Source organism: Macrotis lagotis, chromosome 7 (assembly GCF_037893015.1).
Source record: "Macrotis lagotis isolate mMagLag1 chromosome 7, bilby.v1.9.chrom.fasta, whole genome shotgun sequence".
NCBI classification, from domain to species: domain Eukaryota; kingdom Metazoa; phylum Chordata; class Mammalia; order Peramelemorphia; family Peramelidae; genus Macrotis; species Macrotis lagotis.
Genome location: NC_133664.1, coordinates 51353853 through 51642210, shown reverse-complemented (window position 1 = coordinate 51642210; position 288358 = coordinate 51353853). Strand labels below are relative to the sequence as shown.

General features: G+C 34.8%; 4 protein-coding genes across 4 annotated transcripts; all 4 read left to right on the top strand.

Moving 5' to 3' along the window:
- The first annotated feature begins 114571 nt into the window (after positions 1–114571).
- LOC141494047 (zinc finger protein 804B-like) lies at positions 114572–184476 on the top strand. Its single transcript, XM_074195225.1, is given in 5 exon segments — positions 114572–114622; positions 115110–115253; positions 176927–177057; positions 180518–180645; positions 180648–184476. Coding segments are annotated over 5 exon segments (4011 nt in total). The 3' UTR covers positions 184205–184476.
- Positions 184477–194782: 10306 nt separating this feature from the next.
- Positions 194783–196804, top strand: LOC141494046 (zinc finger protein 804B-like). Its single transcript, XM_074195223.1, has one exon. It carries the CDS (start codon positions 194783–194785, stop codon positions 196802–196804), a length of 2022 nt encoding a protein of 673 aa, XP_074051324.1.
- Positions 196805–196856: 52 nt separating this feature from the next.
- LOC141494045 (zinc finger protein 804B-like) lies at positions 196857–198108 on the top strand. Its single transcript, XM_074195222.1, is given in 2 exon segments — positions 196857–197868; positions 197871–198108. Coding segments are annotated over 2 exon segments (1176 nt in total). The 3' UTR covers positions 198035–198108.
- A 5171-nt stretch (positions 198109–203279) lies between these two features.
- Positions 203280–211803, top strand: LOC141494044 (zinc finger protein 804B-like). The gene is given in 3 exon segments (XM_074195221.1): positions 203280–203371; positions 208041–210978; positions 210980–211803. Coding segments are annotated over 3 exon segments (3780 nt in total). The 3' UTR covers positions 211730–211803.
- Positions 211804–288358: the final 76555 nt, after the last annotated feature.

Sequence of the window (288358 nt, the reverse complement as noted above, 5' to 3'; positions counted from 1 at the left end):
TACGTCAATGTGCTTATTCACAGTAAATGTGAAGCAATTGAAAAAAAATCAGAGCAATAACTCATTGAATAGCCTTGCCATTAGCAGAACAAACAAAATCAGAAAGAGGAAGTATAATAGGGAATATTTTGGGTTTTATTGTTTTGAGCTGGAGCTACCATTGGGAAATGTAGGTGTACGTGACTTTCTATAAATCTGCATCTCAACTGGGTTTTCAGACTTGCAGATTTAAATTTGGAAATTACTTATAAAAGGTGGTAGTATTGTAATGATAGAGTATGAGGGGAAGAGTTTGGAAATAGAGGAGAAACAAAACATTATGAAGAAAAAAAAAAGAAGGGTCAGGGAGAGAAAACTGGATGCTTATTCCAAGGTTTCAGAGAAAGAATGGGAAGTCAGTTAAGAGAAGGAACAAAGAAAAAATTCAGAAAATTTGATGACCTTGGAACCAAGAGAGGATTGAATATCTGAAAGGATGTCAAAATTGTCAAATATTTAAAATCTGAACTAAGACACTACACAAATATATCACAATAATCATACACAATGAGCAAGATTGGATTTATACCAAGAATTCAAGATTATCGCAATGTTTTTTAAAAACCCCAAATAAGCAGAAAATGTTTATTAATGATTTTTTAATCATTGAATTTTATACATAGATATAGAAAAATTTAAATTAAATACAACATCTATTTCAGAAGGTTTGAGGAAGATGAAAACCAGAAAGAAATCTTGACTTTAGTGGCCAATTATGATCCCAGGTTTGTTCATAAATGCAGATACCTCCAATGTAGCAGAAACATGATCTTGTACTAAAGATGTTAGGTTTTTGCTAGGCAGTGGGGTTAAGTGGCTTGCCCAAGGCCCACACAGCTAGGTAATCATTAAGTATCTGAGGCCAGATTTGAACTCAGGTACTCCTGACGCCAGGGCTGGTGCTCTATCCACTGCGCCACCTAGCCGCCCCAGACTTGGGCACTTTTTTCTTCCATACAGAGGGATTGAATACTTTTGCTAGGTACAAACTGATCTCCTCCAACTCCATTACCATTGTGATAATCTCCTTGGGACTCCAGCTAAGGCTGGAGAATTTAAGGAAAATATCAAAAATATTGGGATTGTGGGAGGGAAGGGTGGGTTGATGGACAGGGACAAGAATTCCAATGGACTATGGAAAAGGAACTCATGATGGACTTTTCTGCCAATGTAAAAGTTCCTGAGCATACTTTTTGATCTTGGTTTCTTTTGCAAGCTTGGAGTGGAGTATATAGTGGAAGGATCAAAAAAAAAATACATTTACACACCTGTACCATAAAGATATGATCTTATGCATTCTATTAATTTTTTCACTGCCAATCACCAGATCAATTATGTGTGATCATATTTGTCCCAAAGTATCTAAGAGCAGTCTTGGATCAAGTGAATATGAAATTGAATAAGATTTACATTCAGGTAACTTAAAAATAATGACTGATTCTCTACAAAGTTTTATTTTTTTTTAATTGGACATGATTTTGTTAGTTTAGGGAATTTCTAATTGAGAAACTTCCTCAGATTGGCACCTGCTTCGTGATTTATATTCTTAGACCCTTGCCAGGAGAATGGAAGGTTTCAGTGGCTTGTCACACCACCAGAATGTATTAACAGCAGGATTGAAGCCCCTTCTTCCTGATCCTATGACTAGCTCTGAATGTTAAACTGCTTTTTTCCAACGCTTATGGTTGTTTTATAAAGACAAAAATAAGAGAGACATAAATTTGCATTTTTTGCTGTATATACAACAAAATATTTGCTTGCTTTCATATGACATAGTTCCCACATAACATCAGTTTATTTGAAAGTAGTTTATGGAAACATGAAGTAAGTCATGGTATGTAGGAGAAAAATATTGAATTAATCAATTGTCATTGAGCATCATGAATATAAAAATGTCAAATGGTTAAATTTACATTAATCAGATTTTGAGTCCAACATCTGGACAAGAAATATAAAATTTCAGATGAATGCATTAAAATTTGCTTATAGGAGAAATATATAAATTAAGGAAGGAGGAATTTTATAGATACCTAATGATGACAATTTTGAGTTTCTAAAGTATTTGACATGTTTTTAAATATGAAATATTAATGAAAGACACAGTAATAAGAACATTGCAAGGGAAACTATCCTGTTATTTAGGATTTATTTTGCATTCTGTGATATTCTAAAGAAAAGAATTCTCTAGGAAGGAAAGATAAAAATGTCTAGCAGGGTTCATTGGGAATGGGTCTAGGTAGCTACTTGAAAATAACTGTTGAAAAAGTAGTATATGACTGTGTGTATGTGTGTGTGTGTGTGTGTGTGTGTGTCTGTGTGTGTGTGAGGAGTAGGTTCCATATATACTTTTTTGTTGCCCTTTGTATACAGTATTTAACTTATATTATTATGTAACTGTAAACTTTTACCCCTTCTTGATTTATACTGTCTTTTTAGATCGGAATTACAATGCATTTATTAACTTCTTTCAGAGCATCTAATGTTTTGCTTCTATTGCTTGTCCAGATGTGGACTTAGTAGACAAATGGTGCAAATTTAACCAGGTCTTGATATTTTCATATTTATGATATCCAAGAGCAATTTTTTAAAATCATTGTTTTTTCAGCATTAATGTGTTACTTTCTGTTATTTAGGATAAAGTTTAGGAATGAATTATTGAATATGTATATATATATATATATATATATTTACAATATATTCATACAACAAATAATAGTCAGTGTCATTAATCTGGTGCCCTATGGTAAAGCCCAGATTGCCTTGCTTTGAGCAATTGTTCTTGTTCTAGGATTTAGAAAATAGGCCTGCTCTTATATACACAAACATGTGGATACATACATGTATTTGTGTGTATGTATACATAGGTGTCTTCAAATATAATTCTATTCATATACTAGAAAGATATGATCTTAGGCATCCCTGATCCTGAGAGCAAAATTACAACTCTCCTGAGAAAAGGTAAATATTCTTATCTAGATATTTTGCTTAATTCTACTTGATTCATACTTTGACCAATGATGAATGCTACTTCTCTCTCTCTCTCTCTCTCTCTCTCTCTCTCTCTCTCTCTCTCTCTCTCTCTCTCTCTCTCTCGTCATCCTTGTATTTATTGTAATATGTTTGCTTTTTTTCTTGGAAAAAGTATGAGAGAAATTTCCTAGAGCATATGTCTTCACATGCCTAAGCCATCAACATTTTCTTTCTTTCAACTCCTGTAGCCTAAGGCTTTATTTTTCCAGAAGATAAATGGAATGATTCTTTTGCATCTATATCTCTCATTTGGTTTCTTTCTATTTTCTGAACATAAATAAACTCACTATTATTACAGATTCCTTAAGAAATTGAAATAAAGATAAAATTCTAAAAAAATAAATGTATCCTTCAAAAAATAAAACAAAAAGTAAAGGTAATCCTTAAACAACTATTAAACAGCTCTAGACTATCTTTTAGGTTTAAATATATCCACAGGCCAAAGGTAGGGTCAAACGTGGCTTATTACTGTCATCATTAGTATTTAATATTACTTAGAAACAGTTATTAGAGGTTTAAAGGCCATAGTCAAATTTAAAATAAAAAGGGTTGAGAGTAGAGAGAACATGTTTATTGAATAAAATATTTGAGCTTCCTATGGTTCAACATGTACAAGGGTTGTGACATGCATAGTTATTAAGAATCTTAGGTTGCTGTGTTAATTAAAAGGATTGGCAAAAGACAAGCTAATTTAATTTTGACTAAGTAACTATGTAAAAGCAGCTGTGTCAGGGCCTGGAGACTTAAGGAGCAGTGTTTCCAGATTTAGTACTTTCCTTTAAAAGTATTTTCTTGAGGTTCTTTTACTACATCTTTCCTATTGCCTCTCCCTGTATTACAAAGGGAAAAAAATCCTTTAAAAAGTGATTGTTGTTGTTGAGTCTTTCTCAGTTATGTCTGACTCCTTGTGACCCTATTTGGGGTTTCCTTGGCAAAGATACTGGAATGGTTTGTCATTTTATTCTCGATTTTTGCCATTTTTTTTTACAAATGAGGAAATTGAGGAAAATCAGGTTCAGTGACTTTCATAGAGTCACAGAGTCTGAGATCAGATTTGAACTCAGGAACATGAGTTTTCCAAATTCTAGCCCTGGCACTCTATCCACTGTGCCCACTGACTTCTTTTAACAATGCAGCACAGAACAAAGTAATACACTGAAAATGTGTGTCTCATTCTTTCTACGTGGTTAACTCACCACTTCCTTTTTGAAAGGAGAAAGACGTGCTTCATTCTCGTTCTTCTGAAGGCATAATTGGCCATGGAATTGATCATAATTCTGAATCATCCATATTCCTCAATTGGTTCCATTATTCCACTATTGATGGGTGCTCATTTTCCTTCCAAATTCTTAACTGCTATTTTAAAAAGTGCTTTTACAATTATTTGAGAATATTTTGGATTTTTTTCGTCTTAAATGTTGCAGTAGCAATTTCCTTGGGTCAATAGTCATGTACAATTTACTGCTTTTTACATTATATAATTCTAAATAGCTATCCAGAATGACTGAAAAACTTCATAGTTCAATCAGCACATTAGTGTTCTTGTTTCCTATAACCTCTCCCACACTTACCATACCATCTTTTGTTCCATTTGCCATTTCACTCCTTTCCTAAACCAAGGCCTTTTCTTTTTCAAATTTCTGAATCAAGTTTCTAGGATAGTCACTTGATATATACATTTTTGAAAGTGAAATAAAAATTTACAAACAAGTCATTTTTGCAAGATCTATGCATTCTTAAATAAAGAGCATACTAAAGAGTGCACTTAGCATCCCTTTGAAGTGTTGACACCTTGGGGTTCTAGTTATGTGAATATAAATTTATTCCCTCTCAATTATCATGTATTATATAGCTGAGATCACTCCATTTTTAAGTAAGTTAGCTTCATGTACCTCTGATCTTAATTCCCTCTTGGCAGACCAGTGAGTAATTAGCTCCTATTACAGAAATGTGTTTTAAAATGGATGAGGCTCATGTGACAACATAGAGAAAAATCACACTTCTAGGGCACAGGTGATTATTAAATTGTTCATTATTATAGTTCTGTGTGTTTCTTTTAAATTTAAAACCACATAGATGAGAAGGTGCTAAAGTTTTCCCTCCCATTTTAACTGTATTATCTGCTGTCATTCGTCGAATATGGTAATTGATCAACTCCAGGGTACCTTTTTAAATAATTAAAATTTTACTTTATGAAAGATCTTTTCAGTCAGAAACATAAAAGCAGTCATTACTCAGAGAGACACTCAGTTGGCCAAGTTCAAGTAATTTGCTTGATAGGATTAAGGTTACAAATACTCAAATTGCAATTGCTTTGAATTCTACTACTGATACCCTAGTTCACATCCCTGATAGTGATGTAGGCTATGGCATCATTGACTCTATAGGTATTTCTTATTAACCTTTCTATGTATGTGAAAAATACACATACATGAACATATATGCAGAAACATAGACATATGTCTCTATGGCAAAATGGATGAAATTTCAAAGACTACAATATTTGAATTCATATTTAGAACATAATGCTAAATCATAGCATTGGATTTTGAAAACTAAGCAGAAAGGTTTTGAAAATGTCATGCTTTTGATTTAGTCTCAAGATTTAGCATGTTTTCCCTTTTCCATTTATCCTTTTCAAAACCAAAAGTTTAATATGCCTTTGCTTTTTTTATAATTTCTTCTGGATATAGAACTAGAATTGGAATTATTGAGTCAAAGGAAATGAATATTTTTATTACTCTTTGGGCATAGTTCCATATTGCTCTCCAGAAAGGATGAATCCATTCAGAACTCCACCAGCATCAATGTTCCAGTTCTCCCACAATTTCTCCAACATTGATCATTTCCCCTTTTTCTTTTCTTGACCAATCTGTTAGGTATTGGTTTAATTGGCATTTTTCTAACCAATAATGATTTGGAGTTTTTTTCATATGATTAAATATAGCTTTAATTTCTTTATTTGAAAACTGTCTATTCATATCCTTTGGCCATTTGTCAATTGGGGAGTGATTTGTAACCTTATAAATCTGATGCAATTTTCTATATAATTTAGAAATGAGACCTTTATCAAAACTCCTAGTTATGAAGATTGTTACTCAGCTTTCTGCTTTCCTTCTGATTTTGGCAGCATTGATGTTATTTGTGCGAACTTTTTTTAAAATTTAATATAGTCAAAATCATTCATTTTGCAGTTTATAATGTACTCGAATTCTTGTTTGGTCATAAATTCATCCTCATTCCCTACATCTGATAGAGTATTTCTTGGTCTATTAATTTATCTATGGTGTTGCTCTTTATGTCTAAATCCTGTACCTGTTTTGAGCTTATTTTCATATTGGATAGGAGCTGTGGATCTATGCCACTATTATCCATTTTTCCAACAATTTTTGTCAAATAATGAGTACTTTTCCCAGAAGCTGATATCTTTTGTCAAACAGTAGATCGCTGTAGTCATTTACTGTGGTTTCTTTTGAATCTCTCCTAATCCACGGATGCATTGCTCTATTCCTTCCCTTCCCTTCCCTTCCCTTCCCTTCCCTTCCCTTCCCTTCCCTTCCCTTCCCTTCCCTTCCCTTCCCTTCCCTTCCCTTCCCTTCCCTTCCCTTCCCTGTCTTTTCTTTTCGATTTTTGCAAGGCAATGGAGTTAAGTGGTTTGCCCAAGGCCACACATCTATGTAATTATTAAGTGTCTGAGACCGGATTTGAACTCAGGTACTCCTGACTCCAAGGCTGGTGCTCTATCCACTGTGCCACCTAGCTTCCCCCATTACCATATTTCTTAACCAGTACCAGGTAGTTTTGATGACTGCTGCTTTATAGTATAATTTTAGATTTGGTGGAGCTAGGCTACCTTCCTTTACATGTTTTTTTCATCAGTTTCCTTGCTATTCTTGCCATTTTGTTGCTCCAGATGAATTCTGTTTTCTGGTTTGTTTGTTTCTTTTGTAGCTCAGTCTTATTATCACTAAAGAACAACAAATCAGATTCTTAAACCTACATTTGTGGTCTTCTTCACTTTGCTCTAACCTACCCTTCCAGAATTATTTCACTTTATATCCCTCCATCTATTCCACATTGTAGCCCAACTGGAAACTTAGCTCTTATGCTTAGTATCCTCTGAATGCTATTTCATTTTTCTGTGGATAAACATAGGTCATTCCCCATTGGCAGAATTTATTCCCTTTCCATTTCTACCTTCAGAAACTTCATTTTCCTTCAAGACTATTTCTTTGTGAAGACTTCATTGATTCCACCAGACAAATATGGTCTTTCCCTTTGCAAGGCAGTACTTTGACTATTTCTCTCCTTTGCCCCATCAAAACAACTTTGCATTGTCCTGATAATACTAAAAATCAAAGAGATGCATAGTAGAGTCCTGAATTTGGAAATCAGAAAAAAAAACCAAAAACAAAAAAACAAAGTTATCTAATTCCACTTCTGAAAATATATGAACAGCTATGAACAAGTCTTTTTTTTAAGCCTATTTCCTCAGGTTTCAAATGGAGATAATGATAGTACCCACTTCACAAAATTCTAATGAGAAACATACATACCTATATATACCCATATATACATGCAAGTAGATATGCAAAAATATACACACAATATGCATGTAACATATGTGGTCTTGCATGTGTATGATATAGATGTGATTATATGTAGACATGTATAATATCCATGCATTGCATGCATATATAACATATCCATCTATATTATATGTTTGCTTTGTATCCTTTTTAGAACTACATATAAAGTACCTACCATTATGCTGGTTGCATTTCCTATCCTTGCTACTGAAAGTAGAATTTGGTTTTTTGAGGTTAGAGACTATGACTTGATTATTTCTATGTCTGCTCCATCTCCCCCCACCCCACCCCCACATAGAGCTCACATTTTGTTTGTTCAGAGCTGGGATTGCATCCATGTTGGGGGAAAATTTTCTTTACTTATGAGGAAAAATATTTCATCTGTAATTTAGAACCTTAAAGGAAAACCCATGTCACTGAGAGGATAACTGATTTGTTCGTCATCTGGCTGATCCCATGGCCAGCCTGGAAGGCAGAATTATGTAGTGAAAACGGGCCTTTGTAGTTGAGTCAGAAGACCAGGGTTTCAGTACCACTCTTATGTCTTTCTTTGGTCAACATTTTTATTCTTCATAGACCTCAATTTCTTATCTACAACATGAACAATTTGCCCTCTGAGATTCCTTCCAATCTCAGATCATTGATTTTATTGTTAAGTAGGTCCCTAAGTGACACTAGGGATAAGTACTAGACTTGGACTCAGGAAGTTCTGAGTTCAAAATGGTGAAAGACACTTACTAGTTGTATGATCCTGCACAATTCATTTAATCTCTGTCTGCCTGTCTATCTGTCTGTTTCCTGGTCTTTAAAGGGGAATTAATAATGCAGTCAACCTCCCAAGGTAAAGTAAGAGTATGGGTAGGCAGGTGTTTTGGGCTGGAGTTAGGAAGACTCGTCTTTCTGAGTTCCAATCCATTCTGAGACATTTATTAGCTGTGTGATTCTGGGCAAGTCACTTAACACTGCCTCAGTTTTCTTATCTGTAAAATGAGCTGAAGAAGGAAATGGAAAACTGCTTCAATATTTCTGGTAAGAGATCCCCAAAGGGGATTATAAACAATTGTACATGCCTTAAAATTCACTTAACAACAACAAAGAGATAATATTCATAAAGCATATAGAAATGCTAGCTCTAAATTTTATAACTATTATGATAATAATGATCCTTAAGCATTACATAACTCTGAAAAGTAAATTAATAATATTTCCAAAACCTTTTACTATAAACCTACTTTATGGAAAGAACCATCGAAGTTGCTAACATTACAAAGATAAAATGTGCTTCAGATCCTGCTCTCAGGAAGCTTACAGTCCTCAAAAGGAATGAAATTCATGGGTAGCAATGCTATTAATCAAATAACTAAATACTGATATAACAGTATGATACCTTTTAACTGATTTAGCAATCTCATTGTTTCTAAAACTATTTAATTTTTATTTTACATGCAGGAAGGAAAAATGGATATCAGTTCCCTATGTACATTATAATTTCCACCTTCTTTTTGAAAAGTCACCACATTCAGCCATATAGTAGAACAAGGGCACAAAGTTGATTAAATGAAAACAACATGAGATCTCCTGAGCTTTCAAAAGCAATGTAATGAGTTTCTCACAGGAAAAATAGCCACCACAAAATGTGCCCCTGGTCCTTTCACTTTTAATATGCTATTAAATTAAATTCCTTGGGCCCTTAACCAGAAAGTTCTATCCCAAAGCCACTCAAAAGTTATGTATTACTTCCAGATGATTGCAGTAGTTGGCTGAAATGCCTACATGTTTAAATTGCCTCTTGCCAGAGATTATACACTTCTGAGATTCTATGGGGAACTGCAAATTTGTACCCCATACTGCTTTGTTTATAAAGTACTTCATGTGTGAATAAATCATGGACTCATACATTTCATCATCATCATCATCAACATCACAATAATAATAATAAATAGATCCTGTGTATCTATGAGAATTTTCTCAAATAACCTTACTAACTTAGTCCTCAGTTTCCCATATCCAAGACAAAGACATTAGACTAAAAGATGGGTTCTTAACCCTGAATCCCATGACCTTGTTTGTATTAAAGAATATTTTTGACAGCTGTAAATTATTTTACTTGTTTTTTTGTGATCTTATATATATTTTGTTTCATGCATTTAATTCTGAGAAGGGGTCCACAGGTTTCACCAGACTATAAAATTTGAATTTAAAAAACAGTTAAGAACCCCTGGATTAAGGTTTCTAAAATTGTATGGTTTGGGGTTTCTCTGATGATAATGATAACCCCAAATTCCTGATAATTTTGCTACAGCAGCAGAAAAATAATCTGTTTTCCAACCCTATTGCTAAAATTGACAGGACAGTCAAGATAGACAAGATAACTAATTTATTCCTTTGTATTTGTAGCACTTCATTTTTTTTTACTATCCTCATCAATTGGTACTCATTATTTTGTGATAGTTACTGTGCTAAGAAAGGCAAAAACATAGTCCTTAGTCTCAAGAAGCTCATATTGATAAAATATCATACCATTTTGTTTAATATAGAGCCACTGAGTATTTTGCAAAGGTCATTACATATTATATCACTTTTATTTCAGTCAAAAAAGTAAAAGGATATTTAGCCATTGAAATGCCTCTCTATAGAGTTTTTGTTTTGCTTGTCTTTTTGTTAATCTATATTCCTCAAATGAAAACTCAAATGATAATTGTGCATTGGTTTTTCCTTCTTTCTCACTGTCAAACTAAAAGTCATGAGAGAATCATCTTCTCATTTCTTGGGCAAGATGGCAGATGAGTACATAAGACTAAGCCCATTTTTCCTATTTTATTGCAAAACAGTAAAACATGTCAAATAAGATAAAACCAAATAGAAATAAGAAGAAAGAAAAAGTCTTATAGGAAAACTAGCAGACAGATTAAAGAAAAGAGTCCCCAATGCAATGAATAAATATTACTAGAGAAAAAGAAATCAAGACTAGGAATACAACTATACCTCTGGAGGAAGAGTAGTCATAACTCAAGAACATCCAGAGCAGTTGTGAATCATAATAAGAGATGTAAAAGAATAAGGCATCTATAAGACTGGGGGGGAAAAGATCATTGAAAGTCTTCTTTCGATGAAAAGGACACACATGAGAATTCACAATTTAGGAAAGAGAGGAATCTTTCAATATTGTGGTGGACTCTCAGAGGAGCAGTGTGGTTCAGGCAGGAAGAAAAAAAAGTCACAATTGGAGGAAATAATAGAGATTGAGATAAAAATGGGAAAAGATGTATATACCTTATATTTCTACAAATTAAATTCCTAGAGCAAGGGAATAGAGCTTGCTGAGCTATTCTGAGAGTTATTGATCTCCCAGAAAAATACAAGGAAATAAAGATTAAATCAAGTAAGGTATATGAAAATATGGGAAACAAGGGATAGTACAAATTTATAGTATCTATTGTATAATGGCAGAGGCAAACCTCAAATTTAACTAATGTAAAAATATCCATGTTCCAGATTTTTATCTTAAAACAACATTGAATATTCAAGGAAGAAGAAATTTAAATATATTTATAATTTTACAGAACTGCTTAATCATGCTAATGAAAAACTGAAAAGGCTGGATCCATATACATATATGTATTTATAAGCATATATATATAGGTTGATTTGCATGTGCTTACATATGTGTATACACACACACACACACACACATACACACACACACACATTTTGCATCTATATGAGGGAAATTAACCTTAACTTTAAAATTTGTCTGTCTTTAAAAATGGAGTATATTCTATTCTGAGAGTTGAAAGTTCTTCAAAATGGATAGAATTCTCATCCTTTCCTGAAATATACAGATGGGTAGAATCTTTAACATACAAATAGGCTAAAAGTGCTAAAACTTAACAGAGCAAACTGAATTAACTTACAAAGAAGTAAATACTGACACTATTTGTAAACTATTAGTATTTTACAGGTTTTAAGTCATTTTAAGTTTAAAGTGATGGTCATTGAAAATACGAAGGCTATGAAATTGAATGAGATATTTCTTGAAATTAGAAATATCAACATCAGAACATCTGGAGGGGCAAGGAGAAGGGAAGAGTTGGCATGTGAAATAATATTTTAAGTGTATTAATGAGTTTGAAATTTTAAAAAGTTCTGGAATATGGGAAGGAAGGTGACTCTTAAAACACAGTTATATCTAGGCTATGCTATGAGGAAAAAAACAATTTTTAAGAAAGATTATATCAGTAAAAAATTTCAGAGAGCAAAGGTAGATTGTGTGTGGTTTCAGGGCTTAAAACAGCATGGTGACAAAGAAAGATAAACTTTATTTGTATTAAAGGTGGACGAAGATTGGTAATAACTGTGTGACTGCACAGAATAAGATTAGGTTGTTAAAAACAGAAGAGATAATACCTTAGGATTTAATGGAAAAAATAGAAACTTTAAGATGATAACATTGAATGCTAATGTATTAAATTTACCAATAAAAAGAAAAACCAGGGAAATAAATGTTGTACAAATAAGAAAAAATGCAACTGGATTAAGAAAATATGTGGAATGCAAAAATTTTGAATAACTATCTTCAATAAAACCTGACATTCAAAATTAGCTCAAATGATATGAATAAACAGCTCTCAAAATATGAAAGACAAACTATCAATAGTTATCCAAATAAAGGCTCAACATTGCAAATTAAATTCTGATAACAAACTGCATCCAGTAATTTGCAAGGACAGTATAATATTGGGGGAAAACATCCATATTGTTTCAGTGTGAGAAAATAGTAACACTGATTCACTGGTAGAACTGTACTATTGATCCAACTATTTTGGAATGCAATTAGGAATAATGCAAGGTAGTTCTTGAAATTTTTTATGCCTGTTGCTCCATTGATTTCACTATTGTATCTATGTTCTGGGGGAAGATAATTTACAATAAGAACTATGTATTTTTATGTGACACTCATAAACTTGAGAATGAAGGGATACTGAAAACTACCTTTGAATGTAAATGGAAAAACAAAAATTTTAAAAATAAATATATATTTTTAAATGATATCTTTAGTACAGTAATAAAGATTTTTTTTGTGGGGGGGTATACTCTGCAATTGAGAAATGATGTGAAATTGTGATATATGAATTCAATGGATTATTACTAGGATCAAGATTTCCTTGAGAATCATGGAAAGATCTATATGAATGCAGTGGGTGAAAAAAGTAGTCTCCAAAGGACAGTGTTTTCAATTACTCTAATGTTATAAACAAAACAGACTTTAAGCAGTAATAGAATTCATCAGAATCATTAATCAAAACTGACACTAATTGTGTATCAAGAAAATGAATTTCTATCTTTTAAAAATGATAAATCATCAAGGGGCGAGGTAATAGGTAAAGTGTATATTATTGGGGTTTTCATTGTGACTATACTAGGGTTTTGTATGATGCACTGGATAGAAATTTTTATTTTAAAAGCACCCCCTGAATGCATAATGCATGTCAAATTGTTTACTTTCTCAATGGGGATAAGGGAAGGAAAGAATTTAGAACTCAAAATTTGAAAAAGTTTTTTTTTATATTTGAGAAAAAAACATAAAATAAAAAAAACACATAGCCAAAAATGCATATTATCTCTGAGTTGACTAATCACAATGACTCATCTGGAGTCTAGTGGAAAGAGTACTTAACTTTGGAATACAAAACATGTTTGACTTCTGATTCTTTAATATAATAGTTGTTATGTTAGAAAGGACATTGCAACTTTTTGACTCTGAGTTCTCTCATTTTCAAAATAAGGAAGCTTCAACAAACCCCATACAAGATATAGAAGGAGAAAGTTCATGTAATGTAACTGTAGAAAACAAAAAATACTTGGGAGTCTATCTGCTAAGCCAAAGCCAGGCATTATATGAACACAATCACAAAACACTTTTCACACAAATAATGTCAGATCTAAACAATTGAAAAAATATTAATTGCTTTGGTTTGGATGAGCTAATATAATAAAAATGACAATTCTGACTAAATTAAATTACTCATTCAATGCTGTAGGAATCAGTGCTAAAGCAAAAATTATTTTATAGAGCTAGAAAGAATAGTAACAAAATTCACTGGGGGAGAAAAAGGTCAAGAATATCAAGGGGAATTAATGAAAAAAATGGTCTAACTGAACTAGATCTAAAACTATATTGTGAAGCAATATTCATAAAAACTGTCCAGTATTGGCCAAGAGTGGTAGATCAGTGGAATAGATTAAATACAAAAGAAAGAGTAGTAAGATGATTTTAATAATCCGCTATTAGATATACCCAAATATTTCAGTTTCTGGGAAAAGAACTATTTGACAAAAACTGTTGAGAAAACTGGAAATAGTATGGCAAAAACTAGATGTAGACCAACATTTCAACCAAATTAATGTCTAAATGGGTACATGATTTTGATAAAGGATGAGATACCATAAGACAATTTGGTGAACAAGAAATAATTTATCCATCAAATCTATGGGAAGGAAAGGAATTTTTGATCAAATAAGAGATAGAGAACTTTATAAAATGTACATGGATAATTTTGAATACCTTAAATTAAAAACATTTTGCACAGATAAAACCAGTGCAACAAGGATTAGAAGGAATCCAGAAAGCTGGGAAACAATTTTCACAGTTAATTTTTTCTGAGAAAGGGCTCATTTCTAAAATAGAGAACTGAGTCAAATTTACAAGAATACAAGAGAATCCCAAGTTGATAAATGGACAAAGAATATAAACATGCAGTTTTCAGATGAATAAATCAGAACTAACTATAGTCCTATGAAAAAATTATGTAAAACATTAATTTTTATATTTTATTTTTCTTCATTTACCTGTAAAAAGAAGTTATTATTTTTAAAATTTTGAATTCTGAATTTTCTCCCTTATTCCCAACACACTCCCCCCTCATTGAGAAAGCAAATAATCTGATATAGGTTAAAAATATATAGTCAAGCAAAACATTGTCATGAGTCATACTGTGAAAGTAAGTATAACTTCCGCCTCTAATAAAAGAAACCTTAAGAAAAATTAAAAATTTTTAAAGTATGTTTTAATCTGTATTTAGATACCATCAGATGCATCTTTGAGGACAGTATTCTTTGTCATAAGTCTTTCAGTTTTCTTGAGTCACACCTTTGCTAAGAAAAGATTGGTCATTCACAACTGATCATCCTACAATATTGCTGTTACTTTGTATATAGAACATTTCTCATTGCATCTGCTCATGAAAATCTTTCCAGGTTTTATTGAAAGCATCCTGTTCATCACTTCTTTTAGCAGAATAGCATTTCACCATAATCATATACCACGTTTTTTCATTCCCAAATTTATGGACATTCCCTCAATTTCCAATTCCTTGACACATGAAAAGAACTGCTAAAAATTTCTTCTGGCTGTTCATCTCTTCTGGAATATAGACCTGATAGTAGCATTGCTTGGTCAAAGGGTAGGTATTCTTTATAGCCCTTTGGGCATAGTTCCAAATTGCTTAACAGAATTGCTGAATCATTCCTTCCAACATTTGTCATTTTTCTTTCTGTCCTATTAGCAAATCCAATAGATTTAAGGTAGTTAAAAAATTGTTCCAACATACATATCTTCTGTCAGTAATGAACTAGGATTTTTTTTTAAAAAATGACTTAAAGAGATTGCATTGATAAACTCATCTAAAAACTATTTATATCTTTTGAACGTTTATTAACTGAGTAAAGGCTGTTATTTTTCTAAATTTGACACAATTCACTAGATTTGAGAAATGAAGTCTTTTTCAGAAAAATTTTTTCTCCACAGTTACTATTGTTGTTTTCCTCCCTCCTATTCTCTCCAACCTATGTATTCTATCCTCTCTCTCCTTTCACTCTGTCCCTCCTCAAAAGCATCTGACTAGCTTCCCACAATATTTGAAGATCAAATATTCTATTCAGCTCTTGTCTTTCCATTGGAAAGTTTGAAAGTCCTCTATTTCATTCAATATCCATCTTTTCACTTGAAAGAGTATGTTCAATTTTGCCTAGTAGTTGATTCTTAGTTGTAATCCAAGATCTTTTGCCTTCTAGAATATTATATTTCAAGTCTTATTATCCCTTAATGTAGAAGCTATAAAATCTGTGTTATCCTGAATGTGGCTCCATGAAATTAAATTGTTTATTTATTTCTGGCCATTTGCAATATTTTCTCCTTGACCTAGGAGCTCTGAAATTTGGCTATAATTTTCCTGACAGTTTTCATGTTGGCATCCCTTTTAGAAGATGATCAGAAATTCTTTCAATTTATATTTTACCATGTACCACTAAATTATCAGGGTACTTTTCCTTTATAATTTAATGAAAGATGATGTCTAGGCTCTTTTTTTTAAATCAAGTAGTTCAATAATTTTAGAAATATAGCTCCTGGATCTATTTTTCCAGATCAGTTGTTTTATTTTTTCCCATTGAGATATTTCATATTTTCTTCTAGTTTTTTTATTCTTTGGGTTTTGTTTTATTTCTTGATTTCTCACAAAATCAGCAAATGCCATTTGCTCAAATCTGTATTTTAAGGAAATATTCTTTTCAGTGAGTTTTTGTATCTCCTTTTTGATTTGAATAATTCTGCTTTTTCAAAGCATTCATCTTCTCATTGTCTTTTTTAGACCTCTTTTTCCATTTGGCCTGGTATGTTTTTTCCCTTTCTTTTTTATTTATTTACGTATTACTAAAATATTCTTGTTGTAAGAGTAAACCTAATCCCCTCCTTCCCTCCCCCACAAAAATATAAAACCTCATAAGAAATAAAGTGAAAGAAAGAGAAAAAAAATGTGCTTCAGTCTGGGTTCTGATACCATCAACTCTGGCTCTGGAGTAGATTGCATTCTGTATTATAAGTCCATTAGAGAAATTACTTCCATATTTTTCCACAGTTGCTGTTGCTGATTGTAATTCCCTCCATCCATTCTTCCCCCACTAACATTTATTATATTTTTTTCTGTCCTTACACTCCGTCCCTCTTCAAAAATGTGCTATGGGACAGCTGAGTGGTACAGTGGACAGAGCACCGGCTCTGGGGCTAGGAGGCCCCCAGTTTACATCACATCCAAAAGACCCAGCAACCACCCAGCCCCTTGGTCCTGGATAGACCACTCAATCCCATCACCTTACAAAAAGTAAAAAAAATGTGTTATATCTGTCTATCCTCTTCCATTTTCTACCCTTTCCTCTATCACCTACATTCCCCCTTCCTTTTGCCTGTCCCTTTTCTCTCCTTTTCCTTCTAGATGTCTATACCCTATTGAGTATGTAAAGTCTTTCTTCTCTGAGCCATTTTCAATTAGAATGAAGTACCCTCATTCCCCCTTCACCTCCCCGCTTCCATACCATTGCAAAAAACTATTTCTTGACTCTTTTACATGAGTAAAAATTTTACATGAGTAAAATATTTTACTCTTAGCTTATTCTACCTTTCTTTTCCCTTTCTCCCAGTACATATCCCTTTCACTCATGGACTCCATTTTTACAATATATTACATCTTCAAATTCAGCTCTCTCTTGTGCTTTGTCTAAATATGTTCCTGCTAACTGCTCTAATAAAAGAGAAGTTTCATATGAGTATTATCTGTTCCATCTTCCCATGCAGAAATACATGCAGTTCATCATCATTAAATCCCTCATAATTTACCCTTCTGCTCCACCCTTTCTATGCTTCACCTCAGTCCTGTAGTTGGAGGACTGAAATTTCTGTTCAGATCTGGTTGTTTCAACAGGAACATTTGAAATTCCCCTGTTTCATTGAAAGTCCATCTTTTTCCCTGGAAGAGGATGTTCAATTTTCTGGGTAGTTGATTCTTGGTTGCATTCCAAGCTCTTTTGCCTTCTGGAATATTATATTCCAAGCCCTTAATATGGATGCTACTAAATCCCATGTAATCCTGACTGTAGTTCCACCGTATTTGAATTGTTTCCTTCTGGCTGCTTGTAATATTTTCCCTTTGACTTGGGAGTTCTAGAACTTGGCTATAATAATCCTGGGGGTTATTTTTTGGATCTTTCAGGAGGAGATCAGTGGATTCTCTCAATTTCTATTTTTGACCTCTGCTTCTAGGATATCAGGGCAATTTTCCCATAGAAATTCTTTAAAAATGATGTCAAGGCTCTTTCAGGTACCCCAATATAATATTTTAAATTGACCTCTTCTGGATCTGTTTTCCATGTCAGTTGTTTTTCAATGAGATATTTCACATTTTCTTCTAGCTTTTCATTCTTTTGGTGTTGAATAATTTTGTCTTGATTCCTTGCAAAGTCAATGGTTTCCTTTAGCTCCATTCTGCATTTGAAGGATTTGTTTTCCTCAGAGAACTTTCTTATCTCCTTTTCCATCTGGCCAATTCTGCCTTTTAAGGTAGTCTTCTCCTCATTATCTATTTGGATTGTTTTATTCATTTGACCTAAACTGGTTTTTAATGTTATTTTATTCAACATTTTTTTTTTGGATCTCCTTGACTAAGCTGCTGACTTGATTTTCATGTTTTTCCTGCCTCTCTCTCATTTCTCTTTCCAGTTTTTGATTTTCAGAACCTTTTTTTGAGCTCTGTCATAGCCTGAGCCCAATTTCTATATTTCTTGGAGTCTTTAGATGCAGAAGCTTGAACTTTTTAATCCTCTGGGTTTGTATTTTGGTCCTCCATTGCACCAAAATAATTGTCTGTGGTGAGGTTCCTTTTTTTCTGTTTACTCATTTCCCCAGCCTGTGGCCTCTTTTGAAGGGGTGATTCCTGAGCTTTTGAGTATTATTGAGGTACACTTGCAAGGATCACAGTTCAAGGTCTTATGGGAGACTGACGGCTCTCTATCCTGTGCTGTGGTCTGTGGATGACCACAAGCACACCCCCCTGCCCTGGGACTGTAAGGAGGATCCCTGTTCTATGACACTATGGTGGCTCAGACTGCCCAAGGCCTGGATATGGACAAAGTCCCAGAGTCCTGTCACTGGGAAACAGGAGAGACCTCGGCAGTCTTGCCCCCCACCCCTTACCTTCCATGGGCTGAGAGCTCTGGAAGCAACTGCTGGGCAAGTTTTGCTGCGTGGCTCTGTGGGTCATCTTTCATTTCCTAGGATCTGGGCTGTGCTGTTGGCCTGGGCTCTGTGCCTGCCTCTGGCAGAGGTTTCCTTGCTGATCTTCCAAGTAGTGCTTGGTGCTCCCTGGGTTGGCAGGACAGGAAACTTCTTTTGCTGCCAGGAACCGGAGCTCCCAGGGACCCAGACACCCTGCTGGCTGTTCCCTGGCACGCTGCTGCCCCCTCAAACCCAGTGAAACAGAGCCTTCCTGTGATTTTCCAGGTAACCTTAGGCTGAAGAATTGCCTCACTGGATTTTTCTGTGGGTTCTGTCTCTCGAAAATTTAGTTAGTCATAATTTTAAGGTTTTTGAAATATTTTGGAGAGAGCTCCTAGGAAAGGCTGTTCTCCTGACACTATTTTGACTCTGCCCCCCAATATGGTTTTTAAGATTTTTTTTCAGTATTATTTTTGTATCTCCTTCATTAAGCTCCTGACTCAATTTGCATGATCTTCCTGCATCACTCTCTTATCTCTTCCCAATTATTTTTTAGTTTTTTGGCAAGGCAATGGGGTTAAGTGCCTTGCCCAAGGTCACCCAGCTACATAATTATTAAGTGTCTAAGGCTGTATTTGAACTCAAATCCTCCTGACTCCAGGGACAGTGCTCTATTCATTGTACCACCTAATTGTCCCCTTCCCAATTTTCAGAATCCTTTTTGAGCTCTCTCATGGCCTGAGACCAATTCATATTTTTCTTGGATGTAGAAGCTTTGACGTTTTTTTCTTCTGTGTGTATATTTTGATCTTCCTTATACCAAAGTAACTATCTATGGTTAGATTTTTTTCTTCTTCTGTTGTTTGTGCAATTCTCCAGCCTATGACTTGATTTTTAACTATTTAAGATGAGGTTCAGCTTCCATGGTGAAAGGCACACTGTTCCAAGTTTTGGGGATTTGCAGTTCTTTTCAGAGGTATTTCTATGGAACTGCAAATTTTCAATTCTTCCAAATTCTTATGATCTAAGGAGAGGTTTTTTATTAGTCTCCTGGTCTCTGCTCTAATTTGTGGGTGGCCCCAAGCATTCTTTTCTGCCCTGGAACTGTGAGGAGTGTCCCCCACTTTCCTGTAGCAATAAGTACTGTTGTGCTGCTACTATTTTTCTTCTTCCTGGATCTATGACCCTGGCCTGTGATCTAGATCAGCATATGGGCAAAGCAGCAGAGTCCTGCTTCAATGATAGCTAAGAAAATCCTTGTAATCTCTACCTATCAGATTGGCTAAAATGACAAAAAATGGAAATGATCAATGTTGGAGAGTACATGGGAAAACTGGGATACCAATACATTTGTTAGTAGAATTGTGAACTGATCTAACCATTCAGGAGAGCAATTTGGAACTATGTTCAAAGTGCAATAAAACTGCCTAACCTATGATCCAGCATTATCATTACTAGATCTGTATCTCAAAGAGATCATAAAAAAGGGGAAAAGACCCACATGTACAAAATTATTTATAGCAGTGCTTTTTGTAATGGCAAAGAATTGGAAATTCAGGGAATGCCTATCAATTGGTGAATGACTAAACAAATTATAGAAAAATATATTTGTAATGGAGTACTTTTTGTTCTATAAAGAAATCATGAGTGAATAGGCTTCAGAATAGCTTAGAAAGACATGCAGAAACTGATACTGGGTGGAGTGAGCAGAGTCAAGAGAACATTCATTGTACACTTTAATGGCAACATTGATGGACTCCTGTTCTCAACAATTCGGTGATTAAGGACAACCATAGAAAATGCTATGGAGTCTGAATGCATGTCAAAGCATACTATATACTTTTTAAATCTTTTTAAAATTCTTTTTCCATTTTCTCATTTTTCTTTTCCTTTTTAGTTCTGAATCTTCTTTCACAACTAAATTTTTTAACGAACTATGTTAACTTATATCAGATTACTCACTGTCTTGGGGAGGGGGGAAGGAAAGGAGGGAGTTAGAAAATGGGAAACTCAAAAGCTTTTAGAAAGATACATGTTGAAAACAACCTTTGCATATAATTGAAAAATAAAATAATATTTAAAAAATTGAGTTTTCATTTGATGGCATCTAAATTCCTCCCAGTTGTATTATTCTGTGATTTTTTTCCCCCTTCATCCACACTTCATAAAATCATAGAATTTTGCACTTGGTAGGGATCTTTAGAATTAATTCATTCCTACAAATATGTATTGAGATTCAGGTTTTATGCTAGTCCATGAGAATACAAAACAATTGTGAAAATCTCTGCCCTTAAGTAGATTACATTTGATTTAGGGTGGAGGAGGATAAGTCTTGGTGGGGCAGGGCTCAGTGACTTCTATCTGCCCTACCTCACTCCACCTCTTTAAGCCCAGGAATCTAATTGCCTTGATTTAATGATCAAAGCAGAACTGACTATATATATATATATATATATATATATATATATATATATATATATAATCATAAGACCTTGTTCAGCAAAGCTTCCTGAAAAATCAATTACTCCCAATTCCTTTATAAAGGAATAAGAGGATCAGAATTTTATATATATATATAAATTCTTATTCCATAATATATAAATATAAGATATATATATAAATATCTATTCATAAATCTGTATGATCCTCTTATATGATATATAAATAAAATATGAATATAAAATATAAAAAATAAAATATACATTTATATATTCATGTGTTTCTATATGTACCTGTATGTTTATGCATGTTTCCATCCCATATGCTCAATCACTGTGAAAAAGAAAAAACAAACATAAAAACCCCCTCCTACCTACTGATTCACAAATAGGCTCTGTGTCTTTTGTCCTGTCTTTCTTCCCTCTTTCCTCTTGACAGACCCTCCTAGGAGGTTGAAGCAAGGGACATGATGGCCTGGGAAAACCAATTAACTCTGCTTCTGAGGCAGGGCAGGCATTTCCCAAACAAAATCACTTGCCTGCTGAAATGATACAGCCCAGTTGGTGGGGAGGGAGGGAGAGCTTTTATTGTAATGGGCGATTAACACAGCTGGCCAAGGTGGGGGCAGCATGATAGTGCTGCTGGGAGCAGAGCTTCGGCTACAGGTGCAGCCATTCCAAGACTTATATTTTTTTAAAGCCCTATATCCACAAAATAATCTGTCCTTAATCTAGTTATGCCTGAAGGCTCATGCACAAAGCTTTCACTTCCCTTAAAACAAAAATAAAATCATTCTAGGCATGTAGAAGATACAGGTTTGCAATCTTGTTCTATGGGCATATAAATAAAAATATATAAAATACCTTTAAACATTTTACCACAGAAAAATGGGACTTTCCACTACAGAAAGCTCCCTGCGTTTAAAGAATAAACTCAGATATGCAGATGTGTAAGCCTGTTAGGAAGACTTTAAAAGCAATGAACCTTTTTTTAAAATTCAACATTCTTAGGAGAATTTTAAAATTATTTGTAAATATTTAAAAAATAATTTAAAAATTTTCTCAGCTTAATAAATACCAAAGAAATTGGGCATTTCCACATACAAAGTAGAATAGAGAAGTATTATTGTCTAGGAAGTCTAGGAAACTACTCTGCTTGTAAAGTGTTTTTTGTTTGAAGTCATTCACTTAGCATTTATCAAGTGATTAGGATGTGTCAGACCTTATGCTAACACTGGAGATACAAGGAAAGGCAAAAAAAGAAGTCTCTTCTCTCAGAGAATTCACAGTCTGATGTCAATAACCAGGTCAACATAGAACTTTCAAAGCTGTGGCCTGACGGCAATATAGCAAAAAACACGAAGGCAGAAGGACTCATTTAGACATGGATGAAGGCCTCAGTCTGATATATACAATAAAGTCACAGCTTCTAAATACCAACAGACAACTTTACACAACTAACTCTCTCTCTGTCTCTGTCTCTGCTTCTATCTCTAGGCTCTCTCTGCCTCCCTCTGCTTCTATCTCTCTCTGTCTCACTCTCTGTCTCTGTGTCTCTGTCTCTTTCTCTACACACACATACACATACACATACACATATCAAACATACATATGAATATAAAATTTTATTTCTAATTATATGTAAAGGTACTTTTCAACATTCATCCATTTACAAGTTTATGAGTTCTACCTTCCCTCCCCCCTACCCAGGGCAGGAAACAATCTGGTAAAAATTATACATGTACAATCATGTTTAACATATTTCCATATTAGCCATGTTGTTTCCACAGCTCTTTTTTTTTTTTTTTAGTTTTTGCAAGTCCATGGAGTTAAGTGACTTGCCCAAGGCCACAGCGCTAGGTAATTATTAAGTGTCTGGGGCCAGATTTGAACACAGGGACTCCTGATCCAGGGCCAGTGCTCTCTCTACTGCACCACCTAGGCACCACTCCACAACTATTTTAATTATATGCATTAGTAGTTTCTGGAACAAAAGTTTTCATGGAAGACAACATCCATCGTACCCTCAATTCACTCCTCAGATGTAACAAATTTGGCCATGATTCCAGTCATGAGCATAAAAAATGCAAAAAAGACATAGATCATGCTCTTCAAATGTTAATACTTCCCAAAATACGGGATTGGATTAAGTAATATCCATGCCTTTAATAGGTTTTCCAGTTTCCAGTTTTATTCCTAATCCTGAATGTCAGTCACTAGAGGCTTTTTACAAAAGCTTTGAAAGATAAAATCTACAGAGGGCTTTACTTTGTAAATTTATAGCCATGGTATTTTCAAAAATTTTGAATTCTTTTGCTTTCTGCAACCTATTTGGTAGCAGTTAAAATAAACTTTAGCTCTGCCCCTGTGGCTTCAAGAGCACCCAAGGTTGATAATGTTTTGAGACTTCTTTTTTTTTCATGAGGGGTCAGTTTTGAAAATTCTCTTTAGTTATATTCATTTCCTCTTGTAAATCTGGCTCTTTGAGACTCCACATTCATGCTTGTGGATGAAGGTCTGCTTATTCATGAAGTTATTGGTGTAAATTAAAGAGGCCTTGAGTGGCTACTGTCCATTAATACAGCTTTCTTTTGAATCTGACTTGCATGTAGAATTGTATAGCTGCATTACACAATCAAAATCATTATTTTCCCAAACAAGAAGATCCCATCATAGTGTCCTCAAATTTGTGACTATCACAGTTTCTTTTCTTTTCTAGTTTATGACCAGTTTTATATTTTAATTTACCTGATTAGGGTCTGGTTTTTTCATTATTTTTATTAATTAATTTATTTTCATCCATATGAACATGCATATTTCCAAGTTAAAAAATTTCCCACCCCCTCCCCTCAGCAGTGAATAGTGAGGTTAGCATTTTACATACATATTTTGATAAACATGTTTACAAATTAGTAACTTTCAGCATGAGGAATTAGGATTAAGGGAAAGAGAAAAATAAGAGATAATGTTTATAGTATTCATCAGATTTGGTAGGGTTGGTTTTTTTCTGTTTGTTTTGTTTTACTTTGTTTTTCTTCCTCTGGATGGGGATAATAAAGTCTATAGCCAGTCAAATACAATTGTTCTAGCTCTCTGCACTGTCGAGAGGGTTTGCTTCCATCCAGGTTGTTCATCTTACAATGTTATTGTTGATGTGTACATTATTCTCTTTGGTTCTACTCCTTTGCTCAGCATCAGATACCATAAGTCATTCCATGCTTCTCTAGAGTCTGACCATTTATGGCTTCTTATAGAACAATAATATTGCATAGTATTCATGTACCATAACTTGTTTAGCCATTCCACAATTGATGGGTATCCCCTCAATTTCCAATTCTTTGCCAATACAAAAAGAGCTGCTATGAATATTTTGGAACATTGAAGACTTTTCTCATTTTGTACAATTTCTTCTGGATATAGACCCAAAATTGGAATTGCTGGTTCAAGGGGTATGAACAGTTTTATTGCTCTTTGGGCATAGTTCCATATTGCTCTCCAGAAAGGTTGGATCCATTCACAACTCTACCAGCAATGCATCAAAGTTTTTTTTTCCATTATTTTGATGGATTAAATGGATTGGTGATTTCACCAGGGTGGGTATTTTCACTACTAATATAGCTTTTAACCCCACCATATCTTATGATCATATTCCATTTTTATTCATGTTATCCTATACATTGTCTATCAAGATTACACTCAACAATGTGGAGATCTTCCTCTTGTTCTTAAGTATATCATGAGGTGAATTTAGTGAATTGGCAATGTATTTTCTCATTTTCAATAATGACCCCACAATTTTCTTGCTCAAATCTTTCATTGTAATTTTTTGATAATTTCTTTACTTCTTGCATGAAAGGCGGAGTATGTAATTTTGCTTATCATGACACCTACTACCCACCACCATAAAAATATTCTCATTTTGGGGGGGTGTGTGAATTTGTTTCTTTGAATTTGTGGTATATAATGATTCTTTAGTCATATACCATAACCAAGAGAATATTTTTGTTAAAGCTGTGAACTTTGAGAGTGAAGGCAATTGTCAGTCTTTGGAAGCAATGAGAAATAAGTAGCTTTTTAATTAAAAAATGGTTTCCTTGGTTACATTATGATCATAATTCTTAGCAAAATGAAATATGATTAAAGGACCAGGTCATTTACCCAGGTCCTGAGATTAATAAGAACCTGCAGAAACATCTATCTCATCACTCCTGAGTCATCTTATTTTCTCCCCACCAATTGGGCCAATCATATCCATTGTTCTCATCTATAAGTTCAAACTTCAAGTCTAATGTCTGTTTCTGAGAGTGAATTCTAAGTGCTATTCATCATGATGTAGGTATATCCACAAGGAAGAGTTTTCCATTACTTCAGTAATACTAGAATTATACTCAATGTGTGAAGTTATCTTAATGCAATACCTTATCTTACTGTAATATGTTTTTATCATACCATACATCACCTTACCTTATATTTTATGTCATTATATCCTTAAAAGTTAAATAAAGTTCCATCGAAGTAATGGCTAGTTGGTTTAAAGAGAATCAAACTTGAAATCCTCAGTTTATCTTAGGTCATGCATTTCATCTTTGATACCATCGAGACTGAAAATTGAAAGAAACCATTATTCCCCTTTGCAAAACATAGTAGTGAAGACATGATGATTACAGATTTGATTGTGTCTTTGGGGGGGGTCTCCTGAAATTTTAACAACAGCTCTTATAGAAAACTACCCATGTAAACCCCAGAGGAGACATGAAGTAGGGTGCAAGTGGATAGTGAGTTTTTTTAAAAAGTTGTTTTAGCATTTTTTTTGTCCTAATACATACAAGGAGTACAGCTCCCAAAACAATTTTTTCAAGTCTTTTTTGTTGTCCAAGTTAGAGTTGTTTTGAGTGAAAATATCTCTGAGGCAGTGCAGCAACATTTGAGAAAAGCAGTATTTCTATTGCAAACCTGAATGCTTTCTGTCATATGGGGAGAAGAGGGGGAGAAAAAAGGAAAAAAATACTCTTTAAAAATACAGAGCAGAATATTCCTTTAGACTACGTTGTGTTCTCCATCAAATTCCCAAATGTTTTCCCTATAGCATCTGGAAATGTTGAGAAACAAAAACAGAGAAAATATCAACCCCAGCAGACTATTTCAGTTCTCTTTGTGACTGAATAGTTAAGACAAGTAGTAATGTACCAACTGGCCACTGATCCACTATTGGTCTTATACAATTATACAGTCGGTCTTATACAAGTGGTCAGGCTTGATCTGGTACAAATACATTCTAATATATGGGAACTATTTGCTACCATTTTGTCCTCTTCCTCCCACCTATACTTATTATCCCTAGCAGGAGAGATTAAGCATGGTGTAGCTGATAGAGAGCTAGTCTAGGACTAGAAAACCTGGGTTAAAGTCTGGCTTCTAATACTGGCTTGATGACTCTTAGGAAGTCATTAATCTCTAAGACTTTAGACTAAAAGTTGAAGAGAAAAATACTGCTCTGCATTGATAGAGAGAATTCTTTTATACTGATGAAATCAAAGGGGGGAAAAAAACAACCCTGCATGCTAATCTCTGTGGTGTTGACGCTGCTAAAGGACGGGCAAACATTGTCAGCACCTTCTAAATCCATCCCTTTGGTGTACAATTCCATTTATTTTTGCTCTGTTATGACTCTGCCTACATAGTCGATAAATTGCTTGTGTTTTGAGGTATTGTCATATAGGTATTAGGTAGAGAAGAATTCTGCCAATGGGATTAAACCTTTTCTCCCTTTTCAGGATAAAAGAAAGTTCACCCAGCTGTGAAGATATTCTTGATCTGAGTGAACATAGGATTGAAATTGGTTTTCTATAGCTCTTGTGCAGAAAGGGATGAACAAGCCAAGACATCTAAGCCCCCCCCCCCCTCCTTGTACTAATTTAAAAGATAATCAAAATGTCTGAAACTCAGTGGGAAATCTATCAGTAAACATGACTTTGGATTTAGCTCAATTTATTTGGAAACCGGAAAGGCGGTCAGCCCCAATCTACAATTGAAATCACGGCTGGCGTAGACTTCTTGAGATGAGTCAGAAGTAATAAAATGTTGTTAGTCGCCATGGCCGGCTCAGTGTCCCCAACATGTGTTCTTGGAGATTACAAGAAGCAGATATGCAAACACTGGACAAATGTTGATTAAAGGGTAGACTTCATAACAGTCTGCAAATGTTTGAAGGGTGTAATCACAGAGGAGGGGACAGGAAATTCTGAGCAAGGAACCAAAAGCTCCAAATGGGAGCCATCTGATAAAGGGGAAAAGGGAAAATCTAAAATGAATGTCACGGGAAATTACTCAGTGGTCAGAACTGGGCTAAAGTCAGACTGTCAGAGGAAATTGTCTCCCTAGGAAATGGGAAGTTCTGAAATGACATTAAATTTGAAATGTCTAAGTACTTTGTGGATCATACTTTATATTCAAAGATGACTTCAGTGATGCTGTTATGATTTGTCACCAACCCTTCATCTCTCCAGGAGGAAGGAGAGTTCAGTTCAGTTAAATAACCAATTATTATGGTGTTTAATAGTGAATTTTGAATCAAAGAGCCTAGATTTGAAAGTTTGGTTTACTTAAAGTTACTTTGGGTTAGTCATTTCACATATTTGTGCCTCAGTTTCCTCAGTTATAAAATTAGAGGGGTGGATTACATGGACCTCTAAAGTTCCTTTCCTTTCTCACTTTTCACCTGTTTTACTTTAGATAAATTATCTGGCCTCCCTAGGTTTTGATTTACTCACCTAGACCATGAGGAAACTTGAGTAGATGGACTCTAAGGTTTCTTTTAGCTTTAGTTCTTTGATGTCAAATGTTAGGAACTAGACTTATAAAGACTAAAGTTAAAAAAAATATTCTTTCCCTTAAGAAGCTTATCTTTCCCCCCAAAATACCTCTACATTTCTCTGATACTTCCAGGGTATATGTCTTTTTTCCCAGTGAATTCCATAGGAATTTCATCTGTTTTTAGTCTACAGCACCAAGGTCAGAGCTCTACCAGCAAAGACTAAATCTCAAATGTGCAACACAACTTTTAATTAGTCACTATTTAGCTAGCACCTACAATACACATAGCACTTTCCTAGATGTGGATGGAAATATAGTATAAGTAAATGGGGGAAGGACATACTAAAGGTCTCAAAAGGCAGAGAATTTACCCCCTCAGAAGGTATTCTTTGGGTTAAAAGAACAATAGGATCATTTGCATTTTAAAAATATTAAATTTCTAAAATACCTATGTTGTTACAAAATAAAAATAAGAAACTCTGAACACATGGTTTGTTTTAAAATAAATATTATTTCCTTAAAAAATTAGGAGATTGGGAATGTTCTCAGAGTTGAACTATGGTTCTATGGGAGAGGTTATCAGGGAGGTGAAGACAGATGGGGATTTTCATGTGGATATGGATACTGGAAGCTAATCATAAAGGAAGGATGCAAGTAATGCTTCTGAATAATATTATAATTGGAAACTTGTTTGACTTATTGGAGGAATGTTGGGTTGAAACTGATTATTTGGCTGACTATATCTACTAGGACCAGGTTTCCATTTCCTTCTGTTGCCTTTTTTGCTGCCTGGTGAACTGACCTCCATTCCCTTCTGTTTTAAGCTTTGTTTAATTCCTGTGCTCTCTTAGAAGAGATAAACTAACTTCTATTGCATTTTGAGTGACTATTCGCTGTAAAGAAGTTGGTACTGAAAAAAAGGAACAGGGGAAAGAAAGACTTCTTCCCTTCTCTAGAGGGTTGGCATAATTATTTTTCTGAAATCACAGGAGTTAAGAATCACTGTGAATCATTGAGACCAATTGCCCTGGATGTTAAAGAAACAAATACAATGTGCTGGAGCTACAAAGAGGAGATTTGTTGGTATAAAAGAGAATCCAGCCCATCAAGGAACTTAGACCTAAAAGATGAATAGAGAGGACTAATGCACATGGATTAATCTATCAGTCCATTACTATTCATGTACCAGGCAAGCATTGTGTTAAGGTTCTAGATAGCATTGTTGAACATGACCGTAAATATTGCAGTGCTAAATTGTATACAACAGTCCATCTGTAGTAAGCTCAGTCTGATTCAATCTGGTCCTCTGGTACTAAAGGGGAAATGAAATGAAATACTTTAAGTTATTCAGCTGTTAACAAAAAGAGGGATGTTTTTGGCAGGATACTCAAAAAGGATGTAGCTTATGTCTTTATTAGATATGACCACTCCCTTGTGATTGGCTCAGTAGAAAAAATGTGGTATCTCACTTAGCTGTGAGCCAGCCACCAAATCTGTAGCTTTCCATGCATGAGTCAGAAAAGCATATCTAGACTGAAGTCCACTCAGTCAATCAAATCTTCTTCAGGATGGTTTGCTTTATTTTTAATTAAATTTTATTGATTTATTTTTAAGTAGTTTCTATTTCCTGCACATTCTTCTCTCTTCCCTCTCCCAGAGAATCATAGATTGTTTTGTTTTTAAAGACAAAGAAAATAAAGTGTGGAAAAAAAAATCAGTAAAACTGATCAACATATTGAAAAAAATTAACTAGCATGTGATATTATAAAATGGTAAATTCTACACTTCTGCAAAGAATTTAGGAAGATGTCTTTTCATATCTGTTCCTTGGGTTCATGCTTCTTAATAATTTTGCAATGCACGATTAGAATTGTTTCATGATTGTCGTTTCCTTTTACATTTTTGTCATTGTATGTAATGGATTTCTGACTTAGTTTATTTGATTTAGCATCACTCCATATAAATATTTATGTTTCTCTGATTTTTATATTTACCATGTATTATAATACAGCAATAATTTATTGTATTCATATACTAAAATTCATTATTTTAAAAAATCATTTTGTCTAATTACATGTAAAAACAATTATTAACATTCATTTTAAAAACTTTTGAATTTCAAATTCATTTCTTCTCTCCCTTCCTCACCCCTTCTTGAGATGGTAAGCAATTTCATGAAGGTTATACATGTTCAATCATTCAAAATATATTTCCTTATCAGTCATGTGAAAAAATACCCAAAAATCATGGAAAAATTAAAGAAAATGAAAAAATTGTACACTTCAATCTATATTCAGGCTCCATTAGCTCTTTCTCTGGAGATGGGTAGCATTTTTCATCGTGAGTTTTTTTGAAATTGTCTAAGATTATTGTATTGTTGAGAATAGCTAAGTCTTTCATAGTCTATCATCATACAATATTGTTGACATTATTAAGGACTTCTTCCTGGCTTTGTTTACTTAACTTTGCATCATTTTATGAAAGTCTTTCCAGGGTTTTCCTAAGTCTATCTATTTATCATTTCTTCACACAATATTCCATCACAGTCATATGCTACAACCTGTTTAATGATTCCCCAACTGATAGACATCCCCTCAATTTCTGATTCTTTGTTATAACAAAAACTTGCTATAAAGATTCTTGTACAAATTAGCCACTCCCACGTTTTTGGTCTCTGTGGGATACAGATCTAATAGTGGTATTGCTATCTCAAAGGGTATGCACAGTTTGATAGCCCTTTGGACATAGTTCCAATTAGTCTTCAAAACTGTTGGATCAGTTCACAGGTCCATCAACAGTACATTAGTGTCCAAATTTCTTCACATCCTCCCAGTATTTACTATTTTCCTTTTCTATCTTATTAGCCTGATAGGTGCTGTTTTAATTTGAATTTCTCTAATCATTAGAGATTTTGAGTGTTTTTATGTGACTATAGATAACTTTGATTTCTTTGAAAATTGTCTATTCCTATCCTTTGACATGTATCAGTAGGGAAATGACTTGTCTTCTACATTCTCAAAATGTTTGAGAATGAAGTATCTTTTCAAAGACAACTGTAAAAAAATTTCCACTTTCTGCTTTCCTTTTAAAATCCCTTGCACTGGTTTTGTTTGTCCAAATTCTTTTTACATTTGATATACCAGATTTACCCATTTTATGTTTTGTAATGCTCTCTATCCTTTGGTCATAAATCCTTCTCTTATTCATAGAACTGGCAGGTAAACTATTCCATGCTTCCCTAATTTCCCACAGTATCACACTTTATGTCTAAATCATGTAATGATTTTGACATTATTATACATGCATACATACATACATATATATATATATATATATATATCTACACACACACACACACACACACACACACACGCACATGTATATATGCCTAGTCTCTGACAGTCTTTTCGTTTTCCCGATAGATTTTATCAAATAGTGAACTCCTGTCTCAAAATGTTTGGATTTGGAGGTTCATCATAGGTTACTATGATGATTCACAACTGTGCATTGTATAGTGCTAGACCATGTTCCTTCATATTTTTTCATTTATTCCCTTGATATTTGGTCCCTTTCATTCTTCCAGATGAATTTTGTTATTTTTCTAATTCTATAAATTATTTTTGATAGCTTGATTGTTATGACTCATGTGTTATAATTTGTGGAGTCATTTACCCAGTTGATGATTATCTAAAAGTGCTGATATAAATAATTTTGTATATATATTATGCCTATATTAAATATAATATTTATATGTGTGTATACATGAAATCTATATAACTATCTATACACATCTATATCTATCTACCTATATACATATGTGTATGTGTTCCATCAGAATTATCTATTTCATCTTTATAGTTGTCTCTATCTCTTAAAGAATATACCTGTTCATAGCTGTGGAGGAACTCGTATTCATTCTGAATTGATTGTGAAATATGATGAAACATACTAGTTTAAGCCTAATTTCTAGCAAACTAATTCCAGTTTTGCCAGCTGTATTTATCATATAAGGAATTCTTTCGTTAGAATTTTATACTCTGGGTTATTGAGCTCCTATATTTCTGATTTTTCCTTGCCTATTCTATTCTTTTGATCTAATCTGTTTTTATTCAGAAAGAAATGGTTTTAATGACTTTTGTTTTAAAAAATAATTTGAGATTTGGATTCTCTGTTACATCCTTATTTCTACCTTTGTTCAGTATTTCTCTTCATATTCTCGATTTTTTTATTCCCCCCAAAATTGAATTTATTATTTCTTGTGGAAATAATATTTTTTCAGATTATATGTAGAAATAGTTTTTAACATGCACTTTATTGTAAATAGTATTTAATTTTTCCAAATTACAATTAAAGATAGTTTTCAGCATTCATTCTTAATTTTTTAATGACTGCAAAATTTTTTCCCAATTACATGCAAAGATAGTTTTCACCATTTATCTTTTTGCATGCTTTTGAGTTTCACAAGTTTCTATCCTCCTCCTCCTCATGATAAATAAACAATCTGATATAGAAAATACATGTGCCGTCACGTTTAACATATTTCCATCTTAGTCATTCATTATTATAAAATTTTGAGTTCCAAATTTCTTCTCCCTTTTCCCATCCCTAAGATGGAAAGCAATGTTATATAGGGCATATATATATATGCAATCATGTAAACATAACTCCACTTTAATCATGTTGTGGAAAAAATGGAATAAAAAGGAAAAGCTACTAAAAAAAACAGCAAAAAAAGTAAAGTAATTTGCCTTGACCTGCATTCAGACTGCATAGTTATTTCTCTGGGTATGGATAGCATTTTTTCATCCTGAGTTTTTTTATTGCTTAGAAGAGCTTAGATAATCACAGTTAATTTTCAGAAATTTCTTCTTACTGTGTACAATTTCCTCTTACTGAGTTCTTTTGTTCTGCTCATTTCACTCAGCATCAGTACATATACGTCTTTACAAGTTTTCATGAAATTCACCTGTTCATCATTTCTTATAGTGAAATAGTATTGTATTACATACATATTTCACAATTTGTTCAGTAATTCCCCATTTGATGGGCATCCCCTCAATTTCCAATTCTTTGCTACCACATAAAGAGCTGGGATGAATGTTTTTGTGCATGTGGGTCTTTTCCCCTTTTTTATGAAGTCTTTGGGATATATATAGTAGTGGTTTTGTTGCACTAAAAAGTAGGAACTATGATATAACCTTTTGGGCATAGCTCCAAATTTCTCTCCAGAATGCATGAATCAGTTCACAACTCCACCAGCAACGCATGTGTCCCAATTTTCTTCATATCTTTTCCAAAACGTTCCATTTTTCTTTTATGTCATATTAGCCGATCTGAAAGGTGTGAGATATCTCAGAATTGTTTTAAATTGCTGGTTTGCTCAGATACCACCTGCAATGAGCTCTGCTCCTCTTTTATCCAAATGAGACAGCCTTTACCTGAAGTCCTTCTAAGTTATTTTGGGCTAGAAAATGACTTTATTCTGTCATTTTGTCAATGCAGAATATTTTAGAGACTTGATTTAATATTGTTTCTGAGGGAAATTGGGGAGAGTTCAGGCAACTTTCTGCATTCTCTCTGCCATTTTATTATTGAATATCCCCCACCCTATAGAAGATTTTTTCTTTTTTTAAGAGCATTTTATAATTGTATTTCAGCAAATATTTAATGCTTTGGTAGGTTGATCCCTTATTGTTTCCTTTATTTTGTTTTTGGTTTTTTTGCAAGGGTGTGGGGTTAAGTGACTTGCCCAAGATCACACAGGTAGGTAATTATTAATTGTTTGATGTTGTGTTTGAACTCAGTTCCTCCTGTCTCCACTGTGACACCTAGCTGTCCCTATTTTGTAACCATTTTGAATGGGAATTCTCTTTACATTATTAACTCTTAGATTTTATTATAATTCTAGAAATGCTATTAATTTATATGGATTTATTTTGTAGCTTGCAATTTTGCTAAAACTTTTCATTAACTCAATTTCTTTGCTGACTTCCTAGGATTTTCTAAATGAAGCATTCTGTCATTCAGTAAAAAGGAACGAGTTTTATCTTCTCTTTGTATATCTTACATGATAATTTCTTTACCTTGCCCATTGCTATTGCAGAAATTTCTGGAACTATATCAAATAATCACAGTGAGATTAGACCTTTTTTTATTCCTTCATTTATTAGAGAAAAGCTTCTAATGTGTTCCCCTAGCACATAATGCTTGAATTTAGCTTTAGATACTTATTATGCTATATAAAGTTAGCTCTTTGCCTATATGTTGGGGAGTTTGTTTTTTTTGATCAGATGCTTTTTTTGCATGTATCAATAAAGTTGTATAGTTTTAACATGATTAATTATATTGGTTGTTTTCATATTGTTTAACCATCCTTGAATCTCTGGTATATAAATCCAACTTGTTCAGAACTTCTCAGGAATATTGCTCTAGTAAATTCAACTTTATTCTACTTTGCTATTTGGTATTAGTATTTGTCTCATAAAAAAAGTTTATACTCTTTTAAAAAAATAATGTGACTCAGTTTTTGTATCACAGAATTTCTTTTGTAAATTCACATCTGGAACATGTAGAACTCTACCTGCCCTTTTGATATTTCTTTTATAGTTAGTTCTCTTTTTTTAATTGAAATTGAATTATAGGGGCAGCTCCATGACTCAATATATAGAAGACTGGCCCTGGAGTATGGAGGGCCTCAGTTCAAACCCGGCTGCAGTCACTTAATTACCTAGCAGTGTGACCTTGGGCAAGTCACTTAACCCCACTGCTTTACCAAAAATACCAAAAAAACAAAAAGCAAAGAAAGGTTAAGTGACTTGCCCAGAATCACAGAGTTAGTAATAATCTGAGGTTGGATTTGAATTCAGGTCTTTCAGACTCTTAATATGAACCAATTAACAGTCTCTAGTTCATTAAACCTCATTCCCTCACCCCCACAATATCAATGAATGCTTTTAAAGATATAATTTTCAAAACTTTTTTTAAGGGAAAATAGCATGAATTTCACAGATCAAGTTTTTAAAAACAAATTATTTTAGTCTTCATGGAATAGAAATATGGTAGGTAGTACCATTCTTACCACACTGTTCATATTTATAAGATTTAGACTAAATTGAAAAAAGCCTTAGAAATTTTTTCACAGAAAAAAGGACTATTGCAGTTAATTGATGGAATTAAACTTCAGAAGCTGTTAAACATGTTTATTGGAGGAAGAACATATGTAAGGATTGTCCTGTATAATTGTTCTCACTGTGATATAAAAGAGAGATTATATAAATTATATGAATAAGCATTCTAAATTACTATTAATCAAAGAAGTGCAAATTAAAACAACTCAGGTAGCATCTTACACCTATCAAATTGACTAATATGATAAAAAAGGAAAATGTTGGATACTGGAGGGGATGTGGGAAAAATGCAACATTAATGGCCATGTTGGGGGAATTATGGACTGATCCAACCATTCTGGAGAATCATTTGGAACTATACCCAAGGGGCTACAAAACTATACATGCCCTTTTATAACCAATGCTAAGACCATATTCCAAAGACATCCACAAAAAGGGAAAAGGACCTTTTATACGAAAAATATTTATAGCAGCTTTTTTTGTGGTGACTAAGAATTAGAAATTAAGGGGATATACATAATTTGAGAAATGGTTAAACAAACTGGTGGCATATTATTGGAATGGAATATTATTGTGCTAATAGAAATTACAAGCAGCATACTCTAGAAAAACCTGGAAAGTTTTACATGCATAGTGAAGTGAACAGAAAGAGAAGAATATTGTATATAGTAATAGCATTATTGTTAGACAAAGAATTGTGAATGACTTAGAGATTCTCAGGAGTATGATGATCTAACATAATCCCAAAGGACTGATGATGAAGCATATTATATGCCTCCAGTGAAAGAATTTATAGTGATTGAAAACATACTGAAGTATGCTATTTTCATTTTCTTTTTTTCTTTTATTTAAGTGTTCTTGTACAAAATAGCTATTATGAAAGTGTTTTAAATAAGCACACATATATAACCTATAGCTGATTACTTACTCTCTCGGGGGGGGGGGTGGGGGTGGAATGAGGCATAGAATTTAGAACTGAAAACTTTAAATAAAAAATTAAAATTATGAAAAATAGAAGAGAGATTAGAAAGAAGAAAGAGACTTAGTTTAGGTCCCAATTCAAAGGCAACAGTAAATGCATTATGAGATGACTAGATTTAGACTGGGATGGGAAATAGTAGGAAGAAAGGGACAGTTATAAGGAAAAATGAGTAAGTTTTTGGTTATCGATAATACAGGAGAGGACTCAATGAAAGATAATACTCGGGCCTGAAACCTTAATTTTGTGAGGAACAGTAATCCTACTGACAAGCTTTCTTATCCTCCATAATCATGCTCACACCAATGTCTTGTGGAGAACAGTATGAGAGTAGACATTGTTCTTGTGACAACCACTCATTTATATTACACTCTGAGTTTTACAAAGTACTTTTCTTTAGCAAACTTCTAAAGTAATTAATATAAGCATCATTTTAAATATTAAGAACCTTAAGGGAAGAAAGTGGTTGGGACTTGCCCATGACAACATTTGTTGAATTTAGAGGGCCAGTTTCAAGATTGAATTTCAGGCTTTCTGACTATAAGGCACTCCCTGACTTTCCCACACTACAGTGTTATCTTTGAATGTGTAGAGAGGAGTGGATGATTGGTTAGCTGGTTGGTTGGTTGGTTAGCAACTATCCCTAAGATGCTTCTTATGTATGTCAGTTTGTCCCATTCAGATTCAGACTTTGTTTCTTCATCTGTATAACACATTCAGCAATAGCTGAAGGATTATCTTTCCTGGTTTTTGTGAAAATCATACTGGGACAATGTTCAAAATGTATTTTGTGAAATAAAGTTCCATATAAATGACTGTTATTTTTGTTCAAAATGAAACACTTGCCTCTATGTTTGCTTATTTGGTCTTTCTTCTCAGGCCTTTTTTAGTGATTAGTGAATGTCAAGTATCTTGGTACAAATTACATTTCAACCTGCCCATTGTGTCTATTTACTCACCTTTTCTGGGTGGTCTCACCCCACAGAAATTACTTAGAGAAGAGATCCTTAGCAGTCCAAGAGAACAATTTTTCCTAATGCGGTTTTTGTGATTCCAATGCTTTATTGCCTTAGAAACTTTAAAAGAACAAGGGAGGCATGAGCATAGTGGATAATGCACTTTAGCAACATAAAAAAAGTCTTAGAAAGGAAACTGCAGTGGATGGTAATATGGTTATAAGAAGGAAAGATAAATCATAATGATGTGGTAATTTGAGTTTATATAGTGCCTTTCCTCAGGGAAGTCCAAGTGTTCTGCAGACACTATCTCATTACTCCTCTGAATACCCATGTGAAGGAAGAAGTAGCTTCTGCTTTCTCTAGTTTTGCAGAAAAGGAAACTGAGATTCACCAATTGTCTGATTTATCCTGTTCAGATTAAAACTGGTGGAATGTATAGAAATATAGCTTTTCTGATCTTTTTTTCTTTAGTTTGAATAATTTAATTAGTGGATGAATGTCTGATTCTATGAAACAGTTCGTAATTTCTGGGAATTAACTTGAGTGTTCCCTATCTAATTCATCCCCCACCCCCCCTCAACACACAGACACATAGACACACACACACACACACACAAACACACACATACACACAGACACAGACAAAACCATACTCACACACACACAACTTGACACACAAAATTGAACTATTTGATTTTTTTGAATAGAATTATTTATGTTACTAAATTGATTTAAAATCAGGAAGACTCAAGTTTAAATATTAGATAGCTGACCCTGGACAAATCTAACTTCTCTCAGTCTCAGTTTCTTTATTCTTAAATATTTTTATTCATAAAATAACACTACCTACTACCCAGGACTATTATTAGAATCAAATAAGTTAACTTAGGTAACTTTACAAAACTTAAAGTGCAATATAAAATGCTAGCTATTCACATATAGTCATTTCTTGAGTTAGAGGATACTTGGAACAGAACTCACATTCTGACTTCATGTAGGGAAGTAATTATCCCTAACAAGACTGAAAAGGAAAAATTATTGTATCTGAAAATGGATGATGATTCTTTGCCAAGGTAGGGGAAAATGAATGTAGACTAATACTTATTATGTCAAACTAGACTAAAGTCTTGGTAACTTTTACTCACCTGCGTTTTTGTTACGAGACTCAATTAGTTAGAGGAATAATGATAAAAAACATTTGTAAATATAGATGATATAAAAATAATTCTAAGATTCTATACTTTCCTTCCCCCAATCACCTTTTCAAGGAATAGTAATTAAAACACTACTGCCTCTGGAAAGGTTATATTAATGAACTGCTATAGTATTTGGCTCATCTTTCAGATGATTTCCCAAACCATAACTCCTGCCTCCCTTCTGTTTCATATATATTGTAGATATAAATAGATATACATATACATATATATAGATGTATATATATATATATATATATATATATGGATATTTATTTGTGTATTTATGTAGATACACATATATATATATATATATATGCATGTATGTTTTATGAAAATATTTTTCAGTGGAGAATGTAATTTCTTTGAGGGGAGGTACTGTTTCACTTTTGTCTTTTTATCCCCAGCACATAGCAAATGTCTGCCACTGGTAAGTAAGTAAGTAAAAAATCTTGTTGAATTAAACGCCAAATTCTTTTTATTAAGTATGAAGAAAGGAAGACACTTAGCAAGCTCTTTATAAATGTTTTATATTTATACTTGAATTCATTATGAGTAATGTGGGAAACACAGGAAGGTACCTGCCACTTTTCTGATCAAAGATTGACTTTCTAATAACACAAAAAGGTGGATTAGATGAATTAATTGCCACTTTGACTTAGGCTCATTCTTTTTTTTTTTCTTTTTTAGTTTTTTTTTTCTTTTTTTGCAAGGCAAATGGGGTTAAGTGGCTTGTTCAAGGCCACACAGTTAGGTAATTATTAAGTGTTTGAGGTCAGATTTGAACCCTTTTGACTTCAGAACCAGTGCTCTATCCACTGCGCTGCCTAGTGTCCCCAGGCTGATTCTTCTTAATAAATGCTTTAATACATTGATATATCCCTCACCTTATCAACATGCTACTCTTAGCTAGCTTAGTGCATAGAATACTGATATGTGGTTCACTAACTAGTCTATGTTTGATGCCTTTTTAACTCATATTCCACTGAAATAGTTCTAGAGAACCCAGAATTAATATCTTTATGCCTCAATAAAGTCTCAGTGGAAGACAATAATGGAGCATTGACTTGATATCAAAGGGAGCTTATCCATTTTTCTATTCTCTCTCTCCCTCAATTTCCCCTGGCTAGTAAACATTTCTTCTTGGTTCTCTTCTTAGGAGGCTATATTTTATTAAACTTTTCCATAATTCATTAAATATTCTGAAATTTTAAGGACTTGTAGTTGAAAAAAATAAAGAGATTTCCCCTTACTCTCCTCTGTGCCCACTAACAATCTAGCTATTGTGCCTTTAGGAAATTCAAGCTTCAGAGCAACATATTGAACTTAGGTTTGCTCAATTACATTAGCCCAAAGAATACGAGGAAGTATCTCTCTCTATTTTTCTCTAGCTCTCTTCAAAAAACAAACAGGTGTGGTATCTGATATTGAAATATATGATAATAAGATGAAGCTGCTATCTTTGTATTTTGCTTCTACTATCCAACTTCATTTTTAATATTCTTCAGTTATGAAAACACATATTTTGTCCCTTTATCTATTGTAAGCATCATTCAGTATATCCATGTCTAACAGAAAAAGGGAATTGGCTCTTCTCCTGCTTAGCTGTCCTCTAATGAGGGACATGACAATAACTACCTTTTATATAGGGAATAGGGAGAGGAACTGGTGTGTGTTTGTGGGTGTGAATGTGTGTATGTGTGTGTGTGTTAACTATCAGTCCATCATCTATCTATCTATCCATCCATTTGTCCATCTGTCTGTCCATCTGTCTATTTTTCTTTCTTTTTCTTTCTTTCTTTCTTTCTTACTTTCTTTTTTCTTTCTTTCTTTATCTATCTATCTATCTATCTATCTATCTATCTATCTATCTATTCATCCCTCCCACCCATCCATCCATCCATTCTGAGTATAGAATATGGTATAAACTGATTTAGTTATAAATCCTTCTTAGTATGTAGCTCAATACTCCTGGCTGACACTTCAGACTAGAGAAAACATCCCAACTAGGGATAATATCATTAATTTCACATCATCTAGAAAACAAATATCAACCCTTGAGTTTACTGCCTATATTGTTTCCATCTGTCTGTAGTCCCCTTCATTTATGTATGTGTGTGGCAGCTGAAACTCAGGCATATTATTCTGTGGCCATACTGCTTCCTGTCCTATATAGGGTACGGTATATACATATAGGGGATGTCCTGTGATAACCTGTGTCATCAAATGGCTCTGTAACTGGGTTTACAGTTAGAGGCTCTTCATTGAAGAATAAAGGACATGGTTCAATGAAGTTTTCTCTAGTTACTTAGAAATGAGTCAGGTGAGTTTTTTCAATTTCAGTTCTTTTGTGCCATGATCTCTACTGAGGGTCCAAAGAGTTCTACAACAATCTTGTCAGTAGTTGCTGACCTTGAGACACAGAGTCATCATAGCCCAAGCTCTTTAGTGGTTTCTGAGTCCAGGATTTCATTCAGCTTACAACACAGTCCAATACATAAGACTTCCTTTGGGAAATATCCTCAAACATAGATACACAAGGGAAATTACCCAGTGCCTCATTGTTCTACTCTGAAGAGGTCTAAGCCTGGCTCTATTAGTGTCCTCCTCTCCAAATAAACAAATGTGTCATTGTCATAGTTCATATATAGTAATAGATTCACATAGGACTTTAGTTTTATTTTAAAGCAACAATTGGATTAAAACTAAAAGACATAAATAGAAATTTCCATTTTTTTCTCTTCTTAGAAAGAAGTATAATATTTCAGATTTGGGGCTATGTGTACTTTAAGAAGGATTTAAAGACCAAAATACTATAATATTTTCTGATAAGCAAATAATATTTAGAACTCTTGTGTTTAATATTTCACCATTTTTTATTAACCAAGGGATTCGCAATATCTGGTCTGCTCTTGGAACAAAAGATTCATAAATAAATTAGAAAACACGAAGGGCAATTTTTGTATTACTGGGAAACAATTATATATTAATCCTTATTTCAGCAGCTAGGATGATTAAAATTGGGTCTATACTGAGCCTAATACCATCAGATGGATAAAAGCTCATAAATTCAATCACATGATGAATTTACTTCTACTTCTATAAAAATAATTAACTATATTTTAAAATGAATAGCCAGTAGTTTTATAAGACTGAAAGGAACCAGTGATTTTCTTAATACTAATGGAACTTTCAAAACAAGATGGCTTTACTTCAGAAACATGTTGATACAGAAGAATTTCAATGAAGAAATTAATTTAAATAACTATAGGGTCAAGGTTCTGATCCACAAAATTATTCGCTCAGTTTCATTTAAGTTAGGACATGTTTTGAAAGTTTCTTCTTATTTTCCAATTTAAAGTTGCAAAAGGAAAACATATTTTTCTTTTCCTTTCTGCATTCTATGTTGCGTTAATCCCTTTCATGAAGCCTTTGGCAGGGAACCAGAATGAATTGTGATCTTCAACATGCTCTGAATCAGTCTCCAAATAAAGAGATCATTGAGCTTCCAAATGATGTTTAAACTCATTATCCTCCAACAGAGAGGCATTAAACCATCATCCCCTAGGAGCATTATTACCATGGAACATCTGTAAACATCAGTACGTGGTCAGAGATGTTGATGGAATCTACTTTTTGTGAATTCCAACATACCCAAAAGATGATCGAGAAGAGAAAATCAATGAGTGTTTGTTAGTAATGAGACTGTAAGAAGGTCTTATAGACTAATCCCTCTTAGAGGGATATGATAATGTACCTGTCGAACTACAAAATTGCTTCTGAGAGTATCAGGATGTGGAGATTACCTAACTGTGTGTAAAAGACATACAGTAATTGAAATCATTAAAACCCAAGCTGGAATCTTAAAGAGATCTCATATTGTCAGGCTTGATTAAAGTCTTACTTTGCTGTCTCCCTGTGGTGTCGAGGTGACCTAGGCTTCCTGAAGGTCAAGTTCTAAGAATTCCTACCAAGACAGAAAGGGTTAGAAGTCTTCAAGAACAGGATTAACAGCCCAAAGTAACAGAGTATTTGTCACATGACTTTCATATATTGTTTTCTGCTTGATAGTAATCCCATTGTAATTGTTCTATTTTGCTTGCAGACCAGGCAAACAGGCATGCACAAACATATGAATTCTTTCATGTGAACAGGCAATATGTGAAGAGATGGCGATATAAATACTAGCAAGGAGAGGTATCCCTTACATTCTGATGGGGGAAGACAACACAACAAAAGAACTAGCTTAGTGAAATGCAAGAGTTTCCTTTGATCCCCTTCTTTCCCCCATTTAAACTTTTAAAAAGATTTTTTAAAAATTTTCATTTATTTAAGGCAACAGGATTAAGTGACTTGCACAAGGTCATACAACTATGCAATTATTAAAGCTGGATTCAGGGTAAATTTGAACTCAGATCCTCCTGACTCCAGCACCAGTGCTCCATCCGTGGCACCACCTAGTTGCCCCCTTCCCCCAATTAAAGTGAGAAATGTATTTCTGCCCAAAGCAACTCATGAACAGAATGAGTTCATGACTTCATTTGGAAGGGTTAACATCTCCTTGGTTGAAGGAATGTTTAAACACTATTTTATATTTTTTAAATCTTATTAAAGTGTATTAATGACTAGACATTTAACTAGAATTTATAAGTACAATGCACTCACTATATAGGGAAAAGACTCTCTTGCTGGAGGAGAACTTACAGTATGATGAGACAGAAAACATGCAAATTAATATGTACAAATAAGACATGTGCGAATTAAATTGATGGGGCTTCTGTTGAGACTTAAAGGAAGTCAAAGCCAGTAGTGAGGGTGAGATAAGGAAGGAGAGAATATGTCATGGGCTATGCCTATGTTATGTTTGTCTCATGCTGTTTAGGTCTGATTTTGGAAGGAAGTGGGTGATTCATTAGTAAACAAAAAGTTTTCATTGCTATTGTACTTATCATGGGTTGATGTTTCCTCTGCCCCCCTGTAACCTCCATATATAGGTGGTTTGACATTTAGGACAAGATATAGTGACTCTTAAAACCTTGAAACCTCAGACAGGTCTGAAGGTCCTCTACTACAGGTGGATTGATCTTTTTAAGTCCCTGAATAACCAGAATTTGATTTAACATGACCTGAATCTACCAAGAAGCCATGGCAACCTTGAGACTTTTTTCCCCTGGGAACATCAAATGTTTAAGAGAAAGAATTTTTACACTTTCAGAAAAAGAACTAGCCCAATCTCCTTGATAGAGCCGAATTCTGGGAGATATTATACCTAGCACAAAGTAAGACCACTAACTTCAATGAATTTCACCTTCCTGATCAAGAAAACATAGTGATGTCAGATAAAGTGCCTACAGTTTCCCTTTAAAAAAATCTCAAAACCCACTCATGGGAATACAATGGAACCAGGATAAAGTAGTTGAAAAAATGCTTGAATGAGTATCAGGCATAATTTATGTTTAGATTTTGCCTCCAAGAGATTGGCTGTGAGAATAGGGATCTATCACTTAAGTTCTCCAAGACTCAGTTTCCTCTTGTGCAGAATGCAGCTGAAATAATGAAATACCTTTCAGTGAAGTTTTGAGGTAAAAATGAAATGATATTTTAAAAGGGCTTGTCACATCTTTCTTTACATTTCTATTATTATCATTACTAATAAAACATTAGGAATGGGCATGAAATTTTAAGGAGTTAGTCAAACTTGCATTGTTGGAAAATATGGAAACCATGACAACAAAGAACTAAGGTTTATTTCTTGACTCAGAGATCAATAAAACTATGTACATACACGTTGGAGAGGGGATAGCTATGACATATTGGTCAGTCTAACTCAGCTCTTTCTTATTTTCTCTTTCCCTCACAGCTTCTTCCACTGTACATCTATAAACTCTGAGACTACAAAGTCACAGTAATGATTTAGCATAACACTCAGGAAGGGCAATTTCATTGCTTTAGAATTCCAGTAATTTTCCATTAACATCAAGTAATTATTAACTGATTTTCCTAATATATGGTTATTCTGTCAGACATATATAAACTTACATACTCTGTGGATCAGAACCTTGGCTTTATTTTTGTGGACAGAATTCAATCCTGGGATTCTCTCACTTAAAATCTTTTAGTCACATTCCTCAATACGATTTTCATGTAGGGACATATGTATATGGAATGTATCATGTAAGTATCAGAGATAACAATAAATCAAATATAAACAAGACTTTCATCTAGTAGAAAAGAATATAATTGGGTGAGAAGATCTAAATTGTTTTTTTTTTCCTCCTTATCATATTTATCTCTGTGATTTTGGTAAATTCATTTAAATCTGATGGACCTCAGACCTCACATCTATGAAATGAATAGATTAGATAAAAATTACTCCTCCTACTACTATTCAATTAATATTACTGCTACTACTATTGCTACTTTTACAATTACTATGACTACTACTACTATTACAATTAATATTGTAACTGCAATGTTTTGTGATTGATAAAAGCCATGAACCAAGTTTACTTTGCCATAGTGAAACCCTTTTTGTAGACTGGCTGTGGTTCTAAAACGCATCCAAGTGGTCCAAAACACCTCCTCTTCTTCCTACCAGCCTTGATTCAAGGAATTCCCTCTGTTTCTGGAAACCCATATTTTGATCTGCCAGAACCACTCTTGCTATTCTATGGTCATATTGCTGTTGTCGGCTCTCAGTTCCCAGCTACTGACTTGGTTCAAAAACTCATCATCACTGTAACACTGCCCTTGTTGGCCAACATTCCTGAGGCCATGTGGTTCCCCTGCTGTTACATGGCTTCCAACAGAGTTATAGACTTGGGATTCATCCCTGAAAGCAACACTCTAATCTAGGGAATCACTGCATGTCTGGAAAATCTAATTTTATTCTTTCTGCTTCTTTCAGTTCTAGTTCATTCTCTAGTGTTGTCTCTCTCTCTCAATTACATGTAAAATCATATAAAACAAAAATATCCAGAAAAGTAATGTAAAAAGTGTTTCAGTCTGCTTTCAAGCAACAACAGATCTGAGGTGGAGTGCATTTTTTTATTTTCATAAGTCCTTTGGGATTGTCTCAGATTATTCTAATGCTAAGGATAGTTGTTTTCACATGTTCATCATACAATATTGCTGTTATTGTGTATAGTCTTCTCTTGGTTCTACTCATTTGACTTTGTATTAGTTCATATAAGTCTTTCCAGGTTTTTTCTGAAAATATCATGTTTTTTATTTCCTATGGAACAAAATTATTTAACCCACAATACACCACAATTTATTTAGCTATTCTCCAATTGATAGGCATACCTTCATTATCCATTTATCATTATATTGCTGCCACTGAAAGAGCCAATGCAAATATTTTTGTACACATTGATCCTTTTTCATTTTTCTTTGATCTCTTGTGGATACAGATCTACTACTGTCTTTACTGGGTCAAAGGATATGACCACAGTTTGATAACCCTTTGGGCATAGTTCCAAATTGCTCTCAGGATTTGTTGGTTTAGTTTACAAACTCTTCCAATAATGCATTAGTGTCTTTATTTTTTCACATCGTATCCAACTTTGGTTATTTTCCTTTCCTGTCATATTAGTCAATCTGGTAGATATGAGATGATACCTCAGACAGAGCATTTTTTCCCCATATGACTGTTGATTGCTTCTGGTCACCTAAGTAGCACAGTGGATAGAGAGTCCTGGAGTAAGGAAAATCTGAATTTAAATCTGACTTCAGATACTTAGTAGCCTCAGTTTCCTCATTTATAAAATGAACTAAAGAAGGAAAAAATTTTGCCAAGAAACTCCAAATAGGATCACTTTAAGTGGGATGTAACTAATCAAATAAACTATAAGAATCAATAACTTTGAATTATTCTTTTGAAAACTCTCTGTTCCATATCCTTTGACTATTTATTAATTGGGGAATGACTCATGTTTTCATAAGTTTGGCCCAGTTCTCTTTATAACTGAGAAATAAGATCTTTATCAAGAAATTTGTTGTAAAATTCTTTTCCACAGTTTCCTGTTTTCCTTCTAATCTTGGCTGCATTGGTTTTGTTTAAACAAAACTTTTAAATTTAATGTACTCAAAACTATCCATTTTACCATCTTCTTTATCTCTTGTTTGGTCATAAATTCTTACCTTATGCATATCTCTGCCTAGTAAAATTCTCCATGCTCCCTTAATTTACACATGATATCACCCTTTATGTTTTCATCATGTCTTCATTTTGACCTTATCTTGCTATATCCTTTGTGAAAGGTTGGATTATACCTAGTTTCTGCCAAACTGCTTTTCAGTTTTCTCAACAGTTTTTTTTTTTTAAATAGTGAGTTCATGTCTCAAAAGTTGGATCTTTAGGTTTATCAAACATTAGACTACTATAGTGATTTCTTACTATTTATTGTATCTTATCTATTCCACAATGATGCCCCCTTTTATTTCTTCTCCAGTAACAAGTTGATTTGACCATTCCTACTTTGTAAAACAGTTTGAGATCTTTCACATTTTTTTCATCAATTCTCTTGATATCCTTCACTTTTTATTTTTACAGATGAATTTTTAATTTTTAATATTTAATTTTTAATATTTTTATTTTAACAGTTTAACATTTAATATTTAATAATTTTTAATTTTAATATTTAATATTTTGATTTTTAATATTTCTACAAAATACTTTTGTTAGCTTGGTTATTATGACACTGAATATGTAAATTACCTTAGGTAGAATTTTCATTGTTATTATATTGGCTCACCCTACCCATAAGCAATTAATATTTCTGCAGTTGTTTAGATATTGTCTTTATTTGAGTGTAAAGTGTTTTGCAATATTTTTCACATAGTTTCTGGACTTATCTTGGCAGGCAGACTCTCAACAATTTTATATTATTTATAGTTATAAGCAGGGAAGAGTGCCCAGGGTAAAGTGAGTTTTAACTTATGGATGGGGACATAATTAATGTCAGAAGAAAAGATCTAACTCCATTAACCAGGAGTTAAATATTTGAAAAAAAAAGGATAGCCCTGGTGTAACTTGTGGGTAACAATGTTGTGTCTCAACAAAGCAGAACAGACCTCTCTGAATTCACCTTTTTGCTTCTGAAATGTACAGCCCTTGTGAAAGATTCCTATGTCCTTGGGAATATTTGGTAACGCAGCATAAGGATCTTATGGCTGAATGATCTCAGAGCTGGGGGAATGGGAAGGCTGTACCTAATGTCATTCTACTGGACCAGTGATCTTTTTCTTGGAGCATCACCAGAAAGTGAAAAGGAAAGTGAGTCAGTGACAAGAGACGAGAAGCAATCTGGCTACTGGCTGGAGAAAAAGTCAAAGTGCTTCTCCCAGGAAAATACAGAGCTTCATTTTTACTGTATTCTTAACCCTGCTCACTGTGGACAAAAATAAAGTTTGGATGAGGCTATTTCAGCAATTCCATAATAAATGTACTTGCCTGGAGAGCTCTGATCAGTAGCTCTTAAGATAAAATGAAAATTAGATCCATAATCCCTTTAAAGAACAAAGAAAAGACCTGGTTTCCACAGAAAAACGTTTGTAACAGAAATGCAGGCACTTAGGGATTTACTAATAGAATTCAGCATAATCACACACCACAGACCTTTGCTTCAGACAGACAATACCTAGAAGAGTCTAATAAATTATATTGTACTGACTGTATCTATTGATAAATTGTTTCTTAAGTGAATTCACCTCAATCTCTTAAGTGTCTTGCTCTATTTTCTCTGATGGATTTCCTAGTTACAGAGCCTCTGTTACAGCGTCCTTTCTTTCCCTCCCTCCAACTCTGCCTCTATTGCAAAGGGAACATTCACACCAAAACCCATCAATTAAACAGATAAGCAGAGAGGGAATATTTGGCCTATCGAGATCATTTTCCAGTGACACTTTAGGAGAGCACAACATTCCTGCCCCTAATAGGATTTAGATTAATTTCCTGTTTTTGGCTTAGCACCCAGTTATTCTAGGGACATGCTTATAACTCTGGCAAGAAAGCTAAAATTTGTGTCAGAGACATTGATTTTAGGTCCTCATTACTTCCTGCTGAGGCTTCTGTGTTATTAGCCTCTTAACCAGTCTCCTTACCTTCAGTCTCTCCCAGATCTAAACTGTATTACACATTACTGCCAGATTAATCTACTCTGCAGCTCAGATCATTATTATTGTGATGCTCATGAGCTTTAAGGGGGTTCTCCTTTCTCCCAAATAGTCCAAACTCCTCAGTTTAAAATCCAGGGTCTCTCACTGCTGGGGAGGGATTTACCTTTCTCTTCTAATATTAGATGAGCAATCTTATTACTTAATTTAGTTTACTTATCTGTAAAATGGAGATAATAATAGCACCTACCTTCAAGGATGGTTGTGAGGATGAAATGAGATAATATTTATAAAGATTTTAGCACAGTGCTCATAGTAGGTTTTCAGCTGTATCCAACTCTTCATGACCTTATATGGGGTTTTCCTTTGCAAAGATGCTGAAGTGGTTTGCTATTTTACTCTCCAGATCTTTTTTTATCGATGAGGAAAGTGAGGCAAACAGGGTCAAGTGACTTGCCCAGGGTCACACAATGTCTGAGACTGGATATGAATTCAGATCTTTCAGAATACAGGCCTGGCACTTATCCACTGTGCCACCTAGCTGCTCTATAGTAGGACCTTAAAAAAATACTTATTTTCTTTCCCATCCCTCTCTTTCTTATCTCATACTGCAATCTGGCTAAAGCATCTTTATACTTTGCCACCTCTATGCCTTCATTTAATTGAATTAAACAATAATTTAATAATGATCATTATATAATAATAATAATAATTGAATTAAGTAATAATTTAATGCAATGCAATCAATAATTTATTGAGTTCCTATTAGGTAGGCACTACCTGAGGTAGCCACTGACTTAATATCTGTATTTGCTTCAATCTTACCAGAATACTTCAAGGTCTAACAAAGGTATAATCCCCTTCCTTAAGACTTTTCTCATTCTAACCAATTGTTTACAATTGTTCGCAGTTTTTCGACAGGATATTAGGATCCTGAATTTAGACCTAGAAGGGATACTATCATATTTAGAACCTCCATGATACATATGATTAAACTGAGGTCCTGGGGACAAATTTAAGATTACTAACAGGAAGGTCATTTGGCTGCAAGTCCCCTGGATTTCTCCTTTATACATTATATCCCATAAGTTTTAATGTCATTTTTGTTTTTAAAACTTTGTGCACTAAGATTTTGGGGACATACTATATTTAAGTGGTGTTTTACATTTACAAATTGCTTTCTGTAGTTAAGTGATACCTGTGGTATTATCCCCAATTTTCAGAAGCATAAGCTGAGTCCTAGAAGGGATGGATAATTTGCCCAATGTCACAAGGTTAAAATATGAAATATCACATAATTATGATCCTAACCAACAAAGTTTATTAAAAAAAACAGATCAGAAGTACAGGTAACAGAATGAAAGCAAAAGCAAGATATGGATCATCAATGTTGGCAGTCCTAAAACTGGGAATAAACATAAGGCTCATGCTGAAAAGGAAGGACAAGGGGAAGGTTTTATACTTTCTTTTATAGTTTAAAAAAATTACATATTTACATATATTTTCTAAAAGTTTACTTGAAAAATCTAGGAAGAGACAGGACTGTTGTTCTGGACAAAAAGTATGATAATGAATAATGGAAGGAAGGTAGAACTGCCCAACTTTTATGTAGTTTATGATTTCTCAGCCAAAGAGAAGGATTCTTGTCTTACTAGTGACAGAAGTAAAATGGATCATTAGGGAGTAATCATGAAGCTAAGAAGAGGAAGAACACAAGGGTGATTAGCTGTCTTTAGACAACAGATGAGAGAAACTAGGTTTTAGGATAGTGAAAGAACTGGCAGGAATGAGGATTAAGCCACTGTCAGTGATCATTGGAAGACCATTGGTCCATTAAAGGTACAACAGATTAGAATAAAGGCAGTGGTCCTCATTTTTAGGACGAAAAACAAAAACAAAAAAGAAAGACAAACGATTCCACAGAGCAAAAGCCAGTGAACAAAATGTTAGAATGCATTATTAAAGCAATGTTAGTGAACCAGTTATATTTGTCTTAACTTCATAATGTTAAAATAAGACAAAGAAGGCCCTAAACTATTGCAAAAGAAAATGAGCTGGTCAGATAACAAACCAGAAGGAAAGTAGACGAGATCCCTGAGCTGAATTGGCTCCTACCATATTTGTAGGACTATTGAAGGATTTATGAGAAAATATATCGATGTTGTTATTCAGTTGTGTCTGACTCTTTGTGATCCCATTTGGTATTTTCTTGGCAAAGATACTGAACGAGTTTCACATTTTGTTTTCCAATGAGAAGTTATGAGACGTCATCAAAACACTTCCCTGTTCAGACCACATTTAGATTACTGTGTTGAAATTTAGGTAGCATGGCTTAGAGAAAACATTGATAAGATGGAGAGTTCTCAGAAGAAGGTAGCCATGACGGTGAAATTCCTCAAATTAATGCCAGATAAGAATCAATTGAAAAAACTAGAATTTTTAACTTGGAGAAAAGATGACTTGGTGGTGATGGTGGGGAGGGAGGGATGGTGTTAATATCTGTCTAACTATTTGAAGGACAATTATGTAGAAGAGGGATTATTTTGTCTTTGGGTCTAGGGAGTAGAATTAAGAGCAGTGGATGAAAGGAGCAAAGTGGTGAAATTAAGCTCCCTAAAAATTAGAATGATACATCATTAGAATGAATGTATTAAGTTTGCGATGTCTTTCACACAACCAATTATTTTTTTTTTACTTTTTGCTAGGCGATGGGGTTAAGTGGACCAAGGCCACACAGCTAGGTAATTATTAAGTGTCTATGACTGGATTTGAACTCAGGGACTCCTGGCTCCAGGGCCCATGCTCTATCCACTGCGCCACCTAACTGCCCCTCACACAACAAATTTGAAATGTTCAGGAGGCAATATGTGATGTAGAAACTAAGGTTGGGGAGAACTAAGAGCTGGATATGAACTCTGTAGGGGAATCATAGTTGAAGCTATGAGATCTGATAATATTGACAAGAGAAATTATAGAAAAATAAGAAAGTCTAGTATGAAAACTTGGTTTATACCCAAGGGTGGGGGGGAGTGATATGGATTATAATTTATCAAGGTCGTGGAGGAGGAGGAGTCAGAGAAAGAAAAGGAGAATCAGGGGAAAGTATTACCTAGAAAATAAATAATAGAAAGTGTCTGGGCAGGTAGGGTAGTCAACTGTGACATTTGCAGCAGATAGATTGAGAAGAATGAAGCCTGGAAAAAGGTATTTAGCTTCGGCTAATATTAGAATAGGAGATTGGTATTGGAGATTATTAGAAATTTTTGAGAACATTTTCAGGAATTTAAACTGAAAAGGTTTGAAAAGTAAGAAAGAAGAGATGAAATGGAGGTAGAGAGCATAGGTAACTTTTTTCAAAGAAATCAGATGAGTAAAGAAGTAGAAATTAGAATGGTATTATGTAGTGAAGATTTGTTTACAGATGGAGGAGACATTAGAAAAAGAGTCATAGATAGGGAAAGACTGAAGATTTAAGCAGGGTGATATTTGGGGCTGCAAAATGGAGAGTACATGTAGATGGGATGTTCATGAGCAGAAGTGCCAAGGTCTCTGTCAGAGTAAAAGACACAAGCAAAGGGTTGAAAATGATGTAAGGGGATTTGGGATCAGATTTTGAGAAAAATAGAAAGAGAAAAGAGGGAACTCTTTTTGAAAGTTTCTTAGTAAAATTAAATAGCAAAGTCCTTTGAAAATGATCAGGGGGTCCGCTAGGTGGCACAGTGGATAGAGCACCAGCCCTGGAGTTAGGAGTACCTGAGTTCAAATCCAGACTCAGACACTTAATAATTACCTAGCTGTGTGGCATTGGGCAAGCCACTTAACCCCATTTTGCTTTCAGAAACCTAAAAAAAGAGAAAATGATCAGGTGAGAGAAGTAGAACACTTGAACTGAATTGAGAAAAGAAAGTTCAGAATAGTTTCCAAGGGAAAATGACATAAAGATTTAATTAGGGAGGAATATATAGACTACTTTGCACAGTGAGGGTCCACTTGAAATGGGAAAATGTAAATTTATGCTATAATAAGGAGTTCAGTATGATCTTGAAGGAATATGGAATCATTGATTTGGTCACACTCCTGCCTTGGATTGTTTTAGAAGCTATTGAGAAAAATAGATTGGATTGCAGAGATACCAGATGTTAGAGGGCTGTGATGATAATCTAAGTTAGGTTATCTAGAGCCTTTACTAGAGTTGTGTCCATATGAATAGGCTATGAAACTTGGGCAAAGAGCATTCACAAAACTTGAGGAATCAATGGGATATGGTATTAAGGAACAGGGAAGAATTCATGCATTTGGGCAACTAGGAGAATGCCAATATTCTCAATAGAAATAAGAATGTTTAACTGAATGGCAAATTTAGATGAGAGATAATGAGCTCTGCTGTGAATATTGAATAGATTTATTTGGCAGATAGTCAAACATTAACACTTCATGGGAAAAATTAAAAGTATGAACATTTGGATTTCAGGGATATCTTCATATAGATTATGTTTCAAACTCTGGAAACTGATGATATCTCCAAGCAATTCTGTATAGAAAGAAAAGAAAAGGGAGCAGATGTAGAGAGATAAAAGAGAACCTAGTCTTGGATAGCACTCATGCTAAGAGGTCAGAAGATGGATGGATGATTAAACATATGACCAAAAAAAACAAACAAACTAAGGAGGAGACCTAAAAGAGCACAATATGAAAGGAATGAAGGCTGAGAGAATATCCAACAGATATGGGTGATACCTAATATTCTGAAGAGATCAAAGAGAATGAGAACTAAGAAGAGGCCATGGGATTTAGCAGTGAAGACATCATTGATGTATTTGGAGAGAGGCATTTCAGAGAGTTCAGATCAGGAGTTTGCAAAAGCTTAGGAAGTAGAATGATAGTGAGGTTGGAAGTTGGAAAATTACTTCCAGTAATGTGGCCATTAAAGAGAGAACTGATACACACAAGGAAATGTCTTGTGAAGATGGTGGAGTAAGTTATCCATTACTGAAATTCAAGGAAAATCTCAAGCTTTAACCATTCTATTCATAAACATAAAATAAAAACTTTAAATATAATCTACGTTGGAAAGTTCCTAAACTTATTCTTATTAGCTTGTACATCCACTTAACCTAAGGGAATTTTTCCTCTTAAAAACTTTATCCTCCCATTGGTTGTTTAGTTTTGCTGAATTACAGGTTTTCCCTCTTCTCTCTTAAATTCTTTATTAAAAGAGATGTTTTTTTTTCCAAGTAAGACAGAAGGAGGAATACATTTGGAAATGAAGTTAATATAAAAAGAAAGGACGTCAATAAAAATTGAATAAAAAGGAAAAAAACAAACATCAGTCTAGCTCTGTGATTTCATCTCCTATTAGTGGCATCGTATCACATCTACAAAAGGGCACCAGGAGACTTGGGTTTATAGATCTGGTTCTGTTTAACTATGTGAACTTAGGCAAGTCACTTAACTTTTCGTAATCAGTAATCTGGTCTCAATTCCTTCATCTGTGAAATTATGGGATTTAATTGAATAACCTCCAGAACACCTTCTAGTTAAATCTATGATTTTCTATTGTCATCAAGGATGAATATAGTATTAAAGGAACAGAATTTGGAAATGAAAGCAATGCCAATAAAAGTATATTGGGATAGTATGGAAAGGAAAAAAAAGAAAGTTTTGATGAGTTTGGAGGCTATTGAATTCGGCTGAAGCTCAATGTGGAAAAAAACTATTTCCTGACAATTTGGTAGGCATCATGGGAAATTGTTTTAACTTTCTTTGGCCCTTAAGCATTTACTCAATGACTCACTGCTTCAGTACCTAGCATATAGTTAAGGCTCTAAGAGACTCTAGCTCATTACTTAGCATTTATTGAGATAGAGGAGAATCAATGTGGGATTGAATAATATAATCTGAACCAATATACAGGAACTACACCTCCTTAGAGACCTTTGAGACACAGATCTTCAAGGGAAAGACAATTAAACTTAAGTACCCAGAAACAAGTGGAAATGAAGTGAAATCTTTTCCAGTTGGATGTTGATTCATTCTTTAAAGAATAAATTAAATGTAAAAGATCAAGATCCAATAAAATAGAATCAAATGATTGTGGACTTTGGAAACTAAACTGATATTCCCACATAGAGAAGACAATGTCCTTTTGGCACCTCCATCAAAACTGTTGACTTCTCAGCTATCTTTATTCATTGTGGTTTTTTTTTCTTTTTTGCAAGCAAATGGAGTTAAGTGGCTTGCCCAAGGCCACACAGCTAGGTAATTATTAAGTGTCTGAGACAGGATTTGAACCCAGCTACTCCTGACTCCAGGGCTGGTGCTTTATCCAGTGCGCCACCTAGCCACACCGATCCATTATGTTTTGATCATTTATCATCAAAAAATAAATGTTGATGACTTATAATCAATTGATATGTGTTTATTTTAGACACCTATTTCTTGCCAGGCACTGTGCCACAAAGGCAAACAATGAAACAGTCCCTGCTTTCAAGGGGTTTGTGATTTAGACATAGATAGCATGTAAATATCTGAGGATTTATAAAATGGATTTGCAGTCAATAGGGGAGAAAAACTCTAGTATCTGGAGAATCAGGAAAAGTTACATATGTCTCAAGTAGCTGGCCCTTGAAGAAAAGTGAGAATTCTAAGAGGTAGAAGGGAGGAGGAGATATACATGACTGATACTTAGCTGGATCATGAAATAAATCATTGGTAAAGATGTATAATTAAGCTGGAAAGGAAAATTGTGATAAGGTTGTGAAGGGTTTTAAATGCCTAATAGAGAAGTTCATTGAATCTTCAAGATATAACATGGAACCAGTGCAGCTTATTGAACATAAGAGGGACATAATCAGATCTGAGTTTTAGGAAAATCTTGGCAAAAGTGTGATAGGCGTGTTAGAATGAGAAGTCTTGAGGTAGGAAGAACAATTGACCTGTTTCTTTAAGTGTTCAGGTGAGAGGTGATGAAAAACGGAATTAGATTGTGGACTGTGTGAGTAGAAAAATATGATTGGTTGAGATAAAATTATTGAGAACAAAGAAACAACTTTGTTCAAAGAAGCAATCAAGAAAAATTGATTGACTATGTAAGAGACGGTAAGGGATGGTGTCAGTGAGTGCTATGAATGATATTAAATAAACTTGAAGAAAATAAGAAAGTTCCTATGTGAAATGGATTTGAGATATGTGCACAGTGCTTTGGACATGTTGATTTTGCGGTGTCTGTGGAATCAGCACCAACTAACTATCCATAAAACAAAGTTCAAAACGCTGAGGGAAAATAAATGTTGACAATAATAACAACAAAAATAATGAATACGCATATGCTGCTTTAAAGTTTGCTAAAGACTTTCCATGTCATCTCATAAGACAAAGTTTACATAAAACACTACCTATACTTGTTGAGTCTGTTATCTAAAAAAGTATTAAAAATAAAACTCAGCCAACTATAATGGGTAACATAAGAAGTTTTGCTAAATGTGAAAGGTATGATTGTTACTGACTTGGTGATGTTTTTGTAGTGGTTCGGGAGATGAATAGGATCAAAGAAAGTTTTCCCAAAGATTTCACATACACATACACATATATTATGGCATAGTGAATAAAGCACCAGCCCTGGATTCAGGAGTACCTGGGTTCAAATCCGGTCTCAGACACTTAATAATTACCTAGCTGTGTGGCCTTAGGTAAGCCACTTAACCCCCGTTTGCCTTGCAGAAAAAAACCTAAAAAAAAAAAGATGGGAGAACTTATCTGGAGAAGGTAAGTAATTCCAAATATAGAGGTAAAATGAGCAAAAACACAAAAGTGTAATATAGCACTTAGGGGGAACAGATCAAATAAGTTTTCCTGAAGGGTCATACTGAGAGGATTAATGAAAAGTAAGGTGTTGGGTGACTAGATGATTGCATGCCAAGAAAAGAATCTGACCTTCCTTTAAAATGTAGTGAAAATCATAAAGAATTTTAAAGCAGGGAAGTGAACTAAACCATACCAATTTGAGATTTTAAAAAAATACAACATTGAGGAGAAAAAAGCTGTTAGAAGGTCATTGTAATGGTCCATGTGGGTATTAATGAGGTTTGAAACTAGTGTGATAGAAAAGGAAATGGAGAAAAGGTCCTGGATATGAAATGACTACTGAGATTGAATTAACAGAACTTGAAAACTAGTTAGATATTCTTCATAAGGGAGATGTAAGGATTATTTAAAAACAACCTATCAAGACTTCTAACATGGAAGACTAGATGAATGGCAATGTTATAGAACTAGTAGTGCCCCAAAGAAGCAAATTTAAGGAATAAGAAACTAAACTCATATTGAAGCATATTGACTTGAAGTGAAAGGCATCCAGGAGTCAGATAGAGAAGTTCTGCTATTCAGAAAGTTTAGGCTCCAGAGATATAAACTTGGGATTCATTTGCATGGTTTAAAGCCATCGGAGTAAGTGAGATTACTGAAAGGAAGAAAATGTAAAGGTAAGAGCAATAAAATATACTTTTGAGGAACTCCATAAAGTGAATGATTGGCCATTGAAGACATGGAATGAATAGAAAGAGAGGTAAGAGGGAGAGTAATAAAACCATTTATATTAGCACTCTGGAGCTTTTCTAGTCCAATTCCACAACATATAGAAGATGAATTTAAATGACTTGTTCTTGGTCACATAGCAAAGTGGGAAGCCAGGTCCTTTGACTCCAGATCTGGTTCTCTTTCAATTCATTGCTAATTGCGGGCAGCTTGGTATGACTAAAAAAGAAAAAAAAGGAGTGGAAGAATAATTCAGGGATCAAAGTAGAATCTTGGGTCTACTATTTAATGGAAGTAATACTATCAAATGACATAATCTCTTTGAAATTAATCTCTTTGAACCTTGGATTCCTGCTCTTTTTTTTTTACATGAGTACAATAATACGTGGACTCATTAACTCCTAGTGTTGTGAGAATTCATGATAGAATCCCTTATAGATTCAATCTATGGTCCTATGAAATCATAGTATTTGGGAGATTTGAATAAATTAGAAAGAATGGTCTCAATAATTGTGATTTCTTTGCTAATACTTAATCTTTATGTTTGTTATGTCATTTTCCAAAGACTCAACTATTTAAACAATCTGTGTTCTGGGAAAGACTTGATTCAAACCAGTCTAGCAGTGGTTCAAGTGGAACAAAAATACGACGCTTGTAAAACATTTAACATTTCATAAAAGGATATTTACTTAATAATGACATGTAGTACCTTGAACAAAGACTTCATATTGGCTCGGTTAGATGCAGCTCTTCTAATCTCTGTAGAGGCAAGATGTTGTATTGAATAATTGAATCAAATAATAATTGATTTGACCAATATGCTGACTAACATACAATCTGAGAGTTGACGAATATCAGATTTCTTATAATTTTGGTTAATGGAAAGCTACATAAACAAGTACCAAGTTAGGCTTTTGGACAAATTAAAATTTCATTGGCCTTTTTGGAAAAAAAATTATCTTGACCTTCATAGTCTGAGCTGATATTGCTCCAGTCACATATGATATTATTTTACATCATGCATTATGACTCAAAAGGAATTTCTTGACTTGTTATTAAATAAACCAATGAGTTCCCTTTTTGTGGCCTATCAATCTTACCTACAATTGGAAACTGAAGAAAAGTTTTGAATATACCTGAATAAAATGGTATTAAAATTAATTTTTATAAGTTTATAATAATTGTTATTGTGTTTACTATTATGATTTTTATTCCTACAATAAACAAAAAATAAATATTCCTAGTACGGACTTTCACTTGTACCATTTAGTTGAGAAGTTTGTCCAGTTTAAACAAAAATTTGGTATTTTTTAAATAAATTTATTTATTTTCATCCATATGCATATTTCCAAGTTACAAAATTTCCCTCCACCCTCCCTTTCCACCCCCATCTCCCTTCAGTAGGGAACCAGCAAGTTAGCATTTTACATTCATGTTTTGATAACATGTTAATAAATGAGCAATTTTCAGCAAGAAGAATTAAGATTAAGGGAAAGAGAAACCTAAGAGATAATTTTTATAAAGTTCATCAGATTCAAAAGGGTTCTTTTTTTAATGAGTGTGTTTTCCTCTGAATGGGGTTAACATAGTCCACAGCCAGTCTAATACAGTTGTCCTAGCTCTCTGGACTGCCAAGAGGAGTTGCTTCCATCAAGGTTGTTTATCTCATAATTTTGTTGTTGATGTGTACATTGTTCTCTTGATTCTGCTCCCTTTGCTCTGAATCAGATCCCATAAATCATTTCATGCTCCTCTAGAGTGTCTGACCATTTATGGTTTCTTATAGAACAATAGCATTCCATAGTATTTGTTTGTTTGTTTTTTTAGGTTTTTGCAAGGCAAATGGGGTTAAGTGGCTTGCCCAAGGCCACACAGGTAGGTCATTATTAAGTGTCTGAGATCAGATTTGAACCCAGGTCCTCCTGACTCCAGGACTGGTGCTCTATCCACTGTGCCACCTAGCCGCCTCAACATTCCATAGTATTCATGTATCATAACTTGTTTAGCCTTTCTGCAATTAATAGGCATCGCCTCAATCTCCAATTCTTTGCCACTACTAAAAGAGCTGCAATTAATATTCAGGAACATGTGGAACTTTTCCCATTTTTTTACAGTTTTTTCTTTATATAATGCTAGAATTGGAATTGCTGGGTCAAAGGGTTTGAACAGTTTTATTGCTCTTTGGGCATAGTTTGTTATTGCTCTCTAGAAAGGCTGGATCCATTTACAACTCCAACAGCAATTCATCAATGTCCCAATCTTCCCTCAACCTCTCCAACATTGATCATCTTACTTTTTTTTATCTGCTCTAAGCCAATAGGTATGAGATGATACCTCATTTTTGTTTTAATTTGTGTTTCTCTAATCAATAGTGATTTGGAACATTTTTTTCCTTTATTTGAAAACTGTCTGTTCATATTCTTTGACAATGTATTGATTGGGGGCTGATTTCATAAATGTGATGCAGTTCTCTATATATTTTAGAAATGAGACCTTTTATCAGAACTCCTGGTCATGAAAATTGTTTCCCAGCTTTTAGCTTTCCTTCTAATTTTTACAGTATTCATTTTATTAGTGCAAAAACTTTTTAATTTAATATAGTCAAAATCATTCATTTTGCAGTTTATAATGTTCTCTAATTCTCGCTTGATCATAAATTAATGCTTTTTCCATAGATCAAATAGAGTATTTTTTGGTCTATTAATTTATCTATGGTATTGCTCTTTATGTCTAAATCCTGTACCAATTTTGACCTTATTTTGGTATAGGATGGTATTTCTTTTTAAATGTGCCATATCTATGGTTCAAAACCTTGAACAGATTCAATATGTATGAATCAGTTATTCCATTATAGTAGAAATTATAATACCCAGATTAATTTGGAATTTTAGTACTATTTCAATCAAATGATCAAGTAAATGATTCAGAAATAGACAAATAGCACAATAATTTAGATGAAAGGATGTGTATGTAGAATATATGAATAGATGGGCAGGGAAAATAGTTGAGCAGGGGGATGAAGGGGGAATGAATAGAGTTTGACAAAACTAATTTCATTATGCTATAAAGCAATTATTATCAATGTATTTTGATGCAGAATAAACTAGTTTTTAAACTATTAAGAGGAAAAGATGATTAGATAAATATGACTTTGAAGGTCAGACAAGCAACATTCTATGTGTCAGTAAAGCCAAGAATACATTGTACATAGGAATGAAATTGTTATTTAACAGGAGTCATTACTAAAATGGATTATTGGTTTGGTGAAAATAGAAGAAGTTCAATATTGTGCCAAAAACCAAATAAATTCTAAATTAATTGAATTAAAATGGAAGCACTATAAAAATTAGAGAATATTAAAATTTTATATCTTTCTTTATGTAAATAGGATGAATAAAAATAAGAATATAAATAAAAACAGGCAATTTCAAATATATAATATACTTTGCACAACTAAACCAAGTGTAGCTAGAAGAAGAAAAATATATATGCAGGGAAATTGATTTCAGAAATCCTATCTGACAAAAGTATGATTTCTAAAATAAACAATAAAATTTACAAAATATATATGATTATTAAATAATTTTCAAAAGAAGAAATGAAAAATGTCTATAATCATATGGAAAAGTGTTCAAAACTGTAAGTAGTCTGATAGAAGCCAAGTATAACCAACCTAAAGTAAAGCCTTAACTTTGGCAAAGATGGCAAAAGGAAAAAAAAGTAGATATGGACTGGAAGATCGGAAACCAATACAATGATCCACAGCTAACACAGTTATGAATTTGCCTAATAATTTTATAATAATGATTTATGATTATGCAGGAAAATTCCAAATCTTTTTAGTTAATTTTCTCTAACAAAAAATGTTCTTTTCTTATCATTTATAAAGTAAAAAAAACTCTTATAAAAATTATGTATTGTCATAGCTCCTGGGTCTTTACCCTGAGGAGATTATGACAATGGGTAAGAACACCACTTATACAAAAATAGTCACAGTGGCCCTGTTTGTGGTGGCAAATAATTGGAAATTAACTAAATGTCCTTCAATTGGGGGAGGGTTTAACTAGCTGTGGTATATGAATGTCATGGAACACTATTGTTCTATTAGAAACCAGGAGGAATGGGAATTCAGGGAAGCCTGGAAGGATTTGCATGAACTGATGCTGAGTGAGATGAGCAGAACCAGAAAAACACTGTACACCCTAACAGCAACGTGGTAGTGATGACCAACCTTGATGGACTTACTCATTCATCAGTGCAACAATCAGGGACAATTTTGGACTGTCTGTGATGGAGAATGTCATCTGTATCTAGTGAAAAAATCATGGAGTTGAAGCAAAGACCAAAGACTATTACCTTTGATTTAGAAAAGAAAAAAACATTAGCTTATTATGTAATGCAGCTATCTCTTGTACTTTATTTTTCTTCCTTAAAAATATGATTTCTCTCTCATCACATTCTACTTATATCAATGTATACCATGGAAACAATGTAAAAACTAACAGACTGCCTTCTGTGGGGGGGGGGGAAGATTAGGGGAAAAATTGTCAAACTCAAAATAAATAAAATCTTTAAAAGTTATGCATTGTCAAGCAAAACAAATTCCTGTATTAGTCATGTCAAAGAACTATAAGTCTTAATACCTACTCTCTGTGGAAGTAGGCATCATATTGTAGCTTCAGTACTCTAGAATCATGAAAGGTCATTGTGTTTATCAGTGTTCTTAATCTTTCAAGGCTTTGGTCTTTTAAATGTTGATATTTTGCAGATTATTCTCCTCATTTTGCTTTCTTTATAATATAAGTTATCTTGGAAGAAACAATGCAGTGTGAAAAGTCAAAATTAAAAGAGAGATACACAAACAGACCAGAACTCTAAACAATTAGACAATTTTAAAGGCTAGCAAAAGAAATATGATATAGTAAACAACTTTATCTGTAACTTATTAAAGTATGACCCATTCTGGGGGTATAGGTGAGGTAATTGAGGTTGCAACTTGCCCAGAGACCCACAGATAGTATCAAATGTCTGAGACTGAATGGAAACTCAAGTTCTCCTGCTTCCAAGGTTGATGCTCTAGCCATTGTATCTCCTAACTGCTCACCTGTTTTTTACTAATGACAGAAAAACTGCTAATAGTTACTGTTGTACGTATTGTTAGTCACAATCACTGTTTTATGTGATTTTCTTTAATTGAGTCATATATATATGTATATATATATATATATATATATATATATATATATTGTGTGTATGTGTCTGTGTGTGTGTGTTTGTGTGCATTGGGATTGGCCAATTATGAGCTTGTGTGAAAATAAAGTTTATAAGTAAATATAATAGAATACTGGGAAACCTGAATCCCATTGAATGAATGAAAAAGTTATGTTCAGAATGGGGAAAGATGTTTAATGAGAACTAGTAAGCATAGTAAATTTTGGGGAAACTTCTAGCTCGGTATAAACTTAGAATCCCATTCATAGAAATTGAAATAAATACTCTTAATAATAACTCTAAAGATATGATAAATATTCCTGAAAAAGGGTGAAATTAATTTGTCTTTCTTGGGCCATTGAAGTTCAACTTGATATAAGACTAATTCTCAATCAAGAGAAGAGAAGAGAGTAGATAGAGTAGAAGAAAGGAGAAAGAAGCTATTACAGACTTCTCTGCTCACCAGAGGATGTTGCTTCCATTATTCTCACTATATAGTATCAATACCATCAGTAAACCATTTATGGTTTAGTTTGGGTTCTTTTCCTTGAGTTTTTTTCTTGGTAAAAACTATGCTTATTCTTAGTAACTGGAGGCAATGTGAAAGTTTCTTCATTAAAAATTCTATGGCAGATGTGGATGCCCTTTTCTTGTCAAAGGACTAGTCAGCCTAAACTCAAGGAGGGTCCTTAATAACAGAGAGCTGCCATTTCAGTCCTCACGTGCATTCTAGTTCACTTTCTTAAGATCAGTAGAACAAGGATAGTACTGTTGGAATCCCAGCGGGAGAGAGGTGACGGTCCTCTAGAGAGCAGTTCACTGTCAGCTGACAATTATGATATTCCCAAGGACAGTTCAACATCAGCAAGAAGGGGTAAGGAGGAAGGGAGAGATCTCCCAGGGATGTCAACAAGAAACGATTCTTTCTGATGGACCCAGCAGGGGTGGTTGTTCATATGGAAGGGAAGAGATAAATTGAGTAGACATAAGTATTGCCCATACAACTTTGAAATCTCTTGAACTCAAAAACGTGAATCTTGAAGCACAAATTAATATGTCCTAGTTAATAAAAGGGAAATGTCAAGATCTGCCAAGCTAATTAGTGATTCAGCTCTCCTGGCACTATCACTTTTCATCCAAAATAGTGAAGCTTTTTCATTGTTTTTAGCTATCATCTTTCATATTTGAAATTGCAAAAAAAAACCCCTAAAACAGGGCTAGGATGAACATAGTGTCACTTAGGAAAATGTAATGACATACCATTCCCCCCAACCTAATGATAATGAATAAAATCACTTGATAAGTCTTCTTTGATGTCAGAAAATTACCACACTTCAAGTGTTGTTTTCTATAGTTTTGAAAAGGTTTCATTAATCATTGTGGAATAATTTTCTTCCTGCATTGTCCCACAGAGATGTTCCAAATATAGCTCTTCCCCAAAAGTCTTTTTTCATATATTTTATGTTCAAACCAAAGGTAGGCACTGCTTACTGCTTGTGACTGTACCTTATGACTTTGCTTCCTGTTTATGTGATGATTTCTTCTCAACTTTCCCTATCTTTTAAGAGAGTGTCAGAGACAGAGAGAGAGAGAGAGAGAGAGAGAGAGAGAGAGAGAGAGAGAGAGATGAAATATTATATAGGTTTACAGAATTTTAGAACTTGGAGGAATCTTAATGACCTATAAGTTCAACCAATACCCACACAAGAATCCCTTCTATAACATAACTACATATCAACTTAGTTATTATTCCTAGTTCTTTCTTCTAAAGTCAGTAGATGATGATGTGATGTGGGTTTGTCCTTCATTCTTGAAGAAAGCTCTGACTTCAGGGAGGTGATGCCACGATAAGCATATGAATTGGATTTGAGTGAGGAGGTGCAGTGCTAAGTCACCAGCCTCACTTTCTCCTCCCGAGCCATCTAGGTCCAGTGGTCAGATATGAATTAGAATGATTGGAGATGGCCCTGCATGTAGAACAAGGAAAAAAGTGTGAGGGAGGAGGAATTAAAACAATTCTTCAATGCTGATGTAGCAGCGTTGGAGGGGGAAGAGAAATTAGGGCATAGAACATATCCCAGTCCTCTGTCACAAACATCCTCTCATCCAAACCTGATGGACCTTCCAGTTAACTAAACTAACTTTATACAAAATGATTTGTACAAACACTCACAAATAAACACACCCAGATTTGCTGTAACATACTTTCCTTCTCTCTAATATACTGCTCTTAAGAGTGAATGCTGAAATTTAAACTTACCAGTTTCCCTTCTTGTTCTTCTGAACAGTGATGATTCCGTAGTTGATAAGAGTGTTTAAAAGAGCCCAGAGCTCTATCCTGAAAGAAGGCATGTTTGAGATCATCTAGTAAAAAAGACTATAGAATTTTAAAGATTCATAGGTTCATTTTATAGATGAGAAAGCTGAGACACAGATAAGTTTATTGATTTGTTCAGTCACAGAGCTAAGTGTCCGAAGTAGGATACAAATCTCGAGCTTCTAGATTCCAATGCCATCAGACTTTCTTACTATTCCACCATTCTAATACCATTATTTTACAGATGAAGACATTGACTTTAGAACATTGTCTTTGTAAAAGGGCTTTTGATGATAATTGAGATCTTTTATGATAGAAAAATGTGATTTTTGTTGCCTACGATTCTAAGCCAAATTCTTTGGAATTTTTTTTCTTTATAGGACTCCCCCCCCCTGCAAGGAGTCAAATTTTGTGATGTCATTTTTATTCACATTCCAGTATCTTGAATTTGTATTCCTATCATTTGTGCCATGTCAGAAAATGCCTTCAAAGTATATTGTTTATGGTGCCTTCATTGTTTTAGCCATGCTTCCTCAAAAGTAAAAGGACTCCTGTGAAATAAAATTTTGGATCTATGAAAAGCAACATTTAGGGCTTTAGTCCCTGAATCTTTGAGGAAGGCTACTAGATTTAGATAGAAGTCAAGATAGTACCTAGTAGAGAGAGATAAAAGCAGAACATCTCTAGAAATGATGCTACATGGAACCATCAAAAATTTTATGATCTCAACAAGGCCAAAACCTGAAAATCTTATCTTCTGACTATCGCCAGCCTATAAATTTAATTGCTTTTCATCTGTACCATTGTGTTCAGATGGTTTTGGGAAGTGTCAGTATCTCATATGAGCAAGACAGGAGATGAAAGAGACCCTGATAACAAGGGAAAAACCATTTATCAAACAGTTAAACGCTAAGTTCATTTTATTTTCCTTGTTACTTCTTATTCTCCTCTGGAGGTCACTAATCCACCTTTAACAATATTTCAAAGCATTGTCATATAAATTCTACTGCAGAATTCTACAGAAAATGGGACAAGGGGCTTTCCCATTCTTCATCGGAGTTGCAGTCTAGGTTTGATGAGCATAATAAAAGAATATAATCCAATTCATAGGACACATTTTTGTTTGGGGTTCTATTAACCAAAAGTGGTTAAATCATGACTGAGAAGTCCATTGCTATTTGGTAAGCACTTTGGAGCCTGTGATAGAATATTTTTAGTTTTATATTATTTATTTGCAGTTTGGTAGCTGTCTTTTGTATTTGTATTTTAGTGGTAGCAGGGTACTTGGAACCCAGTAATTATTTCACAAATTTGTGTTGATTCATTAGTTTGCCATGTAATACATATTTCTAGAGGCTTCAAAGTATAGACTATTGGAGAAAAGGCTGGACTTGATGGAATGAGGAGTCCAAATTCTCTTTCAGACTTACTTTCTTACACTTACTTAAGTGATTTTGGCAAATCACTTAACCCCTCTCTCTCTCAGTTTCTTCATCTATAAAATAATTAATAATACCTAATAATGAGCATGTAATAAAATTTAGTTCTGTGTAACAAACACATAACAAATGACTGCTTCTTGCTTAGGTATGCTTATAGGTATTACTATGACAAGAGATTCAGTAACATTTTTTATTTAATAGTACTTTATTTTTTAAAATTACACATAAAGACAGTTCTCAATATTCCCTTCTGAAAGATATTGAGTTCTAAATTTTTCTCTATTCCTCTCTCTCTCTCTCCTTTCCCCCCTCTCCCAAGTTAGCAGGCAATTTGTTATAATGTTAAGCAATAATTCCTTGAACAAATTTCCTCTAAATTCAATTCTTGGATTTAAAAAGTGACAAATATAATGCTAAACTTGGAAAATAGGATCCTGTATTCTCCTGGTATAACATTTACTTGGCCCATCAAATTTTATCTTCTTGTCTACTTAGGTTCTTAAGATCATAGATTTAGAAAGATTAGGAGATTTGGATAGTTTGGAAGGAAAAGGTCATCTAATCAGGTTCATTGTTTGTAGATAAGGAAATTGTAACCTAGAGAAGTGACATGGTCACATTGTCAAAAGTTAAGTAGGTTAGTAAAGTGTTAGAATTAGATATTGGAACCAGATCTTCTCAAGTGAGGTCCACAAAGTTTATTAATTATTAGTCACTCCCCATGACCTATGATTCTAACTCCTGCTCCACTATTCTTTGAAAGGTTCCTAAAATATGTCCTTTATTACTAAAAACATAGCAAGGGTTCTAGCACCAGGAACTTGATATACACATACACACAGCATCATAGTATAGAGGCTTTAACATTTCATCAACATTTACTTTAGTGACTGATAAGCTAAAAGGATCCCCTGCAGATTTGATATGCATTGCATATAAATATTTTTAATATCTTGGATTAAAAGATATAGCCTAACCCTGTGGGATACATTTTTTAAGGCAGGTCTCCTCTGCTTCTTTTTTCAAGGAAATATAAAATATACCTCATAATGTTTTGGTTAAAAATAAACTCTATGATGCTGGACTTTAAAACTAGATAAGAACAATTTTCCAAATATTTTCAAAAGTGTAATTACTAATAAAGGTGGAAAGGATATTAGAGAAGTCATCGGGTATAGCTTCATTATTTTACACAGGCCCAGAAAGGTTATGACTTGGACCAGATCAAACAGCTTTTACTTAATGGCAGAAACAAGATCCAAATCAGGAAGCGTGATGCTAAATCTAGAGAAGTATAGGCCTCAGAATTGAATGGAACTCTACAGGATACCCTAATAATATTCATACCTATGTAGTAAATTATTCCATAGTATCACTGAGAAGTATTTATTTGGCTTCTGCTCAAGCATTTGCAGGTAGGAGGAACACAATCCCCCCATAAGTCAACCATTTTGCTTTTGAACACTTCTGATTATCAGGAAGTCCTTTCTGATTTAACCTTGGCTTCAATTCTAGGGTATTTGCAGAAGACTCTTCACTTGGAGCAAGAATGGTCCGTTGAATTTTCATGACTCTCAAGTCTTACATGGAACGTAAATTTTCCTGGCTATAGCTTTCATCCATGATTTCTTATTCTACCCTCTGGTTCTCAAATCAAAAAAGCCTAATCTCCCATTTGTTTGATAATCAACTCTTCAGAACTTTGAAGAATGCCATTATCTCTGTATCTTCTCCTTAATATACTGGTTATAAGAGTGATCCTAACAAGGGATGAGGGGATACTTCTTTGCATCCATTTTATCTGTGATTTTTAGTGCTGATGAGATACTTCATTAGAATTTATGCAATTTGGATTATAAGTTATCCAATGAGCCAGTATCATATTTAGGGGAAAAAGCTAATCTTAGAATACAATGTGTATTATTTTAGACAGACAACTTGCTTAAAATTTCATAACAAGAGACAGAACTTTTTGTTCCTCCTCTCTACTCTCTAAGGATTGACTATTTTTAATAGGCCCTATTTAGGAACAATTTGATGACACAGTAATAGAGTTCTGAGCTTGAAATCAGGAGAACTGAGTTCAAATTTAACCTCAGATATTTATTGGTTGTAACCCTGAGAAAAATCACATAACTGTTTTTACTTTAGTTTCCTATCTGTAAAATCAGTGGTATCAATAGACTTTATCTCACAGGGTTGCAGTGAAGATAAATTAAGATAGAAAACATTTGTAAACCCACTTAATAGTGTCTGGTTCATAATAGGCCCTTAATGAATGTTAATTTTTAAATTAAAATTTATATAGCATTGTAAGGTTTCAGATATGGTTTACAGGCATGGAATAATTGATAGCTGACCAGCACCTGGAACATATAGGTTTTAACCAAGTGAGCTTTGTTGATCTGCCTTGTTCGAGGGAGCCATCTGACCCTGGAGCTCCCACACACAAATAATCACTGGTCTAGTCATTGTCCCTTACATTTTTAATTGATAAAGGGTTTCGCCTCCCAATAATCCCATTGTGTAGTATAGTTATTATCACTGGCCTTGGTTTTTAGATAAGGAGACTCTGAGAGTTGGTGACCTTGCTCAGGTTCAAACAGCAAAGTGACTGAACCAGGATTTGAATTCTAGTCTTCTTGTCTCCAAAAGCAGTCCCCTTTCCATTATATGTGACCTCTCTATTTTCTTTATTTGTGCTTCTTGAAAAATAATGAATTTTGAAAGTTATATCGGAATCGTTTTCAACTCTGTGTGACTTCTACTGAAGAGTCAAAAGAACCACAGAGTCTCAAAATAAGAATAAAACCCAGGAACCAACACACTCCTGAATAAGGACTCTTTCTGCATATACCTCATGTATGGATTTGTAACCTTTAAAGTCCAGAGGTAGAGACCGCTAGGTGGCGTGCTAGATAGAACACTGGCCATGGAGTCAGAAAGACCTGAGTTCAAATGTGACCCCAGATACTTTATTATTTAGCTGTTTGATCTTGGGCAAATCATTTAACCCTTACCCCCCAAAAAAAAAAATTTTAAAAAAGGAAGATCTGAGGCAGGGTTTCCAAGAATTTGAAAAAAAATTGATTATTGACAATATTTATTTTCTTTGTAAAAAATACATTTGCATATTTTTATGTACACAGAAATACACATAGACACACACACAAATATAAATATATATGAGAGAGAAAGAGGGAGACAAACATTTTTGAGAAGGGGTCTAAAGTTTCCACAGATTACTCTGGGGTCCATAAGACAATAAAAACTGAAAAGTTTCTGATGTAAGCGAAGGGGATCTAGTATATCCTGAGACACTCCATTTCGCTTTTGAACAGCACTGATTTCTAGAAATGTTTAAATTTGGCTTAAATTTTCTTTTTTGTAACTTCTTCCTTTGGAGGCTAAGAAAAATCAATATGTCTTTCAACCAATGAGTTTACTAACTATTCATTTCACATTTTAGTTGAGTTTTGTAATTTTCATGGTTAGAAATATAATCTCTAAATACCATCGCTTTGAATTAATAGAATCTATGACTGGACTTATTGGCAGGACATTTTCTTATTGGTCTTGGGTTCTTGTTTTCTTTTTTGTATTGCTTTGGTGTGTACCTTATCATTGTGGGGGGTATCCGGGGCCTATTTGCAATTTGGGAAAAATGGCTAAGTTCTAAAGAAGGAGTGATTTCATCATCCATGTAAGTCCAGAGTCAGTTTACTGTTATGGTACTTTTAAAAATGATTTAAAATTTGCATGCATTTTCTCTCCTCTCCTCCTCATAATGGAAAAAAACCCAAAATAAAATAAAAACTAAACTCTGATCATAAATAATTGCAGTGAAACAAAACACACTGCCACCACCATTAACCATGTCCAAAAGCTCATTATGCATATAAAGTTCTTTACTTTTCCATCAGGAGGCAGATGATGGCTCTTATTTTCCTTCCTCTGGAATCAAACTAGTTATCACATTGATTAGAATTTTAAGACTTTAGAATTGCAGCTCTCTTAAGGGATCTTGAATATTTAGGATAAGGTTTGCCAAAATTAAAGTATGGTTTTTATGAAAAGAATAAAAAAAAAAACTACCATAAAATTGTTTTAGGGTTCATTGAACTATGAACATTCTATCTTAAGTGGGATGGCAAATGCTGACATTTGCTATTAAACTGGGCTAAGATCTCAGCAAGAAAATGAGGGACACAAGTACCGTTCATTAAGTTATACAACTGGTCATAAACTCACTGATTACACTAAGTAGCCTCATTTTTATTACATCTTTAAATAAAAACTAAAGAAACCACAAAAAGATACCTTTTCTGGCAATAATAAAGTTTTTTTAGAAAGTCATTAGGCACAAATCTTATCATTTAAAAATACTATATAGCACTAGTTCATGCAAAATAAGGGTTCATGGTTAATTCCAAAGTATAATATTCTGTATTGAAGCATGATTTCCAAGGAAATGATTAGGGGAATTCACATCCTCATGAACAAAGTCAGACTGGGTCACAGACAAAAATAACAGCCCCATTGCTCTTCCTTTCAAAATGGACTTCTTCCTTTCATTTGTTTTTATAGTTGTTATATACTAATTATTCTAAGATTACACAGAAGTTCCTCCTGCTAAGTAAATCCAAGTGGTGATCCCACTGAAATGAATAATTAAACACCTGAAGTCTCCCACTCAGAATGAGCTTGCCTGGAGTCTTTATTCATTCTAAGTTTTTAGCAGTTTTAGAAGCTGGTGGATTGAGCAGGACTATGACCAGTACTGTAAATTTTTGTATTTGGGATTTGCAAAAGAAAATTTGGAGTTCATTTTGCTATGCTGTTTCTCTAGTGCTTTTTATTTCACCCTTTTTGAATTTTGTTCATAGAACCCTGAATTAAGTGAGGAAGTAGTTTTTAGTGATTGTCATGTAAGTTTCCTCTCCCAAATTTCTCTTTTCTAAAACCAACACGAAGCCAACTTGGGAAACAGAGAGATTACTGGTTAAAAGAATGAAAATATGAACATTATGTTCCTTTAGAAGATCTCAACTTGAAATTCAATATAATTTGGAATGTAGTAAAGTGCCTAGTATACTGGACTTTTATTCAGAAGTTCTTGTCCATTGTTTCAGTTGAGTCTGACCCTTCATTACTCCATATGGCATTTTCTTGGCAGAGAATCTCAAATGGTTTGGTTTTTCCTTTTCTGACTCATTTTACACATGAGGAAACTGAGGCAAGCAGGGTTAAGTAACTTGGCTATGGTCACATAGTCAGTAAGTGTCAGAAAAAAGATTTGAACTTATAACTCCAGCTGCTCCTAGAGTGAGGAAGCCCAGGATTTAAATTTCATTTCAGAAACTTCTTAGCTTTGGGACCATAGGCAAATCAAGTAAATTTTCTGTGTTAGTAATGATAGTATTCATCAACTTGTGGTCTCTAGTATTCCTTCCAACTCTTTATTTTATAAACCTCTTATCTTAAGTTTTAAGAAGAGAAGTATATACAATATATTTGTACAGGTTGGAATTATAGGGAGGGTTACTGAAGTTGGACTGTGTACTTTTAATATATTGTGCCCTTTATAGTATTCTGCACCATTTTTGTCTTTTAACTGAGATCATCTAGCTGTGAAATTTGTGTTCACTTAAATTTTTCTTTATAAAAAGAAGAGTAAAATTGGTCCAGTAAAATACATGAATGGTCATCTTTGGATTGCATAAATATTATTGACTCTTTAGAAAAAATTAGCATGAAGGCAGTTGTCTGTGTGTGTGTGTGTGTGTGTGTGTGTGTGTGTGTGTGTTTGTGTGTAGTTTGGTGGATGTGTGGTTATTGTGGTGTTTGTGGAGTTTAAAAGTGAAGAGATTGTAGTAAATCACCTTCTATTTCCATTCATTTTAATGGATTTTTATCAGTCACTCAGCTATTTTGTGACTCAAGCTTTGTTGGACCCCTCCTCCCCTACTCCTGTCATGTTAAGCACATTCAAAGAATGTTATTGTTGATAGCAGGTAAAAAATAGAAAAACTGCATAAAAATTGGTTCAATTATCTTAAGAGTTAGATTACAAAATATCCATCACTTTATACTATATGCCTAAGCAAACAGACTGAGGTTGATTTGCTTTTCAACAAAAGTATCAATGAAGACTGAATAATGGCATTTGGTGTCAATATGGAGTGAGTAAGAAAAGAAGCCAAAGATAACACTGATATAATGAGCTTATGTGACTAAGAAGTCAGGAAAAGCTTTATAGACTGGAAAGACCACCATACATGGAGTCCCATCATCATCAATAACTACTTATAGGAATTTGGGAAATTCATCAAAGTAGGACACAGTTTCCTTTCTATAAAAAGAGCTACAATTAAGTATGATGTTTTAAAATATATATTTATTTCAGAGGGAGGGTTTTTATTCTTATTTTGTTTCATTCAGAAGTTTTTTTGGTTTTTTTTGCTAAAAGTCTATTGACTGGAAAACACCCAAACACTTAGGTATAGCAAATTCCCCCCTGTTAATCTAATTTGGAATTCTCTCAATTTTTCAATAATATACTCTTTGATGGCACAATAGTTGTGACAAAAATGAGCCAGAATTATAGTACTCTTTTTATGATGAAAAATAAAAAAAAATTAACAATAACCATTTTTATTTATGTCACCATCTGCACAATCTGTAAATCATTTTGTCATTGAAAGTCGGTAGCATCCATTGTGTGAGTTCTAATTGTCAAATATTCCTCCAATGATCCTAATTAAGATCTGCCACCAACAGGGAGTTGAATATACTCAGACAAATGGAGTATTAAACACCCTTTCATTTCATGATTCAGAGTCACTCCAGACTATGTCCCAAAGATAGGGTTGGAATAATGGAATTTTAGAGCTAAGATTAAAGTAGGGACTTCCATCCATTAGCTCTTATTTTGTCTTTTCAAATAATGGTGTCAAACTCAAATAGAAATGGGAAATCATTTAGCTGTACATAAAGTTTTTTTACAGATTACACATTAATTTGAGTTTGAAAATGTGATATTATCTGTGTTTTGCTGTATTTTTATTTTGTAAATTACATTTCAATCTGATTTGGTAAAGCATGACCTATGGTCTATTATGTTGTTCAAATTACAGGTTTTTAGACAACTCTCTAAGAGTTAATAGAAATGTGACTTTGCTCTTCTAGAATTCACTCTATCAGTGGAGTCAAAGGTCTAATGCAAAGCAACAACACCAACAGAAAACCCAAATGTGACTATTATCCCTCTGATCAAAATAATTGATTTCGAGAGGTAATGTAGTATTGTTAATAATACCATTCTGATCTTAGATTTTAGGAAAATCTGGGTTCAAATTTTGCCTCTGATGCTAACTATGTGGCAATGGTAAAGGCTTTTAACAAGTTTTTTGAATCTTAGTTTGAATATAGAATAGACCTAGTTTGATTTACAATTGAAATATAGATGTCTATGTATTTATAAATAAGTATGCCTATATGCACACATTCTTTTCATTAATAATACATGTTCTAGGGGTAGGTGGCATAGTGGATAGAGCACCGGCCCTGGAGTCAGGAGTACCTGAGTTCAAATCTGGCCTCAGACACGTAATAATTACCTAGCTGTGTGGCCTTGGGCAAGCCACTTAACCCCACTTGCCTTGCAAAAACTAAAATAATAATAATAATAATAATAATAATAATAATACATGTTCTAGGATTATCATTATCATGACATCTAAGCTCAGGGGATAGAATGTTGGGTCTGGAGTTAGAAAGACATTTTTCCTAGTTCAAATCCAGCCTCAGACATTTACAAGCTGTTCCACTCTAAGCAAGTCATCGGTGTTTGCTTCTGTAGCCTCATCTATAAAATGAGCTGGAGAAGGAAATGGCAAGCCATTCTAGTATTTTTACAAAGAAAACATCAAATGGGGTCATTAAGAGTTGACTGTGACTGAAATAAATAAATAGCAAAAATAATATCCCTATTAACATTCCACAGAACAGAAAATAAGTTGGAATTCTTGAATTTTAATTCTTAATAAAAAGCAACTCTAGCTAGTTTAGGTTCTCTTTGAGGAATATGTGTATATATATATATATATATATATATATATATATATATATATATGAACCATATGTTGAAAACCTTGATTGTCTATATGCTTGATTTGGGAAATATTCATACTTGCCACAGAATAATGTTTATTAACAGAAAATTAAAACAAGAATAAAAGGAAGAATAAACTTGTGATTATTAGCACCATTCACAATTTGAAAATTCCCACCACAGTGTTATCTTCCAAAATGGGTAATTTCCTATATGGTTCTATTTGAATTAGATGTCATCTGTTCAATGTTAATTCATTGTGACTTCTGTTTCAATTAATTCTCTACTTAGAGAGCCTACAGTTTTAATCATTAAAGAAACATGCTATCAGTTGGGTAGCTAATAGAGAGTAAACTGGTCTTCCAGTAGTTTGCATGTGGTGCAAAGACTTTAAGTAAAATATATTTAAGAATGATTTGGTCTTCAACAGCTTATACTCCTTTTCAGACATTCTGAAATGACACATTTGAAATCTCAGGTGAAGCCCAGAGAGGACCCAGATACTTCTATAGTGTCAGACCTTTTTGAATTAATGGTTTCAAGGAACTAAAGGCCACCATGGAATTTTCCTAAAGAAAAAAATTATAAAGTTAAATGTTTTTAACCTTGAATCAAAGACTTGTTAATGTATTGATATAAGCTGCTGGTGGAGTCACAGACTTGTTTCTGATAGACAGAGATCAGCTTTCTGAGATGGAGACATTTTTGTCATTAATTTCAGGTCCTTTTAGTAAATAAATGTGGAACAGGATGAGTTCAAGGGATTAATTGCCGCCCTGGGAGGGCTCGTGAAGCAGCATCAAACTGTAATCAGCTCTTGGAATTGTTGTTTCAGGAAGCCCCGGGTCTCTGCGGCTCCTCTAGAAGTGCTCATTACTGTCTGGGTAATGTATTCTCACCAAGTAGCTATAATAGAATTAGCTCTACATTTTATAGGTTATTCATTGGAGGGCAGTTGGGGATGGAATATATTTTATTGGCTCAACAACATGTTTATTTAAACTCTTGGTTTGAGGTACCCCAATCAGGCATAGATTCAGATACTAAAGTTACATTTTAGAATCCTGAAGAGTGACTTTAAACACATATCCATGTGTTTAATTTTAAATAAGTATCAAAATATACCTCTCAGAGAATTCCAGTACTCATTTCGAATTTACTGTACATTGTCATGGAATCATTAGAACATGAAGTGAGAGTCCTTTGAATCCAAACCCCTAATTTAACAGATGAGGAAACTGAGGCATAGAGAATAATTTTAGTGATTTGTCCCAAGTTATACAACTACTGTTTGAGATGTGATTTGAAGTCAAATCTTCATAAGTTCAATCTCTTTTCACTTTACAATAGGTCTAAGTCTCTTTCCACTGTACCAAATCTAATTTAAAATTTGTAGATCCTATAAAGGCAATGATTTAATCAATGTATTGAATACTTTCTGTTATTTACACATTTTTCTAGAAAGCAGATCATCAACTCCTTCGTAATTTACTGTGTAGTTGCCTAACTTTTAAGCCATGTTACACAATACTCTCTTTGGCATGGTCAGCGTTCTAGATACACTGACTCATTTATTGTTCCCAACACATGAAGTTCTATCTTCTATCTCCAATACTCTATACTCTTCCCTTTCATTCCTGGAATGCATTTTATCTTGATCCATTTTCATTTATGATCCCTAGTTCTTTTTTCAAGACTTAGTCAAGTGACCTTCCATACCAAGATTTTCCTGATCTCCCTAGATCTTAGCTCACTACTCCCCTGGAGAAATGGGTGGATGAAAATTATTTGTTCCAATGGTTTTGATAGTGCCTGAAGTAAGTGCTGTGGAGAGCACTTAGAACTTGGTCAGACATGGAAAATACCAAGGTCATCCATTACATCCTGGACCATCACCAATCATCTTGACTTTTGCCTTGCCACTGGATTTTGCACAACTATGTTTTACTTAAACGAATTCATATGAGTCAAGACCTCACTCTCAGATGTAAGTAGTCATTTTCAAAATTGAAGTATGAACAACAAAGTTCCTCCTGCCCATTTATCTTTGTGTATACGTTTAAAATTTATCTTATATTTATTGATCAACATTACACATTAGTATTCTACATTCCTCCTAAATGAATTTTTGTCTTGTGGTATAATAACTAACATATTTGAGGGTTGGGTGGAGCCCTAGACCACATTTTAACTTTCTGGCTTCCCTTGCTGCTTTGTTGTTTAAAGAATGACATTATTGGCATTCACTCAGGCAAACTATGTCAATATCTTCCTAGATGCCTCACTTTCTGTCATCCCCCATATATAATGAGTAGCCAGATATCATTGCTTTTGCCTTCATAATAAATCTCCTATATGTCCCCTCATCTCCCTTTACACTAGCCAACACCTTAATATGATGTAGACCCCCCTGACCACTCACCCATACTATTGCAGTAGTCTTATTAGTCCCAAGCCAAACATTTCTATATCTAAATGTTTGGGTAGAGAATTCATGTCAAATCCTTTCTCTCTTCTCTTCCTTCTCCTGCACTTTTTGACCTTCCCAGCCAAAAAAATGTTCATCAAATTGAACTTTCTTCAAAAATCTCACTTTCTGCAAGAAGTTTGTCCTGATCTCCCTCAATGCAAGCGCATCATGTCCAAATTCTGTGTGCATATCTTGTTTGTTCATAGTTTTTGATTGTTGTCTCACAATTATAAGCTCCTGGAGAAAAGTGACTGCTTTTGCCTAGTCCTTAGAACATCATTAATATTTACCAAAGTTTTATTATATTGTTGTTTATTATCATTTGCAGTGTAATCAAGAATAAGTGACTTGCCCAGAATCACACAGCTAGGCTGAATTCGAACTCAAGTCCCCCCTACTGGAGGGCCAGTCTTCTATTCACTGTGCTAACTACCCCTAAATGATCATTTATTTAAATTGACATGACTTGATATTGCATTGTGTTTCTATAATAGCAGAAAAAGAATATTGATACTTGAGTGGGAGGCAATTCACTTCACCTCTTTGGACTTCAATTTCCTCATCTATAAAATAAGGTGGTTGTACTAGATGACTTGGGATGTCCTTTCCAGCTCTAAATCTAAGATTTCATGATATAGGGAATTTCTGATGAAGGAGTGTCTTCTCTTTTCCTAGAAAGTTACTTGCTGAGGACATTGAGTGATTTAGTCAATATTACACAGCTTGGATGCATCAGAGAAAAAAAACTTGAAACCAAATGCTTGTAATAATATATGGATGTTCTCCTATACACGATAGCCCCATCGTTTTTACAGGTTAAGTGGGAGTTAAGGTCACCATTGTACACAGAGTGGGAAGCCTGAAGTCAGGAACTCATCTTGAGCTCAAATCCAGTCTCAGACACTTACTAGCTGTGGGACCCTGGGCAAGTCTCTTAATCATGTATGCCTTGGTTTTGCCATCTGTAAAATAATCCAGAGAAGGAAATGTCAAACTACTCCAGCATCTTTGCCAAGAAAACCCTATATGGGGTCACAGTGTTGGACAGAACTGAACATGAATGAACAATAACGATAAAAAAATAGTGGGCACAACAAATTGTTCACCTAAATTAAAAATCTATTTTTTCCAAATGCACTGCGCTGAAAGATGAGAACAAAAGGACAAAAATGAATAAAAATAAACCTGACCTACTGGCAAAAAGCTTAGGATATTATAGAAAGGCTGCAGCCTCTTCATCAATATCTATCACCAAAGGTAGAGTGTGATAGAGACAAAGCATAGATGCAGATCATATGCTAAAGGTACATTTGCAGGTTAGATAGACCTTGCTGTCTTGGAGTTGTGAATGTACTGGTGTGGATCATCGATGGTGTCTCTGTATCTTGAAGACAGGAAAATATAGCTTTTGTATTAGTGATTTAAAAACAAAAAAAAAATCAAATGATTGGTCTCTTCGTGTGGTTGCACAAGCTAGTCATTTGCCCAACCTATGCAATTTGCCACTCTGAAACATCCAAATCAACTTCTGAACCCCTTCTCTGATTTTTCAGTGATTTAACCTATAGTGGAAATTATATTGAATTTTGAACAGAAAATATGACTTCAAATCTCAGCTCCTTCACATCTTATCAGTGTCAGTTTTGGAGAAGTCTTTTTCATTCTCTGGGCCTCCATTTCTTCATCTGTAAAATGAGAATGTTGAGACTAGATGAGGGTCATAGTCTGTGAGCTTGAACGGGAAAAATTATATCTTTAATTTCATTAATCTTTAAATAAAGTTTAGCATATCATTCACTTAAAGATCATCATTATTCAAAGAGGCTGATAGACTTCACTGACAGAGAGTGTCTCTCCCTCTCTCTCTCTTTCTCTCTCTCTCATCCCCCGACCCTGTCAGACACACACACACACACACACACACACACACACACACATCACATAGACACACATTATTAAAGAACCCTTTGCTTAGATGGCTTTTGTGCTTCTTCCAACTCTAAAAATCTCTAAAATCCAATGGACTTCAAGCCACTTACTCAAAATTCCATGACCATTTACTACCAACTTTCTCCTGACTCCTATCATCTCTTTGAAAATATTTCTGATATTTTATAGTTTATTCACTTTTGAGGACAGATGGAAATAGAATACATTTTTCCTTGAATTTCTTGACTCAGCTAAATGTTCATTGAAAACATTACTCTGAGAATCCCCTAATTGATGAATCATTTTATTTTAGGGCCTCCTGATCAAGTTGAATTCCTCTTGATGACTTTAGTTATAAGGGAACACAATTCAAGGAGAACAGGAAGCTTTGGAAAGGAGGGAGAAACATTCATTTTGCCCCTGGTTTTCAACCTGCACATAGCCTGGGAACCTAGGGCAAGTGTGATTCATGTTTAGGAAGCATCCCTTAGCACCCTTCACCTCTCCTCATCTCTCTTGCTTCTCTGACACTTTTCAAGTTCACCTACTTGCACTTTGACTATATATCTCTGCCTACTGCCTTGAGGGGGTCCAGGATCTGCAAAGACCTTCCTCCTTGGAGAGTCATACTGTCAAACTCTGCCCAATGGGGTCCTACCTCCAAATGACTCCCCTTCAGGGTAAGATATTTTGAGAATGTTATAGTTTTTTTTTTCTTTGCATCTTTGGCTCTGTGACTTTACTTCATTAATTATATTCTCTTGGATATTAGAAACTTGGGGTTCAGCAAAAATTCTTGCAACTGCCATTCCTGGGCCTGCATTAATACTGAGAGGGTGGGTTGAGAAGGTGAAAACTGAGGTTTCTTGAAATTGTCTATTAAGAAACAATAAAGCTATTTGACTAAACATTTTCCTTTATTTTATATAGCTCCCAATTAAATGGTGATTTTTATTTATTTCTTTTCATCCATATGCACATGCATATTTCCAAGTTACAAAATGTCCCTCCACCCTCCCTTCCCACCCCCCCTCCCCTCAGCAGGGAACAGTCAGGTTAGCATTTTACATACATTTTTGATGAACATGTTTACAAATTAGTAATTTTCAGTATGAGGAATTAGGATTAAGGGAAAGAGATATAAAAGATAATTTTTATAAAGTATTCATCAGATTCTGAAGGGTTGCTTTTTTCTGTATGTTTTGTTTTTCTTCCTCTATTTGGGGATAATACAGTACATAACCAGTCAAATACAGAGGAGTTGCTTCCATCAAGGTTGTTCATCTCGAAATATTGTTGTTGATGTGTACGGTTTTTTTTTTGGCTCTATTCCCTTTCCTCGCCATCAGATCCTGCAACCATTTGTGATTTCTTATAGAACAATAGTATTTCATAGTATTTATGTACCATAACTTGTTTAGCCATTCCCCACTTGATGGACATCCTCTCAATTTCCAATTCTTTTCCACTACAAAAAGAGCTGCTATGAATAGTTTGGAACATGTGGGACTTTTCCCATTTTTTTTTACAATTTTTTTCTGGATATGGACAAAGAATTGGAATTGCTGGTTCAGAGGGTATGAACAGTTTTTTTACTCTTTGGGCATTTTCCATATTGCTCTCCAGAAAGGTTAAATGGTGATTTAAGCCACAAGATAAATTTTCTTTTACGACTTAACCTGGCAGTTATCACAGATGTTAATACCCCTGTGTTATAGATGGGGAAACTGAGGCTCAGAGAATTTAAAGACCTAGTTAAAAATTAATACTAAATGTATCCAGGATTCAAACTCAGATCTCCAAACTTTAAATGCAATGCTAAGACATTACATTTTTACAACTTTATCAAAGGTATGATTTGAGTGAGTAGATGCACCCAACTAAATAATGATATTGTAATAGGGCAGACACATACTAAACATTGCACACCTGGAGATTGTGGAACTATGTTATGAATAGTACTGTTAACAATGTGGTCAGTATTGTCATAAGTTGATTATGTATATACTTGGCAAGTGAAAATCTTTAGCACTGGAGGATTCAGGAGAGTAGGATCATGGTTCTTAAATAATTTTGTGGATATTCCACTATTAAATACATTTTGTTCACATAGAGTAAGCCTTTGAGGTCCCTTTCAACCCCTAATGTTTGTTATTTTTTATTTCAATACTTTATAATTAAACAATAATATGCAATTTAACAAACAGTTATTAAGACCCTACTGCAGGCCTGCCATTATGTTAAGTGATGGAAATACAAATATTGAAAAAAAAGTTTCTGTCATAAAGAAGTTATCATTTTATTGCTTTCAATAAAGCCATCATTAATTATTTTGTCATTAAGAAGCACGCAATTTTAAAAAAAAAGCGTGACCTCTAAAAAGGAAATACAAAATTTTTGTGTATGAGTATAGCATTAAGGAGACCCTGAAAGGCCTTGTTAATGAGCAGGCACTTGAATTACAGGATTATGGGAAGTAGAGATGAAGAGGAAGAACCCTGCCTGGGGTAGGCATGAAATGTGATAGTCTATGAAAAGGCACTGCGCTAGGTGATGGGGTCTTTCTTATAAACAGAAACAGCAAAACAAGTATTTTAAGTGAAACATTGTAGGAATGGTGGAGGGGGTTAAATTCAGCTGAAAAGATAGATTCGAGGTGGATTTTAGAAAGGTTTCAAATGCTAGAGTTGGTATTTTATTGTAAAGGTGAGGGGGATCCTGTGAAGCATTTTGAGCTATTATTTATGAAACTGAATTAAAAGTGTTAAGAAAGAAATAGTAAGTCGATATAAGATGGAGGAAAAATCACAAATAAAAATTATAATCTTGGATGTGAATGGGATATTTATAGTTACTCTCTTTGTGGTAGCAAAGAGTTAGAAATGGCAAGAATTCTTATCAATTGAAGAATGGCTGCAAAAGTAGTATATGGCTGTGATGGAAAACTACTGATCATCTCAGTGATCTTAGAAAGGTATGGAAAGACTTGCAAGGAAATGGGGAAGAGCAAAATGAGCAGAACCAGCAGAACATTGTATATAATAACTGCAATATTATTTTAAGAATGACTCCAAGGGGCGGCTAGGTGGTGCAGTGGATAAAGCACCGGCCCTGGAGTCAGGAGTACCTGGGTTCAAATCCGGTCTCAGACACTTAATAATTACCTAGCTGTGTGGCCTTGGGCAAGCCACTTAACCCCATTTGCCTTGCAAAAACTTAAAAGAAGAAGAATGACTTCAAGCAACTAACTCATTTTGACAATTATAAATACACAAATTAATTATTCAGGACATGTGAAGAAAGGCATTATCTGCATCCAGAGGAGAGAACTGATAAATAAAAGTATGTAAAAATAATTTTACATATGCTTACCTATCTGTATGTAATGTAGCCATCTCCAGGGTAGAATGGGGGCTGGGGGAAGGGATAAGATATGTACGTGATAATTTTATTATATATTTACAATGATTACAAGTTATACAAAATTGATTTGCAATTTCATGTGCAATCATCTTTTTATTATACTATGAAAATGAGTTTTTATTCCATAAATTAAAAATAAAAGAATTTAAAAAAATATTTTAAAAATAAATTGATTTAGAAAATGTGGAGAACAAATTAGAGAGAGGGAAGACTGGAGGCTCTTGCAGGAGTTCAGACAAGGTGATGATGTTATGAACAAGGGAGGAAGCCATCAGAGTGGAGAAAATGGAGCCAATATCAAGTTGTCATGAAGGTAAAGACAATACAATTTGGCAACTAATTAGATATGGAGAATGAGGGTGAGGAAAGATTGGGATAGAACATCCAGGGTTAGAAGCTGGGTGATGGTTAAACCATCCTTGATTTTTTTGTACCTCTTAATAAACCTACTCTGTCTTTTATATATTTTTATATGTGTATTCCAGTTAGAATTTAGACTTTTAGAGCTAGACAATACCTCAGTAAATAATACAAATGTAAGATACTGATGAAAGGAAGGAAGCAAAACTTTTTCCCCACAGTTGACTATTAGAATTTGTTGCTATTTGGCAGTTTAGGTGATTATGCATGTAATTCTTTCAAAGGTGAGTGCAACCATATCTTGTCCTGCTGGAGGCTTGGAAAAGTTAGGGAATCAGTATTTCACTATCTCCTCTACAGTTTCTGCCTGTGATGAATGCCCATCTCTTGTGTCTCATAATTTTCATTTATTAAGTATCTACTGCATGCCAAACGCTTGAATAAGTGCTAGAGATATAAAGAAAGAGAATAGAAGCTACTTCTCAAGGAGCTCATAATGAAAAGGGAGAGACATCATGTTAACAAACAAGATACACCCCGAGAAAGTAGGTGATAATCTCTGAGGGAAAATACAAAGAGTAAAGATGGAAAAAGGCTCTTTATATAAGGAAAGATTTCTGACAATATTTAAAGAAAGCAAAGATAACAAGGGAAATTGTTCTAGGTTAGGCAAATAACCAGTCACATAATAGACAGCAAATTCTATATAATAGAAACTCACCACTTCAAAAAACAATCCTGACCTGTTTTTTACAGTGCATACAGAAATATTTGTCTTATTTGATATTTTGGAGATTAAAGACAAAAGTAAAATTTAAACAAATTAAAATGCTCTGAGAATAACATTCTTACATCTTAGTCACGTCTTTCTCAAGTGTTATTGGAGTCTAGAAAGTATCTCAGTGACTATGTGGGCTGTAGGAATTTGGAAAATTTTTAAGCAGGTTGGGTAGGATTTAAAAACAGGGTGTTCCAAACATCATTATGGCATTAAAATATCTTTTCCTTTCAATTCTTAATTGACTCCCTCTCACTTTTCTCTCCCCCATCTATTGAGAAAATTAAAAAAAAGAAATCTTTAGAAAAATTTATAATAAAGCAAAATAAATTCTTCCATTAGAGAGATAGATGGATAGATAGATAAATAAACTTGGCTTTATGCTTCTAAAAACTGTCTATTCATGTCCTTTGACCATTTATCAATTGGGAAATGGTTTTTATTCTTTTCTTTTGCAAGGCAATGGGGTTAATGACTTGCCCAAGGTCACACAGCTAGGTAATTATTAAATGTCTGAGACTGGATTTGAAGTCCTGACTGGGGTAGGCATGAAGTGTGATAGTCTATGAAAAGGCACTGAGGTAGGTGATCTGACTCCAGGGCTGGCTCTCTATCCACTGTGCCACCTAGCTGCCCCTATCAATTGGGAAATGGTTCTTAATCTTAAAAATGTGTTTCAGTTTCTTATATATTTTAGAAATGAGACCTTTCTCAGAGAAACTTACTGAAAAATTCTTTTGTTTCTTAGGTCTCTTCTAATTACTGCTTTGGGTTTGTTTTTTCAAAATCTGTTTATTTTACACAATCAAAATCGACCTATTAATGAACTTCTCTATCTCTTGTTTTGTCTTAATTCTTCCCATATCTTTATATCTGACAGCTAATTTCCTCTATGCTCTTTTATTGTTTATGATATCACCTTTTAATGTTTAAATCATGTGTCCATTTGCAGCTTATTTTGATATAAAGGAGAATATGTTGGTATCTACCTAGTTTCTACCAAACTACCTATAGTTTTTACCAACAGTTTTTCTCAAATTGTGAGTTCTTCCCTCAGTTGTTGAAATCTTTAGATTTTTCAATCAATGGAGTCCTGTGCGCTTTTTTTTTTTGTAAGGCAATGGGGTTAAGTGGCTTGCCCAAGGCCACAGAGCTAGGTAATTATTAAGTGTCTGAGTGGAGATTTGAACCCAGGTACTCCTGACTCCAGTGCCTTTGCTTTATCCACTGCGCCACCTAGCGGCTTCTTTCCTGTGCTCTTTTGTTTCTATATACATATTATTATATCTGATCTGTTATATTGATTAACCTCCCTCTTTCTTAAACCCAGTAGCAGATTTTTTTTCAACCATTATAGTTTGGAGTATAATTTGGGATCCAGTACTGCTGAGTTGTCTTCTTGCCTTTCTCCTTTTCCCCACAAAAATTTTGTTATTCTTGACCTTTTATTCATTCAGATGATTTATGTCATTATTTTTCCTTGTTTTGAAAAAGAATTCTCCAAAAGTTTGATTAATATGGTACTGAATATGCAAACTCATATGAGGGCAGGGACTGGTTTTGCCTTTCTTTCTATCTTTAAAGCTTAGCACAATGCCTCCTTGGAACAAAATGAACACACAATTGAATATGTTCTTAGAGATTGCTGAATTGAACCCTATTGAAAAGGCAACGGGAGGTGCATTCATCCACCATTAGGGCCATAAGGGCCACTTTTCCACCAAAAGCTTAATTTGGGTACAAATACATAGGATACCTGCAAGTGAACCACTAAACTCAAATGGAAATATCTCTGTGAGTGTCTGTACAAGAGAGAGATTATTTTTAAAATAATATATCTCTTCTATAAGTGAAAGCAATTTTGGAACAGAGATACTGAACTATTTATTTGATATATTTGATATTCTCTCTCTCTCTCTCTCTCTCTCTCTCTCTCTCTCTCTCCCTCTCTCTCTCTCTCTCTCTCTCTCTCTCTCTCTCTCCCCCTTCCTCATCCTCCTCCCTCTCCCTCATCCTCCTCCCTCACCCTCTTCCCCCCACACACACTTCATTCCATTCTTCCCCTGATCTAAAATAATGTCAGCTTACTTTGCTATCAAAAGATCCTGGTTTTTTTAGGTGAATTTCCTTGGTAGATTCTGGAATTTTTGTTTTTGGGGGAGAGGGTTCAGGAAGAAGACAGCTGGTTTTAAGGATTGGGCTTTATATTACCCTATTATTCAGCAACATATTTCACAAAAAATCTGTCTGATTCTCTTCCTTTCAGAAGAACCCATCCCAAAGCAGGGAAAACATGCAGGAAAAAAAAAATTCCTGTAATAGATCCAAATGCACAGTCAAATACCTTATAACAAATACTGACCAATTTCCTCTTTTCTCTTGAAATTTTGAGCTTGAAAAGGCTTGGTTCATTCATTTCTATGTTAGTTGCCAAGAGCTTCATTTACTTTTGGGAAGCATTCATGTAAATTGTATGCTAGCCATCTTCCCTTTTCTCATGATTAGTAATCTCTAGTTAAAGCAGCAAGGTGTTAAAAAAAATACATAGCACAATAGATTTATGCACCCAGGAGAACCTCAAGTGAGGTGACTATTGTTTTATCACATCAATAGAACCACCTTTTGAGGATTCAGAAAATCACTTTTTTTAAGCTGCATTTTGAAACTAATGAGAACCCTTTGCAAGATAATCTCTAAGGAATCAATCAGCCCAAGAACCCCAATAGGTAAGCAAAACCTGCAACTCTCTGCCTTTCTAATTTAGGTCTTTTAGTAAAGATCTGATAGATTCTGTCAGCCTTGATGACTGTCTCAGAATATAAGCCTGAAGTTACTTCTTGCATTTTATTTGCAGGAATACAAATCCCAAAGTCCTTTGATTAAATAAAAAACAACCAGAGAATGAAAAACAATAACATAGCCAAGAACTTTGCACTTGACTTTGAAGGTTGTGGTTTTTAGGATGCCCATTTGAAATGCAAAGGCACAACATCTCTAATCACCACATTCAATGGGGGTCTGACAAGGAATTAACCTCACCTCTAAGTGGTTAGAATTGATCTTCTCAATTTCCAACATTTTCAGGGGGAAAAAAGCCTAATTTGGGGAACATAGATTTTCACAAGCCAAAAAAAGAGAATCTCTTTCTACCCTAAATTTTCCAAAGGATCATAGGTGTCTCACTAGCAGGTTGCAAATGTGACAATGTATTATCTCAGTTCTTCCTTTTTATTTACTTTGGAGATGCTCTGGGCTGAGAAGGAAACAAGACAGGCTACACAGACTCATTTTCAGACACTTAAAATGATATTCAATATTGGATCTATTCACTCTACTAGAAATGTTAAGATCTTTGGTGACTATGAAAATTAAAAATGGTTTCCACATCAAAATCCATGCCTTGCTGTGACATAAGAAAGAATTTTGGCCTCTTAAGTTTTTATCTAAGTGGAGGATAAATACTGTAAGTCAACTGAAATGGGAAAGTTTCAAATATAGCTTGAGTGATGTTCTCTATCTCTGTAATCTTAATACAAGTGATTCAACCTATAAACCTATAAATCCATAAGCATTCATTCAGGACCTACTATGTTCAAAGTATTGTTAGGGATGCAGTGACAAAAATCTCCCAGCTTCAAGAAGCTTAGATTCTATTAGGGAAGATAATAAGTTCATATATGAACATGAATGAAATCAATGCAAAACAAAGGTGGTAACTTGGATGAGGTGGAGGAAGGGTCAAGGAAGTGGGGCTATCACAAAGGGCTTTCGGTCATTTTAACAAGATGCAGCTCTACCAGAGATGTCTTCCTCATCCATCTCCCACTGGAAGCTTGGACTCTGGCCTTTGCACATTGACCTTTGCTAGGTAAACTTTTACTTTATTCTGTTCAAAAAATGACTTCTTGGTCACTTCCTGGCCATATCTGTACCATGTCACCATTCACATTAACTCCCTCCCTTCCCATACATATTTCTCCTTCTCCTTTATAGGTTGGCTTTCTCCATCCTTGCTTGTTCATTTTTGTACTCCAAATGTTTAGCACAGTGGTCCACAGACAGTGAGCACTTAGTAATTATGTTATCATTTTTATAGCTGGTAATAGCTGAGTCTTGAATAAGAAAGAGAAATCCTAAAAGATTCTGGTGAAGACCAGGCAATCTTTACCAGTTCTTTGAGCTGTTTAGCTCATTTAGCCTCCTTTTCATCCAGCTGACTTCTAAGCCAGATGTTCTCATCTATCAATCAATAAATGAATATTTATCAAACACCTATTAAGTACCATGTGCTGAGTAGATACAAAAAAAAGCAAAAGACATTTTTTTAACTTTTGCAAGGCAAGAGGGTTAAGTGACCCTCCCAAGGTCATCCAGCTAGATAATTGTTAAGTGTCTGAGGCTGAATTTGAACTCCAGTCCTCCCACCTCCAGGGCTGGTACACTACACCACCTAGCTGCCTCCTGCAAAAGATAATTCTTGCCTCAATTATAAGCCTTCAAGGAGTTTATAATCTAATGAGGGAGATGAAATGCAATCAAATACAAACAGTGCAGCCATATACAGAATAAATAGGGGATGATTAATAGAAGAAAAGCACTGGAATCAAAAAAGGTTGGGAAAAGCTTTAAGTAGAAGCTAGGATTTTAGTTGGGACTTAAAGGAAGGTGAGTAGAAAGAACAGCAGATGGAGAGAATTCCAGGCAGGGGAGTCAGCCTGGGAAAATGCCCTAAAGGTGAAGGGTCTCCTTCATGGAAAAAAAGCAGAACAGTGTCTGGATAAAAGAACATGGGTTGAGAAGAAAAGTGTGTCAGAATTTGAACAAGGAAGGTGAAAGCAAGATTATATAAAGGCTTTGAATGCCTGAGCATTTTGTATTCCAGCCTAAAAAGAAGAGGAAACCACTAAAGTTTATTGAGAAGGGTGGAGAGGTGTAATATCAGAATGGTGTTAAAGAAAATCACTTTAGTGACTGAATGAGGGATGGTTGGGAATAGGGAGAGCCTGGGGCAGGCAGAACTCGCTTCCCACCCAGACTTCTGCAATAATCCTCCTGTGAGGGGGTTGAGGGCTTGTGTCATGAGGGTGACAGTGTCAGAAAAGAGGAGGCATGTTTGAGTGACGTAACAAAGATAAAATTGACAGACTGAGTAGTAGCCTGAATGTGGAGGTGTAAGAGGTTCTGTGGATTCCTGGATGACTCCTAGAATGTGAACCTTGAGGGATTGAGAGAAGGGTATTGTACTCTACAGCAACAGAGAAGGGGAAAGGGAAGAATTCCATTAAAATTGTTCCTTTTTAAATATACTGAGAATGACAGTTCTATTGGAAGAGTAGCTCCAGATGTCTGAAAGGCGATTGGAAATGATAGATTAGAGGCCAGTAAAGAAATTGGGGCAAGATAAATAAATTTCAGAATTATCAGCATGGGATGGCAATTAAATTCTTGGAAGCTAATGAAATCACTAAATGAAGTAATTTAGAAGAATAGAGGACCCAGGACAGAACCCTAAGAAACACCTATGATTAGAGAAAAGAAATAGATAGGAGGAGAACCAGGAGAAAGCATTGTCCTCAAAACATAAAGAGAATAAAATAAATTAAAAAATCAAGAGAAGCAGGAGAGAATGATTAACTGTGTCAAAGCCTGTAGAGAGGTCAAGGCGAGGGAGAACTTTCACTGACCATGGAAGAGAAATAGTGAACCCCAGTGGATCCCAATAGAACTGAAAATCAGAGGAAAACCCATATCCAAAAAAAAGCAAAATATTGAAAATATTTGTCAATGAGAGCTGTTAGAAGAACAAAAGGAGTTTTTAAAAATATGCTGATATATTCATTATCATTCAGTAAAGTACACTGGTTTGTTATTAAATTCATTGTATAAATCATTTTTGATTAGCCAAATTGCAAAGGGTCCACTTTCAAGAGGCTATATGGTACAAATGATTGCCTCTTTTCTCACAAGGGTGGCACCTGAACATGGTTAGTGCCTCATCAACACTGATAAAGTGTGAGAAATTGCCCTCTAAATTACATAAGTTTCATCTGAATGCAGAACACCTCATCAGGTGTCAAAATCTTATCTGCTGAGTGTAAATTAACCTTCTCATCAATAGCAATGTTATTTTTTAACGGTTTATGAAGATTCCAAATTTATATAAAGGGAATCAACAAGGCTGTTTACCAGAAAAAAAAAAAGAAAAGCAAAAATAAGCCACAAAACAATATCATCCTACCCTCAATAACATGAATAAAATTAAATGGCATTAGCATCAACCATTTAAACATTCTTCACTATCTCCAGAAAGATAAATTGAAATGAAGAGGCAGCATAAACAGCCCTGCATGATACAAGAGAAGAAAGTGCTTGAGGACATTATGTAGATGGTAGAAATTCAAAGAACTGTAACAGGGTGACAGGAGAAAAATTCTGAAATAAGTATTCTCCGGATTGCATATAACAACCAGGGGAAAGAACACAGCACGTTTCCAGTATGAAATCTTGCCTCCCTCTCAGAAATATTTTCCTGATGTGATTGAAACTTTATCTACAAAATTATTATCATGAGTTTTCCATAAATTCATGCAAAAGAAATTCATCAGCTGGAATGGAAAAATGAAATAGCCTTCTACTTAAACAAAATAGTAGTGGTGTGAGTATAATGCCTGTCCAGAGGTCTTTACAAAATAGATGAGAGTTAAGGGGTTCATTAGAAGGAAAGGCTGGAATTTCAAAGACAATGTCAATTTTTTTTTGGTTAGGAAATGGGGTTGAGTGAATTGCCCAAAGTCACACAGGTAGGTAATTATTAAATGTCTGAAGTTGGATTTGAACTCAGGCCCTACTGATTCCACTGCAGCCACCTAGCTGCCCCCAAGACAATTCCAATTTTAAATGTAATTGAATTCAGCAGGAATTAATTATAACTATGATAAATCCTTTGTGAAACAGTTATCCCAAGGTTTGCTTCAAAAAATATAGTCTCTATAAGAATAAAATATAGATCTGAAAGTCTCACATATTTAGGTCTTAGAATAAAGACTGTTATTTCACAATTACAAAATATTTACATAAAAAATAGTCTGTTGTTTCAAGCAACTTCTCTGATGGACTTAGGATAAAGAATGAGATCCATCCAGAAGACAAAGCTGAAGGTATCTGAATACAGACTTAAGGCACACTGGGATTTTTTTTTCTCTCACTTTACTTTTCTTGAGGTTTCTCTATCTTTGTGGGAGGAGAGGGGATTATGTTTACTTTTATAAAAAGACTATTCTAGTAATGTGAAAAATAAATAAAAACAATCTAAAAAATTATCCTTAGACTAAAAAGAAAAAAAAGAAAGCAGTTTGAATGGTTCCTATTGTGAAGGGTAGGACAATTGATAAAAGCTGACTAACCACATCAAATTCCTTAGTTACTATAGGGTATTATGGATAAGAGTTGGGGGAAAGTACTACACAAAGAGCAAAGCAATCTAAAGAGGTCACTGAGTATGCATATGTAGATGTAACCCTTGGCTCAGATCCACAACTCTTTTTTTCACACACAGACTGTTTTTAATCTTGAAGGTTTTTATTCAGTAAGATCTAGGTCCTCTGGTGCAAGGGAAAAAAAAATCACCAAATTTGAAAGTTGGAAGTGATCTCAGAGGCCATTTAGCCCAACTCCTATTCAAAAAACTCCCAAACCTCTATTGACTAGTCTCATCCAAATTCTGCTTGAAGACCTCCAAGGAAAGGAAATCCACTGCCTCCTCAGGAAAGTCATTCCTTTGGGGCAGGTTTAAGTGTTGTGCAGTATCTTCCTGATTATCCTATCTAAATTCTCCTCTTTTCAATTTCTACTTTCTGGGGTAAAAAAGAACAAGCCTAATCTCTGTTTCACAACCTTCAAATATTTGAACAAAATTATTATGTACCATCCACCTGAAACATTTTCTCCAGGTTCAACATACACAAAGTTCTCAACTGATTCTCATATATCATGAACTTGAGACCCTTCACTCCTCTAGTTGCCTTTCTTTGACAATATACCTTATTTATATTCTTCCTAAACTGTGGTACTCTAAATTGAATTCAGTATTACAGATGAGGTATGACAAGAACAGATTACAGTGGTATTATCATTTGACTCTTCCTGGAAACTGAGGTCCTTATATGATAGCCCAAGATTTTATTCACCCTTTTTTTTAGTTGCCACATCATATTATGGACTTATACTGGATTTGCAGTTCACTTTTCAGAACAATTGCTGTCTATCCACATGTCTTTCCATAAATTGATTTTTAAAAAATATTCAAGTGTAATATTTTACATTTATTCTTTATGAATTTCAACTTCTTAGATTCAACTCAAAGATCTAGCCTGTCAAGAGCCTATTAGATCTCAACTATATCATCCTATATTAACATATAGCTGGCTGGCTATCCTTCCCAGTTTTGTGCCATTTGCTTATTTGATGTTCAGAATTTCGATGATTTTCTCCAAGTAATTGATAAAAACTTTTGATCCCTAAGGTATTCCTAGTGACATCCTACCATGTTGACACTAAGCCATTGGCTGTGACTCTTTGATTCCATCTATTTCTGAAGCCAAATGTTTGTAATTATGCTCACTTAACTCATTTCTATCACCAAGCATGCTCAGTTCCATTTCAGGTAGTACTAAAACACACCATAGATTTATTAAAAGGCACATCCAGAACAGAAATTAGATGCAAATCTGAACTTTGCTAGTAAGGGAATAGTTATATACTGCCTTCTATTGAATGCATTGTCTTTTCTTCTCCTTGCCCCAGGAGGTTCTATTATATTTGCCATCAAACTCCAGTCATCAGCTCTTACTTTTATACCACTATGATGCAATGTCAGGAACAAATAAGGTGATAGCTGCCTACCTCCTTCTTTCTGGGATCTGGAATCTCCCTTGTTTTTGTGCTCTTTATCCCTGCACTCTAACTCTTTGTGACGTTGCTACAAATCATGCCACAGAATATTAGCCATCATTTTGATTATGGCTCCTCTCATCAGCATCTCTTTTCAACCTCTTCAGTTTTCTTGAGTCAGAAAATGTCTCTCCCTGATCTTTTTGTTGGCTCTGCTGCTACAAAATTTGATTTTAAAGGGAAAAATGTTGGAAAAATTCAACCTAGTTGGTTTCTCCTAATATTCCATCTTGGCTTCTAAAGCTCTTTTCACTGTTAAAATTGGTCTCAGTGTGTGGTACAGGTACAATGGGGCTCTGAGACTCTTTCAAAGGGTCTGCAGGATGTAAACAATTTTCATAAAAATACTAAGACTTTTAATTTCATATAAGTAGCTATAGATAAAACTCACATAAGAGTATTTTAGGAGGTTCCTTAATAATTTCCAAAAATATAAAAAGGTTCTGTCCAGAGACCAAAAAGTTTGAGAACTGTTATGATACACAATACAAATGTCCATTGTCTGTCTCAGTTTGGCATCAATTTAATTTCAGTGAAATCTGTTTCAGCTTTACTCTAGGACAACCTCTATAGGAGCTCACAAATGGACAGTTTGTTACAGGACTGTATGAATCTCCATGATAGTTAAAATGACTAGATTAAAAAAGAAATCCAGAGACATGAAAAATATGACATTTATTGTTGATTTTGTAAATGGTCTAGGCACAAGTGGTTATTTTTAGCATGTCTTGGAATCACATTTCCTGAAATCATGCAAATAAATTCAGTCTATTGTTGAAAAAAGGACAGGTTAGACCTACTCTACATCTCTTTTACTTTATAGGAGACCATTTTAAAGAGTTTATTTTTGGCATAGTTTTCTGTTAGATAAAATTTAGACATTTGAGGCAATTAGTTAATGTCTATTGGTCCCTTCCACATAGGTCTACCTGTGTCATGAGGAAAAATCTGAATAATATTCTTTTTTCTTCCGTTTACTCTCTATCAAGAGTCACATTTTCCAGAGTTGGCCATTTTATACAAATCTCATATAGAATAAAAGAATATTCCAGGAGCTTAGGAGCTTTTATTGCAAAGAAATGGAAATCTGAAGTCATCTTCTTCAGTTCAGTGTATTTAAGTACTTGCTCATTCATTTGTATTCATAAAGGCATCCCAAGAGGCATTAGCTTAGAACCTGGGGTATTTTGTTCAGTAGACCTGTTTCTGAATAGATTGCTGAAACTGGGTTTAATTTAGCTAAATGAAGGGATAGAGCTTTAGAGTTGTTTTTAATAATAATTCTAACTATTGAGGAAAGAACCTCATATGGGGGAATTCAATCAATCAATACTTATAAAGCACCTATAATGTGCCAATATCTTTCCCATCATTAGAGTCACAATTGCAACTATTACATTCTAATGAAGATGTATCAAATACATATAAATATAAATTATAATACAAAGTAAATATAAAGAGAATAAATACCAAGTATATGATTTTAAGCTAGCTTGCAGAGAGAGCATTACCAATAAGAGGTATCAACCTTATTGGTGCCTAATCTTTGAGTTTCATAAAAGTATGTAAACTAATTTATTACACTGTTACTAAATATTAAGTAGCATTAATGAGTTAATGAAGAACAGTGTTGTTTGGGTATCTTAGAATCGGGGAAATGTGGGTTCCTATATCACCTCTGAAAAATGCTAGCTTTGTGACTCTAAGTCTCTTAATTTAGCTCTGCCATTTTGTTACTTAGAAATGGCAAGTAAATTTTCTCATATAGGATAGTAAATATGTTATTATAAGAAAGTATTGGAAGCAGTCAATGGCCTTGCTGATCATCTACCAGGTTTTGTTAGTTGCCACTCTTTTTTAAAATATTTTATTTGTTTTCCTATTATATACAATAGTACTTTCTATCTATCATTTTTGTAAGGTTTTGAATTTTATACTTTTCCCCCATCCTCCCATCCCTCCACCCACTCCTCACACAGAAGGCAGTCTGATGATCTTTACATTGTTTCCATGCTACTCAAAATTGAATGTATTGAGAGAAAAGTAATATCCTTGAGGAGAAAATAAAATATTAGAGATAGCAAAATTATGTAGTACATGAGATTTTAAAAAAATGAAGGTAATAGACTTTGATCTTTGTTTAAACTCCATTCTCTGGATTGAGATGGTATTCTCCATCACAATTACTCTAAAATTGTCCCTTATTATTTCAGTAATTAAATGAGCAAGTCCATTAAGATTGATCCTCACGCCTATGTTGCTGTTAGGATGTACAATGTTCTTCTGGTTCTGCTCATCTCACTCAGCATCACTTCATGCAAATCCTTCCAGGCTTCCCTGAATTCCCATCCCTCCTGGTTTCTAATAGAACAATAGTTCCATAACGTACATATACCACAGTTTGTTCAGCCATTCCCCAATCGAAGGACATTCAATCAATTTCTAATTCTTTGTAACTCCAAACAAGGCTGCTATGGATATTTCTATACAAATGATGTTTTAACCCTTTTTCGTGATGGCATCAGGGTACAAACCCAGTAGTGGTATTGCTGGATGAAAGGGTATGAACATTTTTATTGCCTTTTGGGTATAATTCCAAATTGCTCTCCAGAAAGCTCCACAAAAAATTCATTAGTGTCCAAGATTTCCTACATCCCTTACAAAACTGACCATTGTCCTTTCTGGTCATATTGGCCAATCTGATAGGTACCTCAAAACTGCTTTAATTTGCATTTATCCAATCAGTAAAATCTTTGGAGCATTTTTTCATATAACTATGGATCACTTTGATTTCCTCATCTGTAAATTGCTTTTGCATATCCTTTGACCATTTGTCAATTGGGGAATGGCTTGTTTTTTTAAAAATAAATTTCTAGAAATAAAATGAGCACACAAATCAGTTACACAATTGTTGAACAAATTATCCTCCATGAATAATTGAACAAATCAAGATCTATTTATGTAACAGAATATTATTACACTCTACAAATGGTCAACAGATGAATTTAGTGAAACATGGCAAGATTGGCATGAATCAGAACAGATTGTGGTGAAATACTATTACTATAAGAAATGATGAGGGAAATGATTCCAGAAAAAATTGGGAAGTCCTATATAAAAGGGATTAGAGCACAAAGAACTTTGTACATAGTAGCAACAATATTGTATGATGATCTACTGGAATGCTTTAAATATTCTAATCAATACAAAGATCCAAGACAATTCTGAAGGATGTATGGGGAACAATGCTCTTTACCTCCAGAAAGAGAACTGTTGGAGTCTGAATGCAAAAGTATATTTTTTTAACTTTATTGTTTGTTATGATTTGAGTTTTCTTTTGCAATATAATTATTATAGAAATGTTATATGAGGACACATGTAATATCCTTTCAGTTTGCTTGCCTTCTCAAGTAGAAAGATAGAGAAGTAAGGAAAGAAATATGGAACTTAAAAGAATGTTAAAATCACTGAAGGGGAAAAAAAGAAGAATCAGAACAAAGTATACAACCACAATAAAAGAGCTTTAAAATAATATAAAAATGGATCAGTGAGATAAGTACAAGGACTTAATTACTGCAAACCATGCCTCCTACTTCTTTTCTTTTCTTATTTGGTTTTGCAAGACAATGGGTTTAAGTGACTTGCCCAAGGTCACACAGTTGGGTCATTACTTAATGTCTGAGACCTTATTTGAATCAGGTCCTCCTGACTTCCAGGCTTGGTGCTCTCTCTACTGTCTCCTAGCTGACCCTCCTATTTCCTAATATTGAAAGGTTGGATAAAGTTACAGAATGAGAAAAACATTTTTAGACATGGCCAATGTGTGAGACGAGGATTGACTACCCTATTTGCTCCAAACACAAGGCTTCTATTGAGAGTCAGGGAATCTTAGAAGATGATTAGAAGAAACGGGTAATGATGTTGATATGTACAGAAAAAAGAAAAGAATATCAGTGAAACACAGAAGAGGTAAAAGAAAGACCAGAAAGGGAAACCAACAAGAGTTTTGTTGCTATTGTTTTCATTGTAATATTGATTATAATATCCATAAGTTTCATTTCATGTATAACCCTTCTGTTCTTTGTACATTGAAATGTTCACATCAGTTGATTTTTTAAAGTCATAATTGAAATAAAATGTCTATACAGAAAGTCTGTGTATCCTACATATAAATATATGAGACAGAAAGGTCCAGTGAACAGGACACTGGATGTGGAGTTGGAGAGACCTCAATTCAAATCCTACTTGAGATAATAACTCTCTTGATCTGGAAAGTCACTTAACCTTTCTCCAGCCCAGCTCCTCAGCTCTAATGGACTTGGTCTCATCTGTGCTTTTGATCCTAAGTACATGAGCCAAGATGTGGCAGCTTAAAAATGATAAGATGTTCTTGAAATGAGCAATCATATAAATGAAATACTTTTTAAAAAGTTTACTTAAAGCATTATATAAATATTTGCTATATTTTGTAACTCTTAAGAACACGACACTCTCCTGAGTCATACCAAAGAAATGAGATTTTTAGACCCCTTCAGCCATTGCCCAAGAAATCTGATAATATTCAAATTAATTTATTGATGGGATTCATGTTGTATGGTGAGCAAACCTTTTCACCAAGCAGCTAGATATTGCAAATTGTAAAAGAGAATAATATGGTTTCATCAATACCTATTAATAAATAAGAAAGAGAAAAAGGAAGTTATTTCTAATAATGATAGCATCCTTTTGCCATTGATCCTTGTGTGTATGGTGGCTAAAGGCATTATGCTAGGGTATGTCCATGCCAGGAGACAGTCCACTCTCTGTGTTAGAAAGCAGAGCTGTTTATAAAAGAGGAAATGTATGTGAAACATAAAGGGCATTATTTCTAACAAGCATACGTACACTCTGTACGGCACCATGGAGAGTTGGAAAATGAAGGAGTCAGCAGTAAAGGGCACCGGTGTCCTCATGGCTGTGATTAAGTGTCTGACTGAGGCTTCCACTTGTTTTTGTAGTCTGATTTTTTTTATTCAGTTTGCAATACAAAGACTTGTCCCACAAGAATAAAATCTTGTCAGCTGCCTAGTGTATCACTCAGTTGGACACAGAAAACTACATTTCTTCCCCATGGGGAGAAATCTAATAGTATGTGACTTTTTCTTGCTGTTTTTTATTTGCTTATAGTTCATGGTAGGCATGTATGGAGGAAAATTTGGCTTTCTGGTGATGATCAGATCAAATTTAAATTGGCTTTCCTGGCATTTGAGGTCCTTTCTTAATTTATCATTCTTTCCCTTCTCCTTCCTTTCCTCTTCCCTTCCTCCCTAATGCAAATGTACCCTGAGTTATTCTCCATTAGGGTCCTTCTGTTTTAACCTGGCCAATTTTTATTTTTTTTATACTTTTACTTCTCTGCCTGGTTTTTGCTCACATGGAACATTGTCTTTCTATTCCAGTAGACAACCATAATCAATCATTAGTCAGCAAACATGTATTATTACTTATTGTTCGTTAGACGCTGTTAAAATTGCTGGTATACAAATAATAATGATAATAATAATAACAACAATAATGTTTGTCCTTCATTCTTGAAGAAGACTACAGCATTAGGGAATTGATGTTACAAGCACATGAACTGGATTTAAGTGAGGAGGGATCAGTCTCAGTTTCTCCTCCAGAGAGAGACCCAGAGTCATCTGGGTCCAGTGACCAGATATGAATCAGGATGATTGGAGATGATGTTAGATGGGAAGTCATTACAGTTAAGTGACTTGCCCAAGGCCACACAGCTAGTAAATGTCTGAGGCTGGATTTGAACTCCTGTCCTCCTGACTCCAAGGGCAGGGCTCTATCCACAGTGCCATCAAAGAAAGGTAAAAATAAACAAACACAAAATCAATCAAAACAAGATACAATATAATTATCCAGGCTTCTTTTAGCAATCCACTTGATGAGGTCTTTCCTGATAACTCTGTTGACAATATTGAGAGATGTGGATGGAATGAGAGAACACATATATGATGTTTGTACATTGGTCCAAATAATTTTGAATAAAGGATAAATGTAAAATGAGAGATCTCTGTCTCCCAGGTTATGGTTTTGTCCTGTATGACATTTTCTGATGAAGACATTGGTGGCATTGTGACCAAATTTTGAGCTGACAAGAGGGGATGCCTAATAAAATTTTTAATGGAATTTATATCTAGTAAAAGTTATGAAACAAACAGACCAAAACAGTGAACTGAATCTCATAAGATTAAAAGGAATGAATTTCAAGTTCCTCTATTCATTGTAAAGGCTTTACTTTAGAAAATTCTGCTAAAAATTGATACAATGCCCAAAGATAAAAGTATGCATTTTGCATAGTTTGCTCTAGCAATACCACTGCTGAGTCTATAACCAAACATTTTAAGAAATAGAAAAATAACTATTTGTACAAAAATATTTATAGCAAATCTTGGATTGAAAATCAAAGGGATGTCAATCAATTGGGGAATGACAAAACAAACTGTGGTATATAATTATAAGGAGATATTATTGTTCTATAAGAAATGATACGATGATTTCAGAAAAACTTGGAAAGACATGAACTGCTGAAAAGTGAAGTGAACAAAACAATGAGAATATTGTTCACAGTAACAGCAATAATGTTCAGTGAGGAATTAGCTTTTCTCAGCAATACAATGTTCTAAGACAATCCCAAAGGACTAATGCCAAAGTATACTTCTGCCTCCAAAGAAAGAACTGCTAATTGAATATAAATGGAGCAAGCTATGTTTCACTTTCATTTTTCCCTTTGAGTCTTCTTGGGCAACATGACTATTATGGAAATGTTTTACATAGTTACATACCTACAATCAATGTCTGATTGTTTACAGGCTTGGGGGGGGGTGAAGTGAAACTCAAAAATTTAAATAAAAATTTAAAAATTAACAAAAAGAAATTTCTGCTAAAATCATAGCATACCCACATTCTTAAAGGTTTTGCCAAAAGGTAACAGTCACTGCCATATTCTACCAACCTGGAAAATCAGACAGATGGCGTAATAGATAGAATACTGAACTGGGAGTCCTGAATTTAAATTGAACATCTGTATAACCCCTGACAAGTGACCTCAATTTGCTCATTTATAAAATGAGGATAACAATAGCAGATATATATATCATAATGGTGCTGTGAGCACCAAATAAGATCATATGTGTAAATGAGAGATATTATGCATATGCATATGTATATATATGTAAGTGTAAACTGTGTGTATATTATATATAGTATATATATTTATATATAAATATATATACATATATATATATATATATATATATATATAGAGAGAGAGAGAGAGAGAGAGAGAGAGAGAGAGAGAGAGAGAACTATACCCACCTTAAAATGACCATGAAAAGCTAGGCTTATATACTGTTTATTTCCTCAACATTTAGCAAAATTCCCAACAATCAACAATTAATAAATAATTGTGGTTTGATTGAGTTTGGAAACAGATTTTTAAACCTGCTGAAGAAATATGATATGTGATCAATTATTGCTGTCGCTTGTGCATCTGTGTTGAAGAGATCCAATATCTCATAAATGTGATAGATATTGAGTGCTGGACACTAAGAGTCTAAAAGAATGAAACCATCCCTACTCTCAAGGAGTTTATATTTTCCCAGAGAATGACATTATAGCAGCTACCCACTCATCCAGTAATCAAAAAGTGTCATTTGTCCAAAAATATGACTTTGGATTTACTTAGTTCCTGCTTGAGCTTAGTCTCTCAAAAATCTCTCTTTGGCTTTTACCTGACAAATGCCATTATTTTAAATTATATACATATTAAGGTATCTTGAGGACAAGAATAAGATTAAAGGAAAGTCTTATTTTTGTGTTCATGGAAAAATTATAAATGGTGGCTCTAAAGAAGATGAAATATTTGGGCATTTCTAGCCAATTGTATTGTAGAATATAAGCTTCCGGATGGCTCTGATTGTTCTTCATGTCAACTTTTGTTCCACCAGTCCATGGAACAGTGCTTTGAATATAATAAAGCTTAATAAACGGTTGTTAAATTGGAAAATATCAATCCACATTTTCAGACTGTGATGGACACGACATCACGAACAAAATGTATAAACTAGTAGATGTTATAGAAGAATGATAAGTGGTCAATAAGTTAATAAGTATTTATTAAGCATTAAGCATACAAAGAGAGAGAGTATAAGCAATCTCGGACCTCAAATAGTTCATATTTTGGTAGGGAAGGCAATTTGCAGAAATAGGTATTGGTAAGAAATAAAGAGAGCAGGTGGAGAGGTAACTGTAGTTGGGTTTAGCATAGCATTGCAGACCCCAGAAAAGACTCTCTGCAAGAAAGGGACATTTGAACTAACCCTGAAAGGAAGCCAGGGAATAACAATAGAAGCCAGAAGCCTTTGAACAGGAAATATCAAGCTTCTCTAAAGAAAATATAACCATGTTTGTACAGGGAAATTTTGAAGAGCTCAAATTTAAATAGCTATATAAAAAGGATAAATAACCGAGTAAAAGCTCAAATTTGAAACAAAATATATAAAAAGGATAAATAACCCAGCAAAAGTCAGGCATGCCTCATATCAAAATATCAAGATGATAGAGACTGAAACAATAGACACATGGCAACACAGAAGTATTTTTTAAGATTCATTATTTTTAAAAAATGTTTAAAATATATATGTCCAATTAAATGTAATGGTAGTTTTCAACAATCATTTTTTGTTTTACATTTTTCTCCCTCCCTCTCATGCTAAACATAGAATCATATTAATTATGTTGTGAAAGAAGAATCACATCCAAATGGAGGGAAAATTAGAGATAAATTGACATAATTTATGAGACAATTTTTAAAAATTCAAGATAGTATACTCTGGTCTGCATTTTAATTCCTCTAGATACAGATGATATTCTCCATCACAGGTCTTTTAGTATTTGTAATTTGTTAATTGTACTGCAGAAATGATCAAGTCCATCATAGTTGATCATCACCCCATGATTCTGTTCTTCTGGTTCTGTTCCCTTCAGTCAGCATCAGTTTATCAAATCTTTCCAGGTTTTTGGACATCCTGTCCCTCTTAGGGGGAACAATAATTTCTTTCACATTCATATACTACAATTTGTTCAGCCATTCCCCAATTGTTGGGCATTCCTTCAATTTCCAGTTCTTTGGTCCTATGAAAAGAACTGCTATAAATAGTTTTACATGTTAATTTTTTACCCTTTTCATGATAAGATTCGTTATTTCCAAGTTAGGAAGGGAGCTTAGAGAGATGGGTTATGTTCCCAGGAAGGCATGACTCTCTAGCCAAAATGGAGGCACTATTTGCCTTTCCCCAACATTGCCATGACCTGTCTGATTGACTTGCCTGTCTATAGTCACAGTTTACATTCATTAATTTTTGTTATAGGCCGGGCTCCCCAGTGTTAGGACAGTTGTGTGTGTGGGGGGAAGGGGGATGATCCTAATAGATCCTGTATTGTTCCCTCTCAATTAATGTTATGACCTTGTCATGTCCCTTCTTGCACTGTAGGACTGGGTTGGCTGGGGAAGCAGGCAAGGGGACAGGTCTGGACCTGTTCCTTTCTTCTTCTCATGAGAGTCCTGTACTGCCTCTCTCAGAGAAGCCCTCTGAGATAATCAAGCTTTTCCTTCATTCATGACACTCCTGCTTCTGCTTTCAACATCTTGCTACTTGTTTGGCTGAGACAAAGGGTCATCTAACTCCCATCCCAGGCTCAGATTTATCACATTCTACTTTAGAGGAATGACACTGGTTTATGAATTTCCCTTAATATCTCTCATATTCCCATTCTTGATGAATTTTCCTGACAATATTAAGGCTCCAGTGGTCCTTCTTAGTTGTGGCTCTAAGACAGGGTGGGGAACCTTTCCTCTGTCAAAGATCATTTGTACACTTACAACATCAAATGTGGACTATATTTGTTCAGGCATTTAATTAATTCACCCTTAAAAATCTCCTAGATTTATTAAATTTTGGGTCCAGCCTATGGTTGCCTTGGCAACACCACACCAATGTGGCCTTTGTATAGAGGTTCCATGATCTTTCTCTAAGAGAAGTATAGTAAGTATACAAAATCAAGAAAGTGACAGTTTCATGGAACTCTATCCCAGCCAGACCATAATTAGAGCATTGTGTTCAATGTGGGTGCTAATTTAGAATGTACATTGGAATATGTCCAGAGAAGAGTGAAGGGACTGTGCTGCATGAGGTTTGGCTGGAAGAACTGGAGATAATTTAGCTTGGATTAGTCTAGTTATCTTAATAATCACTGATAGAAAGACTGACAATTAGGTCAGGTCAAACCTACTCAAAGTAGGTTCCCGGAATATTGGAGGCATTTAATAAATGTTTATTGATTGATTGATAAACTAACCATATTTTCTGTTTTAGATAAGATTATTGGATTGATTTTAGGGGAATGTGTATATTTCACTAAGTCATTAGGCAAAGATCTTAATATTCCTCTGAAATAATTTCAAAAATGCAGACTTAATAATAGAAAATTCAATGAAAGCTATAAAAAAGTAGTGGCTAATGGACCACTATCATCTCTGAGGTAGGCTTCTGATGGAATAATTAGAAAAGTACTAAAATTTGAATTAAGGATATGTGAATTCAGATCTTTAGAATTGGAGATGACTAAGTAGCTGCATGACAAACTCGAGTTTCCTCATCTGCAAAATGGGAATAATATACCTGTAAAATTTATATTACAGGGTTGCTGTGATATGAATATACATAAAGCGCTTTGCCTCCTTTAAAGTGCTATCCCACTAATATGAGTTATTATGAACAGAAGTAGTAAAAATGATAGAAGTCTATGGGAGACTTTCTGTGGTTCTGTCCTCTTTGACAACTTTATCAATGAAATCTGGGTATTCTGGCACAGATATATAATCCTTGCTACTGTAGATGGTGATAAAGGTGGATCACCAGAGCTCAGGAATTCTAAGCTGCAGTGGGCTAAGTCACTTGGGTGTCTGTACTAAGTCTCGGGACCAGTTTGAAGAGACCTTGAGAACAGGGAACCACAAATATGCCTTAAGGGGCACAGTGGCCCAAGTTCTAAATAGAACAGGTCAAAGTTCCCATGCCGATCAATGATTGAGTTGGGTTTATGAGTGGCCACTTCCCCTTCCATCCAGGGTAAAAGAGATGGGTTCGTCTCAAATTCCCTTCACAGACATCCAACAAAAAAGTGATTTAAATGGAGAGTTGGGATGATCATTAAATTTGTGGATGGCATGGAACAAGAAAGAATAGTTAATATATTGGAAAACTAAATTTAGCATTAGTTAAAATATTGGATCCCATCTAAAAAAGATAGTTTAATTATAACTTTGATTTTTTAAATCCTACATAAGGAGAAGATGGAGAGAATTGAGTAGATGGTTATTCATCTAAATAAAATTTGAAAGATTCATTTAGTTATAAGCTTATTTTCAGTCAATGGTATTGTAGTTCAAAAACTATAATGGACCTATGATCTCATTCATAGGGTGAACTTCTTCCTCTCTAATGGTATAGTTTGTAACTTATTGATAGCTTCTCATCCTATGAAATTATTGTCTATATCCTCATAGAAATCTTTCATTGAGAATCTACCTACTAGGTTGAGGGCCCTCCTCTAGTTCTCTTGGTTAATGATGAATTATGGTAGAGATCCATTATTTATCCCTCATTTTCTCTTGTGAATTCTTTTTATTTTTTCCATTCATTTCATGGCTATGACAAAATCCTTCTAAGTCATATCACCTGGGTACCTTTTCATTGGAAACATGATAAATTCTACTCACATTTATCATGTAACTCATTATTATCCTTCAGGTAATCCATAAGTTCATTTCTTCAGAGAATATAGAATTTCATGATCTGTACTCAAATGATCACTGGAAGATGACTGATATAATTAAGATTGGCTTTTCTCTTTTTGAGGAGCTTGACAAAATTTATAAAAAGTTGATCTTGAAGCCTTCTAACATATGCTGGGCATGTGGCCTTGAAGGCCTTTAACTTTCTTGGCAGGCTATATAACTCTCTAAGACTGGAGTTATAGAGAAGTTGCCAACTTTTATGAATAGGGAGAATTTCTGCAACAATGAATTCCTCATATCAATAAAACTATAGGTCTAGCTCCCTTCACTGTCAACACATTATTTCTTAAAATGATAAGCATCATGTACATTCCCAAGGCAATCCAACTTGCTCTTTTATTCATTCCAGTTCACTGCTCATGTGTAGTGTGGACTCCAGATATATGCACAAATGGACTAGTTCTGTGAGGATATCTAAAAAGAGGAATTGTCTGACTTCTCCTACAGATAAAGCTAGATTGGACTTTTTGAGAAATGAAAGTCTAATATAAGAAACTTGTAGTGTTCAGAGACTCAATGCAAGTAGCCCAACATTGCCTATAAAGAGGATCGTATGGGGAACCTCACCACCTATAGGGGATCCCTCTCTGATTTGGACCCGGTCTTGGTCATCCCACTAGAGAACAGAAAATATCTTTGGTGAGCAACGTTCTCCTTGTGAATAGAGAATCATATTGGTAACTAGAGGATAGTTGAAGAAAGCTCCTTCAGTTATAGTTTACAAGCTTTAAGTTATAAGTTTTTGACTTTGGCATATGCATGCGAGATATTTGGATGGAAGAGAGCCTTTAAGGCTACTAATTCACATCAATAAGTAATACTAATAAATAGTCATTTAAATGTTTTACATAGTCATCAAACAAAAAACATTAATTAAGGTCTTGAATTCTCTGTGCTCTTTAGTTAATTGTAATTCTCTGATTATGTAGTATGTTTCTATAAATGTAATAGAATAGGGCTTCTTAACCTCATTGGCTCCCTTGAACTGTTTGGTGGAGGTCTCAGTCCCTTTAGAATAATGCTTTTAAAAGCATAAAACAATTAATTAATTAAAGAGGAGAATTAAAGAAGGGAACCAAATGTTAGTGAAAATAAAGACAGGTTTTTTTTTTCTCATAAAGGCCAAAGATTTAGCTATATGTCTCAGATTTAGAACACTTGTACAGGTAATGTCTGTATCAAATGAAACTTTGGTTTGATAATCTCTATTCCTTAGTAATTTTAAGTGTCTATGATTCCTTGATTTTCATTATTCATTTAAGACTTACTGAGTATTTAAGACTTACTGAGGGATACAGGTATGATACTTCATGATTCTGACAATGAGGTTAAGGAAGTCCACAGAGTTAAGAAGCAACCTGGGGGGAGTTCACCCATCATATCTATGACTTCCTTTATCAGTAAAATGGAAGAGAATTGCCTATAGTCCTTTTTTTTTGGTGGGCCATTTTAAAAATGAAGGTACTCATATGAAAGAGAAATTTTTTTAGGAAAAGCAAAATTAAATATTCATATAATAACAATAACTTATAAAGTGAATATGCTTTGACTATGCAAGTCAACCATAGATGCAGTATTAATTCCATCTAGGAAACAAGTAGAGGCCATCTCAGCTATTTAGAACTGGATTAGATGATAAGAATATCTCTTTCTGGGTTTTTTTAAATTTAAGGATAAACAGCTTCCTAAATAACATCTCTAAAATTTCCATCATTATAAGGCTGTATTATAAATGGAATTTTTAAAAAAGAGGTAACTAGATGTACTGTGGATTCAATTTGTTTGTAATTATTATAGGTACAAAAATCTTCGTGGCTATGGCAGATTTTGAATTTAGTCCTTCCTTCCAAGAAGGGAATTTCCAGTGAGTGAATTCCCTCCTCCAGTTATAAACCAGCAAGAGTTCTCTAACTTAGGATCTCTAACTTAGGAACTCTAGTTCCTTGGGGTACCAAGAGGTTAAGTGACTTACCCAGAGTGAGACAGCCCAGGAAATCTAAGAGGCAGTACTTGAACTCAGGTCACTATGCCACAATGCCAATCTAATATTTTATCTCCAATTCTACTTTTTTTCCCTTTAAAAAACAAGCGAAAACATAAAACAGTGTAATAGAAAGACTATTCATCAAGTCTGGAAAGGAATCCTGACTTCCAGTGACCTACTCTGTGACCTTGGATACATAACTGATTCTCTTTTGATCCCAATATTCTCAGCTATAGAATGTGGACAGGAGAGAAGCTTATATCTTAGGTCATTCTAGATTTGTATGAGTCTACTATTTCCCTGAGGATTTTTTCCCAATGAACCAGCAACTTCTCTCTTAATGTCTTCACTGGATATTAAGTATACATACCTGGAGTGTAGGGGACTAGGGGGAAACAGTGCCATACTTAATGGGTAGATTGATTTGATTTTGTTGGTGTTGATGTAAACTATTGAAACAACTATTGAAACTTCCTTCCTTTATAGATTTGAAGCAGCCATCCATGGGAATAACTTTAGATATCTTCCTTCACAATCCAGTCTTCTTTGGACTTAGTTTTTGTCTTTATTTTCCGTTACTAAGACACTTGGTCTGAGAAGAGCCTTTTTTCTCCCCAAAAGAGGTGCTTGTAAATCCTCATGATTGAAAAGCAGGTCTCCTTTCTGAGAGGTCTCCAAAATATAATAACAAGCTTTTCTAGAACCTACTGGCAATGTAGATAGCTAATAGATGAAGGATAGGTAAGTAATACATGTTTTTCACTAGGTAATATTAAAATGGGGTCAAGACCTTGAAATGTAGATCACGGAATTGATAGTTCTCATTTTTGCCCCTTGGAATGTCATTCTGAGCAAATAAAGCTACTACTTTAAATAGGTTTACCCCATTTGGACCCATTTTCCCAGCATGAAGTTAATATTTCAAGATCTGAACCATAGCAATTGCATAGAACACATTTCTTCTACAATTGCTAGTTTTCTCTAAGTCTGAAAGTAAATTACCTATTAGAATTTCAATTGATAGAAGCCTGGAACAGCCAATTAGAAATAATGGGGTGCCTTTGTGAGCACAATAACTTTTTAAACATCCCTTGTTATAGAACAAGCAGACCAAATATAGTGTCTTTATTCTCAGGTCTGATAACCAGAATTCAGAAGAAAAGAGGGAGTGCCCGTCCTAGTTGGACTTTATCTGTTTTGCCATTCTCTAAAAAGCAAAATCATTGGCTTTTAACTATTTAAACTCGTCCGTCACCTACAGACTCATGTTTTGCATATTTAACACCGTAGACAAGGCTCTATGGAAATACATGCCCATGTGGGCATGAATGGAGGATATATTTTCAATCACTTTTTTTCAAGCAAAAATTGAACGTTGTATAGGTCAGCTTCCCTTAATGGCTACCTACTCTATTAGATATCTCTTACAAATGTTGGATGTAATAAATGACTCCTAATTGAGTAGGTGTCATCAGTAACTTTCTTGAAAACTTAGCTGCGTGACATTTTTTATTGATTTTCCTTATATTAGAAAATGAAATGTCAGGTACTATTAATTGCATTTTTACAATAAGCAAGTACAGCAGGAGTAACAGCTAAATGAAAGCACTTCCTGTCTTGAGCACAATGAATGTATTCATTTAAATGTGTTCAATTTAGATGAATGTAACATGTCTATATTCATTACCACTATACAGATCTGTAGGCTGAATTGATGGGGTAGTAATTGCCCTCTTTATAAATGAGACAGTATTGTAGGTTTCTGGAAAAAAAAAACATTTTGGATTCACATTTCCCACGTCCACACAGTTGCATATTCGATAGTCTTTCTTGCCCAGTGGCCAAGGCACTGAAGATAGAGTCTTTTCAACGGCGTTGAGCATTGGGTACACAGCCTTTTCTTTTTCCATTTGCCCAATTGCATTTTAAAGGATTTGTTTTCTTCTGCCAATTTCTGTGCTTCCTTTTGCAAGATGTAGAACCTCTTGTATTTCTTTTCCCAATTTTTCTACTTGATTTTTAAAATACTTTTTGAGTTCTTCCAAGAAGTCTTTTCGGGCTGGAGACCAATTCATATTCCCCTCTGGTGGCTTCACATGTAATACTTTTTCTGTCATCCTCTTCTAAGATGGTGTTCTCTCCACAGAAACTTTCTATTGGCATGACTTTTCTCTGGCTTTTCTTACTCATTTGAGCTCTGCTCCTGGGCCACAGGACATTTTCCCAAACTTCTTGTTTTGGGGGAGGGTCCTATTCACCGTCCATCTAACCCACTAACACTGGACTGGGGTCATCCAGAAAAACTTTCTGTGTTTAGAATGCTAGCCTGGCACACAACTTTGGATAGCAATTTGGACCAGAGAGGAAGTAAGAGGAGATGCTGAGCAATGTCATAATCAATATTTTCTTTGCCTACAAGTAACAGATACTCCCTTAACACAGTGCTTTGCACATAGTAGTCTGTTAATAAATGTTTGTTGACTGATTGAGGAAGAAGGTATTTGTGGGTATCACTGAAAGGATAGGAAGTAATATTATTGGTTCTTCATGTTTGAAGAAGATCACTACATCAGGAAGGTGATGTCATGACAAGTACACGAATTGAATTTGAGTGAGGGGGTGCATTGCTAAGTCACCAGCCTCACTTTCTCCTCTGGAGTCATCTGGGTTCAGTGGCCAGAGAGGAATCAGAATGACTGGAGATAGCCCTGGATGTGGGGCAGTCAGGGGTAAGTGACTTTCCCAAGGTCACACTGCTAGTTAGAGTCAAGTCTCTAAGGCTGGATTCGACCTCCACTGCTCTATCCATTGCACCACATAGGAAGTATTTTGGGGGGATGAAGGCACCATGACTCTATGTTACTCCTGCATTAACACTTGTCAAAGCTCTTATCATTGATGTTGAGTGTATAGGAAAGGAAATGTTCCTAATGGGATGCTGTCGATGGACTTAAAATATCTGTCACAACTCAAAGTTCTAGTTGCTCCACCTTAGTTATTGCTTTGTTGCTGAAAGTCTTCCATTAATTCCATTCCATTGCCTAAATGTTCACATCTAGCCTTTCACCTGCCAAAATGTCAGCTGAGTATAATGCCAGAGACATGAGTATTTTGCCATGCAACACATTTTCCCTGGCCTTGGATGCTCTCTTCTCCCTTGTTAACAATGAAAGAGAACAGAAGCTGTCCTCTGATAGGTAAAAAATCTCTATCCTGATGGGGAAATAAAATTATTAACCAAACTCATAACACTTCTCCTTCCCTTTCATTACAAAGTATAAATTGTAAACCTTTCTGAGACCAGTTCCAATGGCACGAATCGAGCCATTATTCAGTAAATAGAGAAGTTTTCAGTATTCTTTGCAGCTCAAAGCAACTGGTCCTAGTACTGGAAATGGGAGTTCATTGGCTTAGGTACAATGCATTGTTACATTGCCTGTTAAACAACTCTGGGAAGCAAGCCTTGACCTTTCTAAACTTGGGTGATGCTGCATCTGTGTTTGATCGATAAGCAAGCAGGAAATTATTTCTTTTTTTTTCTTCCCCCATGGCAGACAAGCATAATTAAGCAATAAGGCAATAGCTGCTTCTGTGATTATCTTAAGGTGCACCTGGGAACTGCCTTGCTCCTTTTCTAAAGTATCTTCCTGGTAGAGGAGCTGCGTATTAATTTATGCTGAGAAAGATGAAGTTGGTGGGAAAGAATGCTGATGAACAGCAATTTCGGCACAATGTATATTTCTCAAAAATAATCTCTGAGGTTCAACCTCCACCAATTAGAGAGTTCCTCTGATTTATGTAGTTACAGAAGTAAGCAAATATGGAGCATTTAATTGTCAATCCATGAGCAGGAGGTAAAAAAAAAAAAACATAAAGAAAATGAAAAAGCTAAAAAAGCAAAGCCCTGGAAACTTGTGGAAAAATCAAAAACTGCATTTTCAAAGGAAAAGTGATCTGCCCCTAAATCCCACTTTCCATAGAAATTTTCAACTACTCAATATGCTTGGATATAGATTCAAATTTCGGTTTCATGATTTTCCCGGAGGTTTGGGGAATCATTAATACTAGCACAACAATGAGTTCTCTCCTTCCGCCTAGGAAGCTAAAAGGCATGTCTGAAGTAAATTAGAAAATTAGTAAGTCGTTTCCAGTTCTGCAAAGGTAAAGTAGGAAATGTGAAGTTAGGGAAAGAATACTGAGCTAAAGGAAAGGAGATCTGAGTTCTAGGCCTGAACCCTATCTCTTACTAGTTGTATTCTAATGAGCAAGACCCTTGATAGTTAAGTTCTGACCTGCTTCATCTGTAAAATACAGGGGTTGGTTAGATGTTTTCTAAGACCCCTTCTGGATCTAAAGGTTTGTGATTCCACAGATGTGAGTGAAAGATTTTCTATCCAACCAAAGTCTTAGCTTTCAACTTAGGTGATGTATAGAATCTATATGTTTACGGAACTTTGGGCTCTATCATATCATAAACCAAGGTAGGAGGGCCTTAGAGATCACCAAGTCGACCCTTTTCAATTGACAGAGAGTGAAATTGAGTCCCCCAGAGAAGAGATGGACTAGTAAATATTTCAGAAGTGATTTTCTGGGGGAAAATACCCCCAAACTTTTAAACATTTTTAAAGTTGAATCTTCATTATTAACAATTTTGAAGTCTAAGAAATATTTTATATCTAAGTTTCCAACAAAACAATGAATCAAACCCAGATTTGTAGTGCTTGCCAATTACAATATATGCTTACAGTGAAAATTTAACAATGGATTCTCTTAGCCAGCTTTAGCAACTGCTTCTTAAGGTCACACAGGTAATTAACAGGAGATTTAAACCAATTCTTTTCATTCCCCTTCATCAAGTTAGATATATCTCTTTGAAAATGCATTATTACTTAGCTCAGAATATAAAAATTTCATTTAAAAAATCATGAAAATACTTCTTGAATTTCTTCATGTTGCTTCATTTATACCAAATTGTCATCAGTTTCTGTATTTTTGCATTTCAAATTTTATTTCCACTTTAAAAATCTCCCTTTTTAGTGAGAATGTCATAAATTCTAAGTTATGTTCTCTGTGGTTTTTATTTTTTCAATATTGTATTAATTGAGAGTTTTAGTTTTTAATTTATTTGATTCTTTATATTTTTGATTCCTTCTTTCTTTTTCTTTTCCTCCCTTCTTTCCTCTCTCCTTTTCTTCCTCTATCTTTCTTTTTCATCTTTTCCCCCTTTCCCCTTCCCTCCTTCCATTTTTCCTTTCTTCCTTGTTTTGAAATCTTTTTCTATTTTGTTTTATAACCCTAGAAAGTCCTCAGGATTGTCTATTTGATCAGTAAATTTTAATTCATTTCCTTCTGTTCTGGCTTCTGTGTTTTTATTCATTTCCTCCCTTCCTTCTTTCCAGTTTAATGAGCTTCTCCTCTAATTTATTTTCTTGTGAGCTAGCTTTTGACTTTGACTTTTTCCCTTGATCTTTACAGCCTTCCCCTAATTGCTGCTACTTTTCTGTTTCCTCCAAAGTCTTTGGTATCTCCCTACTTTTCATTGTTGCACTGATCTCCGTAACTCCATTTCCTTAGCCTCCATGAGCTAGTCCCTTTGCAGAGTAAACTGTAGAAAAAGAGAGAGAATTGGTTCTAGTTCTAAATCTGTATGTTTGTGTATGTTTGTGTGTGTGTGTGTGTGTGTGTGTGTGTGTGTGTGTGTGTGAGATCTGTGTGTATAAGATCAAACAATTTTATTGGGGCACCAGTATAATAGACCGAGTTAGATTATACTGGAATTCTCAAAGTAGTCCCTTGAACATAAGAGGGAAAGGTCAAATTTGGGCTTTCATGTAAGGAATATGAATTCAATCCTCAAAGCTCTAAGCTGGTATTACCATCAAAGAGATATGAAGTCCAGAAATTGATTTCTAGCTACTTCAGTTTCCTAACCTGAGCACATATTCAGTAACACTAGAAATGATACCTCTACCTAATATCTCTCAAGTCTCCAGGGACCTAGGAGTTTTATGGGTTTCCTAATTGTTTGGAGCAATGTGATTACCCCTCTTACATTTTATATGAGGGAAGAGATAATTTGGATAGTGTTGGTCATGTTTCATTAATGAGGTGACTGAAAAACATCATTGCAAAGGGACTTCCCCAAGGTCATTCAATGAGTTGATGGAACAATACCATAGTGAAACCTGATATTTTTACTACCATCATCAGAAACTGTCAGAAATTCTGTCTTTGCTTATATGACTTGATATGCTGAAGAAAAAGTGAACAGTTCAGTCAAAAAAAAACAGTCTTTTGGTCTGTCTACTCAATAATTGGCATGGATTTCTAATATGATTTTTTTGTGATATTTTTTGGATGAGACTGGGATAGAACACTTAATCCTGACTTTGCTATGTATAATCATGTATGAGCTTGACAGTGTCCCTTAGAGTCTCAATTTTTTCATCTATCAGATGGGGTTGTAGTGGATATCTTCTAATATTCTTTCTGTTTCTAAATGCAAGATTCTATAAATAACTAAATCCCCAGCATAGAAATATATACATTTTTCCTACCCACACTCTCCCAAACATTAATTGTGAAATATAATGAGTAAAGAATTCATACAAAATTGCAATAATGAAACAGAACCAGTATAACCAGATCATTTAAAATTATTTTTATTAAGAAAACTATCAAACTAATTGAATAATTCATTTTTCAATCATTTTGAGTCATTAAGAATGGTTAACAAGTTTTCTTTCAATTTAACAATGTTCTACTTATATTAATATAAGCTACTAAAACTTGTCTCCTCTAGTAATTAGGGAAAAGGATTATCTGAAAATAACCAGTAGGTCATTAACAGAATCAAAAGAATACATGCAAACATCTCTTCTCCCTGGAAAGCATTACCTTATCACTTCTTTTTTAACTTTCAAATCAATTGATGCATTGAAAAAAATATATACCTATCATATGATCAAGACATCAAGCCATCTCTGCCATCAGAGATCTTCCATTCTCCTGGTGACTAGAAAGTGAGAGGCTTATATTTTATTTGGGGAAAATGAAATTCTCTCCTTTTTTTTCTCTCTGCTCTTATCCTATGGGATAGCTTATTCAAAACTGAGTATCAAAATGAAGACTTGTCCATAGATGAAATATTCTTTTGATTTGAATGTCAGATAATCTTAAAATCAGGAAGACAAATTCCAAACCAATGCATACTGGTATATGTGACAGACAGTTTTTTTTGCAGTGATCTCTCAATAAGTGAGACCATATTCTTAAGAATTGTTAATATTCATTGGCAAACTGAATCTCAACACTGAGAGTTCTCCATATTAATAAAATCATAAAGGTAGACTAAGGTAGATAAAAGTTGGATAGATAGACAGACATGGATGAGGATGGAGAAATGAATGAAATGTTCCCTTGTCTTCTTTAATGTAAGAGCCCAGAATATACTTTATTTTTCATCAATGCTTCTTAGAATCCTTGGTGTCACTTTTTATATCAGATCTGTCCTAATCTGGGACATATTTCTACTATTTCTCTACATGAAAATATCTACATCTCCTAATAGAATGTAGTTTTCTTGGTGGCATGGACAGTTTTCCTCATTTTTTAAAAAAAATCCCTAGCCTAGCATACAGTTTGACCCCAAATAGATAGGTAGAAACATGATAGCTAGACAAATCTATCAGACTCTGAACTCCAAAAGGCAAATATAAAGATAGTATGGTATGTTGTATCAAGAAAGCTAGGAAGGCCTGGGTTCAAGTATTATTGCCACCACCAAATACTGGCCTTGTGAGACTGGTCATGTCATTGACCTTCGCTTTTCTCTAAGCATCTCTTTCTGTACGTTGCGGAAAAGGTGATGCTCTACATTGATATAGGGATGTTCCTCATCTTGGGGTTTTCTTTATTGAATTACTTTGAAAACAAACCATGTAAGGAGAATATATGGGTAGGGGAGTAGGTTAGGTGTAGAAATGGAAAGGGACTGGTTGGGGCAGAAGATTTGTCCTGAGGGGTTGCGAGATTTGGTTTGTCCTTCATTTGGATTTGAGGGAGGAGGTGCTAAGTTAAGTCACCAGTCCCACTTTCTACTCTAGAGTCACCTGAATCCAGGGGTCATATGTGAATCAAGACTACTGGCAGTGGTTCTGGGTGCAAGGTAATCAGGGTTAAGTGATTCACCCAAGAACCCACAGCTATTAAGAGTCAAGTGCCTGAGGCTGGATTCAAACTCCTGTCATCCTGACTCCAATTCCAGTGCCCTATCCACTGCTCCACCTAGCTGCCCTGGTTGCAAGAGAATTTTAGAAGCATCATTCAGTGTTTTTCCAAGGCAAATACTAAGTAATGCAAAAACATGTTGACATGGCAAATCCAAAAGCAAACACACAACCCTTGCTTTCAAGAAGTTCACAGTGGACTTGGACTCGGGAAAAACTAACTTCCCTATGTACAAATGTGACCTCAGATACTTACTAGCTATGTGACCTTGGCAAGTCACTGACCTGTGTTTGTCTCAGTTTCCTCATCAGTAGAATGAGCTGAAGAATGAAATGGCAAAAAATACTGTAGTATCTTGGCCAAGAAAACCCCTATGGGGTCATAAAGAATTGGGTAAAGCTGAAAAACAACTGAACAAAAAAGGATAAAATGAAAATAAGCTCAGAGGAAAGACACTTAGAGCAAAAAAAAAGGCCAAGAAAGACATCATCCAGAAGTTGGGAACTTTGAGATGTGAAGAGGGAGAAAGTTGCAGGCTTGGAAGCCAGTTAGAAATGTCTAGTCAGAAGATAAAGTATTTGGGGAGAGGATCAGAAAGGATGCTGGTGGCACTGAATCACAAGGAAATCGGATGTAAGGAGACTAGAAAGGTAGGAGGGGACCAATTTGTGGAAGAATTTCAGTGCTTAAAAAATAATTTTGTATTTCATCCTGTTGATGATAGGGAGCTACTGGAATTTGTTTACTAGGAAGTTAATATGTTCAGATCTGTTCTTTAGAAATATCAATTTAATTGCTAAATGGAGGATGGAGACTTGAGACAGGAAGACTAACCAATTAGTTCTTGAAGTAATCCATAGGTGAGGTGATGAGGTCCTGCATGAAGGTGAGACAATGCCAGAGGAGAGAAAGGGTCATACAGAAAATGTTACAAAAAGTTGATTGCAGTGGCAATGCTGATCTGGTCCACTTTCCCACTGTCATTGGTTTCTAGAATAGTGAATCCCAGAGAGTGATCTCAATTGTCCATTGATTCTCACCATTGTACAAGTTTTTGGTACAGCCAAGTTAAGTATTCATCTAATTCATCTGAGACTATTTAATAAGAAATCTAACCCAAACTCTTTGTCATTTCAGGATGATGCTGAAAAGGAGAAGGCCACAGCCAAGGCTCTGGAAGATGTCAAAGCAAACTTTTATTGTGAGCTGTGTGACAAGCAATACCACAAACATCAGGAGTTTGACAATCACATTAATTCTTACGACCACGCCCACAAGCAGGTAAGTTGAATTGGTACATAAGTGTCATTTTTGCTATTTCAGGCCTCCATCAAAGCTGGCTGTTTCTTATATATCTTTTGTTTTAAAAAGTTGTGTTTTATTTTTCTAATAATATGTCAAGTTGGTTTACAAATGTTTTCAAATAGTATGGTCCTTTTTCTATAAGATTTGATTTTTCTTAAGGTCTTAGTAGAAATTACTTTAAGGGAAATAAGATGAGACCTTTTGGCTTTATTCATTCTCTATAGTCTGGTGCTGTCCTCTTAAGCTTTGAATGTTCTCTCTCCTCTGTTCTATCCACTGATCTCTTTAGCTTCCTTAAAGTCCCAACTAAAATCCATCTTCTCAGGAACTCTTCCTTAGCCCCTGTTAATTCCACTGACTTTCTTCTTAATTATTTCCTACTTTTGTTTTATAGCTTGCTTTGCATATATTTGTTTATATGTTATTTCCTCCCATTTAATTGAAAGACTCTTCAGGGTAGGGATATCTTTGGACTATTTTGAGTCTTTGATGCTGGCCTACCACATAGTTGGACCTTAATAAATGTTTTTAAACTGAATTGAAGTAGCAGATCTAGGAGAACTCATAGTAAGCACCAGGTTCCAAGGATTTACTTCAAAGTTTGATGCTTTTTTTTTTATTAGAGGTTTTATTATAATTATGGAGTGGATACAAAGAAACCATTTTTATTTTCGGAAGTTATAGCTTTCACTTTAAGCAGTTGGTCCATTTTGTAATTTGATAATAAAATTGATTTTTCTTGCATTTTATGTGTCTATGAACCCAGCTTATGAAATTTCACAAGGAAAACAAAAAAGATAAAACCTGATTTTTGTTGATTCCTCTACAAATGGCAAATACTTTCTAACTAGTCCCTCTATTTCTTAGCTTTTAGTGTGAATTCTTTATTAAATTAATTTGCCTGTCAATATTGCACTCGATTATTAAAGAAACCTGAATTGGCACATAAATTAAAAGAAAGTACCTGGATAAAGATGCTTGAATAACTATTAACACAGTTAGCATAACAATAAAAATTAATTCCCTATGAGGCTGTCTACAAGTCATAAACTTCTTCTGGCTGTAGCTACAAGTTTATATAATGCTCAAATAATTCATCACTACACTCAAGAGAGGCAGAAGTCCCTCTCTACCCCATACAAAGCCTGGTTCATCTCAAATTAGCAAAACACTGCCCCAGCTCCCTGCTCAATTAGTGTATAAAACTGTCTGTCATAAGACAAAACCCATTCACTTTCAGCTTCTTCACATAAGAAGCTAATCCCTTTAATCTCCATTTGTCTCACAAAAGGATTTGTTCCCCCTCCCCCAAGTAGTTCATTTCAGTGTCAGACTTCTCTCAAAATTTAACCTAGTCCATTTTTAAAACATGTGACTGTGTTCTCTCCATGCTGGTCTGTTTGGAAAGATTTGACCCAAAAGAAGTCCTGTTTCAATGTACTGAATCTAAGGGGCAGTGACCTATGATCTTTAGAAGGAATTCAGTCCCATGAATGGGATAAACTGGGTGGGTTGATTTCAGGTCATGATTTCTGTTGTCATTTGTTATGATTTGCTCTGGTTTGACGCATGGCCACCCATGGCCCCATGGCCCCAGGTTGATATCTGATTCAGTGTTTGAATCGGAAAGAATAGAATTAACAGGCTGGACTATCTTGTCTTTTAATTTCCATTTAAAACATTAGCAATGGATGAACAGAGCATGGTGAAACTGAAGGCCCAGTAATACCAGATGCCAGATGGTGGTTCTCTCTCTAATCTGCCTCTTGGCTTCTCATCTGAAATTGAGGTTCAGTGGCATGTGAAGCATAGGACTCTAACAAATCAGAAGTGATGGAGCTTGCCATATTCTGTAACTCTACACTGGGATGCCTCACTTGGGGGAATTCTTTTGGTACTTGTGCCTCTATGCTCTTTTAGAGTGTAAGGCTTAGAAATCTGCAACCTAGAATATATATAATAGCACGAAAGATTCTTTTCTAAGTCTAGAATGAGGTTACAGGAGGGAGTCCAGTCTTTATCTGGTAATATGATTTTTGTTTTTATTCATTCAACAAATATTCATTGATTGGCTACTATGTTCAAGGCACTCTAATAAGAAAGGTAAAAAATATCTCCTTTAATTTGGCTCCTACTATATTTTCATATTTCTTATTTCATTGACTTTTAAATGGTTCAAGTTGTTAACTTGGGTTGAATTATGATTTGTGCTAATTAGGTGAAAAACAATCCATAGTATCTTGAAACTAAATATGATCCTATGGGTTCTAGAAACAAAACTCTCACCTGATGCAGGAATTGCCTGCAATTCATTTAATTCTACTTGAATACTTCCAACAAAGGATATCTTATCACTGGCAAGCCTAAGCCATGCCATCACTGGAAAGGTCCAAGCAATATAGGGAATAATGTCTAAGTACTAGAAATGCCAATGGGAGGGGAGAAGAAGGAAACAAGGAAAGGAAGGAAAGAAGGGAGGGGAGAAAGAGGAGGAAGAAAAGAAAGGGGAAAGTGTTACTTAATTCAATTGAACTTCATTTGCTGATTTTAAAGCCAATTTTTTTTAATTGTAGAAATTGTAGTATTCCAAAACCGGAAAGGACAGGGTGTCCAACAGAATATCAAGCAGAAAGAAATTGCAAAAACATAGACTGTTATAAGAGAGAATCATAGAGTGTTAGAGCTGGAAGGGGCCTCGGGACACAAATATTAGCCATGGAAAGACACCTCAGAACCAAGAATTTCAGAGCCAGGAGATTCCTCAGAACAGAGAATGGTAGAACCAAAAGATAACATCTAATCCAATGACCTTAGGACATGAGGATCATGAAGGGAAGTCTGGAAGGAGAGAGGAGATCATAGCTGGGCTGACTGAGTTGGGCACACGGAGGGGAATGTGGAGAGAGGGAAGGCTCTTCTGCCCCAAACTACTGAATAGTGGTGGTGCAGGCAGGGAGTTTTGAGCTGGTTTGATGTAGCTGAGTCTCAGGTCTTTTGTGCTAACTGTTCCTTCCTTACAGCACTAGGCCAGTGTCCTGATTTAATTTCCTATAGTTTTTATTCCCTATTTCTTTCCCTAGCGTTGGAATCCATTGAGGACAGGGACTTGGATTTCCATTTCTCTGTAGTCTGCATAGTCTACATTGAGCACATTCATGAATACACAGAAGACACTCAGCCAGCCCTTTGTTGAATGAGCTATGGAGAGGCAGTGGACTGTGCTGGAAGGAACAAAGGCTGAGTTAGGAGGATTGTGGTTCCAGTCACAGCTAGACTCTAGCAAAGAAATAATTTCTAATCTTAGATCAATTCACTTGTTGAGAAACCTTTAGCAAAGCTCTTCTCTATGGTCCTCTTTTTCCTCATTTTTTCTTTTAGGTTTTTGCAAGGCAAATGGGGTTAAGTGGCTTGCCCAAGGCCACACAGCTAGGTAATTATTAAGTGTCTGAGGCTTGATTTGAACTCAGGCACTCCTGACCCCAGGGGCAGTGCTCTATCCACTGCACCAGCTAGCCACCCCTTTCTCCCCTCATTTTTAAAATGATTGATTTGGAATAGATGTTATCTATGTCTCCTCCAGTTCTACCATTCTCCTCTCTAAGATCCACGCAAATCCGAAATTCTCTATTCTAAGTTCCCCTGCTGCTCTAACCTTCTGATTCTATGCTCTAAGCCCTTTTTAATTTAAATATTTGTTTGTTTCTTTCTAACTACATACAACAATAATTTCCATCGATCTTTTGTTTTTCGCAAGATTTTGAATTTTACATTTCCCCTCCTTCCCTTTCCTCCCCACCCCTTCTCTTGACAGAAAACAGTCTAATATAAGTTCTAAGGTTTAATTTTGCTAAACATAGATCCATATCAGTCATGTCATGAAAGAAGGATCAATCCAAATGGAAGAAAAAAATTAGAGAGAAAAAAGACATAATAGATAAGACAACTTTTGAAAATTGAAGCTATTAAGCTTTGGTCTGCATTTAAACTTCACAGTTCCTTTTCTGGATATGGATGTTATTTCCAATCCAAGTCTTTTAGAATTATCTTTGATTATTGCGCTGCTGAATTGAACAAGACCATCATATTTGATCATCACCCTATGTTGTTGTTGTTGGTATATTCAACGTTCTTCTGGTTCTGCTTGCTCATTTCACTCAGCATCAGTTCATATAAATCTTTCCAGGCTCTAAGGCCCTTTCTAGTTCAACATGAGTCAATTGATTTTGGCCAAAGTACTTGACTTCTCTGGCTTTCGATTTCTTTATTTCCCCCATTTTAATTGATTAATTTATTGTTGAGTTTTACAATTTTTCCTTTACTCTGGCTTCCCTCCACCCCCCCCCAGAAAGCAGTCTATTAGTATTTACATTGTTTCCATACTATCATTGATCAAATCTGAATGTGTTAAGAGAGAAATCATATCCTTAAGTGAAAAAAAATATAAGTGATAGCAAGATTACATAATAAGTTAACTTTTTTTTTTAAAATTAATGGTAATAGCTAGTCTTTGGTCTTTGTTCAAACTCCACAATTCTTTTCCTGGCATTCTCCATCGCAGATACCCAAAAATTGTCCCTGATGAGATGAACAAGTCTATTAAGATTGATGTTCTTCTGGTTCTGCTCATCTTGATCAGCATCAGTTCATGCAAAACCTTCCAGGCTTCCCTGAATTCCCATCCATCCTGATTTCTAATAGAATAATGGTGTTCCAGTGCATACATATACCCCAATTTGTCTAGCCATTTCCCAATTGACAGGCATTCACTCAATTTCTAATTCTTTGCCACCACAAACAGGGCTGCTATGAATATTTTTGTACAAGTGATGTTTTTACCTTTTTTTCATGATCTCTTCAGGGTATAGACCTAGTAGTGGTATTGCTGGCTCAGAGGGTATGCACATTTTTGTTGCCCTTTAGGCATAATTCGAAATTGTTCTACAGAAAAGTTGGATGAGTTCACAGCTCCACCATCAATGCATTAGAATCCCAGATTTCCCATATCCCTTCCAAGATTGATCATTGTCTTTTCTGGTCATATTGGCCAGTCTGAGAGGTATACAGTGGTACCTCAGAGATGTTTTAATTTGCATTTCTCTAAAGAATAAAGATTTAGAACAATTTTTCATATGACTAGAGAGTTTAAGAATAAATGGATTGTTCCTTAAAATGATAAGCAGTACCTATCTGCATATAATGCTATGGGGATAAGCTAGAGGTATTCCCAATAAGATCAGAAGTGAAAGAAGGATGCTATTATCATCACTACTATTTAATATTGTATTAGAAATGTGAGCTTCAGCAAAAAAGAGAAGAAAAAAGAAATTGAAGAAATTAAAATTGGGAAGGAGGAGACAAAACTCTCACTCTTTGCAGATGACATGATAGTATGCCTAGAGAATACCCAAAATCATCTAAAAAACTACTAGAAATAATTATCAACTTTAGCAAAGTCACAGGATATAAAATAAACCCTCATAAATCCTCAACAATTCTACTTATGCCTAGGAAGAGGCAGCAGAAAGACCTAGAAAGAGAAATACCAATTCAAAGCAACCTCAGACAATATAAAATACTTGGTGTCTACTTGCCAAGGTAGACTCAGAAACTTTTTAAAAATAATTACAAAACCCTTCTCAGAGAAATAAATCAGATTTAAATAACTGGGTAAATATCAACTGCTCATGGATAATCCGAGTTAATATTATAAAAATTACAATTCTACCTGAATTAAACTACCTGTTTAGTACCCTACCAATGAAAATTCCAAAAAAAAAAAACTTTAATGAGCTAGAAAAAAGTTGTAAGTAAATTCATATGGAGAAATAAAAAGTCAAGAATTTCCAGGGATTTAATGAAAAAAAGAGTGAAAAAAGGAGTCAGCTTAGCCCTACAAGATCTAAAATTACTTTATAAAGCATCAGTCATCAAAACTGTCTGGTATTGGCTAAGAAATAGAATGGTGGATCAGTGGAATAGACTAGGCAATAGCAGAAAATGATTATAGTAATCTGCTGTTTGATAAACCCAAAGAGTCCAGCTATTAAGATAAAAACTCTCTTTGATGAAACCTGTTGGGAAAATTGGAAGTTAGTATGGCAGAATTACATTTGACCAACATCTCACACCCTATACCAAGATAAGATCAAAATGGGTACAGGATTTAGATAAAAAAGTAAATATTATAAGCAAAGTAGGAGACAGATGAATAGTTTACCTGTCAGATCTATGGGAAGGGAAGCAGTTTATGACCAAGGAAGAGATGGAGAATATCATTAAAAATAAACTAGATAATTTGATTACATTTAATTAAAAAGCTTTTGCATAGACAAAACCACTGTAACCAAGATTAAAAGAAATGAAGTAAATTGGGAAACAATTTTTACAACTAACAAAGGATTCATTTCTAAAATACTCAGAGAACTGAGTCAAATTTATTAAAAAACAAGTCATTTCCCAATTGACAAATGGTTAAAGGGTGTGCAGAGGCAATTTACAGATGAGGAAATTAAAGTCAGTTATTTTTTAATATCAGATAGAATCAACCAAAATGTTCACTGAGACAGCAGCCTGGAACAGTATTAAAATGACAGATAATAACAATAATAATAACATATTTTGACAATATAATAAAGACTCATATAAAGATCTGTTTCAATAGATGGTACAAGTACTAGTGGTGCCATTTTGAAAATATGAAAATGGAGACTACAAGAGATGAAATGGTTTTCCCAGTCTTATCCTCTTTCTAAGTGTCTGACCGAAGCCTGGTTGCAAATCCAGGACTTTTTCTAGATGGTACAATGAATAGAGTGGCAGGACTGGAGTCAGGGAGACTCATCCTCCTGGATACAAATCTGGTCTCAGATACTTCCTAGGCAAGTCACTTTACCCTGTTTGCCTCAGTTCCTCATCTATAAAATGAGCTGGAGAAGGAATTAACAAACCATTCTGGTATCATTACCAAAAAACAAAACAAAACTGAACATTCAACAAAACTATAATTGAGGTCACAAAGACTTGGATAGGACTGAAAAACAACTGAACAATGACAGATAGGTAAAGTAATCCAGAAAGTTAAAAGTTGTTAAGTTTGTGCTTTTGTTTTTCTTAGCATACTTTCTTGCATACAGTAGGACCAAATATATAGTTATCAATGAATAAATGAATGAGTCACATTAATACTTATCAACATATCTTCCATTTAATCTTAGACTAGATTTAGATCAGAATCAAATAATATTGATTAAAAGCAGTGGAAATAAGAATTATGCTCCAGGATCTATAACTATACCTCTATTTCTTATCTATTTGGATTTGTTAATTTTAGCCTCTTACTTCTGATTTCCTTGTGTCTAAAACAAAAGTGAAAATGTGAGAAATTATCAAATCTAGGTGTATATTTTCTCATTCACTGAACTTTTCCTTCTTTTATGTAGACAACTGGCTCGGTTTCATTAAAATAATTCCCTAACATTTTTAGGAACATAAGACAAGGGCTCCAGTAATTTCTTAGTGCTATCTTTGTATTTCATTAATTTTTTTCTTTTAGTAGCTCAATTCCCTCACTAATATCTGCTATATAATTAAGCATTTGTTACTTTAATTTTTCCCCAGAAAAACATTGTCTAAAATTAGTTACTGACCCTATTGACCTGTTTATACAGCATTTTGGATATATTCTCTTTTTGTGTATCCTGAAGATATTTTTAAAAAAAATCTTTGCCTTTTTTTCCTTCTCTTTTTCTTCTTTCTCTGTTCCATTCAACTTTGTTTTTAAACCATGTCCCAGTTTTCTCATACCATGCTGACTTTTGTTGTGTCACAGTTCTACAGTACCTGAGTTGAATATTTTTTCAGTATTTACAATATAGCAATAGAACCTCTCCTACCATGAGATTAGTTAATTTTGAATCCTACCTATATAATCCTGTTCCTTAATACTTAATTTTTGAGTACCTATAGAGTATAAGGATCTGAAAAAAGCCCATGACAATCTTTATAAAGTATTGTTTAGTAAAATATGTTTATAATAATGGAATGAACAGGGCCTAAGTATTTTAAGCCATGGACTTTGTAGAAACTCTTCAGTGATATACTTTGATGATAAAAGTGGATAAGGTAGCAGTATATGTGATAATACCCAACCACAGAACTTCACATTCAAAGGAAGCACAGAGACCATTTAATCTGTCCCTCTGACCTACGTTCCTTTCTCCAATGTCTTCAACAAAAATCTCGTTTTGCATGAAGAGTTTAGTAAAAATTTAAGAACTAAATAGCAAGATAGGAATATAGCCAAGGCCATTTATATTTTGCTGCTAAATCAGTAACACAGTTACTGTGCTACCTTTAGTTTAGAAAGAGATCACTTTTGGCTGAGGTAGCATGTGACAGTTTCATGGAAAACATTTAAATTGAGCTTGATTTTTTTTGGTTAGGCTATGGGGCTAAGTGACTTACCCAAGGTCACACAGCTATATAATTATTATGTGTCTGAATCCAAATTTGAATTCAGGTCCTCCTGATTCCAGGGCCCAAGTTCAATCCACCAGCTGCCCTTGAGCTTGATTTTGAAGGATGAGTAAGATGCAGACAAGTGAAGATTTGGGAAATAATCCAGACAAAAATCAACATGGGCGGTCTACTGCTAAATTTCTAGTTTGAACTTCTATTCCTGAGACATGTCTGATAACTGCCACATAATCATCCACCTTTTTGCATTTGTTGTAAATGGACATATTTCAGGATCTGATTTTGACTTGTGTTCCTCATTTTATAGCAGATGCATCTCTACTGGCTTTTCTCAACTCAGATTCATTTTCTCTTAAATGACTATAGGATCCCCTGATTTGTCTTCCCTCCATTCCTGGTGCATTTCTTTTTATTTATTTATTTTTTGGAAGGGGAGGTTGCAAGGTAGTGGTGTCAAGTGACTTCTCCAAGGTCACACAACTAGGTAATTATGAGGCTGATTTTGAACTTAGGTCTTCATGACTCCAGGGCTGGTGCTCTAACCACTGTGCAATCTAGTTCTCCCTCCCCAAATATGATACTCTGGAGGGTGGGGTAGAAGCAGTGGCAGAAAATCATTTCTTCCTTAAGTCTTTACATTTCTGTATGTGTCCTTCCCTATGATAGTTTTACCCCACTGGATTTCAGGGAGATTAACATTCTGTCTTCTGAAATGTACTTGACAGATTACTTTAAAGCAAATAATGGGCTCTCCTTTGTTTTGTCCATTCCTATTAGCAACTTTATCTTGATGACAAACTTAAATTGCCATTGCTGAGCCTAGCTATGTCATCTTTTTTTCTCTTTTTCAACAATTTCCCTTATCTGAGAAGACAATGTTAAATTAAAAAAAAACATTCCTGGGTTTATATTTGATTCAATGATGAGGAAAAGGAAATGAAGTATTGTGCATTCCCTCCTGTTAAGGATTCATTCCTGAGGCAAATGAACTTTACCAAGATAATCATTCAGTGCTGGGGGTGGAGCAGGGGAAGGAGAAATTATATTTTAAAAGGAAGTAGCCCTCTCTAGAGAGGAATTTGGTGTTTTGGAACTATAAAATGAAGCATTTTGTGTTATAGCATAGAGGAGAGTTTCTTGGATATGGAGGTAGGAAGCTCTGGGTTTTAATTTCACCTCAGATAACTATGTGACTTCAAAAAAAGTCATTTAATTTCTCTTGATCATGTTTTCCTTTTATGCATAATGAGGGAATTGAATTTTTTGACCTCTATATATTAATTCTGAATCTTTGATCCTCAGATCCTAAATTCCATTAGGGATTCTTATACACCCAAAATATATTTTATTCCCTGATTCCGGGAATTCCACCTTTAGGCATTCATTTATTGGTGGTAATTCTTTCTACAAAGTTTTTTTTTTTGAATGATTCACTCATTTTTTTTCTCTTGGGTTCTGAGACATCACACTCTCCTCCTATTACTTTAACCTCCTTTCTTTGGAGATTCTTTTTGCTACTAATCCTCTTGACTCCAAATCTCTCCAGACTCTCATCCAGTCCAACTTCATATACTGAAATAAAATGGCAACTGTAACTGAAGAATCACAGATAGATAGGTGTCTTCAAGGGATCAAACAAAAATCACAGAAGTCATATTTGACTGGCAAATCCCAATCGACTCCAGACTACAAAAAAAAAAGAGTGAGAGAGGAAGAGAGGAGGAAGGGATTTTTCCCATGTTATAATTTGTGAAAATACTGAGATTCATATAAATTCTTTCCAATTTATTTAGCTTTATTCCATTTTTTTTTGAACGAGGAGAATTCTCAGTGTTGTAGAAACATGAGCCTCAGCTGGGAATAACTTTCTCGAACTATTTTTATCCAAAGAATATGCCTCTATGTTATTAACTCTACTCCATTCACCTATATAAAGAGGGCAAATAAGGTTATTAGAATTAGAAAATATAAGTGTAGATTTGAATGTTCCACCGTCAGAAAGATATAAGCTTTTGTTATTTTTCTAGGAAGGATTATATTGATTCATCCTCTGTCCTACCTGGATCACGAATGTCTTAAATATTATACTTTAAAGGAGAGTTGAGTATGCAGCTTATGGTTGAGAAATGGAGTATACTGTCTCTCAGCAACACACCCCTTCTGGCCATCATATATTGGTTGTCATTGTTGAATAACTCAGTAATGGCCACTGTAAAAATTATGGTCATCTAGGCTACTTTTGTGGTAGCTGAGAGGAGCCATATAAATTCTTTATCTTTTCACAACCTGATGTAGCTTACAGATGTAAATCAAATAATTGTGTTAGTATATGAACAGATAGGAGCATCTCTGGTGATGTTCTAGTTTTAGTAACCTGAAATCCCAAAACTTTAGTAGTCTTGTCTCTGAAAATGAAGGATGGAAGCCTGCCAGCTAATGTTGAATCTTTGGCTAATGATTGACATTAACACCCCCCAAAAAAAAATTGTCTAATGTTCAATTGGGAAGAAACATGTGAGAAATCATCTACCTCAAAGGATCCTAATTGATTTTTTTGATTGTCTCTGGAATCACTGGTTTGATCAATGGTTAAACTGTTTGCATTTCAAGGGAAATTTTCCTATGTTATTGACAATGAATATTTGAGCAATGATTAAACATTAGTCCAGTGTAGAATAATTATCATACACATATGTGCAAATGCCTATAGTCATATCCTGGTGTGTAGTATAATCCTATTTCAATGAGTTCCATGGCACTTTCCAAATTCTATAATGGTATTAACCTTTACTTTTTTTCATTTAATAATTGAAATAAGTGGATGATCAGCTGCGTTTAGATGTCTTTTTCCACTCTTTTTTAAAAAGTGTATTGCAGATATTTTTGCAATATTATGAGTCAAATATTAGCAAATATATGTGACCTATACATATATGCATGTAGGTTTATATATATATATATATATTAGGTATTATATTTAGTTTATCAAACAATCTAAAAGTTGAAAACAACTTAATAATGATAATAATTGGCATTTATACAGCACCTTACACTATGCTAGTCACTGTTAAGCACTGTACAAATATTGTTTCATTTGAACTCACAACAATCTTGGGAGGCAGATACCATTATTTTTTCCACTTTATGGTTGAGAAAACTAAAGTAAATATGGATGATGTGACTTATTTAGGGTCACACAGCAAATAAGTGTCTGAGGCCAGGTTTGATCTCACTGAACAATTCCTGACTCCATGCCCGGCATCCTAATCTATTGAGCGATCTAGTTATCTTCTGATGATGAATTTCTATAGACAACAGAGTCCTCTTCATGAACTTTTCTTGAAGTTCTTCTTGAAGACCTTCTATGAGAAGAAAGCCACCACCTAGCCCTTTAGAGAGCATCTATAAAGTCCCTGGTGGACCTCCCAAGATCCACCATCTATTCTTTGTTTCTGTTCAGTTGTGTCTGATCCCCCCCCCCCCCCATTTGGGAGTGTTTTTGGCTAAGGTACTACAGGTTAGTCACTTTCTTCACAAGCTCATTTTACAGATGAGGAGACTGAGACAAACAGGATCAAGTATCTTGGTCAGAGTCACATAGCAATGAGTTCTGAAGCCAGATTTGAACTCAGCTCTTCCTTACTCCAGGTCTGGCACTCTATCCACTGAACCATATAGCTGCCCAAATCCTACTCTCAGCAACACTGATTATTAGGAAGTTTTTTTTCTGATAACAAATTGAATTTCTTCTTTGCAACTTTTCTCACAGCTGAGGCATCTATATTAATGACTGGTACAGCTTGCAATTGTAAACCACATACCTGTATTTATTTAAGTCCAGTATGGAAAGGAACTATATGAAATATTGACAAAAGTCATTGCCTTAGTGGACATAGTTCTGGAGTCTGATCTGAATTTTGGCTTTAGTATTTACTAGCTGCTTGGCTATAGGCAAGTCACTTAAGTTCTCTAACCCTTAATTTTCTCATCTGGAAAGGGGAAGGGTAGTATAATAGCTTAAAGTCGCAACCATTATCATTCTCAACCATCATCATCATCATCTTACAAGGCTGAAAAGAAAACACTTTATAAGGTTTTAAGGGACATCCAAATGTGAAATAGGATAATAATAGTTAATTTGCAGTTAGAGACTGTATTGCCAATATGATACTCTATTTGCAAAGGAAAAGTTTTTCCAAGTCTGAGCAATTTCTGATTTCTTTTAACTAGAATTGAGGGTAGAACCTTTCCATCATTTAAACATCCCAAACATAAACACACTACAGTAAACTACAGTAAATAATTTGAAACTATGAGGCAACTACGTAGTAGAATATCTAGAGCACAGGGATCGGGATCAGAAAGATCTATATTCAATTTTGGCCTCAAACGCTAGTTGTGGGACTCTGGACAAGTCACTTGACTTCTGTTGGCCCCAGTTTCCTCACCTACAAAATAGGGGTAATCTCAGGGTGGTTGTAAGATTCAAATGAGATAGTTATAAAAAGAGTAGTTTACAAAGAATTATTCCATTCCCTTTCCCTAGTCTAATACTCTAGTGGATGTGTGGTTTCACCAGCATGAGTATTCCTTTCAGATACAAATTCCAGTCCAACTGGGTTTAAACATTCTGAGCAAAATGCTGCACAATTATCCATAAGTTGTCCTCTGAACTCCATCCGATGTGCGATGTGCTTGAAGCCTTCCCAGAATTCCCCTCCATCAAAAGGCTAGCAGTGAAATGGGAGAACTGTGTGTTCATTATCTCTCTCCCTCTCTTGTGATATGATTGGGTCATCATCTTTTTCAATCATCCATTTCTTTGATGACATCCTTCTCCAACACTTTTCCTGAGTAATTCTTTTCTTTGTGATGTAGTGCTGTCTATTTATACCCATCATTCATTATATGCCTCTTTGTTCACCCTTTGGGTGATCCTCAACTGTAGTACTATCCATGAAATTATAGCCAATTCAATTTTAAAATAATGTCGTCTTGAAATTAGATTGTATCTCTGCTTAAGGAAAAGACAGGCAATTGCTATGATAGAGGAAAATGTATATATTCTTGCCAAGGCAGCCATGATAGAAATTTTAACATTCTTTTTCTCTTCCCAGGATGACATAATGTTTGATAGCTTTCTAATATAAGGGACTAATTTTTTTGACCGTTTGGCCGTGGAGTTTATTAGTTTGATGGTGTTAACCTGATGATTTTCTTTGCTTTTCCATGAAATAATTGTATGTAATAGAGTCATGTTTCTGTAGCAGAAACTGAATTATCAAATGCCATTGAACTCAGGCTTATATGTCTTAAGGCAACAAATTCCAATTTTAAATGTCAACCTGTACAATTCTTTATTTTAATGCTACAAGTCTATGAAGTCCAGTGGGCTTCATTAAAAATTGTTCCTACCCTATGAATGCATCCCTACTTTCTGAACCTGGTAAGCAAAGACAAATTAACAGTATTCATCTTTTGAAATTGCATGTTGTTTAGAATAATGAGATTCCTTTAATCATTAGTACTTAAGAAATCTCTAACAAATAATGCAGAGATTTCTTTAAATTTAATGTCTAGATAAGCTAAATTTGTCATTAAATGTTAGTCACAAAAGACTTACACTTGCTATTCTTTAAAGAGAATGCTAATTAACATGCAAATGAGCAATTTAACCCCCTTTAAATTGGAAAAACCCAGGGGACACTTAATTTCATAGTTGTTAATGGTGGCCAAATGATTGTAAGATAATTCTTACCATTTCATTATGTAAGGAATTACAGAAATGTTGGATCAGATTGGAGCATTTAAAATTGAGTTGAATCAGATGGTTCTATTAGAAGAAAGAATATTTTCTGTTAGTTTTTCCTACAACTTTGCTTTCTGCTCTGCTCAGAGCCCACCAAAGATTATATTATGAGTCTAGAATGAGACCCTGCTGGCAGGCAGGGCTTGGTCATAGATAATGATTTCCCCCCACTTTGACAGATATAGAGGTAGATAAAGATCTTGTTCTAGTTTTCTTGTTCTACCTGTTGGAACAGTTATAACCTGTTCTGTTTCTGTTTTCTTCTTACCTTGACCTTGTCCCAGAGATTACGGGGTCCTAGGATTTAGATCTGGAAGGAATCTTGATTCAGTTCAAACCAGCAACCATTTGTTCGTCATCATGGTATTTTCATAATATAGGACTATGTATACTATATCATTTCTATATCATATGAATGTGTAGTTTGTACATTTCATTACAATGTATTTATTACATTTTATTATATTAATTCTATGTGTCAGGTATTCTGACATAGAGGATAATGAGCCGAACTTAGAGTCAGGATAAACAATATCGAATTGCTGACTCTGAGACAAAGCTTTTAGTTAAATTAATGCTGCTCCCAGACAATGCGCTAATACTTCATATTATAAGAGAATGTACTGACCTAGAATGGTAGGATTTCCCTATTCTACTGAAATCATACATCTGTGTTTTTTTAAATAACATTTTATTTTTTTTCCAATTACATGTGAAAATAATTTTAATTTTTTTTTAAACTGAGTCCTCTGAGATGGTAAGAAATTTGATATAGGTTATACATATTGACAGATCAAATCCTAAACATACATACAATTGTAATGCATTTTATAAGACCCTAAGGATAAAATGATGAAAATATAAGTTGCCTGTCCCTGAAGAGTCTACCTAGAGAATATGATATAATACTCAAAAAGCCATTTGTTATTGTCATCCACTGGTTTCTGACTCTTCATGACTCCATTGAGTGCTTTCTTGGCTGAGTCACTAGGGGGTTTGCCATTTCCTTCTCCAACTCATTTTACAGATGAGCAATTGAGACAAACAGGATTAAATGACACTCTCAGGGTCACACAACTATTCAGTGTCTAAGAAAAGTTTTCTTTATTCCAGCCCAGGACCTCTGCCCACTATGCCACTTAGCTGTCCTCACAAAAAAGCACATAAGAAAACTGAGGTTGGGAAAGGACACTAATGATTGAAAGTGTGTGGGGGGGGCGGCTAAGTAACTTACCTTTGAATTGAATTTTGAAGAAAATTTTTTTTTCTGAAAGTCCAAGGTTAGGAGAGATCATATATCTGAAAGGGAAATCGTTCCTGTGAGTGGATATTCTGACCATTTACATGGACCTGTATAGCCCACAATCCCACAAGTCAACATGCATTTTGGGTCATGTGGAACAGATAATGAACCACTCACTGTGATGCCATCCTAGGGGGAAGACTTAGGATTGATAGAATCCCTTTACATTAAATCAGGGAAGAATTGAATTGGCCAGAGTCCCATGGCATTCCAGATCTGGGATCACTTTCCTCCTACCTTTCTCTTCATGGAAAAGAGAGGAAAGTGTGAGAAATGTATTTTCAGCTGGCATGGCATAGAGAAGTCTGGTAATTATTCCCTCCATCATTAATCCCCTTATGTAAACACCTGCTTTTCTACAAAATCCTATGTTAACTAATTAAAGCATTTTATCTCATTATTTATAATAAAGTAGAGAATGTAGCAAAAGAATAAAAATATTCTCCATGAAGCTGAATTGATAACTACACATAAATTTGAATTACAAAACATTGACATTTACCAGTGGGTGCTTTACTGACTTTTAGAATGGGTTGGATGCTTTAAGTTTCTAGGTTCAATTAAAGAAAATAATAAGGGAATATGGGACTGGTGAGAAGCAGGATGATATAGACAATCTTGGTATAGAGAAGAGAGAGCCAGGAGGAAAACATGAGTTCAAATCCTACTTCTTTTTTTTAAGGTGGTTTTTTTTTTTTGCAAGGCAAATGGGGTTTAGCGGCTTGCTTTATCCACTGTGCCACCTAGCTGCCCCTCAAATCCTACTTCTGATACAGATTAGATACCAGCAAATCACATCGTTTCTCAATGCATCTTGTTTAGTCATTTTTTTTTCACTTGTGTCTGCCTCTTTGTGAACCAGTTTGGGGGTTTTCTTGGCCAAGATGCTGGCGTGATTTGCTATTTCTTTTTCCAGTTCCAGATGAGGAAACTGAGGCAAACAGTGTTAAGGGACTTACCCAGCATCACACAACTAGTAAGGATCTGATCAGGGTCTCATTTGAATTCAGATAGATAATTCTTCATGATACTAAGCCCAGTCAGTGCTCTATCCACTGTTTCACCTCCTATGGAACCTTTTTAAGTTGCCCCAGGCATCGATTTAAGACTGTGTTGTAGATGAGTTACTGAAAGGAAATGGACTACAAAAGATAGAGTATTCCTTTTCTCTTAATCAAAGAATCTGATTTCAAAACTTACCTTTGATACTGGCTGACAATGGAAAAATCAGTTACTATTCCTAACCCTTAGATTTCTTTTTTCATAAAGTGCGGAGTTAGATTAAAGAAACCCTTGGGCCTCTTCCAGTGGGAGAATTTTGATCCAACAATTTGTGTTGTTGGAGAGTTTCCACACCTGGAGTTACTCAAATTGGTTAAAGAACAGGTCTGGCCCTCTCGCCTCCCTGAAAAAAAAGAAATAAATAAATTGTTATAAATAATGTATTAATAGTCACAATGGAAAGGGAGATTGTGACTGCAGGTATCTCATTCTCTAACTGCCAAAGACAAGGCGAGGAGGAGGAAGGAGAACATATCTTTCCGAAAATGTTTAGCTGAGGGCAAAGACTCTTTATTGGTTAATTGTGTTAAATAAAAGAAAACTAGTTAATCTCTTCAAATTCTGTTGTGTATATATATATATATATATATATATATATATATATATATATATATATTTAGTATCTTGATTTTAATACCCTATCTTTTCCCTTCTGTGGTCATAAACCAAGTTTCAAGAAGCCAGGGTCAAGTTCAGTCAGTATTACTGCTACTTTTCATATCATCAAGCAATAAGAGAGAGATAAATTAGAAAGCTTTCTTCATTTTAACTATCCTCATGTGTGTAAGTTCTTCATAATGAGCATCTTCTCTTGTACTTTTTAATTGATTCAATGTGATTTTTTGAAAATATATTTCAAATCAGAAAAAAAATAAGAATTAGCAATGATGTCTAGTCAAACCATTTTGATTAGGTTGGAACTATATAACATAACACTCACCAGCAACATAGCTGAACAACCTACCACTCTTGGGAAGGCTGGAGCAGCAGACACATCAGTATCCCATAATGTGCAACATACTTTAGGCCATCAATATTAGCAAGGGCAAATTTGTGCACATGATTTTTTTAAGAGATTATAATTTTTCATAATAATATGCTTTAGAAATGTTTATTTTATTTCATAAATTTAAATTTAAAAAAGAGAGTATGTGATAATACCAAGAAAAAGTGATGATAATAGTGAGGTGATTTTGTTTGAAAAGTTGCTACTATTCTTGGCTTAATAGTACTCATGATAAGGGTTTATATAATAGCATTTTGTTCTCAAGGGCAATAAGGTGAGAGAATGGATAGAATGCCCAGGCCTTGAACAAGGAAAACTCAACTCCCTGAGTTCGAATCTGATCTCAGTCACTTACTAGCTATATAAGTCTGGATGTGTACCTTAAATCGATTTGCCTCAGTTTCCTCATCTGTCAAATGGACTGGAGAAGGAAATGACAAACTATTCCATTATGTTTGCCAAGAAAACCGTGAAAGGGGATCATAAAGACTTGGACATGATTGAACAACAAAATTCTGCTCTTTCTCTTTTTCTTTCCCCTTGTACACATATTAAGTTGAATTGGGTGAGAATGGATTCTTACTGTGGGAAAGTTTTTCTTTTAAATGAACTTTTCTTTATTTCAATTTAAAGCAATGGGGTTAAGTGGCTTTCCCAAGGTCACACAGCTAGGCAATTATTAAGTATCTGAAACCTGATTTGAACTCAGATTCTCCTGATTCCAGGGCTGGCACTATCCACTGTGCCACCTAGGTGCCCTATAGGAAAGTATTATATCATAAAGCACTTACTGAATCTTTTATCATAATGATCTCTGGAGTTGTATTATGGAATATCCTCTAATGCAGTGGAGTCTTAATTTTTTTGGTGTTTTATGGAACCTTTTGTTAATCTTGTTGATGATGATGTTTATCCTTCGTTTTTGAAGAAGACCAGGACATCAGGGAGGTTATGCCAACAATTATATGAATTGTATTTGAGCGAGGGGGTGCTGTGCTAAATCACCAGTCTCACTTTCTCCTCTAGAACATCTGGGTCCAGAAGCAAAACATGAATCAAGATAATTGGAGATAGGCCTGGAGATAGGTAATCAGGGTAAACAACTTGCTCACAGCTAATAAGTAGCCAGTATCTGAGGTTGGATTCAAACTCTCATCCTTCCGATTCCAAGGACCACCTAGCTGCCCATCTTGAAAAGTTAATGGACCCCTTACAGAAAAAAACAAATGCATAAAATAAAATAGAATTAGAAAAGAAACTTAAAATGAAGTTGGAAATTTTTTCCATTCAAGTTTGTTATTGCTGTTGAAATTACTTTAATTCATGGCCACATTTGTGGTTTTCTTGGCAGAGTTAGTGGCGTGGTCTGCCCTTTCCTTCTTCAGGTCATTATACAGATAGGGAAACTGAGGCAAACAAGTTAAGTGATTTGGCCAGGGACACAGTTAGTGACTGAGGCTAGATTTACCTATGATCTTCCTGACTCCATACAACCAAGGTCATAGGCCCCCTAAAATCTATCACCAAATCTCCTAGAGATACCTATATCCCAGATTATATTCGTATTGTAATGGATATATTTTTACAAATTCTATCTACCTAGAATAATTTTTTTATTGATGCCTCTTCTTTTAAAAGGACTCTTTCCCTCTTGTCATCTTTGCCAATTTGTTGGGTATGAGGCAAAACTTCTGAGTTGCTTTGATTAGCATTCTTCCTATTAGTAAGGATTTGGTATGAACTTCTATTATTATGGAATTAGACATGCACTGTTGTTTCTGAGATCTTTTTCACATCCTTTGCAATAGAGAAGGGTTCTTGGTCATAATGTCTTCATTCAAATCCACTTTGTTTCTTTGATATACCTATACATTTTTCGCCAATATGTGGCAATTTCCTTTCTTATAATATCAAGTGATTTGTGCAAAATCTTTTCAACTTCTAGTGACTGAAATTATCTATTTTAACTTCTTTTATTTACTCCATCCTTTATTTGAGAAATAATTTTCCCCCTCATCACAGTTAGAAAGATTCCTTTATTCCTTTTGGAAAATTTTCCCAGTTCCTTGTCAAAATAAATGCCTTCTAAGAGTTTTTTAATTCTACTGACTATCCCATCCTAGATAAGGAATTCACCTCTTAGAAGCATACTTTTGGAGGAACAATACAAATCACCTAATTCAGAGATGGCAAACACAATGCCCAATAACCAGTATTCTTGATGGGACCTGAATTGGATCAAGATGCATTGGGGAAATACTGAATAAAATAAATAAAAATACAATAAAATGTGTAGTCTTCAGGGATCCCTTCCCTATGGAATACTAGCCAAATTTCTGTTGCTGTTTGAAGTCTGACACCCCTGATCCAGTCCAACTACTTCTATTTATAAAACAAAATGATAGCTGGTATGTCATAATCTGCCAAGCAAACAGTCTTTACCCACTTGATATTTTCCTTTGTTGAGACAGTTTCCCTTGAGAGATCCTGGCTTTCTCTTTAGTGTACTTGAGTTTGATGGAAATGTCATATGCATACAGAGATTTGTAGAGGACCGTACCTTCGCTAGGGCACCCCTCCATTTGCTTTAGTACACTTTGTAAAAGTCAATGAATCCTTCGATCACTATTGAATTCATTGTTGACATTTGCATAACCTTGAAGTTTCCTAAGTCCTTTGCATAGGATCTTCATGATGACCTAGTGAGAGAAGCACTACCAATATTTACTGTCTCCATTTTGCAGATCAGAACAACAGACCTAGAGAGTAATTAAACTCTGCAAATCATAGCAAAAAAGTAGAATCCAGAGAGAGAACCTACGCAAAGCACTCTGTATGCCTTAAAGAATTCTATTGCAATACTAATATGATTTGTGACTAAGAGACAGTATTCAGGCTCAGATTTCTTCTGACCCTAATGAGGGAACATTGGGGTCTGTGGTCTCTATAGACTTAACGTAGATTTCTCATAGTCCAGTATGTAGTAAGTAGCTAAGCCAAGATTTGCACTTGTCTTTTGCCTCCAAAATGCCACTGTACAGGGTTGACCAGACATAAAAAATAATAACATTTTAGAATGACTTTGACATTTTCAGAATAATACAAAATACAAAAAATAGAGGTACAGATAGCCTGTAGCTAGGAGATAACCCTAGAGTTAGAAATAACTGAGGAAATTTTTGGAGTAAAATAATAAGAAAAGACACCTGGAAAATTTGCTATATGAAATCTGTTTTTGATATTTATTCTGCATTTTGCAAAAATTAAATATGTAATTCCATATTATTTAGGGAGAAAAACAGCACTGAATCGGACTTCTGACTTTCTACTTTCTAGTCATAGTTCACAAAACTCTCAACAAAGTCGGAGAAATGCTATTGTAGGTGAAGTTGGTCCCTTACAACATATCACTTCCCCTTTGTGGTCTTTGATCCTCCTCTTCTTTCAGTGTTAACTGTTTTGATACTCTAAGCAGGCTTGTCCACTTTGGGGAATAGCAAGTTTTGAACTTCTCTTCCACTAAACAGTTCATTGCTTCATTGAGTGAAAGTCCTATGGGGTTGGGGTGGAGAGAAAGGGGAGGAAACTAATCTGATATGCTAATTCAAATAAAAATGCAAATGAATGCTAACCCCACATATTTTATTCTCCCTACATATTTCCTCTAGGAGCTAATACAAGAAATTTCAGGTAGGAAGGTAGGCACATAGATTTCTGAACTACAAAGACAGTTTTTATTTCTTTTCAATCACACCATGTAGGCTAGCCCTGGAGGAATGTCAAAAGATAGAGGAAATACCCCTAGAGTTTCTTTGAGTCCAATAATTATATTCAGCTTAGATTTATTTTTTTTATTTTCATTGATGTATTTTGTTTTTGAATATATATTTCTGTACCCTCCCCTCCCAAGTGAGCTAGCTCTTATAATGAAGATAGCCAGCATATCAACAGATATGTGCATATGGAAAATTTCATTGGATGCTAAGTGAAAGATGGACTGAAATAGAGAAAGATTTGTCAAGTAAGAGAATATCCAGTATTCCACAATCATAGGGACTCATAGTTCCTTCTACAGTGAAGGAAGACTTGTTTGCAAAACTCTTCTTTGTCTTCTTAATTACACAATCTTCAGTTTTGCTTTCTTTTTTTGCAGCTGTTCTTTCCATTTACATTATTATAGTCTCTGCATGTTTCATTTCCTGTCTCTGTTTAATTCATTCTCTATTAGTTTGTATTGATCTTCCTAAGCTGTTGTATTATATTAAAATGTCACAGTTTATTTAGCTATTTCTTGATTAATTCATATCTATATTGTTTCTGGGTTGTTTTTGGGATTTTTTTTATTACTACCAAAGGATCTGCAATGGATATTTTCTTATATGTTTTCCATATCTGATCTCCTTAGAATCCTTAGTTAGCAGAGGGATTTTTGGGTCATAGAGTATGAATTTTTAGTCACTTTTTTCCAGCATTATTTCAAGTTAGATTTAAATCATTAGATTCAACCCAAAGTAATGAAAACTTAAGTATAGTCCAATAATTGAGCATAATAATGCAACAGAATAGCTTATTATATTCCTTCTCTTTCTTGTCATTTACTTGTAGTCTCTTTACTCACCCTGCTATCCCCTTACTTTAGATCCTTGGCTCTTTCACCAACTCTGAATTAGTCTTTTTATTTTGACCTGTAAACTGAACCAAAACAGCACTGTAACTTGGGGGAGGATGGAATTAAAGCAGAGCAGGCTAGAGACAGGAAAGTCATGACAGAAACAGAAGTTTCATTTTAGAATGAAAAAAATAACACTTGCAGAAGGAAGTCCCAAGAAGGAGGATTTAAGGCTGCTAAGGTTGGGGCTGTATATATACACATATATATGTATACACACACACACACACACACACACACACACACACACACATATATATAATGAGACAAAATAGATATTCTTGGGTCCAGTATGAACAATCATTGTTTCAAGTCTTGAGAGGTCATGGACACCCTGTTGGATACAGAACCAGAGTTTTGTGATGGGAACAGGCATACAGTACCTCTCAGTGATAAGGAATAAGAGCTGTGAGCATGTGATGGACGGTCCTAGGAAATAAGGTGTTAAATGATATACTTTGTCAGAGGATGAAATTATTTCAGGGCACAGCCTACTTGTTCTGAAAAGCAAGGTATCTCCAAATATTTCCATAAATCTTTCTCCATTTCAGTCCATCTTCACATAGTTTCCAATGAAATTTTCCATTGACACAGATCTGATTATACCCTAGCTATCCGTAATAAATTCTTGTGGTTCCTATTGCTTCTAAAGCACTTAGGTAATCAATGAACAGGAAGACCTATGTTTATGAATTCAAATCTGACTTCAAACCCTTACCTCTTGTGTGACCTTTGGCAAGTCACTTAATCCTATTTGCCTCAGTTGCTCTTCTCTAGAGTGAGCTGAAAAAAAGGAGACGGCAAACCACTCCAGTATTTTTGCTAAGAATACTCCAAATGAGATCACAGAGTCAGAAATGAAAATAAAAACAAATTACCTCTAGGATAAAATATAAATTCCATTTAAAGATTTTCCCTTCATCCTAAAGTATCTTTTCATTATTACACCCTATGATCCAGCCAAATGTGCTGTCCTCGGTTCTTTTTACTGGATGTCCATTATTCCTGAAATGTAATTCCTTCTCACTTCTACCCCCAAAGAATACTTCTCTTCCTCCAAGGTCCATCTTAGACACCATCCCCTAGATCTCTTAGATAAGAGCTTATATCCCCATTAAAACATAAGCGCCTTGAGAGTAAAGATCATTTCGTTCTTTGTATTTGTATTTCCAGCAGCTGGGAAAGAGTTAACATTTAGTAAATTCTTGGTTGACTGATGATTTTTTTCCTGAACCCTGTTTTCAGTTTCTTTGCAAATGTCCTTGCCCCTATTCCTGTGCATTCATTTGGCAAATACTTGTTATTTGACCTTGTGCTAGGTCCTAGGGGTACAAAAATTAAATATGACTATTTCCCATTTATCAAGAGTTTCTACAATGTTGACTGTATCACACACACACACACACACACACACACACACACACACATATATATATATATATATACATAAGACATGTGTATATTACTAACAATTAACTTTTTCTGTTTTAAAATATAACTGCCATGGAAATTTTAAATTAATTAAAAAAATTAAACCACTATCACATAGTATCTCTTCCTTTCTGTCACCACTCCAACTACTGATTTTTCTAGGAAGCCTAATAGAAAGTTGGGGGTAGGGAAAGGCTCTGCCATTTACCTTTATTTCCTATTCAGCCACATGTAGAAATCAGATGAATTCCCTGAGGTAAATGACAAGGAAATTTAGGAAGGTTTTTAACTCTTTAGGTTCTCTATTCTATTGAAACATAAATGGCCTTGCCATCTGTCCTTAAGGTGACTCTCCTTTAAGAGTTATCTCTTCTAAAAATACTACAAGCTCTTTGAGAACAAGAATAGGATCACTTTTCTTTTTGTCATTCCTAGGAATTACCCCAGTGCTTGGTATGCATCAGTGCGTTCTTAGGAAATGTTTTCTCAATCCATCTTTTTTTTTTTCATTCTAAGGAATAAGAGAGAAAGGAAAAGAAATTGAGCTTTTAAAAATTAATAGAAAACTGAAACGTGGACCAAGGCAATAAACTCAGAGTCTGCAGCAATATTAGAGCTTATTTTACAGCAGGAGAAACTGAGGTCTAGAAAAGTTAAGGGCCTTCCGAAGGTCACTCAAGTGATAAGTAGCACAGATGGTCTACAAATCAAGGTTCTCTTATTCCCAATCTTCACTTACCTTTCTCTAGAATTCCCATGCAGATTCATACATTTTTTATTCTTTTATTTCCCTATACTTTGCTTTTCCTCTCTAGATCAAATGGAAAAGTTAAGGAAAAATTTAAAGTTTGACAACACTTTGGGTTAACTTTTCACAGTGATTCTTCTTATGGAAGGTGAAGATTGAAATGTATTAAGTACTAAGTGATAATAATTGTAGTTATAAACAGTAAAATTTGATGAGCTCTAAACTGTCTAATACATTCAGCCTTTATATGGACTGGGCTATATTCCATTTCACCAAACTTTTAAAAAAGCAACTTGAAATCTCTGCTTTGTGAAATGTAACATCAAGATGAAGGCTCTTAACTTTATTAGTATGTGTGAGAGAGATGAACCCCATTGGCAATCTGGTTAGACTTAGGGTCTCCTCCTTGGAATAATGTTATTAAATGCAAAACATATCAGATTACAGAGGAAACTGAAATAAAGATGTAATTATTTTTTTTCTAGTCTAAGTTCATGAACCCCTTCAAATCTACCCAAAGACCCCTTGGGAGTCCTATGGACTTGAGTTATGATACACTTCAAATAGATTATCTATTCTTAACTCATATCATAAAAGTATTGGAGGAAATCAATCTGTTTCATAAAGATAACTTCAGTCTTTTGGGGGGAGGAAGGAAAAATCCTGTTGATCCTATTGAATGCACTTTGTTTCTAGTGGTTTTAACTAGTTTTCTTTGTTAAAAAAAAAGGATTGTGTTGTGTCTATGTATATGTTTGTGTGAGAGTTTGGGGGAGAAAATATATTTGCCTATCTAGCTACCTATATACTATAAAATTATTTTTATAATTATATATATTATATACATAATTTTTATAATTTTTAAAAAATGTTCTGAAAAAGAATTAAGGGAGATAAAAATTAAGGGGATGAAATGGTATTCAAAGAAATATTTTAAAATTACAAAACTGTAAAGTATCCAGGGAAGGTATTTTTATTTCCATTAAAGGATAAATAATCTGGAGTTCATCCAACTTGTTCCTGGCCCAAGATCACACAGGTTATATAGGTGGCACCATTGAGAAGGGAACATATACCCTAGAACACTTATTTCAACAAGAATGCCTAGAAAACCCCTTCCCTTACAGTGGCATAATCTCTTCCATTTCATCACTGCTCAGAGAAAAGTGGCAGTGATGGAATGAGGAAACAGGCAACATATCAGGTCTGGATCCTCTCTGCAGTGTCTCCCTCTAACTCACTCCTATACTCCCTGCTGCTTCTAGGGGTGTGGGGAGGGGGATGCTGCTTTGGACACTGTGGTTGGTCTAGCATCCCTCAGTCTTAATTATGAAATTGTCAGAGCAGCAGCAATAGATCTTCTGTCGGCAATGCCATCCACCATCTGTTTGTTCGTTGACCTCTGGCAATGGCTACTGGCAAAGACAGAGAATTCAGCCCTGGAGTGGGAACAGCTGTCATGAATTCTCAGTAGTACTTTAAAATCTTAGTTCCTCCCTAAAGATTCTTTTAGGTAGGGATTGTTTGTTTTTTTCTGCTCACACTCCTGCTCAGGAGATTGTGAATTGAGGAGAAGTCACACTTGTTTTCCTCATCCAGCTATTTGAAAGAGGTTTGAACTTTTTTAAGTAGCTTCTTGGAGGTGTCCTTCATGATTTCAATTGATTTCCAAACTGGTATGAATTGTGTAGCATGCATGTACCTCTGTTGGTCTTTGAAAACCCACTAGAGTCAGTATCTTTAATAAAACTGAAATATTGGAATTTTTGTAGTTGATTTTTGAATTATCATAACATTCTTGAGATTATTTTCTTACACTACTAATCTGTTCTTGTTTGTCCTTTTACTTTTTGGCAAGGCAATGGAGTTAAATGACTTGCCCAAGGCCACACGGCTAGGTAATTATTAAGTGTCTGAAGCTGGATTTGAACTCAGGTACTCCTGACTCCAGGGCCTGTGCTCTATCCACTGTACCACCTAGCTGCCCCACGTTTGACCTTCATTCTTAAAGAAGACCATGACAAGCAAAGGAATTATATTTTGGGGAAGGTGGTTGTACAAAGTTACCAGCCTTAGTTTTCCTCCTGCTTCATCTGGGTCCATTATCCAGATATGGGTCAGAACTTTAGGTCAATGAGCCAATTCCATGGATGGAGATGACCCTGGCTGTGGTGGGAGATTTTGATCTTTTTAAGGATCTTTTTAAGGATCTTTAACATATCTCAGGTTTGAATGACTCAATGCCCATTCCATGATTAAGACTGGATAAGAAGGAAATGAGGGGGTGGATCTCTTTAAGATAGTCCCCAACCAACACCCATCACCCCCCCAAAAAAATAGGAAAAAAAATCAATCTGAGAGGAAAGACCCTCAGTGTTTCTGGTCAAATCAGAAACAATTGCTATTTACATTCGCTTTTAGCCAACCAGGATTATTACTGTAATATCTTCTGGTGTGAATGCTAGCCCAGACTCTTATCCTGCCCTCTCCTCTTCTCTTTCCCTTTCTTTAGCTAAGTGGCCCAGATACTACAGTCAGGAAATTCCACTTGAGATATTTACCAGCTATGTGATACTGGACAAGTCACTTAATCTCCACCTAGTTTCCTCAACTGTGAAATGAAGATAGTAACAGTGCCTTCCTTCAAGAGTTGTGAGGATCAAATGTGATTTTAGTGAAGTCCTTAGCATAGTGCCTGCCTGATACATAGTGGTAGTTTTATAAAGTTTTCCTTCACTCTTATTTTTTTTTTTGGAGTATAATCATTTCCCCGGCTATCTTTTTCATGTCTATAGGCCTTCCATGATCATTTTTATGTACATGTTTTCAAAATATAAACATCCAGCTCCAAACTTGTTCCTGAACCCTAATTTTGTGTCTCCCACTTCCTGCGGCACATAGAATCAAATATTTTGAGATCCGGGAGACCATAGTCTTTTACTTTAATGATCTCATTTAAAAGATGAGGAAATTATAGCTCAGAAAAGTGAAATTAGTTGTCCAAGTAGGACAAGATAGGAAGCAAAGTCAGGATTCATGACTAGGTTCTCTGACTTCAAATCCATTTTGCTTTATCAGTTGGATATCTTACTGGAACCTCAATCACAAAAACCAGACCTCATTATTCACACCCCTCCAACCAATTAAAAGGAAAAAAAAAAACCCCTTGCTCCTGACCTCCCAACTTGCAAATTTCTGTAGATGGTGCCACCATATTATCAGTATTCCTGTCTCAAAACTGAGTCATCTTTAATTCTTCCTTCTCCTGCCTCTTGTCATCAAGTCCAATGCTATTGATTTTTCATCAGTATTTATTTTACATCTATTCTATCCTCTAGTCACAAAGTCATCAGCTGGGCTCAAGCCCTCATCACCTTTACTATTGGAGCAGCTCAACTAGTCTCTTTGCCTCCAACCATTATCCTCTCTACCCTATTCTTCATTTATTTGGTACACAGGTATATAGTCTTCCTCTGCTCAGTAAAAGCCATTAGTTCTTTGAAAGAAAAAAAAATACAAAATCTTCAGCCTGGCACTTAGAGATCTCTGAAATATTATTTCATGCTATTTCTGGAGCTGATTTGACTCTCTGTCACTACAGGATAGGTTCACAGGTCATCCCCTTGCTATGAATATGTCCAATTCACATCTCTATTTGTAATAATCAATTTCATTCATAAACATTCAGTTCAGGTGTTCTATCCTCCAGGAGGCTTTCTTTCATTCCCCTGGCAAAAAAAAGTTATCTGTCCCTCCTTAATTTTTCACAGAAACCTTTGAACCTCTCCTTTGTGCTTACCTCATTCTGCCATCTACCAAACTCATTGTTTAGGCTATATTTCTACCCATTAGATTTAAAGCATCTTGGGGACATAGAGGGCATAATTTTCCATTTTTTTGGTCTGCCATATGAATCACAGTATTCTACTTGAGAGGTGCTGAAGCAATTTTTATTGATTAGATTTAAATTAAATCAATTAATTTTTTTATTAAATTATATCTAATTCAGAAATCAACCCTTCCTGTTTCTCATCTCCGTTCTCTTTCAATAATGCACAGTGATGACTGTTGCCTTTCTGATAAGTCTTGGAACACATACTGATTGCCTACAGTCAGCATCTATTACAATAAGGAAAGGAGATAGAATGCACAGGTGGAAAGAGAAAAATAAGAAAATACAGGTGGGATCACAAAACCCAAGAGCAGGCTACGGTGAGAGACACCTGTAAATACAGACCAAAAATAAGAACATGTTGCTGAGGCTGACCATAATATTGTGGCTCGTATTTATATGAGATTTAAAGGTTTGCTGGACACTTTAGGATCTATTTTTAGAAGGAGGGAAAATTATAGTGAGGAGACTTCTGTAGGTATGGAGATGGGCACCTTTTGACAGGCTCTGGAGGCCAGAAATCCACGATCTCCTCAGTATCTTACAGAACCTCATCAGTACAAATGGCTTTTACTTCCATCTTTGTAAAGAAACAGAATGGAATAATACTTGAAGTGAGTATACAGGTCAACAGAACTCTTTAGTCAAAATGATTAGAGTGGAAAAAGAAGACTAACACACCTACATACATACACACACACACACACCAAACTCTGGATTTCCTTAATTATATTGACTGTACTTTCACTTAAATCCCTGACCATAGTGGAAGAAACTGGAATGTTCTTTTGTCCCCTTTTCCATTTCCAGTCTCTCTTCCTACAATTACTCAGTAACTCTCTACTTCTTATACTAATAGAATGTTGACAGTGGTCAAATATCATTATTGTGACAATTGATTTCAGTTAACTGTTTTCCTTTGTTACAAGAGAGGGCTCATGGTGGGAGATGATATGGGGGGTAACTTTATATTAAAACAATTGACATCAATAAATTATGTTGGGTTTTTTTAAACTCCGAGCCTCCATCAATGTTTCTCTTACCAAACCAAGAAGAGGACAGGTAAACTAGTTCAAAGAAAAATAAATGAAATGGCTTAAAAGTCATAATAAGCAAATAAATGAAAAGAAAAATCCTTTTCATAGAACCAATGAGTCCACGGTCTACACAGTTTACCTCACTACTGATGGAAAAGGGACAAATGGGGAAACAAATGGATGGCAAGACCAGTTGTTCCCGGGGGATCCTCATCTCTGGAACATATCCATGCATTTGACGCTGCTACTGCTTATATCACTTGCAGAGTTGTTGATGGCATCTTCTGGTCTAATACTGGAAGACCATCTGATTTCTCGCTGTTGCACAATGTAAATTGTCTGTTGGGTTCTCCTCTGCTCTGTGTTGCCAAACAGAGCTAGTAGTAGCTGGTAATAATAACTACATACATATGGTGCCAGGGAACGGGCAGTTTTTGAAAATATCTCATTTGATCCTTTCAGCCACCTGGGTGGTTGTTCATACACTCATTTTACAGTTAAGGAAATTGAGATGGACAGAGTTTAAGTGACTTGCCCAAAGTCACCAACAGTGAAGCATCTGAGGCCAGATGTGAACTCTTGTCTTGATGACTCCAAGCTGGATAATCTATCCACTAGACTGTCCTATAGTCTCCAAGCAAAGTGACTTTCAAATCTTTGTTAAACTCATAGCTTTTGAGACCACGTCAGCCTTTCTGTTATTCAAACCCAAAACTTGTAAGTCAATTGGAAAAACCCTTGGGAATGAAAGGTGGCTGTCATAGACTTTCGCCTCCCTTCCCTGAATTCAGTCTATTTTAAGATAGAATAAGAAAATTCCTTTCAACTCCCATGAGACCTTTGGTCATTCCATAAAAATTACCCTCCAGGAGTGCCATTTAGGCCATACTATTAGTGACTTTTGTCCTCACTGATCTCCAAACCTCATATCATTCCTACCTGTTATTCAGTGGTAACCACAATATTTTAAAAATATGGCATCAGGATTCTGCAATCTGAATTCAAGTTTATAGTTGAACTTTTTTTCCAGGAATTTAATTTGCATTATTACTGTTCTGCCTATTGGAAGACTGACTCCTTTGTGACTGAGAAAATCAGGTAAATTTTTTTACTCATCTGCATCACCATTATATAAGCCTTATGGGAGAAACTAAAGGACACACTAAAATATAGATGTCCCCTTGGTTCTTACATAACAAGATTATTTATGAAAACTGCATACTAGCATGGTTGTCTATTGACTTTCCAAAGAGCACAGGGGAACCAAGTACCAAAAATATTTGTAAAACATTTCCTTTGCTAGCTGACATAGAGCTATCAGTTGGAGAACTCAAAAAAATTGGATAGAAATTCAAAGATACCTGGTTCTGTATATGTATGTTTATGTTTTTGGGGGTGGAGAGGTATATCATTGAGGAAAAAATAAAATATATGATCTACCACACCAGTTCCTATGTTTCTTTAGGACCAAATATAATAATAAATAATAACATTGATATAATGCTTATCATGTATCAGGGACTAAGTTTAACAGGATTAAACACTTAATGATTTCATTTGATCCTCAAAATTCTTTGGAAGGGAAGTAATAATATGACAGATTTTTATACAGATGAGGAAACCGAGGCAGACAAAGGTTAGGTGATGTGCCTAAAATCATGTGGTCAGTAAATGTCAGACACCAATTTGAACTCCATTCCTCCTGACTCCAGGCTGTACCGCCTAGTTCTCTCACTAGGGACTCTGCCAAGATTTGCTGACCTTTGTTTTTCCAGCAAAGTAATTTTTCCAAGCTGCTACACTTTATAAGTTTATCTACGTGGCTTTTTATTGCTGCCAGCTATTGGCATCAGTTAATTTATTAATAAAAACTGCTTCCCTAATTCCAAAGTTATTGGTTAAAAAGAATTGACATTAACTGCAAGAATGAAGCCTCCCCCTCCCTATACACACATTTGTAATACCCTAATCATAGCCTACTGCTAGATATATAGAAGGTCAATTTTACTTAATATTTATGAATCCAGGTACTTAAAGTATATGAGATTTATAAAAATCTATATATAATCTCTTGGAGCACAGTATGATAAAACAGAGCACTAGACTTGCTAAATAAAATCTCATTGTGAGTCCCAACTCTGATGCTTATCAGTTTTCTGTCTTCAAGAAAGTCTCTTAATTTCACATTCCCTCAGATTTCTCAATAATTATCTCAATAATTTCTGAAATAATTATGCTCCCACTCCCCACTCATATCCCCTATTGAGATGGCATAAGCAAACTACTTTGTAAACACAAAATTACATGTATATTTTAATAAATGTGACTCCACTTATGACTCACTTTGTGATGGCTTCTTAAAGGATAAACTGATGAACTTGTAGCACTGGTAAGTTATTGAACTCAAAATGCTTACAGTAGGGGTCTTATGACTGAAGAAGTCTATTACTTTCAATCTCATTGAGTATAAGAGGCTCACCACATGGTTACTGTCTAATAATAGATAACGGGAATTGTGTACATAACTTCATGGAATAATAGAAACATAAATGGCCTTCAGTTGACTATTTGTTGTCCAACGTTTGTTGTTCTCTTTGTGGACCCTTCTCCTGCCTTTGCAATCATAGTGGTAATGGTCATCAAAGGGGCATGTTGGCTAAGAATCAGCAAGTTCTTAGAACATCTGTGAACATTCTTTTGATTGTAAGCATTTTAGTGTAAAATGTTCATTAACCCTTGAGTAGAAAAACTATTTGAAACAAAACAAAATAAAACAACAAACTCTTTAGAACTTGAATACATTTAAATAAAATTTCTCTCATGTACTTCTTTCCCTTAATCCTAATTCCTCATACCAAAAATTACTAATCTGAAACATATTTAACACAAATATGTACAATATTATTCTGACTGTTCTTCGCTGAGGGAAAGGGGTTGGGAAGGGAGGGGAAAAGGAAATTTTGTAACTTAAAAATATACATATGCATATGAAAGAATTTTGAAAAACTTTCAAAACATATTTAGGAAATAAAATATCATTAAAAAGATAAAGTATTTGAGAAGATAGATCATATTAATATTGAAATTATTAACAATAAATGAATCAAAAAATATATAAAAGAGTTGTGGTCAAGTGGAAGGACAGTGAATATGTCCTCCCCAGAGGGGAGGGGGAAATAAAGGACTTTGTGGATTTGGTTTCATTATATCATCAAAGGTAAAATGAGGCATCATTCCAAGGGACACATGTCCAGTTTATCATGTATATAAGCAAACAGGCTGCCATGAAAATTATTTAACTTGTTGCAACATCCCTTGCAGAACACAAAGAAGCTCAGAAATCTATAGGGAGCTTCATGAGAGCTGGAGAACCTCAATGCTTAGTGACTTCAATAGGAAGATAGGTACAAGAGAAGATGGTAAAAGTGAAAGGGAAAATAAAAGAAATTTTGACATTAAGAAATCAAAGAGCCCTTAGACTTGCAGACTTTTTTAGCTTGCAAACCATTCCCTCTTTCACTGACAGTCATCAGCACTCATGGGGTTCATTATCAGTTCTGTGCTGAAGACTTCCAAATCCATATACTTAGTCCTTAACTTTGGTTCTGAGCTATAATTCCAAAAACTCACTACCTACTTAACATATCAAATTGAATGCCTCTTAGGCATCTCAAATTTAGCATGTTCAAAAAATTATAGATTATCTTCCCTCAAAATCCCATCCCTTTAAGGAACTTCTCTGTTTCAGTCTAGTATACTACCATTTTCCACTCAATCAAGTCCATAATCTCAACATTGGACAAGAATTCTCATCCTATATATCCAATTAATGGTCAAATCTTATCACTTTTACTTCCACAAGATATCCCATTTGATCCTTTATGTCTGTTCTAATAGCCACTACCCTGCACTGGATTATTGCAATAGCCTCCTAATCTCTGCCTCAAGTTTCTCTCTCTTCTAACCATTGTCCAGAAATTGCTAGTGCTAAGGTCTTACTATATCACTTCTTTACTCATTAAACTCCTGAGACTGCAAGAAATAGAGAAATCCCATTTAAAGTAGCTGCAGATAACATAAAAAAAAAAAAAAACTTGGGAGTCTACCTGTCAAGACAAATTCAGAAACTATATGAACTCAATTGCAAAACACTTTTCACACAAATAAAATCAGATCAAAGCAATTAGAAAAAATGTCAAACTGATATAATAAAACTGACAATTTCCCCTAAACTAAATTACATATTCAGTGTCACACTAATCAAACTACCAAAAATTATTTTACAGAGCTAGAAAAAGTTGTAATGAAATTCATCTGGAGGAACAAAATATGAAGACTATCTTGGGAATTACTGAAAAAAAAATGCAAAGGAAGGTGACTAGACATACCAGAGCTATAATTATATTTTAAGATGACTGTCCCAAAAACTGACTTTACTGGCTAAGAAATAAGAATAGTGGATCAATGGATTAGATTAGATACAAAAGAAAGGACTATAGTGATCTACTATTAGATAAATCCAAGACTCCAACTTCTGGGATAATAATTCACTATTTGACAAAAAAATATCTGGGAAAATTGGAGAATAGTATTTCAAAAACTAGACACAAACCCACCTTTTACACTGTATACCAAGTAAGGTCAAAATGAGTATGGAATTTAGACATAAAGGGAGATATCATAAGTCCATTAGGAGAACAAAGAATAGTTTATCTGTTAAATCTATGGAGAAGGGAGGAGTTTAATGATCAAGAGATGGAGAACCTAAATTACACAATGGATAATTTTAATTACATTAAATGTAAAAGCTTTTGCACAAATAAAGCCAATGAAATCAAGATTAGAAGGGAAAAAAACAATGTTTCTGTTAAAGGATTCATCTATAAAATATAGAGACTTGAATATGTCATTCTCCAATTTGAACAAGCAGTTTTCAGATGAAGAAATTAAAGATGTATATTATATATATAGTCTATAAAATTCTCTAAATGATTATTGAGGATAGAAATGCACATTAAATCAACTGAAGTACCACATCACACCTATCAGATTGTCTAAAATGACAAAAAAGGACAATGTGCAATTTTGGAGGAAATGTGGGAAAACTGGGACATCAGTGCACTGTTGGTGGAGTTGTGAACTGATCCAAAAATTGTGGAGAGCAATTTGGAACTATACCCAAAGGGCAATCAAACTGAGCCTCCCTTTGTTGCAGCAATACCACTACTAGGTCTGTATCCCCAAAAAATCATAAAAAAGGGAAAAAGTTCCAAATGCTCAAATGTGTTTATAGCAGCTCTTTTTTTTTAGTGGCAAAGGATTAAAAATTGAGGAGATGCCCATCAATCTGGGAATGGCTGAACCAGCTATAGTATGTGAATGTGATGGATTGCTATTGTTTATGTGATGGATTGCTAAGAAATAATGGGGGGGCGGCAAGGGGGACTTCAGAAGAGCCTGGAAAGACTTGAATGAACTGATTCTGAGTGAAGTAAGCAGAACAAGTAGAAGATTGTCATATTAACAGCAAAATTATGAGCTGAACAACCATGATGGACTTAGCTCCTCTCAGCAGTTCAGTGATCAAGGACAATTCTAAAAGACTTATGATAGAAAATGACATCCACATTCAGAGAAAAAAAACTACTGAGTCTCAATGCAGAGCAAAGAATATTATATTCACTTTAAAAAAATTTCTTTTGTTTCTCATTTTTCCCTTTAGTTCTGATTCTTCTTTTACCACATGATTAATGTGGAACTACATTAAACCCAATTGTAGATGTACAACCTCCCTGCCATGAGGAGGGAAAAGGGAAGGGAGGCTAGTAGAAAAATCTGGAACTCAAAAGCTTACAAAAAAAGATGAATGTTGAAAGCTATATTTGCATGCAATAGGAAAAATAAAATAAAAATAATATACAAAAATAACTCCAGTGATTCCCAAATATTTCTCATATCAAATGTAAACTCCCCTATTTTACATTTAAGATTTGTCACATCCTGGCCACAATCTGCTTTCCAGTATGATTACCTAAAAGTTCAGTACATGTATAATATGGTCCAGTTAAACTGACCTTCATATTTTTTGTCTTATGTGGTTCTTCATTCCATCTCTATGCCATTTTAGTGGTTGTTCTCCATTCTTCCTGACCTCTTCATTTTGGAATCTCTAGCTTCCTTCAAGGATCAACTCAAGGATCAACCCGTTTTGTTAAGCCTTTTCTTGTGCCCCCTCTCTAACTGGTAGAATTTTTTCCTGAATTATATTTATTTTGTATATAACTATATATGTACTGGTTCATCAGGCAAGATCATAAGGACTGTGATGGCAGGTATCATTTCACTTTACTACTTGTATCTCTAGCACCTACTGTAGTACCTGGCTCACAATAAAGACTTAAGAGATACTTGTGGATTCTTTGTACAAAAAGATCATACTTATGCTTTATACATTCTTGCCTGAGGAAGAGAAGGAGAATGTGTTAACTATAAAAAGCACTAAACAACACTATAAAAATAATATACACAACCTCTTAGATAATGAGTGTTTACTGGTATGAGAAACATCTTAGAAACTATTGACAGCCAGATCATTGACTGTTTAGAGCAAAGGTTAAAACTCATATAAAACTCAAAGAAAGGATAAAGATTTTATACAATTATGACAGAACAAATCTGACCTGTTTAAAAAGCTATTGACTTCAAGAAAATGGAAAATGGCAAAAGGAAAGTCATTATGCCTATTTTATTTTAGAGGCAAAAGGAGCATGGTGGGATATGTGAATAAGAAAGCTTATTTGACACAGATTCAAGAAGGGTGAGAGTGATAAGAGAGTCCAATTAGGAGGCTATATCACAATTGTCTAGGCAAGTGGTGATGAGAGTCTGCGTATTGTTGACTGTGAAAGAAGGGTAGGATCAGAAAAAAAGTATATTGTTTTGATTAAGAAATGCATTTGGGGGAAAGCAGAATAGCAAAATTTAGGCTTAAACCAAAAGTTGGCAAAACATAGTCTAATGTCTGTTTTTTTGGTTTGTTGGTTTGTTTTTACAAGGCAATGAAGTTAAGTGGCTTGCCCAAGGTCATATAGTTAGGTAATTATTAAGTGTGGAAAGTTGATTTGAATTTGAATTCAGGGCCCCCTGACTCCAGGGATAGCGTTCTATTCATTGGGTTACCTACCTGCCCCTTAATTTCTGTTTTTGTATGGTTCTGGGAGCTAAGAGTGTGTGTGTGTATTTGTGTGTGTGTGTGTGTGTGTGTGTGTGTGTGTGTGTGTTGGCAATATAAACATGTAAAGTGATCCAAATTTGACCCGTAGGTAAAAGTTGACTTATCTATGATTTAAATGACCAACTTATATATACATACTTTTGACCCAAAGATACAAGTGCTTGGTATATTCCCCTAAGGAGGTCAATGACAAAAAGAAATGCTTCTTTTATAACAAAATATTTTCTTAATGCATTGGTTATAGTAAAAAACTGAAAATAAAGTAAATGTCCATCAATTGGAAAAATGGTTAAAGTAGTTGGGGTATATTAGTGCAACAGATTACTGTGCTAGACGAATGATGAATTGAAGTATACAGTGAAATATGGGCAGATTTGCATGAAGTGATACAAGGTACAGTAAAAAACCAGGAAAATTATATATATATATATATATATACACACATATATATATATATTGCCTATAATAATATAAATGGAAGCAAAAAAAACCCTCTAAAATATAATGAACAAGTTTGTCACCAGAGAAGAATTTAGAAACGCATCTTCCTTGTAGACATGGGACTATGTGTATAACCTTATGTATTCTATCAGAGTCACTTGATCTGTTGGTTAGTTGTGCTGAACTACTTAATATTCTCTCTCTCTCTCTCTCTCTCTCTCTCTCTCTCTCTCTCTCTCCACCTCCCCCTCCACTTCTTTTTGATAAACCGATGGTTCTCAGGTTCAAGGGGGCCAAAGGGGCCATGCATATTTGAAAATGAAGTTGTTAAAAATAAATAAATGAAAATTAATATTAAAAAGACATTCACTTGGGCAGGTAAAAGTGAATGAATTGGATAAGAGGAAATATGCAGGATAAGTTGAAATTTTGCAATACTTTCAGTGATTTCAAGCTGCCCACTCCCATAAAATTACATATTTTTAATGTCAGTGTTCTGGCATTTCTATATGGTTACAATCAGGGAATATTACTATCTCCAAAGAATCAAAAGTTCTGGTGACCTAATGGTCAATATAATTCTTGCACATAATTTTCTGTATATTCCCAGTGATGGCTTATTCAAGGATAGTTATAAGAAAGAAAATCTTTAAGACATTTATATATAAATTAGGGAATGGGCTGGCCATTTAGTAAGTACAAAGGATAACAGATAGCCTCAATATCTCACTGGTATCCCCAAATAGTTAAAATAAAGTGAGAATAAGAATTCTAGTCCTGTGTGTGTGAAGTGAAGAGTTTATGGAAAACCAAGGACAAGAATAGCTTGGTTTGGACTAGCCACCGTGGAGGAGTTACAATATATACCAGAGATAGGATGCTCATACCAATGAAATTACAGGTCTTTGAAGTGCCAGATTGATAATTACAACATTCTGATTTTTGCCCAAAGTATAAATAACCTGGATGAATTTTGCTTAGTATTCAATGTAGTGATTAATTTTGGAAATGATCCTTAACAAAATTATTTTTGACCATCTGGTAATGAATGCAGAGAGAAAAGAAACCTACGTGCTCCTCCGATACCCTTTCAATTTTGTTTTTGTATTTATGAACAAAGGCTTGTTTGTAAATAGGTGAAGTCTAATAGCCCAAATCAGGATCAGGAAGAACTAATAAGATAAGTAGACTCTATTATATAATAAATTTCTTAAACATTCCTAAGCATCTCCAATGGTGGGGCATATCCTGATATGGTGGAATGTGAAGTTTTGTTTTTGACAAATTTCTCTGTATTATCTATGGCATGTTTTCTGATCATGTTTTAAAGGAAATTCTGATAATATTAATAAAGGAAACAAATGCTTCCAGCTGATTCCCAAAGGTCTATAAATTCTGCATCTTTCAGATCTGCTTGTGGTTTAATGGCTAAATAAATAGACTTCTTCCATGTAGATAACAGCAAAGATGTCCATCATGTTTCATTACAATCCCGAAGCCAAGAGTAAACACAAGCTTTTCTATTTGTACTTCAGTTTAGGGGAATTTTGACTGAAAATAGAGTTTAAAAAAGAAAATGTCAGCTTCAAAGGGCGCACACTAGAACTGTGACCCTGAGCTACACAATTACAAATCAGAGCTGTTTCACAAGCAAGCCATCACAGAACAAATCAAGCCATGACTAATGAAAGGAAAGTATGAATTCTCTTTTCTCTTGGTCAAAGAATGCTTTCATCTGGGTTTTTAATGACATCTCCTGGGTTACAGATGAAAGCCAAATGTAATCGGCTAGGTGGGGTGAGTGGTTAAAGGCTTTTCTTTGCCATAACTAGACATCTCCGTTCTAGCAGCAAGGAGTTTCCAAACGGACTTAAAATGATTTAAGGTGATTGAATCATAATGTTGAGAACACAGTATGGTGTAGTTGGAAGCATTGTGCAGGGTTTCTGTTAGGACTGCCTCTAATTAACAGTCTGATCTTGGTTAAGTCTCAATTTACTCCTCTGAAAATCAAGAAGCTTGAACTTAAAAACCCTATAGTTCCTTGCAACTCTTACCTTTCTTTCATGATTCTGAGGCAGCTAAGCAGAGGAATGCCTCATTTAAAATTCTGCCTCAGACATTTAATAGTTTAATAACTCTGGATTGGATTTGACCTCTCTCAGCCTCAACTTCCTCATCTATAAAATAAGATCAATAATAGCATCTCCCAGATTTGTGAGGATCAAATCTGATAAGATAGGAGGCACTTTGCAAACCTTAAAGTACCATACAATCACTAGCATTGAGGATGATAATGGTAGTAGTGAAGATATTGATCCCAATTCTATGAAATAGGGAGGAAAATTTTCTTTTATCCAATGTGGGAACATCTTTCAAAATATCAATAATATCAGTTACAATGTTGCTCATTGAAAAAATGGGAAGAAAAATGATCTATCAGAGCAGTAAGATAATTTGAAAGTCTTTCTATTGGCAAAAAGCTTATTTTCTTAATTGTTCTTAATTGCTGGACATTCCTTTTATGTATTAAGTCCCATTTTTAAATATCATTATGTAGATGGAAAATGATAAAATTGCATTAAGTATAAAAATGTAAGATCATTTCCAAGATAGCTTAGCTGTGAACCATGAACATCCCTATATAGGTGAAGGATCTAAAAGTTCATTCCTATGGGAAACCCTCAGTCAACTCATCTGTGACTGAGTAGCTTTGTTTTATGGAGCTGCTTTAGAAGGAGAAAGATATAGTGACTTCCCAAGAATTATCTAGTTTAGATACATGTTGGTAATTACAATTAGATCTTTCTGAATCCAAGTCCAGCTCCTTTACTCCTCTACTGCCTTTTTGAAACCCTATTACTTTAGTCTTGGCAAGTGTTGGGCAGTAGGTAATATTTTCTATCAATGTGTAGGCAGGTAAGTTTTCCTGTGTTCTCTGACCATCTTTTCCAGATGCTGTAGACTGAGCATCTGTAAGACCAGTTAGGAGAACATGGAGGATTCATTGCAAACATTACCAGTCCAAGTGATGGTGGCTCAATATTGTCATTTATTTTTTCAAAAGAAAGTTTTTTCTAAAAATGTAAATATGTATGCACATAATTTAGCAAAAGAAATACTTCTGCACATACTTATGTGTAGATAGATATAGAAAAGAATTGCTTTTCAGGTAATTCCATTACTATTTTATTTCTCTAATTGTCTATCTATTTATTGCATGCCTCTATCAATACAAGTGTCATATCTTCTATACATTAATAAGTGGTTATCACAAGCATCTGAATCCTTAAGCGTCATCCTAGGGGCTAGTCTTTCGTGATGATTATCACTCTACTTTGCTAAACTACTAGATTATAGATATATTACCCTTTAAAAATTGGCTTAGTCTAAGGTTTTCTCACTCCCTTCCTCAGTAGTCTTAATACCTGGTTTGGAATTTTCTTCTACACCTCAGTCTCAGCCTTTCCACTATTGAAATTCATTATACCTATTGATGTTCTCTGAAATATTCTGGACTATCAGTTAAAGAAACCAATTGATTCCTTTGACTTCCTCTTTCATTTTTGTCTCAGACACCAAGAAGGATGGTTACATCCTTGGACTCATCATCACTTGTAAGTGTTCTACTTCCTTGATTGATATTCCTCTGTCCAACAAGAACTTCCTCTCATTCCCCTCCTCCCAATATCCCCGTCTCAAATTCTGTTCCTAAGTCTCAAAATGGCCTCTAAGCCTCCTGTCATTCTTACTTTGTCTTTATTTTCTTATCTCCTCTTATCTTGACTCTACATCCCAAATTTGCCCACTTCAACTTTACACTGCTTTGAACTCTGTAATTTCTTGCTCTGTTGCCCTGTCTCTTATCATGACTGCATGAACTTCAACTGTGTTGACTGAAACTGGTGAACATATTGAAGAAAATCGTATGGACATATTTCAACTTTCATTGTCCTACCTTGAGACAATCTTTTTTACTCTTCCATGATTTTGAGCTTTATCTCATTCCCCACTGCAGCTGTTGTAAGCCTCTCCTTTTCTTCTCAAATCTATCACAACATTCCCACACATACAACCCAGAGGACTTCATCTCATTCTTAACTGAGAAAATAGAGGCCATTTCCCTTCAATTCCCTCTCCTCCCAACTTAACATCTCAAAATACATTATCATCATCTCCAATTCCCTACTCTATTTCTCCAGTATTGTCTTCTTGTCAAGGCCAATCCCTTTACTCATATGTGTGATTTCTTTCTTTCTCATTCCAATGGAAAATTGCCCTTATAATAATGAAAAGTTACCTGCATAATTGAGTCCTGTGGAGCTTTCAAGTATAGTTGCTCATAAATCCTAACACTTGGAAAAAATATTTTCCCTGGTAGATTTCTTTTAAGTAGTGTCTCTCCTCATTGCTCCACCCTTCCATTTGTATTATAATGATGGCTATAAACTATTGGTTAAAATTTTTAAAGTTGTCTGAAAATGTTAATAATCATTTATTTGCCTCCCAGGAATTCAAGGGCAACTCTGGATTAATTTTTATTTTACCACCCTAGCAATTTCTGAAGATTTGAATCTCAATAGCTCTTGTATCAAATCGGTTGATAACTCATTAAGTTGACCCCCAACTAATACAAAATTACAGTAGGGGCACCTAAGGAAATCAAGGCACCATCTTCATGGATACCCAGTGATTCCCATTATAGCCAAGACTATTTTGGTATATACCAGATGCATCTCTAATGAAGAGAATTCAAATGCTAATGCACACTTTTTTAACAGACCATCAGAAATTTCATACTGTGGTGAGAACTACAGCTGAACTGATTAAGTTATTATAAAGGTATTGTGACAGTATAAGGTATAATTTGGTAATGGCTATTTATTTCATTCTCTTTGTGATACTACAGGGATTTTATTTGGGATGAATGGTACAAATAGAGGTCTGCAAGAAAGACACATTAGGAATGCCACTATTGGAGAAGACTAAAAAAACATTTCCATGCATATATGTTCAATCAATAATAAAAAAGTGTTTCTAATACATATCACAGAAAGACATTGCCTCTCCTTAAAGCTTGACAATGGACTGGAATTAAATTTTCTTCAATATGTTCAATTTCAGTCATATCTGACTTTTAATGGTCCCATTTGGGATTTCCTTGGCAGAGATGCTAGAGTGGTTTGTTATTTCCTTTTCAGAGTAAACTGAGACATACAGGGTGATATGGCTTGCCCAATAACAAACATCTAGTAAGTATCTGAGTGCAAATTTGAACTTCTGATGACTCCAGATCCAACATTCTATTGCCTATGCTACCTAGCTGCCCATGTGGAAAAAGAGAGACATAATTCCTCTTTTGACTCTATCCGTGGTTAGCACCAGAGCTTCCTCGTTAAGAGTATTTAAGACTGATTTTTTTCACCCTGATTCTGTCTTTAAACTGATTTAACACATGTTGAGTTGCTCAATATATCTTGCCCTAGATGATCACTCCAGATGGGGCACAATGGGAATGGTGATTAACTTTTCCACATGTGAAGAAAAAAATGGAAATAGAAAGATCCAATGCTTTACTAAGTGACTGGTCAGGAGTTCTGAGTTCTAGCTTTGCCATTGCTGTTAACTGGGTCAAATATATACATACAGAGCAGAATATTTTTTTTTGTCATAAACATTGTTTCTGGGCCCCTGATCATTTTCATGGTAGCTCTAGTCATTTATAGATAGTAACATCCTCAATTAATCAAGCAAGTATTTATTAAACATCTATGAAATGACAAGCACTATGATAAGTGCTTGAGGTTACTATTGTACTAAGTGCATTAGGCCCCAAGCCTCTTAAACGAAATCTTAAGAGTGCTAAGATGGGGAAAAATTAGATGAGAAATCTGTTACATTAACAACTAGGTGAACAGCACTAAGAATTGGCCCATCATATACATGTGTTGGATGAAAACTGAATCATAGTGGTTGATACAGTGGATAGAGTACCAGCCCTGGAGTCAGGAAAACCCGAGTTCAAATATGTCCTCAGATATCTATGGACAAGGCACAACCCTGATTGCTTTGCAAGAAAAAAAAATAGGCGAATTGCAACTACACAAAGCTATTCTATGGCAATTCTATGATATTCTCTAAGTCATGGAATATCATAGTTTCTGAAAAATAAAAAAAATAAAAACTGTGATCCACCTCCAAAGAAGCTGAGAGAACTGAGGCAGAAAGCAGTTAAATAACTTGCCTTGGATTACACAGTGTCTTTGATTGAATCTGAACCAAGTTCTTTCTGACTCTAGGCTCAGCATTCTATCCACTGTACTACCTCATGAAAAGATATCCTTAAAGAGATGCATGACTGGAAAAGGAAGTGGGTCAGGATGGACAATAGATAGAGACCTTGTCCTATGTGGGCCATTAGGACATTTGGAGGCTGCCCAGCATGAAAGATTTGTTTGAGAGCATGGACAAAAATTAAATAGGTTGAGAAAGCATGAGTGGCTTTCATTCTTACTACCTTCATTGTCTTCAACAAGTAATTTCAACTCTCTAGACTTTTTCATTTTTTTTAAATAAAGGGTTTGGATTAAATAACCCTTAAGATCCCATCCATCTCTAAGCCACTTACCTAAGTCATATGTTATTGTTACTGACAAGGAATATCAAGGATAGATTTATACATTAGTAAATAGGTGATTCTAGAACTTGAGATTCTAGAATCTCAAGAATGTTCTCTGACTGAAGACCAGAGATGACGAAGTATTGAGTAGAAGGAGAACATCAATAGCATAACTACTAAAGTGGTTCCAAACTATTTGTGTCTACCTGCACTATGAGTTCTTGGTAAACCAATCTAATACAGTTTATCATCTTCCATCTATAAGTCTTTGCAATGTTCTTGATGCCAGAAATAAATTCTTTCTTTTTATTGACCTGTGTAAAAGTAGGTATCCCTTTCTTCAAGGATTTTCTCAAACCACTTCTGATCCAGGAAGCTTTTTAGAGTTATTACTTTTAGAGTTATTACTTTCTCCCTCTTCCTCGCATTTTCCTGCATTATATTTCTTTCTTTACATGCTATAACCACACCCTTCATATCTTTAAAATGGAATTTCATGGAAGTTAGAGCCCATTTTCTTTTTGTCTATTTGTCTTTCACATAGAAAGTGCCCTGATTTTTTTAAGGGGGAAGGATAAGGAGGATTGAAGATAGATGAAGAAAGAGAGCAATGAGAAAGTGGTGGCAATGGATGTAGATAACTTTTTCAAGACATTTAGTTATGATGAAAAGCAGGATACTGTAAGTGAAATGGGCTAAAGGGGAGTTAAGATTCAGTTCTCTAAAAGGCTTTACATTTATATCTTCTTTTCTTAATGGTTTAGGATGATCATATTTTAGCAGTACCTGTCACCCTCAGACACTCAACAATAAGAATGTATTGGAATATCGGTCCTGGAAGACTTTCCAGTTGATGGCTTTTGGTTTGATAGTACTATAGGGAGACCTAATGTCTGAAGCACAGTCCACAGAGTCCATACCCCAGTCCCTATCAGCTACTGACTCTCATGGTGTGACATTTGACAAAAGACATAATCTTCCTTGGGCCTCATTTTCCAGTTTGCAAAATGAAGGGGAAATCATTTTCTGAAAAGCACTTTAAAGACAGCATTTCAGAGGCATCGCAAAAAAAAAAAAAGAGAAAGTCTCCAATTAGAAGAGAGGTTCTAAAGCTTTTCTATATAACAGTCCTATGATTAAATCAGAGGATCAAAGGAAGATTAATGTTTGACTATGACAAACAGAGTGGTAACAAGCTGGTAAACTTGGATATGAGAAGAAATCTCTTATGATTGTATTTTTTTTCCTGGCCAAATTGAGACATCTGTTCATTTTCCCCTGAAATCAAATTAGAGTGGGATGTGTACATTATTAATGCAAAAAGTTCAAATATAGCATTTGGAGATTATTGGAATGAAAAGATTATCTGACCAGGCTGCTGCTTCAATCCACATTTCCTCTAAGTTCATTTGGATGGTTAAAAAAATAGAAAAATGTAGGGCTGTGTTTGTGTGTGTGTGTGTGTGTGTGTGTACCTTCCGTCCACACCTGAGACATCCCCCTAATATTGATGGATTTGTATTTCACAATGGATTGATTACTGTTTGCCTTTCTAACCTTCAGTTTCCATTCCCTTTCTCAAAATGGAGCTAATGCTTTGGTATTCATTGAAGTCCATTTCATAGTTCAGAAATTGCCTTTTAAGCTCTTATGTGGTGATGAGAACAGAGGAACCTTTTTTTGGACTCAGTGGCACTGTAGGATCATCATTCACTCTGGGTGAAAGATGGATTTTTAAATGGTTCTCAAAAAGTCCCAGGTGAGGTATAATATTTCACCGGTTTACATATTTCCTAAGTTCTTACCTATTTTATTGGGTCTGGAGCAGTGATATTAAGTGAATCTGGCCCTGAGCAAAAGAAATCATAGCACTGAGTCGAAGTTTGAATGAAATCTGCTCTGCAAGGAGCATTAAAATATGTTTAGTTAGAAAGGAGAGGAGAGGAGAGGAGAGGAGAGGGAGGAGGAGAGGAGAGGGAGGAGGAGAGGAGAGGGAGGAGGAGAGGAGAGGGAGGAGGAGAGGAGAGGAGAAGGGAAAGTAAGTGCAAGGGGAAGGGAAGGATAATTTTCCAAGACTTTCCTCTCTTTCTGATTTGGGACATGGTTCGTTTTGGCAGAAAGGGAAGAGTTGGAATAAAGGGAATAATGATTATGGAAAGAAAAAAATGAGACAGTTTATAAATATGATTTATTTTGATATGACCATTTTGGGGATTTGAAATGAAATAATAGAATACCTGAAAAATCCTCTTCCTTGGACCACAAGATGTGAGGTTACACCATGGTAATCAAAGTGGTTATTGGGACTAGTGAAAAGAGTCCTGGGCTGAAATCTTGCTTCTGACATTTACTAATTGGATAATCCTATCAGTTAAGCTCTTTCAGATTTATTTAGCTTATCTGTAAAGGTGGTAAATTTAGTCAACAAACAATTATTAGCCCTTCATTTATTTATTTTGTGCTAGGCAATCAAAGGGTTCCTTTAGTTTTTCTTAATCAGTCTCTGAAAATCTTTTAGTTAAGGAAGAGGTAGATGTGGCCATTCACTTACAAATTAGGATCTCCTTGTTTTTGGTTAATAAACAATGAAGAGAACTTGTTCCTAACTCCCTTGTCTCTTCTAAAATAAGGGATGGGGTTGTGGTGGGGAAGATAAACAAAATCTTCATAACAGATATGAATAGTACAGCAAAAGAAATTCCTACATTGGTCAGGTAAAACAATTCATATCATTAAGTATCTTAAATCCATTCCCTCCCTTCCTGTCTTCTTCATTGGACATATGGAATCATATGAGATATTCTGGGGGGTGGGGTAGCTTATTGTTCACTGATATTCTAAAATGACCCAGTCATATACCACTGCTAGGCTTCTATCCAAAAAATATCAAGAAAAGATGAAAAAAATCCTATAGGAACAAAAATATTTAAAGAAGTTATTTTTGTGTTAGCAAAACCTCGAAAATAAGAAGATACAAATCAATTGAGGAATGACTGAATAAGCTATGTATATGGAGGAGATGGAATGCTATCATGCTGTAAGAAAACAGAAAGCATCAAAGACAAAGAAAAACTTATATGAACCAAGTGGAGAGAAAAGGAGCAGAAGCAAGAGAACTATATTTATACAGCAACAACTATCACACAAAAACAAAACAGAACAAAACAAAAACCTGTGAAAGCTGTATGAACTATGATCAATATAATGACTCTTCTAGATTCCAGAGAACTAATGATGAAACTTGCTAAGTTATTAAAGAGGGGTAATAAATTGAAGGTGCAGAATGACATATAAATATGTATAAAACATATATACATATATACATGGGAGCACACACCTATTTACATACATATATACACATGTATCTACATATATACATACAGATAAATATTCATGCATACATATATTGAGGAATTTTTTTGTTACTAAATTACTAGGCAGTTTATTAAAAATAATTTGTTTTTCTATTTTTTAATGAAGTGGCAATGAGAGAAAGTTGAATGCACCTTCAAATGATGTCATCCTAATTTTACTTTATTATAAGAAACTTATGATGAAATGGAAGTGTTCTATAAATGTCTACAATGTCGCAAACACAATTTTTATAATATTTTTTAAAAATTCATCCAGAACTCACTAGGAGCTCTAAAGACTGCTAATTCAAACAAAACAACTCTATACTAAGTCAAAAAAGAAGCTCATTTTGAGCAGAGGATCCTGAAGAGGAAAGGGAGGCATGTTTTCTCTCCTTTATGACTTCCTTATGTGTCCTTCCTTCTGCCCTCATCTCATTGAAAGAAGGGATTTTGAAATGCAAAACAAGAAAGTCACCAAATATCTACCAATGTTACACTTTATGGGATCATAAGAATATTCAATTACTCTTAATTTAGATCTCAGAATACCAATCTTTTCTCTTGTCTTTATCTTTTGACTCTATGTTCAGTATTTTATTTCAGACAATGGGTATGGGAAGAAGATGGTATACATCTCAAAATCTATCTGATTCTGTTATGAATGTGACTTAAAATTTTAGTCTTCTATTATTTTTATTCACTTGCCTGAGCCTGGATATACATTTTATTGGTAGACGGAACTTCTATTGAGGAAAATCCATTCCCTGATTCTATGATTCAGCCTTGTGTATCCACCATCTATTGCGCAACCAGTAGACTTGTGTAACTTACTATTTTTAAGGATATTTACTGCTCTGTTTCTTTCAAGGGGGCGGGGGAAGGCTGACTTAGTGACAATGGAAGATAGATTATTACTAATATAAAGTAAATTTAATAAAACACCATAATATTATTACTATCATTTCTTCCATTGTTCTTGTCCTCAAGTATCTATCATCTAAAAAGGAAAAAAATGTGACAGAAAAGGGCTTCTAGTTTATTGATAAAAGGTTTATTTTCCCCTCTATATCCTCTCTCTCTCTCTCTTATCTAATTTTTTTCTGACTACTCAAGGAAAAGTAACCATTAGGACAGTAAATACAGGATGAAATGCTCACCTTAGGGAAGACAGAAACTGTTGCCCAGTTCCCAGTTTTTCAGTAAATGTTCTCTAATGATGGTCCAAGAGAAAGGGTTTTAATTATACCATCCCATCCATAAAGACACAACTAGAAAACATCCTCCTATGTTGGACCAAATAGTTGTCTTCTATTTTACAACCCAGTGATTCAATGGCTATGTAGAGGAGGTTTCGTTGCTAGAGGAGACCATAAATTGGGGAGAGTGGTAATACACTGACTTTTACTACTGACCAGAACAAACAAGCCTTATGTTTGATTTTTTAAAATTTCTATTTTTTGACTATGTATTGGATTTTTACAACTTTTATAACCATTCACAGAATGCAATTTTTAATGGGTTTCCCATCCAGTGATAAATTGATAAAAATGCCATGAATGCTTTCACTTCAACATTGATCTTCATTAGTAGGCATGGTTCAGATTAAATACCTTTGCCTCAGATATTCTCAGCAGGTAACACTGACCCTAAACTAGGGCATGAAAGACTGGGAGGATGAAGTAGAAATTGAAAGAGATTTCAAAAATCAATATAATGTTAGGCTGTGTGAGAAACTGAAATATAAGAAATTGCTCTTAAAGAAACAGTTGGATAGCTGGGTCAAGGGTGTAGGAGGTTGAGGTCTGTTTTATGAACTGAATGGGGAGGGTGTGTCTATCAAGATCCCTTAGCCTGGCAAGAAAAGTTGCAGAGCAGATAATAACCTTCTAAATATAGATAGCATCATGACAAGACCTATAAAATCTCCTGGGAGTAAGATGGATTTTTCTAGGATTTCTTTCTTTCTTTTTTTAAAAAAAAATATTCTTAGTGATCAGTGCAAAAACACCTTTCTGTATTATGCCTTTTCCATGAAGCATTTAGGGAGATTACCCTCCATTTTTGCCATATATTTCTTTCATATATTTAGTTGTTTGCATTGGAAAGGAAGCTCCTGGTAGGCAGGAACTGTGTTCTCACCTTTCTCCATAGCTATAGTAATTAGGACAATTAATGTATGCTGGTTGACTGTCAGACTAGAAAATTCTCCTGGCCTAAAATAATATAATAATTTTCTAATGCAACCAGAAACTTTGGTCATTAGTAATTTCATTCATTTTAGGAAATAAATTTATATTATAGTTAAAGAGAGTAAAAGTCACATGTATGTCACTTTGCCCACCTGCTATGTTACTCAGACATGAGTTGGAAGAAGAAATTGAAAGATGGAGAATTTGGGACACATATATCTCCCAGTCCTGAATAGACCACATTTGCTCATTGAGTGCATTTTTATATTTCCAGATTTGTTAGGAAGAATGTATAACATGGTGATGGTCCAGTTGGTAGGTTGGACTTGAGTAGTACAGGTTTTCCTTGAATATGCTTCCCTTTCACCTGGATCTGTTCCAGAATTTCTCTTAAGAGCTACCAGTCCTTCTTGAATTGATCAGCGCCTTTTTGTTCATCCTTCATTCTTGAAGAATAACAATGACATCAGAAGGGTGTTATCTTGACTTGCTGTAGAATTGGATTTAAGAGAGATACCAACAATAACCTTAACTTGGAAGGTCTTTGGAAAAGCAGGTTGGTTCTACACAAGTTTGGTTAACTAAAAGTTACTCTTTTAACGTGAACTAGATTCCGAAAATGAATTAAATGTACTCTGTTAGAAGAAACAGGATGCAGGAGATAAATCCTTAATATAAGGAGATAAGATTCAATTCAATATCTCCCAAGCTAAGAACTTTCAAATAATGGAAATGTGACCACAAGTTCAAGCCTGGGCATTTGGTTAAAACTGTTCTCTTTAGTGAAGAGAATAATTACACAGTGCCTTAGAATGGAACTGGTCTGGTAAAACCTTGAAAGAGGAGAGTCCTGTTTGTCCAAATTTTGGGTTCAAGAGAAGATGCATTTCAGATTTGCAGGAAAAAAGTCCTTAGAAAGAGTTGGTTTCTTTCCATGTAGAGAGTGTCTCCCATACTTTCCCACAAAGGAATGGTCTTCTTGGAAAGGGCATGATCTCCCTGTCACTGGAAATCAGATGACTATATGGTTAGGATGCTATAGACAGGATTCATATTTTGTATGGAGAGATGTTTAGGGGACTGCTAAGGTCCCTTCCAAATATGCAGCACTGGAAATCCAGAAGTTCCCTAGAGTCAAGAATTCAATGGCAGTAGGAAGTAATTTTTCTTAAGGCTTTGAGAAATAATGATGAATTTATATGTATTCAAACATATTTCTAAGGCTCAGATGACAAAGTATACTCATTAAAGTATAATTTGTTATATTCGAGAATGATGATTTATTGATCTATAAATGTAATTAAAAAGTCATTTTGAGGGTCACATTCTAGGCAAGACATTTTTTTGAATCAGAAAATAGAAATCTTTTCAATGTGTTGGATCTTACATGTTTGAGATCTCTGACTCTTTCCTCCTTCTAACTCAGAATTATGTTCCTGATATCAAATCAGCTCTTGCTGACCCCCCCATCAGAGATCTGTTTTGATATGAGAATTAATTAATGCCTGCAAAGTACCTTGAGACCTAAAAAGAAAAAGGTGAAAAGATGGAAATAGTGATTAATTTTAAGAGGGAAGAAATGGATCAGCTGGAGGAAACGTGCTCTCTGTGTGAGCTTTCCACTTTATAAGAGAAGGCAATGTGGAGGTTGGACAGGAGTTCAAGTACCTGCTTGTTTCTAGTAATAAAAAATATATATATGAGAAAAGCTGCTATTTCAAATACATAAGAGCCTTAGTAATCTGCTCAATTTCCTTTTTTTAATTTATTTTGAGTTGGATCAGACTTGCAAAATCCATGTCAATGCTTTTTTTTTTTACTTGAAGGTAATAAATTTTTCTTTAAAATCAAATTTCAATGTAGTTTCACTTTCCTGATCAGAAACTTACAAAAGGTAATTAATCTAAATCAATGATTTTGAAAAGAAATCAGTAATTTATCCTGTAAAGAAAGCTATCTGGACTGCTGAGAAATGTTTTACAAACCTCTGCAATCAAATGCCTTTGCTGTTAAAATTTATTTTTCAAATAACCCTGCTTTCCCAAAGGACATATCAGACTTTTAAAAATTTCTTTGTTGGTGGAGCTGTGAACTGATCTAAACTTTTTGTGAAGCAATTTGGAATTTTGCCCAAAGGGCAATAAAATGTGCATCTCTTTTGATACATCAATGCCACTACTGGGTCTGAACCCTGAAGACATCATGAAAAAAAGTTAAAAACATCACTTCTGCAAAAATATTCATAGGAGCTCTATTTGTAATGGTAAAGAATTAGAAATTGGTTGGGGTGCCCATTAATTAGGGAATGGTTGAACAAACTATGTTATATGTATGTTATGGAAAACTATTGCTCTATTAGAAATCAGGAGGGATGGAATTTCAGAGAAGTCTAGAAAACTTGCATTAATTGATGCTGACTGAGATGAGCAGAACCAGAAGCACATTGTACACCTTAACAACATGGGGTGATGATCAACCTTGATAGACTTGCTCAGTCCATCATTGCAATATTCAGGGGAAATTTTAGAGGATTTGTGTTGGAGAATAACATCTGCATCCAGAGAAGGAACTGTGGAGTTTAAACAAAGACCTTAAGGTTATTATCTTCAATTTTTAAAAAAGTTGTCTTATATATTCTAGAATTTTGCTATCTCTACTATTTTCTTTTCTTCTGTAAGGATATATTTTTTCTCTCAACACATTCAATTTTGATGTATGTGTATCGTGGAAACAAATCTAAAGACTATCAGATTGCCTCCTTTGGGGGGTGTGAGAGGGAAGGAAAAATGATTGGTAGAAACTATTATTGTATATAATTGGAAAAAATAAAATATTTATATAATAAAAAACACTTTCATATGCAAAAATGTAGTAAAAGAAGATTGTATATAAAACCAGGAATCTTCAATATAAACACCTTGATGTTTTAAAGTATAGAATAAATTCAGTACATTAGTTCCAAAAAATAAATGCTAAAAAATGTTTTTACATGTAACTGTAGTAAATAAAATTTTAAATAAAATTTTAAAAAGAAAATAGGTAAGATTGAAATGAATTTATTCTAAAACTTATGCACTCAACAGCAAAATATCTGCAAGAAAAACTTAGTGAATTATAAGGAGGAATAAGCAATAAAACTATAATAATGGGGAACTTAAAAAGGATCTACCAGCAAGGCATAATCATTGGCTTTGTCCATAAATCAGATTATAAACCTTCAGGTAGACCTCATATCCCTCTACCAGAAGAACTAGCCCAAGAAAGGTCAGAGAAGACCACCGAGCTGGTTCCAGTGTCATGAATCTTCATCACAGCAAAGACTAAAAGCTCTCCTCAACTAGAGAGGAATTCACGGAATCATAAGATCATAGATTTAGAGTTAGAAGGTATCTTGGAAATCATTGGGCCCAACTTGCACATTTCACAGAACTGATCAATAAGGTCATATAACTAAGGAAGTTTCTATGGCAATATTCAAATATAGGTCTTGCCAACTCAATATTTCCCCCTCTATTCATTATGTGTGAAGAATTTTACTATATTGATAGAGAGAAAGTGAATAGTAAAGAAATTATATAGTGGAAGCATTAAAATCTTATTTTCTCATCTCTAACCTAATCACTACATTGATCCTTTTATGCATTGTCTTTCTTGGAACTAGAATAACCATTTTTTCCCTCTTGGCTCATTCATCAATCCCCAGGTGTTTGTTAAGAACCAGACACAGTACCGGGTCTGGGGCTACAAAGAGAAACAACATGAAATGTCTTCTACCTTCCAGGGGCTTATAGTTAGGCATCTCTCTTACAGCTTTTCTTGGATTTCCTGGAAGAAAAAATGGGAAATAGTTGTATATGTAATTCCTATAGGTCACATGCCCTCTCTGGGCATATGATTTCTTCATGTGGTTAATTCACAACAGAAAAAGACAAGACAAAGCTTTGAGTTTGCATTCCCAGTAAATTACCACATGCTGTTCTCTTTCTTAGTTATGGGATATTCAAACATATTTAACACCTTTCTTGTGCATGTATTTCAAGTGCTTAGCTAATAGTAAGAGTTTAATAAATGTATGATAGATATAGATAGAGGTCTAGATCGAGATCGAGATAAATGTAGATGTAGATATATAGATATGTAATGTTGAACTTGTAAGACATAAGTTCATATCCAACCTCACATACCTATAAGTTGTGTGACACTGGGTTGTTTACTGTGAGGACAATACAAAATAATATTTGTAAAATTCTATATAAATACAAATTATCATTATTATTATTATCCATTATCCAGCTTTCTATCAATCTTCATCTGTCCCTAACCAAGAGCTACTGAGCATGCCTTCAAAAAACGAAATCATCAAAAAAAACTGGCAAAAATCATGATCAGTCATAATCAATCATCTCCTAAGAAATTAATATGAATTTGTAAGCAGAAAAACTTATGTTCTGCCCCTCTAAAATAGCTTCTGCATTTTTTTGTGAATACTTGAGCATAGCAAATTTGTCAGATCCTTTCTCCAGTGTAGTCTCTCTCTTTTTATCTTTTCTCCACCAGATCTCCAACTATACTGGGTTAATCCTTTCTATGCAATCTCTGAACCTTCAGCTCCTTTAATACTTTCAGGAGGAGAATGAAGTTATTACACCTGCCTTGCTCTTTTATTCTAAGTAAAAATGTCATTAACTTCTGAATCAGAAGTTCTGGTTTGAAATCATTTCTGATGATGACTGTTTCTGTCAGTTGAGGAAAGTTGCTTAACCTCCCTAGACTTTAGTTTCTTTGTCTGAGGAAGGGGTTGGTCTCTAAGGTCTCTTTTAGCTCTTTATCATCACATAATATAATCGCAGTCTCTGCATCATCACCCCCTCACTCAAATCCAATTCATTTTCTTCTCATGGCATCACCTCCCCATGTTATGGCCTTTTTCCAGGAACAAAGGACAAATATCATTATCATCATCATCATCACATTCATCATCTTTTGAAAAATATCTTGGATGCCAACAAGTATAGGCTATGTTCAGAGCTATATGCTCTGAATAAGTAAGACCCTTTGTGTTGACCTCCCTACATATTAGTTGGATATAGAAACAAGCAATATAGAAATTCAATTGACAGATTTTGACAATATATTAAATTTGAGATATGGGTAAGAAAAAGCAGTTGAAGAAAGCATTGAAATCTGGATAACAGAAGGGAAATAAAAATCTCATCCCTCCTAAGGAGAAACCTGTAACTCCTAAGAACTTTTTTTTACCCAACATTAAAATAAAATGATTTTAGTTTTCTTTATGATAATGAAAATAACCATCCTCCTAAAAATGATAGTCATTTATAAATGAATCAATACTTGGTAAAATGCCAAAATTCAGAAGTTGCACCAACTATTGAAGGAAAATCACTAGGTCCCATGTTAAATCAACAAAACCTAAGGGACCTTCCTGCAAGCTGGGCACTACTGGAGTTGTATCAGTTTGGGGCAAACATCCCTGACTCGACCTTCATTGACAATAATAGGCCCTATATAAAGAAGCTTATCAACTCATTACCTCTCTCCACAGTTTCTTTCTGCTTTTGCTTGGGGCAAGCAATAAGATTCCTGAGAGAGCTGGTTAAATTATATTTAGCATGTAGACCTTTGGTATTTGAAATTGTATATAAACAAAGATGGAGAAGGGATTTAGCCTAAAGGTTTTTGTTTGTTTCCTTTAAACCAGTTTTCCTTACTCCCACATATTTGTGTGTCTGCCAAACAAAACTAACCTAAGCATGATATGAACACATAAATCAGTACTATCAAATTAATCTTTATTGTTTGTCATCATTTACCTTTTGAGTCACAGATGATAGATGGCCCCATGTGACCAAGGTGGTTATGGATAGGGCACTGTAAGATTCATGGCTGGAGATGGCTATTAAAATGTAAAAGCTATATCCTATAACAGTGTATTTCAACATTAATAGACCTTTAATAGAATCATCTCTCAATGTCTGTTCTACTAATCTTATTCTAGGAGCTTGAAGCATATTACCTTTATATTCAAAAAAGTATATAATTTATATTACTTGCTTTATAATTTCCCATCTCCATGCCTTTGCATCTCCATAATTTCTCACTTTTTACTCTCTACGTAGAACCCTCCCTTCTTGTCTCCATCTCATAAAATCCCTGGCTTCCTTTAATGTTCAATTCAATGTCATCTCCTACACACACACACACACACACACACACACACATATATATATATACACACCTTAATTTATTTATTTCCCCAATCACATATAAAAATAATTTTAGCATTCATTTCCCAAACTTCAGTTCTAAATTTTCTTTCTTCCTCCTGCCCTATCCCTCCTCATTGAGAAAGCAACAAATTTGATATAGGTTAGATATGTGAAGTCATGCAAAATGTTTCCATAATAGTCATGCTACAAAAAAGAACATAGACTCCCCCATCCTCCTAAAAAGTAAAAGTATGCTTCAATCTGTATTCAAGAACCATTCCTAAGTCCTTCAGAGTTGCTTTGATCACAGTATTGCTGAGAAAAACTGTCATCCACAACTGATCATTTTACAATATTGTTGTTAATTTTCTTCCTGTAAGTCACTTAAGCTCACATAAGCTCAGGTTCTTCTGAGAGCATCCTGTTTCCTACTTCTTATAGCAGAATAGTATTCTATCATATTTCAACACCATGATTCTTTCAGCTGTTCCCCAACTGATGGGTATCAATTCAATTGTTTGTTACTAGAAAAAGAACTGGTGTAAATACCTTTATGCATCTAAGTCCTTTCCCTTTTTGGTTTTTATCTCTTTTAGAATACATATCTGGTAGTAGCATTGCTAAGCATAGTTTTATATTTTATAGTCCATTGGGCAGAGATCCAATATGTTCTACAGAATGGCTGAATCAATTCACAACTCCACCAACACTGCATTAATGTCTCATTTTCCTTTTATTCCTTCTAACATCTCTCAGTTTCTTTGCTATTCTATTAGCAATTGTAGCAAGTATAAGTCAAAACCCTAAAATTTTTTTAATTTGCATTTCTCCTATCTACTGTGAGTGCGAACTTTTTTATATATTGTTATAGATAGCATTGATAAATCAATGGGGGATGAGTCTTGCTTCGATAAATTTTACTCAGTTCTCCCTGTTTGAGAAATGAAGTCTTTAATCAAGCTACTTCAAAAAAAATTTTCACAGTTACAAATCCTAATTTACAATCCCTCCATCCTATTCTCTTAGCCCCTAACTTATTCTTTTCTCTCTCTTCCTTCACCCTGTCCTTCCTCAAAAATGTTTTGCTTTTGATTAATACTTCCTATAATCTGTCCTCCTTCCATCACTCCCCCTATTCTTATCCCCTTACCCTTCTACTTTCTTGTAAGATAAGATGGATTTATATACCCAATTGAATATGTATGCTATTCCCTCTTTGAGCCAGTTCTGATGAGAGTAAGATTCACTCACTCTATAACTTTGAATGTGAATGGGATGAACTTTCCCTTAAAATGGTAAGTGAATAGCAAAGAGGATTAAAAAACCAAAATCCTACAATAAGCTGCTTACAAGAAACTTATTTGAAGCAGAGAGATGCATATCGATTAAAGGTAAAAGGTTTCAGCAAAATATATGATTTCTCAATGATCACATTCAACTTAGATCAGTGTTTACCATGGAAACAATGTAAAGACTAACAGACTGCCTTCTGTTGGAGGTAGGGGGATGGAAGCAAGATTGGGGGGAAAATTGTAAAATTCAAAATAAACAAATAAATAACTTTTAAAAAAGATTCACCCATTCTTCCTTACCTCCTTCCTAATCCCCTTCCCCTTCATTCCTTTCTCACCACTTAATTTTATTTTTTAAAATATATTGCTGCCCTCCTGAATTCTTCCATTTCTGTGATGCCAGTAGTCCAATATTTAAAAAAAGCCTATTTCAATATTAAAAGATCAGGTTACGCATATAAACAGATCTGTTTGTGAATTCTTTGAATGAATTTGAGTTTTCCATCTTTTCTTGGTACATTGTGTCTATTGCTTCTAGTTGATTAGTGTGTCAACTTGAGCCTAAAATGTGAGAGTGTTGTTCATTTGGAAAGACACAGGGAGAAATTGGGACTTCTTATTTTTTAGATATTTTTAAAATGTGGAGAGATGAGAAGGAATTGGAACTGGAAGGAAAAATTATTTTATTTATTTTTTTTTCATGTGGCATAGTGGAAGCAAGATTGAAGCTTCTCAGTGAGAGGAGGGTAGATGTCTTAGCTGGGAAAAATCACAAGGACAAAAAAGAAGTGATCATAATCACCAAAAAGTTAGTAACTCTTGAGAGAAGTTGAGTACAGAGGACCATGAAGTAAAATCAGCCAGGTACTCTACCAGAGGCGACAAACCAAACCAGAGTAGAGATAGAACTGAACAAAGGCCCAATGAAGTGACAACTATCACAGAATCTCTTTGTAGAAAGAGATTTCCATGACCTTGTCATAGAATTCTCTCCCCAAAATGTTTCCTAAATTCCATCTAGTCTTTCTTTGTTCACTTACCTGCAGTAAGGAAGAACCCAATACTCCAATACCCTCTCTACTCCCCTCTACCAGGGCCCCTCCCAATTTTGAACAGTTCTGATTGTGAAGAAGTTTATTTGCTATCCTGCCATATTTTAAATTTTCACTGATCACTTCTAGTTCTGTCTTGTGAGATCAAATCAAATGATGCTATTATCAAAGCATCATAGGTTTCACAGAATCACATCATAGTATCTTAGATTTAACACTGGAAGGTACCCTAGAGGCCATTCAGACCTCATAAAATAGCTCAGTACCATAGTGAATAGTGGACTAGAATTGGAAACCCACTTCAGATACTTTCTATGCTATGATCTCAAGCAAATCACTTAATTTCTCTTGGTCTCAGTTACCTCATCAAGACAGCAGCTGTTCACAGGCTATGGTCATAAAATGAGATGACATAGGTAAAGGCATTGAAAATTTTAAAGTGACACATAAATGCTATTATTATTATTACTGTTATTATTATTTCCAAACCGATAATTTTATAGATAAAGAGAATGAGAATGGAATAGATTAAATGCCTTGCCCAAACCTTCTTTTATTAATTAGGATGCATATTGAAGATATACTTTTATTTTCTAAAATAAGAAAATCAAATTTAAAGCATGAAGCCATCACATTAGCATTGAACTTCTCATAGGTTTCTTCCATTGTTTTTATTAATAATATTTACTGTCCAAGGCATTACACTAGAAAAAGGGAGTAGGGGTTATAAGAACAAAGATTTAAGGATCTTAGAGGTTTTGCAGACTTATTTAATGGATAAGGAAACAGAGAATTTAGCAATGTACCTCCCAAAAAGACCCAAACGTCTTCTAGCTGTTTAGTGGTCATACTCCTACCTAATTTTTCAGTTTCAAGTTCCAGAATACCTGGGTGTAATTCGCTTTACTTCTTTGGCATCCAACCTCTACCATCAGAAGAGAAAGTACAGCTAGTTTTTTTTCCCTTTCTATTCTTAGAGCAGTTCTCTTTATTTTGTTTACCATTCAAACTGTCAAGAGAAGAAATGGCATCCCTCTTTACTCCCTACCTCCCACAATACCCAACTTACTTTCCACACTGCTCTCCATGACAAGTAGAAATGGCTTCTGTTTTCCCAAATGAATGTGTGCCCCAGAGTGCATTCTCGAAATTGCTGATCCATTACAAGTTTCAATAAATGACATTTTTCAATTATATATGTCTTTTTTGAAAAGGAAGTTGCATGTTTTTGCAAACAATTAAAGGTTGGGGTATCATTCTAATGGAAATGAGATTGCCATCATGATAATATTGCTAGGAGAAGCAATGCAATTTAACTGAAAGAGTCGTGGTTCCTAGGCTCAGGTCCCAGTTCTCCTACTTCCTACTTATGTGACTTTGAAAAATTCAATAAAATGTTATTTAATTTATAGGCTTAGACCTGAAAGGTACCTTAGAGGCCATCTATTCTAATGCCTTCATTTTATAGACAAGAAGAGTGAAAAGCAGAAAACTTAAGGGACTTACTCAGTCACATAGATTTGAGTTCACATTTTTTGATTACAGTTTTAGAACTTTCCTCCAAATCACACAGGGGTTAAGGAACAGGAAACAGAGGATGTCAAACTGCAAGTATAGTTAGCCTAGATTATGGCCCCCTCCCCATGGTTGCATGAAAGATGTTAACACTGATAGGTAAGAATGACTGGCACCGAACCATGAGGCAAGAGGCAGAGCTAGCATTCACCATGGAAATGATCCCTCTGGGGCTATCCTAGAAATACACCGAATCTCTATGTTGAGTAATGGAAATGGTGAAGTCCTGCTATTGAGGGTTTTGAGTTCATAATAACATATGTTTTTAAATCTTTATATCAAAGCATAGGTCAACATTTTACACACACACACACACACACACACACACACACACACACACACACACAATACCATCAGGTTGACACTACCATTTCCTCTATGGATACCTTCTGTTCTCTGTAAACTCTCTTGTAATGAATTTCCACTATCCTCACTTTAAAGGGTTCATATTTATACCTTATTCTTTCTGCTGTTTTAGTGGCAGTCTGGGATTTGGGGCATAGTCATTTGACAACAATTCCCCATGAGTTAACTCTCTCTCAAGGAAGAAGCTAATGCTCTTTAAAGTTTTTGACCTTTGTCCTCCAGGTAGGGAATAAACCACTATAGCACGATTATTTCATTTGACAGCCTGGGGATTCTGCTATATCTGGATGCCGTCTATTTTCTTTAAATTTGCCCTTGGAAATGAAGACAGAGTAAATGCTTACAGATTGCAGGGAGAATTTTAAACCTTTCTGTTTGGGTTAAGAAAGACTGACCTTCAAATGTGCTATAAATCTAGGCAAGACCAGAGCTCAGGGGATGTTCATTTTATCTTTGATGGAGACCTGTTGACATTTGGGGTTAAACATGATTATCTATGCTTAGTAGAAGACCAAGAGGTGGAAAGCTGAGCAGGCAAAGAGTGCCCAGAAAATACCAAGTCATCTTGGCATTGGAAACCAAATAAATCACTTTAAACACTCTGGGGGCTATTATAATTTGAGCACGGTACTGAGATTGGTTGCCTGGATTCTTCCACTCAGTCCTACATTTTTTCTTTCTCAATTAAATTTAAGCAATTGACATTTTCTTCCTCATTGAAAAAGGGGTAGAAGGAAGAAGGGGGAAAAAACTATTTTTGTTTTGCTTTTATATCTTTGGCATCTACTGATAGGTCATACTAGGTATGATTATGAAAATATATGTATTGTAATATATATCTATATACATACACGTGGATGTGGGTGTTAGGTATGTGAGGTGAGGGGAGGCAAAGCTGTACCTTACTCCAGATTTCATAATCCTCACAAACTGGTTTAAATGCTTACACGTACCTATGCTGCCTGTATTAGGCATACTGTGGAAATCATGATTCTGATACTGTTCATGCCTCCCCATCCATGTAACTCAATGTACATCACAGATAATAGACAGGCGCGAGAGAGAGAGAGAGAGATACAAAATATGTAAACATAAGTCTTTGCTTTGGACCTGTAATTTCACTGATTCAGAGAACTATTTATGAAGAAATTTATTTTTAGGTTTTTTGCAAGGCAAACTGGGTTAAGTGGCTTGCCCAAGAAGGCCACACATAGGTAATTGTTAAGTGTCTGAGACCAGATTTGAACCTAGCTACTCCTGACTCCAGGGCCAGTGCTTTATCCACTGTACCACCTAGCTGCTCCTGAAAGAAATTTATTTTTAAATGGAAATTAGCATATGCTCTCTACTCATAATTACTGAGGTATCAAGAGGTTTATGTGACTTGCCCTTGTCAAATCTGGGATGGGTACATGGACCTTCCTGACTCTGGAACTTTGTCAGCTTTCTCTCTACCTACTATTCCATATTCTAACTCTCGTATAGTGACACAATCCATGTTTGTTTGTTGTGTTTTTTAATTGTTACTCATTGAGGACCAGGGCTTGTATGAAATCACATGTTTTATCAGAGAAAACATGATTTCTATTTTTATTGTGAGGGGATTCATAAAAAGGAAAGGGAGGAGGAAGCGTGATATCTGAACTCTTTAGAAAGCTAACTTTTATATGGACTTCAGAAAGTGGTACTTCCTACTTGAAAGCAGGAAGAAAAATAGCAATGAGAAGGAAGAACAAAAGAAAGACCTTTATCTTCTTCATTCAAAGAAAAACACAATACACTCAGGTCAAAATGGAGGTGAGTAAGAAGACTCATTATAGTCCTATATATTTATTTACTCCTTTTCATTTTAACTTTTTCCTCTAGAGACTGAAAGAATTAAAACAACGGGAATTTGCTCGAAATGTCGCTTCTAAGTCATGGAAAGATGAGAAGAAACAAGAAAAAGCCCTCAAGAGGCTACATCAGCTGGCAGAACTAAGGCAGCAGTCTGAATGGTGAGAATGAGAAGCTCTTATGATACTTGAGAGCGCTGATTTTCCTTGATGATAACATTATTCAACCAGTTCATGGTTGAAAATGTATCATATGAAATTGTATCAGATAATGAATGTTTCATGTGAATCTATATATAATAGCTAATATTTATATAGCATTGATAAGCTTCCAGGTTTACAGTGTTTTAAAGGTATCATTTTAGCTTCACAACTACCCTCCGAAATATGGTATCCATATTTTACAGATGGGTAAACTGAGACAAACAGTGGAGAGGGAGCTTTCTCAGAATCAAATATCTGTAAAATATCTGAGACTTGATTTGAATTCAGATTTTTCTGACTGGAGGTTCTATTTCCACTATGCCACCTAGCTGACTTAATTCAATCATCCATATGCACATGTAACACACAAATGCATGTGTATACACACATGTATAAATGTGGACAAATATCAATGCCTTTTGTCTTTGATCTCTCCTTAATTTTCAAATAGATTTCCTCTTCCCTTCTTCAAAGATCCCAAGAGTACATGAAGTATTTCATACCCACAGTCCAATATCCTTACAAAGAAGGGAAGGAAGCATAATAAATGCTTCTAATATTTAAAGTCCCTAAATGAATTACTAGTCATTTTGGGATTTCCCTTTCTTCCAAAACTATTCATTTAATCCACTACCAAAGAATAATTCTGAAATAATATCATTCAACTTATTAATATAACCTAAATTTATATTTTCCTAGTATAAATTGAGTACTATAATTAAATTGCTTTATTTTATGTCATCAGAAGAAAATTGAATGATAATATGCTTTGATTACTTTGTAGATTCTTTAACATCACTTTATATTCACTCAAACCCTTGAATAAATGTCATTATCAATGGCTGGATGACAAACAGAGATGTAATCACTTCATTTACATTTTCCTCTTAGTGTTGGCTAAATTAATAATTATAAAGAAACAAGAGTTATACTAATAAACCATTACAACTACAGATTTTATGACATATACACTAAATATTTCAGAAAATAACAGTTGTTCCCCTAACCCATTTAATTTACAGACTAAGATGTGGATACCTATAAATCATTAAGCAGAACACCAGTGCAGCTAATTAATTTAGCACTATCAATTTGATAAATTATAAAATGCATGGTACATTCCCAGTAAAAAGTGTTTGTTACTTAAATGAATAAATGGTAGGCAATCTTTGTAGTAAGTGACTTAATTACATCACCACTGAAGAGTAGTTAGATTTATTTCATAGGAAAATGTCTCCATTCATTTAAAGTGAAATCATAGTTATCTTAATATGTCAACCCAATCTGAGATTTTTAGTCAAACTTTATACACAGCGTTTATTTCTATTGCCAAATATTCAATTGAATTTGTTCTGATTCTGTTAAAATTTCAACCCATGCCTTGCTCCTTAACAAGACATATTTGTTTCAGCATAAAAATCAAAAATAATAGCAAGAAAAAAGCAAAAACAAATGGGATTGGGGGAAAATATCCATTTGTAACATTTTGTACAAAGGTAGGGTTATGGTTGTATCCCTGAGCTTGGAATCAGAAAGATTCATCTTCATGAGTTCAAATCCAGTCTCAGGTATTTACTAGCAATGGGCAAGTCACTTAATCCTATTTGCCTCAGTTTCTTCATCTGTATAATAAACTAGAGAAGAAAATGGCAAACCATTTCAGGATCATTGTTAAGAACCCCCCTCCTCAAAAAAGGGTTCACAGAGAATCAAATGCAAGTGAAAAAACTAAACAACAAACACAATATCATTGCTTCTATGAATATTATACATGTACCAACTATAGGACCAGAACCAGTTTTTTCAAACTAATGTATCATTTTTGTGTTGCCATATTTTCAATGTTTAAATTTTTTCCAACAAGCATTTATTAAATACCCTTATGTTCCAGGAACCATTCTAGGCCCTAGTACAAAAGCAAAAACAAAGCATTGCCTATACATGTGGTAGAATGACTTTATACTATTTTTCATTTATTTCAATTATTTGTATTTATTTTCAAAATATTTAGGTTTCCTTCCATTAAATGGTAAGGTCCTCAAGTCCAGAGTTTCAATGGAAGGTAAAAATATGAACTGAACTTTGAAGGAGGGTAGAAATTCTAAGCAGCTAAGGTTAGGAGGGTGTACATGATAGTTCTAGGGGGAAGTATACTCAAAAGCTTGTTACAGGAAATTGAATGTAATAGAGAGAACAATTTGGCTAGAATATAATAATCATATCAATGAAAAAAGTCAATAAATATTTATTAAGTACCTATTGGTATCAGGCACTATGCTAGAGAAATAAAAAGAAAGGACAGTAGCTATGACAATGACAATAATATTCACTATCTTGCAGATAAAGTGATTAAGACGGATTGAGGCTAAGTGTCTGAGCTGGATTTGAACTCAGGTATTCCTGCTTAGTCCAGAGTTCTCTTCATTGAGTCACCTAATTTCCTTGCAGAGTATAGAGACATATGTGAAGGGAAGTTTTGCTTAGTAATCCAGGAAATGTAGACTTGAGTTAGTTAATTTGAATCCTTGAACCAAAGAAATTATCAGGAACATAAGACTTAGCATTTAATAATCACTGGAGTACGTACTCCAATTTTAGGCACTTTTCTAAGACCTGGGGAAATAAAAGTCAACTTATATTTCAGCTGTGCCACAATTAAACAAAAAGAGCACTAGAATAAATATCAAACAAGAGGAAATATTCCAGAAAGAAATATTTCAGTTACTGAGATTCTTGCCATAGAAGATGAGCTCCCCGAAGGCAGTGGCTTTTTTGTGTTTGTTCAGTCCTCAGAGTCTTATTTGATTTCACTACTCTTAGAGGCATGGTATCATTTCTATTGCCATTCAATTGGTTTCCTGGAATGATTCATCAAAATTGAATCAAAAAAAATAAAAGAGTGAGAAATAGAAATGAAATGTCCGAAATTGCAAATTAATGAATAAACAGAAAAGAAATGAGCAAACCATATATCCTTTAGATGCAATTTTTTTAAATAAGGACAACCTTTTTCAGTTCCTACTAAATGACATAAGAGCTCTTTTCAAAGGTTGTAATTCTGAAGGATATTTTCTGAGAGAATAGAAAAGAACACACACACACACACACACACACACACACACACACACATATGTATGTATATATTCTTGGATCTCTGAAAAGCCAGGGTAGAGATCTGGTTATCTGGTTATTAACTTAAAGGTGAGATGGAAACCTGAGGGTAATTTAATAGTTGACGACACAATTTAGGAAAGTCCTGTAGTCAAGAAAAGCGAGCAAGTGATCTGGTAGAACAACTCTAGTTAACTGAGACAAGAGCAATACAATCCTTCTCTGAGATACTGTGACACTATTCAAATTTCTGTAGCATTGAACTTAGTTCCTGAATCACTGAAACCTTATTTGTTCCATTTTTCAGTGTTTCTGGAAGTGGACCAGTATTTAAAGCTCCAAGAGTGGCCCCAGAAAAGCAGTTCCAACAAGAAGTGAGTCCATTTAAGCATGGCAAAAATGGAGGACATTTGAAAAATTCAGTTCTCCTTAAAGGTAAAATGTCCACAGAAGTGTTTCCAACAAACAACGTCAGGTTCTGCAAAGTCGACGCTCTTTCCAAACTGAGAGACATTATTTGTTTGGAAGTCGTGTCCTTCAACCACTTTCTGATGGCAGCAATCCTTGTCACAGGACAGGTGTCTCTTTTTCTTTCTCCAAAAAGGCCCATCTCAAATTGGAATCCTCTGCATCAGTGTTCAATGAGAACACAGAAGAAACATGTGAGTGTACCATATCCCCCACCCAGAAAACAAAACAAGCAATGGTGAGCTGGAAGGGTTATACATTTTCAGATGGAGACATGTCACTCAGTGGAGGGAAAGTAATAAATAATCCCCGAGGTCATCTAGAAAAAATGATCTCCAACACTATTCCTATAAGAACTAAAGTTTTAAAGGACAAAAATGACACCAATGATAGGATACTACAAGACTCCATCAGCATCCATTCTTCCATGTCCAAATCTCATATTCATCTTTCTGGTTTAGATTTTAATTCTTCATTTAGAGAAAAAGAACATGGAAAAGAAATTAATGAGATTGAGGACTCTCCAAAAGGCCATAGCTATCATCTGTACCAAACAAATACATTTTGCACATCACAGAATACATATAAGCACAGTGAATATAGGTTATTTGAATGTTTGGATGAGTTTCCATCACTAACAGGACAAGAACATTCAATTAAGTTAAATACCAACTCCAGAATGGACAACAGAATAAAACCTATTGAAGAAGCAGGGACAGCTCAAAAAAATGTAGAAACACTTGTAAAAGATGCATTGATCCATGGGGAAGAATCCAAAGCATTGCCTTTCCTCCATGTGCTCAGTAAAGATGGCAGTACCAACCTCCAGTGGCCCACAGAACTTCTGTTATTTACAAAAACAAAACCCTGCCTCTCTTATGGATGCAACCCATTGTATTTTGATTTCAAACATTCTAGAAACACAAAAGGAACAGATAAACAGAAAGAAGAGAATGCAGAATGTTGTATGGAGCCTTCTGGGACAAAGACAGAAAAGGAGAGCCAAGTTTCAGGTTTAATTAAAGACAAACAAATAACAATACAAGAAGATAATCAGTCACTGAAACCAAAGAAGATGAAATGTAATCTAGATGAGAAATGTCCCCTGAAAAATTATCAATCTGGCCTCAATAACTCTGAGCCAAATATGAAAGAACAGGAACATAATGCAAATGATTTAAGTGAAAAAAATCCTAAAGTGCCTGCTTATCTTGATGTCTCTAAAAAGGATTGTATAATAGAGAGGCATGCATGTGAAAGAGAATCTATGGGAGCTTTGAAGAACCATTGGCAAGGTTGCCAAAGGGTAGCCCTGAATGATGCTACTAGGGTCAAGTGCTTTTCTCCCTGTGTTTCTAGGACTAAAAAACATAAATCTGCTACATGGGATACTCATTTGAGTTACAAAGGTGGAAACCAAGACCCTTGGACATTCAATTCCAGTCTAGCAGAATGCAGCAGTGATGCAAGTGGTGATGGGAAGGACTTTCATGGAAGTATGAATGAACTTCACCTTCAGGAAATCAGAGAATCTTCAAAATGTAAAAGGAATGGAAGTTCTGAAAGGTGTTGGAAATCCTCCTCTCCAAAATCCTCACTGGACCGACAATCCAGTTCTTCTGATATCTCCCTTTATAGCACAAGCAGCCCCAGAAGCACTTGTTCAAGTCACAGGTCCAGTGAAAACAGTAGAGATGCTTTGCTTTATTTGTGTAGGAAAGAATGCCACCCCAAGGAATGGCACAAAGAATGGTCTAGGAAGCACAACTTTCTTCTCTGGTCCAATGACGATGAGAGAACTAGCCATTTCCCATCAAAAAGTCAGAGAGGGGGAAACTGCAAATTCTGGAGTGGGTTTAAAAATGAAAAACAATCAAAATACAGGTATACTCACAACAGGGATAAGTCAAGGGAGGGCAAGATTAGATACCTATGTCTAGGTCCTAAGGCCAGTAAGCCTATTGGGGACGCTAGCACTCAAAGTTGTTTCACAAGGCATTCTAGGAGTAGTGACAGATCCTCTGAAAGTCCAGGAATTTGGAACAGAAATTCAGATTCTTTCTTAAGAGAGAAAATCAGTTATCCAAACAAAGGTGGTGAGATTCAGGAGGACGTGGAAAACCCTCATGGTTCCAACCTTGGAAAAATAAAGCTTGTACAATATAATTCTGAACTAATGAACTGGTCACAGAGAGATGGAGACAGTGGGATTTCAAGGACCCCAGGGTTGCACATTTCAGACAGAGAGAAAACATCACTGGCAGCCTTGAGATTTTTAGAAGGAGAGTACCCTGAGAAATGTCCAGAACAAACACACCATGGGGAGGTCTTTTCAAATGGCTGCCAGATGGAGGTTGAAGATCCCCCCAAAAGTCACTTTGTAATTAAGCTGCCAGGAACTGTACAGAGCCCACAAGCATTCCCTTTGTTGGAGGAAACACAGAATCTATGTAAAGTTACCAGAAATAATGGCAGTTTGATTCAAAGAAATGCTGAGAGAGACAAGGATGAAGGATCACAGACAAAGAACGATGAGACATTGTCAGAAAATGGTGATGAGAACTGTCTTTTAAAAGGTATACTTCAAAGAGGAGCAGATTATCAGTCCCCAAACATAAAAATGAACACAGTTCCAAAAGAACTATTGAACCCCTCAAATAGTGGAACTCAACCTTTTATACAAATTTCTGACCCAGTACCAAATACTTTCCCTGGTGCTCTGACATCTATTAGATATTCTGGTGTTGTTAATTCAACAGAGACCAAAGAGGAACAAAAAATGTTAGAGAAACATGATGTTAGCATGGATGTGAATGAAGTAGAAGGAGGTATCAACTCTTACTTTGAGAGTACTATGCAGAAGTTTGGTGAAACAGAACAGGAAGTCTACCACAAATCCATCTCCCCTCCTTTAACACAGCCACCCATAACATTCACACCTGATGAAATAGATAAATACAGGCTACTTCAGCTACAAGCTCAGCAGCACATGCAGAAGCAGTTCCTTTCCAAACATCTGAAAGCCACAGGTCCCCCTCCCTTCTCCTCTACCACTGCGATGCCATCAATGCCAGTTCATCAGCACACGTCCATCACAACCATCCATCATACTCTTTTGCAACACTTTGCTGTCTCTGCTTCCATGAATCCTCATGGAGGTCACTTCCCTATAGCTCACCTGCATCCTCTCTCTCAAACACACTTTACCCCTATCTCATTCTCACCTCTGACTCCTGCTGTCATCCCTACGCACCCCACGTTCTTGGCTGGGCACCCCCTCCATCTAGTGCCTGCTCCCCACATTCACCCATCCCACTTAGCCCTCCAGCCATTGCCTCATGCTGCATTTATTCCGACTTTGTTCAGACCTCACTTGAATCCAGTCACAGCTTCAATCATTCATCTGAATCCTCTAATTCAACCTGTGTTTCAAGGGCAAGACTTTTGTCATCATTCTTGCACTGGTCAAATACAGCCATTCAATAGAGTAAAAGAAGTGTTGGATGTTTCTGCTCACTTAAACTAACCATTAACTCTATTCTAGGGAGTAGGGGTGTGTCTTAACAAGAGATTGAACACCTATTCAAAAATGTTTTTGAAATGAGCTATGTGATTGTGGTCAGAATCAAAAGTTCTTGAGATTTGCAAAGTGCTAAGATAGGGTTCCTGTGGAAATATGAAATTACTAAGCATTTGATATCATAATTTTAAAATTAATTTTTCACTTGAAAGAACAGTCCCATTAACTTTAAAATAATTTCTTCAAAAGAGGAGGTACAAATGAGGAGGCAATGTTACATTTTGGATGAAGTGCTAGACATATTATGAAGATTTAAGGAGAAAAATATAGCAGCTGGAAAATAATGAACTACATATTTGGCTTACACAAGTGATTTCATTGTTTTGCCTGAACAGAATACTCAGTCAAAGCAACCCATCAGTTTGGTGACAATAGCAACAAAATAATTTTTTGACTAAAATGTTTAAGTGTTGATTGGTCTCTTAAACTCAGATCGAGTATAGATCTATGTACACAGACAAAGGGAAATGAAGAAAAAAGCAATTAATTCAGATAAAAGCATTCATCTTTGGATGGATTGTCCACTTGACTAGGTTACTTAGATTCTTTTTCATTCACCATCTTACACCTGGTAGAAAAAGATCATGTGCAATAACAAAAAGTTTAGTCAAGTTAATTTCCTTTCCTCTCACACCACCAAAAGGGTCTAATATCTATCATTTTCTTATGACAATGAATATTCACAAATAATTAGTACTTGATATTGGGTGAGCCATAAAATAAATTATAATTTGGACCATTGTGACAATTTTCATTTATAAGAATCAGAACATACTTTTACTCCTCTGTCTAGAATTCTAACAATCCCTACAACAATATAATCAAGTCACTTTGAAACACAAAGGGAAAATAATTTTTAAAGAAACAAGGACTTAATATAATGTCAAAGTATTTATAGAGATTAATCATTAAATTCTATAAATATATAAAAATATCCTAATCATTGAAATTTTCCCAAATGGCATGAATTTAAACCATACTTTACATGTGTTTTCAAAAGCTACTATTCAAAAATAATTATTTCTATTCTACAAAATCTAAGTTGTCCCCATTTAGGAATTGTTGTAATGGTACGAATACTAGTCATGAAGTCCAAAAAACTATGTTCAAGTTGAAGCTCATTTACTCTATGATCATAGGTGAGCTGTGAAGCTTTCTTGAGCCTCAGTTTCATAATCTATAAAATGGAGACTAGGTTAACCTCTTATTAGGGTTGTTTTGAAGCAGGTACATTTTAAACTCTCTAAATGAAATATCATTAATATCCAATGTTACCTCTTGTTAGGTAGGGGTAATACCTGCATCCCCCTTCTGAATTACATTTTGCCTGCATCTCATTTTCCCCCTCTGATTGGTTCATCATCTCTCCCTACTCCACATTTTGACATGGTTCCCACCCCATCTAGTCCCTGCTCCCTACCTTCAACATCCCATTTAACTCCAGTCTTCACCTTATTCTGTTTATTTCAACTCTGTTTAGGTCTGATTTTAATCCAGTCACAACTTGGATCATTCATACATCTGAATCCTTTCATTCAAGCGTAGTCAAAGAAACCAATCAGTTTAGTAACAAAAGCAACAAAATATTTCTTATTCCTTCCAAAGTTCTTTGTACTACCTTAATGAAAGAGAATTTTGATGGAATCACAAACAAGAGGAATAGCAGTCATTAGACACTGCACAAGTGACCTACAAGCAGATGCTGGAACTAGAAAATAAATTTATTTATGTCATTAGATACATGGAAAGTTTCTTAATTGTAATATAACTAGCTCTGAGTGGGAGGCAGGGGAAATTCCAAGGGAATAGAAAATTATCACAAATTTTTAAAATTTGGCAAAAGGAAGAAAGAGTATGTACAGAAGAAGAAAAAGAGGAAAATATCTATCACTAAAGTTTTCAGGAGGTATGAAGATTTTCCTGCAGAAGGTGAAACTGGAACTTCTAAAATAGAAACAGCATCTGATGTTCCAGTGACCGGGAGAGTCACTATGCTAGCAATTATAGTACATCATGCTATTACCAATCCAAAGAGACATATAATAGTACATGGTCATTTCCTACTGAGAGATAGATGTGATTTCATGTATAAAATTGACTTTCCTATGGGAAACAGTATAATCTTCTATAATTGGATGGAGTTATTCCACTTATGAAACATCAACTACCACCCACTTTGATTCATATAGGAATAGATAACATAGAAGTCTCAAATGAATCACCAGTGATTTTAAAGGATGTGTGGGTATGGAAAATGTCTCTTCTTCCTTTCAGTGTCTCTGAGACACTTAAAGAATTTTAGAACTTAAGAAGTGAAAAAGACTTTAGGTTTCACTTAGTCCAATACCGTCTTTATCATGTTACAAACAAGGAAATTGAAGTATAGAGATATTAAATGACTTGTTCACCATTTTTTTCTCTTTTCATAAGCCATCATTAATAAAAAACATACTATTTCCCCCCACACTCAATATGGAGTCAAGTAATCATCTTTAAAATGCAGGGCTACATTATTTTGACATAGATACCAACATAATTCAAGAAAAATCCTATAAAAATACATCTCGTGAAAACAGTGAGATTTCAATTAGCCTACAGTTCACATTTTAGATGCCAAATTAAAAGTTAGGAAGAATTTTAGGGGTCATATACTCAACCAATTATATTAGATAATTGAGGAAACCGAGTCCCAGAAAGGTTAAATCATTCACTCAACATCATAAAGATAGTAAGTGGCAAAATTAGGAATTGAATCCAAGTTCTCTTACTCCCCCTAGTCACTTTGTTCTCTCTTTTGCCATCTTTCTTTTTGCCAGAGAAAAATCTTATGAAAGTCAGTGAAATGATTGCAAATCACTAAATTTAAGATCAAGGAAGTCTTTTAATAGCTACTCCATCTCCCACTCTGTAAAGAATTATTATAATATATCCAGCCACTGATTGTTGAGATTCTCCTTGAAAATTAGCAATGAGGGAGATGGATGACTCACAACTCTCAAGGGACACCATTTTACTTATCAATAGATCAATTTGTTAGGGAAATTTTTCTGCTATCAAGTTTTGTACCTTCTACCTATTGTTCCAGGTTCTGTTTCTCAGGGCCAAGCAAGAGAAAAATATTCTTTTCCTTTCTTCTACATAGTTCTTTAAATACACAGACACAGTTTTCATATCTCTCCTACCCCAAACAAATCCTTTCTTTCCAGACTTTAACATCCCTAGTTCCTTTGACTGATGTACAAACGATATAAACTCAAGGTACTTCACTATTTCTCCTTTTACTGGCCTATTGCTATTAATCAATGTCCTCCTTAAACCATAACACTCAAATCTAGACATATGTTGTAGATGTAGCCTGATCAAGACAGAGAGAAAAATGAGAGTATGGCCTCTCTTAACCTGTACTTTCCTTCATGTTACCCAAAATTGAATTAATATTTCTGCCTGTCCAATAACTAATTCATATTGAACTAAATCCCCTAAAGTTTTCAGATTTTATTTCAGATAAAATGATGTCTAGTCATGTCATTAGGGGCAGCTAAGTGGGCCAGGTAGGTAGACAAGAGTGCTGGGCTGGAAGTCAGGAATATCTGAGTTCAAATCTGACCTCAGATACTTACTAGTTGTATGATTGGAGACAAGTCACTTAATCCCGTTTTCCTCAGTTTTCTCGTTGGTAAAATGAACCAAAGAAGAAAATAGCATACGACTCCAGTATCTTTGCCCAGAAAATCTCAAATGAGGTAAGAAAAGTCAGACAAGACTGAAAAACAATTCAACAGCAACAATTATGCCTATTCCATCCAACACTTATGAAGTTGATTTTTTGAAATCAAATGTAAAACTTTTTTTTTATATTTTCTCTATCAGATTTTAATAGATTAAGCCTATCATTTTTTTAATTTAAGCTCCACATCAGAGTATTTTAGTTATCTCTCCCAATTTAGAGTCATCTGCCTAGATTATAAGAATGTCATTACATCATCATACAAGTCATTAAAATGTTTTATAACACAGGGATATGCACAGATGTGTTAAGGGACCCTCCACTGAAAGCCTTCTGCCTAGTTAATATTAAATCATCAATGAATAATGTTTGAGTATAGTCATTCAACCAGTTTCAAATCAAATTGTATTATCATCTATTCCATAGCTTAACTGAGATACTTTATCATATTTGCTTAAATCTATGTAAATATATAAATATATGTGTATATAGGCATAAATATGTATATAAACATGTATATTGTGTATATATTACAAAAGTTTCATATTTATATGTGTATATATACACACTCCCATAAGACCTAACATAAAACAAAATAATTTGTTTAATATCACTTTTATATGATTCTTTTTCTAGACTGCATCTCTAATAATGAATTCTTGCCTTTTGCCAGGAATCAGTCAAGACCAGTAGTAGACAGTTTGTCAATTCTTTCCTTCCCTTGCTCAATCCTCCTCTTTCTAACAATGTAGTTTTCCACTCTTTCAGCCATCACTGACAGTGTCTCAGGTAATCACAGTCACCATTTCTTTCACTTTCTTGAGGATGTAATTCTTCTGAATCAGGTGTCTCATTACTATTTCCTTGCTTCTCTTGATTATCAAATACCTCCTAGTCACTTTGTTCTGTCTTTTGTTGTCTAACTTTCTCTTTGCCAGAGAAAAAGAAATAACATGGTGATTTAGCAGGCCTGCTCTATCTTTCGTATTTTCCACAATATTATTATTAATTACCCCTCTTTTTTGTTGACTTTTACTTTCCTCACTAGCCTGAGCTTTACTATCCTTGGTACAGTCTATGCCTTCTATTCATCCTTTTTGTTACAATCTCTTCTGCATTCCTTCTTTTGTATATAACTTTTAAATATTCATTTGTAAATTCTTCAAAAGCTTCCAGGAATTTTCCTCAATGTGATTGTTTCCTTTTTTATATCTTAAGAATATTTTTAAAAATACCCCATTCCTCTGAATTGACTTATCTAAAAAACTCTTCAGTAAGTAGGATTCCATATGTATCATCAAGACTTATTGGAACAGACAGAAAAATCCAGAAAAAAATCTAAGAAGCAGGAGAACAGAACTGAGTCAAGAAGGTCCATGTCTCTGTGAGTGAAAATAAAATATGAGAAAATGAACTCTGGGAGAATCAGTTCAGTTCACCATACATACTCATATTCACACTCATGGAGTATTTGTTATGTGTGAAGTACATTCAAGGGAGGGAAAAACACATTCCAGAAATATTATATGAAGGATCACAGAAAATCAGAGGGCGGTAAATGGCATGATGGTGTACAATGGGAAGATATCACATCTACCTAGGGTGAGCAAGAAAGGTTTAATTAAAAAAGATCACCTTTCTCTTAAGGGCTTTGAAACCTAGGACAAATTCTAACTCAGATAACTACAGACATGGGAGACAATATGAGTAAGGCAGAGGAGACTATACATTTTGTAGAGGGGAAAAATACATCTAGTTTGACTGAAACTTAGGTCATTTAAGAAACCTGTGAGTTAAGTCTGAAATGGGAGATTAGAAGTTGATTTTTGGAGCATTAATGGTGAATATCAAAATAAGAAGGATAAACATTGACATTATCTACCATACCAAACCTTCCTTTTCTCCACTTTTCTCTGAGTCCCCAGTGTCAAAAACTTCAGTCATTTGAAACTTCTCTTTCTATCCACATTCACTCAGTAGACAAGTCCTGTCAATGCTACCTCTGCTGTATACTACACATCTGCCTGTGTGCCTTCGCACAAATTAGCTTCCATGCTTGGAATGGTGTTCTTTTTCTCTGCCTTATGAAATTCTCTTCCTTCAAGTCCTGGCTCAGGTGCTACATTCTCCATAGATGCCTTCCCAATAGTATAAGCTATCTTTTCTTTCTTAACTTTTTTATACTATTCTGATCTCTCTTTTGCTTTTAGCTATAAAACAAAACTATTTTATGATATCTTTGTATTTATTTTATATCATTAGGTTTTAACTGCCTTGAAGGAAGAGAGTATTTAGTGTCTAACTTTTATGTTGTCAATACATATGAACATTACAAATTTTAAATAAATGCTTAATTATGAGTCCTGGATATGAAGATGATTGATTTTTCACTGTTGTGTTATATGGACAAAGGAGTGAAAGATTAGGGAAACTGAGACAATTACAATATTTCATATGAGAGGTAAGGAGGATTTATATATTATAGTGGTAGTAGTGAGATTCAAAAGGAGGGTACAGATAAAAGAAATATTTTAAATATTTTAACGATAGACATGAGACAAAGTATAGTGACTGATAGTGCTAACTTTATGGAGCTAACTGAACAGCCAAGTAGGAACATCTAGAAATTTGGAAATTTGAAAGGGAGAAGTTTAAGTTAGAGATATAGAATTCATATAATATGCTTAGAAATGATTGATAAACTTTAAAAAGGGATGATATAATAAAGGTACAAAAATAGAGAACAAAAATTGGCCAAAGAAATCATGTTGTGCAATATTTACATTAAGAGAAAAAGAAAGAAGAGGAGAAACTCATAAAGTTAGAATGAGTATGAGGAAAGTAAAAAAAATAGAGTACATCACTAAAGAAGTATTTTAGAAGGTCAAGGAGAATGAGTAATAAGACAAAAAACAATTGAATTTAGAAAAAAGAGATGTCTGACATTTTGAAATGCTAGAATTCTGAGGTACATTTCAGGTTACCATAAGATGTGATGAAATAAATAGCATGGGATAAGAAAGAGGACATAGCAATTGTATGCTTGTTTAGAATATGTACTATAATTTCCAAATATCATAAACCTAAAATAGACAAAGGACTATGGTTAGAAATAATGAATAGGGCTTTAATTATCCGCAAATCAATTCAAATTCCCATATTTCCTAAAAAGTACCTTTAAAAAAAATAAATAACTTCTTGACTGGCAATTTCATCCCTTTAAAGGTCCAAGGACCAATTAGTGGAACTTCTTGCTCTAGTCATCATAACCAATATGGAAGAACAATTTAGTGTAATGGAAGTTATAGGGAACTTTGAGAGAAAATAGCTGTCATTTCAGAGGTCATGATAGCAAAGGAAGGGAAGAATAGACATAATTAAATATCCACTTTGGAGATTAGGAAATCAAATTCTAAAAATTTCAGAGAAAAGATAATCACGATTCATTGGACAGAGTCTCTAAAGTCAGAAGACAGCTTATGATTGGTTGGAAATCATAAAAAAGAAGCAATGATTTCAGAATCATAAAGGAAGCTAGTAAAAAGAGAAAAGGGAGAAGGTATCTAAGTACACATAGGACTTTTGGATTCAACTTATAAGCAGTAAATATAATATACACACATATATATATATATATATGATCTGTATATGTATATATGTAACATTATTAAGAATAAAGGCATTCCATGTATTCATAAAAATAGTTTCAGCCTCAAGTTGAGAATAAGCTGCAATATGAACATATTTATGTAATTTGATTTACCACTATTGACCAAAAATGTTTCATCACAAATTGAATTTGGCTGCCACATAGAAAATTTTTGAACCATCCCTCTCTTTATCTGCAAAAAGAACATAAACTACCTTTAATATGATTTTTGAGTAAAACATATCAAAGAAGGAAACTTGGATGTTGGAGGATAATTATCTGTCACAAAGCAGAAATATGCAAGGCTTTTAGATTTTTTAAAACCCTAGGTTTTAAATTATTATATCTGCTTATTTGTTCCAAAACTTTAAAATATCTAGATTAATTAGAATAACATCTCAGTAAGCTGCCCACCAACTAGAACAGCTGTCATATTAGAAAATAGTATAATTTAACTTTAAGTTTAGAAATATTTTATGCTAACTACTTAAGCTTAAGCATAAACAAAACATTATTTATTTTCATGCCTACCCTAAACTTCTGAATAAAAATATATAGTTTGAAAATGGAATAATTACTAAGGAAAATGCAATTCTTCTTTTTCTTAGAGATTAAATATAGAATAAACAACATCTCTTCAGCTATAAACTTGGATTCATAGGGTTAGAATGAACTGGGCTTTGATATCATTCATATATATATATATATATATATATATATATATATATATATAAGCCAGTAGTAAAATAAAAAATTCTAAAAATACAAAGAATATATATTTATATGAATATATTCACATACATATATATGTTTTTGTGTATGCCTTCACATATATGTATGTAAGCATACATACAAGAGATAGATATATAGGCACATAAATTTTTCCTTAATCTGGATTGGTTGCAAAGCAGACATTTTATTTACCAATAATCTGAAATTTCTCACTGTCATTTTCTCCCTAGTCTCTTCTAGGAAAGAATAGAATTCACTTCATAATCTCACAGTAAACCTTTTCTAGAGATTAATATCACAAAATTCACTCAATAATAAAAAATTAGCAAAAATGACCCAATATCATATTATTTGTGGATGTGACATCTATGGATGGCTGTTATGTTGTTTGAACTCTTTAGGGTATCACTTAGGTAAAACTTCTATCAAATTATAAATGCTGAATGATGTGACCACATCAGTATCACCTTTCCACTCCCAACACTACAACTGGTGCCATACTAATGGATGAGATTAGGTTCAATATGATTTAATAACTGTGTGATGCTCTTGGGCTCCTAACACAAGTCCTAATTGATATTCAGAAGGAAAATATAGAGTATTGATTCCAATTTTTTGAAAGTTCAATTTAAGGGACCAAATCGTCAACACCAGTGAATGCAGTTAATATAGCTATGTGTGAAATTGACCTGATGAAGTTGAGAATTTATGGCTAGTCTAGCTGTCTTCTTGCTGAGCTTTAATACTGACTCCTCAAATTGGATGAGCCATTCAGAGTGAAATTTGCCTTCATTAGAAAATGTATCATTAAAATGCCTATAAATGACAACTTCAATCCCAATGCAAGTAGAAATAGAAAATTATACCTTGAAATTCTAATTGAAACTTCTCCATATGGAAGCCTCCAACATAGAACAGGAATTTTGCCTCCATCATTTGCATCTATAAGACTTCAAAAGGTTGTAATTTCTGTCTAGCAGGGTCGATAACTACTACTTTTATTAGTGAAACACTTGAAGGATGTTTTGTGCACTGTATTGAAGAAGCTATATTAAAATAGATCCTGTGTCTAAATTGATTTAAGTTCAGGGTATACAAGTCATCAAGGGTTATGCCAAAGGGCTTCCCCACACCCCATTCCATTTCTGTTTTGGAATAATTATAAAAATGCCCTAGATCTAATTTGAGAGATTCTCCAATTCTTTTATCCTTTATGCCCCATACCATACTTTCCCCCTTCCCCTTTTCTTCTAGTCTTGTACTTTGAGTTACATCCTCTGAGATTAAATATAGTCTTTAGACTATTTCCACATACTGGTACAACCCACCTCACTTTTAATAAGAGGCATCCCTATCCATGGTGCTGAAATGTCCATTTCTTCACTGGGGGAAGGGATTGTTGTACATAGATGTGTTTTCTCCATTCATTTCCATATGAATTAATTTTAAAATATTTATTTTGTATATGAACTGGATAATACTCTGGATAGTATAATATATAAACTAGTAATTCTGTTTTATATACTGTACAAAGTGTTTTATATTATATAGTAGTTAAGTAAATTGCACTATTGTATATGCAATGCAGCTTTTTTAGGTTATTAAAGGAATTCCTGGGAATGTAGTTAAATGCAATAATATTTTTTTCAATAAAAGGCTTAATGGTATGAGTGTCAGTCATGTATTTTTAATGTAAAGCATACCAAAATATAACAACAAGGTCAAATACAAAATGGTGTGGAAGTATACTGTATTTTAATCTACTGAACTAAAAATTCATTTAATTTATTACTGTATATATTTATATCATATATATATATATTAAAAGCTGAAATTTCTTAGACTATTTCTTAAAATTTTAGTGTTTAAATTGGGTTGTTTCATGGGATCAAAAAATAAAAAAAATGACTTTAAAAATTCTATGGATGTGTTCCTTGCTGAGACATATTGTGTACATATCTGTAGACCTGCTGATTTTCCCATAAGATGTGATCAATTGCTTTAAAATGACTCTAAAAATGTCCTATAAATACTTTCAGAGCTATTTTTTCAAACTTTCATGAGAGATTCCAGCATCCTCACAGACTTTTGTTTTGTTTTACTAAATGCAATTTTTAAAATGATTGACTTAGATCACACCTAGGAGCTATTGCTTTCAAGTAACGGGGTTACCACTTGAAATTAAGAATGATAGACAGGATAGAAAGAGAGAATAACTTTTGAACAGACCTTACAAATCAATGGTCGTCCCACACTATTGCAATGAAATCCTTTTTATTCATGGAAGGATTAATTGAATTCACAAATGTGACCTGTTTATGCTTTGATTCATTGAGAGAGTGTACCATATCCCCCACCCAGAAAACAAAACAAGCAATGGTGAGCTGGGAAGGGTTATACATTTTCAGATGGAGACATGTCACTCAGTGGAGGGAAAGTAATAAATAATCCCCGAGGTCATCTAGAAAAAATGATCTCCAACACTATTCCTATAAGAACTAAAGTTTTAAAGGACAAAAATGACACCAATGATAGGATACTACAAGACTCCATCAGCATCCATTCTTCCATGTCCAAATCTCATATTCATCTTTCTGGTTTAGATTTTAATTCTTCATTTAGAGAAAAAGAACATGGAAAAGAAATTAATGAGATTGAGGACTCTCCAAAAGGCCATAGCTATCATCTGTACCAAACAAATACATTTTGCACATCACAGAATACATATAAGCACAGTGAATATAGGTTATTTGAATGTTTGGATGAGTTTCCATCACTAACAGGACAAGAACATTCAGTTAAGTTAAATACCAACTCCAGAATGGACAACAGAATAAAACCTATTGAAGAAGCAGGGACAGCTCAAAAAAATGTAGAAACACTTGTAAAAGATGCATTGATCCATGGGGAAGAATCCAAAGCATTGCCTTTCCTCCATGTGCTCAGTAAAGATGGCAGTACCAACCTCCAGTGGCCCACAGAACTTCTGTTATTTACAAAAACAAAACCCTGCCTCTCTTATGGATGCAACCCATTGTATTTTGATTTCAAACATTCTAGAAACACAAAAGGAACAGATAAACAGAAAGAAGAGAATGCAGAATGTTGTATGGAGCCTTCTGGGACAAAGACAGAAAAGGAGAGCCAAGTTTCAGGTTTAATCAAAGACAAACAAATAACAATACAAGAAGATAATCAGTCACTGAAACCAAAGAAGATGAAATGTAATCTAGATGAGAAATGTCCCCTGAAAAATTATCAATCTGGCCTCAATAACTCTGAGCCAAATATGAAAGAACAGGAACATAATGCAAATGATTTAAGTGAAAAAAATCCTAAAGTGCCTGCTTATCTTGATGTCTCTAAAAAGGATTGTATAATAGAGAGGCATGCGTGTGAAAGAGAATCTATGGGAACTTTGAAGAACCATTGGCAAGGTTGCCAAAGGGTAGCCCTGAATGATGCTACTAGGGTCAAGTGCTTTTCTCCCTGTGTTTCTAGGACTAAAAAACATAAATCTGCTACATGGGATACTCATTTGAATTACAAAGGTGGAAACCAAGACCCTTGGACATTCAATTCCAGTCTAGTAGAATGCAGCAGTGATGCAAGTGGTGATGGGAAGGACTTTCATGGAAGTATGAATGAACTTCACCTTCAGGAAATCAGAGAATCTTCAAATGTAAAAGGAATGGAAGTTCTGAAAGGTGTTGGAAATCCTCCTCTCCAAAAATCCTCACTGGACCGACAATCCAGTTCTTCTGATATCTCCCTTTATAGCACAAGCAGCCCAGAAAGCACTTGTTCAAGTCACAGGTCCAGTGAAAACAGTAGAGATGCTTTGCTTTATTTGTGTAGAAAGGAATGCCACCCCAAGGAATGGCACAAAGAATGGTCTAGGAAGCACAACTTTCTTCTCTGGTCCAATGACGATGAGAGAACTAGCCATTTCCCATCAAAAAGTCAGAGAGGGGGAAACTGCAAATTCTGGAGTGGGTTTAAAAATGAAAAACAATCAAAATACAGGTATACTCACAACAGGGATAAGTCAAGGGAGGGCAAGATTAGATACCTATGTCTAGGTCCTAAGGCCAGTAAGCCTATTGGGGACGCTAGCACTCAAAGTTGTTTCACAAGGCATTCTAGGAGTAGTGACAGATCCTCTGAAAGTCCAGGAATTTGGAACAGAAATTCAGATTCTTTCTTAAGAGAGAAAATCAGTTATCCAAACAAAGGTGGTGAGATTCAGGAGGACGTGGAAAACCCTCATGGTTCCAACCTTGGAAAAATAAAGCTTGTACAATATAATTCTGACCTAATGAAACTGGTCACAGAGAGATGGAGACAGTGGGATTTCAAGGACCCCAGGGTTGCACATTTCAGACAGAGAGAAAACATCACTGGCAGCCTTGAGATTTTTAGAAGGAGAGTACCCTGAGAAATGTCCAGAACAAACACACCATGGGGAGGTCTTTTCAAATGGCTGCCAGATGGAGGTTGAAGATCCCCCCAAAAGTCACTTTGTAATTAAGCTGCCAGGAACTGTACAGAGCCCACAAGCATTCCCTTTGTTGGAGGAAACACAGAATCTATGTAAAGTTACCAGAAATAATGGCAGTTTGATTCAAAGAAATGCTGAGAGAGACAAGGATGAAGGATCACAGACAAAGAACGATGAGACATTGTCAGAAAATGGTGATGAGAAACTGTCTTTAAAAGGTATACTTCAAAGAGGAGCAGATTATCAGTCCCCAAACATAAAAATGAACACAGTTCCAAAAGAACTATTGAACCCCTCAAATAGTGGAACTCAACCTTTTATACAAATTTCTGACCCAGTACCAAATACTTTCCCTGGTGCTCTGACATCTATTAGGTATTCTGGTGTTGTTAATTCAACAGAGACCAAAGAGGAACAAAAAATGTTAGAGAAACATGATGTTAGCATGGATGTGAATGAAGTAGAAGGAGGTATCAACTCTTACTTTGAGAGTACTATGCAGAAGTTTGGTGAAACAGAACAGGAAGTCTACCACAAATCCATCTCCCCTCCTTTAACACAGCCACCCATAACATTCACACCTGATGAAATAGATAAATACAGGCTACTTCAGCTACAAGCTCAGCAGCACATGCAGAAGCAGTTCCTTTCCAAACATCTGAAAGCCACAGGTCCCCCTCCCTTCTCCTCTACCACTGCGATGCCATCAATGCCAGTTCATCAGCACACGTCCATCACAACCATCCATCATACTCTTTTGCAACACTTTGCTGTCTCTGCTTCCATGAATCCTCATGGAGGTCACTTCCCTATAGCTCACCTGCATCCTCTCTCTCAAACACACTTTACCCCTATCTCATTCTCACCTCTGACTCCTGCTGTCATCCCTACGCACCCCACGTTCTTGGCTGGGCACCCCCTCCATCTAGTGCCTGCTCCCCACATTCACCCATCCCACTTAGCCCTCCAGCCATTGCCTCATGCTGCATTTATTCCGACTTTGTCAGACCTCACTTGAATCCAGTCACAGCTTCAATCATTCATCTGAATCCTCTAATTCAACCTGTGTTTCAAGGGCAAGACTTTTGTCATCATTCTTGCACTGGTCAAATACAGCCATTCAATAGAGTAAAAGAAGTGTTGGATGTTTCTGCTCACTTAAACTAACCATTAACTCTATTCTAGGGAGTAGGGGTGTGTCTTAACAAGAGATTGAACACCTATTCAAAAATGTTTTTGAAATGAGCTATGTTATTGTGGTCAGAATCAAAAGTTCTTGAGATTTGCAAAGTGCTAAGATAGGGTTCCTGTGGAAATATGAAATTACTAAGCATTTGATATCATAATTTTAAAATTAATTTTTCACTTGAAAGAACAGTCCCATTAACTTTAAAATAATTTCTTCAAAAGAGGAGGTACAAATGAGGAGGCAATGTTACATTTTGGATGAAGTGCTAGACATATTATGAAGATTTAAGGAGAAAAATATAGCAGCTGGAAAATAATGAACTACATATTTGGCTTACACAAGTGATTTCATTGTTTTGCCTGAACAGAATACTCAGTCAAAGCAACCCATCAGTTTGGTGACAATAGCAACAAAATAATTTTTTGACTAAAATGTTTAAGTGTTGATTGGTCTCTTAAACTCAGATCGAGTATAGATCTATGTACACAGACAAAGGGAAATGAAGAAAAAAGCAATTAATTCAGATAAAAGCATTCATCTTTGGATGGATTGTCCACTTGACTAGGTTACTTAGATTCTTTTTCATTCACCATCTTACACCTGGTAGAAAAAGATCATGTGCAATAACAAAAAGTTTAGTCAAGTTAATTTCCTTTCCTCTCACACCACCAAAAGGGTCTAATATCTATCATTTTCTTATGACAATGAATATTCACAAATAATTAGTACTTGATATTGGGTGAGCCATAAAATAAATTATAATTTGGACCATTGTGACAATTTTCATTTATAAGAATCAGAACATACTTTTACTCCTCTGTCTAGAATTCTAACAATCCCTACAACAATATAATCAAGTCACTTTGAAACACAAAGGGAAAATAATTTTTAAAGAAACAAGGACTTAATATAATGTCAAAGTATTTATAGAGATTAATCATTAAATTCTATAAATATATAAAAATATCCTAATCATTGAAATTTTCCCAAATGGCATGAATTTAAACCATACTTTACATGTGTTTTCAAAAGCTACTATTCAAAAATAATTATTTCTGTTCTACAAAATCTAAGTTGTCCCCATTTAGGAATTGTTGTAATGGTACGAATACTAGTCATGAAGTCCAAAAAACTATGTTCAAGTTGAAGCTCATTTACTCTATGATCATAGGTGAGCTGTGAAGCTTTCTTGAGCCTCAGTTTCATAATCTATAAATGGAGACTAGGTTAACCTCTTATTAGGGTTGTTTTGAAGCAGGTATATTTTAAACTCTCTAAATGAAATATCATTAATATCCAATGTTACCTCTTGTTAGGTAGGGGTAATACCTGCATCCCCCTTCTGAATTACATTTTGCCTGCATCTCATTTTCCCCCTCTGATTGGTTCATCATCCCTCCCTACTCCACATTTTGACATTGTTCCCACCCCATCTAGTCCCTGCTCCCTACCTTCAACATCCCATTTAACTCCAGTCTTCACCTTATTCTGTTTATTTCAACTCTGTTTAGGTCTGATTTTAATCCAGTCACAACTTGGATCATTCATACATCTGAATCCTTTCATTCAAGCGAAGTCAAAGAAACCAATCAGTTTAGTAACAAAAGCAACAAAATATTTCTTATTCCTTCCAAAGTTCTTTGTACTACCTTAATGAAAGAGAACTTTGATGGAATCACAAACAAGAGGAATAGCAGTCATTAGACACTGCACAAGCGACCTACAAGCAGATGCTGGAACTAGAAAATAAATTTATTTATGTCATTAGAGACATGGAAAGTTTCTTAATTGTAATATAACTAGCTCTGAGTGGGAGGCAGGGGAAATTCCAAGGGAATAGAAAATTATCACAAATTTTTAAAATTTGGCAAAAGGAAGAAAGAGTATGTACAGAAGAGGAAAAAGAGGAAAATATCTATCACTAAAGTTTTCAGGAGGTATGAAGATTTTCCTGCAGAAGGTGAAACTGGACCTTCTAAAATAGAAACAGCATCTGATGTTCCAGTGACCGGGAGAGTCACTATGCTAGCAATTATAGTACATCATGCTATTACCAATCCAAAGAGACATATAATAGTACATGGTCATTTCCTACTGAGAGATAGATGTGATTTCATGTATAAAATTGACTTTCCTGTGGGAAACAGTATAATCTTCTATAATTGGATGGAGTTATTCCACTTATGAAACATCAACTACCACCCACTTTGATTCATATAGGAATAGATAACATAGAAGTCTCAAATGAATCACCAGTGATTTTAAAGGATGTGTGGGTATGGAAAATGTCTCTTCTTCCTTTCAGTGTCTCTGAGACACTTAAAGAATTTTAGAACTTAAGAAGTGAAAAAGACTTTAGGTTTCACTTAGTCCAATACCGTCTTTATCATGTTACAAACAAGGAAATTGAAGTATAGAGATATTAAATGACTTGTTCACCATTTTTTTCTCTTTTCATAAGCCATCATTAATAAAAAACATACTATTTCCCCCCACACTCAATATGGAGTCAAGTAATCATCTTTAAAATGCAGGGCTACATTATTTTGACATAGATACCAACATAATTCAAGAAAAATCCTATAAAAATACATCTCGTGAAAACAGTGAGATTTCAATTAGCCTACAGTTCACATTTTAGATGCCAAATTAAAAGTTAGGAAGAATTTTAGGGGTCATATACTCAACCAATTATATTAGATAATTGAGGAAACCGAGTCCCAGAAAGGTTAAATCATTCACTCAACATCATAAAGATAGTAAGTGGCAAAATTAGGAATTGAATCCAAGTTCTCTTACTCCCCCTAGTCACTTTGTTCTCTCTTTTGCCATCTTTCTTTTTGCCAGAGAAAAATCTTATGAAAGTCAGTGAAATGATTGCAAATCACTAAATTTAAGATCAAGGAAGTCTTTTAATAGCTACTCCATCTCCCACTCTGTAAAGGAATTATTATAATATATCCAGCCACTGATTGTTGAGATTCTCCTTGAAAATTAGCAATGAGGGAGATGGATGACTCACAACTCTCAAGGGACACCATTTTACTTATCAATAGATCAATTTGTTAGGGAAATTTTTCTGCTATCAAGTTTTGTACCTTCTACCTATTGTTCCAGGTTCTGTTTCTCAGGGCCAAGCAAGAGAAAAAATATTCTTTTCCTTTCTTCTACATAGTTCTTTAAATACACAGACACAGTTTTCATATCTCTCCTACCCCAAACAAATCCTTTCTTCCAGACTTTAACATCCCTAGTTCCTTTGACTGATGTACAAACGATATAAACTCAAGGTACTTCACTATTTCTCCTTTTACTGGCCTATTGCTATTAATCAATGTCCTCCTTAAACCATAACACTCAAATCTAGACATATGTTGTAGATGTAGCCTGATCAAGACAGAGAGAAAAATGAGAGTATGGCCTCTCTTAACCTGTACTTTCCTTCATGTTACCCAAAATTGAATTAATATTTCTGCCTGTCCAATAACTAATTCATATTGAACTAAATCCCCTAAAGTTTTCAGATTTTATTTCAGATAAAATGATGTCTAGTCATGTCATTAGGGGCAGCTAAGTGGCCAGGTAGGTAGACAAGAGTGCTGGGCCGGAAGTCAGGAATATCTGAGTTCAAATCTGACCTCAGATACTTACTAGTTGTATGATTGGAGACAAGTCACTTAATCCCGTTTTCCTCAGTTTTCTCGTTGGTAAAATGAACCAAAGAAGAAAATAGCATACGACTCCAGTATCTTTGCCCAGAAAATCTCAAATGAGGTAAGAAAAGTCAGACAAGACTGAAAAACAATTCAACAGCAACAATTATGCCTATTCCATCCAACACTTATGAAGTTGATTTTTTTGAAATCAAATGTAAAACTTTTTTTTTATATTTTCTCTATCAGATTTTAATAGATTAAGCCTATCATTTTTTTTTAATTTAAGCTCCACATCAGAGTATTTTAGTTATCTCTCCCAATTTAGAGTCATCTGCCTAGATTATAAGAATGTCATTACATCATCATACAAGTCATTAAAATGTTTTATAACACAGGGATATGCACAGATGTGTTAAGGGACCCTCCACTGAAAGCCTTCTGCCTAGTTAATATTAAATCATCAATGAATAATGTTTGAGTATAGTCATTCAACCAGTGTTCAAATCAAATTGTATTATCATCTATTCCATAGCTTAACTGAGATACTTTATCATATTTGCTTAAATCTATGTAAATATGTAAATATATGTGTATATAGGCATAAATATGTATATAAACATGTATATTGTGTATATATTACAAAAGTTTCATATTTATATGTGTATATATACACACTCCCATAAGACCTAACATAAAACAAAATAATTTGTTTAATATCACTTTTATATGATTCTTTTTCTAGACTGCATCTCTAATAATGAATTCTTGCCTTTTGCCAGGAATCAGTCAAGACCAGTAGTAGACAGTTTGTCAATTCTTTCCTTCCCTTGCTCAATCCTCCTCTTTCTAACAATGTAGTTTTCACTCTTTCAGCCATCACTGACAGTGTCTCAGGTAATCACAGTCACCATTTCTTTCACTTTCTTGAGGATGTAATTCTTCTGAATCAGGTGTCTCATTACTATTTCCTTGCTTCTCTTGATTATCAAATACCTCCTAGTCACTTTGTTCTGTCTTTTGTTGTCTAACTTTCTCTTTGCCAGAGAAAAAGAAATAACATGGTGATTTAGCAGGCCTGCTCTATCTTTCGTATTTTCCACAATATTATTATTAATTACCCCTCTTTTTTGTTGACTTTTACTTTCCTCACTAGCCTGAGCTTTACTATCCTTGGTACAGTCTATGCCTTCTATTCATCCTTTTTGTTACAATCTCTTCTGCATTCCTTCTTTTGTATATAACTTTTAAATATTCATTTGTAAATTCTTCAAAAGCTTCCAGGAATTTTCCTCAATGTGATTGTTTCCTTTTTTATATCTTAAGAATATTTTTAAAAATACCCCATTCCTCTGAATTGACTTATCTAAAAAACTCTTCAGTAAGTAGGATTCCATATGTATCATCAAGACTTATTGGAACAGACAGAAAAATCCAGAAAAAAATCTAAGAAGCAGGAGAACAGAACTGAGTCAAGAAGGTCCATGTCTCTGTGAGTGAAAATAAAATATGAGAAAATGAACTCTGGGAGAATCAGTTCAGTTCACCATACATACTCATATTCACACTCATGGAGTATTTGTTATGTGTGAAGTACATTCAAGGGAGGGAAAAACACATTCCAGAAATATTATATGAAGGATCACAGAAAATCAGAGGGCGGTAAATGGCATGATGGTGTACAATGGGAAGATATCACATCTACCTAGGGTGAGCAAGAAAGGTTTAATTAAAAAAGATCACCTTTCTCTTAAGGGCTTTGAAACCTAGGACAAATTCTAACTCAGATAACTACAGACATGGGAGACAATATGAGTAAGGCAGAGGAGACTATACATTTTGTAGAGGGGAAAAATACATCTAGTTTGACTGAAACTTAGGTCATTTAAGAAACCTGTGAGTTAAGTCTGAAATGGGAGATTAGAAGTTGATTTTTGGAGCATTAATGGTGAATATCAAAATAAGAAGGATAAACATTGACATTATCTACCATACCAAACCTTCCTTTTCTCCACTTTTCTCTGAGTCCCCAGTGTCAAAAACTTCAGTCATTTGAAACTTCTCTTTCTATCCACATTCACTCAGTAGACAAGTCCTGTCAATGCTACCTCTGCTGTATACTACACATCTGCCTGTGTGCCTTCGCACAAATTAGCTTCCATGCTTGGAATGGTGTTCTTTTTCTCTGCCTTATGAAATTCTCTTCCTTCAAGTCCTGGCTCAGGTGCTACATTCTCCATAGATGCCTTCCCAATAGTATAAGCTATCTTTTCTTTCTTAACTTTTTTATACTATTCTGATCTCTCTTTTGCTTTTAGCTATAAAACAAAACTATTTTATGATATCTTTGTATTTATTTTATATCATTAGGTTTTAACTGCCCTGAAAGAAGAGAGTATTTAGTGTCTAACTTTTATGTTGTCAATACATATGAACATTACAAATTTTAAATAAATGCTTAATTATGAGTCCTGGATATTAAGATGATTGATTTTTCACTGTTGTGTTATATGGACAAAGGAGTGAAAGATTAGGGAAACTGAGACAATTACAATATTTCATATGAGAGGTAAGGAGGATTTATATATTATAGTGGTAGTAGTGAGATTCAAAAGGAGGGTACAGATAAAAGAAATATTTTAAATATTTTAGCGATAGACATGAGACAAAGTATAGTGACTGATAGTGCTAACTTTATGGAGCTAACTGAACAGCCAAGTAGGAACATCTAGAAATTTGGAAATTTGAAAGGGAGAAGTTTAAGTTAGAGATATAGAATTCATACAATTTGCATAGAAATGATTGATAAACTTTAAAAAGGGATGATATAATAAAGGTACAAAAATAGAGAACAAAAATTGGCCAAAGAAATCATGTTGTGCAATATTTACATTAAGAGAAAAAGAAAGAAGAGGAGAAACTCATAAAGTTAGAATGAGTATGAGGAAAGTAAAAAAAAAATAGAGTACATCACTAAAGAAGTATTTTAGAAGGTCAAGGAGAATGAGTAATAAGACAAAAAACAATTGAATTTAGAAAAAAGAGATGTCTGACATTTTGAAATGCTAGAATTCTGAGGTACATTTCAGGTTACCATAAGATGTGATGAAATAAATAGCATGGGATAAGAAAGAGGACATAGCAATTGTATGCTTGTTTAGAATATGTACTATAACTTCCAAATATCATAAACCTAAAATAGACAAAGGACTATGGTTAGAAATAATGAATAGGGCTTTAATTATCCGCAAATCAATTCAAATTCCCATATTTCCTAAAAAGTACCTTTAAAAAAATAAATAACTTCTTGACTGACAATTTCATCCCTTTAAAGGTCCAAGGACCAATTAGTGGAACTTCTTGCTCTAGTCATCATAACCAATATGGAAGAACAATTTAGTGTAATGGAAGTTATAGGGAACTTTGAGAGAAAATAGCTGTCATTTCAGAGGTCATGATAGCAAAGGAAGGGAAGAATAGACATAATTAAATATCCACTTTGGAGATTAGGAAATCAAATTCTAAAAATTTCAGAGAAAAGATAATCACGATTCATTGGACAGAGTCTCTAAAGTCAGAAGACAGCTTATGATTGGTTGGAAATCATAAAAAAGAAGCAATGATTTCAGAATCATAAAGGAAGCTAGTAAAAAGAGAAAAGGGAGAAGGTATCTAAGTACACATAGGACTTTTGGATTCAACTTATAAGCAGTAAATATAATATACACATATATATATATATGATCTGTGTATGTATATATGTAACATTATTAAGAATAAAGGCATTCCATGTATTCATAAAAATAGTTTCAGCCTCAAGTTGAGAATAAGCTGCAATATGAACATATTTATGTAATTTGATTTACCACTATTGACCAAAAATGTTTCATCACAAATTGAATTTGGCTGCCACATAGAAAATTTTTGAACCATCCCTCTCTTTATCTGCAAAAAGAACATAAACTACCTTTAATATGATTTTTGAGTAAAACATATCAAAGAAGGAAACTTGGATGTTGGAGGATAATTACAGCGTTTATTTCTATTGCCAAATATTCAATTGATTTTGTTCTGATTCTTTAAGTTTAGAAATATTTTATGCTAACTACTTAAGCTTAAGCATAAACAAAACATTATTTATTTTCATGCCTACCCTAAACTTCTGAATAAAATATATAGTTTAAAAATGGAACAGCGTTTATTTCTATTGCCAAATATTCAATTGATTTTGTTCTGATTCTGTTAAAATTTCAACCCATGCCTTGCTCCTTAACAAGACATATTTCTTTCAGCATAAAAAGCAAAAATAATAGCAAGAAAAAAAGCAAAAACAAATGGGATTGGGGGAAAATATCCATTTGTAACATTTTGTACAAAGGTAGGGTTATGGTTGTATCCCTGAGCTTGGAATCAGAAAGATTCATCTTCATGAGTTCAAATCCAGTCTCAGGTATTTACTAGCAATGGGCAAGTCACTTAATCCTATTTGCCTCAGTTTCTTCATCTGTATAATAAACTAGAGAAGAAAATGGCAAACCATTTCAGGATCATTGCTGAGAACCCCCCTCCTCAAAAAAGGGTTTACAGAGAATCAAATGCAAGTGAAAAAACTAAACAACAAACACAATATCATTGCTTCTATGAATATTATACATGTACCAAACTATAGGATCAGAACCAGTTTTTTTCAAACTAATGTATCATTTTTGTGTTGCCATATTTTCAATGTTTAAGTTTTTTCCAACAAGCATTTATTAAATACCCTTATGTTCCAGGAACCATTCTAGGCCCTAGTACAAAAGCAAAAACAAAGCATTGCCTATACATGTGGTAGAATGACTTTATATCTATTTTTCATTTATTTCAATTATTTGTATTTATTTTCAAAATATTTAGGTTTCCTTCCATTAAATGGTAAGGTCCTCAAGTCCAGAGTTTCAATGGAAGGTAAAAATATGAACTGAACTTTGAAGGAGGGTAGAAATTCTAAGCAGCTAAGGTTAGGAGGGTGTACATGATAGTTCTAGGGGGAAGTATACTCAAAAGCTTGTTACAGGAAATTGAATGTAATAGAGAGAACAATCTGGCTAGAATATAATAATCATATCAATAAAAAAGTCAATAAATATTTATTAAGTACCTATTGGTATCAGGCACTATGCTAGAGAAATAAAAAGAAAGGACAGTAGCTATGACAATGACAATAATATTCACTATCTTGCAGATAAAGTGATTAAGACGGATTGAGGCTAAGTGTCTGAGCTGGATTTGAACTCAGGTATTCCTGATTCTTAGTCCAGAGTTCTCTTCATTGAGTCACCTAATTTCCTTGCAGAGTATAGAGACATATGTGAAGGGAAGTTTTGCTTAGTAATCCAGGAAATGTAGACTTGAGTTAGTTAATTTGAATCCTTGAACCAAAGAAATTATCAGGAACATAAGACTTAGCATTTAATAAGCACTGGAGTACGTACTCCAATTTTAGGCACTTTTCTAAGACCTGGGGAAATAAAAGTCAACTTATATTTCAGCTGTGCCACAATTAAACAAAAAGAGCACTAGAATAAATATCAAACAAGAGGAAATATTCCAGAAAGAAATATTTCAGTTACTGAGATTCTTGCCATAGAAGATGAGCTCCCCGAAGGCAGTGGCTTTTTTGTGTTTGTTCAGTCCTCAGAGTCTTATTTGATTTCACTACTCTTAGAGGCATGGTATCATTTCTATTGCCATTCAATTGGTTTCCTGGAATGATTCATCAAAATTGAATCAAAAAAAATAAGAGTGAGGAATAGAAATGAAATGTCCGAAATTGCAAATTAATGAATAAACAGAAAAGAAATGAGCAAACCATATATCCTTTAGATGCAATTTTTTTAAATAAGGACAACCTTTTTCAGTTCCCACTAAATGACATAAGAGCTCTTTTCAAAGGTTGTAATTCTGAAGGATATTTTCTGAGAGAATAGAAAAGAACACACACACACACACACACACATATATATATGTATATATATATATGTATATATGTATGTATGTATGTATGTATGTATGTATTCTTGGATCTCTGAAAAGCCAGGGTAGAGATCTGGTTATCTGGTTATTAACTTAAAGGTGAGATGGAAACCTGAGGGTAATTTAATAGTTGACGACACAATTTAGGCAAGTCCTGTAGTCAAGAAAAGCGAGCAAGTGATCTGGTAGAACAACTCTAGTTAACTGAGACAAGAGCAATACAATCCTTCTCTGAGATACTGTGACACTATTCAAATTTCTGTAGCATTGAACTTAGTTCCTGAATCACCGAAACCTTATTTGTTCCATTTTTCAGTGTTTCTGGAAGTGGACCAGTATTTAAAGCTCCAAGAGTGGCCCCAGAAAAGCAGTTCCAACAAGAAGTGAGTCCATTTAAGCATGGCAAAAATGGAGGACATTTGAAAAATTCAGTTCTCCTTAAAGGTAAAAATGTCCACAGAAGTGTTTCCAACAAACAACGTCAGGTTCTGCAAAGTCGACGCTCTTTCCAAACTGAGAGACATTATTTGTTTGGAAGTCGTGTCCTTCAACCACTTTCCGATGGCAGCAATCCTTGTCACAGGACAGGTGTCTCTTTTTCCTTCTCCAAAAAGGCCCATCTCAAATTGGAATCCTCTGCATCAGTGTTCAATGAGAACACAGAAGAAACATGTGAGTGTACCATATCCCCCACCCAGAAAACAAAACAAGCAATGGTGAGCTGGAAGGGTTATACATTTTCAGATGGAGACATGTCACTCAGTGGAGGGAAAGTAATAAATAATCCCCGAGGTCATCTAGAAAAAATGATCTCCAACACTATTCCTATAAGAACTAAAGTTTTAAAGGACAAAAATGACACCAATGATAGGATACTACAAGACTCCATCAGCATCCATTCTTCCATGTCCAAATCTCATATTCATCTTTCTGGTTTAGATTTTAATTCTTCATTTAGAGAAAAAGAACATGGAAAAGAAATTAATGAGATTGAGGACTCTCCAAAAGGCCATAGCTATCATCTGTACCAAACAAATACATTTTGCACATCACAGAATACATATAAGCACAGTGAATATAGGTTATTTGAATGTTTGGATGAGTTTCCATCACTAACAGGACAAGAACATTCAGTTAAGTTAAATACCAACTCCAGAATGGACAACAGAATAAAACCTATTGAAGAAGCAGGGACAGCTCAAAAAAATGTAGAAACACTTGTAAAAGATGCATTGATCCATGGGGAAGAATCCAAAGCATTGCCTTTCCTCCATGTGCTCAGTAAAGATGGCAGTACCAACCTCCAGTGGCCCACAGAACTTCTGTTATTTACAAAAACAAAACCCTGCCTCTCTTATGGATGCAACCCATTGTATTTTGATTTCAAACATTCTAGAAACACAAAAGGAACAGATAAACAGAAAGAAGAGAATGCAGAATGTTGTATGGAGCCTTCTGGGACAAAGACAGAAAAGGAGAGCCAAGTTTCAGGTTTAATCAAAGACAAACAAATAACAATACAAGAAGATAATCAGTCACTGAAACCAAAGAAGATGAAATGTAATCTAGATGAGAAATGTCCCCTGAAAAATTATCAATCTGGCCTCAATAACTCTGAGCCAAATATGAAAGAACAGGAACATAATGCAAATGATTTAAGTGAAAAAAATCCTAAAGTGCCTGCTTATCTTGATGTCTCTAAAAAGGATTGTATAATAGAGAGGCATGCGTGTGAAAGAGAATCTATGGGAACTTTGAAGAACCATTGGCAAGGTTGCCAAAGGGTAGCCCTGAATGATGCTACTAGGGTCAAGTGCTTTTCTCCCTGTGTTTCTAGGACTAAAAAACATAAATCTGCTACATGGGATACTCATTTGAATTACAAAGGTGGAAACCAAGACCCTTGGACATTCAATTCCAGTCTAGTAGAATGCAGCAGTGATGCAAGTGGTGATGGGAAGGACTTTCATGGAAGTATGAATGAACTTCACCTTCAGGAAATCAGAGAATCTTCAAAATGTAAAAGGAATGGAAGTTCTGAAAGGTGTTGGAAATCCTCCTCTCCAAAATCCTCACTGGACCGACAATCCAGTTCTTCTGATATCTCCCTTTATAGCACAAGCAGCCCCAGAAGCACTTGTTCAAGTCACAGGTCCAGTGAAAACAGTAGAGATGCTTTGCTTTATTTGTGTAGAAAGGAATGCCACCCCAAGGAATGGCACAAAGAATGGTCTAGGAAGCACAACTTTCTTCTCTGGTCCAATGACGATGAGAGAACTAGCCATTTCCCATCAAAAAGTCAGAGAGGGGGAAACTGCAAATTCTGGAGTGGGTTTAAAAATGAAAAACAATCAAAATACAGGTATACTCACAACAGGGATAAGTCAAGGGAGGGCAAGATTAGATACCTATGTCTAGGTCCTAAGGCCAGTAAGCCTATTGGGGACGCTAGCACTCAAAGTTGTTTCACAAGGCATTCTAGGAGTAGTGACAGATCCTCTGAAAGTCCAGGAATTTGGAACAGAAATTCAGATTCTTTCTTAAGAGAGAAAATCAGTTATCCAAACAAAGGTGGTGAGATTCAGGAGGACGTGGAAAACCCTCATGGTTCCAACCTTGGAAAAATAAAGCTTGTACAATATAATTCTGACCTAATGAACTGGTCACAGAGAGATGGAGACAGTGGGATTTCAAGGACCCCAGGGTTGCACATTTCAGACAGAGAGAAAACATCACTGGCAGCCTTGAGATTTTTAGAAGGAGAGTACCCTGAGAAATGTCCAGAACAAACACACCATGGGGAGGTCTTTTCAAATGGCTGCCAGATGGAGGTTGAAGATCCCCCCAAAAGTCACTTTGTAATTAAGCTGCCAGGAACTGTACAGAGCCCACAAGCATTCCCTTTGTTGGAGGAAACACAGAATCTATGTAAAGTTACCAGAAATAATGGCAGTTTGATTCAAAGAAATGCTGAGAGAGACAAGGATGAAGGATCACAGACAAAGAACGATGAGACATTGTCAGAAAATGGTGATGAGAACTGTCTTTTAAAAGGTATACTTCAAAGAGGAGCAGATTATCAGTCCCCAAACATAAAAATGAACACAGTTCCAAAAGAACTATTGAACCCCTCAAATAGTGGAACTCAACCTTTTATACAAATTTCTGACCCAGTACCAAATACTTTCCCTGGTGCTCTGACATCTATTAGGTATTCTGGTGTTGTTAATTCAACAGAGACCAAAGAGGAACAAAAAATTGTTAGAGAAACATGATGTTAGCATGGATGTGAATGAAGTAGAAGGAGGTATCAACTCTTACTTTGAGAGTACTATGCAGAAGTTTGGTGAAACAGAACAGGAAGTCTACCACAAATCCATCTCCCCTCCTTTAACACAGCCACCCATAACATTCACACCTGATGAAATAGATAAATACAGGCTACTTCAGCTACAAGCTCAGCAGCACATGCAGAAGCAGTTCCTTTCCAAACATCTGAAAGCCACAGGTCCCCCTCCCTTCTCCTCTACCACTGCGATGCCATCAATGCCAGTTCATCAGCACACGTCCATCACAACCATCCATCATACTCTTTTGCAACACTTTGCTGTCTCTGCTTCCATGAATCCTCATGGAGGTCACTTCCCTATAGCTCACCTGCATCCTCTCTCTCAAACACACTTTACCCCTATCTCATTCTCACCTCTGACTCCTGCTGTCATCCCTACGCACCCCACGTTCTTGGCTGGGCACCCCCTCCATCTAGTGCCTGCTCCCCACATTCACCCATCCCACTTAGCCCTCCAGCCATTGCCTCATGCTGCATTTATTCCGACTTTGTTCAGACCTCACTTGAATCCAGTCACAGCTTCAATCATTCATCTGAATCCTCTAATTCAACCTGTGTTTCAAGGGCAAGACTTTTGTCATCATTCTTGCACTGGTCAAATACAGCCATTCAATAGAGTAAAAGAAGTGTTGGATGTTTCTGCTCACTTAAACTAACCATTAACTCTATTCTAGGGAGTAGGGGTGTGTCTTAACAAGAGATTGAACACCTATTCAAAAATGTTTTTGAAATGAGCTATGTTATTGTGGTCAGAATCAAAAGTTCTTGAGATTTGCAAAGTGCTAAGATAGGGTTCCTGTGGAAATATGAAATTACTAAGCATTTGATATCATAATTTTAAAATTAATTTTTCACTTGAAAGAACAGTCCCATTAACTTTAAAATAATTTCTTCAAAAGAGGAGGTACAAATGAGGAGGCAATGTTACATTTTGGATGAAGTGCTAGACATATTATGAAGATTTAAGGAGAAAAATATAGCAGCTGGAAAATAATGAACTACATATTTGGCTTACACAAGTGATTTCATTGTTTTGCCTGAACAGAATACTCAGTCAAAGCAACCCATCAGTTTGGTGACAATAGCAACAAAATAATTTTTTGACTAAAATGTTTAAGTGTTGATTGGTCTCTTAAACTCAGATCGAGTATAGATCTATGTACACAGACAAAGGGAAATGAAGAAAAAAGCAATTAATTCAGATAAAAGCATTCATCTTTGGATGGATTGTCCACTTGACTAGGTTACTTAGATTCTTTTTCATTCACCATCTTACACCTGGTAGAAAAAGATCATGTGCAATAACAAAAAGTTTAGTCAAGTTAATTTCCTTTCCTCTCACACCACCAAAAGGGTCTAATATCTATCATTTTCTTATGACAATGAATATTCACAAATAATTAGTACTTGATATTGGGTGAGCCATAAAATAAATTATAATTTGGACCATTGTGACAATTTTCATTTATAAGAATCAGAACATACTTTTACTCCTCTGTCTAGAATTCTAACAATCCCTACAACAATATAATCAAGTCACTTTGAAACACAAAGGGAAAATAATTTTTAAAGAAACAAGGACTTAATATAATGTCAAAGTATTTATAGAGATTAATCATTAAATTCTATAAATATATAAAAATATCCTAATCATTGAAATTTTCCCAAATGGCATGAATTTAAACCATACTTTACATGTGTTTTCAAAAGCTACTATTCAAAAATAATTATTTCTGTTCTACAAAATCTAAGTTGTCCCCATTTAGGAATTGTTGTAATGGTACGAATACTAGTCATGAAGTCCAAAAAACTATGTTCAAGTTGAAGCTCATTTACTCTATGATCATAGGTGAGCTGTGAAGCTTTCTTGAGCCTCAGTTTCATAATCTATAAAATGGAGACTAGGTTAACCTCTTATTAGGGTTGTTTTGAAGCAGGTATATTTTAAACTCTCTAAATGAAATATCATTAATATCCAATGTTACCTCTTGTTAGGTAGGGGTAATACCTGCATCCCCCTTCTGAATTACATTTTGCCTGCATCTCATTTTCCCCCTCTGATTGGTTCATCATCCCTCCCTACTCCACATTTTGACATTGTTCCCACCCCATCTAGTCCCTGCTCCCTACCTTCAACATCCCATTTAACTCCAGTCTTCACCTTATTCTGTTTATTTCAACTCTGTTTAGGTCTGATTTTAATCCAGTCACAACTTGGATCATTCATACATCTGAATCCTTTCATTCAAGCGAAGTCAAAGAAACCAATCAGTTTAGTAACAAAAGCAACAAAATATTTCTTATTCCTTCCAAAGTTCTTTGTACTACCTTAATGAAAGAGAACTTTGATGGAATCACAAACAAGAGGAATAGCAGTCATTAGACACTGCACAAGCGACCTACAAGCAGATGCTGGAACTAGAAAATAAATTTATTTATGTCATTAGAGACATGGAAAGTTTCTTAATTGTAATATAACTAGCTCTGAGTGGGAGGCAGGGGAAATTCCAAGGGAATAGAAAATTATCACAAATTTTTAAAATTTGGCAAAAGGAAGAAAGAGTATGTACAGAAGAGGAAAAAGAGGAAAATATCTATCACTAAAGTTTTCAGGAGGTATGAAGATTTTCCTGCAGAAGGTGAAACTGGACCTTCTAAAATAGAAACAGCATCTGATGTTCCAGTGACCGGGAGAGTCACTATGCTAGCAATTATAGTACATCATGCTATTACCAATCCAAAGAGACATATAATAGTACATGGTCATTTCCTACTGAGAGATAGATGTGATTTCATGTATAAAATTGACTTTCCTGTGGGAAACAGTATAATCTTCTATAATTGGATGGAGTTATTCCACTTATGAAACATCAACTACCACCCACTTTGATTCATATAGGAATAGATAACATAGAAGTCTCAAATGAATCACCAGTGATTTTAAAGGATGTGTGGGTATGGAAAATGTCTCTTCTTCCTTTCAGTGTCTCTGAGACACTTAAAGAATTTTAGAACTTAAGAAGTGAAAAAGACTTTAGGTTTCACTTAGTCCAATACCGTCTTTATCATGTTACAAACAAGGAAATTGAAGTATAGAGATATTAAATGACTTGTTCACCATTTTTTTCTCTTTTCATAAGCCATCATTAATAAAAAACATACTATTTCCCCCCACACTCAATATGGAGTCAAGTAATCATCTTTAAAATGCAGGGCTACATTATTTTGACATAGATACCAACATAATTCAAGAAAAATCCTATAAAAATACATCTCGTGAAAACAGTGAGATTTCAATTAGCCTACAGTTCACATTTTAGATGCCAAATTAAAAGTTAGGAAGAATTTTAGGGGTCATATACTCAACCAATTATATTAGATAATTGAGGAAACCGAGTCCCAGAAAGGTTAAATCATTCACTCAACATCATAAAGATAGTAAGTGGCAAAATTAGGAATTGAATCCAAGTTCTCTTACTCCCCCTAGTCACTTTGTTCTCTCTTTTGCCATCTTTCTTTTTGCCAGAGAAAAATCTTATGAAAGTCAGTGAAATGATTGCAAATCACTAAATTTAAGATCAAGGAAGTCTTTTAATAGCTACTCCATCTCCCACTCTGTAAAGAATTATTATAATATATCCAGCCACTGATTGTTGAGATTCTCCTTGAAAATTAGCAATGAGGGAGATGGATGACTCACAACTCTCAAGGGACACCATTTTACTTATCAATAGATCAATTTGTTAGGGAAATTTTTCTGCTATCAAGTTTTGTACCTTCTACCTATTGTTCCAGGTTCTGTTTCTCAGGGCCAAGCAAGAGAAAAAATATTCTTTTCCTTTCTTCTACATAGTTCTTTAAATACACAGACACAGTTTTCATATCTCTCCTACCCCAAACAAATCCTTTCTTTCCAGACTTTAACATCCCTAGTTCCTTTGACTGATGTACAAACGATATAAACTCAAGGTACTTCACTATTTCTCCTTTTACTGGCCTATTGCTATTAATCAATGTCCTCCTTAAACCATAACACTCAAATCTAGACGTATGTTGTAGATGTAGCCTGATCAAGACAGAGAGAAAAATGAGAGTATGGCCTCTCTTAACCTGTACTTTCCTTCATGTTACCCAAAATTGAATTAATATTTCTGCCTGTCCAATAACTAATTCATATTGAACTAAATCCCCTAAAGTTTTCAGATTTTGTTTCAGATAAAATGATGTCTAGTCATGTCATTAGGGGCAGCTAAGTGGCCAGGTAGGTAGACAAGAGTGCTGGGCTGGAAGTCAGGAATATCTGAGTTCAAATCTGACCTCAGATACTTACTAGTTGTATGATTGGAGACAAGTCACTTAATCCCGTTTTCCTCAGTTTTCTCGTTGGTAAAATGAACCAAAGAAGAAAATAGCATACGACTCGAGTATCTTTGCCCAGAAAATCTCAAATGAGGTAAGAAAAGTCAGACAAGACTGAAAAACAATTCAACAACAACAATTATGCCTATTCCATCCAACATTTATGAAGTTGATTTTTTGAAATCAAATGTAAAACTTTTTTTTTTATATTTTCTCTATCAGATTTTAATAGATTAAGCCTATCATTTTTTTTAATTTAAGCTCCACATCAGAGTATTTTAGTTATCTCTCCCAATTTAGAGTCATCTGCCTAGATTATAAGAATGTCATTACATCATCATACAAGTCATTAAAATGTTTTATAACACAGGGATATGCACAGATGTGTTAAGGGACCCTCCACTGAAAGCCTTCTGCCTAGTTAATATTAAATCATCAATGAATAATGTTTGAGTATAGTCATTCAACCAGTTTCAAATCAAATTGTATTATCATCTATTCCATAGCTTAACTGAGATACTTTATCATATTTGCTTAAATCTATGTAAATATGTAAATATATGTGTATATAGGCATAAATATGTATATAAACATGTATATTGTGTATATATTACAAAAGTTTCATATTTATATGTGTATATATACACACTCCCATAAGACCTAACATAAAACAAAATAATTTGTTTAATATCACTTTTATATGATTCTTTTTCTAGACTGCATCTCTAATAATGAATTCTTGCCTTTTGCCAGGAATCAGTCAAGACCAGTAGTAGACAGTTTGTCAATTCTTTCCTTCCCTTGCTCAATCCTCCTCTTTCTAACAATGTAGTTTTCCACTCTTTCAGCCATCACTGACAGTGTCTCAGGTAATCACAGTCACCATTTCTTTCACTTTCTTGAGGATGTAATTCTTCTGAATCAGGTGTCTCATTACTATTTCCTTGCTTCTCTTGATTATCAAATACCTCCTAGTCACTTTGTTCTGTCTTTTGTTGTCTAACTTTCTCTTTGCCAGAGAAAAAGAAATAACATGGTGATTTAGCAGGCCTGCTCTATCTTTCGTATTTTCCACAATATTATTATTAATTACCCCTCTTTTTTGTTGACTTTTACTTTCCTCACTAGCCTGAGCTTTACTATCCTTGGTACAGTCTATGCCTTCTATTCATCCTTTTTGTTACAATCTCTTCTGCATTCCTTCTTTTGTATATAACTTTTAAATATTCATTTGTAAATTCTTCAAAAGCTTCCAGGAATTTTCCTCAATGTGATTGTTTCCTTTTTTATATCTTAAGAATATTTTTAAAAATACCCCATTCCTCTGAATTGACTTATCTAAAAAACTCTTCAGTAAGTAGGATTCCATATGTATCATCAAGACTTATTGGAACAGACAGAAAAATCCAGAAAAAAATCTAAGAAGCAGGAGAACAGAACTGAGTCAAGAAGGTCCATGTCTCTGTGAGTGAAAATAAAATATGAGAAAATGAACTCTGGGAGAATCAGTTCAGTTCACCATACATACTCATATTCACACTCATGGAGTATTTGTTATGTGTGAAGTACATTCAAGGGAGGGAAAAACACATTCCAGAAATATTATATGAAGGATCACAGAAAATCAGAGGGCGGTAAATGGCATGATGGTGTACAATGGGAAGATATCACATCTACCTAGGGTGAGCAAGAAAGGTTTAATTAAAAAAATCACCTTTCTCTTAAGGGCTTTGAAACCTAGGACAAATTCTAACTCAGATAACTACAGACATGGGAGACAATATGAGTAAGGCAGAGGAGACTATACATTTTGTAGAGGGGAAAAATACATCTAGTTTGACTGAAACTTAGGTCATTTAAGAAACCTGTGAGTTAAGTCTGAAATGGGAGATTAGAAGTTGATTTTTGGAGCATTAATGGTGAATATCAAAATAAGAAGGATAAACATTGACATTATCTACCATACCAAACCTTCCTTTTCTCCACTTTTCTCTGAGTCCCCAGTGTCAAAAACTTCAGTCATTTGAAACTTCTCTTTCTATCCACATTCACTCAGTAGACAAGTCCTGTCAATGCTACCTCTGCTGTATACTACACATCTGCCTGTGTGCCTTCGCACAAATTAGCTTCCATGCTTGGAATGGTGTTCTTTTTCTCTGCCTTATGAAATTCTCTTCCTTCAAGTCCTGGCTCAGGTGCTACATTCTCCATAGATGCCTTCCCAATAGTATAAGCTATCTTTTCTTTCTTAACTTTTTTATACTATTCTGATCTCTCTTTTGCTTTTAGCTATAAAACAAAACTATTTTATGATATCTTTGTATTTATTTTATATCATTAGGTTTTAACTGCCTTGAAGGAAGAGAGTATTTAGTGTCTAACTTTTATGTTGTCAATACATATGAACATTACAAATTTTAAATAAATGCTTAATTATGAGTCCTGGATATGAAGATGATTGATTTTTCACTGTTGTGTTATATGGACAAAGGAGTGAAAGATTAGGGAAACTGAGACAATTACAATATTTCATATGAGAGGTAAGGAGGATTTATATATTATAGTGGTAGTAGTGAGATTCAAAAGGAGGGTACAGATAAAAGAAATATTTTAAATATTTTAACGATAGACATGAGACAAAGTATAGTGACTGATAGTGCTAACTTTATGGAGCTAACTGAACAGCGAAGTAGGAACATCTAGAAATTTGGAAATTTGAAAGGGAGAAGTTTAAGTTAGAGATATAGAATTCATATAATATGCTTAGAAATGATTGATAAACTTTAAAAAGGGATGATATAATAAAGGTACAAAAATAGAGAACAAAAATTGGCCAAAGAAATCATGTTGTGCAATATTTACATTAAGAGAAAAAGAAAGAAGAGGAGAAACTCATAAAGTTAGAATGAGTATGAGGAAAGTAAAAAAAAAATAGAGTACATCACTAAAGAAGTATTTTAGAAGGTCAAGGAGAATGAGTAATAAGACAAAAAACAATTGAATTTAGAAAAAAGAGATGTCTGACATTTTGAAATGCTAGAATTCTGAGGTACATTTCAGGTTACCATAAGATGTGATGAAATAAATAGCATGGGATAAGAAAGAGGACATAGCAATTGTATGCTTGTTTAGAATATGTACTATAACTTCCAAATATCATAAACCTAAAATAGACAAAGGACTATGGTTAGAAATAATGAATAGGGCTTTAATTATCCGCAAATCAATTCAAATTCCCATATTTCCTAAAAAGTACCTTTAAAAAAAATAAATAACTTCTTGACTGGCAATTTCATCCCTTTAAAGGTCCAAGGACCAATTAGTGGAACTTCTTGCTCTAGTCATCATAACCAATATGGAAGAACAATTTAGTGTAATGGAAGTTATAGGGAACTTTGAGAGAAAATAGCTGTCATTTCAGAGGTCATGATAGCAAAGGAAGGGAAGAATAGACATAATTAAATATCCACTTTGGAGATTAGGAAATCAAATTCTAAAAATTTCAGAGAAAAGATAATCACGATTCATTGGACAGAGTCTCTAAAGTCAGAAGACAGCTTATGATTGGTTGGAAATCATAAAAAAGAAGCAATGATTTCAGAATCATAAAGGAAGCTAGTAAAAAGAGAAAAGGGAGAAGGTATCTAAGTACACATAGGACTTTTGGATTCAACTTATAAGCAGTAAATATAATATACACACATATATATATATATATATGATCTGTATATGTATATATGTAACATTATTAAGAATAAAGGCATTCCATGTATTCATAAAAATAGTTTCAGCCTCAAGTTGAGAATAAGCTGCAATATGAACATATTTATGTAATTTGATTTACCACTATTGACCAAAAATGTTTCATCACAAATTGAATTTGGCTGCCACATAGAAAATTTTTGAACCATCCCTCTCTTTATCTGCAAAAAGAACATAAACTACCTTTAATATGATTTTTGAGTAAAACATATCAAAGAAGGAAACTTGGATGTTGGAGGATAATTATCTGTCACAAAGCAGAAATATGCAAGGCTTTTAGATTTTTTAAAACCCTAGGTTTTAAATTATTATATCTGCTTATTTGTTCCAAAACTTTAAAATATCTAGATTAATTAGAATAACATCTCAGTAAGCTGCCCACCAACTAGAACAGCTGTCATATTAGAAAATAGTATAATTTAACTTTAAGTTTAGAAATATTTTATGCTAACTACTTAAGCTTAAGCATAAACAAAACATTATTTATTTTCATGCCTACCCTAAACTTCTGAATAAAAATATATAGTTTAAAAATGGAATAATTACTAAGGAAAATGCAATTCTTCTTTTTCTTAGAGATTAAATATAGAATAAACAACATCTCTTCAGCTATAAACTTGGATTCATAGGGTTAGAATGAACTGGGCTTTGATATCATTCCTATATATATATATATATATATATATAAGCCAGTAGTAAAATAAAATATTCTAAAAATACAAAGAATATATATTTATATGAATATATTCACATACATATATATGTTTTTGTGTATGCCTTCACATATATGTATGTAAGCATACATACAAGAGATAGATATATAGGCACATAAATTTTTCCTTAATCTGGATTGGTTGCAAAGCAGACATTTTATTTACCAATAATCTGAAATTTCTCACTGTCATTTTCTCCCTAGTCTCTTCTAGGAAAGAATAGAATTCACTTCATAATCTCACAGTAAACCTTTTCTAGAGATTAATATCACAAAATTCACTCAATAATAAAAAAATTAGCAAAAATGACCCAATATCATATTATTTGTGGATGTGACATCTATGGATGGCTGTTATGTTGTTTGAACTCTTTAGGGTATCACTTAGGTAAAACTTCTATCAAATTATAAATGCTGAATGATGTGACCACATCAGTATCACCTTTCCACTCCCAACACTACAACTGGTGCCATACTAATGGATGAGATTAGGTTCAATATGATTTAATAACTGTGTGATGCTCTTGGGCTCCTAACACAAGTCCTAATTGATATTCAGAAGGAAAATATAGAGTATTGATTCCAATTTTTTGAAAGTTCAATTTAAGGGACCAAATCGTCAACACCAGTGAATGCAGTTAACATAGCTATGTGTGAAATTGACCTGATGAAGTTGAGAATTTATGGCTAGTCTAGCTGTCTTCTTGCTGAGCTTTAATACTGACTCCTCAAATTGGATGAGCCATTCAGAGTGAAATTTGCCTTCATTAGAAAATGTATCATTAAAATGCCTATAAATGACAACTTCAATCCCAATGCAAGTAGAAATAGAAAATTATACCTTGAAATTCTAATTGAAACTTCTCCATATGGAAGCCTCCAACATAGAACAGGAATTTTGCCTCCATCATTTGCATCTATAAGACTTCAAAAGGTTGTAATTTCTGTCTAGCAGGGTCGATAACTACTACTTTTATTAGTGAAACACTTGAAGGATGTTTTGTGCACTGTATTGAAGAAGCTATATTAAAATGGATCCTGTGTCTAAATTGATTTAAGTTCAGGGTATACAAGTCATCAAGGGTTATGCCAAAGGGCTTCCCCGCACCCCATTCCATTTCTGTTTTGGAATAATTATAAAAATGCCCTAGATCTAATTTGAGAGATTCTCCAATTCTTTTATCCTTTATGCCCCATACCATACTTTCCCCCTTCCCCTTTTCTTCTAGTCTTGTACTTTGAGTTACATACTCTGAGATTAAATATAGTCTTTAGACTATTTCCACATACTGGTACAACCCACCTCACTTTTAATAAGAGGCATCCCTATCCATGGTGCTGAAATGTCCATTTCTTCACTGGGGGAAGGGATTGTTGTACATAGATGTGTTTTCTCCATTCATTTCCATATGAATTAATTTTAAAATATTTATTTTGTATATGAACTGGATAATACTCTGGATAGTATAATATATAAACTAGTAATTCTGTTTTGTATACTGTACAAAGTGTTTTATATTATATAGTAGTTAAGTAAATTGCACTATTGTATATGCAATGCAGCTTTTTTAGGTTATTAAAGGAATTCCTGGGAATGTAGTTAAATGCAATAATATTTTTTTTCAATAAAAGGCTTAATGGTATGAGTGTCAGTCATGTATTTTTAATGTAAAGCATACCAAAATATAACAACAAGGTCAAATACAAAATGGTGTGGAAGTATACTGTATTTTAATCTACTGAACTAAAAATTCATTTAATTTATTACTGTATATATTTATATCATATATATATATATTAAAAGCTGAAATTTCTTAGACTATTTCTTAAAATTTTAGTGTTTAAATTGGGTTGTTTCATGGGATCAAAAAATAAAAAAATGACTTTAAAAATTCTATGGATGTGTTCCTTGCTGAGACATATTGTGTACATATCTGTAGACCTGCTGATTTTCCCATAAGATGTGATCAATTGCTTTAAAATGACTCTAAAAATGTCCTATAAATAGTTTCAGAGCTATTTTTTCAAACTTTCATGAGAGATTCCAGCATCCTCACAGACTTTTGTTTTGTTTTACTAAATGCAATTTTTAAAATGATTGACTTAGATCACACCTAGGAGCTATTGCTTTCAAGTAACGGGGTTACCACTTGAAATTAAGAATGATAGACAGGATAGAAAGAGAGAATAACTTTTGAACAGACCTTACAAATCAATGGTCGTCCCACACTATTGCAATGAAATCCTTTTTATTCATGGAAGGATTAATTGAATTCACAAATGTGACTTGTTTATGCTTTGATTCATTGAGAAGAAAGAAAGCGGCACTTATTGCCGTTACACAGCAATAAATAAACCAGAGCCACTCAGCAGAACTGGCACATTAATAATAAGGCTAGGCTTTTTATAGCACCCTCATGGGTGCATCTCACAAACAAATTAAGCATTGTCTCACAGCCTCCATCTTCCTGAAAGGAAGATTTAAAGAGTGCAAGGTTAAGTTCTTTACCCTTGGTTGTAGTACTGAAACTTCAGATTTGAGAATAAAATCCTACTATCTCATTAATTAATTGCCTGTTTTACTCACTAAAGAGAATTTTGTTTTCATTTATTGTCCTTTTTCCTTCTATCCTACTCTGAGTCAAGTCCCTCAGTATTTTCTTAGGAATTACAATGATAAAGTCAAAAATTTATACATACATAAGTGACAGTTATATTTTGTTAAAATTCAACCATTGCTTACATATTTGTCTTGGAAGATCATCAAAAATAGAGTACTTCAAATACTGTATACTCCATAGATAAAATGGAATAGTATATTTAGAATTATTTAAAGTGTCAACTCTCCACTAGACATTTAGCTCAATCAAAAACTATTTTGAGAGGAATTTAACTTTAATAATTTAATAGTGCTTTGAGAACAACAGAATAAGGCAGAGTGGATTCAGTAGAACAGAAATGAACAGGACTAATGACAATAAGAGGGAAAAGAAGTCCATACCCAAAGAAAGAGCTTTGATGAAAGATGTGCAGGCTGCACCCTTCACCAAACACATTTCTCAGAAGACAGAAGAAAAAAATTTTCCCTAAATCCTTGGTGAATTGTTCTTGCTGGTGTATGTTGAAATTCCTTGCTAGGCTGAAGACAAGAGAAGTGCTAAATCTTCTAATTCTCAGAAATAGTGAGCAAGCTAGACAAACATTTTCAGAGAATACAAGTTCCACAGGCCATCCATCTGAGCACTTACATAAATATATTCAAACTTTAAAACCCTTAATATCATTGGCACCCTTATTTTCTCATTACAACGATCTATACAAATGATCTTTGTGATTTTTTTATACATTTGGGATGAAAAATAAATTCATGTCTAGAAGATGGCTAGGTCAGGGTAACCAACAAAACATATGGCAAAAGATATGGGGGTTTTATGGATTGTCAATTCAATATGAACCCCAAATTCAATATTCCAGCCAAAAGAGGTAATGCCATTAATGGCTACACTGAGAGCACCCACATTGAAGGAAAGGATTCTCTTCTTATTTTTCAAGTTTGATTCACATTATTGTGATTAGTAGTATGCTTTAGTAAAGACCATAGCCAAGTTTGTCAAGCTTCTGGAAAGCAAGAAGGAAGGTGAATAGTGACAAGATTATGAAATATAAGGTTTAGGTGAAATAATTGTGATGATTTACCTGGGAAAAGAGAATATTTTATGAGCATATGATAGCTTTCTATAAATATTTAATGGGATCAAATTTGGAAGATGTATTAGATGGAAACTTCCTCTAGAGAGGAAACTGGAAGATTCATATAAAGAAATATTTCCTCAAAATCAAAGATGGAAGTTTCTTCTTGTTTAAAGTAGTTATGCTAAGACTAGACAATTATTTGTTGGAACTTAAAATCTTAGGACCATATATCTGCAGTTGAAAGAAAGCATAGAGGTCATCTAATTCTTATTATCAAGGATATTCTTAGTGATGTATGGCTGGTCTAAAGATATAGGCCCATAGATCATAGATCATAGATTTAGAGCTGGGAGAAGTCATCCAATCTAAATCCTTCATTTTGAAGATGAAGAAACTGACTCTCAGAGAAGATAAATGATTTGTTCAAGGTCACACAGATAATAAGTAGCAAATGTAGGAATCAATATCAGGCCCTTTGACATCAAATTAAGACTTTCCAGTGTACCATGTTGCCAGCACCCCCCACCCCCGACCCCATACATGTACAAGATACCACAGAATGAATCTCAAAGTTGTATTGGCACTATCTTGATTATTTTCCTCAGATCTTTAAGTTTTGTCATTACTTACCTGTTGAGATACTTTTGCACTCTGGCCCTTCAATCAATAATCCATTTATTAAATTCATTCTATGTGACTGGCACTCTGCTAATCCTCTGGCAGCACAGAAAGGCCAAAGGAAATCCCAGCTATCATTCTATGAGTTCACAATCGAATATGGAAGGCAATATACAAAGAAATGATGTACAAAAAAGATAAAGAGCAGACAATTTGGACACAGTGAATACGTAGAAGATACCAGAAATAAAGGAGATTGAGAAAGGTTTCTTGTAGAAGGAAGAATTTCAGCTGGGACCCAATAGAATCCAGGACATGAGAAAAAAAAGAGAATTGCAGGTATGAGGAACAATCATTGAAAATCTTCACATTTTAAAAAATGGGAATATTTTGTGTAAGAAATAGCAAATAAACCAATATCATGGAGTATTCAGTTTAAGAAGACTAGAAAGGTAAGAAAGAGATAGATCATGAAAGACTCTGAAGGCCAAAGTGTTTAATATTTATTCCTGGAATGACATGGAACCACTAGAGTTTATTGAAGTCAATATTATTAATTTAGATGTGGAGTGTTAAGGGCCATCATCAGAGTGGGGGCAGTGCTATAGGAGAGAAGAAAGACTATAAAAAGGATGTTGTAAAGGCAAAATATTTAACTAAAACATGTCTAGTAACTGTGATTTTCCTTAGGGCTCTATACTGGGTCCTCTTCCTCTATATCTCATCAGTTAATTTGGTAATCTCATAATTCAGTTATCATTTATATGTTAACAATTCTCAAATCTCCTTAAGACATCATTGCTAGACATTTCTGGCCAAGATGGTGGAGAGAAGATAGGCATTATACTAAGGTCTCCTGGTTTCCCTTTAAAAATAACATGAGAAACCTCTTAACAAAAATTCAATTGACCAAACCCAGAAAGAGAAGCTAGGAGAAGAACACCCACCAAAAGGTCTGTCTCAATGGACCATGGGTGAACTGGGAGAGAAGAGGAGAGAGCCAGCACAGTGGCAGAATGAAGGCAGAGGACCAGGCTTAGCTGTGGAGGCTTTGGTGAGTGGTGGGTCTGAGGACCAACTTTAGCAGTGGAATCTTTAGCTGGGGGAGAAGAGGTCTGGGGAGTCCCAGCTGGACTAGGGGGTCAGTTCCAGCATAGAGTTGCAGAGCACTGCTGGAATCAACCTGCTTGGATTGGGGCCGTGAGCTCCAGACTTGGATCCATCTTCCTTGAACAAATAGTAACAACCTGTCTCCCACCCCCTCAGGCTCAGGTATAGGCAACAGGGCTCCCTCAGCTGAAACAGAGATTAACTACCCCTACTAGGGTCCAGCCCATATTGTTGAAGCATAATTCAGACCCTGCTACCCCTCCCTCCAGGCCTAGGGAGAGGGCCACAAATACCAACCAAAGCAACCAGCATGCCCTACTGGCCAACCCACTTGGAGTTACTAAACCAAGTAAACAAAGCCTATAGAGATTTCAAAAGCAAAACTCTGAGAGTCAGCCCCACCTCCAACACAAAATCCTAGGAAAATGAAGAAAGGCCAGCAGAAAGGGGGGCCCATTGAGAATTACTCTGAAAGCACAGAACCTAACCCAGAAAGATCTATAACTTCTGAGGAGAATATGAACTGGTCTCCAGCCCAGAAATACTCCATTGAATAAATCAGGAAGGGGTTTAAAAATCAGTTGGAAAAATTGGGAAAAGAAACTCAAGAGAAAATTAACATGTTGCACAAGACAATTAACATCTCTTAACAAGAAAACAAATCCTTGGAAAATACAATTATACAAATATGAAATGGGAATAATTCTCTCAGATCCTCAACTAAGCAAATGTAAAAATAAAATAATTCTCTCAAATCCTCAATTGGTCGAATGAAAAAACTAAATAATTCTCTCAAAACTACACTCGGGCAAATAGAAAACTCTTTCAAAAATAGAATTGACTAATTGGAAAAGGGGTTACAAAAGGTAAATGAAGAAAATTCTTCTCTACAAAAAGAATGTAATCAGTAGAAACTAATGACTTCATGAAACAACAAGAATATGTTAAACAAAACCAAAAGATCAAAAAATAGAAGAAAATGTGAAATACCTCATCAGCAAAACCACTGACCTCGAGAATAGATCAAGGAGAAATAACCTATTGGTCTTCCTGAAAGCATTGAAGAGGAAAAAAGGCCTGTACTTAATATTACAGGATTTAGTGATAGAAAACTGATACTATATCATGGAACCAAATGGCAAAATAATTATTAGAAGAATACATTGATCCCCTCAAGAAAGGGATTCTAAATTAAGACACAAGGGAATATTATGGCCAAATTCTAGCACTATCAAATAAAATATAAAATCCTGCAAGCAGCCATAAATAAACAACTTAAATGCCAAGGAACCACAGTAAGGATTACACAGGACCTGACTGCATCAAGATTAAGGCATTGAATGGCCTGAAATGAGATATTCCAAAGAGCAAGGGTGCTTGGAATGCAGCCCAAAATCCACTATCCAGCAAAACTGAGATTTCTCTTCCAGGGGAAAAGATGAACATCTTATGAAATGGGAGACTTACAATATTTCCTGATGAAAAGACCAGAGCTAAATAGAAAATTTGGACATCAAACATGAGACTCAAGAAACATTTGAAAAGGTTAAAAAGGGCTAAAGAAAAAGCTGCTATCTAATAAGATGAAACTGGCTATATCCCTACTGAGAAAGACACTTATAACTGAGAATTTTAACTGTATTAGAGAGAATATACAGAGCCAGAAGTGATGGACACTCACCTTTTCTGTGAATCAGAAAGAATGATTTAAAAACAATACCAACTTGAAAAGGGGGACATTAAGGAGATGAGAGGATGGAGGAGGTTGAATCAGATAAATCCCATTACATTAAGAGGTACAAAGTACCTATTGCAATAAAGGGGAAAAGGAAGGAGGTGAGAACAACCTGAATCTCATCAGATTATGCTTGAAGTTAATATACATACACTCAGTTAATTTAAAAAACTTATCTTAACTTTCAAGTAATAAAAGGGGAAAGAAAGGGGAGGGGGGGTTTGATATAGGAAGGCAAACACATTGAAGTTGGTGGTATTCAGAAGCAAAATACTGGGTAATATTGATAAAGGGAAAAGTGGTGGAAAAACAGAGGGAAGATAGCATGGAGGGCAATAAAGAGTTAGCAATTATAACTTTGAATGTGAATGGGATGAACTCTCCCTTAAAATGTAAGTGAATAGCAGAGTGGATTTAAAACCAGAATCCTGTAATATGCTGCTTACAAGAAACTCATTTGAAGCAGAGATACATACAGAATAAAGGTAAAAGTTTGGAGCAAAATATATTTTACTTCAGCTGAAGTGAAAAAGTAGGGGTAGCAATCCCCCCAATTTAGTAGCTGCAAAAATAGATATTGTTACAAGAGATAAGGAAGGATTCTATATCCTTCTAAAAGGTACCATAGACAATAAAGAAATTTCAACACTAAATATGTATGCACTTAATGGCATAGCATCCAAATTCTTAGAAGAGAAGTTGAAGGAGTTACAGGAAAACACAGACAGGAAACCTCTACTGGTGAAAGACTCAATCTCCCACTCTTCGAAGGAAGTTAAGGAGGTAAATAGAAGTTTAGAAAAGAAGACATGATAGAACTATGGAGGAAATTGAATGGGGATAGAAATAATATACTTTTTTCTGGAGTACATGGCACTTACACAAAAATTGATCATGTACTAGGGCATGAAAACCTAATGATCAATTGCAAAAAGGCAGAAATAGTAAATATATCTTTCTCAGATCACAATGCAATAAAAAATCACATGTAATATTGGGCCAGTTAGATATAGATCCAAAACTAATTGGAACCTAAATAACCTCATTTTCAAGAATGAGTTGAATAAACAGTATATTATAGAAAGAATTACATATTTCATACTAGATAATGATAATAATGAAACAACTTACCAAAACCTATGGAATACAGCCAACGCAGATATCAGGGGATATATTATATCTTTAAATTCTTAAGTGAATAAATTGGAGAAAGAGGAAATCAATGAACTAAATAAGCAACTAAAATAATTAGATAATGAACAAATTAAAAAGCCTCAATAAAATATCAAATTAGAAATTCTAAAAATTAAAGGACAAATTAGTAAAATTGAAAGCAAGAAAACTGTTGAATTAATAAATGAAACCAAGAGTTTTATCAATAAAACTGATAAACCTCTGGTCAATTTGGTTTAAAATAAGAAAGAAGAAAATCTAATTGCTAGTATCATATATATGAAAAAAAAGTGAACTCAGAACCAATGAGGAGGAAATTAAGGTAACAATTCAAAACTATTTTGCCCAATGCTATGCCAATAAATTTGATAATCTAAATGCAATGGATGAATATTTACAAAAATATAAGTTGCCCAGGTTAAATGAAGAGGAAATTAAATACCTAAATAACCCTCTCTCAGAAAAAGAAATTCAACAAGTCGTTATTGAACTCCCTAAGAAAAAATCTCCAGGATCAGATGGATTTACAAGGGAATTCTATCAAACATTTAAGGAACAATTGGTTCCAATTCTATATAAACTCTCTGGAAAAATAGGCAAAGATGGAACTCTGCCTAACTCTTTCTATGACACCAATATGGTGCTCATACCTAAACAAGGAAGAGTTAAAACAGAGAAAGAAAATTATAGGTTGGGGTGGCTAGGTGGCACAGTGGATAAAGCACTGGCCCTGGAGTCAGGAGTACCTGAGTTCAAATCCAGTCTCAGAAACTTAATAATTACCGAGCTGCAAAAAAATTAAAAAAAAAAAAAAACCTAGAAAAAAGAAAAAAAAGAAAATTATAGGTCTATATCCATGATGAATATAGATGCAAAAATTTTAAATAAAATCTTACCAAAACAGTTACAATAAGTTATGACTAGGATAATACATTATGACCAAGTAGGATTTATCCCAGGAATGCAGGGTTGGCTCAATATTAGGAAAACTGTTAGTTATAATTAATTATATCAGCAAGCCTATCAGAAATCATGATTATATTAATAGATGCTGAACACCTTTGATTTATTTACTTATTTATTTTTAGGTTTTTGCAAGGTAATGGGGTTAAGTGGCTTGCCCATGGCCACACAGCTAGGTAATTATTAAGTGTCTGAATCTAGATTAAAACTCAGGTACTCCTGACTCCAAGGCCAGTGCTCTATCTACTGTGCCACCTAGTTGCCTCTGAAAAAAAGCTTTTGAAAAATATAGCATCCATTCCTACTAAAAACTCTAGAAAGTTTCAGAATAAATGGATTGTTCCTTAGAATAATAAGTAGCATCTATCTAAAACCAACAATGAGCATTTCATGCAACAGGGAAAGGCTAGAGGTATTCCCAATAATATTAGGGGTGAATCAATGATGGCCATTATCACCACTCCTCCTCAATATTGTAATAAAAATGTTAGCTTTATCAACAAGAGAAGAAAAAGAAATTTAAGGAATTATAATTGGGAAGAAAGAGACAAAACTCTCACTCTTTGCAGATGACATGATGGTATATCTAGAGTATCCCCAAAAGCCAGCTAAAAAAACTACTAGAAATAATTAGCAACTCTAGCAAAGTCACAGGACATAAAATAAACCCTCATAAATCCTCAACATTTCTATATATGACTAGCAAGATACAGAAGAAAGAGTTAGAAAGAGAAACCACATTCAATGTAGCCTGAGATAACATAAAATACCTGGGTTTCTACTTGCCATGGCAGACTCAGAAACTTTTTTAAAGCAATTACAAAACACTTCTCACACAAATAAAATCAGATTGACATAACTGGGCAAACATCAATTGCTCGTGGATAGCCCAAGCTACTATAATAAAAATGACAATTCTACTAAAATTAAACTACTTGTTTAGTGCCCTACCTATCATAATTTCAATAAATTATTTTAATGAGTTTGAAAACATTATAAGTAAATTCATATGGAGAAATAAAAAGTCAAAAATTTCCAAGGATTTAATGAAAAAATGCAAAAGAAGGTGGCTTATCCTGCCAGATCTAAAATTATATTATAAAGCATCAGTCATCAAAACTGACCAATATTGGCTAAGAAATAGAGTGGTGGACCAGTGGAATAAAATAGGTGCAAAAGCAGGAAATGATTATAATAATCTGCTTTTTGATAAACCCAAATAGTCCAACTATTGGGATAAAAACTCTTCAATAAAAACTGTTGGGAAAATGAGAAGTTAGTATGGCAGAAACTTGGATTAGACCAACACCACACACTCCATACCAAGATAAGGTCAAAATGGATACAGGATTTAGACATAAAAACAATATTATAAGCAAACTAAGAAATCAAGGAATAGTTTACCTGTCAGATCAATGGAAAGGGAAGCTGTTTATGACCAAGGAAAAAATGGAGAACATACAAACCATATAACTGATTACATTCAAGTAAAAAGCTTTAGCATGCACAAAACCACCGTGACCATGATCAAAAGAAATGTAGTAAATTGGGAAAAATTTTTACCACTAGTATTTCTAACAGAGGCCTTGTTTCTAAAATATACAGAGAACTGAGTGAAATCTTTAAGATTTTATTTATTTCGAGTTTTACAATTTTCCCCCAATCTTCCTTTCCTCCCCCAGAAGGTTGTCTGTTAGTCTTTACATTGTTTCCATGTTATACATTGATCTAAATTGAATGTGTCGAGCATGAAATCATATCGTTAAGAAAAAAATAAAATATAACAGATAGCAGAATTACATAATAAGATAATGGATCTTTTTTCTAAATTAAAAGTTATAGTCTTTGGTCTTTCTTCAAACTTCATGATTCTTTCTCTGCATATAGATTCCTTTCTCCATTGCAGATACCCCAAATATGTCCCAGATTGTTGCACTGATTGAATGACCAAGTCCATTAAGATTGGTCATCACCACCCATGAAAGGGAGGAGAAAGAAAGATAAGAGATAAAAGAATAATAGTCAAGGGAAGGAAGAAGAGGGAGAAAGAAGACTTTTTTTGTATTCCTGTTGTGTTACTGTTTTTTGAAAATTTTTAAAAAAACAAATGATCAAAGCATATGCAAAGACAATTTAGAGAGGAAGAAATCAAAGCAATCCATAGTCATATGAAAAATTGCTCTAAATCACTACTTATTAGAAAAATGCAAATTAAAGCATCTCTGAAGTACTGCCTCACACCTTTCAGACTGGCCAATATGACCAGAAAGAACAAAAATCAATGTTGGAAGGGATGTGTGAAATCTGAGACACTAATGCATGGTGGACCTGTGGACTCATCTAACCTTTTTGGAGAGCAATTTGGAATTATGCCCAAAGGCAACAAAAATGGGCATACCCTTTGATCCAGCAATACGACTACTGGGTCTATATCCTGAAGAGATAGTAAAAACATCACTTGTACAAAAATATCCATAGCAGCCCTGTTTATGGTGGCAAAGAATTGGAAATTAAGTGAATGTCCTACAAATGAGGAATGGCTTAACCAACTGTGGTATATGTATGCTATGGAACACTATTGTTCTATCAGAAACCAGGAGGGATGAGAATTAAGGGAATCCTGGAATGATTTGTATGAACTGATGCTGAATGAGATGAGCAGAATCAGAATAATACTGTATACCCTAACAGCAGCATGGGGGTGATGATCAACATTAATGGATTTGCTCATTCCATCAGTGCAACAATGAGGCACAATTTGGGGGTATTTGCAATGGAGAATACCATCTGTATCCAGAGAAAGAATCATGGAGTTTTAACAAAGACCAAAGACTATTACCTTTAATTTAGAAAAGAAAAAATTGTTGTGTTATTATGTAATACAGCTATCTCTTACACTTTACATTTCTTCCTTAAGAATATGATTTCTATCTCATCACATTGTACTTATATCAACGTATACCATGGAAACAATGTAAAGACTAATAGACTGCCTTCTGTTGGAGGGGGAAGGGAAGGAAGATTAGGGAAAAATTGTAAAATTAAAAATAAATAAAATATCTCTCCATAAAACTCCCTCTCTCTTTTCAATAAAACTGTTGGGAAAATTGGAAGTTAGTATGGCAGAAACTTGGATTAGACCAACATGTCACACCCCATACCAAGATAAGATCAAAATGGATATAGACAGGAATTAGATGTAAAAAAAAAAAAACATAAGATACACAAACTAGGAGATCAAGAAATAGTTTACCTGTCATATCTATGGAAAGAAAAGCAGTTTATGACCATGGAAAAGATGGAGAACATACAAACTAGATAACTTCAATTACATTAAATTAAAAAGCTTTCGCATGGATGAAACCACCATAACCAAGATAAAAAAAATGTATTAAATTGGGAAAAAAAAATTTCCAACTAGTATTTCTGACAAAGGGCTCATTTCTAAAATATACAGAGAACTGAGTCAAATTTTTAATAAAACAAGTCATTCCCCAATATGTTCAAAGGTTATGCAAAGGCAATTTGCAGATGAGGAAATCAAAGTGATCCATACTCACATGAATACTTGCTCTAAATCACTAAGAAATGCAAATTGAAACAACTCTGAGGTACCACCTCATACTTCTCAGACTGGCCAATATGAGCAGAAAGGAAAATGATCAGTGTTGGAAGGGATGTGGGAAATCTGGGATGCTAATACATTGTTGGTGGAACTGTGAACTCATCCAACCTCTCTAGAGAGCAGTCTGGAACTACACCTAAAAGGCAACAAAAATTTGCATATCCTTTGATCCAGCAATACTGCTACTGAGTCCATACCCTGCAGAGATTATGAAAAAGGGTAAAAACATCACTTGCACAAAAATAATCATAGCAGCCCTGTTTGTGGTGGCAAAGAATTGGAAATTGAGTGAATGTCCATCAGCTGGGGAATTTCTTAATAAAATGCAGTACATGTATGTGATGGATCACTATTGTTCTATTAGAAACCAGGAGGGATGAGAATTAAGGGAAGCCTGGAAGGATTTGCAAGAACTGATGCTGAGTGAGATGAGCAGAACTAGAGAACATTTTACACCCTAACAGCAACATAGGGATGATGATCAATCTTAAAGGACTTGCTCATTCCATCACTGCAGCAATCAGGCACAATTTGGGGGTGTCTGTGTTGGAGAATACCATCTGTATCCAGAGAAAGAACTGTGGAATTTGAACAGAGACCAAGGACTGTTACCTTTAATTTTTAAAAAAAGTTATCTTATTATATAATATTACTACCTCTTATACCTTATTTTTCCTTCCTTAAGGATATGATTTCTCTCTCATCACCTTCAACTTAGATCAATGTATACCATGGAAACAATGTAAAGACTTAGCAGACTGCCTTCTGTAGGGAGTGGAGGGAGGGAAGCGAGATTAGAGGATAAATTATAATAATTCAAAATAAATAAACAAATAAATTTTTTAAATAAGACATCATTCCTATACTGAAAGATTTCAAATATCTCTATCTACTTATCTCCAATTTAATATCTCCGGCTCTAATGGCTATTTCAAGCTACCTACCTAGACATCTTAAATTCAATTTATTTAAAACTCATCACATTGTCTTCCCCTCCCCAAATATTCCTCTCTTCCTAACATTTTTTTTATTTTTAAAGGAACTACCATCTTTTCAATTTATACCAAGAATTTTCCAGACTAGACTAGCATATTACACAAATCAATACCTTTGCATTGTATGGCTTTTTCTATTTCTATTCCTTTCTAAGTCTTTGGGTTGGTGCTGCTATCAACAACCTTTCTTTTTATTGGATTTATAATCACCAGTCATATTTATATGACTATTGTCTATTCACCTTGTAAATCCCCCACACTTGTGATTTCATAGCAAAGGGATTATTTCCCATTTGAAAATTTCCTTCAGTGATGGACACCTTCCTGGAAATACTGAGATCTTAAAAGATTGAGCCTAGATAAACCTAATTTTAAAATAACATTCTTTGGAACTACACCACTAACTCAGAATACCTATTCAGTTATATATCTTTTCAGAAGGATTCTTAGTCTTAGAACAACATCTGACACATAGTTTGTCCTCAGTAATTATCATTTTCTTCCTCCTACCACAGAAGTCTGTGGTATGGACAGACAAGGAGGGGGGGGGGCAATCTTGACACATATAAATAATTGAAACTGTCCCTATGGATCAGTCCAGTTTCATCACTAGAAGTTTTCTTATCTATTTTCTTGTTTAAGGGATAAAACCACATCCACCAATATTTCCTTTTGTTTAAATACAATGTAGGTCCTTGTGCTTATCAAATTTTGCTCCCCAAAAGGAAGCATTGATGACCCATTGCTAATGCATAAAATTTACTAGGTTCATCATTTGATTAAATATAATGGACTCCTATAAAATATCCCAAGTGTAGCTTGTAAAACTATTGTTATGGCAACCAAGAGTTCTCTAGCTTTTCATGTTTTAAAGAGTTCATCTAGAAGAGCCTATATTACATTGCCTTCTGTTAGGGCTAGGGAGGTGGGAAGGGAGGAAGGAAAAAAAAAATGTTAAAAACTGATTGCTGGGGGTGGCTAGGTGGCACAGTGGATAGAGTACTGACCCTGGAGTCAGGAGTACCTGGGTTCAAATCTGGTCTCAGACACTTAATAATTACCTAGCTGTGTGGCCTTGGGCAAGCCACTTAACCCCATTTGCCTTGCAAAAACCTCAAAAAAAACTGATTGCTGAAAACTACCATTACATGTAGTTGGAAAAATAAATTAAGAAAATAAAAAAGATAGTTTATCTAGTTTCATAACAAATTTATGATATAAGTGGGGGGATTATTTTTAATTGCTAATTTGCTGACATTAAGAGAATTAAGTTGCTCAGTGACATGTCAGTAATAGTAGCAGTATTGATAGCAGCAACAATAAAAATAATAGCTAGCATTCATCTAGCATTTTTAGATTTGGTAAAATTACATATTATAATGTTGGAGTCAGGATTAAGACTTAGGTCTTTACCATTTCCAACGTTCTTTTCAATTCACCAGGCATGGGGTCCTTATGATAAACTGTATAATACAGGCTTTTCCAATTTTATTTGTCTTCTTGTTGCTTAAAAGACCTTTGGAATTTTAAAATTTTGAAATGTAAAATAAATATTTGGAATGAAATCTGCACTCTTGGCTCAGTGGGAGCAGAAATAGAAGCACATTTATATTTTGGAAATATGATTTTGAACAATCACTCATCTCTGATTAGTGTTCATTGTGCCCCTTATTTCTGAAAATCCACTTGCTACTCAGGTCTTCTTGTAGCATGAAACCACATTTTCACATGCTGCTGATTACTGCTTTCCCCCAACGTTCCTTGATTGCAACTTAAATTCCCCTAATATCATCCCCCTAATCTCTGCTATTGATTTTTTCTGGTACTATGTATGATGAGAGGGGAGAGGCAAAGAGGAGGGAAGAGAGAAGGGAGAAGAGCACAAGGGATAGAGAAAAGAAGGAGGATGGGGAAGGGAGGGAGAGGAAAGGGGAAGGAGGGAAGAGAAGAGAATGAAGAATAGGGAAAGTAAGAAGGAAAGGGAGAAGGAGATAGAAAGATAAGAGGCAAAAGAATAATAGGCAAGGGAAGGAAGAGGAGGGAGAAAGAAGACCTTTTTTTTGTATTTCTGTCCTGTTACTATTGCTTCTCCTATGACTTCTAAAGAGTTAGCTATAATGATAGCAGAACAATTCAGCAAGTAATGGTGATTGTGTACTGTCACTTAAGGAGTGGTTTCTTCAAGGTAATAGGAAATAAGATCAAGTCAAAATTTTAGAAACTTATAAGACTTATATTTCACAATATGTCCTGCTCCACACATTGCTCATCAATCAATCAACAAGAATACATTCATCTCCCATCAGCATATGATGGTGTAGTGTTGACAATTCTCAAATAAGGCTTGATTACATTTATGTCAAACCACAAGTTTGAGGAGATTGATGCACCCCCTAAAACCAAGCAAAAAGACTTTGGCAAGGCAATTTCAATACTGTGGAAGGGCCTAAAGTTGAGATGTAGGATGAAAAGCCATATTTATGCTAGCCCATGGTAAGTGGAGTGACGTATGTAATAGCTTTCTAAGTTTCAGAAGATATGATATAATCATGTTTTTGAGAAATGCAATAACCTGCCTGGAATGAAAATCAGAGGCAATTTTGAGAGTTTAACTCATCCAGCCAGTTAATTTATCTGTCACTTCTTGGAAGATTCTGGCAATTCAGCTGTCTTTGCTGGCATCATATAGAGCTGAAATACCAAGAATGTTTACTGGATGCCTTTTCTATTTCTCATTGAAAATAAAACTTTGGATTTTCCCCCTCTTGTTTAACATTTAAAGTTCGGTGCTGTCCCCATGATAATGTCCTGGTTGTGAAAAGGAGAAATAAAATCTTGCTATCAAAGTGGAGGCCTTTTATCATGATGAGAAAATAGACCATGACTTCATAGATGATATTTTGGTAATGATATTGGGCAAGTGGTCCAAAACCTTTAGACTCCTATTTTCTTCCCGTATAAATGGAAACATTAAAACCTACTCCACTTCTCAAGATGTCATAAGGAATGACAAATGATAAGAATTGTGTCTACAGAACATGATTTATTTACGTTTTTAATTAAAATGTTTCTTATTCTGTATTCTATATGCAATGGGAATCAAAAGAGATAAAACATAGACTCTGATCTGGAGCTTACAACCTAAAGGAACAAATAACATCATGTGATAACATTAATTTTAAAAAATCATAGGATCACAATCTTCAAAGCAAGGATAGATCGTGAAGGTAATATAGACCCAAATCTTGTTTCATAGATCAGAAATCCAAAGCTGAGAAAGGAAAAGTAATTAACCCAAGGTCACATAGTAGGTCAGGAAAGATGGCGTTCCATGCCCAGGTCTTTATTCATCCTATTAAGTACATACTATAGATAGGACACTATGGTTGGCAATGGGAATCAAAATATATAAACCATAGGCTCTGAGATTGCAATCTAATGGAACAAATAACATATATGAAAAAATTATTATGAAAGGGAGGATGAGATAAATACAAAAGCTAGATCTTAAGAAACTACTTTGAGATATTTGAGTAGGGAGAGTATTCTTCCAGTTGTAAGTGGCAGGAAGAATTCCCAGAAGTAACACCTGAATTTTATTTAGGAGAATTGAGATGGAGGTTGGGGGTTAGGGGAGTAATTGCACTGCAGTCGTGGGAGTGTATTATAAGGAAAGGCAAGAGATGGAAGAGGACAGAAAGAGTGCATATATGTGACTGTATTTTAGCTAGAATGTAGAAAAAACATTGAAGGGGAAGAATGTGACTGTAGATTAGCATTTTGTGGTGGGGGGAGTCATAGACATAGAATAATGTACTTAGAATTGCTAAGGAAACAATTTTGGTGAAATAGTCATCAAAATATTTTTAAAACAAGTTCATAGGGTCCATATTAAGAAAATGGGCTTTAGATTCCACTGCAAAGGTATTCTAGAGTTAGATTAAGAAGATCTTGAATAGGGGCGGCTAGGTGGTGCAGTGGATACAGCACTGGCCTTGGAGACAGGAGTACCTGAGTTCAAATCTGGCCTCAGACACTTAATAATTACCTAGCTGTGTGGCCTTGGGCAAGCCGCTTAACCCCATTGCCTTGCAAAAACTTAAAAAAAAGATCTTGAATCAAAATATTCTAGAAGCTCTGTGTTGGCAAAGAATTGGAAACTGAGTGAATGTTCATCAGTTGGGGAATGGCTGAACAAAATATGGTTTATGGACCTTATGAAACACTATTGTTCTATTAAAAACCTGGAGGGATGGGAATTCAGAGAAGCCTGGAGGGATTTACATGAATTGATGCTGAGGGAGATGAGCAGAACCAGGAGAAAATTGTACACCCTAACAGCAAATGGAGCTGATTATCAATCTTAATGGACTTGCTTATTCCATCAGTGCAACAATCAGGCACAAGTTTGGGGTAACTGCAATGAAGAATACCATCTGTATCCAGAGAAAGAATTGTGGAGTTCAAACAAAGAACAAAAACTATTACCTTTAATTAAATTATTTTATTTGTTTATTAAATTTATTAAATTTAATTATTATCTTATTATGTAATCATGCTATCTCTCATGTTTTATTTTTTTCTTCCTTAAGGATATGATTTCTCTCAACACATTCAATTTAGATTAATATATAGAATGGAAACAATGTAAAGACTGACACTACCTTCTGTGGGGGATGGGGGAAAAGGAAGTGAGATTACAGGAAAAATTATAAAATTCAAAAATAAATAAATATTTTTTAAAAAAATTCCAAAATTGCAAAAAAAAATCTCAAATCTCAGTGTCAAGAGTTTATAGTTATTCAATAGGCAATGAGGATCCACCAAAGTTGTGACATACTTGTAATAGAACTTTAGGAAAATTACTAGGGAAGTTGTACAAAAGGGATTTGGAGAAATAGATAATAGGCAAATTACAAGGTCTATAAAAGGCCATTGTCTTAATGGAAAGAGACAAAAGTTTACTTTAATAGGTTGGTAATAGTAGGAAGGAGAAGATGGGTTAGATGTGAGAGACACTAAAAAGGTAGAGAGATTAATGATTTTGGCAGGTAAGCACAAGGACTCTAGGAATTAAAAAAAAAATCCCCAGTCAGACCCTGACTTCCAGTCATCAACCAGAAATGCATCCATTGTGGAGAAGAGACTAATCATTTCTCCCAGATGACAATCTACTATTACATATGAACAGACAAATCTACCTAGCAGAAATAGCAATTCATTCTGAGGAAGAATCTGGACACAGCATATACCACTGATGTCAAACCAGTATGAACACCACCAATGAATAACTGCCACCAATTGATTGTTCCTTTAGTAGCCATAATTACTAAAAATAACAGAAAAGAATATTCTCAATAACAAAGTCTTTGGCTCTGTCAAATGGTTCAGCAGCAGGAAAAGATGAGATTTCATTGATAGAAATGAAGATGGGAGAAGATGTATTATCATATGATTTGCCACAACCATAGGATAGAACCAAGGGGCCTATCCATCTGAATTGCAATTGAAAACTTCAATACATGTCTCTCCCCAATAAATGGTGATCTTGTAAGCAATAAATACCATGCTTTTATTTATGTATTCCCACTATCTTTCACAATGCTTTGCACAAAATGCCGCGCAAAATCCTTTTCATCTATCTAGTCTTCCATCCATCCAGTCATTCATCCATTCATATGTCCTTTTAGGGACAGAAAAGAATTAAAATTCACTCCAGCATTACCAGTCTGACAATGGCCCATACATGCACACATAGGTGAAGTTAGGGGGATAGGCAAGTTTAAGGGTCAAGTTAAATAAGCCAGAGTATATAATGAAGATATTAGGGGGAACAGTTACTGTTAGAGGATAGGAGAATCTAGAGAAAAAAAGACCGAAAATCAATAGCAAGGTGGGAGAACCATGAGAGTGCAGTTTTGCTCCTGAATTGAAAATGAATTTGTAATATAAAAAATAAGTAAAGGGGTTTGGAAGTATCAAACAGAAAGTCTGTTGACACAGGGGTTAAGGAGGGTAGAGATGAAAAGAAAGTGATAGTTATTGCATCATGATTTAAGGGGCGGCTAGGTGGTGTAGAAGATAAAGCACTGGCCCTGGAGTCAGGAGTGCCTGGGTTCAGATAAAGTCTCAGACAATTAGTGATGGCCTAGCTGTGTGGCCTTGGGCAAGCCACCTAACCCCATTGCCTTGCAAAAACCTAAAAAAGCAAACAAACAAAAAAAAACAAACATCATGATTTGAAAAGGATGTATTTAATTTTTCTGCCTTTCTGTGTTTGATTGTGAGGGGAATTTTTTGTGCCCTAATACATGGTCAATTTCAATGTTTCACAGAGAAAAAGGTATATTCCTTTCTAGTTCTTCTTATTTCTTTCTAGAGGTCTATCATATATTACTTTTCTAAAATTCTATTCGAATCCCTAGTTTCTTTCTTGTTCATTTTGTTGTTAGATTTAGTTAGTTCTGAGAAGAGAAATTTGAGATCCCCCACTAGTATATTTCATTATCTTCTCCTGCAACTCATTTTTCTCCTTTAGTAATTCTGATACTATGCCATTTGGTGCATTTACTTCATTTTCTTTGAAACCTTTTCGCAAAATGTAGTTTCCTTCTTTGGCTTTTTTAATTATCTCCATTTTTGCTTTTACTTTGAGATCATGATTATGATGAGTGCTGTTTTATACTTCAGCTAAAGAATAATATATTCTTCTCCAGCCCCTTACATTTACCCTGTATGTATCTCTCTACTTCAAATGTGTTTCTTGAAAACAAAATATCACTGGATCTTGCTTCTTAATCCAGTTAACAGGAGTTCTTATTTCTTTTTGAAGTTTCTTTTTTTCCCTTGATGGGGAGGGAGAATGGATATGTTTTTATTAATCAAAAAAATAAGAAACCATTGGTAATTTTTCAGAGATTAATTTCAGTTGAATGATAAAGTAGAAAGTCAGATTGCAGGAGGTTGAGGAATAAATGAAAGAAGGGAAAATTGACTTTTTTCCCTAAGAAATTTAACTGAAAAAAATGGAAAATAGATGAAGAGACTGAGGGTTTGCTAGAGTCTAGTGAAAGTTATTTATTTATTTTAAAATGGAGGAGACTTGGGTATGATTAAAGGGAATAAAGAAGGAAGATATTGATGGGAGTGAAGAAATATCTGAGATAGGGAATGAGATTGAGAATATGGAATGACAGCACTATTGGTTCATTCATTGAGAAACAGGTTTGAATATTTCAGACTGTCACATTCTGCCACCAGATATAACATAATTTACATCTTTTGCCCAGCTTTCTTGTTGTGCTATGGTGCCCTGGTGATAAGATAGGAAACAAAATCACCTAAGAGCAAGAGATTTCAGAAGCAACCATATCATCTCCAGTAGTACTGTTTCTTATAAATCAGGCCCTGGGATGAAATGACTCTGATAAAGGTAAGTGAGAAACATGCCTTATGCAGTATACACCACCCTATAATAAACATAAGTGTGCTACTCATGCCTCCTCTCTGGTTGGTTGGTGTGTTTCTAGCAGAAAGCTCAAATATACTTGGAAAGACTGTATTGAGAAAGGAAGAGGGACACCTCAGACACTTGAGAAGATCAGAAAAAAGGATTGACAAAAAACCCATTTCAAGAATTGAGGCTTTGTAATAAAGGTATTCAAAATTCATCTAGGCAGAAGTCAGGGACCATAATAGTTCCCAATTTGATTTAATAATTTTATCCAAGTATTGATCATTTTATTTTCCAATTTGATAAAAAAAACATGGATTAACATCAATGAATGTATTATCTGGTTCCATTTAAATCCCCAAACTTGGTCATGAAAAAAATATCCCTTAATTGGGCACAGATGGCCAATGTTACTTTGGTAATACAACAAGATGGAAAGGAAATAGAGTACTTTGCTGCTACTAATTGAGATTGATTTGCATTGGTCTTCTTTGCTGAAAGTTCCACATCACTTAATTGTTCCAGTCTTGAACTGCTGTATATTTTCCTTAATTTAAAGAAGACAAAATTCAGTTTATGTACAATCATAATAAACTAACAATAAAAGCAAAAAACTCAACATGCACATGAATGTGATAATAAACAAAAACATCTCACTGGTTTAGGGTCTAATTCTGCCCTCTGTTATACAGGATTTGTATCACCTGATCTAAAATCCTCATCTTTTGAAAACTACTCAAGTAATTTAATATGAACGCTTTGAAAGCCTAGCCTGATGCATTTTAGATGTATTTAACTAGTGCCTAACTCAGAGTCAGGTGCTTAGGAGGAGTCTCATAGATGTTTGAATGATCTTGGAATCTCACACTTGGTTTTCATTATGCAACATAGACTGGTGAGCATTACATTGAAAATTTGAGTCGCAAGATGTTAGCACTGAAAGAAAGGTTTGAGATCATCTAATCCAGACCTCTGAGAGGCACCTTTGGTACAACAGAAAACAGATTATATTGACAGAGTCCTGGGGTTAAATTCTGGTTCCCTTTCTCACCTTTGTGCCTGTGGATAATTCTTTTAGCCTATTTAGGTCTCAGTTTTCTCTTCTATAAAATGTGGTTGTAGAATAAGATTATCTCTGAAGTTCCTCTCAACTCTAATCCATAGTCTCTCAGTTGAAAATGCAGAAATATAAGCCCAGAGAGGGTTAGCAATGTCCCCAAGGTACAAAATAAGAAATAGAATTCAGTTCAAACTCTGCTTTTTTTGACACCAAGTTCAAGATTCTAACACTTACAAGTCATTAAATATGTTTAGATTTTTCTTGTTGGCAAGGTTCCTTTTAACTTCTCCTGTACCTTAAAATTACAGCTTGTTTTTATGATCATAGATATTTGTAATACCTGTTAAATTCTCTCTATGGGTGAGTGTCTGTGAACATGAGGTGTGCATGCCACATACTGGTGAGTTCCATTAAAATCTGGCATTTACCTTGTCTGGGCTACTTTATCTTGCTGTAATATCTCACTGCAGGAATAAGACAAAAACAGTCATTTGCTTCAATAAGGTAAATATTGCAACAAGATAAATGTCAACTTTTTAATGAAAACCACTACAGAGTCAACGTGGTCTGTACATAAACAAAAGCTTGAAAACTAAAGACGTTTATGCCTCTTTTCAACAGCTACCCATTAATCATTTCTTTCAAATAACAATTTCCTAAACATCATAGTCTTTGAAATAACCAAGTGGCCTCTAGGTTTCTTCTAAAGTCACATTTCCTTCTAAAACATCCAACATAACTCCCTAGTAATGCTTCTGTACAATGTAACTGCATGGATGTTAAACAATCTGAAAGAGACTGAGACTTGCTTAGGATTCAAGATGGTGTGGTAGAAAAACATGAGTCTATGAGAGCTGAATCATATGCTCAGTAGATTGGTATCATTTCCAAGAAGTCTCCTCATGGGTCACATTCTTGTTTACTGCAAAATGAAGAAATTTGACTAAATGGTATTTAAGATTGCTTTTCTTGCCCAGTACTTGTTGTGCCCACGAGGAATGAAGACCACAGTAGGTATTGGAATACAATATAGGATAAAATAAAAGAAAATCATGAATAAGCAATATAGGTGACCATGGAAGTGTTAGGCAAGTGTTAGATAAATCTGATAAAAATAGTAATATGATCATTAGAACTGGGAGGAAGGAAGGGAAAGAGTAAGGGAGAAAAATAGAATTGAGGAGTAGAAGAAGAAAGAGGGGGGAAAAGGGAAGGAGGGAGGACCTTGGACAAGTTGCCTACATTCTTCAGACCTCTGTTTCATCATTTGTAAAATGAGAGATGAATTGTTATATTTGGAAGGAACAAAAATTATATTTTATAGGTAGGAAAACAACTGAGGGCCAATAAAAAAGAAGGAAGGAAGGAAGGAAGAAAAGAGATAGGGAAGCAAAGAAGGAAGGATGGAAAGAAAGAAAGAAAGAAAGAAAGAAAGAAAGAAAGAAAGAAAGAAAGAAAGAAAGAGAAAAACAGAGAGAAATAAAAGTGAGAAAGAGAGAAAGGAAAAGAGAAAGAAAGAAAAGGAATGAAAGAAGGAGTAAGGCAAAAGGGAGAGGGAGAAAGGAGTAAAAGGATTTAACATTTATATAAGGTTTTCATGGGAATAAGAACCATTCTGGCTCACCTTCATAACAACCCTGTAAATCATTATTATCATCCACATTCTACAGATGAGGACACTAAGAACCAGAGAACCTAAGTGAATTGTCTCTAATTACACAGTTGATATGTCTTAAATGCAGTGAAATCTTAGTCTCTCCTTACTTCAATATCAGTTTCTTTTCCACTTTATCTAAAAGACGTACAAGTGTTAGGAACATTAAAACACATTTTGCCCAAATCCCTCAGTATACAGATGAGGAAACTGAGATCCAGAGAAGATTCCTGAAATTCACTCTTATATTTGGATTAGGAGATAATTTCTTTTAAAATAAAACTATGAGTTGTGACGTAGTCAAGGAGTCAGTAGGTTTTAAGCACTCACCAAATGGCAGTTCCTAAGTCCTGGGGATATGATTAAAAGTAAAAACATAACTTCTGCCTTCAAGGAGCTCACATTCTAATGAGGGAGATAGAATGAAAAAAAAACCCAGTTCATTACAAGATAAATGCAGCAAAAATGGAAGGAAACCTCAGGAGGAAAGCACTGACACAAGGAGAGGGCAGGATTTGATGCTAGAATGCAGAGTAGAGGAGGCAGAGAATTTCAGGCATTGGAAAAGGCATTGAATCAGGACAAGAAATACTGTGTATGAGCAATGGCAAGGAACCAGCATCACTGGAGCCTAGAGTACTCAAATGCGTGCTAAAGTGTACTAAAATGTAAGAAAACTCAAAGATAGGAAGGATTCAGATTATCGAGGTCTTTAGAAGCCTAGGAGATGTTCAGTTTGAACCTGGATAGAGAGCAGTCACTGGAATTTATTAAATAATGACATTAAAATATGATGCAAGAGGGCAGCCAGGTGGTGCAGTAGATAGAGCACCAGCCCTGGAGTCAGGAGTACCTGAGTTCAAATCGGCTCAGACATTTAATAATTACCTAGCTGTGTGGCCTTGGGCAAGTCACTTAACCTCATTGCCTAGCAAAAAAAAAATATGGTCGAAGAGGGAAACTTATCTTGACAGTTAAGTGGAAAATAGATTGGAATGGAATGAGGAGGGAGACTATCAATTTGTTGCAATAGTTTAGGTGTGAAATCATGAGTGACTACACCAGGGTAGTGATTCTATACATGGGGATGAAGGAAGGAAGGAAGGAAGGAAGGAAGGAAGGAAGGAAGGAAGGAAGGAAGGAAGGAAGGAAGGAAGGAAGGAAGGAAGGGGAAAAAGAGAGAAATAAAGAGAAAAAAGAAAGAATGATTGAAAGAAAAGAGAAAGAAAGAGAAAGAGGGAAAGAGAGAGAAAGGAAAAGAGAAAGAAACATGAAATGTGTTGTGAAGATAGAAATGAAAAAACTCAGCAGATTGGATAATGTGGGGTGAGTGAAAGTGAGGAGTTGAGAATGACACTGTGCTTGCAAACATGAATAACTAGAAGGATGGTAATAGGAGTAATAGGAAGGACAGTAAGGGGGGGGAAGAAGGTTGAGTGGGAGGAAGCTATTATGTTCTGTTTGGACATGTGGAATTTGAGATGCTTATGGAACATAATTCAAAAAGTCAAAATGGTAACTGATGAGGTGAAACTAGACTTTAACTGAGAGGCCCCCTCCTATCCTTTCTTCATTTATCTCTCCTTGCTTCATCAGTCCCTATGTGCTCAATTAAAAAGATAATTTATATAAATATATATGATATATGTATCTCATATATACATATCCATACATATATTCACATATACTCATATCTACACATACATAAATATGCACAAATACCAGCTATCAGAATCTTGACTGTGTCATAATTTTGTATTGAATGAAACCCAAAGAAAGAAAGAGTGTTTAGTTAGGGTAATAGAGGCAGAATCTAGAATGGGCAATAGATATCAACACCAAACACAACATTAGTTTCTACAATTGAAGAATTAGGAGGTACATAATTAACTGTTCTAATAGTTTTCCTGGAAGTAAGATCACTATTTTTGTTTTAATTCAAAGAAAAATTAGTAAGTAAGTCTTGTTGCTCACTTAAATCTATAGACTCCCAAAGATCACATTTTAGTCATGGGTTTTGAACATGATTTAGTATGTAATCTACTCATTTCTCAGAAAAGTTCCTGCTTTCCCATCAGTGATTGATAGAATGATACAGGTTTCTTTTTCAGACAGAACTTCCCAAGGTACTCTTCTAGACTACCTGCTCCAGGTTTATTTAATTATTCTCTTTACATACCACTATAAAAGAATAAAGAAATCAGTGTGGTGCATTAATGATGTGAGAAACACACAAGCATACACATACACACGCAAAAATACTAAGGTCCTGATTGTCGCAAAAATGCCTACTCTCTTATGCAAAGCACATTATATGAGTACGAATTTAACTTTCCAGTCCCTCTTAATGATCATGTGTGAAGGGTAGCTAAAAGTTCATCTCCTCCATTCTCTCTAAATTCCGACTAAAGAACTGAATGTACGTTGCAGAGAGCTAATCAAGGGGAAATAGAACAATAAAAGCAATCTCAAAATTGGTAGTGTCTTATTGAGCATTTTATGAATTTCCCTTGGATTCATGGTGTTCTCATTTAGAAGTAAAATGCATTTTAAAAAATTTGTGCTTTCAAAACCTCTTGGCAACATTTCTCAGTGATTTAAAACTGAATCTGAACTAACAAGAGTTTACCTAAAGTTCAAAAGTGACTGAAGTTATCCCTGAAGCCTTCAAATAATAATCCATTTATTTCAATCATTAATACATCAACAGCTATCCAATTCTTGCTGTGTTTAAGACATTGAACTAGGCATACAGGAGACACAAAGATGAACAAATATAATCCTTACCCTCAGGAAACTTACCATTTAGCAGAAGAAACAACATGGGAATACAAATGACCACAGTTCAAAATAAAATATATTGAGTATGTAAAAGATGCATAAAGTGAGTACTTAGAACAGGTAGAGAGGCTTTCCAACAAAGACAGTCCTTAAATACTTATAGAGGAGGAGGCAACTGAACTGACTCTGGAACGATTTAGGATTTCAATAGTTAGAAGGAAAAAAAGAAAGGACATTACACACTTCAAGAATGCTATTATCGACAAAACCACTTTAACCAAGATCAAAAGAAATGTAGTAAACTGGGAAACAATCTTTACAACTAGTATTTCTGACAAAGGCCTCATTTCTAAAATATACAGAGACCTCAGTCAAATTTTAAACAAAAAGCCATTCCCCAATTGCCAAATGGTCGAAGGTTATGCAAAGGCAATTTACAGATAAGGAAATCAAAGCAATCTATAGTCATATGAAAAATTGCTCTAAATCATTACTTATTAGAGAAAAATAAACTAAAGCTTCTCTGAGGTACCACCTTACACCTCTCAGACTAGAATATGACCAGAAAAGTCAATGATCACTGCTGGAAAGATTGCAAGAAATCTGGGACACTAATACATTGTTGATGGAGCTGTGACCTCATCCAACCTTTCAGGAGAACAGTCTGGAACTAAGACCAAAGGGCAACAAAATTGTTCATACCCTTCGATCCAGCAATACCACTACTGGGTCTATACCCTGAAGAGATTATGAAAAAGGGTAAAAACATCACTTGTACAAAAATAGTCATAGCAGCCCTGTTTGTGGTGGCAAAGAATTGGAAATTGAATGAATGTCCATAAATTGGGGAATTTCTTAATAAACTAGTATATCAGGGAACACCATTGTTCTATTAGAAACCAGGAGGGATGGGAATTCATGGAAGCCTGGAGGGATTTGTATGAACTGATGGGCAGTGAGATGAGCAGAACCAGAAAAACACTGTACACCCTAACAGCAATATGCGGGCGATGATCAACCTTGATGGACTTGCTCATTCCATTAGTGCAACAATCAGGGACAATTTGTAACTGTCTGCAATGGAGAATACCATCTGTATCCAGAGAAATAACTGGGGAGTTTGAACAAAGATCAAGGACTATTACCTTTAATTTAGAAAAAAAAACCTTATATCTTATTGTCTGATCTTGCTATCTCTTATACTTTATGATTCTTCCTTAAGGATATGATATCTCTCTCATCATGTTCAATTTGGATCAATGTATACCATGGAAACAATGTAAAGACTGGCAACTTGCCTTCTGTGGGGAGTGGTGGGGAGGGAAGTAAGATTAAGGGAAATATTGTAAATGTCAAAATAAATAAAATCTTGAAAAAAAATAAGAATGCTGTTATCAAAGGTATTGCTGCAGGAAATCACAGGTCCAGTTCACTGGAAGGGCAAGTGGTTCCAATCAAAAGTAACTTGACTAAAATTTTCTTTACTATTTCTTAATGAAATATTCCCCTTTTGTAAAAAGTCAGCATTTTATCTGGATCCATTAATTATTGATTAGAACAAAAATTAGCTTAGTTGTTCAACTAATTACTAAGTTCTAGAAAATGAGAATATGTCTTTGCTTAAGACATCACCCAGTAAATTGTAAAATGTTTTTTGAAGGTCAGAACTATTTGCCATTAGTTTTTTTCTTTTTTTCATTTTGTGTTTGTGCCTTCAACAGCTAGCACAAAACCCTTCTATATACAGCAATAGGCAATTGGGTGTCACTGATTTGAAATTAATTTATCTAAATATTCCATATCATTTCCTTCAAATCTTTTGAGTTTGTACATGATTACTCTATCCATTATTAGGCTTTACTTTCCTTATCACTATTAATTCTGGTGACCCATATGCTATTTATGTCAAAAGAAAAATGAGGTTTTAGGGGAAACAAATTTATTTGTTAATATGAAAATGGAAAATATAGCTGAAGCAAAACACCCTGAGGTGAGCCATGGAAGCTGAGAAAAAGTAAAGAAATATGAATCAAATTGGAGCCACATTATTTTAGTTTAGCTTGAATCATATAAGAAGACCTCAGAATGATGGGTTTTATTTTTAACATTTAACTACAATATTGTATAATTGCTCTGAACTTTCATTATATGTCTCACATTAGTAGACTGTTTATTAGAAAGTTATCATGTCATCTAGAATAATTTTAAGGGATTTCTGTCCTTTGACTTACTGCTGGGAATTCAAGGGATATATATTTACAGAATACTTATAAAAGATGTATCCATTCAGAGAGGATCAAAAAGTTGCACTTAATCATGCCTAAAAAAGTATTACCACAAGATGTCTCAAACCAATGAAGAGAGCCAGCTTTTCCTTTTTTTTCTCTTATTTTTCCCCAAATAAATAAATATTTTTCCATATCAGAAACTGAAACTGCTTTCAGGTGAGATACTAAGAAATCAGAGTTGGAAAGGACTTCAGCAGTTCAATCTGAGGCATGAATTCATTCTATAATATTCCTTACAACTAGTCATCCAAATTCTATTCTGAGAATTCACATAAGTTATGAAATTCACTATCTCTTGAGAAGGCATATCCATTTGAAGAAGATGCTTATTTTTAGATAAATTTTTTTTATAATTAATTGAAATCTGTCTCATTGTAACATCTTATCTTTTGCCCAAATTATTTCTTCTGGAGCCAGTTTTTATTTGACATTTGTCGTTACTTTAATGCTACACACACAATACATAAAAATGAAGACAATGAGAGTCCCTGCCCCCCCCAGAAGCTTACAATCTAATATAAAAATGCTATTTGTGCACAAAGCAGTGTGATACAAAATGGAAAGTGATGAAGACAAAGGAGAGATATCAGAAAACAACTTCTGAATTTTGTTATTTATATTAGATTCCTTTGAATATGGGTTGGATTAAATGCTTGTTTATATCCCCTCCAACTCTTAAACTGTCTGATACTATCAAATAAATGACAGGATAGAAGTCTTTTTCATATAATCTTATCAGAGAAGGTTTCATGAAGAAGGCAGAATCTGACTTGGGTCCTAAACGAAGATAAGAATTTCACAAGTAGAGAAGTGGATGCAAAGGGAATTTTTCATGGACTTGGTCTGTATAGAAGCTCAAAAGCAAGAAAATGTATGACCAGATCAAAGAACAGTACAATTTAAACAATCCAGAGAGTGTGTAAAGGAAATTAGTATAAGACGAAATGGTCATTGTAACTATGGTATGAAAAATCTTAAATTCCAACCTGGTAAAGGGACATTTTATTTGCTAGTCTATAGGCTGCTATTTGAAGGCTTTTGGAGAAAGGTATAGTTAACTCTATTTTGGGAAAATGAATTTGATAGCTCTGTGAAGGATGGATTGGAGCAAGACAAAGTAGAGGCAAAGAAAATAAACGTGTCAATAAAGATGTTTTGTGTGTCAATCATTTTCCAAATATCTCATTTGTTCCTCACAACAGCTCTTGGAAGGAAGTACTTTTATTATCACATTTCTCTATTTCATAAAAGTGAAGTAGACAGAGTGATTTTTCCAGGGGCATATGAACAGTAAATGTCTGTGATTAGATTTGAACTCAGATTTTTCTAAATGAGCTCTGCAGTCTATCCACTAAGCTACTTTTCTGCCTTGCAAAGAAACAAGCAACCAATACATTAAAATATTTAAAGTAGGGCAGCTAGGTGGTGCAGAACACCGGCCCTGGAGTCAGGAGTACCTGAGTTCAAATCCAGCCTCAGACACTTAATAATTACGTAGCTATGTGGCCTTGGGCAAGCCTCTTAACCCCATTTGCCTTGCAAAATCCTAAAAAAAAAATTTAAAGTAATGAACAACATTAAGAAACACCATGAAATGAAGAATAAGGAGATGACCTTGGAGTTTACATTTTGCCTCTGACATATGCAAGCTGTGAAACCTGGGTTAGTCACTTAGGTGTGTGCTGGAAAGTCCAAGAGATGGTTATTTCACTGCCCAGTCATTTCAGTCATGTCCTTTTTTTTTCTCTTTGTGACGAATTTTGGAATTTTCTTGGGAAAAATAATGGAGTGGCTTGCTAATTCATTATCTAGTGCATTTTATAGATGAGGAAAGCGAGGCAAACAGTGTTAAGTGGCTTGCCCAGGGTCAGATAGCTATTAAGTGTCTGAGGTCAGATCTGAACTCAGGAAGATGAGTCTTCCTGACTCCAAGTCCACCTAGCTATCCAAATGAAACGGTACTGAATTGTAATGAAGAAAAAATTTCTTCATTGTGAATTCCAGGAATTAAATATTGAGATATGGTATGAATTATCCCTTTTCTATACATGCTTACCAAGCTTACCTTCCCCATGAATTTTGCACGTAATTACAGGAGAATATATACAAGATTCTCTGTAGGAAGGGATTTTTTTTTGTATCAGCTGTTCTTACTATACCATTCTCATTAAATCCCTTTTGTTAAAAGCTTTTCTGTTTATTAGGATATAAAGATGAATTTGATTATTAACAGATAACCAAAAAATTGGATAAAGTTTTATGGGAAAAAATATTAGAAAATACCCAGATCTTCAGTTCTCTCTGGAACTTCTGAGTACAAAAGTCCTCAATTACATTCTGGGAATACAACTTGCCAATGATAGTGTGAGCCCAGAATGGCTATGAGTAAAGGCAACAAGGGAGAGAACAAGAAAAAGATCACCAACATGCAATAAGGATTTGAGAAGGCAATATGGTAGGAAAGAAATATCAACATCTACTAGATTTTTTACAGAAAAGGGCAGAATATTGCCAACGCAGAATTGAGCAAGATACAAGGAGTGGAGGATCTTCAGAGAGAGATATGATGAGAAAAAGGGAGCATGAGGAAACTCATATGCTGAATTACCAATAGATAGCATAAGTGGTCCATTAGAATTCACAAAATGTCTACATGTTTACAGAAAGAACTGCTGAGAATGGAAGGATATAGATAAAAATATCAAAAGAAGATAAGATCCTTGAAAGTATTATAACAAGATTCATTGGGAATAATATTCACATTGATGAGATTATAGATGAATTAAAGAAAGAGAATTTAAGGTATGAAAATCCTATATTATAAAGATAATTTAATGAATAAGAAAATTTATTTTTAAAGACAATCCTACAGTACTGTTAACTTGACTTTTTTCCTTCTTCCCACACTCCACAAATATATTTTGAAAAAAGAAGACTGAATATCTCAACCATTATAAAAAACATGGAAAATGGTATGATGACATCCTTCAAATCTATGATATTTATATTCCTGCCACTGCCAAATGACTGTGATATAGGTTTCAAATTTAGGTTGTTCTCCATTTCAGGGAAAAAAAAGTGAAGACATTTAAGAATGTTTCTCCAAATCCTAGTCTGTTTGCAAGTGTAAAAAATCCTTGAAGGTCAGTACCAGAAAGTGGGTGAACTTTTCATGGAGGCTAGGAAAAACTTCCTAAAGCAAAACTGTCCCAATGTGATGGTGGGCTACCCCTCTTTGAAGATCTTCAGATAGAATCCAGATGATTATGTGGATTATCCAGACTATGTGGATCTCTTATAGCAGGGATTTTCTTATATATGAGCTGGGCTATGTTGGCCATTCTGTTCCCATCTAATTCTCAAAATCTGACTCATAATTCTGTGATGACCAGAGTCACATAGCCAGGAAATGACTAAAGTGAGATTTGAGTCCAGGTCTTCCTGATGCCAAAGTCATATTGGCTTGCATTCTACTACTTTCTTATGCCTACCATACATGCCAACTATACTGGCAACTTGCTGGTGCAGCTCTCTAAAATCTTTGTTTCTTTGTTCCATTGCTTGTAATTTTCTTTGCTTGGAGTGTTTAGCATTTTATCTCACACATATTCCCCTGTCCACCTCTGCTTCATATTATCTTGGTCTATCAAACTCCTTCAAGTCCCAGTTTAATTACTACCTTCTCCAAAAAGCCATTCATTGGCATTCACCGCAAAACTGTCTGAATCTTTTATGTTCATATGGTTCTTTGGTTAGGCAGCATGGCACAGTTGAAAGGATTTAGAATTGCAGTCTAGCTGTCTGAGATTGAATCCTGGTTCTGATTCTAATCAATTGTGTGATCATGGGCAAATTATTTTATTTCTTGGTCCTCCAATTTATTTATCTCAAATAAGAGGGGGGAGTAATCATCATTTTACCTCTTTCACAAAGTTGTATATGACAAGGACTTTCTAAACTGTAAAACAGTGGTATTAAACTCAAATAGAAATGACAGTCACTATTCCATACATAAGAATCAGATGATTCAGTGGATAGAGCTGTTAGTCCATAAGATTCATCTTCCTAAGTTCAAATGTGACCTCAGATACTTATTTGGCAGTATATCCTTGTCATTTCACTTAATGCAGTTTGTCTTAGTTTTCTCATCTATCGAATGACCTCAAGAAGAAAGTGGCAAACTATTACTCTCTCATTGCTAAGGAAATACCAATTGGCGTCACAAAGTCAAACATGATGGAAAAAATTTAATAACAACCAAAATTCAAAAGGAAAGAATCCCTGCGGGACATATGCTAATAATTTTGAAATGCAATATTATCTTTATTTTATTGTATTTTTATTTATTTTATTAAGCATTTTCCAATTACATTTCAATGTGGTTTAGGACACATCAGGGAGTACCATGAACTGCATGTAGCCTCAGATCATGTGTTGGTATGTCTTACTTTAAAGTATGTGATGCCATAAATGTGAGTCATTATTTATACAGTTTCACACAAAACTGATATTATACCCTGTGCTATAATTATTCATGGGATATACTCCTCTGGGCTACTCTTAAACTAAACACTCATACTCTTACTTTGGGGTTGCAATTCCCAGGTTCTCAGTCATTGTGCAGGTCTTTTAAAACTAAAAATTCTCCACCTTATCAATGGCAGTTACTAAGTAAGGTGGCTACAAATATTGCCTTCCATAAACCTGGGGTATGAAGTCCCATTAATACACTCAGTCCCCTTGGGAAGAGTGGCTGAACATTTAGAGAAACCTGCTTAAAAATATACATTATCTATACAGCTGTCCCTTCCACATAGACTTTCCCATCACAGTTTTGATATAGCAAAGGTTGATATAAGAAACCAATTGGGAAATTTGGAAGCTGAGGACAACATGTGAAGGCTAACAGATGACAAAGAAAAAGTTTAGAAGCACAAAGATACATATTGTGTGTGTGTGTGTGTGTGTGTAGTACTGTATAATATCAACCTATTTTGTCTTTTGATACTATAAGTATCCTATAAAATTTTATATATATATATACATATATAATATATATGTATATATATATATATATATATATATATATATATAATTTGTGATTCTTATGTATGGAACAAGAGCATTGTACCTCTCACTGCATTGATGTGGAAGGAATATAAAGTACATGTCTGGCCAAAAACACTTAACCCTAGGATCCCAATGTTCTTTTCTTATGGGGTCCATATGTTACTGCCCAACATGTGCATTTCTGCTGGTCTTGCAAGATCCATTCCTCTCTTCTTCACAGTTCAACTCTCAATCTATAGGTCAATTCTCTCTTGAATCCATAATTGGCCACATTTTCTACTGCCATAGGTCTCACTCTTTAAAGCTACTTCTTCTCCATCTGCTGTCCCTATTGAGATTTTGTCTTGGCATCCTACTGCAGCATTTTGTAAAAGGGTCCAGAAGTACTGCCAATCAATAAGCCAATAACAATCTGCTCCAAAACATCCTTCAGAGAAAATTTTTTAGAGGTAAAGATGTAGTTGAGTATTGATGTCTTGTTAACATCATTTATACCTTTATTTCTGTACCTTCTCCTTTAGCTTCTATTATTATAATCCCTCTTTAATGTTTACTATTTCTTATCTAATATCTTTAATACATCCTTTACCTATTACTGGATGTGTAACCCAAGTCACTTACCTATTGCCTTAGTTTTCTTGATTGTAAGTTTGAGATAAGGTCACCTTCCTCTAGGGATTATTGTAAGGATAAAATAGCATAATATTTGTAAAGCACTTGTTCTTGGGATATAGTGCATGCTGTATCAATGCTTATTCTCTTCCCTTTCCTCTCCTTAGCTATGATTACATCTTCAACTGAGGAAAAGCTCAACTCTCAATAAAAAGAGCTAATTCTATTTTGAATCCATAGTTGACTGTCTTTTCCACTGCCAGATGCCCTTCTGCAATCCTGAGTTACCTCTCCCATTTTCCAAGATCTTTCAAATATGACTGACAATGACTCCTTGATCACATCTTCCTGTAGGTCTTTCAATTCCATCAAATCCTGGACCAGGCAACTTGAATTCATCAAGTTTCCTCTTACAGTGTTAATCTTTGTCACCCTTATTTTTGCACTGCCATTTTCAATATAAAGGTCAGTCATTGTTGCAAAGAAAACAGAAATGAATTTAAATTGATTTGTTTTACTTCTCTCTGTTATCACTAGTCACTGTTCCATCCACTGAAGGAAAGTTCCTATCCCTTATTTGATCCTCCTTGTCCTTTTCAAATTATGTGGTCATCTGTCTTCTCTTGCTTTTCAGTACCTGAAAGCATGCCTTAGGTAGAAAGCACTGGTAGTGACTATTTTTTTAAAAATCAAAATCATGATTTCACTGATTTAAGGAGATCTTGGTGATGAACTCCTTCTACCAAAGGAAAACAATATCTTCCCTAAAACTTACGTCTTTTCCAACTTACTTTCCCAGGATCCTACATCAGTATATGTCAAAGACAGCATTTAGTCCCCAGGCTTCCTGACTCTGAATCCACCTTTATTCTTTATAGAGGCCATATTTTAATAACACTTAATTTTATTTAAAAATAGTTGAGACAAAAAAAGTTTATGAAAATGAAGTACTTAATTGATGTTTATTGATTAAGTCTTAGATTTAACCTACTTCACCCTTTTCTCCTCTATCACTACCCAAAAATATAAATACTTAAATTAAGGGCAGATAAGCAATTAATACATGGGACTTGATTCAAATGATAATAGCATTTCTATCATTTCATATTGCTGGTTTGTGACTTTGGACAAGTCAGTAACTCCAACTTTCTAAGATTATAAATTGGAATTGAACTGAATTTGTAAATTTGTTAATTGAATTGTGAAAAAAAAGACCAATTAGGATTTGTGATAAGCAGAGAAAATTTTCTTTTTTATGATGGAGAAACAGGAAACCGAGGGAGATAATTTTAAAGGAATAGTCATGCAGCTCTTGAATGTCAATGATGCTTCATGAACCTGGTCTTCTGGTTCCAAGCATGGCAAGTGTTCCTTCATTATGAGAAGTTGTTTAAGTAAAATTAACCTATTTTTGCCCTTTTCATAACCCTGGGCTCTGCCTCTTTGGCCCCATGTCTGAAATACCATCCCTTCTCAGCTTTACCTCATACTCTCTCATTTCCTTCAAAGCCCAGTTTGGTCATTATACTTCAAATGAGTCCTTTCCTGGCCCTCTGAATTTTTAGGGTTTTGTTTCTCTTTCTCTAGAAGGCAAATGAGACAAGAAGATTTGAGCATTTATTATACGCTAGACACTATACTCAATACTGGGTACATAAATACAAGCAAAAAAAGAAAAATAGTTCCTGTCCTCAAGAAGCTTATATTCTAATGGGATAAGACAATGGTTAGAGGAATTGGATGGGGGTGGGGAGAGAATGGTGTCAAAGTTGAGGAAGTGCAAAGCCCTGTATGGAGGGAAATGAGAGTCTGCCAGACCTGGGTTCATTCCTAAAATGAATTTGAATACTGAAATGATTTCATCTTGGTTCACCTACTTTTTACTTACTTCTTTTTATAAATATATGTGAATGCGTTTTATATCACTTTGGAGTGGAATGTAAGCTCCCTGAGGATAGGAACCATGTTCTTTATTCTTCCCTAGAATTGACTTTTTTGTTTTATTATTTTTATTGTAATCTTTTTTTGCCATCTTATTGCATTTAGTTTATAAATATACTTATTGTTTTTCTCTTTATAAACATTAATAATTTGTTCAATTAATTATCTAAAAGCCAGAGTAGCTTCCTTACTGAAAAAATAATTACTCTAACCCAATCAATTTAATGGAAGGTATATATATATATATATATATATATATATATATATATATTTATGTATGTGGGGGTGTGTGTATTGAACAAATGACTATTTCAAATAAGGAGAGAGACAATTTAGCAATAGCAGTAGCAGTCATGATCAAGGTGGTCATAGCAGAAAGAGAAGGAAGATGAGGAGGAAGAGAAAGGGAAGGAAAAAGGAGAGGAAGAAAAGTAATAGTTACAGCAAGTTAATGTTTCTATATTACTTACCATGTGCTAGGTACTATGCTAAGAACTTTTTTATAAATATTAACTTATTTGATTCTCACAACCAATCTGGGCAATTTTTATTATTATCTTAATTTTACAGATAAGGAAACTGAGATAGAGAAGCAACTTGCCAAAGGTCACATAGCTAGAAAACTTCTAAGGCTAGCTAGATTAGAACTCAGGTATTACTGACTCCACACCCAGTCCACTGTGCTACCTAGTTGAATCTCCCAGAAAGAATATTCAAGTGTATTCAGAAGGTCCATCCCAGAATGACAATATTTTTAAGAGACCCAAGATAAGTTACAGGACTTAACTCCTCTTGGTATAAGGTCTTATGGGCTTTATCTCCTTACCTGATACAAATGAAACCATGTAACTTTGAATAAGACTAAGTTTACTGAACTCAGTTCCCCTAAAAGATGACAGCAGGAGAGTGGGCTAATAAGACAGTAAACATGATATCATGGGGTTCAATGTATCAGTTTCATAGTAACTCCATCATAATTTAATGACAAAGAACACCATTAGAAGAAAAATTTGGCAGAGGAAGAGGCACTCAGGGAATGACCCTAATATACATTTTTTGTTATTACTTTTGTTTTACTATCATCTTACCAGAGCTCAGGCATTGTAAGTGACCAAGGACCCTGTCCTTTACCTCAAGTCTTCCTCCTTTAGTGAGTTGAACAAAATTCTTTATAATCTGATGCAACTTTAGAAGAAAGACACCAGGAAAGTATTTCTTTCACATTTCCCTGAGGGCAATAAGTTGAAATCATTGAGAATGATATTTTATTGTGATACATACTAGAAATAAAACTGAGCTATTCCACCTTGGATTTCAAATGTATGGAATAATATTTTTATGTCTACTTTCTTTGGTTTTGGTAATATATTCTAATTACGTCAAATAGTAAATTTGGTGGATTCCTTAGTTGCAAAATATAGGCATTGAAGGTCTCTAGTTAAACTAAAAAGGCGTTAGGATTTGTTTTTGTTCCAAACAAAAAAACTATAGATAATTTTCTTTCTTGTCAATTTCCAGTGATGATAAAATATGTAGAGGAAATAGGCTCAAGGACTGAGGCTTACTCAAGAGAGTAATATGGTCAGTTCTCCTAAACTGGCAGAGTCAAAAGTACCTTCAGGTTGGCTGGGCCTTTTATTTTCCCTGAGACATTTTTATCTAAGGGCATTTTCTCTTTTAATACTCATAACACAGGTGGCCCCCTTTGACCATTAGTTTGTGGCCTGATGCTGTGAGTGGAAGGATGTTGGCAGCTGGCACTGCGGCCACCGCTATTGTTTCTCATCAATTTTAAAGGCTTTTGCTTTTATAGTAGCATAAGTCAGGCCAGCTGGCAATTCATTGTAGTAGTGAGAAATGATGTTTCTCCAGAGAATTATGCCATGGAATTAGAGTTTTACTTCTTTATTTTTTCTTTCTTTCTTTCTTTCATTTTTTAAGCTTGTTAGCATTCATGGTTGGAAGCAGATGTATTAGACATTGTTTCCATCCTGCATGATTCTTTACCAGGAGATTTACTTATTGATATCTTGACATTTAAACCAATGAAAGTAAATTTGCCAATACTATTATTGGAGTTGTACATACTGATTTCAGAATTTAGTTCAATAGGTAGTTCAATAATCCTAAATGATTTCTTTCCTTCCCCCATTAGAGAATGTTTTATAGAATTATCAGGTAGAGAAGATATTTCATAACATCATTGATTTAGGAATGTCAAATGGATTGTCAAAGGTTATCTAGGTCAACCTCCTTCTCCTCATTTCACAAATCAAGAAATCCAGAACTAGTGCTCTTTCCCTTTTACCATGCTATTTTTATAAGGGGCCCCTTCAAGGAGAAGCAGCAGAAGTTCCAGACAAACCATATTGCTTTGCCTTTTTGCAAAAGAAAACAAGGATGAAATACAAAACAAGAAAAATATTGTCATGACTTCCAGGCAAGATGGCTTTAAGCTCTCCTAGTATTCCCTTAGAACATGAACTAAGCGTCTTAATAGATTTTTGCAACCACAGAACCCAGAGAAGAACCAAGAAGAACTTCTTCCAACAAGGTCTATCACAGGGGAACATGGGTGAGCCAAGGGCAGAGGAGAGAGACCCATTGCAGGGGCAGTGGGGTAAGGCCAGGGGACTGACCTGAGAACAGCAGTGGAAAGGTTTATTTACTGTTTCATGGTGGGCAGGAGAGCTCCAGCCCAGTAATCCAGATATCTGGTCAGCTTGGTCTGAAAGACCCTGCCATGAGCCCTCTTGTTTCCACTTAAGGATCCTCCCCCCCCTCTTCTTGTAAGAGAACCTGTGACTTTCATTTTTTTTTTGCAAGGCAATGAGGTCACACAGCTAAATTGGATTTGATTTCAGATCCTCCCAACTCCAGAGTCAGTGCTCTATCTGCTGCTCCACTTAGCTGCCCCTGGTCATTTTCTCCAGAACAAACAGCCCCTCCCCCACCTCCCTTTATGTACCTTATTCCAGAACTCATATCTCTCCCAGTGCTGATTGGGATTAAGTAGATTAACTATCTAATCTGAGTGTCCAGCCCACATAGTTTAAGTACAGTACAGATCCTGCCTCTCCATCCTCCTAGGACTAGGGAGTGGGCCACTAATCAACCAGACAAGTCAAATAAACCTTCTGGCATTACCTACCTGCTGAGCCACTGAGTCTGCAGGAGGTAAGACCTCTAGAGATCTCAATACTGAAGGTCTCTAAACCAATATTTTTTTATGAAAAAAACCCAATAAACTAGATAAAACTTTGCTTAATTTGATTTAAAAAAAGAAAAACCAAATTACTAGTTTCAAAAATGAAAAAGTTAGGGGCACCTAGGTGGCATAGTGGATAAAGCACCGGCCTTGGAGTCAGGAGTACCTGGATTCAAATCTGGTCTCAGACACTTAATAATTACCTAGCTGTGTGGCCTTGGGCAAGCCACTTAACCCCATTTGCCTTGCAAAAACCTAAAAAAAAAAAATTGAAAAACATGAAATTGCCAACAATGAGGAGGAAATTAAAGTAATAATTCAGAAATATTTTGCCCAACTATATGCCAATAAATTTGATAATCTAAGTAAAATGGATGAATATTTACAAAATATAAGTTGCCCAGGTTAAATGATGAGGAAATTAAATACCTAAATAACCCTATCTCAGAAAATGAAATTCAATAAGCCATCAATGAATTCCCTAAGAAAAAATCTCCAGGACCAGATGGATTTACAAGTGAATTCTATCAAACATTTAAGAAATAATTGGTTCCAATTCTATATAAATTCTTTGGAAAAATAGTTGAAGAAGGAATTCTGCCTAATTCCTTCTATGACACCAATATGGTGCTAATACTAAAACCAGGAAGGGTCAAAACAGAGAAAGAAAATTATAGACCAATTTCCCTTATGAATATGGATGCAAAAATCTTAAATAAAAAGATTAGCAATGCGATTACAGCAAGTATTGACTATGATAATACACTATGATCAAGCAGTATTTACTCCAGGAATGTAGGATTGGTTCAATATTAGGAAAACTGTCAGTATAATTGACTATATCAATTGCAAACATTTCAGAAATCATATGATTATGTCAATAGATGCTGAAAAAACATTTGAAAAAATGCAGCACCCATTCCTACTAAAAACACTAGAGACTATAGGAACAAATGGATTGTTCCTTAGAATGATAAGCACTATCTATCTGAAACCATCAACAAGCATTAATTAATAATGGGGATGAGTTAGAATCATTCCCAATAAGATCAGGGTTGAAACAAGGATGTCCATTATCACCACTACTATTCAATATTGTATTATAAATGTTAGCTGCAGCAATAAGAGAAGAAAAAGAAATTGAAAGAATAAGAATTGGGAAGAAAGAAACAAAACTCTCACTCCTTGCTAAAGAACCCTAAAAATTATTTTAAAAACTACTGGAAACCTTTAGAAACTTTATCTTTTGTTTTTTTTAATTAATTCATTTATTTTCATCCATTTTTTGATGTATATCTTTGTTACAAAATTTCCTTCCACCCTCCCTTGTTCACAGCAGTGAAAAGTCAGGTCAGCATTATACATACATATTTTGATAAACACATATATCCAAAATAGTAATTTTTACTATGAGGAATTAGTATTAAGGAAAAGAGATACATGAGATAATTTTTATAAAATGTTCAGTTTCTGTGTGTGTGTGTGTGTGTGCGTGTGTGTGTTTGTCTTATTTTGTTCGTGTTTTCTTCCTCTGGATGAGGATAACGTATTCCTTAATCAGTCAAATACAGTTGTCCTAGCTTTCTGGACTGCTGAGAGGAGCTGCTCCCATTAAAGTTGTTCACCTTGGGGTGAAACCAAGATGGAAGCATGAAGGCAGGAATTCCCAAAAATTTGTTCTCCAAAAAACTCCAAAAGCTATGAAATTATGACTCTAGCCAAAATTTAAAGCGGCAAAACCCACAGAAAGACTGAGTGATACAATTTCCCAGTCCAAGCCATTTAACAAAAGGTCCATTTAACCAGGACTGGGTTGAAAAGAACTGCAGTTCAGTCATACTGCAGTGCAGCTAGGCCAGAGCAAACCAGCTCCAGCCTTCCATGAATAGATTGCAGGGCACTCAAGACCCTGGGGGAAACTGTGTCCATGGTAGAGGAGGTGGTTTCCAGACCTCTTGGGTCAAGGTCAGGTTGAAGGAGCTATGAGAGAACTCCGTAGCACCAGAGTATGCACCAAACACCAGCAGAGCAGCCCTGTGGTGAGAAACTGTGGTGTGAATTGGCAGTCACTCAGCACTTCCAGAGTGCCCAGCCCATAGACAGCAAGGGAATCAAGGAAGACTGCAGAAATATCTCTATTCTCCCTGGGGAAGGACTCTGCTATTTGCCCACACACAGATCCAGGTTGCAGTCTGGGCTCCCATACTACCAAAGTGGAGCAAAGACCCCCTTCACATCTCCAGGTTGGGGGGGGGGGGGGGCTGTGGTCATCCACATAACAGAGCACAGGCAAGAGAGCAGGCAGAGCCTCTCATAAGACCTTAGAGGAATTAAGGTTCCTGTGGGGTAAACAATAGATAAAGAAGAACCTGACCATAGAAATTTACTTTGGTCCCATGGAGGATCAAAATACACACTCAGAAAATGACCAAGTTGAAGCTTCTGTGTCCAAAGCCTCCAAGGGAAATGGGAAATGGGCTCAGGCAATAGAAGAGCTCAAAAAGACTTTGAAAAACAAATAAAGGAGGTAGAGGAAAAATTGAGAAGAGAAATGAGAATGATGGAGATAAGTCATGAAAACCAAGTCATCAGCTTAGAGAAAGAAATCCAAAAAAATACTGAAGAAAACATGTTAAAAGGCAATTTAAGCCAAATGAAAAAACAACCCAAAAGGCAAATGAGGAGATGAACACCATTAGAAGCAGAATTGGCCAGATAGAAATGGAAATTAAAAAAAATCTCCCTGAAGAAAATAAGTCCTTCAAATGTGGAATGGAACTAAAGGCAGCTGATGACTTTAGGAGAAATCAGAAAACAATAAAACAATACCTAAAGAACCAAAAATTAGAAGAAAATGTGAATTAACTCATTGGAAAAACAACTGACCTTGAAAAATAGATCCAAAAGAGACAATTTAAAAATTATTGGGCTACCTGAAACTCATGACCGGGAAAAGAGCTAGATTTCATTTTTCAAGTAATGCAGCAAAATTGTCTTGAGATACTAGAAGTAGGAGTGAAAAATTAGAAATTGATGGAATCAACCAATCACCTCCTGAAAGAGATCCTAAAAGAAAACCTCCCATTGCCAAATTCCAAAACTTCCAAGTCAAAGAGAAAATACTAAAAGCTGATAGAAACAAACAATTCAACTATTATGACACTGTAGACAGGATTACACAGTATTTGGCAGCATCTGGATTAAGGGTTCATAGGGCTTGGAATATGATATTCCAGAAGGCAAAAGTGCTTGGTTTACAACCGAGAAAAACTATCCAGCAAAAATGAACATCCTCTTTCAGGGGAAAACATGGATTTTCAATGAAACAAGTGACTTTCAAACTATCCTATTGAAACAACTAGAGCTGAACAGAAAGTTTGATCTCCAAATACAGGACTCAGATGAAGCATAGAGAGGGTAGATGAGAAGGATTAATTATGAGGAACTTAATTGTGTTGAACTGCATGTATTCCTTCACAGGAAGAAGATACTGATAACTCATGTGAATCTTCTCATTTATAAGAGGAGTTAGAAGGAACATAAATGAGGCACAGGAAGGAATTGAATATAATAATATAATATAGTACAAAGACAGTGATAAATGAGTGATAAAGGAAAATACGGGGGCGGGGAGAAAGGAGAGGAAGAATGGGCTAAAATATTGCACATAAAAGAGTAAAAAAACAGCTTTTGCAATGGAGTGGAATTAGGGAAGTTGAGGGGGAATGAGTGAGCCTTCATTCTTATCAGAAATGGCTGAGAGAGGAAATAACACACACACACATTTAACAGGGAATAGAAATCTATCTTACTCTAGAGAAAAATGAGAGCAGTGGGATGGGAAAGAGGTGGGGGAGTAGGTGAAAGGAGAGAGGGAAGATCATGGGAGAGGGTGCTTATATAAAACATATATCTGAGCAGGGATAGGATAAAAGGAAAGAGAAAATACAATAAATGATAGAGGAAGAGAATGAAGGTAAATATAATAATAGTGACTGTGGGAAAAGATATCGAAGCAAAGTCTCTGGTGGGTTTAATGGTAAAGAAGGCAACTCACCCCAGAGACAGAGCTGTTGGAATCTGAACATAGACTATAGTACCCTTTTTCCCTCTCTCACTGTTCTTGAGATTTCTCTATGTCTTGGGGGGAGGGGCTTTGTTTACTTTCATAACAAGGTTAATATAATAATATAAAATAAATAAATCACATTGTCACTAAAAATCTTCTTCATCTCACAATGTTGTTGATGATGTGTATATTTTTCTATTGGCTCTACTCCCTTCACTTGACAGCAGATCCCATAATAATTCCATGCTTCTCTAAAATTCTTATAGAACAATAGTATTCCATAGTATTCCATAGTAATTTGTTTAGCCATTCCCTGATTGATGGGCATCCCCTGAATTTCCAATTCTTTGCCATTATAAAAAGAGCTGCAATGAATATTTTGGAACATGTAGGATTTTCCCCTTTTTTATAATTTCTTCTAGATATAAGACTTGGAATAGAATTGGAAATGCTGGGTTAAAGGGTATGAACCATTTTATTGCTCTTTGAGCATAATTCCATATTTGTCTTCCCAATTATCATCTTTAGTAAAGACACAGGATATAAATTAAACCCACAACAGCAGCAAGAATTGGAAACATAAATTCCATTTAAATAATATCAGAAAACATAAAATATTTGATAGTCTACCTGCCAAGGCAAATTAAGAAACTCTATGAAAACAACTATAAAATACTTTTTACAAAAATAAGATCAGACTCAAATAACTAAGCAAATATCAACTGCTCATGGATGGGCTGAGCTAATCAAAATGTCAGTTTTACCAAAATTAAACTAATTATTCAGTGCCATACCAAATAAACTTCCAAAGAATTACTTCAATGAGCTAGAAAAATTGCAACAAAAATCACATGGAGAAACAAAATATCAAAAACATCAAGAGATTTAAAGAAAAAATACAAAAGAAGGTGACTTAGCCTTACTAGATATAAAATTATATTATAAAGCATCAGTCTTCAAAACTGTTTGATACTGGCTCAGAAATAGAGTGGTGGATCCCTGTGGAATAGATTTGGTGCAAAAGAGACAGCAGGAAATGATTATAGCATTCTGCTGTTCAAGAATCCTGCTTCTTGGATAAGAATTCATTCTTCAATAAAAACTGCTATGAAAACTGGAAGACAATATGACAAAAATTTGAATTAGACCACATGTCAAATCCTTTATGAAGATAAGATCAAAATGAATGCAGGATTTAGACATAAAAGATAATATTATAAGCAAATAAGGAGAACAAGGAATAGTTTACCTGTCAGATCTATGGAAAGGAGAGCAATTTATGACCAAGGAAGAGATAAAGAACATTATGAAAAAATTAAAAATCTTTTTCATAAACAAAACCACTATAACCATGATCGAAAGAAATGTAGTAAATTGGGAAACAATTTTTAAACTAGTGTTTCTGACAAAGGACTCATTTTTTTTAGGGTTTTTTTGGCAAGGCAATGGGGTTAAGTGATTAGCTCAAGGCTACACAGCTAGGTAATTAAGTGTCTGAGCCAGATTTGAACTCAGGTACGCCTGACTCCAGGGCCAGTGCTCTATCCACTGTACCACCTAACCACTCCAAAGGACTCATTTCTAAAATATATAGAGAACTGAACCAAATTTATAAAAAAAAAACAACTTTCCCCATTTGACAGATGGTCAAAGGATATACAAAGGCAATTTTCAGATCAGGAAATCAAAGCTATCTATAGGAAGGAAAGAGAAATAGCTCTAAATCATTATTGATTCAAGAAATGAAAATTAAAGCATCTCTGAGGTACCATCTCACACCTCTCAGATTGGCCAATATGACCAGAAAAGGATCAATGTTGGAAAGTACCTGGGAAAGATGGGACACTAATACATTATTGGTGGAGCTGTGAACTCATTCAACCTTTCTGGAGAGCAATTTGGAATTATGCACAAAGGGTAATAAAAATGTTCAGACCCTTCAATGCAGTAATACTACTACTTGGTCTATACCCTGAAGAGATCATAAAAAAGGGTAAAAATATCACTTTTACAAAAATATTCATAGAAGCTCTCTTTGGGGCAGTAAAGCATTAGAAATTGAGGGGATGTCTATCCATTGGGGAATGGCGGAACAAATTGTGATTAGATATAGATATGGATATGGATATAGATGATATGGATATGGATATGGATATAGATATGGATCTAGATATGGATCTAGATATGGATATGGATATGGATATGGTTATGGATATGGAGATAGATAGAGATAGAGATGATAGAGATAGAGATAGAGATAGAGATAGAGATAGAGATAGAGATAGAGATAGAGATAGAGATAGAGATAGAGATAGAGATAGAGATAGAGATAGAGATAGAGATAGAGATAGAGATAGAGATAGAGATAGATATATGTCTGTGATGGAACACCATTGTTCTATAAGAAGTCAGGAGGGATGGGATTTCAGAGAAGCCTGGAAAAACCTACAGGTGAGATGAGCAGAACCAGAAGAACATTGTATGCCCTAACAACAACATAGGCGGTTGAACAAACTTGATGGACTTTCTCATTCCAACAGTGCAATAATCAGGGACAATGTTAGGGGATCTGTGATGGATAATACCATCTATAACCAGAGAAAGAATTATAGAGTTTAAACAAAGATCAAAGATTTTTATCTTCAGTTTTTTAAAAGTTATCTTATTTATTATATAATTTTGCTATCTCTGATATTTTTCTTACTTCCTAAAGGATATGTTTTTTTTTCTCTCAACACATTGAATTTTGAGATATGCATATCACAAAAATAAATGTAAAGACTATCAGATTGCCTCCTTGGGTGGGAGGAGAAGATAGGGAGGGAGGGGAGAAACTGCAAAATTCAAAACCTTTCAAAAAAATGATTGGTAGAAACCACTACCATATAAAATTGTAAAACAAATAAAATATTTATATTAAGAAAAAAAAAAGAAAAATTGAGTTAACAAAGTATGCTTCAATTTGCATTCAGAGTTCATTAGTTCTCTATCTGGAGGAGAATAGAATTTGTCATCATGGGTTCTTGGGAATTGTGTTAGATTAAGGTTTGATCAGCAAAGCTAAATCTTAAGTTTATCAGAGAAAAACAAGATGAAGCTAAGAACTCCTGGAACTCTTCCCAAAACAATTTTAAGTTAAGCCTTTATACAGACCCTATAGAAGGGGAAACCATTAAAAATAGAGTGAAACTCAAGTTCTCCACTTAAGATATCCTGGAACAACTTCTGTAAAAATCTGTTTCAGACAGGTAAAAGGGGAATATAGTCCAGCATAGGCAGGAGAGCTAGAAAAGTAACAGGAGCTCTCAGCCACAGCATAATTCAGGTACTGGCTTTGGATGTCAGTGATACAGTAGGCCAGCAGTGAGGGTCCTAACCCTAGCTCAAAAAGCTTGGAATTGTGCCACCTCCCCTTTACCCCAGGAGGAGAGCTAAACTGTCAAAATAAGGAGAAAAACAAAAATATAATAACCATAAAAAAGCTACTCTTCTGATGGGGATATTAGAATCTCAGGAGAGGAAAGCAATGACAAGTACTGACATGTGAAGCCTCAGAAGAGTTTTTGAATTGGTCCCATATCCAAAAAGATCTCTTAGAAGAGCTCAAAAAGGATTTTTAAAAACCAAAGAAGAGAGGAAGAAGGAAATGGAGAAAAGATATGTCTTGCTAGAAAGTCATTATAAAAAATTGACTGAAGAAATTAACCTTAAAATTAAAACTGGTCAAATGGAAAAAGTAATCAAGTCATCTAAAGTACAATTAACAAATTGAAAAAGGAAAAAACAAAAGTGAACTGAAGAAAACAAAACTCTAAAAAAAATTTGGACAAATGGAAACTAATGACTCTATGAGATACCAAGATTCCATTAAAAAATTAAAAGACTCAAAAACATGGACAAAGAGAAGAAAATATAAAGTTCCTTTTGGGGAAAAAAATGACTGACCTGGAGAATAGATCCAGGAAAGATAATTTGTGAATAGTGGTTTACCTGAAAGCCCCAATCAGAAAAAGAATTTGAAGAATAACTTGCAGGAAATTTTCATGAAAAACTCCCCTAATATTCTAGAACAAAAATCTAAAAGAGTCCTTGAAAGAATTCATTGATCACCTCCAGAAAAAAGATCCCAAAATGAAAACTCCAAGGAATATTGCAACTAAATTTCAAAATTATCAGTTAAAGGAGAAAATACTGTAAACTGTCAAAAAGAAAAAAAATCAAATACTAGGGAACCACAGTGGAGATTGCACAGGATTTATCAGCTTCAACATTAAAGGATTGGAGAGCCTGGAATATCTTATTTTGGAGGGAAAATGAGCTTGCATTATAATCAAGAATCAACTATCTTGCAAAATTCAGCATATTCTTTCAGGGGAGGAAAAATATGTATTTTCAATGAAATAGAGAACTTTCAAACTTAGCTGATAAAAAGACCAGAACTGAAAAGAAAATTCAATCTTCAAAAAATAAAGTTCAAGAGATGTATAAAAAAGGTAAACAGAAAGGGGGAAATGTTAAGTCAATATGATAAAGAAAAAAATTAGTAAGACTAAATAAAAAAAAACACCTGTACCTCTTGAGAATTAAATTCATCTTAGGATAGTTGAAAGGAACATAATTAGAGAGTGTATTGGGGTATAAAGTAATCATAAGGTGATGATTTACATGAGCTCATGAGAAGTGTATTTTTGTTAGGACTGTTGAAGGGAAGGTAATCAGACAGGAGAAAAACAGGAAGAAGGGAAATAAAATTCTGATGTTTCTTTCTCTTGCAATATCTCCCCCCCGCCAACCTTAGTTTTAACTCTTCTTTCACTCCTAGTAAGGAAATATATCAAACCCAATTGTACAAGTTCAACCTATATCATATTGTTCATTGCCATGGGGCAGGTTAAGGGAAGAAAGGGTGCTATGAAAAACATAGAACTCAAAAACTTGCTAAAGGATGAATGTTGAAAACTATCTTTGAATGTAATTGGAAAAAGAAAAAACCCTGGGCTTAACATGAACTGATGCAAAGTAAAATGAACAGAATCTGGAGAACATTGTCCACAGTAACAGTAATAATGCAATATGATGAAGAGTGAATAACTTAGCTATTCTCAGCAAAACGATTATTCGAGAAAATTATAAAGGACTGACTATGAAAGACATCATCCATCTCCAGAGAAAGAACTAATAGGGTCTGAGTGCTGATACTTGAGTTTCTTTATTTTCTTGGGGATTTTTGTCTGTTTTCCTTCACAGCATCACATAAAGGAAAATGTGCTTCACAGCTACATAGCTATAACCCATGTCAAATTATTTGCTTTCTTGTATACGATGGAAACAATGTAAAGACTAACACACTGCCTTCTGTGGGGGTGGGAGGGGGAGGGAAGCAAGAATAGGGAAAAATTGTAAAACTAAAAATAAATAAAATATTTAAATTTTTTTAAATTATTTGCTTTCTCAATGGAGTAAGAAGACAGAGAGATGATTAGAACTCAAAATTTGCAAAAAAATCGTTAAATTTTTTTACATGTAATTTAGAAAAAATAAAATAATTGAAATAAAACAAAACAGAAGAAAAACAGTCAATTATCCTTATAATATTGCTGTGCACAATGTTCTCTTGATCCTGGTTACTTTACTTTGAATCAATTTGGGTACACCTTCCTGGATTTTTTCTGAAATCATTCTGCTAATCATTTCTTATATAATAATATTCTATCATAATCATATACCACAACTTATTCAGACATTCTCACATTGATGAATATCACATCAATTTCCAAGTTTTTGCCACCAGAAATAAATTTAATTTTTACAAATAATCCTTTTTTGTTTTTCTGGGTCAAAGGGTAGTCACAGTTTTATAGCTCTTTGGGTATTGTTCTGCAGAATGATTGGAAACGGTCAAAACTCCACCAATTTTTCCTAATTTTTCAACATCAGCTCCACCATTTGCCATTTTTCTTCTCATTATCATAGCATTCTGATAGATTTGAGATAGTACTTCTGAACTGTTTTAATTTGTATTTCTCTAATTAGTATTGATTTAGAGCATTTTTCATGTGATTATTATTAATTTTGATTTTGTCTTGCCTCTTAGGAATGCCTCTTAATTTTATAAATTTAGCTCACTTTCCTATATAATTGAGAAATGAATACTTTATCAGAGAAACCTGATTTAATTTTTCTTAGTTTCTTTAGTTCCTTCTAATTTTTGTTAGTTTACTTTTCCTTGTGCAAATAACTTTTTAAATTTATGTAATCAAAATATGCTATTTTACTTCATATGATCCTCTCTGTCTTATTTAATCATGAATTCTCTCCTGAATGGGGTTTTTAATCAATGTGGTATAGTGAAAGGAGCATAGATTTGAAGTCCAAGAGGGATTTAAAGGGGATGTACTGGATGAATATAACTGGCATTTAAGTACCTAATGAGAGAAGGCATATTCCTAATACCTTTTTCTTCTTTCCACACTCCATACCCTTCAATCATTACCCCATTATTTGACTCTGAGGATAGTGATGCAATCATAGCACCATACATTCCTAAATAATGATATTACCCATTTCTCTATTTATATTCTCCTGATTCCTTTATTGGCCCTCTCTAGTTTCCTGGGTAACTGTTGCTGGCCTGAGACCAATTCTGCATCCTCTTAGCTATCAAGGTCTGTGCTATTTCCTATCACCTGGATAGTAAGGACACACACACATATATATATATATATATATATATATATATATATATATATATATATATATATATATATATATATTAGACCATAAATTCACATATGTATATATTTATATATGTGTATTTAGCTATCTATCTGCATCTTCTATAAACAGAAGCAATATTTTGGGAAGCAGTATTTGGGCATAGAAAACCATATTGTGACTAGCCAGAATCCCGATGTAGTTTTAATGATGTTTTGGGTAAGCAAATGGCTCAGTTTTTGTCTGTACATTGAGGATCATGATTTTTCTTAATAATATCTAACTTTTGCAGAATAACAATATTACTTCAAAAGATTCTCTAATATTAAAACTTTTGAATTGGCTAGGTGCTTTATATTTAATAATGAGAAAAAATTCAGAAGTGTTTCTTGGGATCTATTTCTGACATGCCCCTATCATTTTATCATTTGTGACTATAAGAGCCACATATACAAAGTCACACAAATTCTGTTAACAGAGTCACACTTTCAATCTATTTGCTCCTTTTGGGGGGGGGGGTGTAAAATTAGACTAAAAAGTAAAGCACTTGAGTCACGGCACTTAAGCCATCTGGGTCTCAGTTTTCTTAAAAACATGGAATAGTTGAAATAGCAGCCTCTTCCAGACCTAATCTTATGACTAGAAGCAAAGATCAATTCTCTGGGTCCATATTTAAAGCAAATTGGCCCTGAATGGGTCAATGACTTTCCCTCTCTGCATGTCAGTTTTCTCACCCATAAATCAGTGGTGTTGGATTAGATAATCCACATAGTCTCTTCCTGACCAGACCTTAGGCAATTCCATCATTCTACGTGAGAAAACAGGAAGAAGGACTCAAGTATTGGAGATATAAAGACTCAATCATCCCTAAAATTGTTTTATATAGTGAGCAAGTTCCCAGAATCATAAATCAATAGAAGGAACTTCTAGTCACTGCCTCCTCTCCATTTTGTAGGTGAGGAAAATGAGGCCAGGGGTACTTAAATGACTTTCCCAAGGTCACCTAGGTAGGAAGGAGCAGAGTGAGATGCAAATTAAGATCCTTTGTATCCAGTTCCAGTTCCTTTAAACTGCAGAGTGGAAAATACTGTGTAAATCTTAAGATGAGGTATAATTATTACTTTTGATATTCATACAATTACTAAAGTAAATAAAAAATTAATGATATCATTGCTTACAGAAGGGGTTATGAGAAATATTGTGACATGATAGATAGAAACCTGGCCTCAGATGTGTGAATCCTTTGATTAAGAACCCCACTCTGGGATCTCAGATAAGTTAATTCCCAGTGTACCAGGGCAGGATCATCAAACATGGCACCAGTAGGCATGTCCAAGTGTGACTGAAATCAGATTAAAATTTAACCAGGAAACATTTAAGAAAGCAAATAAAAATAAAATAGAGCATGGATAATACTAATACATGGCATTCAAAGTTAATGTCCATCAACATATGATTTAGCGAGTCATATTTCTTTCTGAGTTTGGCACTGTTGTTGGGCAACTAACTTGCTAAGATTGCGAAGGCACAGAGAAAGTTCTTCCCTAATTGTTATAGGCCGAAGGAAGTTTATCACCCTATAGTCCAATGGTTTACTTTTTTATTTCCCAGTTCATTTTATACATGGAAACTTAGGGAAACAGGATTAAGTGTCTTAACTAGAGCCACAAAAGATAGCAAGTATCTGAGGTCAGATGAGTTGTCCTGGTTCTAGATCCAATAGTCTATCCACTGGGTCATCTGGCTCCCCTCTCCTAATATCTAATTCCAGGCTATTCCAATCTTAGGACTAAATTCTACACTGACCAAAAAGAGAATAAATAGTGATGATGCAGATGATTTCCACCCCCCCCCTTATCTAAATCTTTGAGATCTTAGCTGTAATTCTCTAAGGACTACTGAACAGCTTTCCCTGATTTCTCCCTAACCCCTGGGAAATGTTTTCTCCTTCACAATATCCTAGGCTATTTTATCTGAATTTCTTGTTTAGCCCCCTCATTCCTTGCTTTATCCTTTCCTGGGCATGTTTTGATCACCTCCCTCCTGTCACACCAAGAGAATGTGAAATATGTGCAAGCAGAGATAATTTCACTTTTTTATATCTCAAATATCTTTCACAATATCCTGCACATAGTAGGCAAACACTTAAATGTTTGTCTAATTTAATTGAATTGCTATTTAACATTAGTTAAATATTGAACTGTTTCTTTTTTGATGCTGAAAGGGATATGAAAATGAATAAGTAAACAAACCCCAAAACCTTTAACTTATCTAATATATTCTGAGCAAATGGAAATTACAGAAAGTTCTGATAAAGCATTGTTTTCAGTTACTATGTCTTTGTTTCTTCTCCTATCACTCTGCCTCACATTCTCTGCTTTTCCTGTCCTTGACTGTATGGGAACTTTTCATTTCATACACCATTTACAACTTAATGCAACAATTCCACAAAAGTTGTTAGACTTTGAAAATTTAATGAGAAAGTCCTAAGCATTATGCATTTGAGAGCTGGGCACATGGAAAGCCGTCACTAATTTCATTTTCATCACCCTATTCTGTAAGACAGATCATGCAACTTTAAATTAGTAAATATCAATGAAAAGAGAAAACAAAACTCTGGAAAATAATTCTGTTTGGGTTTTCAATAGCAATTAAGGGCATTTGAATGCTCCAAGAGTTTCACCATCACAATGAGCATCACTGAACAGAACCAATTCATAAGAGATTGTATTTCTCATACCCTACTCCTTTTAAGAGTAATATTTCTCAATCAACAGTTTTATGTCACTCATTCTCTTCCATAATCTATTAATCTTTGTCAAGGTTAAATATTAAATTTAGGTAACACATGGAATAGTACCTAATTTGATAGAGCAAAATACTTTAAATCCTCTCTTCCAAGAAGATATCTCCCATGTATCTAAATTATGCTAGATTATTTGAAAATTTTAATCACAAAACAACTTTGTATCTTGTTTCGCTGACAAGATCTGATGATCTTTTTCCAGTCTTCCTCCTCTCCTGAGTACTCTTTGCTCTCCTGATTCTCTTCTCATATACTTGGTCACTCAATCTCAAGTTTCTTTGCTAGTTCATCATCCTAATCACACCCCATAGCTTCAGGTCTTTCCTAAAGTTTTGCCATTTCCCATTCTTCTCTTTCTACCATTTCCCTGAAACTTAATCAACTCCTATGATTGGTTCTCTCCCTCCCTCCCTATCTAACATTATTTTCCCATTGCTTTAGTCATATACAACTCTTCACAACCCTATTTGAAGTTGTCATGGTAAAGATACTGGAGTAGATTAATGTTTCCTTCTCCAGTTCATTTTATAGATGAGGAAACAGGTAAATATTGTCCAGTGATTTGCCTAGGATGACACAACTAGGTTTCTGAAGCCAAATTTGAACTCAGCTCTATTCACTACATCACCAGCTTCTTCATGTTAAAGTGAAATGACATATTGTGAGGCAACAAGAGTCATACTTAATAGGAACATCCACAGCTTTGAAAATCAACATTAACAAAATAATAAAGGAAAACATCAGTGAGCTGATCACACAATTAGATATGTTAAGAAATGTATTACAACACTAAAACAAGTGCAAAAGAAGAAACTTTGAACATTAAATTAACTAGATAAGAAATAAAGAAATATAGATGATAGAGTTTATTTATAAAAAATAAGTGTATAAAACACCCAAAAAACTCCTAGATTGACTAGCTTGATTAACTAAAAAGGGAGGAAAGTCAAATTATCAAAATAAAAAGATGAACCAAAGGAATTTACATCAAGGGAAATAAAAAATAATTATCAGAAATTTCTATACATAATTACTTTCCAGCAACTCTGAGAATTCAAAGGAAGTAGATGAGCATATAAAAAAAATCCCAAATTGACAAATCAACAAAACAAGAAATATAATGAATAAATGAACAAAAAGAATATCTACTGATTATGTGACAACACAGTGCAAGGCAGGATCTAAAACAACAGAATATCAGACAAAGACATTGAAGGGGCTATAAATAAACTGCCAAAAAGAGGGGGGGAAATGCTCTGAGACATATGGAAAGACAAGTGAATTATATGAAGTATTTAAAGTACAATTAAAAACCATGATATAAAAATTATTCACAAAATAGAAGGCACTCAAATTCTTTTTTTTTTCATGGCAAATATACTTCTGCTACCTAGACTGGAGAGAACAAGAAGAAAATAAAAACTATAGAACTATTTTACTAAGGAATGTTGATAGAAATATTTTAAATAATTTTTTTTCAGTCTACAGAATAATATCTAGAAAACAATTCACAGTGAAGAGATAGTTAAACAGCAGAGAAACAAAAAAAGCATAGTTAATTGTAAAGTCCCACTCCCTTATCTTTCCCAGGGGAGAGTTGGAGGGGCAGGAGACAAGGATGACAAAGGAGACAAGTACTCCATCAAGATCTCCAAGAGCTCAGTTTATTCAACAAAACACCAGTGCCTAAATACTTTTCCAGTCTCTGATCCACTCCCATTCCCTTGGCACTTAGTGAGATAAGATTCTGGTGTTCAAGAATACAAGGTGAAGATAACTTACAGTATTCCCACACACCAGTTTTTAACAGTAAATTAATTAGAAAGCTGAGAAATGGCATTGTTTAAGAAGAAAGCTGTCCCTGGAATCAAAAAGATGTAATTTGAAACTTTCCCTTGAAACACAACTAAGAGTATAAGTTATGCAGAATGTGATAACAAATATGGTGGGGAAGTGTGTACTCATCTAGGAGTTCCCTATACCAATGAAATCACAGGTCCAGTACCTATGCTAATTTTAAAAATAATTAATAAGGAGCATTGATATGTTTTAAGGTTAAAAATGCTTTACTACATTATTTCATTTAATCCTTACAATCACCCTGTAAAGTATGGTAATGTGACAAGGTAGCTATCATATAGCTAATCAATTCCTAATTATGACAAGATTTCTATTAGGATACCCTATTACTACTCTATTTTACAGATGTTAAAACAAAGGTTTAAACTAAAATGCCTTACCCAGAATCACATAGGTGGTATCAAGTAAGATTGAAACTCAGGTGTTATTCAGTCTAAGCATAGGTATAGTTTGTTTTATTTTGCTTTGCTTGATTGTACTTCACATATATAACATTGCTTTGTCTGATTTTTTTGTTTGTTTGATTTTACAGTTGTAATCTTGCATCAAGCAAGTCTATTGGCATCTTTTTTCTAAAAGAATAAACTACATCATATCTCTGTGTCTCCTTTCGGCATTCACAGTATTTCAAACTTTTCCCTTTCATTATAAGCGTCATTACAATCTGTGAGTAATGAACATTGGAAATGTTACTGTAGTAATTCTTTTGGGAAGTCACAAGTCTCCATCCATGTAAGATGATATTTAATTTAATTGAGAAATGCTGTGTGTTCTGATTGTTCCACTGACCAACTAGCTGCTCCCTATTTCTCTTCCCCTCTCCTCTAGCCTCCCTAGTTCCTGGGACATTAAATTGAAATTATGCCAATTAATCACCCTACAATGATCTCTAGGGTTCAAGTGAAAGAAAGAGTCAAAAGATGTGGCAAAATTCATTGTGGCTTCATTTTAAAAATTGCCAAACTCATACCAACTTGGAGCAACCAGCATCCTTATAAATCAGCAACCTTGAGGCAAGATCCTACACCAGGAAAAAAGATTACCATTCACTGAAAGTTCAGCCACTTAATAGACTAGAGTATGATGTAGACATAACTTTGTCCTGGGAAATAAAAAAAATCATGTTACCTACTTTATTGAAATAATTTCAGTGGTCTGAAACCAAATCCACAATATCTCTGAGGTGTGCCTGCACAGCATTTAGAGCAATAACAAAAGTCCCAATGGAAATTTCAAATGATACAGGAAAAGTCTTTGACAAAAGACAGTATTCATTTATACAAAAAGCAAAGATATCAACAGACCCTACATTAATATGATCAAAACTGTCCAAAAGCAACAATAACAATTGCTTATTAAGGAAAAAACATTTTACAAGGACAAATAATGGAAACTATCCTAGGACAAATAGGGACAAAGCAAAAATGGCTCTGCCCGTAATATTGTTCATCATAGCCTTGAAATGCTAACTATAATAATGAGAAAACCAAATGAGGAGTCAAAACATTTTCAAGGATATGGGAAAACCATTTTTATTTGAAAATGACATGATTTTATATTAAACATCAAAGAAACAGAGATGATTAAATACTCTGGTAAAGCAGCAAGATACAATAACAGAAAAAAAATAATTGGCAAGATATTAGTAATAAGACAGTTGGCTCTGAAGTCAAGAAAGATTTTTTTCCCCAAGATGTTTGTTTAAGTTCTTTAGGACACTGGACAGGTCCCAACCTCTCAGCATCCCAAGCAACCCTTTAAAACTTAGTTACAGAAAAGGCGTCAACCTGAATGAGGAGACGGTCTCCTCACCTGGCAGTTACCTAAGGAAATTAAAGATTTGCTCTCTACCTTTCTTTTTTTATTATATTTATTTTTATTTTTGTAGAAATGATTTTTATACATTACTAAAATATTCTTGTGTAAAAGTAAACATAATACCCCCTCCCCCCAAAAAATATAGGCCCTCATGGGCAATAAAGTAAAGGAAAGAGAAAAAAAAAGTAAAATTAAAATTAAAAATAATAGGAGCAGATAGATTGTGCAGTGGATGGAGCACCGGTCCTGGAGTCAGGAGCACCCAAGCTCAAATCTGGCCCCAAAAACCCAACAATCACCCAGCTATGTGGCCCTGGACAAGCCACCCAACCCCATTTGCCCTGAACCCCCCTTAATAATAATAATAATAATAATAATAATAATAATAAATGTACTTCAGTCTGTGTTCCAACACCAAGGGCTCTGTTGTGGGTGGATCACATTCTTTATGATAAGTCCATCAACAAAAGCTACTCCCATATTTTTCCACTGTTGCCATTGCTAATCACAACTCCCTCCATTCATACTTCCCCACTACCATATACTATATTTTCTCTCTCCTTTCACTCTGATCCTCTTCTTAAATGTGCTGTAGGGTAACTGAGTGGTGCAGCAGACTGATCACCAGCCCTGGAGCCAAGAGGCCCAGCCCACATACCACCCTTAAGGCCCAGGAGCCACCCAGTCCTGTGGTCCTGGACCAAATCCCAGCCCCTTACAAGAAATAAAAAAAGAAAATGTGTTATATCTGACCACTGTCTCCCATGGTCCACCCTCTACTCCATCACTTACATCCCTCCCCTTCCCCTTGTCTGCCTTCTCTCCATTTTAATCTAGATGCCCATACCCCATTGAGTATATATGCTGTTTCCTCTCCTAGCCACCTCTGATGAGAGCAAAGGTTCTCTCATTCTCCCTCACCTTCCCCCCCTTCCATATCATTGCAATAGTTCACTGTAATAACAAAAAATCTTATTATATGAAATATCTTAAACTAATCCACCTCTCCTTTCTCTTAATCCCATTACATTTCCCTTTTAGCTATTGGCTCCATTTTTCCAATATATTATATCTTCAAATTCAGCTCTCTCCTGTGCTTCTCCTATAAAAGTGCCTTCTACCTGCTCTATTAAATGAGAAGGTTCATATGAGTATTATCAGTATCATTTTTCTATACAGGAATACATGTAGTTAAGTCCCTCATATTTTCCCCTTCTCCTCCAATCTCTATGCTTCACCTGAATCCTGTATTTGAAAATCAAAGTTACTGTTCAGCTCTGGCCATTTCAACATGAACATTTGAAATTCCCCTGATTCACTGGATGTCCATCTTTTTCCCTGGAAAAGGATGTTCAGTTTTGCTGGGTCCTTGATTCTCGGTTGCAATGCAAGCTCTTTTGCCTTCCAGAATATGATATTCCAAGCCCTTGATGTAGTTGCTGCTAAGTCCTGCATGATCCTGACTGCAGCTCCACAATATTTGAATTTTATCCTTCTGTCTGCTTGTAATAATTTCTCTTTGACTTGGGAGTTCTGGAACTCAGGTATAATATTTCTGGGGGATGGGGTTTTTTTTGGATCTCTTTGTCAGGGAGATCAGTGGATTCACTCAATTTCTATTTTACCCTCTGCTTCTACAATATCTGGGTAATTTTCCTGAAGAAATTCTTTAAAATTTATGTCAAGGTTGGGCGGCTAGGTGGCGCAGTGGACAGAGTACAGGCCCTGGAGTCAGGAATACCTGAGTTCAAATCCGGCCTCAGACACTTAACAATTACCTAGCTGTGTGGCCTTGGGCAAGCCACTTAACCCCACTGGCTTGAAAAAAAATCTTTAAAAAAGTGATGTCAAGGCTCTTTTTCTGATCATGACTTTCAGGTATCCCAATAATTTTTTTTAAATTTATATTTATTAAAGATATTATTTGAGTTTTACAATTCCCCCCCGAATCTTGAGTCCCTCCCCCCACCCCACCACAGAAAGCACTTTGTCAGTCTTTACTTTGTTTCCATGTTGTACCTTGATCCAAATTGGGTGTGGTGAGAGAGAAATCATATCCTTAAAGAAGAGAAGTCTAAGAGGTGGCAAGATCAGACAATAAGCTATCTGTTTTTTTCTAAATTAAAGGGAATAGTCCTTGCACTTTGTTCAAACTCCACAGCTCCTTATCTGGATACAGATAGCACTCTCCTTTGCAGACAGCCCAAAATTGTTCCCGATTGTTGCACTGATGGAATGAGCAAGTCCTTCAAGGTTGAACATCACTCCCATGTTGCTGTTAGGGTGTACAGTGTTTTACTGGTTCTTCTCATCTCACTCAGCATCAGCTCATGCAAATCCCTCCAGGCTTCCCTGAAATCCCATCCTTCCTGGTTTCTAATAGAACAATAGTGTTCCATGACATACATAGACTACAGTTTGCTAAGCCATTGCCCAATTGAAGGACATTTATTTGATTTCCAATTCTTTGCCACCACAAACAGGGCTGCTATAAATATTTTTGTACAAGTAATGTTTTTACCCTTTTTCCTCATCTCTTCAGGGTATAGACACAGTAGTGGTATTGCTGGGTCAAAGGGTATGCACATTTTTGTTGCCCTTTGGGCATAGTTCCAAATAGCTTTCCAGAAGGGTTGGATGAGTTCACAGCTCCACCAACAGTGTAATAGTGTACCACATTTCCCACAACCCTTCCAACAATGATCATTATCCTTCCTGGTCATATTGGCCAATGTGAGAGGTGTGAGGTGGTACCTCAGAGTAGCTTTAATTCGCATTTCTCTAATAATTAATGATTTAGAGCATTTTTTCATATGGCTATGGATTGCTTTGATCTCCTCATCTATAAATTACCTTTGCATATCCTTTGACCATTGGTCAATTGGGGAATGGCTTTTTGTTTTAAAAATATGACTCAGTTCTCTGTATATATTAGAAATGAGTCCTTTGTCAGAATCATTGTATTGTAAAAATTGTTTCCCAATTTACTACATTTTATCTGTGCAAAAGCTTTTTAATTTAATGTAATCAAAATCATCTAATTGGTTTTTGGTGATGTTCTCCAACTCTTCCTTAGTCATAAACTGCTCCCCTTTCCATAGATCTGACAGGTAGACTAGTCCTTGATCTTCTAATTTGCTGATAGTATTGTTTTTTATGTCTATGTCCTGTAACTATTTGGATCTTATCTTGGTAAAGGGTGTGAGGTGTTGGTCTAATCTAAGTTTCTTCCATACTAACTTCCAATTATCCCAGCAATTTTTATCAGAGGGAGTTTTTATCCCAATGGCCGGACTCTTTGGGTTTATCAAACAGCAGATTACTATAATCATCGCCAGCTTTTACACCTAGTCTGTTCCACTGCTCCACAGCTCTATTTCTTAGCCAATACCAAACAGTTGATGACTGATGCTTTATAATATTATTTTAGATCAGGTAGGGCTAAGCAACCTTCTTTTGCACTTTTTTTCATTAAGCTCCTCACAATTCTTGACTTTTTATTTCTCCATATGAATTTACTTACAATTTTTTCTAACTCATTAAAGTAATTTTTTGGAATTTGGATTGGTAGGCCACTAAACAGATAGTTTAGTTTTGGTAGAATTGTCATTTTTATTATATTAGCTCTACCTATCCATGAGCAGTTGATATTTGTCCAGTTATTTAAATCTGATTTAATTTGTGTGAGAAGTGTTTTATAATTGTTTTCAAAAAGATTCTGAGTCTGTCTTGGCAAATAGACTCCCAGATATTTTATATTGTCTGAGGTTACTTTGAATGGGATTTCTCTTTCTAGCTCTTCCTGCTGTATCTTGCTAGACATATAAAGAAAAGTTGAGGATTTATGAGGGTTTATTTTATAACCTGCAACTTTGCTAAAATTGCTTATTGTTTCCAGTAGTTTTTTGGATGATTTTTTGGAATTCTCTAGGTAGACCATCATGTCATCTGCGAAGAGTGAGAGTTTTGTCTCTTCCTTCCCAATTCTAAGTCCTTCAATTTCTTTTTTCTTCTCTAATTGCTGATGCTAACATTTCTAATACAATATTGAATAGTAGTGGTGATAATGGGCACCCTTGTTTCACCCCTGATCTTATTGGGAATGCCTCTAGCCTCTCCCCATTGAATATAATGCTTGTTGATGGTTTCAAATAGATACTGCTAATTATTTTAAGGAACAGTCCATTTATTCCTATACTCTCTAGTGTTTTTAATAGGAACGGATGCTGTATTTTGTCAAAAGCTTTTTCAGTATCTATTGATATGATCATATGATTTCTGATAGGTTTGTTGTTGATATAATTGAGTATACTAACAGTTTTCCTAATATTGAACCAACCCTGCATTCCTGGAATAAATCCTACTTGATCATAATGTATTATCCTAGTGATGACTTGTTGTAATAATTTTGCTAAGATTTTATTTAGGATTTTTGCATCTATACTCATCAGGGAGATAGGTCTATAATTTTCTTTCTCTGTTTTAACTCTTCCTGGTTTAGGTAACAGTACCATATTAGTTTCATAGAAAGAGTTAGGCAGAGTTCCATCTTTCCCTATTTTTCCAAAGAGTTTATACAGGATTGGAATCAATTGCTCCTTAAATGTTTGGTAGAATTCACTTGTGAATCCATCAGGCCCTGGAGATTTTTTTAAGGATTTCAATAATGGCTTGTTGAATTTCTTTTTCTGAGATAAGGCTGTTTAGGTATTTAATATCTTCTTCATTTAACCTGGGCAACTTATATTTTTGTAAATATTCATCCATTTTACTCAAATTATCAAATTAATTGGCATTGAGTTGGGCAAATAATTTCAAATTATTACTTTAATTTCTTCCTTATTGGTGGTGAGTTCAACTTTTTCAATTATTATACTAGCAATTTGTTTTTCTTCTTTCTTTTTTAAATTCAAATTGACCAAAGGTTTATCAATTTTAGTGGTTTTTTCATAATACCAAATTTGGTTTTATTTATTAATTCAATAGTTTTTTTGCTTGCGATTTTATTAATTTCTACTTTAATTTTTAGAATTTCTAATTTGGTATTTAATTGGGGATTTTTGATTTGTTCTTTCTCTAATTTTTTTAGTTGCATGTTTAGTTCATTGATTTCCTCTTTCTCCAATTTATTCATGTAAGCATTTAGAGCTATAATATATCCCCTGAGAGTTGCTTTGAATGAATCCCATAGGTTTTGTTATGTTGTTTCATTATCATTATCTAGGATAAAATCGTTGATTCTTTCTATAATTCATTTTTTGGTCCACTCATTTATTAAAATGAGGTTATTCAGTTTCCAATTTGTTCTGGGTCTATATCTCCTTGGCCCAGTACTACATATGACTTTTATTGCATTGTGATCTGAGAAAGATGTATTCATTATTTCTGCCTTTCTGCAGTTGATCATTAGGTTTTTATGTCCTAGTACATGGTCAATTTTTGTATAAGTTCCATGTACTGCAGAGAAAAAGGTATATTCCTTTCTATCCCCATTCAGTTTCCTTCATAATTCTACCATATCTAATTTTTCCAACAATCTATTTACCTCCTTAACTTCTTTCTTGTTTATTTTATGATTCGATTTATCTAGATCTGATAGTGGGAGGTTGAGGTCTCCTCCTAGTAGAGTTTTGCTGTCTATGTCTTCCTGTCATTCCTTCAGCTTCTCCTCTAAGAATGTGGGTGCTGTCCCATTGGGTGCATATATATTCAATATTGAAATGACTTTATTGTCTATGGTACCTTTTAGGAGGATAAAGTTTCCTTCCTTATCTCTTTTAAAGCTATCTATTTTTGCTGCTGCTTTGTCTGAGATAAGGATTGCTACCCCTGATTTTTTTACTTCAGCTGAAGTAAAATATATTTTGCTCCAACCTTTTACCTTTACTCTATATGTATCTCTCTGCTTCAAATGAGTGTCTTGTAAGCAGCATATTGTAGGACTCTGGTTTTTAATCCACTCTGCTATTTGCTTACATTTTAATGGTGAGTTCATCCCATTCATATTCAAGGTTATGATTACTAATTCTTTATTGCCCTCTGTGCTGTCTTCCCTCTGTTTGTATCCCCCCCCTTTATCCATATTCCCCAGTATTTTGTTTCTGAATACCACCCCCTTCAGGATGTTTGCCCTCCTATATCACACCCTCCTCTTTCTTTCCCCTTTACCTTTTTCCCTTTTCCCTTCCCTCCTTTTGTTATTTCCCCCTTTTCTCCCACTCCCCTTCCCTTTCTCCATTCCCCCTCCCCTTTTCCCCTGTTAATACTTGAAAGGTTAGATGTTTTATAAGTTAACTGAGTATGTGTAGGTTGACTTTAAGCCAAGTCTGATAAGAAGATTCAGGTGTTTCTCCTCTGCTCCCTTCTTCCCCTCTATTACCATAGGTTTTTTGTACCTCTTAGTGTAATGAGATTTACCCCATTCAATCCCCTCCCTCTTCCAGTCTCTTTCCTGTCCCCCTTTTAAGGAGGTAGTGTTATTTTAGATCATTCTAACTCATAGAAAATTCTGAGTGTCTGTCTCTTCTAGTTCAGTATATTCTATTGAATAGAGTCAAAATTCATGAGAGTTGTTAGAGTCTTTCTCCTAAGTGGGGTTAAAGCCAGTTACATTCCATTAGATAGCAGTCTCATGGATAGGTCAATAATGTCCATCCTTTCTGGCTAGGTGTATTCTCTCTGTTAGAGTTACAATTCTCAACATTTATGAGAATCTTTTTTCCCCCCATGCAGGTATATAGCCAGTTTCAACTTACTGGATTGGATTTTTTTTCCCTTTTACCACCCCAACCCCCTTTTTTTACCTTTTGATGTGTCTATTGAACCTCCTGTTTGATGTCCAAATTTTCTGTTTAGCTCTGGTCTTTTCATCAGAAATTTTTGGATTTTTTCCATTTCATTAAATGTCCATCTTTTTCCATGGAAGTTAAGGCTCAGCTTTGCAGGAAAGTAGATTCTTGGCTGCATTCCAAGATCCCTTGCTCTTCGAAATATTTTGTTCCAGGCCCCTAGATCCCTTAATGTTGATGCAGCCAGGTCCTGCGTGATCATTACAGTGGCTCCTTGATATTTAAATTGTTTCTTTCTGGCTGCTTGCAGGATTTTCTCTTTTATCTGACAGTTCTGGAGTTTGGCCACAACATTCCTTGGTGTTTTCATTTTAGGATCTTTTCCTGGTGGGGATCGATGTAGTCTTTCAACAACTACTTTTCCCTCAGATTCCAAGATATCAGGACAGTTTTCCATCACTAGATCCTGTAATATTAAGTCCAGGCTTTTTTTCTCTTCAATGTTTTCAGGAAGTCCTATCATTTTCAGGTTGCCCCTCCTTGATCTATTCTTGAGGTCAGTGGTTTTGTTGATGAGGCATTTTACATTTGCTTCTATTCTTTCTATTTTTTGATTTTGTTTAACTGACTCTTGCTGTCTCATGGAGTCATTAGTTTCTGTAGACTCCATTCTTTTTTGGGGAGAGGAGTTTTCTTCATTAACCTTTTGCAGCTCCTTTTCCAATTGGTCAATTCTACTTTTGAAAGAGCTTTCCATTTGACCAATTGAGGTTTTGAGAGAATTGATTTCTTTTTGTATTTGCTCATTTGAGGATCTGAGAGAATTATTCTCATTTTGTATTGGTCCAATTGATGCTGTGAGAGATTTATTCTCTTGTTGTAATTGTCCAATTGTACTTTCTAAGGTTTTGTTTTCTTGTTGCAAGGTATTAATTATCTCTCCCAAATTTTTAAGCTCCTTCCTTATTTCTTCAAGGAAGTCTTTCTGTGCTGGAGACCAGATTGTATTCTCCTCAGAGGTTCCAGGTCTCTCTGAGTTAGGGTCTTTCCCTTCCAAGAGTTTTTATATGGATCCACCTTTCTGCTGACCCTTCTTCATTGTGCTAAGACCTGAGTTGGGGAGGGGATGGTTCACAGGGGCTTGGGATTACTAAAGGCTTTACTCACTGAGTGCAGTTTCTCTGGCTGGCTATTAGGAGGTGTTGGTTTCTTTCTCTGGAGTGTCTGTGACCTTGACTGAGGCCTTCTCCCTTTGCTTGAAGGGAGGGGTTGGAGCTGTTGAATTCTTTTGCCTTCAATCAATGGTGGGCTTCACCCTGGCCTGAGATCATTCCTCAGCTGGGCTGGTTCTTCTGCTCACACACCTGGGCCTGAGGCAGAAGTAGTTTGCATATGTTTGCTGTGGGAGGAGTCTGAGATGTAATAGGACCAGAGATGCCCAGGATGGTGTCCACAGCTCTCCTGCACCAGAACTCTCCCTGCAGCCCTGTCTGAAAGCTCCCAGGGGACAGCACCAACACCAGCATCTCTGCTCCCTAGTTATATTCAAGCCCCTGTAGTCCAGCCCCACCGCTGATACAGCAGGTCTGGCTCTCTGGCCATCAGAAGCCCAGTTCCAATTCAGCTGCTAATCTTGCTGATTGGGGCTGATCCTCCCTCTGAGCCCAGACTCACTCATCGGAATTCGGCCAAAGCTGCTGCCTGAGACAAATCCTGAGGTAGATGTTCTTTCTCCTAGCTTTTCTTTCTGGGTTTTGTGGGTCAGATTTCTTTTAAGAGGTTTGTTTCATGTCATAGATGGGGAAGAGATCAGGAGACTTTAGAACTGTGCATGTGGGGGTGGCTAGGTGGTGTAGTGGATAAAGCACCGGCCTTGGAGTCAGGAGTACCTGGGTTCAAATCCGGTCTCAGACACTTAATAATTACCTAGCTGTGTGGCCTTGGGCAAGCCACTGAACCCCATTTGCCTTGCACAAACCTAAAAATAAAAAATTGTGCATGTCTTTTCTCTGCCATCTTGGCCAGAAGTCATCCCAATAATTTTTACATTATCTTTCCTGAATCTGTTTTCCAGATCAGTTGTTTTTTCAATGAGATGTTTCACATTTTCTTCTAATTTTTCATTCTTTTGGTTTTGAAGTATTGTGTCTTGACTTCTCATAAAGTCAGCAGCTTCTGTTAATTCCATTCTACATCTGAAGGATTTGTTTTCCTCAGAGAGCTTTCTTATCTCTTTTTCTATCTTGCCATTTATGCTTTTTAAAGCATTCTTCTCCTCAATAACTTTTTTAACTGTTTTATCCAATTGATCTATGCTGGTTTTTAACATGTTATTTTCTTCAGCATTTATTTTTGGATCTTTTTGACTAAGCTGCTGACTTCTTTTTCATGTTTTTCCTGCATCTCTCTCATTTCCTTTCCCTTTTTTTATCTCCCTTCTCAAAATATTTTTTGAGCTCTGTCATAGCCTGAGCCTAATTTCTATTTTTTTTTGTAGTCTTTAGATGCAGGAGTTTGTACTTCCTCATCTTCAGATTGAGTATTTTGATCCTTCTTGGGATCATAGATAATGTACTTCTCAATTGTGTTCCTTCTTTTTCTGTTTACTCATTTCCCCAGCTTGTGCCTGGTTTGGGGGTGCTTCCTGAGCTTTTCAGTATTATTGGGACACCCCCCTCCCCCCACAGGTATCTCAGTGTATGAAGTTTTGTCTTCCCTCCTGGTTTGTGAATGACCAGAAGCACACCCCTCTACCATGGGGCTGAGGTGAGGTGATACTGCTGTTCTATGGAAGGCCTAGACTGTAATCAGGATCTGAATGTGGTCAGAGCCCCAGAGCTCTGTTCCAGGTACAGAGGAAAGATCTGGGAAGTCTCTCCACTCTCCTACCTTTGGTAGGCTGTACACTCAAGGCTCAGTTGCCTGCTGGTTCCTGCTTACTGGTTCTGCCTATTTCCATTTCCTGGATCTGGGCTGCAGGGCCATGCTGCTCGCTGAGTGCCCTGAGGTCTGGGCTACATGAGCTCATTCTGACAGAGCCTCCCCCATCTTCCAAATTGTCCCTGGTGCTCCCTGGGGTCTAGGTGAGGAAACTGCCCCGCTGCTGTGAGCTATGGCTTCCATGTACCCTGGTATATGAATGTTATGGAATGCTATTTTTCTGTAAGAAACCATGGGTGGTCAGACTCTAGAAAAGCATGGAATGATCTGATGCTAAGTGAAGGGAGCAGAGCCAGGAGAACAATGTACACTTGAACAAAAACATTGTGAAATGATCAGTCTTCATGGATTCAGCTCTTCTCAGCAGTCCAGAGAGCTAGGATAATCCTACTAGACCAGCTATGGATAATGCTATTCCCATACAGAGGAAGAGAAACAAAACAAAACAAAAACCAACAACCAAAAAACTTCAGAATCTGACGAATACTACATTCATATTTTTTTATTGCTTTTTGCAAGGCAAATGGGGTTAAGTGGCTTGCCCAAGTTCACACAGCTAGGTAGTTATTAAGTGTCTGAGGCCAGATTTGAACTCAGGTAGTCCTGACTCCAGGGCCAGTGTTCTATGCCCTGTGTCACCTAGCCACCCCTTCATTCACTTTTTTTAAAAAAAATTCTCTCATGTATTTATTTCCCTTATTCCTAATTCCTCATGTTTAAAGTAACTAATTTGTAAACATGTTTAATACAAATGTGTATGTACAATAAAAACTTGATTGTTTGCCACTAAGGAGGGGGGAGAGGGTTGGGAAGGGAGAGTGGAAGGAAATTTTGTAACTTAAAATATACATATGCATATAGATGAATATTGAAAAAGTTTCATGACATGAATTTGGAAAAATAATACATCAATTAAAAAGAAATTTCTAAAAATGTCTAAATAGGAGATAGTAAAAATCCAGTTATTTTTACTGGTATATGGAATTCTCTGGTGAGAAAAGTCCCTAACTAATGCAACTCAGAAACTCAGAACCTTGGAAAGTTTTCCAAAACGCTGAGAGTTTAGGTGACTTGCCTAGAATTATATGAGCCAATGAAGGTAAATCAGATCTTACTAGCTCAGAGAACAACTTTTTTTTTCACTATTCTAAACTGCCTCAAGTCCTGATACCCTTTATCAAAATAAAGATTGAAGCCACTGGATACCTTATACTCATAGTTGGACCATTCCATTATAGCAAAAATGAATTTGCTTCTTCAAGGTCTAGATTTAGTTTATGCTTATCAATTTGCCAGAATTCTAAAAAATCAGAAAATTAAATTTAGAAAATGAGTGCCTTATTGAAAGGCACAGAGAGGTAGATATTCCAGAAAATGATTAAGATATAAAAAAGAAAAACCATCCATAAAAACTTATAAAAAAATCATCAATACAGAGAATTCAGATGGAATTTGAGGGCTTCAATACAAAAATATTT

What these genes read in the sequence shown, in the direction of transcription:
- LOC141494046 (XM_074195223.1), top strand. Translation starts at nt 194,783, where the DNA reads ATGTCACTCAGTGGAGGGAAAGTAATAAATAATCCCCGAGGTCATCTA.